We start from the raw sequence: 288,358 nt of genomic DNA on the forward strand, positions 1-288,358 counted from the left end.
GGTCAGGAGGGCTCTGAGGCCACTCTGAGGTGTCTGCATTTGATTGTGCTGGGAAGCCTCTGGAAGATTCCATACCATAATAAAGAAGAACAGTTAGGAACACTATGGTTTGGTGAAACCAGAATAGGTGTGGAGTCGATTCCCAAAGAGAGGGATGAAGCACATCGATGGCGTGTGACACAATTTTATGATCTATGAATGAACATTTTTCATTTTTATAGTGATAAATTCATTTTAATGTGCAGTACAAAAATATATATAACTAGCCCATGAATTCCACTTATGAGAGAAACATGGTTTCATTTAAAAACAGATGCATTTAAATTAAAAAGCAGTAAGCTGATTTAAAGAAAATATGTTAAAAGTCTAACATGCACACAGATGTGGCAGACAGCCAAGGAGCTGGAGTGGAAATCCCAGAGCCTGGGAAATCCCAGCTCCCTAAGTGGCGGTGTGATCTCAGGAAAAGTGCTTGATCTCTCTGAGCTGTTGTTTTCACATTTGCAAAACGAGGCAGGAGTTTGCTTGGCAGGCTGTGGTAGACAGAGATAAAATCAGGTCACATGAATGCGTCTGTTTATTTCCTCCTTTCCAGTCCCTCCCTGCTCCCCGTCACAGCCATACTCTGGTCCCTGGGAGGAGGAAGAGGTAGGATTTGAACCTGACTTTGATCCCAGTCCTGAGCTGACCACAAGCAGTGTTTCCCACTGGCCAGTGTCTCCTTCCTGGGGCACTGGAGTTCTGATGGAGACCTTTGTTCCTTGTTGGGTCCAACACACGCAGGTCCTGTGGGGTTCTCAGTCACTCCCAGTGCAATGCCAGCCTGACCCTCTTGATTTTTTCTACCCACCTGAGGACTGAGCAAGCTCTCCCGCCACGACACACACAGACACCACCTCCTCATTCCTGAATTGTGCTGCGTTATCTTACATGGCAAAGGGCTCCGCAAATGTCGTTCGTTAAGTGATGCAACTCCACATGTGGTCCTGGACGGGTGGCCCAATGTCATCCAACAGGTCCCATAACTGAAAGACAGACAGGGATACAGGGCCAGAGACTGGACGGTGCTACGCTGTGGGCTCTGAAGATGGCAGAAGGGGCCACGAGCCAGGAAGGCAGGCAGCAGCCAGGGAATAGACTCCCCTCTAGGGCTCCGTGCCTTGATTTTAGGCTGGGGAGACCCATGTGGGACTCCTGGACGCCAGGACAATAAGATAACGGTTGATGGCAGTTTGTGACAACAGCCATGGGAAGCCCATAAAGCTGCTCAGCAGAGTTCCCAGGCAGCCAAGTCCCTCTGGCACTGGAGCCACCAAGCACCCGTCACGGAAGCCACAGCCCCCAGCCACACCAGCGCAGCCCTTGACTTCCTCGCTGTATGAGCCCAGCCAGCTGTGAACTTCTGAGCCTCAGTTTCTTCCTGTGCGAGATGGGCTAACGGAACACCCACGTCATGTGTGAAGATCAAATGAGAAGATGAACACGCAGCGACAGTGCTGCAGACAGCCTTATTCATACCCAGCCTTTTTCCACCTCAAATGATGCGTCTGAGCTTCTCCTCGCCACCTCCCCACCCCCGTACCAGGGATGGCACTCAGAGGCACTTAACCACTGAGCCACATCCCCAGCCCTTCTTTTATTTTTTTATTTTGAGACAGGGTCTTGCTGAGTTGCTTAGAGTCTAGTTAAATGGCTGAGGCTGGTCTCAAACTTGTGATCCTCCTGCCTCAGCCTCCCAGGCCGCTGGGATTCCAGGAGTGCACCCTGCTCAGCCCCGACCACGGGCAGAGCCGTGGACACTCAGACCGTCCCAACTCACCAAGATAAGGCTGAGGAATGTTCCAGACTCCCATGGTCCCCATGGGGCAGATTAGAACCTTGAAACCAGCTTATAAAACTGTCCTTGGTAAAGTTATTTCAGACAAAAGAGCTTCTAATCTGCCTTCGGAGATTATTCCTGAACCCGAAAGTCATCTTTAATCCCCAAAAGCCTGAAGCCCTGGCTGGCGGTCCTGCTCGGTAGAGTGCCGCTGCGGTTATTAATATTTACACAGAATCTCTGTTTCCTCAAAGGCACAATGGCTCTCGAGCTTTCTTTGTTAAGTAAGAAGAACATTATTGGAACTTCCCTCTCCACCCACAGGCCTGGAGGTAAAAATAAACTCCTTGATGCTGCCAGGTTTCAAACTTAAACAAAGCTTTTGCGAGTCACGTGTCCTTTCAATTACTCTAGATGAAGCACTTAGGAGCTCTTGGGTCACAGCAAGTGTTACGGTGGGGGCTTTTTTGATTACAATTGTTACTATGATTACCTCTGTTCTCAGTTAAACCTGACTGGGGGGCACCTCTTGAGCCCCAGAGGGGTGAGGAAGGCAGGGAGAGCTGTTGTGTGCTCCTGGCAGACCCAGGGGACAGTGACCTGCTGCAGGGCAACAGCAGCAGAACCTCTAGAAAGCAGGTCTTCCTGGGGACTGGTGCTTAGGAGGCATGCCAGGGAGGGGACAGCCAAGGGCAGCTCCAGGGAAGGTCAGCTTCCTACAGTGACCCTCGGGCAGCAGGAGACCCTGACTTGAGGCCATGTGGCCCACACTGTCTGCTCCTCAGCTGGGCAGTGTAGGCATGATACTGCCTCAGGTTCTGCAGGCTGAGACCCAGGGTAACGGCCCTGGAGGCCAGGAGGAATGCTGGCCCTAAGGACCCAGAGCAGCCATGCTGGTGTCCTCCGGCTGAAGCTCAGCTCCGAGCACTCCCCGGCGTGCAGCACTTTGGACCGTGGGCACAGTGCAGTTGAGGGCAGCAGAACACTGGCTTTGAAGCTGGGGGAGCGGGCTCCCCTCTCGCCTCCCAGGGGTGCTAGGGTGCCCGGGGGGGGGGTGATCCCTGTCTCCTCAGTGTCTGTCAACTAACCCTGAGCTTGGGGTCTCAGGCCCCTAGAAAGTAGGCGGGTCAGGGACACACCTGCTACTAACACCCCAGAAAGAAGAGCCTGTGAGGGCATTTCCCCCAGAGAGGGGATTTTTATCTAATCAAACAAAAATAACACCACCACACAACAAAGTGGTAGGTCTCGTCCAGGGTAAGGGTGGAGAGATAAAAATAAAAAACAAGACAAAGGACTGCTATTTATGCTTTGGCCAACGTGCTGTTAGGCACTTCTAGGAAACCTACAATCTTTTTCATTTGAAAGGGACAGACTTCATGTCTACTCATGGTCCTCACGCCTTTCGAAACTCCTGCCAGAAACGTAGTTATAGTGGCCTGGCCGGAGGAACAGAAGTCATTTTGGGATCATGAGGACAAAAATGCCTTATAATGCGGGAAAAGGAAGCCCTGCCCGGGTCCTCTGACTTCATTCACAATTCAACAAGAGGCTTGCTACAGGTGTCCAGGACGTTATCACACACCCGAGGCCCTGCTCTCACGGAGTGAGCACCCTAGTGGGGAGTCAGTACACGAGGACACTCATATAAAGTGACGATTCTCAATCGTGCTGTCCTAGCTTGGCTTCTGGTCTTAACTAGAGCACAGCTTTGCCACCCGACTTGGGGCTGGTCACTTTCCCACTCCAACCTCTGTTTTCCTGTCTGTAACATCAGGGAGGTTATCATCTCTGAGCCCTGTCCCCTTCGGCCAGGCTCTGGGGCCAGGTGGACTACTCTAAGCGGCTTTGCCCAGGTTAGACACCCTCCAGCAGGACTGAGCCCTCAAATTCCTCGGCTCAGGGTAAACAGCCAGGAGGCCCCGTCAGCCATCCCAGGCCTCCTGACAGCAGCCCTTTCAGGGCCACCAATAAATCTCAAGCAAGTGCTGAAAGATCAAACCCCAGCCCCCTGCAAGCTGAGGAGCCTGATTGTGCCCCAGGCCTCTCCCGGGCAGTGCTTGGCGCAGCCGTTAGCAGGCTGGGAGGGCCATCCATGAAGGGCCACCTCGCCAAGGGGCCCAAGCCCAGCAGTACCCCCACTGGCCCTGCCCAGCCAGCCGCTGAGCGCCCTGCTCCACGATGTACCCACAGGCCTGCCACCACCTCTGCTTAATCCGTTTCAATGCTCCGTCCAGGATGACACCACCGTCCTCCCCACTGCCCAGCAGGGCTGACCTCAGCCTCCACCGGGTCCTCCCCCTCCGCTCACTTCCTCCCCTTGCCCAGGCCTGCGGTTCTGCTCCCCCTCAGCTCCCAAATGTCTCTGCCTTTCTCCATCCCCACAGCCAGGGTCCAGCTGCCAACCCCTGGCCTTGGCTGTAGAGCAAGGCTGGGGCAGAGAGCAGGCTCCTCCAGGCAGGGCAGCTGTCCAGCCCCAGGCCAGGGCCCTCTTGTCAATAAGTGTCTGAAGGGTGCGTGGGCCTGGCCACCAATTCACAATCCCTAGAGACAGACAACTGAGAGCGCTTGACACATGAGAAGACCGGCTAGGACATGTCTGAGTGAAAGGCCACCCCACCCCCAGAGCAACTCCACGGAGGGGCCTGAAGTCCACCACGCATGCCTATGAGGATGGGGACCCACCCAGATGCGCAGGGGTCCCGTTAGCCAGGCTCACACCAGCCTCACTGTCAAGGAGCTCGCCTGTGCCACTGACCCCGCCCAGGGCAGGAGTGAGGCGCACTCCTATGGCAATAGCGACACAGGCCCCTGCATGCCGGGGGCCGCCCTGGAAGCAGGGTGTCCGTGTGGGGCGAGGGCCTCCATCACTCCTAGCCAGATGGGGCTGCCTGGAGGCCCAGGCCGCAGGTGCTAGCCCCCAGTGACCCCAGCAAAAGCTCAGTTGGGGAAGGCAGGTGCAGGGGGTCGGTAACAGTCCCAGCATGAGTAAGAGTGTCGCAGGACAGGAACAACACCACCTCTTAGTAAAAGCCATGACCGAGATGACACCAGCTGTCTAAAAATACCTCCTTAGAGAGGTGTCAGGTGTGGGGGAAGTCCACAGATCCTGGAAGGGGACCAACCTGGTTCACATCCCGGATCTGCCCTCACAAGCTGTGTGACAAGTGTCCGTCGCACTGCCTCTCTGGGGCCCCGGCTTCCTCATCCGTAAAATGGAGACAACAATAGCCAGCCCTTCTTGCAGAATTACTGTGAAGACTGAGGTGATGACGAGGAGACTGGGTTGGGCCTGTGGCCTCTGAAGCCCATCCCTCTCCCAGACTGTCACAGGTTCTCCTGTGACCATGAGTCCTCCGCGCTGCTTCTCAACAAGCCCCAACCAGCTCGGACGTTCTCCATGGCTCCCCGTGGCCTGTGGGATCCAATTTTTTTTAAAGACAACTGAGCCCGAGTTGTTCCCACTAGGCAGGGGCTGCCGCTGTCGGGGGCTTCCTGGTGGAGCCAACACCTTCTCTAGGCACAGTCCTGACGGAGCTCCTGTCCCAGGTCCCACAGCAGGACAGTCAGGCCCAGGGCCCCTGCGGGTATGCTCCCCACCCCCAGGAAGCCTTGGTCAAGGGGGCTTGAGAGTACAGGCCTGAAGTTGCCACTGGTATCACAAGCACCGGCCCCACCCACTCCCCCAAACCTCCATACGCTAGAGGGAAATGTGGGGGTGTTTGTGGTTGGAGAAGCAGCCATTTCCCACTGGGGCCACCTAATGTTGACATTTTCCACACCCACCCCAGCTGCTTGGCTGAGTGATGTGGCCTTGCGCTCCTGGGGGCGTGGGGGGCTGTGCCTTGCCCCAGAGAGGGTTCCCAGGGATGACAAAAGATAGCAATCATGTCCAAGCCTACAGGGAGCTGGCCTCTCTTGGGCATCATCTCTTGCAACCCCCTAAAGGAGGGCGGTTTGCCCCGTTTCTCAGAATGAGCTGCCAAGGCTGCCAGGCTTGGTGTGGGGCGTGGTTCAGATTGGGGCTCAGGCTTGGAATCCTGCACACGCCACCACACGGTGTGTCCTCCCATAGCTGCTCAGCACCAAAGGGACTTTGGGCCATGGATGGGATATAGACCTTCTCTGCTTTCCCTGCCTCACCACCAGCCCTTGATGAGGCCCGGGGGGTCCCATTCGCCCTTCTCCCTCCAGAGAGTCGCACCTCATCCACTCGATCTTTAAAATCATTTTCTGGCCAGGCACATGGGGGTGTGGGGAGGTGCCTATAATCACAGCAACTCAGGAGGCTGAGGCAGGAGGATCGCAAGTTCAAGGCCAGCCTCAGCAACTTTGCAAAACTCTGTCTCAAAATAAAAAATGAAAAGGACTGGGGATGAGCACCCGCAGATAGAGCACCCGCAGGTTCACCCCCCAGCACCAAAACAAATACATAATAAAAATGGATTTCTGAATAGAATACAAATGAATGAGGTACAAAATTGAAACTGAATCAAAGAACATACAATAGAAATAAGCCACCACCCTGCTCCTCACAGCTGGGCTGTTGAGCTACCTGGGGCAGACCTATTACTTGGTTTTCTGATATTTCTTCTAGAGATTTCCATCATTGAAAATGGCGGCATCCTTTAGGCCTGTTCCAAGCCAGGTGTTCTTCACCTACCGTTTGGAGATTGTTCCTTTAGATGAAGAGCGTCTTTGTTTCTTTGAGAACAAAGTGTTCCTTTGAGCAGCTATCTCTAATTAAATAACCTGCAAACAGTCAACATGTCCTTTTTTGTTGCTATCACTGAATATCACAGATGGGTAATTTATAAAGAATAGAGGTTGATTTGGCTCATGGTTCCGGAGGCCAGGAAGTCCAAGAGCAGGGTGTTGGCATGTGGCAAGGGCCTTCTGCTGCATGGTAACGAGGCAGAGGGCAGGGCGTGGAGAGACCAGGTGAGCACTGTAGTGGGGTCTCTCTTCCTTTTCTTATGAAGCCACTAATTGCATTATGGAGTCTCCACCATCATGACCTCATCTAACCCTAAGTACGTCCCTAAGGCCCCACCTCCAAAAGCCCCTGAGATACAAATTGGGGGATTAAGTCTCCAATACAGGAAACTGGGGGAACACATTCCAATCATGGCAGGACATTAGAGTATTCCCAATTGTGAGTACTACCGCAAAAATATTGTTTGTGTGTTGTTCCCAGCTGTCTGAGTGCATGTGTAAATGGGTTCCTAAGAGTGCGCTCCCTGAGTTAAGGGTACGGGTGCTCCCACCCTCATCAACATGGGCAAACTGCTCTTCACAGAATTATGGCCAATTTATGTGGCCACAAGCCACGCAGGAGGACGCCCGTCTCCCACAGGCCACCAACACAGAATGACCAACCTTTTCATCTTGCCGACACGCTGGGCAAAATGGTCAGCATGGCAGACAGACTCTTCTTATAAGTAAAGAGTATGTCCATGGGGCTGGGGCTGGGGCTGGGGGCAGAGCACTTGCCTCGCATGAGTGAGGCACTGGGTTTGATTCTCAGCCCCACATAAAAATAAAGAGATAACTAAAGATATGATCCATCTACAATGAAAAAAATATTTAAAAAAATAAAATAAAAAGAGAGTCTGTCCACGGAGCTGGTCACCTGGCACACACTCTGCCACTGGAGTCCAGGTGAGATCTGGGAAGGGCAGCAAAAAGGCCACAGAGGGGACTTTGTGCTCCCAGGCCTGGCAGGCCCCCCTCTTCCAGGCTCAGTCAGGCATGGGAGGCCATGTGGCATGGAGAGGGGGCAGGCGGGCTGTCCTGCCTTGTACCAGCTGCACATAGAAACAACCAGCAGGGTGTGGGACACCACTGCCTGGACCCAAAGGGCTGTGACCTTGTTTTGACTTTGAGTGTCTACAGGCAGGCACACCCCTCCCAGCTCGCCACGGTCCCCAGACCCGACTTGGCAGGGCATATGCATCAGAAGATGTGAGCTGGTAGTCTGCAGGGAGAGGCGTCATGGCCGTGAGCATCCCGAGTCCCTCACGACTCAGAGACAGAACTGGAACTCAGGATTCCTGCCCCTCGGTCTAGGGCTTGCTGACCTGCCTTCTCCTGCCTCCAGAATCTACAGGAGAAAACAGAAACATTCCCAAGGAAAAGAACAGAGAAAACAAGAGTGTTCTGCTAGCCGCCTCGCTCACTGTGACCCAGGGTGTGGTCCCTATCCATACCAAGGACAGATGGACCAGAAGATGGAAGGCTCCGGTGAGCTCCTGATTCCCCGTCCCCCCGGGAGACCTCAGGGGACAAGCCACACATTCCTTGGGCCTGTTCCACACGAGCTAATATTGATGCGGGCTGTTTCCTTTGGCGGAGCTCAGCGGTGGTGTTTGCTCTGGCGAGACCCCAGCCTCACCTGCACCCCTCTGGGCCTCAGCTGTGCTGGCCCAGGCGGGAGAGGCCGGGTCAGGAACGTGCGATTTGCAGGCTGAGGGGCGAGGCGGAAACCGCAGGGGCCCAGGCGCTCTCCCGTGCCACCCACCCTCCCAAGACGTCCAGTGTGTTTTAAAAATAAGAACTGCCCAACCACAGTAATGAAACTTTTTTCTTTAATATCATAGTTCCTAAATAGACTTTTTAAGCACACACACACACACACAACACACACACACACACACACACACACACACACGCATGATACAATGACTGTGTGTTCGAGCTCATTTGGGAATCAGATGGAAAACTTAATATGAGCCCTGACCCTGGAGTCAGGGCTGATTCCAGGGATGAGCCAGGGAAAGGACAGGATAAGCCCAGAACATCCTTTTGTGTCAGATAGTAAGGAAGGAGTCAAAGAATAACATGGACATCTTTGGGGACAATGTGAAAGGGCTCCCCCTAGCTCCTTTGAAGCATCAAAAAAAAAAAACGATAATGACAGTAACACTGAAAAAACACGAAACCTTAAGTCCATACGGATGTGAATAAACGAATAAATGACTAGGGAGTCAGGGACAGATGAGCTATCCATACTGTCACCAAAGCCCTTCTCACTACAAAGAAAGGTGAAGGGTACAGGCCAGGCCCCAAGGACCCAGAAGAATGTCATCAGTAGCAGGGCAAATCCAAACCCAGTACCACATGGGACACAGGAGCAGCACTTCTTGATGGTCCCCCTCAAGTCACAGGACCCAAACGTCACCAAGGAAACAAGCCCAGTTCAAGGATCGTTCACAAAACAACTGGCCTACAGTCTTCAAGGGTCAAGGACACTGCGTGAAGCAGCACTGGGGCCCCTAGGCTGAAAGAGCCCAAAGACACGGCCCAGCTCCATGCAAAAGACAGTCCTGGAACCTCAGAAGGACCTGGATGGACCGTGAGGATGGCGCAGTGACTCGTCAGGCTATGTGGGGATCCTCACATCAAGGACTATAGGAAAGAGCCCCCAAAAGTTGGGGGGGTGGGGCAGGGAGGCTGGAGCACTATGGAAGAAACTCATCTCAAAAGGTCAAAACTTGCCGCTTCCCTGAATGTGAGAGATTGTTGGGGGCAGGGGCTTCTCCAATCTAAACGTGACCCTGAGATGAGAGGAGGGCTCCACGCAGAGCAGGCTCCTCCCACATCCTCAGGTCCTCTCCTTGCAAAGCTCCCTGGAAAGTAAGGCAAGGAGTGGACATCCAGAGAGGGCAAAGCCCTACCCGAGGACACACAGCAAATGCAGCAGGTCCTTCCGGGTTTCCCTCTCCTCCACAGGCCCTCCCATGTGTCCCAGGGATTCTGGGCAACAATGATCCCCTGGAGCCAATAGCCACCAAACACAGAAGTGCAGAGTTCCACCTTCGCTCTGTGGGACCTGCTGCACGCACTCAGGTAAGTCCCCTCCCCTCTCTGGGCTCCGACCCCAGATGCTCAACGTGGACAAGCTCAGCCCAGTGCTCCCTGTGGCTTCTTTCTTTGAAGCTGGGCTTCAGGGGCAGCTTGTTCTGGCTCTGACCTGCGGGATGGCCTGGCCTGCCCCTCACCCCTCTGCCTTTGCTTTCTTCATCCAGAGAATGTGCCACTGGTTGTCCCGCTCTGCACTTGCCACCCATCCCCATGGCATGGCAGCTGAACAGCAGTGAAAGAATGTGCCCAGCAGGAGGGGGCCACTGACTTCAAGAGTCCCAACGCCATCCAGAGGAAACGAGGACGCTCACCGAACGAAGCGGAGAACTCCTCCTCACCCTCGAGACCAGGCGGGTCCCAGGGACGCAGGAGGACGAGGAGCAGCGGAAGGGCTGGGCTGCGGGGGCTCTGAGCCCCTGACGGTGGGGGCAGCTTCCACCTGGCACAGGAGCCCAGACCCAGCAGGCCATGCCCTGCGCCTGGCGAGGTGCCAAAGGGGCAGAGCGGGCCAGAACACATGGGAAAGGCAGGTGCTACCAAAGCTGCCCTGGACCCACAGTGTCATGGTCACAGCAAGAATGGGTCCCAGGGAGCCGGTGACTCTGCAGGGACAAGATCAGGAGCAAGAGAGGACTCAGCAGTGAGAACGAGGTGAGAAAAGGGTCAACATGGGGAACTGAGGGGTGACAATGCTCAGGGTCCGAATATCCCTCCCCACCTGTCTCCACACCACCTCAGACAAGCCCAGGGCAGCGCCAGGGGGACCCTGAAAGACTAGATGACAACCTGCCATTTGATGGGACAAAGGTGTAAAAGACACATCGGGTCAGTTCAGGGGACAGGAGGAGGCTACTCTGCTCACCCTACTGAGCCTGTGGTGGGGCTGCCAGCAGCATATCCTGGGCAGGAGCGAGACCAGGGCCGACAGCACGCTGGCATAGGTGCCCACAGGCCTAGGAGCCTGCTGCCCTGTCCTCCGCCCTCTGCCTCCAGGGCCCCAGTGGGAGCACTTCTGCCATGGGCTTGGCAGGCGCTGCTTGGAGTCTGCCCACCCCCTGAATACCCTGCCCCTCAGGTTGCCGAGGGCTTTTCGTTTTTTGGCAGTGCTAGGATGGCACCAGGGCCTCGCACATGCTAGGCACGTGCTCCACCACCGAGCTCCATCCCAGCCTGTCGTGGACATTTACAGAGATTGTGCCTGGCACATAGTAGATGTTCAGTGAACAGCAGTTGCTTCCCCTGCTGTTGTCCTCTGAGAAAGACAGCGAGGTCTGTCCCTCTTGAAGCCTCTCCCCTGACCCCACTGCTGGTAGAGGGGTTCTTTGAGCCCTGTGTCAGCTGCCCTGAGGCCTTGTCTGGAGGGTGCCTCACTAGGTTTAGAAAGACACAGGCCTCGCCAGCGGGGACCTGGGGAACACGGTGCAGAGTGCTGGCAGGGGCCGACAGAGCAGTGGGGAGAGGAGGGATGGACACCTGGCCACTCCACTGCAGCTCTTCTCAGGAAAAACCCTGCAGGGCTATTCTGTCACCCCATGGCTGCGCGTCCATGACCAGCTGGCAAGTCGGTGGTTTTCCCTGTGCACTGTCACTCGCTGGAGAGGGCTCAGAGGGCAGACACTGGGGTGCTGTGTTATTTTTGTTTTCCGCAGTTCAGGAGGGCCCTATTTGGCCCAGAGACCACACTGGCCTTAACAGGCTGGGGCGCTTTCAACCCTGCACCCACTCCACCCAGCCTGGGGTTAGTGTCCTGGATGCTGGCCACTGACCAGCCACAGAGCCTTGCAGGGCTATGGACGATGGTGGGTGGGGATTTGTAGGCCCACTTGTTGGGGCCAATTTATTTGGAAGAGGGTGCAGTGCCATGGCCAGGGCATCTCAAAATAACTCAGATGACCACAACTGGGAATGGGTCCTCCATGGAAAATTTAAATGAATTCTTTATGAATGCGAAGCCCTGGGCCCCAGATGGCTCCCCTAGAACCACCTGACTGCTGTGGCTCTGATGCTTCCCCGAGCCCAAGAAGTTCTGGAAGCCCAAGGAAGCCATAGCTGTGCCTCTGGGCTCCTGCAGGAGCGGCAGTCAGGACAAGCCCAGGGGAGGATGGCGCTGCCAACCCCTCAGGCCGTGGCAGGCACGGCTGCAAGGGCCCACCTCGTAGGCAGAGCTGGGCTAGGCCCTTCTGAGCTGAGCGGTCTCCAGCACCCCCCACCCCCGAGTCAGCACCTGAGTGACAACTGGTGAGCTGCAAAGTCCTGGAACAGCTGGGGGTGGGGAGGCCTGTGGCAAGGGACGCAGAGGTCAAGTGGCCAGCACAGAGGTCAAGTGGCCAGCACAGAGGTCAAGGAGGCGGAAGGAATCTGCCTGGCTGGGGCGAGGGGCAGGGCTAACACAGGAGATGGAAAGACGAGCCAGAAGGCACTTGTGGTGGCAGAACCAACACAGGAGAGGGCAAGAGGAGGGACAAAGGTGGCCCCCACAGCCCCAGCCCAGCCCAGCAGGGGCCCTCCTCTGCAGCAAGGCCGCCCTGGGGCAGGGCTGGAAGAAGGCAAAGCTGAGGCTGCCCACTGCCCACAGAGGCTGGGGCCTGAGCGCAGACCCAGGCCTCCTGCCATCCACTCTGCACTCGGTCACTCCACCTGACACAGGGGCCTTGGATAGAAGGGTGTGGGCCTGGGCAGCCTCCTCAGGAGAGGAGAGCCGGGCATTGGAAGAACCAACTTGGCCCCCAAGGCAGGCAGATGGCCAGGCTCCTGCCAAGCCCACGGTTTGCTCTCAGGCCAGGCCAACTCCACTCAGCTCTCGCCTACCAGGTGGCAGCCTCTCTTTTAGTGACCCACACATCCCCTGAAGCAAGTACCATTTTCTCTGTTGTACAGACAAAGGAAACTGAAGCACAAAGGGTAAGCACCTCCTTGTCACCAAATGTTTCCCCTTCCAGGTGACCAGAGCAGGTCTCAGCCACCCCACACCCCAGTTTCCAACAGACACAGCAGCTCCCACCCTGGGGGTGCAGGAGGACCTGGCTCAGTACCTGGCCTGTCGCCAGCCACCTGCCCTTTCCTGGACAGGAGGTAGACCGGCCCTCAACCTTCCTCAGGGTCCCCACACGAAGGACAAGACCCCAACCCCTCTGGCCCAACATGGCAAGGGCTCAGGGCACTGGGGCTCTTCTGGGGCCCAGGCAGGGGCAGGGAGCAGGCAGCTGCAGGACACAGGACCACTTCATCCTCCGCTCAGCCAGCTGGACCCTCCCTGTCCCCCAGAGACCCACAGGGGACTTGGGGTTTTTGTGCATCTGATTAGCATAAATTAGCAGCTGCCAGCAGGAGGGAGGAATGCAGCACTGGAGGGCCCAGTCTTGTTTTTGGAAGCCTTATGGAGTCCTGCTGAGGGCCCGCCTTGTTCACCAGCTGGACAGCAGTTCGGTGTTTATGTACAGTGGAGGCCCACCCCAGCCCCGGAGCCCCCAGCTCCAAGGATAACATTGGGGCAGGAACACGGTGCTGGGGGAGCAGGGCCAGACTCCACCCCTGTTCCCCTTACTGGGGCTCCCTCCTCATTTGAGAGTCCTCTGCCCAGGGTGGTAGGGGGCAGTGGGATGGACAAATGGCCTCTTCCAGTCTTCCCTCTGGGGAGCATTAGTTGTCTAGAGCTTTCCAGGCAGGAGCTGGGTCACAAGGCTCTCAGCTGGGCAGCTCCATGGGTTCCTGGGATTAGGCTGGTCTGCCTGATTTCCCCAAGGCGAGAGGAATAGCATTCCACAGGGCCGTGCGTGCCCACCAGGCTGGGTGCCTTCCCCATCGCCAAAGAAGGGGAGAGTAGAAAGAACAGGGATTGTGTTCCTCTGCCAACGGGCCCGCTCTCCCGTTTCTCAGCGCCCCACACCTCCCTTCAGGTAAACTAAGTCCAAGCATTCTGTGACCAGGCCAGGTCGGAATCCCCAGCTGTGCACCTGTCAGCCTCGGTTCCCTCCCCTGTCACACAGTCATGGCTGTGAAAATTAGATGAATGAGGCACACAGGGTGCTGAGGACAGTGTGGGGATGGTGGCGACATGTTAGCTGTCACTGATGGTCCTGACCCACTCCCAATCACAAGAGTATGCATGTGACCTGGATCTGGCCAACTGGGATGTCTCATCTCCCCTGGGCCACCATGATTGGCCCAGGAGTAGCTGAGCCCAGCCAATCAGACTCTTCCTCTGGGACTTTATATTGGGACGGGGGAGGAGCTGTTCTCCTTTCGAGATGGTGGCCTTGGGCAGAGCAAACCCAGGGCTGCCTATGGCCCCGCCCTCCAGCCCTCACCCAAAGAAGCCCCAGTGTGCAGTAGGAGAAAGTCAGGCCACCCTCCAGAGGCAAGTGGAACGGAGATGGAGAGGAGGGTGGAAAAAGCAAGGGAAACGGAGACCGAAGGGCAGATAACTGACGGAGACAGCCCCCCACCGCCATGGTTTCCATCTCTGAGGCCAGCTCTGTCGGGGCCTCCCATGCTGTGTCCTGGACGCTGCCTTTCACTGTTAGAATCACGGATACTCAAAGGCTCATCATCTCTGTGGTACTGCGAGAAAGCTGAGGCTCCAGGAGGTGGAGGGAGCTGCCCTGGGTGGCCGGCAGGTTGTCCTCGGAGTCCACGTGGGGACTCCCTCCACAGGCTGCACATTCGCCCGTGGTTCTGGTGGCAGCCGGAAGAAAGAGGACCTGGCTTTGAACTCCAGCTCTGTCACTTTCTCACTCTGTGGGCTTTCACAATCACTCCTCTGTCCCCAATTTCCTCAGCTGTAAGATGGGGTTGATACCCTCATTTCACTGTGTTGACATATGACAAAATGTCACATTGAAAGCACCTGGCACATAGGCAGCATCAAATAAATGCCCACTTCCCATCCCCACTACCAAAGCACTGTTCGCCTCGACCCTCCAGGAAGGCAAAACGCCTGACTAGAAGCACCTTTCAGGAGCGTGCTCCAGTGGCCCCTCAGGGCAGAGATGGAGAAACTGAGGCACAGAGAGGTTCAGCAACATGCCCAAGGTCACACATCTTGTTAATGGAACCTCCCAAACTTCCATCAAGTTGTCCTGAGTCTCTGCCCCAGCGTTCCCTGTAGTCAGGAGCTCGGAGCCGGGGAGGAGAGGAGACTAAGCCTCGCCGTGTGGGCTGCACGTGAGCCCTGGAGTCCTGCCAGGCCCAGAGCTTTCGTGAGGCCCCCCACTTCCTTCAAGCCCAGAGAGTCTTTGAGTCCTGGGTCTAAGACGCCCCCTTCTGGCCATGCAGGCCCTAATGAGCCCAGGGAAGACACCACAGAGGTGGGATGGGGCTTGGAGCTCTGACTTGTGTGACTCTGGGTAAGTGACTCTACTTCCTGAGCTTCAGTCTCCTCATCTGCCAAGTGGGTATAATAGTGGTGACACGACACTGCAGAGCACCTGATACAACACCCAGACCCACGGCTCCCCTCTGTGACCACATGGGGACCACCAGACTGCCGGACCCTGGCCCAGGGGTGCCAAGCCAGCCGACCTCTGGAAAGGACTGAGAATGTGCATCTCTAATAGGCTCCCAACAAGAGCGACGCTGCTGGAGAGCGCAGGGGAGGATGAACGTCCAAAACACCACAAACACACACACACACCAACAGCAAACGAACACATGCTCCACACTGTGACACCTGGGGAGACTGACAGGCAGCACAGAGGGTGGCACTCACACCCACCAACACAGCTACTATATGCTGTTTAAAAGGAAACTGAAGCTGGGGTTGTGGCTCAGTGGTAGAGCGCTTGCCTAGCATGTGGGAGGCACTGGGTTCAATTCACAGCACCACATATAAATAAATAAAAATAAAGGTCCATTGGCAACTAAAAACATTTTAAAAAATAAAATAAAACCAAGTGTCGGTGGGAAGGCAGAGCAGCCGGGAGCCTCACGCCTGGCCGGCAGGAGGGAAAATGGTGCAGCGCTCGTGGAAAGCAGCTCGGCAGCTCCCCCCAAAATTAAGCATAGAATTGCCCTGGGATCCAGCAACCCCGTTTCTGGGTGGACACCCAGAAGAACTGAAGGCAGGGCCTTGAACTGACGTGTTCACACCCACATTCCAGGCAGCACGACTACCGTAGCCCTGAAGCTGCAAGCAACCCACATCCACAGAGATCGGACAAGTACACTAACTGGCCCAGACGCACGCAGGAGAGAGACAAGGAATTCTGACTCAGGCTGCACCAAGAGGACAAATACTGTGATCCCACTTATGCAAGGGACCTAGAGTGGCCAAATTCACAGACAGGAAGTAGATGGTGGTCCCCAGGAGTTGGGGTGGGAGGAGGGGGCACAGTGTCAGTGTTTGAGGGGTACAGATTGAGTTTGGGAAGAAGAAAATCCTGGAGATAGATAATGGTGATGGCTGCCCAACGATGTGGAGGTGGTTAATGCCACCAAATCACACCTGAAACGTGGCCACAATGATGCTTTTGTTATGCAGGTTAGCTCAGTTTTTAAAATAAAAGTAAATGGAAGAGCATCTGAGCTGACACTCACACCATGGACGTTCTTCCAAAGAATAAGCAGGTCCCCCAGGCAGAGGACATCGTGCGGGGCCAGCCTAGGAGGAGGAGCCCCTGGGAATTCCCAGGAAGGGGTGGGGCTGAAGCCTGAGAAGTCAGCAGTGACCCTATCCTTGGGACCTCCTGAGACCAAGTCTCCTCACCCACAATACAGAGGTGACACCATTCAACTAACAGACAGGGTACTCACATCAGCTCACCAGATGACAGCTCTTCAAAATGAGAAAAAAAAATCTAGCCAGAGTCTTGGCTTCTCAAAGGAACAGATATTGGTGGCAGGTTTGCATTTGGGGGCCATAACACTCCCAGAAACTACAGCGGCCTCAGCTCCACCTACCCCTCTAAAACCAAAGAAAACTGCACCCCAAAGCCCCCCTGCCAGCCCAACAGAGAAAACTTGGCCACTGGGACAGGGACAGAGCAGTGTTCCTGAGAAGCCACCAGAGGGCGCACTGCACTTATAAACCCAGTATCTCCAGCTCTAGACAAAGGGAGGGCAGAGAGGGAGGGCAACCATCCTGGGGCACCCTCCTTGGCCAGGGGCTCCAAGGCCATGATGAAAGCGTCCCCTGGGTGGCAGACACCCTGAGACACAGATTCATGGCCACGGAGATGTCCTATTTGGAAGGGGCTTAGAATTGGGGATTTTTACAGAGGCAAGGCCCTAAAAGTAGCAGGTACCTGCTCAAGTCACACAGAAGGAAAGAGTAAAGCAGGACTGAACTGTGGGGACACTCATGTCCCCCAGCACACTCAAGCCTGCTCCTCCTCTCCAGGCCCCAGAGAGCTCAGCCCAGGTGGACAGCAGGGTCTCCACATCCCTCCTCCCATGACGTTGAGTCACAGAGAAATGGGCCACAGCAAAACAAGAGAGGCAGATATTGCAACTCCCCCTGGGCAAGGAGTCCCTCCACTGCTCCAGAAGACATGTTTAGGGACAGGAACTGACTGGCCAGGGGGGCCAGGCCACTGCGGTCATGGCTCAAAGCCCAGCAGGGAGCCACTGATGGGGGGACTGCGGCCAGGAGGGCGCTGGGGTCAGACCATCATGGGCCTGCGGACAGCAAACTCATGAGTCCCTGGGGCCTTTCTGGAGCAGCTGGGACCTGGGGAGGGGAGTCAGGGAGCAGCCCCCTCGCTAGCACAGAGGCCACCTGCCTCTTCAGATCACTGTGGGGAACCACACACACACACACCACACCACACCACACCACAAACACATACACACACCACACAGCACACACAACACACATAACACCACACCACACACACAACACACACCATACCACATACACACCACACCACACACACCATACAACACACAACACACACACTACACACCACACCATACACAACACACCACATCATACCACACAGCACAGCACACACCACACACACAACCACACCACATCACATCACACACACCACACCACACATCACACACAGCACAGCACACACCACACACACAACCACACCACACCACATCACACACACCACACCACACATCACACACACCACACACACCACATACACACACACCAAACCACACACATCACATACACAAAACACACACCACACACATCAAACACAACATAACACACACATACAACACACCACATACACATCACACAAGCCACAAACTATACACACCATGCGCACACACAACACCACCCCCACACACATACCACACATCACATACAGGCACCCCCCACACACACCATGGAGCAGCAGTCTCGCAGAGGGCCACACCCTGTAGGAATCTGCCCCCAAGAAAGTACCCGAGCAGTGATGGCCCTGGGAGCACTCTGGTGTGTAGACCAGGCACGGAGCACAGTTGGCTCCTCCTCTGTAGTCGGGGGACATGCCAGGCCGTCCTGCATCCCACGTTCTGGGCCTTTGTGCACCCTGACTGGACACTTTTCTTGGCCACTCTCCAGGCAGGTAGGTTTTACAGATGGGAAATGAGGCCAGAGAGCACCCTGCCCCTGCCCCAGCTCCCCTGGCTTCCAGTCCCGCCCAGAGAGGTCAGAGGCACGTAACAGGAGTCCCTCCAGGAGCTGGGCCCGAGCACAGCCTCATGATAGTGCCCACTCACTGTGTGCCTGGAGGGGGCCACTGAACAAGTACAGGCAGAGGGACCTCATGGAGAGACCGCCACAGCCAGGAAGGGGCAGCCCCACCCCTCACTCTGGAGGCTGCAGGGCTGCCTCTCCGCCAAGGGCAGCCAAGGCTCTGGCCAGGACCTTGGTGGACCTGGGAAAGGCTTCACCCCAGACAAGATGACGAAGCCTCCAAGGACACCCTGACCTGGGAGGCACATGTGAGTGCTAGGGGCACAGCGGGGACTCTGCAACTATGAGGACAAAACCCACCAGTTGGGCACAGCAGAGTGGTGAGATTCGTTCCCCAACCAGCGGGGACGGCTCCCCAGTCCAGATTTCTCCTTAGGCAAGAGTGATGAGCCCCTAGATTTTTCTCAACCATGTAAACCAGTTTTCCTGCTGGTGGCCACCTACCTAGTGTGCGGCCCCACCTGATGCAGAGTGGCACAGAGTCGAGGGTGGGACCGTGGCCTTAACATCTTGGCCTGCAGAGGCCAAGTGGCCACTCCACCTTGGGCAGGGGCTCGTTTCATGGTCCAGTCGCTTCCAGGTCCTCCTCTGTGAAGCAGGCACCAGTGCCCACCGTGCAGGGCAGCTGGGAGGGGGAGGAAGAGACACTGGATGCCCTCCGCCTCGCGCCAGCTGTTCTGGGGGCAGGAGGAGAGGGTGTGAGAACAGCAGCGAGGCCCCGCCCTGGCGCCTTCCTCCTGGGGCGGTCAGGCTTGATGAGGAAAGCCAAGAGCAGCCGAGCGCGGCCTGAGCTCCTGGGCCCCAGACTCTGCCTCCCTTTAATCAAGCGGACTCCAACACCTGGTCACCCAGCAGTGCTGCCTCCATCCCTGCTGGAGTTGTGGCCGGGGACAGCACACCCTCCAACCCTCCAAGTCCCCCAGGCTGGCGTCCCACTCTTAGGGACTCACCCCTCTGGATCTAAGGCAGCACCTGGGTGCGAACCACGGCGCTGGGGGTGTCCCAGAGGCACTGTGGAGTGTGCGTGCCTCGGAACATGCCCCCCCAGCTGTGGCCAGGAGGGGAGGGAGAGGACGCGACCTGCCCCCACACTGCCACACAGCAGCGCTTGCTGGTCTAGCAGCCCAGAGGAAAGGGGCCTGCCCAGGGCCTGGAGCCCAGACCTCCTCCCCTACCAGGGCCCTCTACAAATGCGGCGCTTAGAAGACCCCAGCAAGCCTGACCCCAGGAGCTTGGGAAGAGGGCTCTGGAGGGGACAAGCCCCAGCCTCACCCCTTACACCTGAGCTCAGGACAGTCAGTCACCCCTGCTGTGAAATGGAGACAGGGCCATCTCCCCACTTGGTGTCACTGTTAGAATGAGCCAGGTCACTGAGGAAGGGGCTTGGCCAGCTGCAACAGGCACACAGTGAGTGGGCACTATCATGATTGTCCCTGGCAGGGGCAGGAAAGGGGCGAGGGTGGCTCACAGGGAGCTGAGCCAGGGGATGGAGGAAGAAGGCACTTTCCAAAGGTCACATGACAAAATAATGACACAGGTCTGCAGAGCCCAAGGCCCTGTACTCTTTGGCCCTATGATGGTCCCACAGCCCCTGAGGAGAAAATCCCAGCTGATCACTTCCTGGCCCCTCAACAGGCCCTTGTCTGGTGGGTGTCAAAGGGCACTTCCGGCCCCACTAGCGCCTGATCAGGCTGCAGTGGGGACCCAAGACAAAGGGCTTCACATGACCAGTATGCGCCACTGTCCTGTTTCCACCGCCACCAGGGTGGGCGAGGGGGCCCACACAGCCTGGCTGACATCAGAGGCAGCAGGAACAGAGGCCATGACCCTCTGAGACCAGAGGGGCCTAGATAAGGGATAGCAGGAAGGGACATAGCAGGGGGACTCAGATCAAAGGCTCCCAAGGCCTCCTTTTAGGAACCAGAGAGCAGTTTTTAAAACAAATCTCTCAAAGTCCTCTAGCAGCTTCCAGTCCGCCTCCAAAAGATTCACCTCCAGCCTGCCCCAGACCATGAAGCCCCTAGTGGCCACCCCCTCACCTCTGCCCTTCCTCTAGAACTTTCCTCCAAGATGCATGTCCACTCTTTTACACAAGCTTTGCTCTAGAGATGCTCCCTGACCCCTGACCCTGGCCACCCTCCAGTCCTCCCTCCCTCTCCCCCTGGAGCCTCTCCAACTGGCTTCCATCCTTGCTACTCCTATCAAGGTCACCCAAGGCCTGCCTGCGCTGGGTCCACAGCCAAGTCCCTGTCCTTGGTTCAGGTGGTTATCAACAGCAGGTGACACAGGCGGGGAAGGGGGCCGGCATCTGTCTCTCTCCTCTTGACAGAGATGTCTCCTGAGAGGGCGTGTCTCCTCTCTCCTCTGTGTGGGCCAGTGAAGGGCCTACACAGCAGCACAGCCACCCCTCTTGTCCTCTGCTGACACCAGAGACCTCCTCCTCTGACCCTCACCCTCACTCCAGCCACTCAGGTCTCTGTGCTATTTCTCAAACATTCCAGAACATTCTAAGCCAGTTCCCACCTCGAGGCCTTTGCATTTGCTGTCCCCTTGCCTGGACCACCGTCCTCTCAGAGCTGTGTGGCTCACCCCCTCACCTCCTTTGGATCTTGACTAAAATGTCACTATATTAGAAAGCCTCCCAGGCCACCCACAAAAAAGAAAAAGAGCCCCTGCCAACAGTCCCCACCTCCTCCCTCGCTTAATTTTCTCCACAACATTTATCACCATCTGACGTCCCTCTCGGGCTACCTCCCCACAGGAGGCTCCAAGAGCACAGGGACCTCTCCTGCCCGGCTCAGAGCGGGGACCTAGCCTAGCACACGCACCGAGCAGGAGCTCCACGAGCTGCCAAGCAGTGGCTGGAGGAGCCTGGGCCGCCCTCCCCAGGGGTGGTGGGAAGAGGTCCTCCTGCCAGAGGGAGCAGCCAAATGTGGTGGAGACCATGGGGTGCAGAGGAAGGGCCTGGGTTTAGACTGGCGCCCTGGGCTGGGGGCGCAGTGAAGGGCACTGGCGCAGTCGTTCGTTCAACTTGCCTGAGCCCTGTGAGAAGCCTGGCCCTCTACTCATCTAAAGGTCTGGGACTCAGAAACTCACAGTGGGAATGTAACAGTGGTGCACTTTATGCTCTGAATATAGCCCTTGCTGCTCTGACAAAATAAATAAATAAAAATAATTTTTTAAAAAAGGTACAGAACTTGGGCTGGGATTGTGGTTCAGCGGTAGAGCACTCGCCTCGCATGTGTGAGACCCTGGGTTTGATCTTCAGCACCACATAAAAAAAAACAAACAAAATAAAGATATTGTGCCCATGTATAACTAAAATATATATTTAAAAAAAAAAGGTACAGACTTTAATTCTGAAGGTACACAGCAGGGGCAATATATCTCATTACTGGTCACAGAAAACCCAAATATGCTGGTCATCCCCAGCCACCCAAGGATATGCTCGGCCACTGCCTTCACTCCAGGGTGGTCCTCCGAAGTCTAAGGAGAGCTAGATGTTCCTAGCAAGGCTGCAGTGACTGAGTCTCCACAGGGGCTAGCCTGCCTGCAACTCTCTCATATGCAAGTCTCACAGCCCAAATAGGGGATATAAAGCTCCCAAGATGGAAGAGCCTTGGAGAATCCAATCTTTTCATATTCAAATGGGGCAACTGAGGTCCACCAAAGAAAAAAGACTAGCCACTAAGGGGCTCTGTGGTCTGTGGGGCAGACTGCAGTCTAAAACATCACACTATATGGCACACACTACTCTTTTATTTACAACTGACAGACACCCAATTCAGACTGACTCTTAGAAAAAACGAGGAGAAATTTGGCTCACATAACCAGGATATTCAAGAGTGAACCTCAGGTACAGCTGGATCCAGGCTTCAAACAATGGCTGGCTCAACCTGGAACATTGAGCCAGAGATCTGCTTGGCCAGAGATCTGCAGAAGTCTCAAAGGCCAACACTAGGTATCATATGCCTACCCTCAGAGTAGAGATGAGTAGAGCAATGTTAGTCCCGCATGTCCCTCTAGGACTGAGAAAGGGGTAAATGTAGCCCCAGTGGAGTGCTGATCCAAGAAAAGGGGATCATCAGATGCCCACCACACTCAGGAACTTGGTGACAAAACCCAGACCAGAACCTGGTCACTTGACTCCAAGTCTAGCACCCAACCCACTTCTACAAACTGTTCCAGGAAGAGCAACCACACTTCCCCAGGGAGGACAGACTGGGCCGGGGTGGGAGCTGGAGGCAGAGGAGCAGTCAGGAGGTCATCTAGGCAGGAGGTAATGAGCCCCTTGACAGAAGCTGATCAATCTCCCGGCTCCCTAACTCACTTTCCCACTTCAGCATTTTGCTGAGGGAAACATCTGTCACTTCTCTGAGATGAATAACACACCAACACCATTATTAATGTATTTTTAAGTGGTGTTTAGAATCCACTTCATTTTAAATAAAAGGACATAGATCTTTCCTGACTTGTTTAGCCCCCAGAGGCCTGGCACAACATAGCTGCTGCCTAAACAGTGTGACATCTGGGCATTTCCCCCAGCGTGTCGCTGAGAGCGAGTTCACAGCAGCCTAATAAATGGCAGGCGACGGCGGCGCTGAGTGGGGAGGGAGGGCGGGTGACGCGAACCCTTTCATCCAGCGCTGGTGGAAGCATCAGGGCCATTTCTCTGGACAATCATTAAGCGAGATGCTTTTATTGCCTAAAGAGATCTATATCCCCTGGCCCACTCACCCCACCTCTGAGAAGACCTCTTGAAGTATAAATAGAGATGGGGAAAAAAAGCTTCGAGTGCCAGAGATGTTCACCATGGCATTGTTTATAACCGAAACTGGAAGGCACCTAAATATCCAGCCAGAAGACAGGCGGCATACCTGGAGGGATGCTCTGCATCTGGTCAAACACAGAGCCCCACAGGTCACTGTCTCCAGGCCACCTGATGGGGGGTGGGGAGCAGAAACTTAAGGAAGCTCAGCTCAAAAGAAAGACCACTTTAAACAGCCGAGGAGTGTCCCAGATTCAACAGCAAGAAGCACGGAGCTTGGCGAGGCCGGGGCAGAAGATACCTCCCTGCGCCCAGAGGTTGGTACCTCTGGCCCCGGCTCCTCCCTGACAGTTTCCTCTGCTCACCAGCGTGGCTGCTCCACCCCCAGGGGTCACCAACTCATCCAGCTCAGGTTCCCAGTGGCCTGTTTCAACCCTCTCCTCCTGCTGAAAGAAAACGAGAGAGCGAGGAAGCGCGGAAAGAAGAGAGAAAGGAAAAAAAGAGAAATCCTAGAAGGGATGATTTAATTGGCTCAGCTCTGGTCAGGTGACTCTTCTGGTCCAATCAGCTGCGCTGGGCCGGCAGGAATACCCAGAGTGCACCCGGCTACCCAGCGTGCACTGGGCTTCCGGTTTGGTGGTGTCCGGTGAATTTTGGCGGGAGGACGCGTTTCCTGCCTTCAGTCCCAGCGCATGCTACTGGCGTGCGAGTTACCTGCGGCTACCGAATGGCTGACCCAAACGCTTGGTTCCCCTTTCAAATGGCACTTCTGCCCCCACGTTTCAGAGGAGGAAGAATTGAGAAGCATCTGGGGAGGGGGGCTGCGATCACAGCCCTGCACGTGGCACCAGGCAGGATGTCACCCAGGGCTGGCGGTCACAGCCTCCCAGGAGGCGGAGGAGGCCGTGGGCAGGAGGTCTCACCTTCGGTGCTCGTGACAGAACAGGTGACAGCCCCGGTGGAGGCCAGGTGCCTTTCATAACCAGCCTCAAGAAGGGGTCCCATCTATGCTGCTTTTTGTTTTTTGGTGGTGGTGGTGGTGGTGTTTTTTGGGGGATGGGGTGGTTTTGTTTTTTATGGTAGCTGGGGAGAACTCTCCAACTGAGACCTATTCCCAGCCCTTTTTATTTATAATCTTGCTGAGTTCCCTAGGCTGGCCTTGAACCTGCAATCCTCCTGCCTCAGCCTCCCAAATTGCTGGGATTGTGGGCCTGCTTCACCGTGCCTGGCAGTTCTTCCCTGTTTTACTGATCAAACCAACCAACCCTGGTAACAATATAGGAGGAAGACCTCAGGGTGTAAATACCAGACAGAAGGCTCATCGGGATCGGCTTTGGAGGCCAGATTGCACACGTGGGAAGCACGCATTCTATAAAAATGGTTTCCCAAGTGTATTGCTATCCATATTTTTTAGTAAAAGAATCAAGTGGGGGTAAACATGGTCTGAAAGAAATCCTCCTCTGATGAATTTATACTAGGCAACCAAGGACTGACTGACAGCCAGATTCAGACTTGTGTAGTTTGTGGGGTGGAGCCATATTCAACACCCAAGTGTCCAGCTGTGATCACTAGTCACGAAATAGTGGTGGGGAATTCAGCAAGATTACAAATAAAAATAAAAAGGACTGGGAATGGATCTCAGCTGGAGAGCTCTCCCCAACTACCGTAAAAAACAAAACCACCTCATCCCCCCAAAACCACCACCACCACCACAAAAAAAAAAAAAAAAAAAAAAAAAAAAAAAAAGCAGAATAGACCGGACTCTTTCCTGAGGCTAGTTATGAAAGGCAACTGGCCTCCACTGGGGGCTGTCACCTGTTCTGTCATGAGCACCTCGTGACAGAGAACCTTGCTACAGTTGGGGTTTACCTTTTACAGATAGGTAAGAGGTGTCTGGCAGTTTAGAGGCAGGCACCTAACGGAACCCAGAAAGAACTGTCAAAGACAGAGCTAAGAAGAAACTCTTCATAGGGAAAGCTCTCAGTCAGGCAAGGTGGCGCGCATGCCTGTAATCCCAGCTACTCCGGAGGCTGAGGCAGGATGATCTCAAGTTCAAAGTCAGCTTCAGCAACTTAGCAAGGTCCTAAGCAACTTAGGGAGATCCTGTCTCAAAATAAAAAGGACTGGGAATGTGGCTCAGAGGTTGAGTGCTTCTGGTTTCAATCTCTGATACCAAAAAAGAAAGAGGAAACTCAAGAGCGGTGGCCAGTGAGACTCAGCTGCAGGGCCCCAGGTGGAGGGGTATCCTGGTTCTGGATACCTGCTTCCTAGACAGGCTCCGGCCCAGGTGCCTCAGCAGCAGCAACCACCTGGAAGTAGGATGGAGTATAAGCAGCACTGTCTGACCAGGAGGTCCAAGCAGCCCTGCTGGGGGCCAGCACCCTGGAGAAATATCCTTCCCCTCAACTGCCAGCAAATGATGAGCTCCTGCAGAGCCCTGAGAACTCAGGGCCAGAGGAGGCAGGCCCAGCTGGGTCTGAGGGAGGAGCCAAGGCAGCAGAGGCCACGGGTGCTCAAAGGGGACAGAGGACAATGCAGGTGGCAGCCTGCTGCAGCTCATGAGAACAGGGGCTCACCCCACATGCCCAAGAGAGACCAGGAACTCACCCAGTACCTGGAGTTCCTGCAGGGCAAGGTGGAGGTGAAGCCAGTACAGAGGATAGCTAGGAGGGTCCTCAGAATCAGCCAAATAGGCAGGGCTGGGAGGAGCCTCATCAGAAATCTAGTCAAACCGCACATGGCAACCACCCTAGCCATGCTGAGCTCCGTACTCTACAAGGAAATGCATCCCATAATTAGACAGCACTGATGCATAGGAAGTTCTTTCTAAAATGTGGGCACCTGAGTGGCCCTAGTTCTGCCCTCTGGTACCTCCTGATCATTGTTCACATCAGCTGTTCCTGACACACCTCAGGCCACCAGAAATCATGTGCTCTTCCAACCTGCAGCATGGCCCTGCCAAGTACCACCACACACCGTGGTATTGGGTATGAATGGGCAAAATCAAAAAGTAACCCTATCAAATTTGGTGAGGACACAAAGCAACCAGAACTCTCAAACATGGGACATAAATGGTCCAGTCACCTTGGAAAACAGTCTGTGCACCCTAGTCCTTCCACTGCGGGGCTGTACCCAAGACATGAAAACGTAAGTCTGTGCAAAGGCACACACACGTGAATGTTCCTAAAAGCTTTATTTATAGCAGACAAAACCTGAAAACAACCCAGTGTCCTTCCAAAAACAGATGGGAAAAGAAATCTAGCAGATCCATAGTTAGAAAACTACTCAGCGACAGAAAGAAATGCAACAGGAGAGAGAAATCTCCAAACAGAGGACGTGGAATGAAGGAAGCTAGGACACAAGTCTGCACGCTATATGATTTCATTTATTTAAACACGGGGGAAAAGATCTATAATGACAGAAAACAGATCAGTGTTTGCCTGGGAACAAGAGTGGAAGGAGAGATGGGTTGCTAAGGCAAGTAAGAGGACTTCGGAAGTGATGGAGATGCTGGGCACGCTGACGGGTGCGCGCGCTGGGGTGTGCGTCACGTCAAACTCGGGGGTGTTCACTTAAATATGATTGAGTTGTGCCCAGACCCATTAAATACGTACAATGTACTTTAAGTTGTAACCTAGGAACTCTAACATGCAATCCCTTAATTGAATGATGTGGCAAACTGTGGCCAAGCTAAAGGCCTCCTGGGACTGCTTTGATGAGCCAGTTGTAATCAGCCCATGGAGGGGCCTGACTGGGGCTACCTGAGCACCATCTTCACAGCAGGCCTGACCTTGTTCATTTATGACTCTGGAAACTTTCTCCCAATCCTCCCCGAGATCATTCAGCAAGTCAATGGCAGCACCAGGATTTAAGCCCAGGTGTCCCCACCCACAGGCCAGTTCCCCTTCCCCACAGCATGAGAGGAAATAGAAACCAGTGCTGTGGAGTGCTTCGTGGTTCTCCAAGCGGCTTGACATCTGTAATCTCATTTCCTGGATTAATCCCATTTAACACAGTCGAGTGTGTAATGGAGAAGATGGTGCCGAGAACACACAGCTTGTTTATTTATGGCAGGCACCTATTCTGATGGCCCTGGGCCCAGGCCAGGCTGATTGTTAAATACTCTGACTACCCCTCCTGGGTTGAGCACTCTGGAGTCAAACAGATCTGGGCTGGAATCCAGGCATCACCACTTCCTAGGGGAAGACCTTGAGCAAACCATTTAAGCCCTCTGTGCCTCAGTTTTCTCCTCTGCAAAGTGGGGATAACAGCAGTAATCTCCTTAGTGCAGTGGGAAAGAGTAAAGGGGGTCACGGCTTCCAGCACATAGAGAGCTCCAGAGTCTGACAGCTGTCATTAGTACCATCATTACTCTCAACTCTCACGATACTGGCTTTCAAAATCCTGTTATTGGCCTCATCTCACACAAAGAAACTGAGGCTCAGAGGGCCAAAATGACTTGCCTGAGATCACACAGTTAATAGGTGGCAGCACCAGGATTTGGCCCCAAAATCCCCTGTATGGCTGCATACCCCAGGCTTGCTCCATGCTACCACACTGCCTCCTGCTTGGGCCACCGTGACAGGCGCAAGAGGGCTCGGAGACAGGAGGACCTGGCCAAAGTCCCCTCCAAGTCTACCCTGTTACAGTAAGAGCTGGACCTCTCCTCTCTAGCCCCTGGCTCTGCCACAGGTTATCACAGCTGGCATTCAAAACCACAGTGGGATCAGTGTGTGACCAGGACAGGTCCTCACTAGTTGGGAGCCCCCACAGTGAGCCATAGCCAGGGGTTGGACAGGATGACCTGCAGATGCCCGTCCGTCTCAGGCCATCTCAGTTTCCATGGTGCTGGGAATGCCTGGGCTGCAGGTGACATCCACCTCCAGGTGGGGTGGAATCTCTGAAGGGGCAGAGGGGTGTTCCAAGGAAAGCCCACGGGGGTGAGGTCCCAGCCCAGCAAGAGGTCACTACAGACACAGACAGCCAGCCTGGGGAGGAGACAGCAGATCTGCGTTCAAATCCTGCCCTGCTGCTCAGTAACTCAGTGAGCCTGAGCATCTCACTGGCCGTCTCTGAGCCGTAGTCTCTTTATCTACAAAAGGAGGCCAATCACACCACCTGCATAAGGTTGGGTGGCACTTCAATAGAGTAATTTCTCTGAAGCACCTGTAATAAGTCGTGGCTACTTTAATGACTATTCCCCGTCTTCGCCGGCAGAAATGGCATTCATACAGCTTCATCAAGAGTCTGAGTCTCCAGATTCCAGAAATGTCCACCTGGAAGTTCTTCCAAATATCAGACCACAATCCTTTCTGCTCTTGTTGCTGCTTGAATGTATAGACAATGTATACCTGGCACAGGATCAAGGTCAAAACTCAAGGAGACCTCCAATCCTGATACATGTAACAGACGCTAGGATAGTGATCTTATTGAGGGATATCAGCTGGAGGGGGCAGAAAGGAGCCCCTGCCGGATGATGGTCACTAGTTATATACTTATATAAAATACTATCAAGTTGTACATCTTAGGATGGGTGCACCTCAATTTTTGAAACTCTGGAGTTTCACCAAATGTCCAGGCACACACTCAGATACACTTGTGAACACCTGTGCATACAGTCTCCGACAGCAGATGGGCAGACCACAGTGCCCACAGGAGGGCCCTGCAGTGGACCACGCAGCCCTCCAAGAAGACACACGTGACACCTTCCCAGGCTGACCCAGATACTGGGGCACACTCACCCTCACTGAGCAGACCCTTTGCCCACTGAGCAGGGGCACGCGTGCTCCTGTGGGCACGGCGTGGGGCTCCTGCAGGAGGTGCTAAGGAACACGGAGGATGGAGTGTGGCTCTGCTGAGGGGGATCCAGCTGGCTGGACATCCCAGGGGAGGGGCTTGGTGCTGCTCCAGCAGGTTTCCATCAGACCTGCAGGTCCCCACAACCTGTGGCACCAGGGGACCTGTGGCCTACCCTCCTTCCAGGCCTTCCTGGTGTCAGGTCAACCATGGGGTCACCTGTGAACACACACGTCCCCAGGAGGCCAGGTGGGGAGTCCTGGTGGGCAGGGGACTGTCATCATGGCAGGACAGCCATTTATTAGTCATGTGACCCTGAACAAGTTGCTTAACCTCTCTGGTCTCTGTCCACATATCAAGTGGAGGTGATACTACCTACTAGAATAACAGCATGTGGTAGGAACCCTAGGAGAGGAGGCGGGAGGGGTTCCGTGCTGCACACGTGCCCCTGGGCAGAGTGAGTACTCAAGTGCTTGAGTCATTTTTACCAAGAACCCAAGGACCGGAAGGAGTCTACAGAAACTGGGTATCCCCCGGACTGCCCAAGTGACGGCCCTCAAGCCCAACTGCAGCCCACAGATGGGCTTTGTTTGGCCCACACAGTCTCCTTCTTTCTTTCCTTCTTTTTAATTGTTGCCAACATTTAAAAATCAGATTTCACATACAAAATCCAAATTTTATGCTTCTCTTGAAAAGTTCAAAGATTTGGCAATCCTGGGCCTGTGTTCCCGCCTGGCAACTGCCAGTCAGAGCTGAGTGGCCGCTGCCCAGCTCCTCCCAGCCCCTCCCTGCTCCACTGCCCGCTCCTCCTGCACATTCTGGGACACTGGAGCCACCTGTGCCTTCGTGATGCGCACAGAGAAACAGGGCCCTAGAGGAGGCAGGGCCCTCTTCCGGAGATTGCGGCAGGCTCAAGGCAGAGCTGAAACTAAGACGCAGGTCACTGGATTCCCAGGTCTTACTGTGCAGTGGGGAGATGCCAGGGAAAGAAGTGGGTACTTCCCTCAAAACTTCATGCCTCTGTAGCCCTTGCTAGAGGACAAGGTCATTACTGGGCACAGGTCTTCTCTGAACCTCAGCATCTTCATCTATAAAAAGGAATGATAGTTCCTCCCTCCTCTTCCAGGTGAGGATAAAATGAGTTAAAATAACAGGGACCCTGGAATATCACCTGGCACACAATAATTTCTTAATAACACCAGCTGTCACTATGGTCAGTACCTCCCAGCATACCCCATGTGTCTCATAATCTCATTGTCTCCTCAAAACCAGCTGTGATGTCACTCTACTTAGCCCCAGATGACAGATGGGCTCACTGAGACCCAGAGATAAGGACTGAGACTCAGAGACAATGGGTGATGGAGCCAGGACTTGGGATTCCAACCCAAGTTCACGCCAGGGTTGTCTGACTCCAAAATACCATGCTGCAGACACTTTGGCACTGTCCAGACAAAATCCCTGAGGGCCCACCCTGTGCTGGGCACTGCAGCAGTCACCAGAGAAATGGCAGGGAACACACGAGACAGTGTCCCCAGCCTGAAGGAGCTCACAGCCTGAGGGACGGGTGGCACACGGACAAGCCGCTCCAGCACTGGCAGCAGCCTGGGATGGAAGGGAAACCTAGGGGGAGTTAGGAAGGGCTGGGGGGCACAGTGGGCGGAAGTTTGCCTCGGAGAGGTGACATTAAACAGGAACCTGAGGACCGAAGAAGGACCAGCCACGCAATAACGTGGCAGAGAGTTCAAAGCAGAAGAGTCATTGCTAAGGCTCCGGGTGGAAGGAACGCACTGTGCTCAGGCACAGGAGGAGGAGGCTGGTGGAGAAGGAGGAGCAGGACATGCAGTGGGCGGCCAGAGAGACAGGCGGGATGGTCACCACGCTGCAGGGCACCAGTTTAACAAGAATCAAAGCCTCCCCTCTTCATCCAGGGCCATGGCCTGCTGGCACGGTGGTCAATGCACCAGCAATACCTCCTGCACCCTCCCCAGGCACCTGTGAGCTACAGATTGTCCCTATTTGTCAGGTGAGGACACTGAGGCTCAGAGGGAGGTGGAGACTTGCCTGAGGATCCCCACTAGCAGAGTCGGGTGCAGGCCCCGGTCTCATCTGAACCCTAAGGCAGGAGGAGCCAGCCTCCCCCCACCACAGACCCGACCACAGCCACACTGGCCTTGGTGGGATCAGAACAGGGACCAGAGTCTCCTCTCCCAGCCCCACAGGCCTCATACGGAGACACCAAGGCTCTCAGGGACCCCCTCCGTGGTCAGCCCAGGCTTGGACATGCACAGCACAGAGATCCACGCCCATGTCTGCGCCGGGGCACAAGCACTCACACGCAGCCCAGCCAGCAAGGCGGTCTGGGGAGAGCCCAGGAGGAAACACTGCTCTCCAGGGTGATGGGCTTCCAGGCACTGGGTAGCCGAGGTCTCCCAGGCTCCCCACATCACTGAGGGGAGCAGCCGGCCACCAGGATGAGGGCTTGGGCAGCAACCTCCACTCATCCCCTGTCCTCCCCCTTCTGCTCTCCTGTGCAGCCTGCCGCTGGCTCCATCCCTGTCCTCTATCCTGGCCCCAAGGCAGGAATCTTCCTGCTTTCAAGTCCCCTCACCCCACACAACCTGATGCTGGAGAGCCATGGGCAAGTCCATGGTGGCAGTTTCCTGGGGACTTAGGGGAAGGGAAACTGGTTTTAAGAAAGATCAGAGCATTAGTGGGGTGATGTCACCAGCCCTGGGCACCTGATGATGGACGCCGACATTACCCTTCAAGACACACACACGCGCACACACAGCAAGCACTCAAGTGCACACGCACGCGCGCACACACACACACACACACATCTTGAGCTCCTGTTTCATGGCTATCAGGTTGCAGCCCCGCTGCTCCAAGACAAAACAGGAAATCCCACAAAGAGCCAGCCAGATGGGGCGAAGGCCGAGAATCTGAAACCCCTTCGGCTCTCCGCACCACCCCCTCTCTCCCCGCCTCCTACAAGCTGGAGCGGCGGGACCCTCCCTGGGGAGGAGCTCTCCTTCCCACCCCAGGCACCGACAGGGCCCAGCCCTGGATTCGTGGCCCGGAATTTCTGCTTCCAGCAACCCCCTCCCCAACACGGCCTCATATCTCCATGGGTAAGTGGGCGTTGTATTCTGGGGGGTCCTCCCAGTTTAGAGACCACCTTTTATGGACATGTGGTTCCCAGAGATCCAGTGGCTGGGTGCAGTCCTCAGGAAGGCCAGCAGGGGGCGCGCTCGCCTCGTGGCGCGAGGTCCGCTTCCAGAAAACCAGGAGCGGGGTTTAGGGCGCAGCAAACCCTAAATCCGCTTCAGCCCCTTCCCTTTTAGGTAGAGCTCCGCACGGTGCCGAGGCCAGCCCTCTATGCCTTTGCACACGCAGTGTACCCACCGGCTTGAAGACGGCGAGAGGCGGCTCACTTCTGGGGAAGCCTCCTCTGCCCGGCCGTGGGCAGCCAACCCTCCCAAGGGACTTTTTCTGGACCCACAGTGCCCTTTTGTTGCAGGTCTGGTCCCATACAGGGACCGACACATCGGAGGATGGATGGATGGATGGATGGATGGATGGAAGAAAGCAAGCCAGCCCAAGATCCCATGCAGATGATGATGATGATGATGATGATGATGATGATGATGATGATGGATGCAAAAATTAACCCCAGGAGGAAAATCGTTTTAAAAGAAATAAAACCCTCATCAAAGGCTAAGAGCTGGCCTCATGATCTGACTTGATCCTTAGCAACTCCTTTGGACATCACCTAGAGGGAAACTGACTGACAGAGGGCAAGGAAATGGCCTGAGGTCACAGCAAATAAGTAGCAGAAGCAGGACTCTGGCTTGTGGGCTTCACTCTTCCTTCTGCTGTTAACCAGGTCTCAACTCCAGGACCACAGGCTCCTGGCCCCCAGCAGAAACCTCTGGGCAAAGCAAATGCAGACAGGTCCCGTGAGACTGGCCGCCTGGTCCTTGGGTTTCACTAATTCTATCCTAACTCTAGCCTATTCTGACTCTCTTGATTACAGCTAATATTTACAAAGTGCTCACCACATACTTCTAGGATGTGATGCTTGACAAACCTGATAGGAAACCTATTCTCCCTGCCTCACAGATGAGGACGGTAAGGCTCCCAGAGGTCAACCAGGGCCCACAGCGACACAGGATGTGTCAGCAGGATTCAAACCCAGGACTGTTTCTGAAGGCTAACCTCTTAACTGTACCTGTGTCCCCTTCTCCATCCGCTGCTCCAGAGGTTCTCTCCTGGCCAATCCTCAGCTGGTCTCATCCTGAAAATGTGACCACCATGACCTTGTGCAGGTCCCCCGACACAGAGTCAAGGCCACACCGCAAATCTAGAGGAGGATCTTTGGTGATTCAAAGGAACCCTCTCCAGAAGCGCAGGGATCCCCAGACCTTTGTCCCAACCTGGGCAGTTCCTGCCCCTGCCCCCAGCTCTCTCTGGGTTGGGAGAGTACAACCATGGTCTCAGTTTCCTCATCCAGAAAAAAATGAGATAATAGTCAGAGTCTGAGGGCTGCTGAGGGGACTCCTGGCACAGGCGGGGCTCAGGCTATGCTAGTTCCCGTCTCTTCAACCTGATCTGGAGATCTTGCTGCCAGAGGCCTCCCATCCCCCACCCCTCATTGATTCACTCAGCAAACCTCTGGGCACAGCTGGTCTGTGCTAGGTCTGAGCTTGGGAGGAGAAGGCAGCAGAGAGGGCTGGTGGCAGCGTGCCTCTGCAGAGACTGGCTGGGCCACCGAAGTGCCAATATGGGCAAGTCACTGCACCTCTCTGCATGTCTATTTATTATTTTAAAACGGGATCCGTGTGGCTCCTGCCTCCAGGTTGTTGGGAGAACCAAAGTCCCAGCCCAGCACCCAGCACATAGCAAGAGCCCATGGCGGAAGCTATTTGAATATTATTAGTTTTCAAAGTCTGGTGGAGAGAGAGAGGACAAGGCCAGTCATTGTCATACCATAGGATCCCTGCTGATACCAGGCAGAACAAACCCAGGCCCAGGCTGGGCCCAGGCAGCAGCAGCCAGGGAGGATGCCCAGAGGAACTGCCATTGGAAGGCTCGGAGGAGTCCACCATGAGAACGAGAGGTAAAGGTCACTTTGGTAGAGGGGACAGCAGGTACAAGAGCTCTGAGGCTCACAGGGGCACAAGGAGATGTCACTGGGGTGTCAGGAAAAGCTTAGGGACACAGCTGGGAAGGTAGGTGACAGGTGACAGCAGCGAGCCAGAGAGAAAGACCCAACTGGCCTTTGAGAAGATGGCACAGGGAAGGGTCTAGAAAGAAGGAGCAGGTGGCAGGAGGCAGGGCAGAGACTGAAGAGGCTGCACAGAGGTGACACTCCGGGGAGGAGGGGCGGGGAGAGATGGCGGTAGAAGGCTGGACCCAGACTGAGCCCTCAACATCCCTGCCAGGAAGGAGGGGCTGAGGCCGGGCAGGGGTGGGCGTGACCATGACCTCAACCAGTTGTGTCCAGAGCTGGAGCTGTGGGTGGGGCGGGGGCTGCCCACACACTGAGTCACGGTTATTGGATTTCTGAGAAATTGCTCCCCTCCCCCTCCCCCCTCCCGCTGGCCGCCATGGAGTAGGCTACTCCATTAAAGCTGTGGTGTCAGCCCGGGAGCAAGTGCCCAGGTACTGAGCAGGAATCCACCTGGCAGAGTGGACTGACAGATGACCCCGGGACTTCTCAGAGTCAGCGCTGCAGGGCTGGTGCTCAGGGCTGACCACACAGGGAGGCCAGGTTAGGGATTCGGAGGCTGGAGGTGGCCAGTCTGCTTCTGATCCCAGCTCCTGCTGCCAGGGCTGTGTGATCTAGAGCCACCTACTTAGCCTCTCTGTGTCTCACATAGGGATCTCACACCTGCTGAGAGCTGTTTGGAGGATTATTAAACAAGGCCTGCCCAGCACCAGGCGTGTGCCAGGCTCTCAGTGAGAGCTGGGCGTGGAGCTGCCTCCGCCCCAGCCCTGACCCGCCCTCAGCCCTCAGGGCTCCCAAGATCAAGTCACACTTCTTGTGTGGCACCAAGACGCCATGGCCTGTGGCCTCTCCAGCCTCCGCTCCTCCTGTGAGGTTTCACCCTCCACACCTTCACCCCCACGGTCCCTCTCCAGGAGAGCCTGCAGCCACGCCCTTTGTCCCTCTGATAAACTGCTTGTCTGTACATTAGGCCTCAGCTGAGACAACCCGCCTTCTGGCCTGGGACGCCCTTCCTGACCCCTCCACCCTCACTGGCTCCCTCCTGCTGCTCCCCCTTAGAGCATGCGCTACCATTTGCCACTTCTGGTTTCTGTATTTTAGTTCCTAATAAGACTGGGGACCTCCTGAGGGTGGGGATAATGTCAAATTCCAGGGCCCAACATGTCTGTGGGTGACTAGAGGAGCTTGGAAGCACGTGCAGGCCCCTGTGTACGCTACCATTTAGTGAGCACCTACTATGACCCGGGCTCCATGCCAGGTGCTCTGCACAAGGCACCACGTTCCATCCTCACAGCCACCACAGGAAGCAAGGACCACTAAGTGCTCACCTTGAGGACAGGATGAGTAGCAGTCCAAGGCCACTCAGGCCAAAGGCAGAGGTGACCACTGAGGTCTGACCTGCTGTCCCAAGCTCACAGCCAATGCCCTGCGCTGCCGCACTCCCAGAGGGGGCGCTCTCCTCCACCTCCCGAAGCCCTGCGCAGCCTGCAGCTGACAAAGCTCACGGGCATGTCCTCTCCTCTGCTGGGGGGAGCCAGCAGACCCAGGGGGACTTCACTTCCAGCTGGACTCAGGCAGGTTATGAACAAACCCCTAAGGCCAGGCGCCATCATGGGAGGTGACAGGGCGGCCCAGGCCACTGTGTCCCGCACTGTTGTGAGGCTGCGTGCAGCAGGTGGCTCCTGTGGGAGCTGTTTAGATGGTCACCCCTCCCCGTTCTACAGACGGGACACTGAGGCTCCCAAACCAGGAATGACCTGCCCGATGCCACACACTGAGCAACAGAGCAGGCTTTCAACCAGGCCTGGAACCTTCCCCGATCCTTCCCAAACTACTCCTAGAGAGTCCGTCAGGTAACAATAGCCAACACTTATTGAGCACTTACTGTGTGCCTGTGTCAGGCCTTTACAGGAACCAAGTTAATCAGCAACTACCCTAATGTGGGTGCCATGATCCCAGTTCACGGGGGAAACTGAGGCACGGGGAACTTAGGCGCCCTCTCCAGAGTCCAGGCTGACTCCAGACCCAGTGCCTTGGTGACAGGTGGGAGTTTATCGGGTTATGGCCAGTCAAGGAGCCAGCAGCGCCAGGAGGCAGGGCCAGAGCCCGGGAATCGGAGCCTGCGGGTGGATCCGGGCCACCGAACCCGCTGCCCTCCCGGCACCCGGCTCCCGCCCCGCTGGGCGCTGAGCGGGTCCCTGGGGTCCCCAGGGAGTGCCAGGGAAGTCGCGCGTTTCCTAATCGCCTTGGCCGGGTTCCCAAGCGCCTCTGGAGACCCCAGCCCTGCGCCCTGCTGGCTCCAGGGCTGGGGTCTTTCCGGGCCCCTCGGTCTTGTCTTCTCCCCGCTCCACGGTCCCCTCCCGAGGGACGCATCTTCAGTTCTTCCTCGGGTGGCCCAGCTCCTCCAGCCGGGCTCCACGCCAGGCCCTGCCCGCCCGCCCGAGGCGCAACCCCGAGGCTGCGACGAGGACCACGTGCCGGTCCATAATGAGATTAATGAAAATAAGGGCGCGCAGTGGTGCCGAGGTCCCTGTCACCGCGGAGAAAGCGCTCCACACGGTAACCCCGCGGTCCTCCCTGAGACCCGAGGAAGCAGCTGTTGGCTCCATGGCACAGGCGAGGAGACTGAGGCCCCAGGTCACGCACCATTCAATGGCATGTGCCCCAGAGGGGGACACTTGCAGAGCCTTCCACCGTGAGGGAGACAACGGCCCTTTGTGGCTCCCCCACTTCCTTTTAAACCTCGCCAACGGCGGTATCAAAGCAAGATCAATCCGATTGTGGCCTGTTGGATCTTGGAGACAGATGTAACCGGGAGACTGCAGCCGTCTCCCGGGAGAGGGGGAGCTGGGCTTTGAATCTGGAGCTGGGATTGTTAGCAAAGCCCCCGGTCCTAGCCTCCACACTCATGCCTCCCTGGGCTGGAAGTCAGCAGAGGCCACAGGAACAGAAGGAGGTAACAGGGTGTCCCAGGCTCTGGTTATCCTCAGGCAATGGATGCAGAACACAGTTGGTCATATTTAAACGGGGTCGTATAGGATGAGTAGGAGTTTTCAGAGGGGACAGGAGAGAGGTAATAGCATGTGCAAAGGTCAGAAACCCTAAGAACAAGTCCTCAATTGCTGGGTGATTTTTGCTAAGTCTGTCTACCTCTCTGTACTTCAGTTTCTTTGTACCTCAATTTCTGCAAAATGGGAATAATATCCCTGAGTTTGTCAGGATTGAGCAAGATCATGGAAGTCAACTGTCACTGGTGGGAGGATCCAGGAGAGTTGGAGCGCAGACCCCCTGCTGGACAAGAGAAGCCCTAGGCTGCTGGGGGCTCATTAGCTCCCCATAGAAAGAAGAAAAATGATGCTGCTGTGTTATCAATGAGAAAACTAAGGTGCTGTGGCCCAGTGAGGTTAAGGAACTTGCCCAAGACCACACAGCAGTAACCGGAAGAGTCAGGAGTTGAGCCAAGGTCGTAACTGTTTCGCTGTATCCCCAGAAATGTCCGCCCCAGGGTGGACCGCTGGGTGGCCCATCAGAATTCACCCTTTTCTCTCCATTGCACATGGAAGCAGCTTTCCGTTTGGCAGTCGTACTCCCAACACTGAACTGAACATTTTTGTGCACAAACCTTTTCCATCATTGTACGTTATTTTCCTGGGTCAGATCCTCAAGGAAGATCACTGGTTCCAGAGGTAAGCACACATTGATGGCTTTTGACAAATATTTTCAGGTGTTTCCAGGAAGGTTACCAATTTGCAGTTCCACCTGCAACATCTAAGAAACGTTTTCCCTGATTCTCACCTTTTTTATTTTTTCAATCTCCAAAATGTCCAAGATGAAAAATGGCATCCCATAGTTGTGTTGGCATGTTTTTATTATTATTGCCAATGAAACTGAGTGTTTTTTTTTAAAGACTGGAAACGTAGCGGGGTCTTTATCAGAAGTCTCGGGGTTCAGACCAGAGCCCGGCACAGTCAGAAGCACCCAGAAGAGAGAACATTCCTTTCTGTAGAATGGTCCCAAGGCCAGGAGGATAGTTGGGGGCTTGGCGAGCTCGGGGACAAAGCTTTGCACTTGCTCTTTGCTCTTTCTAGAACCTTCTTTGCTGGCTCCCCACAAGCCCTTCGTTATCCTTCTTTAGCTCTCAGTTCAAGCATCAGCTTCTCAGAGAGGCCCTCCCTGACCCTCCCCATCCTCAGGTGCCACCTCCCGTCTCCTCTGGTCCTCTGTCAGGTGCTTGGCATCCCTGAAGTCCTCATCCGAGTCCATTTCTGGGCCTTTCTGCCTCTGCCTGGAGAACGTGAGCCCCATGAGAGCAGAGGTCTGGCTTCCTGCTCTAATGTATTTGCAGTGCTGAGAACCAGGCTTTTGATGAATTAATTGCTTCCATTTGTGGGTCATCTGGCCACCCTGCAGTGCCAGCCCTGTCTGCCCAGAGGCAGGACTGGCCCCTTTGCTTGCATCCCCCACATCTGCCTCCAATTTGCTCACCCAAGGCGGTTCGTGTAAGTAGCTGACTTCCGTGACATTTAGGGCGACAAAAGGCCTTTGTCACCCTGCTCTGCCCCTCCCCGCCTCAGGACGCTGCTTCTTCAGGGCCTGGGCTCCCCTTCCTTAGGGCTGTGGGTCTGAATTCCATTTCTTTCACTTTCCCCTCGCAGTCTCGCTCCTCTCTGAAGGGCCTCTGGAGACCCACCACCATCCCTGTTCCACGAAGGACCCCCCCATTCCAGGCCCCCTGTGGAGCAGCAGCTCAGGAAAAGTGGCAGGGGCTTGGGAACGCCCTTTGTCCTCTGCACAGTGAAGGAAATGGCCAAGAATTTGATCTCCACGTGACATGAATTACATGCCCCGCTTAGAAGAGGAGCAGGAAGTGGAACTGTTTGGGGTTTTGGTAACTTTTCCCTCTATTTGCAAACCACTACCCACCACGCGGTACCAGTTCTCCTTCTGCGCATCCCGTGAACCCCAGGGATGCAGAGGAGCCATCGCTCTGGTTCCAAATGGTAGGGGCCATCTTCCTCCTTGCCAGTTCCCCCAAGGCCACCATGGACGCTTCCCTGCCAACTCCACAGAGAGCATCAGCCCGCATGTCCTTGGCTGACCAAGAGCTCGGAGGACAGCCTCAAGGCCCCAGGGAGAGCAGTTCTGTTGGGTTCAAGTGAGTTCCGAGTTTTCAGGGAGAAATGGCTGTTACCTTTAAGATGGGGTTAACTTGAATGAGCGGCTACAACAGCAAGACGAACCCAAGAAGTGACTCGGAGCTAATGAGTATTGATTACGGAGAGGAAGCGGGTTAATGGAGTGAGTTGGTAAGTTGGTTGCCAAGGCAACATCTCACTCGGAATAAAACCTTCACCACGGTGAGCGCACACTGCATCTGCATGGGGACCAGGGGTATGGCCACATGGTTCCAGTTTGAGAACCGAGAACATGCAACATCAAAGCAATGGAAGGTTCTAGAACGGGGAGTTAAAGTTCTCCCTGGCTTTCTACCAGGAAGCCCTCGTGCATGAGCCTGAGGTCAGCGCATCTGCCTCGTTGTATGCGCTGTACACCTGATGCGGAGTGAAACTGGGGCTCCTCTCCATGGCCCATGGGCAGGTCATCCACTTTCCACTGGCCAGAAGTAGGGGAAGTGAGAGAAATTACCATTTTCCTGAGATTGAACAGAAACCCCAAGGTTGATTTGCACAGCCGTTGATGACGGCTGACCTTAAGAGAAGGGTGGCCGTCTCTGCCTTGGGTTTATATGTCTTTACTTCTGTTCTCTATTGGACTAAATACTGAAAATAGACAGCTGGGGAAATGAAAGCAAAACTGTCACCCGCCCTGGCAAATACTCAGCTCCCTGAGGACTCTACTTTTTGGCTTATTTTTAAATCCTCACTCCCCACCCTTCGTTCTGATGCCCTCCATCATCTTTATGACATTATATCTGTTAGGGTTTGGATGTGAGGTGTCCCCCGAAAGCTCTCATGTGAGACAATACAAGAGGGTTCAGAGGAAACTGATCAAGTCATGAGCCTTAACCCAATCAGTGAATTAATCACCTGATGGGATCAATTGAGTGGTAATTGGAGGCAGGTGGGGTGTGGCAGGAGGAAGTGGTTCACCAGGGACACGGCTGTGGGGTAGATATTTGCATCTCTGCTTCCTGATCACATATAAGCTGCTTCCCTCGGCCACACTCTTCCTCTGCGATGTCCTGCCAAGCCCCGAGTCCCGAGCAATGGAGCCGGCTGTCTATGGGCGAAGACCTCTGAAATCGTGAGCCTTCCAATCAACTTTTCCTCCTCTACAATGGTGTTGGTAGAGTCTTTCTATCGCAGTGGCCAAAAAGCTGACTAAAACAACATCCCTATGAAATCTGTAATTTCTCAAAGGTGTTGAAATAATAGCATGTGCATTTATTCCAGAAAAAATCAAAGGGCCCAAGTCTCCTGTTCTAGTTCCCACCTGCAGGTGGCCTTCCTGGGACACTCGTTAGTGTTCACCTGGTTGCCACAAATAGAACCCCGGAGTGCATATCTTCGAAGGTATCAGACCTCTTATTTGCCACCACCAAGGAAGCAAGACTGTCACAAAGCTTGTTAAAATGCAAGAGATTGTTTCTCTCACTGGGTGGCATCTGGCGGTAGCCTCTTTGGGAAAGTTAACAACCACCACCAAATAGTTGGGATATATCTGTGTGGATTGACGTGGAGGAGGTGACTTAATGCTGACCATCAGAATCATGCCGGGCTATCACATATGGGACTGTGAGCAGCTGTCTCCGTTTCCTCTGAGGACAGAGAAGACAGCAGCTTCGTGTAGAGGCGAGAGTTCCGTGACCTTTGTTTTTTATGGTTGCCCACATAATAAAGTTATCACCTTGATGATAAAAATTCCAGATATTTCCCTACCCTTGCATACACTTTCTATCAGAATTGAGATATCTTACCTTCTTGAAACTTGTTCTTTTAGTTGCATAACATGACACAAATAGCCAACACCCAGAAACTAACTCCCTTCTACAACATCATCTCAAAGGCTACTTCAAAAATCCATGCTACGGGGCTAAAAAGATATAATTTGGTGGTACAGTACTTGCCTAGAGCGCATGAGACCCTGGATTCCAGCCCAGAACCTCAAAACAAAATTTTAAAAATCCATTCTATGAATGGATCATGTTTTATTTATTTATGGCTCATTTTTTGTACATTTAAGGTATGGGCTTTTTTTTTTTTTTGGTTTGGGGGTGTGCTTTTTTTTTTTTTTTTTGCTATTATAAACCAAGCTCCAAAAAACATCCTTGCAATTAAGTCATTGACACATCCATGATTATTTCTTTTGAATAAATTCTGAGAAGTGAAATGTCTAGGTAAATTTGTATGCAAATTGTGCAGCTTCTCAGATATTTTCAAATTGCAGAAAGTTTTTAAAATCCAATTTACATCTATAAACCATTCCTATTTCTTTTAAAAAAAGATAAGTTATTTAAGTTTACATAGAGAAAAAATCAGAAAGGCACAGAAGCTAAAGCCTGAGAGTCAAATCCCTCCCAGTCCACCGCCCAGATACAATCTCTCTGCTCCCCATCTCGCCCATCCCTCTCCCTCTCCCCTCTCCTTCTCTTTCTCCGTCTCTGTCCCTGTCCCTTTCCCAACAAAACTGAGGGGCTTTGCAGCCTGGGGGTACCGCTGAGCCTTCCCACCCGGGCAGAGCGTGGCACCTAGAAGCTGGCGGCCCCCTCTTATCCTCACCCAGTTCCGGGCGAGACCTTAGGGAGCAGCCGGCTGTTCCTTGTCCAAGGCCCACAGCTCATAAGTGTCACCATGTCCAGGACTTTCCAAGCTCTGAGCCCTCCTAGCCACTTTCTGAGACCAGACATGTGCCCTCTGACCCCCACACATGCATACGCCTCCCCGAGGGGCCGCAAGGTCAGCAGCTAAACCCAAACCAGCACTTGGCCTGGCCTGGGCTGTCTCCAGGAAGCCTCGCGGAGCTCCAGCCTCTGACCCTCAGGTTCTAATGGCCAAACTCCTGCTGTAACCCCAACTGCAAGGTTGAGCCCCTGACTCAGGCACCTCCTGGACCCAGTGCCCTGCAGGACCCACCGTCTGCTCTCTGGAGCCCAGCGTGGTGCGTGCTGGTAAAGTCGGCTGTCTAGTGTGTCCTCCTGCCTCTCCCGCCCCTGCTGCCCCTGCTGCCCTCCTGCCCCTCCGGCCCCTCCCGGCCCTTCTCCCTGCCTTCCTCTCCTCTCCTCATCCTGTCCACACTTCCTCCTGTGATCTCAAGCCCCGTGGCTTTAATGGCCACATCTACACTCCCAGCTCCCAAATATGCACCTGCGCCCCGACCTCTTCCCCAACCCCAGCCCTGCCTCCCGCTGGCATCTCACCCAGCCATCTGCAGAATCGGCTGCCCAGCACCCAGCCCAGCACCACCCTGCGCTTCCCCACCTCAGAACGCAAGGTCATCTCGCCCCAGTGGCCAGGCGCAACAGGAGTGACCTGTTCTTCTGACCGGCCTGCGTGCTGTCCATCAGCGAGTCCTGCCTATTCTCTACCCACCTCCCGGGACCATAAGCATCTCCAACCTGGGCGGCTTCGCGGAGCCCTGGCCTCCGGTCCTGCCCTTCTCCTGTACGTCCCCCACATGGCAGCCAGAGGGCGCTGCGTCCAGCAGAAGTCAGGTCAGCACCCTCTCCTGCTCAGAAATTTCAGGGGTCCCACTGCCCCTGGGATAAACCTGGCCAGGGGCTGGACCTAGAGACCTAGAGGTCCCGCCTGCCTCCCCAGCTCACCTCAGGCCTCTCCCCTCACTCACCATCCCACAGGCCTCTGTCCCTCTGAGCCCTGAGGACCACCAAACCCCACCTGCCCCAAGCCCTGCACCCCTGCTGCATCTGTGCCTGGGTCTCTTCCCTTACAGGGCTGGCTCCCAGATCTCATTCTTACTTACTCAGAGATATTGTTATTGCCCCTAGCCATTCATCTTCTTTAAGAATCCCCACCCCTACTCCCCAGTCAATAACAAATGGCTGTATATTTCAAAATTACTAGAAGAGCTGGGAGGGGTGGCGCACACCTGTAATTCCAACATCTCAGGAGGCCGAGGCAGGAGGATTGCAAGTTGGAGGCCAGCACTGATTGAGCCCTGTCTCAAAATAAAAAAATAAAAAGGGCTAGGAGATGCAGCTCTATGGTAGAACATCCCTGAGTTCAATTCCTAGAGCAAAGATAAAAAAGGAATTTCTAGAAGGTAGGATGTGAATGTTTCACCACACACACACACACACACCAAAAAAAAAAAACATGATAAGTATTTGAAGCTATCTGCATGCTAATTACCTTTATCCCTTATCCTTTCTCAATGTGCACACGTATCAAACACCACAATGTACCCCACACACTTGTACAATTATGATGTCAATTAAAGACACGCCCATCATCCTCTACCCCAACACACTGCTCATAATGACTTGTATTATTTTTATTTGCTCTTTTCCCCCCATCTCCAGGTGCTCCGTAAGGGCAGAAACCAGGTCACGGTGCTGTTTGTGCTCAGTGAAAATTAACTGACCCCATAATGAAGCGGTAAAGAGCAGCACTTTGATGTCACACAAACCTGCATTCTCCAGCTCAGCCAGTGGTGGCTTTGTGACCCTGGGCATGGCCCTCCACCCTCTTCATTTCAGTGTCTTCAATAATTAATTGGGATAAGAACTCTGCCTCACGTGGTCACTGTAAAGAGAAGATGTGGTGACATGTGTGCGGCTCTTGGCACAATAAAGGCGTTAGGAGCAAATAAATAAATAAGTACTCAATAAATGAAGCTGTTATTCAAGACATGTTCAGAGGATCAGCAGCCCTAGGAAAGGACACCCACTGCTCAGGAAGAGGGTGGCATCAAATGAAACAGAGCAGGCTGCGGGCTAGCTGGCTGGCCCCCCAGCACACCAGACCTCTGGAGCACACAGATGGGGAGGTAAACAGAACTGAATTCGGAAAAATGGACCCGGACACAAGGACAGAACCAGCAAGACATAGTAGTGGCCACATAAAGACTTCCCCGCTAGTTGCCAAATCTAAGAGAATTGGGGGCTCCGTGTCCTGGGTTTGATGAGGAATCCTGGACCCACACAAGGGACCCTGCCTACTGGATTAGCACCCTGCCACCTCGGGGACTCCCCTGCTCCTGACAAGGTGGAGGGCTGGGGATGCCAGCCACTGAGTGACCACCCAGGCACCTGGCAGGATGCTGCGGCCAGGGACGCACAGCCTCAGCAGGTGGGCCGGGGTCCAGGCCTATCCTGGAAAAGGCCGGCTGCGGTTTCCATGGAGCCCGTCACCATGGAAACCAAACCTCAGCGGCAGGACTCCGGCAGAGCCAGGAAGACAAGCTCCTTTCTTGTCCATGTCCCAGGAGCCTACAGGAGGGGGACGTGGGGACAATCAAGCTTTCTGAACCAGGCGGGGTGGGGGCGGGGAGAAGTGGAGGTCGTCTTCCTGCTCAATGGGCCGGCCATAAACCACCAGGACGCGGCAGCCTATTTCACGCCTCTGTGCCTGCGCTCAGCTGTCCCCTTGCCTGGAGTGCCCTCCCCGCCCCTGGAGCACTGCCAACCGTCATCCAGGCCTGGCTCTTTACCTCCTGACCCTTCCCGGTAAAATCAGCCCTTCCCCCGCTGTGGCCACCCAAGTCTGTCCCCTCTCACATTCCCAGTGCGTCGGGTTCACCCGGAGCTTGGGGAGGGTGGTGGCACTAAGCTCTGGAGCAGAGACACCTGAGTTCAAGTCCCAGCTCTGCCAGGCACCTGTGGGGTGATTCAAGCAAGCCACTCATCCTCTGCTTCCTCACGGGCCGGTTTTCAGCTGTGTGATCTTGGGTCAGTTTCTAGATGTCTCTGACCCTCCACCCCTTCATCTGCAAAATGAGGTGAGGGCTGCGAGTGTCTGGGCGCAGTCAGCTGTCATCAGAGAAGGTTCTCATGGGCGAGGCGCTGCCTCCTGGTGCCCTGGGGGTGGCTTCCAGCCCCCCCCGCCCCCCCCGCTCCCCCCGCTCCCCCCCGCTCCCCCCCTTTCCCAGGCTCACCCCCGCCCCAGCCCCCCCACCCCCCCCCCCCGCTCTGAGCCCTCAGTTCTGCCAGCCCCGCCCTTGCGCACCCTTCGGAGCAGGGCCTGTGACAGGTGTGGAGGACTCCTAGCCCAGAGCCCGGATGGCACACAGCATGGCCCGACACCCGTCGGAAAGTGAGCATCGAGCAGGGGAACGGATCCCTGGAGCTTTGGCTGCGTCTGCGCCTGCGCACAGGCTCCTGCAGCAGACACACGAGTGCCCACATTCTCACGAATGCTCTCGCACCCCTCGTCCACAAACCTGACAGAGGAAAGCACAAGGACATCCCCGGTCACGGCGGTCAGTGTCCCAGGGACTGACCCCTGGACGCCATCTCATCCCAGATTGCTCCCTCTGGAGCCCAGCCCCCAGGCCAGCTCTTCTTCATGGATCAGGTCGGAGGTGACCCTATTAGTCTCATTAGCTTGTGACTTGACTGTAGGAAGGGGAAAGGCCAGGCCACCATCCAGACAACTGGTCTACCTGCACATAGGTCTCTGCCTTTAGAAGCACCTGGATACTTGGGGTCACACCTGCCGACAGTGCTCCCATCCCATCTGGCAGCCGCCTCCCTTTGCATTGCCCACTTGGCTTGGCCCTCGGATGCCAGCCCGGGCATCCACACTCGGCATCAGAGTCTACAGGGTCAGGCCACATGCCTTCCTCTTGTCTCCCTCCAGAGACATCCTGAGAAGCAGGAAGAGCAAGTGGTCACTTTCTCCAAGCCACAAAGCAGAGAAATGCCAGCTGAAGTTGACTGAGTCCTTACTCTATGCTAATCACTGTGCTAAGCACCTCACCTGTATCATCCCCCTTGATGCGCACTGTGACTGTTGGGGAAGGATCTCATCACCTTACTTTATGTATGGGGAGTCTGGGGTTCAGAAGCTAAGAGATTTTAAATTCAGGCATCTGGGTGTGGAGCCCAAACTCCTGAGGACTCACCCTGTGTATCTACTCAGAGTTGAAATGTGAGGAGACTCAAAAAGTGACTCCCAAGTTCCCCTCCTGGGTTCAGAGGCAACTGTGAGATGCATGTAGGTGACAGATGGCAAGCAGAAGACCAGCTTCATTCAAAGGAATTCACTGAGCACATACTATATGCCAAGTCCTACGCTCAGCACTGGGGACATTGCAGTGAAAACAGTGACCAAAAGGTTTGGTGGCCTGGAGTGATCACTCTAGTGTATATGGGGGGACATAATAAGACAGATAAGTGAAATAGTGGGGTGTTAGTAGGAAGTGCTCAGGAGAACACCAAAGCAGGGAAGGGGATACCAAGTGTGGAGGAGTGCCTTTTTTTTTCCCCCTTTGAGACAGGGTCTAAGTTGCTTGAACGTGTGATCCTCCTGCTCATCCTCCCGAGTCACTGGGATTACAGGAGTGTGCCACCGTGCCCATCTGCCATTGTGATTTGAAGAAACCGAGAGGATGATACCTGAATTAAGACCTGAGGAATTCGCAAACTCAGGCTGATGCCCAGGGGAGGTGGGAAGCCAGGGAAGTGGCATTAGGAAGCTACCTGGAGGAGACCCGAGCCCCAGGGCCTGCAAGGACCCCTCCCTTGAGCTCACTCATCCTCCGTCTCCAGCAACGCCAGGCCCCATACACCTTCCCACAGAGCCCGCCCGCGAAGACTACCTGCAATCCCAGAGCCAACCAGAACGTGACCCTCTACGGGCAGGTGTGGCTAGCGACAGAGGCTGTGCAGAGGGAGCTGGGCCGAGCATGCTCAGCCCTTCCCCAAGCCAGCCCATCAGCTCCCTAGACAGGAAAAGAGAGGGCAGAGAGAGACGGGGAGGGACTGGCTGGCGCGTGCCCCCTGCATCCCTCCTCTCTGTTTAGCAAGTTTGGTTATTAAAAGCAGGGAAATGAGTCTGGCGCAAGCATCTGATGGGAGTCTGTCTGTCTCAGGCTGCCCATGTGCAGCCTTCAATTTTTTAAAATTGTATTTATTTATTTATTTATTTATTTTTATTTATTTATTTATTTGTAGTACTGGGAGTTGAATCTAGTGTGTTTCCCATTGAACCACATCCTGATCCTTTTATTTTTTATTATTATTATTTTTTTTAATATTGAAGCGGTCTCACAAAGTTGTTGAAGCTGGCCTCAAACTTGTAATCCTCCTGCCTCAGCCTCCCAAATCACTGAAATTACAGGTGTGTGCCACTCTGCCTGGCACTTGATTCTTCACCGTGTCAGCACGGTCACCAACTCCCTCAACACACCCATTAACCCCGCCGTGTGTGCAGAGCAGTGCTTTCTGTGACATGCTTCCGTCTGGAACAGGTAGAAGCAGACGCCTCAGTGATGGAGCTGGACTGAAGCCAGGTCTACCTCCCTCCAGAGCCAGTGGCTGTCCCGTGTCCCCTCACTGGTAATCAGAGGCCAGGAGCAACTCAGCTGAGCCTGAAGCACCATCTGTACTTGGAAGTTGGCTGGGGAAACTCACAACGTGGAAGTTCAGTATTACGAGTGATAAGGCCCATACACTTCACCACAATGAAAAATAAACAAGACAATAATCATGAATAGGAAATGGACCGCAGTACCCTAGGCCCAACGTCACCAGTAATCGGGTGTGATCTGTCAAGATGGTGGCTCTCCTTCGGGGGTGCTAACTGCTTGCCAGGCACTGAGCCAGGTGCCGCCCATCTGGGGACTGACTTGCAGGACAGAGACACCTGGCCTCCTGTTCTGACCTTGGAACCTGCAACTCTGATATTTCTAGGGATATTTTGAGGACCCGTGGTCTGGAAGAGCTTTCCCTTCCCCAGCCTTTTCTATTCCTTTCAACATCTGGATGGAGGAACAATGGGGCCCCAAGAAGAAGGTGAGACCCACAGTCCCTCCGCTGCAGGAGCTGGGCTCAGCCTGAAGCCAACAAAACTGTCCTTGCTTGGCAAAGCTCAGAGCAGCCCCAACCTGGGTAACCAGCCAGGAGGCCCTGGGCAGGTCACATGTATTCCTGGGGCCTCCAGCTCCTCACCTGGCGAATGAGTGAAGGGCTTGGTCTCAGGTTGCTCTGTGGTCTGAACACGAAGCATAGAAAGCAGCAGGTATCCTGAAGGGCATGGGTATAAGTGGACAAGAACTGGTCCCCGTTGCTGTCAGAGACCAGGCCTAACAGCATGCAGCTGACAAAAGTGACCCTACAAAAATTTTATTGCACTTTTCAGCCTTTCCAGGGCTTGCTGAAACACAGAGCGCGTGACCCCACCCGCTAGAGTTGGTGGCCCTGCAGCAGCTCAGGGGTGGGGCCTGAGAATTTGCACTCCAACAAGTTCCCAGGTGGTGCCAGGTTGCTGCTCTTGGGCCCAGACTTTGAGGACACTGTCCTAGATCAGCAGCTCTCATCCTTGGTTGCACCTGCACCTGGAAGGTTCTGAAGCTTCAGAGATTCTGACGTCATCGCTTGAGGGTCCAGCTCAGGCACTGGGGGTTTGCACATCTCCCCGGGTGCCCTCACATGAAAACAAAACTGAGAGCCACGGCCCTAGGCAGAGGAAGGAGAGCTGCACAGGCCCTGAATGGGACTACCTGTGACACCTGCCACCCGCCCAGCCTCTTGGGGCAGGCAGTCAGCTCCTGGGAAGGAGTCCAGAAAGCTCCACCATCACTAATGATAATAAAAGCCAAGACTTCCAGGCACTTACGCTGTCTTAAATACTTTACATCCAATAATTCATTAAACCCTCATTCCCCCTGGAGGTGAGTCTAAATGATACACAGAAGTCTGGTGGCTGGTGGGGACTCACACCGACAGAGTGATTCGAAAACGGGCTGCCCACCTTAGGGTCCTTGCTCTTGCCCACAGTGCTAATCGGTATGTATTGGTTATTAATTCTTATAAAATAAAGATGTTTTACGGGATGGGTGTCTCATTTTCTCAGGAGCACTGGGCCAAATATCATAGGATGTTTTTTTTATAAATATTCAATTTACCTTTTTTTTTTTTTTCCTTGGAAACCCTGGTGCTTGAACTCGGGACCTCGCACATGTTCTGCAAGTGCTCGGAGCTGCACCCCCAGCCATTTTTATTTTATTTAGAGATAGAGTCTCGATAAGTTGCCCAGGCTGGCCTTGAACTTGAGACCCTCCAGAGTAGCTGGGACTGCAGGTGTGCACCACCACCCCTGGCTCGATTTACGTTTTCCAAAGCCCCCTTGCAGAGCTGATCTTATATCATGGCCCTGATGACAAGATTTCTGACCACCCTTCCCCCAACCCACGGTCCAGTCAAATAATCTACTTTGCAATTCAATTCAATTAAGCCAACATGACCAAGTACCGACTTGTGCCAGTCGCCAAGCTACAGACTGAGGACACAGAGACGCTGAGACCCCGAGACCACGGAGGAAGTGACCTGCCCAAGGGCAAATTAGAGGCAGGGCCAGCTGGGCTCATCTGATGTTCTTGTCTTTGAAGGCCTGACAGGTGGGCGGGAGAGGAAGGTGGCAGCCAGGAACTGCCATCCTGGTGGTCTCTCCTTTGGAAACTCACAGGCCAGGGACCCGCCTGGGTTCTGATGGCTCGTGGAGAAGACTGAGTTGGGGGCTAGCAGGAACCAGGGGAGGGGCACGAATGTCTAGGCTTGGGGCAAGAAGCAGCTCCTGGTCACCCACCTGCCAGGCTCAGGAGTTACCTGGGCACCTCGCTGGCCACTGCCCTCACAGGGAGACTGAGGCAGCAGGGACCACGGTGTCTTCCTGTCTGCCATCTCTTGAGCCTATTCACTTCCCCGATCCCTCCACCACGATACAGAGGCTGGCCTCCCCATTCCACGCCCAATCTATCACCCCTCCCTTCAACAAATGCCTGAGTGCCCACTGTGGGCCTGGCACTGTGCCACGTGCTGGGGTGCAGGATTGATTGAGACAGATGGGGTGACTGCATGAAGCCCACACTGTACTGTGCCTTTTCCCTGCTCCCAGGGGCTCTTGGGACCAAGCACAAACTCCCCGTCCAGGTATTTATATTCCAGAGTCCCCAGCCCCCACTGACTCTTCCAGAATGATCTCCTGTCATTCTGTCCCATCCCAGCCAATCCAAATAAAGCAAATGGTCATTCTCCCGAACAACCCAGCTCTTACCACCTCTTACCACTCAACTTTCCTGCCTCAGCACAACACATACCTGGCTCTCTGCAGAATCCCACCAACACCTGAGATTGCTATGTCTGCTTCCCAGACCCAGGGTACTGAGCTGCCAAGAACAGACTCTAGCATTGAGAAGCACTAATGTGTTTCAATGATGGATGAACTACCAATGTGTTCAAGGAAAGGTAGAGCAAAATTCCAACTACCTTCTTCATTCACTCCTTCCAGTGCCTTATACCCTTGTAGTTTTCTGGAAGTTCCTCCAGTTGTCTAACCTCCCCTACTGTAATTGCTGAATATCTTTCCCTTGATTATGCAACAGAGCAACAAGAACAAGTGCCTTGTGAATTGGACCAGGACTCAGCCCAGGCCTCAGCGAAGTACCCAGACCTGAGCCTGTGCTCCAGGGCTTTCCAACACGCTCAGGAAGAAAGTGCCCCTGAGACTGACCAGGCCAGCCTTGCGGTGCGGTTTGAGGCAAGTGAGTCACTTCTGGCTGCAAGTCAAGCAAGGAGCTCTCACTGCGCCCTTGTTTGGAGAAGACAGAGAAGTGCACTCAGAGACAGGGAAAATTGGGTGACACCGAGATTTTAAGAGAGACAGGGAGATACAGAGAGGGATCGAGAGATGACCGGAGACAGGCATGGCCCGCAGAAAGAGGAGACTGGACAGACGCACCCAGACCCAGAGCCCAGAGGGAGCAAGCCCGGAGCGGCGGACACCACGTGCGAGCTCACGACTAGAGCCTCGCAGCGCCCTCCGCACGCTCCACCCTCCCAGCGTGCCAGCGTGGCTCCGCCCCCGCCTAGATGGGGACGTGGGCAAAAAAAAAAAAAAAAAAAAAAAGGAGCCTATGAGCTGCCAGATCAGGGCATTACCTCACCAGAATCGGCTGCCATTGGTTGGGCCAGTCGCCGGAGAGCTGTTGCTATGACAGCCCAGGCTGGCGTGGCAGAGAAGTGCTAGGGGGAGGCACTGCAAGAGACTCGGGTCCCCACCTCTTTGGAGCCTAGGGCAGAGTGTGGGGATCCCCATGCAGACTCGGGAACCCCTACTGAGGCCCCCAGGGAAAGTCGAGCTCCTGCAGCCTCAAAGGGACCACAACTCCTCCACTGGTGCCCATCAGCCCCTACCACAACCTGGCCGCTGTCCACTCCCCCAAGCCCACCCCGCCCCCCAGCGCCCCCTGCCCAGTCACTGCACCCCCCGTCCGCGCATCCTGCAGACAGCAAGGAGCACCAACCACCATGCAATCACGCTCGGCTCTGCAGCTGCCGATGCCAACACCCTCCGCCCCTGCCCTCCTCCAGGCTGAGCAAGCCCCCGGTACCGCAGAAAATGGCAAGGCCGTGTGTTAAGGACTGAAAAAGAGCAGGCACAGGGATGTGGGCACCCAGGAGAGAGGTGTCCACGCACCCTGCTGGCGAGCAGGGGTGGGAAGGGACTCCAGGTGGAGGGATCGGCCTGAGCGGAGAGCGCAGGCAAGAGAAAGCCAGGAACCCGGGGCGGCGGCGGGAGGGGGCGGGAGGGGTGTTGGCAGGAAAGTAAATGTTGGGGTGATTTTGAAGTAAAGCTGAAAAATAAGAAGGAATAAGATCCCAAAGGGTTTGAAAGTCATGCCAAGGAATCTTGGACCCTACCCAGGACGACTGGAGGGACGTAGGGGGAGGTACGAGCGATTACATTTGCATTCGAGCAGGATCTTCACTCGGGCTGCGGTGTGAGCATGCGCAGGAGTGGGGCTAAGAGAGCAGTTATCGCAGCAAACGGTGACCGAAGGGCCCAGGGGCTAGGACTCATAGCTAGAGGGGAGACGGGGAGAACCAAACTCAGGAGGAAGTGTGAGCCCCATCAGCCACAGGTCAGGTGACCGAAACCATGTCACCACTAGGATAGGAAACTGTGAGGTCTTTCCTGGCAACCAGAAAGGGACATCTCTTCCCTTCCACCAACATCCATGTCCTCGTGTGCATCTTGTGTATGTAATGTTTGTTTTGAGACACACACACACACACACACACACACACAGATTCATCTTTACTCTCAGTACTAAGGGGAGAACTTCATCCCAAACACCCTTCCACAACCTTAAGCTGACCTGAGCTTCCATGAGCCCCTGTGCCAGGACATGCCCCTTGCCCCAGCACCCCCACCCCGCAGCAAATCACAGTCCTGTCTTAACCCCCATCTAGGATCTGGACTGGTGCCTCCCATCCCCTGGTCTCTCCCTCTTGTCACCGCCCACTCCCCAGCAGGTAGGAAAATTCGCTTGTCCATTGAGCCAGATTTGTGAAGACTGGCGGGCCCTTTCCACTTAACAGGGTCAGTGTGGTACAATCCCAGTGTGGTTACACTGCCTGGTGCATGGGGACCCTCCAGTGAGTCAGCTTTAGGGGCCAACTGATTCTTGCTGGGCATTAAGGGAGGTAGAGAGCCCTGGCTAGGACTTCAACATGGCACAGCCCTGCAGTGGGACATGGGACATCTGCTGAGCTCATCGCCAAGCGGCATTTTGACTTCTCATTCATCACACGTACTTGTTATAAGTTCTCTTGGGTAAAAACACGAGATGAACCACAACGGTAGACAGGGACCCTGGGTTTTTGTCACGATGCCACCCTAATACCATCAAAATCTCACCTGCATCTTTGATATGATGGATACAGATACCCTTTCCCAAGGAACAAGGTGAGGCAGTCTAGCAGCTTCGTAGAGGTGGAGAGAATCAATCCACATCTTACAACCAATCACCGTTAAGAGAATTGACCCGGATCTTTGGGACAGCAGAGCAGGCAGTGCCCTTAGAATCCTCTTATTCAATCTTGGGTTTCACGGATGAGGAACTTGAGGGCCAGAGAAGGGAAGTGACTGCCCAGAGTTGGACACTTGAGTTGACAAGCAGGGGTCCGGAGGATCAAGAAACTTCAGGTCTGGGGGTGTCTGCGCCCCTGGATCCAGATGAATTTTGGAATAATCTTCACTTCTGGCCTCGACAACAGGAGGAAGCTCAGATGGGCTGGGGGATGGGAAGGCAGGAGGCGGGGCCTGGTTGCTGTGGAATCTGATCTGAAAGCCAACGTGGGCAGGCTTTGAGCTCCCGTGGCCAGAGGGTAGAAGCCCAGGACTGTCCAGTTACATTTACACAGGCACTTTGGTGGCACTGTGGTGAGGTTCCAGGTCCCGCAGGCCAAGAGAGCTACTGCAAGGCGTGAGGCTCAGAGTGGGGGCAGGGGAGGTGTCTCCCCGTGGCTGTCAATCCCAGAAAGGCTCAGGGAGTCTGAAGGTGGCAGCTGGGAACACCCACAAACAGCATCTGGGAAGAATTCACTAGAGATTCCACGCTGTGCAGAACGCAGGCTCTCCGGCCTGTTCATGGACAGGGGAGCCAGGGCAGAAGTCCCATGAGGTTCGAGGCCATGGCCACGTAGAGGCCTCTCTTACTGGGCCAAACACCCACACCCCGTCCCTGTCCTTCTATATTCCTAAAATCAACAGGGCTAGAATTTTAAAATCACTCTCTGTTTGAGGCACCTGGAGTGGTTTTGGTCAAGGATTTCCTATGTGCCAGAATGATTTTTCTCCTTCTTCTTCCTCAGTGCTGAAGTGGAACCCAGGGCCTCCTGCATGCCAGGCAAGTGCTCCACCACTGAACTACACCCTCAGCCCTAGAGGCCAGACAGTCTAAGAACTAAGAATATGAGACTGAACAATACTGGAATCGTGGCTGGTTCTGGAAGTCAGTGCCAGAAAGCCATATACAAGGAGGAATTTGGGTTTTGGCCTGACTTCTGTGATAACAGCATCTTGCCCAGTGTGGTGGTGCATACCTATAATCCCAGCGGCTCAGGAGGCTGAGGCAGGAGGATCTCGAGTTCAAAGTGGCCTCAGTAACTCAGTGAGCTTAGCAAGATGCTGTCTCTAAATTTTAAAGAAAGGGCTGGGGATGTGGCTCAGTGGTTAAGTTCCAAAAATAAAACTATTCTTACCTGGGAAAGGGAAAGGATGGGGCTTGTTTTGCAGGGTGGAAGGCGGAGTGAGGAGAGAATCAGAGCGCTCTTTGATGACTTCAGGATAGAGATGACTGAGGCTGAAACTGGCCGGGAGAGGTTTACTGTTTTAATACTGGGTTCTCATGAGGGCAGGCCAGAACGCAATGACTCACCGCTAGATTCAAAGCAAAACTTTAGGGCTGGGAATGTGGCTCAGTGGTAGAGCACTCACCTGGCACATGCAAGGCCCCGGGTTCACTCCTCAGCACCACATAAAAATAAATAAAATAAAGGTATTGTGTCCAACTACAACTAAAAAATATTAAAAAAAAGCAGAACTTTATTGTTTGCCACTTTGAATTGGAGAAGGTTGCCGTGCACCCAGGGAAAGGGCAGCAGCGAGCCGGGACAGAGGAGGTGGCTTATGTGTGGCAAGCAGGGTGGGTTACCGAGGTTTCAGGGACCCCTGGGGATTGGGAATTGGGAAGGATTCCGTAGGCCCAGGGAAGGGCCCCTGGGAGTTGGGTGCTTTATAACCCAGGAGGGTCGGAGTCTGGTGCCAAGGAACCAAGTGCTCACAGAGGGGAATTGAGAGTCTTTCATGAGGATCTCAAAACTGGGCCCAGGCAGCTCTTGATAAGAGTGTATATTCCAGGAGGGCAGCAGGAGGGCAGGGGCATGGCTGGGCTGTGACAGAGGCTGAGCTGATGGAGCTTATCGGTGGGTCCTGCCCGCAGGATGTGAGAGAAAGAGAGCTACTGTGAGCGACTATGACGTCAGACACAAGGCTTGGTTTTTCCCATTACCAGAGAAAACAAATAGAGATGCTTGGTGAGAGTCTAAACACTTTTTTTTTTTTTTTTTTGATACTGGGGATTGAACCCAGGGACACTGTCCCACTGAGCCACATCCCCAGCACTTTTTTTTTTTATATATATTTTTAATTTTGAGTCAGGGTGTTGCTAAGCTGCTTAGGGCCTCACCAAGTGGCTGAGCTGGTCTTAAACTTGCAATCCTCCTGCCTCAGCCTCCTGAGTTGCTGGGATTACAGGTGTGCCCCACCGTCTCAGGCTTAAAATCTTCAAAGAAATGAAGGGCTAAGGAGACGGTAAGAAATCGCTAGGGAAAGTTGGAAAGAAAATATGCAAACCAAGGGAGGAAAGTGATCATAGAAGCCCTTTTTGCCCTGAGGACACTGGTCCCCGAAGGATAAAGAGCAGAAACAAACCGTATCAAAAGTAACACCACCCATGCTACAGCGGCCACAAAGAAGAGGATTTGAGCGGGAGGTGAGCTTCCTGGCAGAACAGCTGCCCAGCGTGAGCAAGGCCTGGCTCAGTCCCCAGCATCCAAGGAAGGGAGGAGAACATGGGGAACACCCTGATGCCAATCAGGTTGAAATTTTAGATGAAATGGGGGAATTCCTAGAAAAATACAGCTTGTCAACACAGACCGGAGGGGAGGGCAGGGATGTTACAACCACTTTGGAAAAGAGTTTAGCTTTTTCTAGGAAAGGTGATAACACTACATGACCAGTAATTATAATCCTGGGTATAAACCTCAAACAAATCCATGCATATGTGTCATGAAAATGTATAAGGATATTTTTAGAGCACAGAAACACTGTTAATAATAGCTGAAAATGGAACAACCTAAATATTCACCAAGAGTAGACTGTGCACAATAGCTAGCTGCAAGAGACAATTTTGAATGTTTTACCACAAAGAAACAGTACACGTTGGAGGTGATGGATAGGCTAATTACCCTGAATTGGCCATTACACGGTATACATGTATCAAAACTTCACCCTGGATCCCATAAGTCTGTACAAGTATAATGAGACAATTAAAAAAAGAAGGAGGATTTCTATAATCACAGTGACTTGGGAGGTTGAGGCAGGAGGATCACAAGTTCAAGTCCAGCCTCAGCATTTAGCAAGGCACTAAGAAACTTGGAAAGACCCTGTCTCAAAATAAAAAATAGAAAGGGCTGGGGTTGTGTCTCCATGGTAAAGCACCCCTGGGCTCAATCCCCAGTACCACAAAAAGAAAAGGGCTGAAGATATGGGTCAGTGGTTAGAGACTTGCCTGGCTTGCATAAGACCCTAAATTCAATCTTTGATACAAGAATAGAATGTGGCATAGACATTGCAATGGAATAATATGCAACAATGAAAACACAACAAGCTACAATTATAACAGGACGAGTATTACAAACATAATATTGAAAGGAAGACATAACATAACAAGATGATAAAGAAATAAATGAGTCCATAATATTGATACTTTTGTATAAGTTGTATTTACAGTTGTAGTAAGAAATTTTATCATCATTGCCTCATTTTTATGTGTTGGGGATTTCTTTTTATGATGTTTACAATAAAACTAATTTTATGTCTGATTAGATTTGCAAAAGTTGCTTAAGTACTTAGAAATAATTCGTTTATCATATTCCAAAGTCTCCCTTGTCAGGTGTTTGAAGTGTTTGAATTGGATAAATTAAATTTGCAATTGTAGTTTGAGATATGTAACAGAAGTTGCTTAATGAAATGTTTAAATGGTGTTAAAAAGTTTATGGGAATTTCATCTGTCAAATTTATGACATAATTGAACATGAATCAATAAAGAAGTAAATGTGATCTTGCTTTTTCTACAAAAATTACTAAGTTCATAAATAAAATATCAAGATCCATAAGTTGAGAGTAAAAGCAGAACCAAGAGAGCTAGGATGTGCGATCTATAACTGTAAGAAATTAAGTATTGATTGAAATGTAAGTAATTGTATTTATCTTTACTAGCTAAATCCTCGAATCTGAATGGCTTAGCCAAAAAAAAAGAAAAGAAAAGGAAAAAAAGTTGTTCCATAATTAATAGACACATGTTCCCAGCTCGAACCACTTGCCAGGCCCAGGGACCAGGAAGGACGGTGGACATGCTCTCCAGGTGCATCTTGGCTGTTCTCCCAAAGGAATCAGCCTTTTTCTGGATTATTCTTCATATGTTTTTTCCTTGCCTCTGCCAGACACCTGGGGACGCTCCCAGCCCCGTCCAGTCCAGTTCAGATGAGCCCTGGGAATCTCTCACCGATTGATCTACGTGGCTGTTTGCACAGTACGGCTCACCAGGGTACAGAAGGGATAAAGGACATGGAAAGTAGACCCCAGGACACTGCCCCGTCTATACCTGTTTCCTCACCCGCTTTGTCCATGGTCAATTGGAGCTTTTATTATTTAAGGTCCTAGGCCTCAGCCAGAGGGAAGGCAGGGAGGGAAAAGAACTCACACCCAGGGCTGGGACTGTGGCTCAGAGGTAGAGCGCTCACCTAGCATGGTCGGTCGGGACCGGGTTCGATCCTCAGCACCGCATAAAAAAAAAAAATAAAGGCATTGTGTTGTGTCCATCGACACCTAAAAAATAAAAAAGAACTCACACCCAAGGGCACTTAACTCCCTGCTCTAAGGGATCCGCTGATCCCAATGCAGTGCACCCTAGGAACTTCCCCACCCACCCTTCTGTCCCACCCCGGTAGATCAGCTGACCCTAGGAACTACCTTTCTGCCCCGCCCTAAATGAGGCCTATAAAAGTAAGACGCCCAGAAGATGAGCCTCCTGGGTGTTTGAGTCCCCTGCTGACTAAAGAAGAGCTTGCTGACCCCAGATCGGCTGGAGCCCACCGAAGCTCCTTTGTGTGCACCAGGGAAACTTCCTTGGGTCTTGTCCTGCGATACACCCACACCTGCAAACCTGCCGGTGGGTTGTTCGTTCAGGTGGTTCAAACACAACCAGCAATTGCAAATCGTTTCTATTGATCTCCAGTTAGAATGCTCTACTTTAGGCACAAACCCTTTAAAGTCATCCCATAGGCGTTTCAACGTTTTTAAGCAACTTAAGGTTTCATGGGATAAGAGTTCAGATGGGCGGGAAGCACAGGTCTCCGCCAGGCTTCCCCCAGCACATCTTTAGGGACAGAAATGTCCCTTCTGGGCACAGAGTCCTTCTCAAGAGTGAAGGAATCCTGCCCTTCTCTTTCTCACTGTCACACTTTAACCAGAGTTTTCTGCAGCGCTCCACTTAGCTTAGGTCCAGGAATCCGAATGTGGGAGGAAAATGACTCCACAAGTGTTGGCTGTGACCGTGAAAGGCTGGAACCGGGCATCTGCTTTGGTTGACTTAGGAGGACACTAGGGAGACCTGCCGTCCTCCTCCTGGGCACCGCAGCAGGGGAGAGTGGGGTTTGCGGGGTGGACAGAGGTGCTGAGAGCCCCGGTGCCGACACGCTGGTCTCCGAAGATGCCATCTGGAGATGCCAGTCTCTGCTCCCGACAGGTGGCCTCCATCTTGAAAATGCTCCTGGTTTCTCTTTGGAAAAGTCCAAGACCGTGACTCAGGGTGGAGGGCAATCGGTGCCGTCCCCACAAAGCTCCCAATGCCTGCTCTGGAAAACTCTGCTCCTGGGTCTGAGAAGACCAGCCACAGCTCTGGAAAACTCGCCCTCCCCAGCCGCAGGAGCGCTCTCTCCATGACGAGGAAAGACACCCTTCCCAGGACTCCAGAAAATCCCACGTCCAAACAGCCAGAGAACCCTCCCCAGGAGATGGGGAAACCGCTGCCCTCCGCGCCCCTGACTCTGGAGGCCTCGGGCCGGTGATGTCCTGGCAAATGTTGAAGGACGGGCTCCGGCTCCCAGCAGCAGGTGGCGCCTGCTCATTCCCTCGGTGTGCGCACGGACGGGTGGTGGCCGGTTTCCAGGTACCTTCCAGGACCCGCCAGGCTGGCTCCAGGACAGCGGAGTGCTCTGAGCCCTGGCTCTGGAGGCTTCTGAGGTCTCGGGTCTGCAGGACTCCAGGGCCCTGATGTCCACGGCTCTGGGGAAAAAACCAAACCAAACACCACCATGCTGAGCAAAGTGGCAGTGCCACCTGGCCGACTCAGAGGACACCGGGTGCGCACAGGACGCCCCTCCCACTCTGAGCAACACCCACCTAAGCTCCCTGAGGCCTGTCATCAGAGAGGCCCTGCCCCTGCCCTGCCTGGAAACCCTCCCCCTCACCAGGAGGCCACCGTCCTCCCCACGGGACAAACGGGACAGACGGGCTGGGCTCTGAGGAGGCCGGGGAGGCTCCTCTCCTCCCATGAAAGCGTCAGCTCTGACTTTGAGGGCCCTTTCTGACAAATGTCGGAAAAAGCACTTTGTAAAACTAAAAGGCTGCGCCTGGCAGGCCGCGGCTGCTGGGGACGTGTGCGGAATGACGGAGTGGCCCCGGGAGGGCTCCCGAACGCAGGCCCAGCACGAGCCCCCGAGATCATTCCTACGGTGACTAAATGAGGCAGTGGCGGGGGACGACGGGAAAGCCCATATTTCTCCCTAATGAGGTCTCTTCTCTTCTGAGTTCTCACCAGACGGGGAGCGAAGGGCCTGGCTCTCAGTGGGCATCGATGAACGTTTGATAAATGGGCGGACACGTGGACGGATAAAGGAGGGACCTACAGGTGGATGAGGCTCTGTGTGGACGGGAGGGAAGGCAGGGCTGGAGGGAGCAGCGGACGCCCCTGCCCGCCGAACAGCCGCTTCCCTGCGAACCCCAGTTTCATCAGATCCCTAGCAGCACAGCGGGGGACTGGGACCCTCCTCAGCCAGCACATCCTGTGTCCAGGTGGGCCGGCCCGGTGATACCTTCCCTCGCTGGAGAGTTGTCCAGGAATGGCCGTGGGATGCGATGGTGGCCCAGGGGACACAAGGGGAAGGTTCTGGGGACCCTCCAGGAACACCTTCCTCATTAGAAGAACATAAACAGGATACATTCTCTCTTCTGGCCTTGGATACTGGGTCGTGAGGATGATGTGCACAGACACTGCAGCCATCTTGCCACTATGAGGAAATAAGATAGAGGACAAAAAGCTGATGTCCCAGGTGCCACTCAGCAAACACACACACACACACACACACGCACACATGCACACATGCACACACACACACACACATGCCTACACACACACAGAGAGAAGCTGGGTTTTTAGAACTTGTCATTGAACCACTGAATTAGCCAGTGTGTGCGGGTTGATACATAGACAGATGGATGGACAAATGGATGGATGGGTGGGTGGACAGATGAATGGGTGGACAGATCAATCAGTAGGTGGAGTGAAAAGATTTTCATAGGAATGAAGATAGGAAGGGGGATGGGTAGACACGTGTCAGAACAGTATTTCCCTTCCGTCACCTGGCTGGAAGGGCGTGTGCCCACCTTATCATTTGGGGCAAGGTCTCCCCTGCCAGAGAGATGTCTGGAGGGTGGAGAAGCCCAGCAGAGGCAGCCGCACAGGGGACTCACACGGTCCTGAGCCCAGACCCTGGACCTGCCCCTGTGGACAATTTGTCCCTGGGCAGCCTGCTGTCCACCTGAGCAATGACAGCCTCTTCATCTGTGGACGGGGACCAAAGTGCCACCTCACAGGCTGCTACAAGGATGCGAGGAGATGACCTAGGAAAGTGCTTGGTGCCACGTGTCACCCCTGGTGAGTCCACAGTGACCGCTGAGACCTCCCGAGCTCTCTCAGCCAGCTTGGCCAGCGCTGGGCATGCCTGGGATGTGCCAGCCCGAGGTGGCAGAGGTGCCCCGGCCAGAGCAGCTGGGCCCCACGCACACCCCCTGCTCTGAAAAGCGGTCTCCAACCTGGCTGGACGGCCGCAGGGGCTACGGAAGGACCCGAGGACAACTGCTTCCTCCCTTCTCCCACCTCAGGTCGGCGGGGCCAGCACCGAGCCTGCAGGTTTAGAGTGGGCAGAGCCCCAGCCAGCCAGGGCCGCCGCCTCACGAAGCTGAGGGCCTCCTGCTGGGGATCCAGCCCTGGCATCCAGCTCCACCTTCTCCTGGGCCCCTGCTCTGCGCCCGCCTTGGCTTTTCACTCTCTGGACCCTGTGGTCTGTCCTTGCCTGCTCTGACCCATGGCCCCGGCTGGGCCAAGCCTTCCCTCACCCCCGGCCCCGGGGACAGGCTATTCCCCTGGTTCTCCTGTCCCTCCCGGCCCCTTGGAGTCTCCCTCAATTATGAAAATCTCAGGAAAACTTTCCAGGTCCCCACCTGGGTCACAGCCCGCACAGGACCCTGAAGTTCCACAGGCACCGCACACCCAGGTCGCGCTCCCCAGATCCGCCTCCGGGGACAGGGCCATCCGCGGAATCAGAGCTGGCGCCGCCCAGACCTCGGCGTCTCAGCGTGGAAAAGCGCCTGAGGATAATCAGCTCCTTGTGGCCTTCGCTGACGGTTCCTGGGGCCTGTCCCAGTGTCCTCCCGGTACGGTGCCTGTCTGTGGTGGCCACGATGCCCTCAGCTCATCCTGGTCCTGCAGACTGTCCTCTCCCCGGTCTGAAGCGGGTGGATTCCTGGGCCTGCGAACGTGGGCTTGTCCTCGGGCACGGCTGACCCCTTCACCTCCGCCGCCTTCTCTCTTGTCCATCCATCCAACCAACATTTATGGAGAAGCTGCTGGAGGACTGGCCCCGGGAGCTGCGGAGACCAACCTGAGTCCAGAGCACCTGGGCCTTCTCAGGAGTCACAGTCCCGGGGGAGATGGACGCTCAGCCTCCAGGACGACAAGACGCACCCAAGGTGGCACAGAGTGGGGGGCGGGGGAGCCATGACCCACCCCAGGGCCCTAGGAAGGCTTCCCGGGGGAGGTGGCACCTGGCCAAGCCCTGCCTGGAGGACCCCGCAGGGGATCCCACAGCACAGGCCCAAAGGCCCCACAGAGTCGAGCATAGAGTAGGGGTGTCCTGGGTCCCCACTGCCCGTCCCTTCCCTGTGAGATGAGCCCTTTCCATAGGAGAAGCTGGACCCAGGAGGGGGACCTGCAAGGCCCCTGCAGAGCAGAAGCCAGGCCTGGAGGCCCCTGGACGCCCACACAGATCGGCCTCCCGCCTGCGGGGCTGGGGGCCAGTCAGAGCCTGGAGCCCGCCCAGCTCAGGCGCCTCTGCTGAGACGCTGCACAACCAGCTTCACCCTGAGTTTGGTAAATACAGGTAATTGCGGGACGATGGCTCTTCTCCCGCAGCATCTTAATTGGAGCGAGTCGCCCGGCTCTTCTCCTGCCCGGCTGTGCCAGGTGCGTTTGGCGCTTGTCATCTGGGCCTCCTGACGCACTGTAGCAAGAGTGATGGCTCCAAAGTCACTGCCATGACATGCCTGGAAGCCAGCACGCAGCTCCACACGGCCCCTCACCAATCACCATGGATGCCACCTGTCACCGGCTGGGAGGGCCCCCAAGTAGATCATGGCCTTCTAACCGCCATTATCCATCACCTTGTCACGGCGCTCCCCCGAGGCCCTGTGCGAGTGAAAAGCACAAGTCTTTTAGAAACTCGGGATCCAGATTCAAATCCTAGCTCCGTTACCAACATGCTCTGTGACCCGGGAAAAAATTGCTTACCCTCTCTGAATCTCAGTTACCAAACAGGGATAATTACCCTGGAAATAAGATAAGAAATAAGATAATGCTAACGTCAGTACTTCCTAAAGGGTGGGGCAGCCATCGCTGGGTGCTGCCCACCCCCCCAGCCGTCCTCCATGCACGAAATTGGCAAAGCGAGGCTCCTCTTCCTGCTTCTCCCAGCACTGGCCGCAGCCCACGCTGGCTCTGCCGGTGGAAGAACTGGCCCCACGGACCTGGGCCTGAGCAGGCCTCCACTGCTGTGGCCCCCATTCTTGGTCCCTGGTGACAAAGTCTCTCTGCGGGTCTCTTGGCTGGTGGCAGCCTGGAATTCCGGAGCTCCCCTGCACCTGGGGGACGATCAGCAGTGCCAGGTCAACCCCTTCCTCCTCCCATGTCGCCCCGGCCCCCGCACCCCACCTCCTTCCTCACATCCTGTAAGTGGCAAAGTGGCCCTCCGAAGGCCGCATCCCGCCAGGCTGAGGCTCGGGAGGGTGGGCCTCTCCTCTGGCACGTCCTCCCCGTCCCTCCTCCCAGAGCCCGGCTTCCCTCCTGGGCTGGGGACCCTCCCGGGCCGCCTCCTCTTGTCTGGTGGCCATGTGCCCCGGTCATCCCTTCGTCCTCTCCACGCTCCTCTGTGATGTCAGAGTCCCCAGCCTGGGCTCTTGATATGCCAAGAGCCTCCCCCGCCCCTCCCCACAAAGCCCACTTTCAAGGCCATTATCCACCTGCAGACGCAGGGCCCTGTTCACCGCCCTCCGTCCTCCTGCTCCCCGTCCTCCTGCTCCTCTGTGAGACCTGGACGCCTCTGGCTGAAAAGGAAGAGCCACATGAAAGCAGTCCAAAACCCAAACAGCATCCCGTGGCGCCAGGCTGCCCGGGTAGCAGAGCAGAGAGCCCGGGAGACGCCGGCACTGCCCTGTTCCCTCGCCCACCTCGGAGGCCCAGAGAGGGCAAAGACTAGCTTCAGGCCACACAGCAAGGCTGAGCGGGCACCGGAGGCCACGCTCTTCCCAGATGCACCTGCGTTAGGAAAGGGCTGCGGGAGCCTTTCACCTCCCAGCACCCGGCTCTGAGCACGGCAGACCCTCTGGGGAGCAGGGTCCTGCCTGCCCTGCTCATTAACACCTCCCATCACGGAGCCAGGGTCCAGAGCAGAGTGGCCGGCACCCTCCTCCCGTGCCCCCTGTTCCCCAGTGGTTGCCCTAAGGTTCGGCCAAGTCCTCCATCGGGGGCTCCAGAGCGCCCCCTGCCTGCGCCTGCACTCTGGGACTGTGGGCTGCCTGAGCTGGGTCCCTCCCTCCAGGCCCCGCCTCTGTCCTCTGCCAAGCCCACCGCTGTCCCTCTGTGCCTCACTTTCCTCTCTTTTAAACGTAGCAGTTGGACGAGACGGTGGCTTGCAGAAAAGCACAGCTGGAGGGAGAGTCCTCCCGCCCCCCATCTGCAGATTGTAAATATATATTTATCTCCTCTAAAGCAGTGCTTCTGCAGGTCCCCCGAAGCATGGCTGCAGCACAGAATTTGAAGATGGCTGACTGAACCGGGTATGTCCTCAGGGTCCCTGCAACACGGATCTGATTAGAACTTAAGACTCGGAGAGTCTAGACACACAGAAAAACTGTCTAGAGATGCAAGTAACAAATTAAAAAGGGGGGGGGGGATGAGCCAGGGCTTTTATCCAGGATTCCTTGCTCTCATCTAACAAGAAGTCGGAAGAAGGCAGACGGAGGCAGGAAGAGGCACGCCCCAGGCCACCAGCTCCTTCCCCCGCTCCCCCGCCGTCCTCCACCTGTGGCTTCATCCTCAGATTCACGGCCTCAGGATCACAGAGTAGCCGCTCCTGCTCCAGCAGTTTGTCTGTGTCTGGGCAAGAAGAAGGAGACCAGCAAAAAGTCATGAGCCCACCCATATCAGGCCTCCCTGTAAAGACCTCCTGGAAGCGCGACCCAGCGGATCTGTTTATGCTTCATGGGTGGACTGTGACCCGGCGTCCCGCTGCACAGGATGAGTGGGAAACATAGCTGTTTTTTAAATATGGCACTTTGCCACTATCAAGCCAGCCCGGTTCTCTAAGCGCAGATGTGGAGGAGACTGGTAAACAACCAGCTGCGTCAGCCAGGCCATGTGGTTTGGGGCACGTCCTCCCCCTCTCTGGGTCTCAGTGACCCCATTTCCAAAAGGGAAGGATGGGATCAGAAGCCCTGGGACTTTATCCAGCTCTGATCCCTGGGGCACCTCCTGACTTGGCCACCAGCTGTGTGACCCAGGCAGGGTAGATGACAGCCTTGCCTCAGTCTCCTCATCTGTGAAATAGGGCTAGCCATAGAGCCTGCCTCACCAGGTTTGGAGGATCGCTGCTGTGTGCAAGGTGCTCAGAGAGACTAACAGAAGGTCAGAGAGCAACAGCCCTCAGTCAGGTTGCTGCTCTGCTAAGTAGGAAAGCCCCCCGTCCTGAGTTCCACTTCGGCCTACCCCTGGGTGCTGTGTGACCTGAGGCAGGTGCCTTCCCCTCTCTGGGCCTCAGCAACCTGTTCTGTACCGTAAGGGACTGGCATTGTCTTGGGCCCAGGGGATCCGAGTGGCTTTCGGAAGCTGAACTGGGCTGTTGACAGTGAATTCCTTCCTGGGCTGGGAGGGGGCCGGGAGAGGAGGAGGGCTCAGCTGCTTTTCTGCAGCCAGGGCAGTGACCTGGGCAGCACGGACTTCCTGTTTCTCAGAGGGAATCCAGGGTCACTGGGCGGCCCTCCCGCTCCCTGCCACTCCCTCTTCCATGGTGGAAATGGTCGGTCGCTGGGGCAACCTTCCCAGCGTCACCTCCCTGGGCGGCCCTGTGTGGGTGAGAGAGGGACCAGAACAATTGTCCTTTGTTCCCATTCGGCTGCTCCCGGACGCTTGCCTCGTCCCCCAGCTCAGCGCTGGGTCTCACGTCCACTTTCCAGATGAGGAACCTGTGTCCAGGAGGCGAAGTCACCTGCCCAGGTGTGGAGGCCGGTGAGAGGTGAGGCTGGATCTTCTGGAAACACGGGCCGGCCTCCTGCCGTCCCCGGCTCCAGGGCCTCAAGACACAGACAGAACCGGAGCTGGACCTGGCTGGGGCCTCCCCCACTCTGTCCTCCTTTAACACGCTTGAGACCAGCCAGACCCACGCTGCAGAGCCTGGGCACCAACACCCACAAGACCAAGTGGCTGGACCCCAGGGCCACAGGCTGGGAGCAGGGCTGCGGAGCAAGGAGTGCTCGGGTTCCAGGGCTGATTTGGGTACGAGCCTGCTGTGTGCCTTGGGCTGGAGGCTTAACCTCTCTGAGCTTTTTTGGAGACTAGATTAGTTTCCCAGGGCTGCCATGCGCAAGTGACCGCACACTTTGTGACTTAAAACAATAGAGGTGAATTCTGTCTCAGTTCTGGGGGCCGAGAGCCTGGAATGAAGGTTTCGACAGGGTTGGCTCCTTCTCTGGGGACTCTGAGGGTCTCTGCCTCTCTCTGATGGTGGCAGCGACCTTGACATGCCCTGGCCTGTGGCGGCACAAGTCTTGTCTCTGCCTCCATCTTCCGGGTCCTGTGAGCGGGACCACGCTTCCTTCCCTGGGTTAGGGACCCCTCAGGCCCAGCCTCCAGCTGCCCTGGTCACACCTGCAGAGAGCTGATTTCTGAACCAGGTGGCACCCACTGGCAGCTTGGTCAGGACTTGACCATATCTTCGGGGGGACGCAGTTCCGTCCACACCAGGAGTGGCGGGGGACCCTCGGGCTTCGGGATGGGGTGCTGCTGGTGACGTCCGTAACTCACACGAAGTCAGACTCGTAGGAAACCTGCAAACACAGAGACTGCTCCCTGTTGTCCCCATGGAGCAAACAGCGCCGTCGTGAGCACCTGCCCGGTGCCCGTCTCCCGGGATCTGGAACCTTCCCACAGGCCCTTCAGGCCCCTGAAGGCTGTGCAGACCAGAGACGCCAACGTGACTGCACTCACCCGCCTGCCACCCGTCCCAGAGGTTCAGGGAGGTTGATTAACTTGCCCGAGGCCACCAGCTTGAAGGAAGTGGCACCAGACCTCAGTGGCCTCCTACGCCAGCCTGCCTGCCCGTCTCTGGCCACCTGCTGTGACACTTCCCAAGTGGCTTCCAGGGGAAGCTGCCTCTGCCAGGCCTTGTCCCTGTTCCTCTGCCTGCTGAGCCTGCTGGGTCCTGGTTGCACCTGTCACCTGGGGCCAGGCCCAGCTGGATCTCCAGGGAGGGGCTGCAGAGGAGGTGCAGGTGACTGGAGCAGAGGACAGTCTGGGTGGACAAAGGGCACCAGAGAAAGTGGCATCTGGAAGGAGTGACACACAGAGCCATTAAGGGTGGTGGGAGGTCGGATGGAGGGCTGGTGGCAGGCAGCCTTGGAAGCCAAATGAAGATGTCTGGATGGGACCCGTGGGTGACGGGACACCTGGAAAAGGGCAAAGCAGGGCTGGCCAGGGCCACAGGGCACCTGCTCAGCAGCAGCTGTGAGCAGAGCGTCCAGAAGGAGAGCTGCCTGTGCCTAGGGCAGAGGGGGAACTGCAGCCAGCAGGTCTGGGTGGGGCCCCCTCACCCCTGCATGTAAGACCCCCACCTGCTGCCTCGGTACCAGAGCCATTGCCAGCTGTCCTCCTGGGTTAGAAGGACACAGAGGTGTCCTGAGCAGAGCACTGTCCCCTCCCCTGCCCTGAGCCATCGGTCTCCAGAGGACTGTCACAGTGACAAGCAAAATGATGCTTTGCAGAAACGACAAGGACCCGGCCTATTGGGGCCTTGGATCGGATCAGTGTGTCCACACGGAGGCCGAGAGCCGCCCTGCTGCACCCGGGAGTCGCAGCCCAGTGGGAGGCTGAGGCAGGAGGATCCCTGGAGCCCAGGAGTTCAAGGCCAGCCTGGGGGACAGAGCAAGACAGACAGACAGACAGGAAGAGAGGAGGGGGCGGGAGGGAGGGCAAAGGGAACTGGGGTCAGGAGAAGAGCCAAGCCCTCACCTGCTCAGGGGACACGCCCAGGTGGAGGAGGATCCTGGTCCCCAGGAGGGGCCAGAGAGGGCTGGTGCTGAGCAAGGTCAGCCGCCATTCTAAGGGCTGAGCTCCCTGAGGCCGGGCAACTCTGGAGGCAGAGGGACGCAGGGGCAGGGGCTGTGGGCGGCCAGGGTGGGCGAGGGCCTGAGCTCCCTGCGCCCACAGCAACCTGAGCACCGAGCGAGCAGGCTGACCAGGCTCTAGAGCACCGAGCCCCCCATCTCCCGGCCCACGGTGCCCACCCCTCAGCCCATCGTGCAGGTGCAGACCTGCCCCGGCCTCCCTCCCGGGAGCCGCGGCTCTCTGCGCCCTGGAGATAATAGCCTTTGGCCTGGCTATTAGCTGGGATCGAGGTTTAGCTTCTAAGGCGACACCCAGAATAGCCGCGGCTGACACAAGACGCCAGTTCATTTGTGCCCCACATAATAGCGCCCATGAGCCCCCAGGACTGGCCCTCGGGGTAGGTGCCCCAGGTCCCTTCTCGTCATGCACGGACTGCTCCGTGGGGCTGGAAGCTCCCTGAGGACGGGGACAGGTCCATCTCTCTCATCGTGTGTCCCTGGAACCTGGTGGTGCTGGACACTATGGACGAGTGGGAAACCCACCTCCCGAGCGTGGCCAGTGGCTTGACACCGTGGAGTCCCCGCCAGGGAGGAGGGAGAAGTGCCTTCCTCCTGGGGCTGCCGCAGGGACTGAGGGGCCGCGGAGCATCAGGGCTGGGTCCTGGGTGAACGTTCCCAGGGACACGTGGGGTGGGAAGGGGCGTCACCGAGACCCTGCCAGGCCTCAGTGTTCTCGACTGTGAAGTGGATCTGCCAATTCCTGGGCCAGGGATTCGGAGTCAACAGACCCCCACAGCCTTGGCCTGGCGCCTGGCACCAGAACCCTTCCCCAGACACGGCAGGAGGAGGGGCGAGGCTGGTGCCCTCCTGGCGCGTGCGCCTGTGCGCTGGCTGGCGCAGGAGAGGCGGCCGCTGGTGGCCGGTCTCGTTAGTGGAAATCGTCACCCTGATGCTCGTTAATATAATAGGGCTGCGCTCCTGGCGCTCCCTCCAGGGCCTGGCTCCAGGCTGCACAGCGGTGGGGGCTCTGCAAACGCTCCCCACACCCCCCTCCCTGGGGAGGCCGCCAGGAGTGGCAGCTGTTCCAGGCACACCGCTCGACTCGGGGCCACGGGCTCTGCCTTGAATAGGCACCACTGCATACACTCCCCACATGCGGCTCTGCCTTGAATAGGCACCACTGCATACGCTCCCCGCACGCGCTCACGGACTCACCGCGGTGCAGCGAGCAGGCTGTGCCCCGACCCCTGAGAACACGCGCTCGCAGGGAGGAGCCCTCCGTCCAGCCACCACCCGGACGTCCCACCTGCCCAGCACTCGGTGCCCGGCTTGGGTTAACCCCAGCAGCCCAAGTGGTTCTTCCTGTCACGTCCACTCTGCAGCAGAGGAGATGTGACTGGCACAGTCCCTGACCACCTGCCCGTGCAGCGGCCGCCTGGGGTCTGAACACAGGAAGCCTCCGCTCAGCACTGGCCCGACTCTTTCCTTGTGGTGATCCCTGTCCTCCTTCTCCCCGTGGCACCCATGAGGAAATGCACTCGAAAAGGTGAAGTCACTGACCCGGGATCCCACAGCCAGGACTGCCCGACTCTGCCCTGCCCCTGCCGGGGTGGGCGCAGGGCGGAGACCTGTGCTCCTCTTTTAAAGATGGGAAAACTGAGGCCCAGAGAGATCCAGCAACTCGCCCAAGGGCCCACAGGGAGAAAGACAGGGCCAGCCCCAGCCTCTCACTCACCACCAACCAGGAGCCGTGGCCTGAGGGAGTCCGCAGCAGAAGGGTCAGCCCACCCGGGTCCCCTCCAGATACTGGGCAAGTCAGTCACCTCTCTGGGCTGTGTCCTTAGAGTGGGGGCCGTGGCTGATGCTCCAGGGCCACCCCATCCCCCCCACAGGTCCATCCTACCCTGGCCACAGCCTTAGGAGGGGAATGGTGAGTGACCTGGGTAAGACCCCATGATTCTGAGAAGGTCTCATCTTTCTGGGCTCCTTGGGGGCTGGGAGGTGCCCTCAGCCCACAGGTCAGGGGGCTAAAAGACCCATCGGGCTGGTGACCACGGAGCCCCGAGGACAAGAGGCCACTGGCCAGACCTCAGCCAGCCTCAAGGCCACAGCTGTCCACCCCAACCCCCACCCTTGGCCAGGACATCGGAACAGCCAAGGCGGAACAACCTGTCTCGGTGACGTGGCCTGAGTCCAAGGCCAGCGAGGACAGGAGGCAGCCACCAGAGCGCCTGTAGGGGACTCGGTGGACCAAGGGCCCCGTGGAGCCCCGTGGAGCCGCCTCCACTGCCCTGGCCAGGCCCCACACACCATGGAAGGACCTTTCGAGGCCACATCCAGGCCGCCCCCCACCTCAGCCAGAGACACCCAGAAATGCCCATGAGTTTGGTCCCAGACCAGCAGCCACCCCTACCCAGAAGGGCCACAGGAAGGAGGTGAAGGGGGGAGAGGAGGCCAGAGTCCCTTCACTCCCCTTAGGGGCTGGCCATCGACCTGTCCACCTGTGCCCACACCCTGCCCCCTGCTGGCCAGTCCCCTCTCCCTTGAGTAGGGCCAGCTCAAGCCCCGCCTTCTGCAGCAAGGCTGCTGGTTCCCCCCCTCCCTGACGTCCTCTCTCTCCCGGGTCCTGCTGTGCAGCCTGGGTGACAGGGAAGAGCTCCAGCATCTCCCTTCCTCTCCAGTCTGTCCCCCGGGGCCGAGAGTGAGCTTTCTGGAACACAGATGTGACCTGTCACTCCTCCTGCAGCTCCAACCTCTCAAGCAGAGCATTCGACTGCTCCTGACTTCTGTCCGGCTTCGGCTCCAGCCTCAGATCCACGCCCCGAGCCTGGCCAGGGGAGGCAGGACCCACCTTCCGGAAGACCCCGGGCCCCGCAGCCCTGAGGCTGGCTCAGCCCGCCCCCACCAGACCCCAGGACAGAGACTGAGGGCCCCTCTACACACACACCTGCCACCGGGAGTCCACGGGCTGCAGCTCTCCAGTGCGTGTTGGTACCACGGACAGCGCCCAGGCGGGCCCTGGGGGCTCCTAAAAGCCACCTGTGTGCGCGACCTGGGACACTTTCGTGACCTCACACAACAGGCGTTCGCTGAGCACCAGCTGCATGCCCACCCCTGCTGGGCATCGTGGGAAGCCCCAGAGGGAAAGGCCTGGTCACCGCTGCTCCCAAGCCCTGGGGTCTGCATGGGGAACTGACTGCCATGTCACCAACCCTTCACCCACCTCCACAGACGGCCACAGCCACTTCTACAAGCCACATCTGACCGTGGCACTTGGCAGACACACACACACAGGCACGTGGGCGCATGCGCCCCCGGACTCCGTCCCCCTCCAGAGCCCAGCTGCCTTCCACACCGTGGCCTCCTCGTCCGGGAGCCTCGCCCGCGCCTCCCCATGGAGAGCCCCCGCGCGGCCTTCTGAACCCCGTCAGGAGCCCCCGTCCAGGAGGCCCCCGCCCCGTCCTCGCAGAGGCTCTGTCCCTGCCCATTGCCCTTGGCCTTGTCACATCCTGAGGTCCCACACGCCCCGTGCCAACCCAAAGTCAGCTGAATGTGAAACAGGAGCAGGTGACACAGGGGCTGTGTCCCCATGGCAGGTGACCAACCACTGCCCCCACTGGGCCTTCAAAGGCTGCAGAGTTACCCAGAAGCCTACAGTGGTGTCAAAGCTGCGCTTAGGCCACCTTCGCCCTGGAAGCCCGTCTGTCCGTTGTATCTTTGAGCACGGAGGTGGCCCGGGCTGTGTGCCCAGAATTGTCAGGATGTGGCCAAAGGCAGCACGACCTCCGGCAGGGCAGGGTCAGTGACGGCAGGAGCTGTGCCCTTGACTCCACGTCCGTCCATCCGCTGTGAGTTCCCTGAGGGCCTGGGCTGCGTGCGCCTTGTATTTCCAAATCCCTGGATGCCTGCTCGGTGCCTGGCGCACAGTAGGCCTCTGTCACCATGGTGACTGACAGACCAGAATGAAGGCTCCAGGCTCGCAGCGCAGGGCCAAGGTTCAATCCTGTTCTGCTGTGTGCAGCTGGGTGACTCAGACACGTTCTGGACACTTCGTCTCAGTTTTCTTGACTGTAAAATGGGCTCATCGCTCACGCCGACCTCGTGCCACATCTGGAAAGAGCGCCACAGGGAAAGGAGCAGACGCGGGCCTGGGCAACAGTGAAGGCCCCTCAAAGCTCGTGCGGTTTCCATGACCTCTGGGCTGAACTGTGAGGGTCACGACAGGAATTCAGAGGATGGAGAGAGCGTCCAGAGGGCCCTTCCGGGGCCGGGAGAATCCAAGTGGGTGTCCGCTGAGCATTTCCTGTGTGCACTGCCCTGACGGAACCTCCAGCCGCTCTGTAAGGCGGGGACCACGGCCAGCCCATCATGGTCCCAGGGGAGACAGGCACAGAGGCCAGAGAAGGTGCCAGAGCGTTTGCTGGTGAGTGAATGGAGCTGGAGACCGCCAGGCCCCGCGAGGACACCAGTCCCCCCGATCGAGGCCGAATGCCCCCTCTGAAGTGCAGACCTGACCCACGGTGAGGGTGGGGAGGACAGTGGAAGTTGGTTGATTAGACAAAGGGAATGAAGGGGAGGAGGGAAAGACAGTGGAATGAGTCGGACTGGACTGTCCAGGTTCGTCTCTGACCACGCGACCAGGTAGCTCCGCATCACGTGCGACCCCAAGAATGGGGAGTCACCTACCCTCCACGTGTGTGCAACCTGTCAAGGCGCGTCCTGCCGTCACGACTAAGAAGAGAAACATTTGAAAATAAAAATAAGCTTAAAAAAGAAAAAGACCTTGCCAGAGATCACTCAACCAGAAGTAGGAAAGGGGGCAGATTGGCCCCCACGTCCTGCTCCTCACTCCTCTCCACGCAGCTGACCTCGAGGAGGCCCCAGGCTGAGCCGGACCTTGGAGGTCAAGCCACAGATGGAGGTGCCTGGGGAGGAAGCAGGGCCACAGACTGCCCCTCAGTCCCTCCCCAACAGCCGGCCCAGGGCCTCTCCACCCACGGCCCCGCAGACACCACCTGTCCTCACGCACCGACCAGCCTCCATCGGGCCCATGCTTCCCCCGATTCTCCTCTTCCCCATGCCAGAGACCGTCCTGGGCCACAGCTGGCTTGGCTTGGGAGTGACCAGAGAGGGTGATGCTGGAGCAGGGTTTTGAAGGGCCCATAGGAGTTCACCAGGAGGAGAGAGCGTGGGAGTCAAGGGTGACCATAAAGTTGTTACCTACACTCTCAACATTCTGGGAATCTCTGTGCCTCGGTTTCCTCATCTGTAGCATGGGAGAAAGGAGTACCTACTAGTTTCTCAGGTTTTTGTTGTTGTTGTTTGTTTGTTGTTTGGTACTAGAGATTGAACCAGGGATGCTTAACCACTGAGCCACCTCTCCAGCCCTTTTTTATATTTTGTTTTGAGACAAGGTCTCGCTGAGTTAATTAGGGCCTCACTAAGTTGCTGAGGCTGGCTCTGAACCTGCGATCCTCCTGCCTCCGCCTCCCGAGCCCCTGGGATTCCAGGCGTGCGCCACCGCACGGGGCTTCTCCAGTTTTTGTAAGGACTAAACAAGCGGCTGCAGGTCACCTGACTCAGTGTTCCTGCAGAGCTTGCCCCGCGCCAGCCACTGCTCTAAGCGCCTCACACCTATTAAAAGTGGTCACACCCGCTCGGCACAGGCTGCACACAGTGCACCTGGCTTTGCTACTGTGAAACTGTCATCGTCACAGCTGCACACCTGCTCTGAGTCAGTCACAGTGCAGACACATCACCCTGCCCACCCTGTGGGTCCCTATCCTCACAAATCTCTGCAGTGACCGTCACGGGGACCATTTTACAGAAGAGAAAGCCATGGCTCCAGGGGCTCCCCCAAGAGGTCCCAGGAAGACCCGGCTGCACCGGCGGGGACCCAGGTCCAGCCCAGGGCCAGTGAAAATCAAATCGGTTCCAGCAAGATATGATGGAGCTCTGGACCCGCCGGAGCCTTGACAAGGTGGCAGCAGCGGGGGAGTGAATCCAGTGTCCTTCCAAGTGGGAGGCTTCGTGGCCAGCCACCCCTCCCAACCAGGACAGATGTGAACAGGAAGCAAGGTCCAGGGTTCCCGCAAGGCGCTTCGCCACAGGACACTCGGGAAAGGCCACCTCGTGAGTGTCCCTGGAAGCCAGAACAGCTGGGGACACGTCGGTCATGGCAGCATCCTGTGGGCGATTTCATCAGAGCTGATCCTGAGAGTCAGCTTTCCTAGGAGAGGAGGGGACAGGGCCCAGGAAGGTGCTGACCGCGTGCAAGTGGATGATGTGAAGCAGGAACTCGGGGCAGGGCCGGGGGGAGGCAGAGGGACAGGGGGCCTGGGCTTGGGGCTAAGGCCCAGCTCTGCATTTCCCGGAGGGGCAACCTCAGGGGGCCCCCGTGGCCCCCAGAGCCAATTGATGAGAATTTAAAATCTAAACTCCAAGTAGTGAAGCCGGGCATGGTGGCACACGCCTGTCATCCCAGCGACTCGGGAGGCGGTGGCAGGAGGATCGTGAGTTCAAAGCCAGCCTCAGCGGAAGCAAGGTGCTAAGCCACTCAGGGAGACCCTGTCTCTAAATAAAACACAAAACAGGGCTGGGGATGTGGCTCAGGGGTCCAGTGCTCCTGAGTTCAATCCCCAGTACAAAAAAAAAAAAATCTGTATCCCATTTCCATATTGATTGGTTAACACATCTGTGATCTCACTCATCACCCCTGTGGCCAGGCTCACGCACAGCTATGACCCCAGGCACTCGGGAGGCTTGGGCAGGAAGAGCCTAAGTTTGAGGCCAGCCTGGGCAACTGAGTGAGATCCCATCTCAAAAGAAAATGTCTGTCTGCTTGGTGACCAGAGATTGAACTCAGGGGCCCTGGACCACGAGCTAGATTCCCACACATTTTAATTTTGACACAGGGTCTTGCTAAGTTGCCGAGGGTCTTTGCTGTTCTCAAACTTGCGATTCTCCTGCTTGAGCCTCCCAGGTCAACGGGATTACAGGCCTGCACTACCACTCCCAGCAAGAAAATGTTTTTAATACATGTATGTTCTCTCTCTCTCTCTCTCTCTCTCTCTCTCTCTCTCTCCCCCTCCCTCCCTCCCTCTCTCTCCCCCTCTCTCCTCCCTCCCCATCTTCCTTCTTCCTTATAATTTACTTATTGAAGAAACTGGGTCATTTGTCTGATAGCGCATCCCGTGGTGTAGATTTTGTGGATAAGGTCAACGTTTTCACCTGTGAAATGGGGGTGGTCCTCCTCCCCAACATTAAGTGAGGTCATGACATGAATGAGGATGGACAATCAAAGGCACCCCACAGTGTCATGTGTTCATATGTGTTTGAGTCCTGCAGTAATGTTCTGTGGCTTCTGTTGTTCTGATGCTATAACTGGGGTTCAGAGATGCTTAGTAACCTGCCCACGCTCACACAGCTGGCTGACGGGAGAGAGAGGAGACAGGGCAGAGGCCCAGGCGGGGGCTCCTACTGCATCCTCGAAGAGCGTTAGGGTCTGTGTGAGTCTCAGTTCCTCCATCTGCAGATGCAGGCCAGGAGGTCCAAGCTGCCTGGGGCAGCGTCCCTCCTTCCCGACTGGGGACGAGGCTCAGCTCTGGCATGCTCAGCCTGAATCCCCCGCGGCCCCCAGCCCACCCCCAGGCCGGCAGCGACAGGGTGGGCGGCCCCCGAAGCTGAGCACACTCTGTTCCCAGGCAGCTGTGACCTCTTGGGCTGCCAGAGACAATCGGCTATTCTCCTTCCTCCCCCTCCATTTTGCTGTGTATCCTTTGGGCCACGGAGCCAGAGGGAAGTGCCACACCTCCCAGCAGCACCCATCCCTCCGGCCAACCCAAACGCAGCCTCCTGCCTCCACCCAGCCTCTAGAAGCCCAAGCCTCCCGTGCGGTTCACGCCAGGGGGACGGTGGCTTTATGATTTCTGCCCAGGTTCTGGGTCATCTGTTCATTCCACAGGCTGCCTGCTGGGCCTGGAGAATAATGACAATGACAGCCACGAGGACAATGATCATGGCCTGGATGAGCAGCCACCGGCTCTTGGCTTTGGGTCAGAGAGGTTGAACGACGAGCCAGAGCACACCCAGCTGCAAGCTGGGCCCCAGACCACGCCTTCTGCCCCTCCATGCTGAGACCAGGGCCAATGCACAGCCCTGGATGGGGACCCACAGGGGGAGATAAGTGTCACCTTCCAGAAACTTCCTGGGTGAACGGCCACGTGTGATTGGCTTTGAACGTTGCCAGACCAGCCTCTCCCATCACAGCAGGCTTCCGACTGCAGCCTGCCCTCGGTCAGACCCTCCCGGTGACAGGCCTGGCTCCTTCGCCCCATCTGGAGTTCTGGAGGTTAAGGGTCCAGGTGACAAACTGTCTGGGCCCAACAGCGAGGCCCGGGGCCCCAGGACTCCGCAGTGAGGAGGTGTTCCTGGGGGGTTGGGGGGGCAGCCGAGGAAGCACCCGCCCACCCCAAGGCTAGTGCCCCTAGTCCTGAGGCTGGTCAGACTCTCTTCAGGACAGACTGCACCCCCTGGGTAGGGCTGGCTCTGTCCTGGCCACCTGTCCTCTCCCAGTTCCAGGCACAGGCCAGGTACAGAGGGGACACTCAAGAGCCGGGATTGGGAGGAGGGAGAAGCAGATGGAGCCCGTCCAGGGGTGGCAGGCTGCAGCCCGCCCTCAGGGTCAGGAATCTCTGCGGAGCGTGGGGGGGTTTCCCTGGAGGAGGAAGGTCACACCATGACTCCCATGCCCAAGCGTCCCTTGGCTGGGACAGAGGAGCCCCCATGTGCACCAGAGAAGTGTGAGCCCTGGCGAGGGAGGGGGACAGGGTGCCAGCTGAAAGGGGGAGGACTTCAAGACAAGTGGAGCCAGCACAGCCCGCAGGACGCTCCGAGCTCCCGGCATCAGGAGCTGCACAACATGGGGACAGGGGTGCCCCTGTGGCTCCGGGGGTCTTTCTACACCAGGGCGGGTGGGGCCAGCACGGAGACCCCAGCTCTGCACCCTGGGAGCCCCCAAGTCAGTGCATGGTCCGGGCCAGGAGCCTCCATCTCCATCTGAGCGAGGCGACCGCGTGTCATCGTCCTCACCCGATCCCCACCGCGCCCCACTGCGGGGGTCTCATCCCATCTCACAGGTCAGGACATGGAGGCTCAGAAGGCCAACCAGCAGCCTGGAGCGGCAGCAGGGCAGACCCTGGGCGGGGGGTGGGCTGCAGAGGAGCCGTCACACCCCAGCCACCCACTTGTGCGCTTCCCAGGGCTTTAGCGGCCCCCACGGGCGGTTCCCGGGGCCCCCCTGTGGCCTGAAACCAAGCTCTTCCCCTGGGCTGACCACAGGCCCTGCCGCCCCAGCTGCCCCGCCAACCGCAGCCAGCCCAGGCCTCCCCACACGGCCTCCGCGGTCTCCCGAGGCTCTCCACCGCGGGCGGCTTTTACCATAATGGTCCCCACAGGGCCTGTGGGCTCCCGCTCGGGTGGCCGAGGCCCCGTGACCTCCAGATTCACCTCACTCTGGCCACAGGGCATCGTTTCAGCTTAATTTTATTTCCTCTTATAAATGGGCACAGCACGGGAAATGTTAAAAAATAAACCAAGAAAAATCAAACGAGAAAACAAAAACAAACCAGTTCCTTCCCAAGGCTGGACAGGCGCGCGCCCGCCACGGGCAGTGCCTCGGTCTCCTCGTCCACGGTCTTCCTTCTGATTCTCCTTATCGAAAGTTTTGGCCATGACTCAGGACGGGTAGGGTTAATCACAGGTTACCGGGGAGGGACAGGGCAGGGAAGGCCTGGGGTGGGAAGGACAGTCCCCCGCCCACCGCAGGCTGGGATCCGGGAGGGCTCTGTACAGGAGAAAGGGCTCACCAGAGGGGAGGGGACACTGTCTTCAGGTGGCTCTCTGGAGCCACACTGCCTACGAAAAATATTTACATGCATTGCCACGCTGGGGCCAGGCGCCCAGAGGTGCCAGGTGGGCACCCGGGGGATGCTGGGAGCATCGGCCCTCAGTGGTGATTCCCAGGGCCCCGTCTCAGCGTCTCTGAAATCTGTACAGTTTGGGGGCTTCTATTTACAGGCGGGAGTCCCGGGGAGCAAGTCCAGGGTTGTGTAATCAAAAGAGCCAGGAGAGCCACGGAGGCCACTCCTGCCCTAGAGGACAAGTTGGGTCCACTCCCTGGGGCCCAGGGCTCCAGCCTGGAGGCCTGATGGACAGGCTTTGCCAAGCCCAGGGGGTCTGGCCAAGCACCCGAGGCCCTGCCACAGGCCTGCCCTGCCCTGCCCTGTCTCCAGCAACCCGGGACCCCTGGACAGACACAGCCTGGACTCTTGAAGTCACAGCAGAGGGGGGCCCACCCCCCATCCTCTGGCCCCAGCCCGCCTCACAAGAGCTCGAACCACACAAGCTCCCTCTCATTTGGAATGTGCTGTGCTTCCGGGAAATGCCAGGATACCCTCCCAGGAGCACTGGGGTTCTGTGGACCCACTTGGCAGGCCCCACATGTACCGCACCATGCCTGGGCCGGGCCAGGACCCTGTGCCCACATTGCACTGAGAGCTCCAGCTCCGCCTGGCGCCGAGTCCTCCTGGAGCTGCCCGCTCTCGCCCTCCTCTCAAGTGCTGAGGACACAGAGAACAGGGGCCAGGACACGAGGCCCAGCCCGCCGCCCTGAGCCAGCCCTCAGGAAGGGCTGGCAGGGCCACCCCACCAGGGCGCCAGCCTGATGCAGAGGCTGTGGCCACTGCTGAGTCTCCGCTCAGTGCCAGCGTCCCCTGGGCTGCCCAGGCCCTGCCTCCTCACACTCAGTCCTCAATCTCAGCCCACCCAGGCCTCTCACCAGAACTGCTGTCCCCAAGACAGCAGCCCACCAGGGAGCAGGTGGAACGAGGCTGGGACTCATGGTCCTCTTTGCCCCCGCGCCCTGCCCTTCCCTGCAGGACAACTGAGGCCCAGCAGCCTGTCCCTGCTTTCCAGGCCTCGTGGGCCAGGATTCCTTCCCCACCTGTCCCTTCCTCAAAGTCTGGGCCCTGTCTAGGCTGCCTTTGGGTCTACAAGATGGAGCTCAGCCTGAAACCAGGACCCCGGGAAAGACAGGCTGCAGTGGCCCCTGGGACCCTCACCCTCACTGCCTCAGGCACGCCTGCCCTCACCCTGCGAAAGTCTGCTGCCAGGGAGTCTTGAAAAGGGAACAGAAATAAAACTGAGGTGGGTGTCTGACTTGAGTCTGGGTTGTGGGCGAGGGGTAGGGGTGGGAGCACCAGCCCATGACAACTCACACCACATCCCTGGGCTCCCAGAGCCCTGGCCGGGCGCTCCCTCCCCCAAAGACTGGTGACCGTACACTCCAAACTCCTAACAAAGGGCCCATCTCTCAAGGGTAACCAAAAGGGTGGCTTGGGACCTGTGACGGCACCACCACCCCAGTCACCTGCTCTACTCCCCCAAATCTCTGCCCTCGGAGTCGGGGGCACCTGCCTGGGCTGCTTCCGGCCGAAGCCACAACTAGTAGGACTCCAAGCAGGTCCCCAGGGAGGGCCCTGGGTGGGTGGGTGAGGATGGCCTGGTAGGTCAAGGGCAGAGGAAGCAGAGGGCCTGGGCGGAGGGCCCACCCTCACAGGCACTTTGGAGACTTGTGTCCTGGGAGGCAGAGTTGCCCCCTAGCTCAGAGCAAGTAAAGGATTTGGGGAGAGCAGAAGCCATGCCACATGTCCCCTCCCCACCCAGGACTTTCCAGGACCCAAGAACCCTCCACAGTCTGGGGCTACACTCCAGGAAGCAAGCCCTTCTTTCTTCAGCCTTGGAGAAGCCCCAGAGCTCCGGGTGGTGGGGGCTGGCCCCAGCCGCCCTTTGGGGCTGGAGGTGGAGGGGTGGGGGTGAGGCCAGGCCCGGCTCAGGTACAAAGCCCTGGGGGGGCTTTTTCCAGTGCCCCCCACCACTGAATCCAGGAAAGACCAACGCCCTGTCTCCCTCCAGCACAGGGATGTGGGTGAGGCTGAGTCCATGTGGGACTGGGTCTGGCACAGGGCGGGACGGAGGTGACGCGGCTGGTGCAGTGCCAAGGGGTGAGACTGAGTGTGACGGGGCGAGGCGGGGACCCAATATGGGCTGATTGTTCCAGCTTGACTCCACCTTCCCCAGTGCGCCCAGAAGCTGGAGACGACATGTGTGGTGTCAGGGTTTGTGTGGGGGAGGCATAAAAGAGAGAGGAGGCCACACGTCACCACTGGGGTGATCGGGACTAGCCACTCGCCTGACGGTAGTGTTGGGGGGTGTTTCAGCAATGGGTGAAGATAAACATCTTTGGAAGAATGTCTGTTTTTGCAACATGTCTTGATTGGTGGGGAGGTCAGGACCGTATATGACCTTGTCATTGTGGCCACATGACAATGTGTGGAAGAGTGTGGGCAACGATGTCTGTGGTATTCCCCCAGGAGCGGTGTGCAGCAGCATCCTCTCACCAATGGCTGCTCTCGCGCTCTCTGGAAGCTGTTTCCTCGGGGGAAGACCCAGAAAGAGGTGAAGCCTTGGGCACAGGCGCTGGGCAGGGGAAGGGGAGAGTGGTCCCACAACCCCAGAGAGGCGAGGACAAAACAGGCTGGTGACAAAGGGCACCCTCTCACCCAGGCAGAGAGAGGCCCTGGGACAGGAGCAAGAGGTTGCTGTGTCTAGATTGTTTCAAGGGCAGAGTCTGCCACATGTTGGTCCTGAAAGCCAGCCTGGAGGGCCTCTCTGCCCACAAAAGGAGACCTCAGCCAGCCCTGCAGGGCCAGGTGCCCATCTCAAGCCCCACCCCTTCTCCTTATTCCACCAGCCAATCAGGAGCTTCCTTCCTCCTGTCCATCTGACATAAGGTCCTGAAGCCTCAGGCTGGTGGGGGGACAAGAGATGAGCTCGTAAGGGCACAGTCTGGGGCAGACAGCAACCACCCCTGCTCCTCAGGGATGATCTGTGTGAGGCTGGCAGCCTGGGCGGGCCTCGAGAAGGAGGGCAAAGGAGAACTGGGGCCAGGCTCCCTGCTGGGCCCAGTTCCAGGCCTGGGCTGGTGGGGCTGGCCGGGGACTGGGCGGAGGGGTGGTGTCGAGGCAGCAAGGAGGCACTGCGGCTCCGCTAGGCATAGAATTCCTCCTGCTTGTCAGGCTTCTGGTAGGTGACGCTCGCCTGCTTGGGCTCCTCCAGCGTGTAGCTGCCTTCATCCTTCTTCTTCATGCGGTAGATGAGCAGCGTGACCAAGAAGGCAGCGAAGAGGGCACCCACGACCCCGCCCACAATCACGGCTGTGGAAAAGAGGGCAAAGTCGAGGCTCAGAGGCAGGAGGTGAGGTAGAGGACCCCAAGCAGGGGACAGGGTGTGTGGGGGGGGGGGGCTGGGAGTCCTGAATCTGCTCTCAGAGTCGGAGTGAAGTTGGAGTCGGTCCCAGCATGGCTCCACGGTCACCCGTTCCACCTGCCCGACACTCTGATCCTTTCCTCCAGCCCTCTGGGGGGGGACCAGGTACCACCCATCCGAAGATGCTCCAAGACTTTCAAGCTCCAGGGAAGAAAAAACTCAAATGCCAACTAAACTATGGCCCTTCCCCGTCACAGCACTGACCTAACACCCTGACGGCCCGGGCTCCAGAGGAGGAGAGGAGGCCTGGGGCCACACCAGTCCTCAGTGGGAGCCAGGATTTGGGTCACTAGTCTAGGACCCTGCAGCAGACGTGGCCAGCACAGGAGTGGGGGAAGGACAAGGTGGGGCAGGGGTGGGTGCTCAGCAAGTGAGGGCCCACAGGGCTGACCAGTGTGACCCGGGAAAGTGGGGGTCAAAGTCAGAGTCCAAAGAGGAAGGCGCTGGAAGTAGAATAAAGCCAGGGTCAGACTCTGGGAAGGAGGGAGGTCGGGAGAAGCCGGGGCAGGCCCTGGGGTGGAGTCCCAGCTCTCACTTCCTAGCGGCTCCTAGGCCCTGGCGCCCCCTCTTGGTTCCCAGAGGCACCCTGAGGCCATTCAGCTGCCCCCACCCCCCCTGGGCAGAGCCGGGCCTCACCTACGAGCACCTCCTTCCGCTCCAGGATGCTCTTCTGCGGCAGCTGAGCAGCAGAACTGCCCGAGTCGATGGCATTGTCCAGGAGGCCGGGGCCTGGGCGGGCACCCTTGGGCAGTGTCCCTGGTGGAGGTGACGGCTTGGCCGCCGCCCCTCCCACAGCCACCACCTCATTGGCTGTGTCTGGCTGTGTGGTCTCTTCTTCCGGCAGCTCAAAGTCCCCGCTGGGGCCACTGCTCACTGGCACCTCTGGTTCATCCCGGATGGTAGTCAGGAAGGATTCTGGAGTTGGGGTCTGCAGAGAGGGTGGCATGAGCCCAGGATCCAAGGCCAGTCACCTCCTGGCAGTCAGTCACACACAGAAGGCCACCACTCCACTGCCCCAGTGGGCCAAGCCTAAGTATTCACTCTGCTTAGTATGCAAAGCCTCGTCCTCATGAAAGGAGGATGATGACCACCAATTTATAGTGCAGGAGACATGCTCAGAGAAGTTAAGTAACTTGCTCAAGAACACACAGCTGATAAGTCATAGGAGCAGAACTAAAATCTAGATCTATCCAGCCCCTAAAGTCTGTGTTTCTAATCACTGTACAATGCTGCCTCTATTCTCAGTCTGGCCACATCCTGTCCCTATCCTGTCTCCATCACTTCCCCTCCAGCAGCTTTGGTAACAATCCTTGGGGGATTCCTGTTGAGAAGCAGCATGGGGACTGCCAGTGCAGGCGTATGAACTGGGCCTGGGGCAGGGTCAGTCCATTAGTCTGGAGACCGGTCCAGAGCACAACATGCAGCACGTGATGCCCCTGGGGGACCAATGTCCAGGAATCCAGCCCAATGACTACAATCCTGATGGTCCCTCCATGTGGAGCAAGACCAGAGCCACGAGCCATGAGACCAGAGTGGGGGTGTGGAGCCCTCAGGGCGGGGCTGCGGGGCTGGTGGGCGAGGGCGGGCCCAGGGCCTGCAGGGAGAGGCCATGCGCAGAGCCACACCTGCTGCGGCCTGGGCTCAGCCCTGCGTGGCCCCCCTTGCCGCCCGGCTGCCCCAGCTGCTTGGAGGAGCCAAGAGACAAGCCCGTGTCCTGATGGGGCTGTCCTGAGCAACTGCCCTGACTTAAGGGCAGCTCCACAGCCCTCGGGTGCCTGTCACGAGGCCAGCTGCACAGGGCTCTGTGCCTCTCCAGTGCCGCCGCATGGCGCTGCATGGCGCCACATGCCCCTTGCCTGGGGCACCCACCAGGGACCAGACCACAGCTCCCCGTTCCTGGCTACCTGTCCATCCCACATCCTTCTCCCTCCAGCCCTGACCCCCTCCCTAACACCCCAGACGCATGCCCGTACAGGGCCCGGCCGGGACACTGCCTGGCCTCAGGAGCCCACTCCCTGCCGGCTAAATCCTGCCTTGGAAGGCAGCTTGGCCTTCCCAGCAGTGCCCCCCGGGCTGGGCCGAGCTGCAGGAGACAACAGTGAGACCCCGAGGCCCCTCCACAGGAAGCCCGTGTTCTGCTGCTCCTGCGGGCCTAAGCCCCCTCAGGCCAACCACAGCCATGACCGATGCCCTCCAGAGACGTGGCAAGAGCTGAGCCTCCACGGCTCCCCCTCGCCACGCTCCAGCTACGACAGGAAGTTCAACCTCACAGCACTGAGAGGGCTTCCGGGTTTTTTGTTTGTTTGTTGTTTTTTATTTTTCCTTTTCACAAATAAGCAAATAGGATCAGTGCCCAGCCTGAGGTCTCACCCTAAGAAGCTGCAGCAGAGGATTCAGGGCCAGGCTGCCAGGCTCCTGAGTCGCCGCTCTCAACCAGGACACCAGGCCCAGCCCCCTCACCCACACCCAGGCCCAGTCCCTCCCCCGGGAGTCCTGTCCCAGCATCAGGGCCCAACCCCCACCCCGGCTTCCTGTCCCTCTCTAGGCCATCGAGCTCCACCTCCGTCCCATCCTGTCCCTTGTGCCCAGCCTTGATCCTCTGGCCCTGCCGCTCCACCAGGCACCCTAGAACCTCCTGGCCCTCACCCTGCCCGGCCCCATCATGCCCGGTCCTCTACCAGGTCCTCACCTGAGCCCACTCTGTGGGTCCAGGGGCAGTGGTCCCCAGGGGCAGGGTGCTCCTCTCAGTGACATCAGGCTCCTGGGTGGTAGCCGGCCGCGGAAGGGCTCCTGGCCGGGAGGTAGCTGCGGTGACCAGCCTGGGTGTCGGGGCCTCGGTGTCTAAGTCGGCCACCGTGGTGGGGGGGGAGGGCGCTGCTGGAGAGGTGGCCTGGGCTGTGGCGGCTGTGGTCAGTGGGAGAGGCGGAAGCCTCCGGATGCCGGTGGTCCTCACAAGAGCAGTGGTGGCCGTGGCCGGGGATGCTGCAGGGATGCTGGGGGCCGCGGTGGCCTCAGTGGCGGGCACCGTGGCCACCGTGGGGGCCCCTGTGGTGGGGGCAGCGGTGGCTGCCGTGGTGGTGGGGATGGTGGTAGCTCTCTGGCTAGGCTCCTCTGGGGCCTCTGTCACCACTGGAGGGCTGGTGACAGGCTCTGGGGTGGGGCTCTCGGAGGGGAGCTCTTCAAACGGGGTGCCCACAGGCTGGATGTCCGTGGTGGGCAGCACAGCGGGCGTGGTGGACACAGCCAGGGCCACGTCGGGGCTGAACCGCATGGCCGTCTCCAGGCCCGACTCCTGCTCGAAGTCTGAGGGGGAGGGAGAGGGAGAGAGCTAGGGAGCTGGGCCACCGTGAGGGGCCGGAGGACCCAGGTCAGCCTCGCCACCAGGACGGGGACTCCCAACCCCCGCTTTGCCCAATTTCCCCAGGAAAACTTGAGGGAAAGGTGAAGGCCGGCCTGGCCACGGGTGGCTGAGCCTGCCCAAGTCCTCTCCGCCTGGCCGGAACTTCCCTACTGTCCAGCGAACCCGGCCCCGGGCTTCATCAGGTGGAGGCCGGGCGGGGGCAGCGGAGACCTACTGGCTGCCAATCTCCCTGAGGACTCAAGAGAGAAGAGACGCCTGGGAAAAGCTACACTCCCGGGCACACGCCCAGCCCAAGCTCACCAGCGGGCACCCCGGGGGGCCCAGGGGGCCCAGGCACGGGGCGAAGGAGGCCTCCTGTGGGAGTCTGTCTGCACCGCGGGGCTGAACCAGGGTGGATAAGTGAAGGGACCGGAAGGAAGTGAGACGAAGGAGCAAGCGGGCTGGGCAGCGGGAAGAGCAGGACCACAGGGGGCTCCCAGGGGGGCGGACACAGCAGGCAGAGAAGGCAGGAGCCAGGAGAGCCACCAGGCAAGGGGCTGGGTTTGGTTTGAGGTTAACATGGAAGAGTCTTAAAGGAACGGCTCCAGAAGCCCAGAGGCCCGGCCACGGCAGCCGGTCCACAGCACGGACCCCATCCCGTCTCGTCCACACCGCGCCCCTCTCTGGCTGATCCCAGCCCCCTCTTCAGGTCATTTCCAGAGCTCCTCCTCTGCCAGACCCCCCTCCTGGAGCCGGGGGAAGACGGTGTATTTCTTGCCATTTACAGGTGACCCCATGGACGCCCCAGGAGGCGCTGATGAGGGTGTGCGGCTGGCTGATCAGAGGTGACTGGGAAGGACCTGCCCAATCTCACAGCTCACCTGCCCGAGGGCAGGGCTGCAACCCACTGTCCGACCAGCCCTTCTTCAGCCTGCCCCAGCCCGACCCTTGGACACAGCTGTTTGGATCCAAGAGGACCACGCGGCCCAATGTGGGCCGATCAGACCATCCGCGCCGAGGACGTGCCAGGCCACAGAGGAGGGGCTGAGTCCCTTCAGGTGGTTGGAACAGGGTCATGAACAGGGCCACTGAGGAGTGCTCCTGACGTGGCTGGAGGGCAGGGTCTGCAGGGCTGCAGAGACCCCAGCAGCACACGCAGAGGCCCCTGAGACCAGGGAGGGCCGGGGCCGGGCGCCCTCTGGGGAGGATCCGCTGCCCTTCTCCTTCGGGTCCACCAGACAGCCCCGCATGACCTCCACGCGAGCAGGCTCCTGGGGGTGGGACAGGCAGGGACGCAGGGGAGTACTTACAGCCTGAGCCGGACCCTGAGTAGAGGTCGTCCAGTTCATCGTCCGGGAAGGAGTCATCGTCCCCAGAGCCCTCCAGGTCCACGGGCCTCTCAAAGTTCTCACTGCGCCAGCGCTGAGCCTGGAGGACGGAGACCAGCGCCGGTCAGCACCCAAGGCCAGCAGCCTGGACACACCCAGAGGGACCACGGCATGGTGGAGAGCTGAGGGACATCTCCTGGGCAACAGAGGGCTGAGGCCTACTGATGACCGCTTCCCGTTTGCTCAGGGGCAGGGCACAGCCCCATCTCCTGCCTGATGGCCACCAACAGGGACCCCTGGCTGCTCTCTCACCCCCTGAATGGAACCCCCGAATGTCAGAACTGGGTTTAGAGCCGGCAGTGCTGGACCTCAGTCCTAGCTCCATCATCTACGAAGTGTGGGACCTTGGGCAAGTTCTCTAGCCCCTCGTGCCTCGGTTTACCCACTTGTAAAAGACACAAAGAGCACCCGCCTCACCCAGCTGAGGGCACACTGCGCTGGGGTTAAGCAGCACCACGTGCACCCCTCGGGCAGCAGGGCTTGGCACAGGCCCAGCTGGCCCCTGGGCAGCAGCAGCAGCCCACTCACAGGTGCCGTCCACAGAAAAGGCCCCAGGTGCAAAGGGCATCAGCCCAAGGCACAGGTGGGGACTGAGGGCTAGCTCTCCCAGGCCACCGAGAGCAGGGGATGAGATCTAGAGATCCATCTTCTGCTTGGGACGCTAAGTGGCATCTCTAATTCCCAGAGCCAGCAGGCCCCCACCTCCAGCTCCACACGCGGGAGTCCTGTGGAGACTGCTCCTGTCCCTGCAGTTCAGCGAGCAGCCTGAAGTCACATGCAGAACGGGGAATGAGCAGGGACAGAGACAGGGGTGTCAGGGTGTTGGGGAGCAATGGCCTTGATGGGGGAGGAGGCAGGGAGAGGGGGGACCAGCTCCAGCCCTGGCCCTGAGTCTTCCCAAGACAGGAAGTTAGCTCCCTGCCCTGGCCCAACGCCTGCGATCTCGGGGCCCACTCTGGGGCTCAGGGGGTGGGAGGGGCTTCTCCGAGGGCCCAGCGCCTGGGGCCTGACTCCTCCGAGATCAACTCTTCGCCCGCCCCTGTGGCCCTGGGCTTGGAGCCAGAGCTAAGGGCCTCAAAGGCAGCAAGCAGACCCTCAAAGATGGGCGGGCAGGGGGTGCCCTGGCTTGGAGGCCCTGCCCCAGCCCTGGGAGCTTTCACAAGAGACTGAGATGGACTCCTGGTGCCCGGACATGAAGGGCAGGGCATGTGAGTCTTCTGCACTTCAGAATAAGAGAGAGAGAGGCCTGTCCACAGGAGGAAGGAAGCAAAGCTCCAAGGTGGGCAGTGCAGCTGGTGCCCGGGAGCCGGCCCGCCAGCCCTCAGTCTCACCAGCGTGCCCCCCTGCTCCTGGACTAGGCCAGGTCTGCGTCCTTCGCTGCTGCTGTTCCCTCCCCTCACGACACTCTCCCTTCCACCCCCTTGTCCTCCGACTGGGGCTAACTTTCTTTTTTTTCTTTTCTTTTTTTTTTTGCAGTACTGAGGATTGAACCCAGGGCGTTCTGAGCCGTACCCATATTTTGAGGCAGGGTCTTGCTAAGTTGCTGAAGATCTTGCTAAATGGTTGAGGCTGGCCTTGAGCTTGCCATCCTGCCTCAGCCTCCCAAGCCGCTTTGGTTATGGGCACGCCCCACCATCCCCGGCTCCCAGGTGGCTCTGAGGAGCCCTCCTACTTGAGCTTCTGGAGCATCCTGGGCTCCCGATTCACAGCTCAGATCCACCGTGAGCTGGGTTTGCTCGGGGCGTCTCGGGCTGTGCTAAACTTGGGGAAGACGGCATGTGCTGTCTGTTTTGGCAAGGGGCCTGGCCCGAGAGGGTTTCAGGACACATTTGATAAGGATGGAATTGGAGTCAGAAGCGGTGACGGGTTCACTGGGCAGGGGAAGGGCAGGTTGGGGCTGGAGCTGAGGCTGGAAAGACAGTGGATGCCCAGCCTCCAAGGTCTCTAGTGCCTGATGGGCAACTTTCTCTTAGAAATCAGTGATTTTTTATCCCGATCGCACATCAAAATATGGTGAAAGCTGAGCCCAGGGCCGGTGGCCCTCAGGCAGTGCCTGTGCACCTGCAATGTCTGGCTGGCAGTGGGAGCCATGAAGGTGTGTGGGCAGGAGGGGCCGGGCCTGGCACCACACGGCCCTGCAGGGCACGCGGAGCCCGGGGAGGCTCTCCATCCTGGCTTCCCACCCCGGACTGGACCACCTGCACCAGAGCCCCACCGAGCCCGGCCAGGCAGGGAGCCAGGAGATGCCCCTCACCACGCACACCCCGACGCATCTCGAGGTAATGAATTAATCAGTATTTACTTTCTACCAGTGAGTCATGGAGTGGGACAATTAGTGTAATTGCTCCCGTGACTAATTGCTGGTCTTCCCCCTTTGTAGAGATTCCAGGAGCCCAGAGCAGCCAGCTCCCACTTCTGCCCAGAGGAACAAATCCCCAGACCCAGGCTGACGGAGCCAGCAGGCCCCCACCTCCAGCTCCACACGCGGGAGTCCTGTGGAGACTGCTCCTGTCCCTGCAGTTCAGCCTGAAGTCACATGCAGAACGGGGAATGAGCAGGGACAGGACTCAGGCTCCTACTCCCAGACAGGGCAGTCCCCACTCTCTGTCCATCCTTCCAGGCAGGCCAGGGAGTGACCGGGAGGCCATGAGCTGGAGGAGAATATTTTTAATATTTATTTTTTAGTTTTCAGCGGACACAACATCTTTGTTGGTATGTGGAGCTGAGGATGGAACCTGGGCCGCACGCATGCCAGGCGAGTGCGCTACCGCTTGAGCCACATCCCCAGCCCCGAGGAGGGATTCTAAGAGGTCTGGGAGGAGGGATCCTACGATGGGAGTAAAGGTGGGAGCCCAGACGGGGAGTCCCCGAGATTCCTCAGTGACCAGTGCCACACACCAGGTCTCCAGAAACCTGCAGGACAAAGACACCCCCCAGACACCTTCCAGAGCCACACAGACCCTGGAAATGACACCGCAGAGCCACAGGGAGACGGCCTGACACAGCCTGACACACACTCACCTAAAGGCAGCCACGGAAACGCAGAGTGGCCGCGGGCCCTTGGGTGCACACAGGCTCGGGCACAGGGAGACGGGGCGGGGCGGGGGTGCCACACAGTTAGTTCTGAGGCTCACACAAGCCTCAAGCCTCCTGCGAATCCATCGCCTCCACTCAGGTAGCTCTCACCTAGATACTATTCATCCCTCGCTCAGTAGCCATCGACATGACAACTGTTACCATGACGACCATCTCCTCCACGCTAAGGACCCGCAGCTCCAGCTCCCCACAGAGATGGGGGAGAGCACACGGGAACAGAGGACGGCGGGGAGGGGGAGGGGCGGCAGGGACCGAAAGGCAGAGGACGGAGGGGGGCAGGAGCAGAGAAAGGGACAGAGGGCAGGCTAGGGCGAGAGGGAGAGAGGCACGAGTGGAGGGGACGGAGAGAATTCTCTCACATCTTAATTTAGCCTCACAGTGATCAGAGGGACCGGGAAGGGGCGACCTGGTGACTTTCCAAACCGCAGGCAAGACAGCGTTCTCCCCCAATACCAGACAGCCCAGCCCCCGGGGTGGGGAAGTGGCCAGCACCACTGACCCTGGGGTGGGGGGCGGGGGGTTGGACTTAGCCAGGTCACCGGGGACCTAGGGGGGCGGGGCCTCCAGGAACCCAAGGGCAGCTGCCTCCTGCTCCAGGGGGTGGGGGACAGAGAGGAGGGGGCAGGGAACAGCCAGGGAAATCCTTAGAAGTCAAAGTGCCGGTGGAGAAGGGTGACAAACAGCCCTTGACCCCTAAACGACCTCTGCATTTGCATAATTTCATGCATAATGAGCATAAGGGCCCATGCTATTCCCTTAAAGAAGAACCGAATCCAAATGTCCCAGGACCCCCGGGGACTCTCCCTGCCTCCCCAGGTAAACTCACCTGCTGTGCCCGACAGGAGGCGCCCACACCCCCCCACACACACCCACACACCCCCCCACACCTCCACACACACAGCCCCACACCCCCCACCCCCCCCCACACCCCCACGCCCCTCCACACCCCCCCACACCCCCACACACACACCCCCACCCCCCACCCCCCACACACCCCCACACTCCTCCACACCCCCCCACACACACCCACACACCCCCACACCCCTCCACACACCCCCCACACACCCACACCCCTCCATACACCCCCACACCTCCCCACACACAGCAGCAGGTAGACAGGGGCCCCACACCCTCATGCCCACACCACAAGCCACACGCACACGCACCAATCGAGAGCACCACTGCCACCCACCTGTGCACCCCTAGGCCTGTGGGTGACCCAGCCCCACCCTGCAGGCACCTGTCCGTCTCTCACAGCCCTGGCTGCACCCGCACACCCACAAGGCCCCCCGCAGCCTCAGCAAGGACTCGTGACCCACACCCACTCCCAGGGCCCACGCTGACCCACCCCAGGCGCATGCGAGCTCCTGACCACACGCCGCCCCGACTCCACCAAACCCTACAACTCACACCTAAGCTCCTCTCCCCCTCCCCCACCACACGCACACCCCGCGCCCAGGGAAGCCCCACTTCCTCCTGCCGCCACCGCCAACACCAGGGAGCGGGACAGCTGGCGGAAGCTCCTCTGTGCAGCGGCTGGGGTCTGAGGCCCCGGGCCCAGGAGACCCCTGCCCACCGCAGCTAAGGGCGCCCAGCCAGCGCACTGCTGGACTCGGGTGCCAACTAGGACCCACTGCTGGTCAGCCACGTCCCCCACAGCCACGCTAGCAGCCACCTGCGTCCCACCACACGCTGCCCACACGCGCCTAAGTGTCTCCAAAGGGGCACTTGCCCAGGGAAGCCCAGGCTCCCGTGCCCCAGGCCCTCCGCACCCTGCGCCCGGCCTGCACTCGCACACTCTCCTGGGCGCACACAGGCGCCCACTCCCTGCAGCAGCCCGGACGTGGCGTCCCTCCTGAGACTGACACCCCCACGTGTCTCCTCAAGCCTCAGGCAGCACCCACCTGGAACCACCCCACAGCTCGCCCCAGAGGCCCTCGGGCTCCCCTCCCGGAGGGACCAGGCCCAGCAGTGCCCAGCAGACCCCCTGTCCACACCCTCCGCCCCCAGACCTGTCCACAGAGATTCAGAGCAGCTGGGGAGGCTGCTGGGTCCCCAGGGCCCAGCAAGGAGGTGTCGTCTCCCGGGACCACCCACCAGGGCTGGGCTGGGGGCCCTGGCCAGCCGCCCCGCTTCCTCGCACTCACGGCCTCAGTCCCCAGGCCCCCGCAGCCGGCTCCAGATGCCTGGGGTCCCTGAGGCCCGACAGCCTCGAGCCTTCTGGGGACAGCAGCCGGAGCAGAGTGCAGCATGGCCTCCCGGCTCGGCCAGCAGGGGCCGGCAGGGCCGCCCAATCCCTGGCGCCTCGTGCTGCCGCCTGTGAAATGGGGTGATAAGGAGGAGGCGGCTCCCGGAGAGGCCGAGAGGACTGCAGGAGGTCACTCAGGAGGCTGGGGCTCCCCACCCGCAGGACCCTGCCCTCCAGCCCTCCAGCCCAGCAGGCCAAGGAGCAGTAAGAAAGGCCGAGGGGAAACCAGGAGGAGGCAGCTGGGCCTGAGCAGTCGGGGAGCGGCGGTCCCAGACTCGGCCTCCAGAAGCCTCAGCTTCCCCAGACAGAAATAGATGCACATGAGATTCCTCAGGCCCAGAGAGGTTGAGTGGCATTGCCAAGGCCACACAGAGGGGAGAGTGGAGAAAGAGGGAGAGAGAGGCTGGACGAGGGGGGAGAGAGGGTGAGTTATAGAAACAGACATACAAATTAGGTCAGCTGGCAGGGGGCCCGGAGCCCAGCACCCCTGTGCCACGCTAATCATGCCGCAAAAGCTAAGAACAAAATCAAGTGTAATTAGTTCTGCCCGAGCTGCCTTCCCCTAATTAGCCAGACGTGGCCTCCCCTCTCCTGATGACTAGAGGCGACGCGAGCAAGGGCTGGCAGGTCAGCTTTAGGTTCAGGCAGCCCTGGGTCCAAGTTCAGCTCTGCTTTCTTGCTGGGTGATCTGAGGCAAGTTGCTTAACCTCTCTGAGCTTTTGTTTGGCTAAACAGGGACAATAATCATTTGCATCTCGTGGAACTGTTTGCGAGAATCAAGTGAGATACTGTACCAAAAGCACACACTGCCTAGCACACAGTTGGCGCTCGGTAACCTTTGGCTGGCAATGCATGGCACATGGTCCCCCGGTTGGATGGCAGCTTAAGGCTCAACGAGGCCTGAGAGGTGGCTGAGGTCAACTCCCCCCCCAGCAGACGGAGGGGCAGAGCCGGGAAAGCCTGGCGGCTCAGCCCGGGCCAGGGGCGGGTGGCAGGCACTCAGCCTGCCAAGCAGCTCAGAGAGGCAAAGAGGCTCCCCCAGGGACACGCAGGTGACGGCCAGCTCCTGGGAGCAGGGCCCCCGGCACCCCTGCAGGCGCCGTCCCCAGAAGGCCCTGGGTCCTGTGAGAACTCAGTGCCCCTCACGCTCACCAGCTCCACCCCGGAGACGCGGAGCGCCACCACAGGAATGTGGGCCAGGGCCAGGCTCCGGGCAGCAGGACAGCCAAGGGGCCACACAATGGGCAGCCTGGACCTGGACAGGACGCCCCCATCCCCGCCGTCCACAGCTGCCCTGGCCGGGAGCCCGCACCCCCACAGGCGCTCGCGGCTGGGATGTGGGCACCGAGACTGCACCTGCTGGGGAGGGCGCAGCGGGGGCGCAGAGGGCCCTGCTGAGTCCCCACGGCTCCCTCATCCCCGGGGGCAGGGGACACCCCTGGGTCCATCACTTCTGGGTACAGGAAACTGGCAGGGCCTTCCCTGCCCCTGACAGGCCCACCCCTCCCCAGATCACCCTCCCCAGCACCCACCCTGCAGGCCCACCGCCCCTGCATGGCCACCACCCGGCCTGTCCACACCTGCCCTGGGCCCAGCAGGAGGCGGACATCTCTGGCTCAGCCTCGTGAGGCACAGACAGGGCCAGATGAGAAAAGCCAAGCCTGGGCATCTAAGTAAGGGCCTCTCTGGATTCTGATGCTCTGGGCTGGCTAGAATTCAGGCCTCGGGCCACGGAGGCCCAGGGCAATGTTATTTCTCAGAGAGTAAAAATGGTAACCACCTACATATCCAACAATAGGGGACTAGTTAAGTAAGCCAGGCACAACCACAACATGGAATAGTATACAGCCATCAACAGTTTGTGTTTTCACAAATCCACACTAATTAGGTCACTTGGAAGGCCTGAATGCACCACAGACGCCTGTTTGTTCTTTTTCCCCAAAGGCTATTTAAGTTTGTGGCTTTGGAAAGGCGCAGGCTGGCTCTCAGGAGCGCTGTGGCACAGGCAGCTGGCAGATCCCCCGACTGTCTTTCTCCCGGTGGCCCTGCTGCTCAGCTAATCCCCCGGCCTGCTCTTCCCCTAGAGCAGAGGTGATGCGCCCACCTGGCCCACCTGAGAGCTAGAGCACCCCTGAAGGAGGCCGGCCTCCGCACACCTGGCCGCTCAGTGAGCGCTGGCTGTTAGTACCGTCATCATGAAGATCAAAAAGTGGGTCACAGGACCCAGGCGGAGCTCCCCACCAGAGCCATCCCTAAACGTGGGGCGACAGGAAGGGCCCGCAGCTCGCGCTGGCTGGGGCTGGGGCTGGGGCCACGGGCGCCTTTCGTCTGTTCTCAGGACCCTTCTGTAGGTTCCGGGCGCTGTCCACCCTGGAGGTGGCCTCCCTGGGCACAGTCTCGCTCTGACCACCCTCGGCCCCTCCCTCTGCGGAAACCCCACCAGGCGGCTCCAGAGGAGACCGAGAGGGACGCGGGCGGCAGAGGACACCAGCCCGAGGGCAGGCAGCCGGCGGGGCTCCCTCCGACGCCCCAGCCCAGTGCCGGGAGCCGCTGTCCTCCTGCCCCAGCCTCCTGCCCCAGCCTCCTGCGCCTGGACGGAGGGTGGCAGCCAGCCCCGGGAATGCCACGCCCCTCTCCACCCACCCGGAGCTCCCGTCACTGTCCCACCACCTGCCCTCTCTCCTCACCCTCTGGGCCACCCGGACACACTGCTCCTTCACCCGGTCCCCAAGCTCGTGCCCGTGAGGAGGACCACCCCACGGAGGTCCCTCCCAGCCCCCGCCCCCACCGCCCCTCAGCTCCCAGCTGCCACCTCCCGCCCTCCTCCCGCGTGAAGCCATTTGTGGGATCAGCGCTGCCCCCCCAACCCTTTCCCATCAACACCGACACAACCAGTTAATCAGCATGGCCAGTATTTAGTGGGCGCCTACTGTATGCCGAGCACTCTCCCAGGCTCTCTGGGCCCCACACCTGCGGGACAGGCCATGTGCTCAGTCAGCTGACCCAGCCTCCTGGGGGGGCCACCTGGGGTCACACACTGCAGCCACCGTCCAGGCCCAAACACGGAAGTTCTCTCTTGGGGACTCTGTAGCTCCACCAGGTTGTCCGTCACCAAGGGATGGGGCTGCTGGCCACATTCGTCACCCCCTGGGCCCCTAGATCACACTGAGCCCACTCAGCTTCCCTGAAGCCGAGGCTGCTGGCCCATTACGACGAGGAAACGGAGGCTGTGAGCCTCCACCAGGGGCACAGCAGGATCTGAACCGCAGCCAAACTCTGTGGCCAAGGAGCTCCCGAAGCCCCAAGAACGCGGGAGCGGGTGAGTCCCGGCTCCTGATGTGACTCTGCCCACGGGCATTTCCTGGAGGGTGCCTGGGTCTCAGAGGGGCGCTCGCCACGGGCCAGGCTCTTCCTAGGCACACCGTCTCATTTTCCTTCACAAACGCCTTCCTGGTGGGGACGACGGTCTGAATGTCTCAGATGGTTAAAGCAAAGTTCAGAGAGGTAAAGCTACTGACCTGAAGTTGCAGAGCAATGGGGCCAGGATTTCAATCTAGGATGAGCTGACCCCAAGGGCCATGCTCTCTGTACTGCACAGCACGCCTACCTCCAGCCCCCAGCGGTCCCTCCCTCCCACCAGAAAGCTCCCGGAGAGCGGGGCGATTGGCAGAGACCACCCACCCACGCACCCAGTGCCCTGCACAGAAACAGACAAAGTGGACATGTAGAAGTGGAGGACAAGGCCACCTGTGAGGCAGGTAGCCAGTTCAGGTGAGCAGCCCCACCCACTGCCCTGTGGCTCATTGCAGGTGCTTTGGGCATGGGGTCTCCAGGCTGCACAACCAACTTGCCAACAGAAGGGGCAGGGGCCACCACCCGAGGCCCAGAGGCCTGCAGGCCCAGTGCCCAGGAGCCTGCGGACATCCAGGGCGGCTTCCTCCTTCCACAGGGGGCTGTCGCCCCCACCTCCTTTTGCCCTCCCACAAAACGGGGGTTATGGTCCCTGGTGCTGAAGGTGTCAGCTGCGATAGGCAGTCAGGTGCTGGACACGCCAGTGCCCTACTCAAAGCTCGCCTTCCTGGCCACCAGACACCCCGCGACGGCCCACACAGGTCAGCTGCCCGGGAAGCCTGTGTTTATTTGTCTCCTGGTTTATAATGGCCACCACCAGTTCCCCAGGGGCAGCGACGGGCCTGTGAGGTCACCTCTCTGTACCCAGGACATTCCTGAAGCACAGTTGGTCTCCCTGTGTTTGCTCAGTGAACACGGCGGACGAGGTCACCCGCAGACCCACATGGCCTGCCTCCTGCCCTGGCCACCCTGAGAGCCGGGGCCACCCTGCGAGCCCTTCACTGAGCCTTGGTCTTCCAGGGCACAAACCAGGGGGTCAGACAAGAGTGGTCTCTGATCCCCCCAATCCAGCCAGGGGGACTCTAGGTGGGCCAGGAGGGGGAGAGGAATTGAGACTGACTCTGGTATGTCGTGTCACAAAACGCCTCTGTGGATTATGTGAAAAAAATGCAGATCCGGGGACTGGGGGGGGGGGGCTGCCAACTCTGCCCCCTTCAGCCAGCCTGGGCCGCGAGGGGAGCAGCGCGGCCGACACCTGCGAAGGGCCAGCCTCACACTGTCCCTCGTCCATCTTCCCAGGAGAGGGTGAGATGGCCTCTGTGCTCCACAAACTCAGGCCAGGGACCTGCTGGAGCCCAGTGAACCTGGACGGAGACCAGGATGGCACCAGGAAGTGGGCGCAAGGCAGGAGGGGAGGGGCCGGGAGACTGGACAGGGACCCAAGTGCCACCTGTGGTCGCCAAACCCCCAGGACAGGACTAAGGGTCAAAGGGTCTTCGTCAGACCTCGAGGACCACCTGAAGCCAGGTGAGGGGGCTCCAGGGACCTTGCCAACCTGGGGACCTGATGGGCTGACCCAGGGCCACTTCCAGCCCCAGAGGAGGGTCTGACTGGGCCAGGGGTGGGCTCAGGAAGGGAGGGCACAGGCTGGTGGCCAAGCCTTCACCGCATCTCCTAAGTCCTGGGAGGCAGGTGAGCCTCAAAATGAGCGGGGACACTAAAGCTAGGCGGCTTGAGTCCCAGCGCTGGCCTTCGGCAGCCATGAGCTCTGGGCAAGGAGGTCTACCCTGGAGCCTCCGTTTCTTTACCTGCTAAGTGAGCATAACGGCGCTGACCTCAAAGGCTAAGTGAGGTGCTACGGACAAGGCCCGGCTGCTTCTTGGCTGGTGACCACAGGCAAGCTGCCCGGCCTGCGCTCAGTGCCTCGGTGCCTACCCAGGACCCTGGAGCAGACCAGGGGTCCCGAGGACAGAGCTCCAGTTCGCACACAGCAGGTGGTCAGCATGCGCTCTCCTTCCTCCTGCCCTCTGTGGGGGCGGGGCATGATTCCTGCCACCCCAGCTTCGCCCCTTGACAATCTTTTCCGCCTGCTGCTGAGCACCTACTATGCACCAGGCCCGACGCGGTGCCGCATCGAGGCTGTTCTCCCAAGGACTCCTGGAGGGAGGGACTCCCTTCCCAGTGTTGCAGTGAGCAATCCGCCTGGTTGAAAGTCAAGGTTCCATAAATACCCACGGATGAGCGGCTCCAAGGATGAGTGCGATCCAAACTCCAGATACCCACGAGCTGGCTGGCGGGGCTCTGGAGAAACCAGAACCCTCGCTCCCACCGGTGGGAACGCGAAGTGGGACAGCCGCGTTACAGAACAGGCTGGCGCTCCTTCAGAACGTTCAACAGAGAGTTCCCATATGACTCAGAAATCCTACTCCTATGGTATACACTCCAGGAAAATGAAAACACATGTCCACGTTCCAAAAAGAGAAAAAAAAAAAAGCAACATTATCCATAATAGCCACAAAGTCTAAAGTAACCGAACGCCTATCCACTGACGAATGGATGAATCAAACACGGTACGTCCCCACCCGCCGTGGGTATCGGTCAGCAAAACAGTGACATGAGTAACAGTGAAGTGCGGATCCGAGCTGGGTTTGAGTCAACCTGGAAAGCACTCTGCTAAGGGAGAGAATTGAGTCACAAAAGGCCACATGTTGTATGGTGCTACTCAGATGAACTTTCCGGGATAGGCTGATCACAGAGGCAGAGGGGATGAGTGGCTCTCTAGGACACTTAGGGAACAGGAGGCCACTGCTAGGGACATAGGTTTCCTTACAGGGTGACAAGAACATCCTGAAGTCGGGGATGGTTGCACATCTCTGTCAATCACAGCACCACAGCCCCCAGCCACAGGGAATAAATCCTACCCCCCACCCCCCGTGGATGTGGACGCCTCAGAGCGCGGCACCCTGCACACCCTGCGCGCTCTTCCTGGGTTCTGCTGTGCTGCCACGTGGTACCAGAGTTCCTCTGACCCTCCGTGTTAATGCCCGGGCCTCCTCGGTGTCACTACTCCTGCACTTTGGAGCCACTATTCAGTACGATAAGGGTCACCTGAACACAAGCACTGGGCTACCAAAAACGGCCAACGCTGCCCAACGACGGGGCAGGCGGTGCAGGCAGCCAGGCGGGTCCCATCCCAGGAGGACAGAACAGGACGGCTCGAGGTTTGACCACGCTACGCAGAACGGGGAGCCTTTATTTAAAATTCATGAATTGTTTATTTCTGGGATTTTCCATTGACTCTTTGAAACCACAATCGACTGTAACGACAACTGTGGGAAGTGAAAGCGTGGCCAGGGGACCACCGTCCACACATTATGGCACGTGAGTCGAACCCCAGTTAAGCTGTGGTTTAGAAAGGAAGACATGTGAGACTGGGGCTCAGAGAGAGGGAGAAACTTGCCCAGGGTCACACAGCAGAGCCCAGACTCAGAGGCAGATCCTGCAGAGAAGCCCAGCGCTCCTCATCCGGATGACACCCTTGACCTGTCCTTGTTCTCTACTGGAGTCTCCCCCGACCAAGTCCTGGGAGAAGGCTCCATGACACCCACTTCTGGACGAGCAAATGCCACTCCACGGCTCGCAGGTGGGAGAGGCCCAGGTCTCCTCTGAGCTTTTTAAAGGCCATGTTGTCAGGGGTGGCCGCTGGGAGGGGACAGGCTTGGCCCAGAGTCTCGAGAGGGACTTGGAGGAGGGAGGCCAGTCCGGACGCTGGCGGGCCGTCGCCTCGGCCCCAGACCTCAGCTCCCCGGCTGCGCCCGCCGTGGTCTGGGATACCTATGGCTGGCCCGGCCGCCCTCCGCGGCACGTGAGGATGCGACCCTAACAAGACAGCGGTGAAGCTGAACCAGGTTCCCCTGTCCTGTCCCTGGCTGTCTGGGGTAGCCCAGAGGACAGTCCCCTGCCAGGGCTCCAGCCCCCCCTCCACTTGGCTCCCGGGCACCACCTCCACCCAGCCAGCTGGCAGCCGCCAAGCCCCAGGCTGGTTTCCACTCTCTCTCCTCTGCACAGAGGCGTCTGTCCTGGGGCTAGGGCTGGGCACTCCCCCCACCCTGCCGGCCCTGTGGACTGGACTCGGTAGAAAGCCTAAAGCTCCCGGGTCCTCGGGCCCAGCCCCCGCCACAGGGACCCCCCCTCCCTGGCCCTTCTCATCTTCTCCTGTCTCACTGTTCCGACGGGGGAGGCCTCCGCACTGAACCTCACAGGTGCAGGGTAGAGGCCTCGCAGGATCCGGAAGAGGGGAGGCCAACAACTCACAGGACCCCCTGCCCCTCCGACCCAGGGATGGGGTGGAGGAGACCCTGAGTGTCCTGGCCCTCACCATCCCACAGTCCAGGGACAAGGCCATGGGAAAGTCCTCCCCCCGCAAGGCCAGAAGACCCGGCTTCTGCCCCTGACCTTCCATAACACCAGCTTGACCCCCTTCCCCACAGGGAGCTGCCCCCCAGGCCCAGGCCCCCGGAGATGAATGAACGAGTCCCAGAGGGTCTCAGGGAGCCAGAGCCTGGCAGAAGACAAAACTCACGAGAGAAGGACCCCAGCTAGAAAAGACGGGTCCAAAGCTGGACATCGGCCAGGGGGGTGGCTGGGACAGGGCTTCTCCAAGTTCCAGGCAAGAACAGGACGAGTGACTTCTACCTCGTTGGCCACAGAGGCCTCTCCTGACCTCTGCCCGCTCCTCCGCCACGGAACCCTGAGTCCCTGCCATTCCCTACAGCACAATGGCAAGTGGCCCATTTACAGAGGACAGTGCAGGCTCAGGGGACAGGAACAGTTACCTGCCCAAGGCCACCCAGGAGGCAGGCAGCCTTCCCTGAGACACGTCCCTCCCAACACGGGAAGGAAGGGGCGCCACCCACACAGCCTGGTGCGGCCCACAGTGCCCTGGGGGTGGGATGTGCCCCGGCCCCAGCATGCAGGGGACAGTGGCCTCGGAGCCCTCCCACCAGGAGCATCCTCACCGCACCTCACAACAGCACGGCCATCAGCGGCCCTGGTCCCCGCCTAGAAGATGCCAGCTGCACCCCCATAATGGGTCGGCCAGCTCATGCACGACCCCTTCAGTGCTCAGCTCAGGCTTCACCTCCACTCAGAAGCGTCCCCATTCCAGCCTTGTCCCTGGTGAACACCTCTCTGCTCAGGGACCTGAATTCGACATCTCCCACTTCATCAGGAATGTTCCAGCAAGAAACAGGCCTCTCCGAGATCAGAGTACCCCGGAGGCCCCCTGCTGAGAATTCCAACTGGGTCCTCATGGGGGGGCAGTCAAGGGAAGGGACCTGGCCTCTCCCACCCCAGCTGTCCCTGTCTCCAGAGACACACAGCACAGCCTTCTCTCCTCCTCTCTCCCGGCACAGCTGCGCCCAGGGTTTAGTAAAATACATGTAACTGGATCTTTACAGGAACCCAAGGCTGAGTTTGGGGAATTGGGGGAAAGGAGTATCCCTGGAGGTTAGGCAGGAGACAAAGCTCTGAGCCCCTGTCCCCACCCCCGCCTTGCCTTAATCACCTAAGGAGGCCAGATGACCAGCTGCCCCTCTGGCCTGGGCTCTGCCCCTCCGGCCTGGGATTAAGAACTAGGATTAAGGACGAGCACTCCCAATATCTCAGAGCCCTAGCAACGTGTAGGCTTGCACGCTCACGCACCACGTGTGTAAGCACATTCGGGGCTTCCTGTCTTGATGCGCCACGCGCGTCTGCCTGGGGTGGTCCGGGGTGGGCGGGCGCAGCTGTGTGGGTCTGGCCTGCTCATGTGGCCCATGGGGCTGAGTCTCTGCAGTGGCCCCTGAGCACCTGCAGGAGTGTGTGTCCCTGTCCGTGTGTCTGTGCCCGCACACATTTCCAAGGATAGCTGACCCTCCCAAGGCAGGAAGGGTATCTCCCAGCTTCCTCTGCCACCCTCCCAGCAGCCACAGCCATCTGCAGTCACAGAGCTGGGGTGAGCCCTGAGTGGGAAGCAGGAGGACGGCAGTCGGGAGGGGCCACAGACACCTGGACCCCCACCCATCAGCACAGACCCAGCAACACATCTGCAGGCACAAAGCAGCCCCTGGCCCACACCTAAGTCCTGACCACCACCACCGTGGGAAAGGATGACCCCGCTGGGACCACAGCCTCCCGGGCCGCTCTGGGCCATGTCTGCACCTGAGATGGCCCCCAAAGCCTCCCCGCTCCCACCTCATAGAAGAACAGGATCAGGCCAAGCCAGGCTCAGCTCCCAGAGCACAAGCAGGGGATGCAGGGGCTGCGCTGTCCCCGTGCTGTGGTCGAGCTCAGTCACCTGCCTCAGGGTGAGGCCAGGGACTGACTCTTGGGGCTTTTTGTCCTCAAAACTCCAGAGGAAGGGGGTGGGAGTTCTGGGCCAGAAGGGTGAGTCCCTCCCGGCCTGGCCCCAGCTACCCCCTTGGCCCCTTAGACCCCTGCACCCAGGACAATCCTCAGTCCAGGGGACCCCCCCTGAGTCACAGCCGGAGTGGGAGAGGCTCTAACCAGCCAGGGAAGGAGGGGCGGAGAGGCCTAAGGGAATGAGAGCAGGAGGAGGGAGAAAGGAGGAGGAGGAGGAGGGTGGGAGCAGGAGGAGGGAGAGGAGCTGCGGGAAAGACAGAGGAGGGAAGAGGTGGGCAGGAGGCAGGAGGCAGGAGGGAGAGCTGCCCGCCCAGCCCCACCCCGGCCAGCCCAGAGCGCCCACCCTCCTGGGCCGTGGAAGTCCAGAAGGTCATCCACACCCTGGGCCCCTCAGCCTCCGCTGTGTCCCCTGAGGCCACACCCCACTTTCCTCGGCTCCCAGGCTTAGGGATCACATGGGCAGGGGGTTGGGGAGAAGGGACAAGGTGTGACAATAGGGAGAACTAGAAATAAAACAGATTGAGGATGTGTGAATGCAAAGAAAAGACACAATGTAGCAATGTCAGGATTGGGGAAATGAAACAGGGCTGCTGGGGAGGGAGGGCGATGATGTAATAGGGGAGCAGGCAGCAACAGTGTATCCCAGCGAGGGCTCCAGGGAGGTAACAGTGTAGCCCTGCGGGAGCCGGGAGCCAGGAAGCCGGGAACAGAGCTGGGGCTGGGCCAAGACTCCTCACCTGTGGAAGAGGAGCAGCGCTTGGGAACTAGAAGAGGGATGTAGGACAGAAGGAGAGGCCCCCTGGGCTCGGGAGCTGGGAAGAGAGGGCGTCTATCCTGGGCACTGGAGGAAGAACAAGAGTTCACTGGAGAAAAGAGTCCACAGGTGGAAGAGCACAGGAGGGTGCTTGGTGCCACGTGGGTGAACAGGGAAGAGGCTGGAGAAGTGCACTGAAGGGAGGTGACTTAGCACAGAGCACTGGGCGTGCGTGCAGCTGGGTGGTCAAGGAAGGCTTCCTGGAAGAGGAGGTGGACCTAGGTCTGCATTCTGGGCAGAACAGAGATAGGTAAAAAGAAGAAGCACAGTACAGGGGACGGAGCCCTACTCGGGATGCAGTCCTTAGTCCTAGCTCCGTCACCAATATGCTGTGTTGCCTTGGGCAACAAGTACCTCCGTGTACCTCCCTGTACCTCTCTGCGCTTCAACTTCTCCAAGTGTAAAATAAGAGGCTGAACAACAGGATCTCAGAAGACATTCTCTATGCCCCCGCTGCAGTTCCACTTCGGGACAATGAACTTGGACAAAAGCATTTCCAGGCTTCCTTCCTAAAATCATTTCTGGTCCTCTGGTCTTTCCTCAGCCTGGGTTAGCCTCAGCCCATGCCCAACACGGACAGAAAATGGGACAGAGAACTGACCCACATGGACGTGAAGAGCCTCTGGGCTTTGGGTAACCCCCTGCCCCCAGCAGCCACACAAATCCAGGTACCTAGCAAGGGCCGCTTGGCCCTCCACTCCTCCTCTCTGGGCCCCATGCTCTACGGTTTGTGGAACATGAGCTGGGGCAGCGCTCATGCGCGAAACAGGACTCACAGGACTCGGGGGCCAAACTACTAGGGTTCAAATTCCAACTCTGCCACTTACTAGCTCTGTGACCTTGGACAAGTTACTTCACCTCTCTGTGTCTCAGTCTCCTCTTCTGTAAAATCAAGGTATTGCTTGCATCTCCCTCATAAGGCCACTGTGAGAATGAGGTGAGTTTTTATATATGAGGCATTTGGCAAAGTAACTCGACCCCTTTATAGACCAACACCCTGCCTGTAGGACAAGAAATGCGTTGGATTGGACTCAGAGCCCAGCTTGTGAGCACCGGGGCAGGTGGAGGACCTGTGGGGATCAACCGTTCAGCCACAGAACAGCCTGGGGCACAGGCCAGGTCCCCAGGAAGTGAGTGCCCTGTGTGTGTCTGTTAAATGCATGGAGCAGTCCCTGCACCCAGAGGGGGTGCCTTCCCCTCCCCACACGTGGCTCCCCCCTCCGCCTGGAGATCACTGCTTTCAACCACAGTTATGTCCCTGATGTCCCCGTCTCTGCACACAGTCCCTCTGCCTATTGACAGACAACCGTCCTTCAAGACCCGATCCCACAGACGCCTCGGCCATGGAGCTTCCCCTGAGTCACGAGTCAGAGCCAAGCCCTCACACCCCCTCCCCTCCCCCACCTAAGTGGGAGCTTCCTGAGGCCAGGAGCCAAGCGGAGCCTCCAAGCACTGAGCACTGAGCACTGGCCAGAACCAGAGGGGGCATCCGGTCACCAGCAGGGTGGGGACAAGGACCCAGGTACTGAACTCTGCCCCCCAGGAAACCAGACTCAAGGCCCAGGCCCCTGGTGGCCCGGGTTGGATGGATCAGGCCCCCCAGGGTTAGGAAGCGTCCCCCCTCCCCCACCTGTGGCCCAAGAGGAACCCAGGCAGGCCACGTGAAGAGGGTGGCCTCCCTCTCCCAGCCCCGCAGGCCTGCGCTTCCTCCTAGTCACTCTCTGTCAGGCCCCGGCCTCTCTGGCCCCGGGTCTTTCTGATAGTCCCTCCACTGGGAAGACTGGAGGGGCCCCTGGGCCACTCCATCAATCTCCCCATTTCACAGATGGGAAGTGGAGTCCCAGAGAGGGAGACAGCTGTCTGCTACCCTGACCAGCTGGGGGGACCCCCCACTGACAGGACAATGGTGAGGAAGGCGCCATCATGAAAATGAAGGTGGCCGCCGGCAGCAGCTTCCTCCCACCCGGCGTCCGGCTGTCCTCCAGTTCCCCTCCCCAGCGCTGCCCGGCCACAGCCTGACAGTCGGGAACCAGCGCCCCGTTGGACACAAGGGGAAACAGAGGCTGGTCAAGAGCCGGCCACCCGCACCTGCGAGCACCAGGGTCCCGCTAACTGCCCCACCTCTGAGGCCTCGGGGTCCCCATCTGTAAAATGGGGTCCCCACCTGCCCCGCAGGAGTGTGGTGAGGAGCATGCTGAGCACTGCAGGTACGGGGAGCACGTTCTGTCTGTGGGGCCAGGACATCACGGCCGCCACTGTCACACGTGTTTGTCTCCCTGACCCTACAGCACCTGGAGGGCAGCACCCGAGCAGGACTCCACGTGGACACCCCAGGCCCAGCAGCAGCCTGGCCCCGGGTTGGGACAGCGAGAGAACAGGAGAGACCAACACAGGCACCCACACCCGAGGCCAGGGGAAGGCAGCTGCGGCAGGTCCCCAGGTCTCCTGAGAGCACAAGTGCCAACAGCCCTGTCCCCAGCTCCCAAGAGCCGTGCCTACTCGGTCCCCACAGGCCTCCCAGCATCTGCCCCCAAGCCAGGGGGAGGACAGGTCTAATGAGCCCCCCGCAGCCCCGGTGCCGGAGACTGACCTGGCAGCCAGTGTGGCGGCGGTTAGAGACTGGGCTGTGGGCGGGTGGGGCTGGAGGACCGGGGTCTGCCTGGCCATGTGGGGGTGCAGGGAGCTCTGGGGAGCCCGGAGGAGTCCCACCAGCAGCCCCGAAGCTCACAGACATCCCAGAAGCAGAGGCAGGGCCTTGTCAGCACCGTCCCCTGTCCCGTCCCACCCCAGAAAGCCCTGGCCCTAACCTACATGGGACAGAAATCTGCCACCCGGGGGCACAGCTCCAGAGCAGGGGACGGGCACCCAGCACCAGGCCCCGTCGCTCTGGCTGTGTGAGTCCTCTCTGTGAGGGGGGCCACCAGCCTGTGAGGGCAGCAGAAGACTCTGAGGGCTCCTGGACCTTGGGTACGGCCCAGGCCATCACCTGAGGGACGGCAGGCTGTGCAGGGGGCCATGTCTCCAGGGTCTCCCTGGGACCGTCACTCATCAGGCCGGGGCCTGGGGAATAAGCGGAGCACGGCCAAGATGCCCCCTGGCTGGACAGCAAGTGGGAAGGCCCAGTGCCACCATGTCCTGGAGGGCCAGGACTGAAGGGCCCAAGGTCCACTCCTGTGCCTCCAGTCTGGGCTGCAGGCTGCCCAACGGCTCTGGAGAACCAAACTGTCCAGAGACTCAGCACCAGAAGGCGCTGGGAACCGCTGCCTCCCGTCTGCCCTGAATCCTGCCAGCTCCAGTTGAGAGTCTTGGTCCGAGATCTCCCTTTCGGGGTGGTCCCCAGCCCAGGGTTCTGCTTTAATGATCCCCCACAATCATTCAAACTTGGTCCCCACACTCTCTAAGGGGACCTGTCTCCAAGCTCCTGTCCCTGGAGAACAAGTCCTCAGTAAGACCAAGAGAGGGGCAGGAGAAAGGCAAACCCACGCAGGTGAGTGAAGGAAAACAGCATGAACGACCACCGGTACTTACTTTTGTGTATCACTTCACATTATTAATTCCCAAACAACCACAACTCTCCATGTTAAAGAAAAGATGGAAGCTCAGAGGGGTTAAGTGAACTTGCCAAGGTCACACAGCAAGAAGCTGAAAGAACCAGGATTTCTACCCTGGACTAATTGCGCCCAGAGCCCCGGCTCCTCCTACTTCAAGTTGTACCCTTAGGCTTGGTGGCCCCCAAACAGACATAGCACCAAGGCCTGAGAGGAGCTGAGGGGTGGGCGCAGGCAAGCCTCAGGCAGGTGGACAACAGGGCGGTTGAACCCGCTCCATCTCATGTAAAAGGCCAGCACAGGCGTCCCAGCACAGGCGTCCCTGCCCGGGCCCCCCGCAGCCAGGTAGGAAAGGAGCCAGATCATTCACTGCACCCCCTCCCACTGCCGGCCCTTAGCCATGGCGGCTCAGACTCCCCTGTAATCACCACTTCCTGTTTGGCGCTAAGACTGGGCCTGGTCAGTGGGGGAGGGGAACGGCCACCCCTCTAACCAGGGTCTGCTCAGGAGGGCGGGGGGGGGGGGTTCCCAGCATGTGGTGGAATGTTCCAGGGGACAGAGGTCCGAAGGGGCTAGGGAGACAAGCCAGGTGGTCCAGGGCCAGCCCAGCCTGCTCCCGCTAGCACAGGGTTGGGAGGGATGGCAGGAGCCAGGGGCTGGGCCGTGGGCAGCTCCCAGCTCTGGCCACCCTGCCCCCCGGAGACACAAAATCACAGGCTCCAAGAAGCTGGCTGGAGCCCAGAGCCACAGTCCCTCTGTCCTGGCCAGACCCGGCTGGTCCCGCCTGGGTGCTCAGACCGCAGGCCTGCCCCAGGCAGCCCCCTGGCGCCTTCCAACCCAGGGACACAGGCCCTGGACGCAGCAGGACTGTCAGCCGCGCTCTTCCCGCACCCCACCCACACCGAGAGGGAGTCAGTCCAGGCTCCTCCTTCCCTTCATTGGTGGGTTAATTCCCTTGTGCCTTCATCCACCCACTTGAACCATTCGGCTCTGGGCCAAGTTGGTGTCACGGATCACACCTCCATACAGCAACTGGGGAGGCTGAGGCAGGAAGATCCCAAGTTCAAGGCCAGCCTCGGCAACTTGGGAGTAAAGACGAATAATAAAAAGGGCTGGGGATGTGGCCCCGTGGTAGTGTCCCTGGGCTCCATCCCCAGAGCAATAAATAAATTAATTGATTAATTCCGGGCCAGCCACTCAGTGGCCCCCGGGAGGTAGCGAGAGGGTACCCCAGGAAGCTCGTGGTCTGTGAGGAAAGCACCGTGACACACTCTTGTCTACGGGAGACCCCGCCAGCCGCTGCCCTGGGAGTGTCACTCACTGTGAGGCTGGAGAGTGAGGGCAGAGGGCCAGCTCGGAGGCGGGGACACAGGTTTCGGTGCTGCACACTCAAGGTCTGGTCCCCACATGGGGGCAGGCAGCACACATCCAGGGCCCCCTCATCCCGAGGCTCCTCGCACTGCCCCGCCCCTCACCACACATGTCATGTGACTTCCCTCACCCATCCCGGGGGCTCAGATGGCAGACCCCTATGAGGAGGAAGCGCCCGGGGCCAGGCAGGGGGCGGGAAGCTTGCCCTTCACACTCCTCTTCTCCCACTTTGCAGGCACTGAGAAGTTAAGTAACTTTCACAAGGTCACACAGCCACACACCTTCCCCCATTCACAACTCCAGACGGCACCACAGACTTCCCAAGCAGTGGGAGAACTGAGTCAGAAGGGACACGGCACACACCTGTGAGGAACAGGTACTTGGTGAACAGTGACAGGTACAGTCAGGGTCCAGCCCCTCCCACCCCAGGGGCTGGGGGTAGGGAGCCCCCAGAGAGGTGAAGCAAAAGCCCAAATGGCACGGCAAGAGGGCACCAGGGGATTAGGACAGCAGCCCAGACCTAGGAGCCTGCCAGGCCCTGGCCCAATACAGCTGTGCGGCTTTGTGGCTGTGTGACTCTGAGTGAATCCCTTCACTTCTCTGTGCCCATTTCCTCACCTGTAAAACAAGGGTGCTGATAACTCTGACTCAGAAGCAGCTCAAAAGGACTAAGTGGCCAAAACATGCGTGGTGCCCACGTGGTGGGCCAGCCACCCGGGGGGCTAGCTGCTGTTTCCATTGTCCAGCCTCAGGTGAGGCCCTGCCTCCGCGTGCCCTCGGCACACAGGCTGGCGGGGTAGAGATGCTGTGGCCTTCCGCGGCCAGCGGGCTCCAGCCTTCAGAATGTCACTGATGCCCCTTGAGTGTGGCCCGTCCCCTCCTCCCCCCCCAAGAGGCAGCCGCCCTCCCGTTCCCTGGCTGCCCCAGCTTCTTCCAGAGCCCAAGCCCAGAGCCGCCCCACGGGTACCGCTGGGGGCAGCCCAGGGACCCAGGCCCAGTCCACGAGTGGGGGAGCCACTGCGGCTCTCCTGGACGGCAGGGCCCCCACCACCCCCAAGGCAGGCCCACAGGAGACCCCCCCAATCAGCCGGAGCCCTGCTGCCTGGGGAGTCAGGCTGCAGATCCCTTCACTGTCCCTGGGCTCATCCCCCAACACCTGGGAGGGAAGGATGTCCCCCAGGACCTGGCCTGGAACAGCTCAGAGCCCCCAACCTTCACCTTTTCCAGTAAGGACGATCTGGCCCCAGCAACCCCAGGCTCCCAACCACAGCAGCATGGAGCAGCAGCCGGGGGCCACCAGGGCTTCCAAGAGCAGGAGTGGGCGGGAGCAGGGACCCTGCCCTGACGAGTGGGTCACGCAGTCACCCACCTTCCCCTCCCCACCCCTGCCACCACCCAACCACAGAATGACAACTCTATAAAGAGCCTGGAACCTGAGCCAGGCACGGGGCAATAGGCCCTTCGCACTCCCATTCTCCCACTTCGTAGAAGTGGAAGACGAGGCACTGAGAAGTTAAGTCACTCTCACAAAGTCACACAGCCACAAATCACTGAGCTCCCATCCCTGAGAGCATTCAAAGCCTCAGGGACACCTGGGATCCCTTCCGGGCCTGGACCTTCAGAAGACCGAGTTCTTAAAGCTGCATTTCCAAGATGCCCACTCTCCAAGCCCTTGCAGGGAGTGACTGGGTGGAGCAGCAGAGGTGGCTCTGGAAGGAGATGCTCCTCAGCAGGTCACCTGGTAGTCCAGGAGGGAGGACTCCCCAAGGGGAGATCAGCCCCTCATATACACAGGTGACCCAGGGGCCACCCTTTCCTCCCCTGCTTGACCCAGCTGCTGCTCACTAGGCGCCACCCACCGACCCTTTGCTTCCCAGGCCAGATGAGGCACAAGAAGGGTGACAGCCTTCTTCAACAGCTGGACCCCTGGGGAGATGCAAGGCCCAGAGTGACACCATGTTCCCCTCCCACCTCTGCTGTACCCCTGCTCTGCCCGATGCCAAGCCAAGCATGGAGCCGGAGACCAGAGCCTGGGGGCGGGCAGAGGGCTGCTCGATCTGCCACCCGGCACAGGCTCAGAGCCAGGACAGCCCTACCTCAGGGGCACCCTGCCTTGTCAAGGTCCTACTATGCACCAGATCCTGAACTGCTCTCATTTAATTCCACTCTCCACTCCACCGAGTGCCAAGCACGAGCCTAGTTTCATGGCGGAGGAGCAGGTGCCAGCCAGGGAGCGACTTGCCCGGCCCCGCATCCCACCTGGCCTCCTGTCTCCAGAACTTTGTCCTGTGCTCCTTATCGTCACTTGCTCCTCCTGCGTCTGCGTGCATGCCAGCTATTCTCACCCCTGAGGAGGGTGTCTTCAAGCCCATTTCACAGAGAGGAAGCCCAAGGCTGACCAGTGGGACAACCTGCCCAAGAACAGGTGGTAGTATTGGGATTTTGACCCTGAACAGCGATTCCCAAATTTTTAAGGATCTAGAAATGCAGCTGAGAAAGTGGCCCCAGTGGCTAGGACAGGCCAGGTGGCTATCCTTCCTAGGGATCTCTTCCCCTCAGCCCCCAGGGGAACTGGAGATGAGGCAGGAGGCCAGTCGCCTCATGGGTGCCCTCCCCACCCCAGATGGGGAAGGCTGATGAGGAACCAATCCTGAAGCCCCTGCAGGGACCCTCTCTAGACAGACTGGCCGCTGGGGCTGGAAGAGGAGGGCGGCTGCAGGCCAGGCAGCCTGGGGGGACGGACCCCTCCTTCTTAGCTCAGGGGATGGGGCCAAGGCATCACTTTTCCTAGAACTGCCCAAGAGGTGGGACCTAACCAGCTCACGGTACCCCACCCTGGATCTGGGCAAGTGGCACAGAAGAACTCACTTGGGACCTGGGTCCCTCAAAGGGGAGAGGTGGTTCTTCCTCCAACCCCTTCCTCCTGCTTCCTGATGGAGCTGGGACCAAGTTCAACCCCCAGCTGCTGCAGTCACTCCAAGGGACATTCAGGGGTCACCTCCCACACATCTCTACCTGCACACATGTGCCTCCCTCAAGGGTCCTTGCTCATGCTGAGGTCACCCAGGCACTCACGCACACACACTCTGATGGGCCAAGCACACGCCCACCAGAGGTCTCTCCACACTGGACCCCTGAGCTCCTGCGGGCACACATGGCCAGGGTCCTAGTGGCCCAGCCGGTAACAGTGCACAATGGGTCACCCTCACTCAACCACCCACAGGGGGCATGGTGGCATCGGAGCAGAGAGTGGGCACACCCCACAGGTCCCAGGGCTCCTCACTGGGGTGGCCACGCTGCACACACACTGGGTCACCTTCACCAAGTCACCCTCCCCCGCCCCCTCGGGAGTCCCCACTGCCCTACTGGTGGCTGGGGGGAGGCGACCTGAGAGAGATCCAACGCACACCCTCCCCCAGCAGAGGAATCCCCCCAGCAGAGGAATCCGCCCGGCTCCCAAAAGTGGCCGCGGTCTGGGCACACCCACGAGGCAAGCGCCGCGCTCACTCTGGCCCCAAGACACACCCAGCCCCGCGACCCCCGCCGGCCACCAGGCCCTCGTGGTGCCTCTCGGGCCGCGGCGGGGGACCCCGCTCCGCCCGCGGGAGGCGGTCCACCCGGCTGCCCCGGTGGCGGGGACCTGCGGGGACCTGCTGCGACCCGCGCTCCAGCCGGGGCCTCCCTCGAGGGAGGGGTCCTCCGGGAAGGGGACGAAGCCCCGCGCGGCGGCGGTGGCTCCCGGGCGGTGGGGGAGGGGCTGTGGGCTGCGGCCCGGGCGGGGGTCCCGGAGGGTCGCCGGCGGGGGTCCCCGCGGGGCGGGCGCGTCACTCACCCCCGCGGCGCGCCCGGCCAGCAGCAGCAGCAGCAGCGGCGGCAGGAGCAGCCCGCGGGCCCCGGGCGCGGCCGCGGCCCCGTTCCCGGCTGCGGCCCCGCGGGCGGCCCCGGCGCGGTGCGGCGGCCCCGGCTTCATGGCGGCGGCGCCTTTGTTCCGGCGCTGGCGGCGGCGGCGCGGCTCGTCGGGCTCCGGCTCGGGGCCGGCTCCGGCTCCGGCTCCGGCTCCGCCTCGCTCGCGGCTCCGCGCCCACAGCGGCCGCGCCCGCAGGAAGCGTGCGCCGCCGCCGCCACCGGGCCGCCCCCAGCGCGGCGGGCGGGGCGGGCTGTGCGCGGGTGCGCGCGGGGGAGCGCGCGGGGGTGCGCGCGAGTGCGCGGGGGAGCGCGCGGGGGTGCGCGGGGGTGCGCGCCGAGCTGCGACCCCCGCCCGCCCCGCCCCGCCCCGCCCGGCGCGGCAGGCTCCGGCCCGGGGCTGCGGGACCCAGTTCCGTTCCGCGCGCCCTCCCCCGCCGCCGGGAGGGCTGAACCCGAGGACCCCGCGGGCCATGCCGTTCCTTCTAGGGTCCGAGGCGAGGCGTGGATGGCGTGTGTGTCCCCACCCAGCAGCCTCCTGTGGGCTCCATTCATGCCAGGACTCCCACCTTCACCCCACGCCCCAGCCAGCCTAGGAAGGGGCCAGAGATCACCCGAGACCCCGACCTTCGTGTCCTCAGAATGCGGACTGGCTGTTGCCCTCAGACTAGGCCTGACCCTCCCTGGGCTTCAATTCCCCCCACCCCCGCCCCCGAGACCACCATGGAACGGGGGTGTGGGGTGTTGACTTGGGCCCTGTCACTAGGGTTGGAGAGGAGATGGCGGGCAGCCCCATGGTAGCCCGGCTTCCCCAGGTGAGACTCGGATTCCTCCCCGTAGAATGGAGACCACTCCCTCCAGGCACAGTGGGAGCAAAGAGCACCTCTGGGTGACCCGAGCCCCGCGGCCTTGTTGTGTTTGGGGTGGTTTCTCCTTGGCTTCAGTCTCCATCTGAAGTCCCACAGTCTCCCTATTTATTTGAGTCCCTGCTGCAGTTAGTCACTGCTGACCCCCACGCCAGCCTGGCCTGGCATGCAGTGGGTGCTCAATACAAATGCACAGAATCACGGGGTGTGGTGGCACAGGCCTGTCTTCACATGGACTTGGGAGGCTGAGACAGAGGGATAGTAGATTTGAGGTCAGCTTCAGCAACTTGGTGAGGCCCTGGGCAGCTTAGCAAGGCTCTGTCTCAAAATAAAAAATAAAAATGGGCTGGGAACGTGGCTCGGTGGTTAGGCACCCTGGATTCAATCCCCGGCACAGAGAAACAACAAACCAACCTGCAGAATCAAGGAGGACGGTTCTCATTCACCTGAACTCACCCCACACAGGTGTTTTGGGGGAGAGAGGGGGAGGGTTAAACACTTATTAATCCCTGAGCACATGTCCTTGACCAAGCACTTTCCTTGGATTATCTTGTCAACATCTCAGGAGCTCCCTGAGGTCGGAACTGTTGATAGCTCCACTTCTTTGGTGAGGAAACTGAGGTTGTTTGCTGATGACGGCGAATTCACTTTTGCTCTGGCGCCCGGTCCCTGCACCCAGTTCAGGGCCTGCTGGCAGGAAGAGGGATCTGCTGTCAGCCCAGGGGTGTGGGTGGAGCTCGGAGGCAAAGCACTTGCCTAGTACGCTCCGGGCCCTACAAAGGTCAGCTCAACGTAAGGTAGAGATGTGTTAAAGGGTCCCTGAGAGGAGAGGGAGTAAGTGGGTCCCTAAAGGGTGTGTGAGCCCAGGCTAGCCATCCTTAGGCAGACATCCTGCAGAGAGAGGGGGACAGTGTTCAACTTTGTGATTCAAAAATCCCTAGGACACCAGGCACAGTGGCTGACATCCCAGCCACTCAGGAGGCTGAGGCAGGAAGATCACAAGTTCAAGGACAACCCCAGCATCTTAGTGAGGCCCTATCTCAAAATAAGGGTTGAAAGGACTGGGGGATCCGGCTCAGTGGTAAAGCACCCCTGGGGCTCAATCACCAGCACCCCCACACCCACAAAAAATATTCCTAAGAATTCTGAGATCCCAACCTCTGAAATCCCATTCCCAAATTGTTTGGAATTGAGCCATCTCCTTGGGGAGCTGGATGGGGAAAGGCTGGGGGCCGTGCAGATGGGGAGTTGGTCTTGGTGGAACAGCACAGCCTGGAGCTGGAGAGGTCTGGCTCTGGGTGGGCCAGTACCTGGGTTCCAATCCCAGTTCTGCTGTTACTCTGGATATGTTTTCTGGACTACCTCCAAGGGGCTCGGGAGGCTGAGGCAGGAGGATCCTGAGTTCAAAGCCAGCCTCAGCAACAGTGAGGCCCTAAGCAACTCAGTGAGACCCTGTCTCTAAATGTAGTACAAAATCGGGCTGGGGATGTGGCTCAGGGGTCGAGTGCCCCTGAGTTTAATCCCTGGTACCAAAAATAAAATAAAGGAAGGGACCCGGATGTGGACATAAAATTCCCTTCCAGAGAGGCTGAGAAGACAGCAGGAAGACTGGCTCTGAGGGACCAAGAGGGTTTGGAGGAGCCAGATGCCAGCACGGTGCACAGCAGGACTTCTGAACACAGAGGCCAGTGGCTATTGTGAGAGGGGGTGAGTACTCTGTTTTGGGAGGTGAGCAAGACGCAGGGGGCCCTGCGGTCACCCTGCAGAAACTAGGCAGGGAGCAGGACCCTCCAGCTTCTGGAAACAGCAGCCTCTTCCCATTGCCTGGTGAAGCGGGGAGGGGTGTGTGTGGAGAATCTTTGGCCAGGCCAGGAGCGCCACCTGCTGCTCCTCAAAGACCCTGGTCGCAGCCAGAACAGAGGTCGGGACCTCGGGGACCAAGCTCCCCATGCCAGAGCTCCCGGGCTCCTGGAGCTGGCAGACGCACACATCCAACTCCCTCAAGCACGGCACCTCCACACAGTCACCCGCCCTGCATTGGGCCATGTCCCAGCCCCATCCACAGTGCCACTACACCCCGCAGGCATGTGATGCTGTCCTCTCCCGGCACAAACTCTCGCAGCCCACCTGGCCCCGCAGAGTCACATCATTTCCTCTGGGGAAGCTTCCCAATGACCTTGGGGTGAGCAGCGCTGGTCCCGCTCTGCCCAATGCCCTGATCACACCCGTCCTGCATCCCAACCCTGTTTCCAGTTTCTACTCTCTGTCTTGGCTGGAACTGAGGGCATCCCCAACAGACAAGGGCTCAAGTACAGCTACTGCTTTAGGACGTGCACACGACATCATCCCCACCTTCCAGATGAGAAAACAGGGCACAGGGAAGTGGGGGACCAGCCCAAGACCCCATAACTGGCAAGTGAGGCCAAGATCTTGATCCAGACTGTTAGCAATGACACTTGCAATGACAGGTCTGGCGGCTGGGAAGTGTCTGCTGATGACTTAGTCACTGAGGAGCCACTCACCAACCTGGGGACACGATGAAGCCCAGCACGCCAAACCCCTGCCCATGTCCCAAGCAGCTGTACCACTCCCACCCAGCCTCACCCGGGGACCTTCCCCTACCCTCCTGGTTCTAACAAGGCAACCAAGGGTACGCCCAGGCTCAGCACACGGTGGTGCTCACAGCCCCCAGAAGGCTGGCTAACCAGACTGGTTCTTTAGAAGGCAGTGTACCCAGTAATAACTAGAGCGCCCTTGCCAGGAGAGCAAGTTCCCGTTACTCTTCTCACTGTCCTCCTAGGGTTGCTGCCAGAAGGACCAAATGAGCTGACTCTTCCGAGACAGCCTGGCGTCCAGGAAGCACTGTATATGTTTTTGCTCTCTACTTTGTCCCCTTTTAACAGTCAGGGAATCTAGGGCTCAGAGAAGTTAAGTAACTTGCCCCCAGGTCACAAAGCCTAAAAGTGGGTGAGCCAAGATTTGAACCAGGCAGTGTGATGACAGAGCCTTAGCTTTTAGCACTGTGCCTTGCTATCCTCATGGCCTCAGGAGGATTTAATGAGCCGGGCTTCCCAAACACAAGTGCCCTCCCAGCTCCAGACTACCACAGGGCCTGGAATACAGCTCCCTGTCCCCCTCCCCCACCTCGAGTCCACCCCCTCCCCACTACAACTTCCTGATTTGCCCTGGAGACAGGAAGGAGGCCAAAGCACAGCCTTGCTTCTGGGAAAAGCCCAAAGTTCAATGACTCTCAAACTCAGAAACTAAAACAGCTTTCTCGCAGCAAAGCTCCTGATGGGGAGAGTCCTCTCTGGAAGACTTGGGGAGACTCAGAGGCCTTTTGCTGTAGAAGTCTGGTGTGGTCGGTAGGGTTAGAAGGATCCACAGGCCAGGCAAGTAGTGGGGCGTGTTGGTCCCCACCTGGCTGTGAGTCCCACGGGCCACGCCCCAACCTTGGCCCTGGGCAGGCAGGGCGAGCTGTTCGAGGCCCCTCTGCGCCGGTCGGGCCCTGTGTGGCTGGTGGCACCCCAGCGCAGCCAGGTCTGGGACCAGGATTGGCACGTGGGTCTCTCCTAGGGCTGTTACCTGGGAATTGACCCTCAGGGACAGCGGGGTGGAGGGGAGGGAGCAAAGCTGGGCTGGCCTTGCAGGAGGGGCCAGTGGAGCTGCAGAGACCCCCGGGGGCAGCCCCCGTGTGGGGCAGGGGTTCTGTGGGGGCTCAGGGACCTCGGGGACCTCAGTGGGGTGCGGCCTGGCTCCTGGAACCTGAACACAGGCTGGGAGGGGACCACAGGTGCGAACCGGGAACAGCCTGGGAGGGAGCGAGCAGATGAGGAGACGGAGCTGCAGCCGCTCATTCAGCCACTTGCCTCTGAGCAGAAGCGGAGGCGTCCAGGGGGCCTGGAGGGAGGCCCACCACGTGGGGAGTCCAAGAGGGTCACGTGTGAGTGACTCTGGGACTGTTCTGGGGCTGCGTGCACCACCCCCTGGGGTGGACAGAGCTGTCCCCTGCCACCCCCGTCATCTGCCCATTTCACAAGTGAGAAGAGTGAGGCCGGAGGAGGGGGAGCGTCTGCCTGTGGCAGAGCTGGGAGCCGGTCCCTGCCCCCTGTCCCCTAGGCCCTCTGCCCTGCGGTCTGCGGGCTCCCGGGAGGAGCACCTGCACGCAGACCCCTGCCGCTCTCAGGTCAGGGTCAGGGTCAGGGCCAGGCGAGGCTGGGCGGGGCTTGGGCGGGGGAAGAGCGCAGGAGGGGGCGGGCCCGGCGGCCTCCACCCTGAAGCGGCTCCACGAAGGCTCCCCCCACCTTCCTGGGAATAAACTGCACATTTAGAGCCATTTTCCTGGAAGAAGAAAAATAAACTTCCTAAAAATATGTGTTCCTTCTCACCTCCTCTCGGGCGGGAGCAGCCCAGCTGCAGAGCCGGGGGCGGAGAGCCTGCCCAGCCCCCGCCGCGGGTCGCTCTCAGCACTGTCCTCCTGGAGGCCCCGCCTTGTTTCTTTTCTGATACTGGGGATTGAACCCAGTGGCATTGTACCACTGAGCTGTAGCCCCAGTCCCTTAGATTTTTTTTTTTTTTATAATTTTGAGACCTCATTGAGTTGCTGAGGCTGGCCTCCAACTTGGTGTCCTCCTGCCTCAACCTCCCAAGTTGCTGGGATTCCAGGAGAGGGCCCTGGCCGTCCTGGAGATCCTTGACACACGTGGGGTTAGGGTGTGTTGGTTTGTTTTTAGGATTCTGGGTGGGCAGCACGGCAGGGAGCTTGGAGCAGGGGGTGAGCTGTGGGTGGGCACAGGCCTGGCACTGAGGGAGTGCCCATGCGGGTGGAGGGGGGGTGCGGCGAGAAACACATAGGTGACTGCAATCCAGTGGGATGTCCCTGCTCTGTCCCTTGTCCTGGCCATGTGCATCTGGTAGGCACTTTCCCTGCCTGGATGCAGGGGAGCGGGGTAGGGGAGCCTGGCGTCCCATCCTAGCTCTTGACCAGTGTCTCCCCAAAATCCAGGTGAGGATCACTAACAGCTCAGGACTTAGCTCAAGTCACTCTTTGCATGAAACCGGGAGACAGGAGACAGAAGCTGGGGCACCTCTGGGGGGCTGAGTTTCCCTGGGAGTTGCTGGTGAGGCTTTGTCTGAAGACCTGTGTCCTCAGGGGCTCTGACCTGTGTCCGGGGGTCTCCGGGAATCCAGGCCAGCAGCGGGGGCAGGTAGGCAGGCCTCCTCTCAGCTGGAGGGCAGGTGTGGGCTGCAGGCTGTTCTGGGCACAGCCATGTTCCTGCTGTTGAGTTCTCTCCTGGGGAACAAGTTACCCCAGGCCCAGGGTTTAGGCGGGTCAGGAAGCTGGGAGCCCGCCAGGTGGTGGCGGTGGTCTGGGAAGTGTCTCCCGAGACGGCAGCGAGGGCATCCACGGGGCTTAATCCTGACCAGCAGGACCCGTCAGGGCTGCGTGAATGTCCCCCGAGGAAGCAGAGGTTGTAAGGTCTTGGGTGACCTAGCCTCAGATGTCACACTCTGCCCCTTCGCAAGGCCCTGCTGTTTCTGTGGTGACACCCAGTCCTGTGGGCAGCGACTTCACAAAGGTGAGAATATCAGGAAGCTTCTTGGGTGACTGACTTTGGCCTTGGAGAGTGCACTAGGTATTGCATCTACCTTCTGGTGTCCCAGTTTGGAGGATAAATTTGTCACCCTAGTGAAAATTCAAAGAGCCCCAACAGGGAAAAATCAGAGACAATGATAATAATAACTGCCACCCCTGGCTGTGTGCCTAGCCCTGTGCCAGGGGCCTCCAGTTTACCTTGTAAAGCAGAACTGTTGTTACCCCATTTACAGATAAGGAAAGAGGAATAAGAAGTCAGGTGACTTACAAAGGTCACACAGGGCCAGCTGGAGATAAAATTTGAAGCCATCAGACTTGAGAAGACTTGGAGGTGTTGGTGGTTTTACCAGCCAGTGATGTGGCCGCAGGAGACCTCAGGACCTGGGGCTGCTCTCCCCAGCCCCACCCACCAACCCCATACCAGCCCTGGGAGAGAGGTAGTCTTGGGCTAAATTAATACCCCAGGTGGCTGCTGGGGAAACCAAGGCCCAGAGAATTCAGAGATGTGCCAGGAGTCACCCAGCAAATCAAAGGCAAAGCTTGGGCCTCTGCCACGTCAGTCACACCTTCCCGTTCCCAGCCAGAGGGCTCAGCCCTCTGGGGCAGGAAGGGATGAAGGAGGGGGAAAGGCAGATGCCAGAACTCTGGTCACCTCTTCTCCCTGGCCAGATTCCAGACAACGCCTCTGAGCCATCCCAGCCCTGACCCCGGAGCCCAAGGCGTCCTCGATGCTTGCTCTGGGCGCTTGCCCCCTCGTGTGGCTGCAGCCGGTAAGTACAGAAAATCTCAGGTTCTCTCCCCCTGGGGGGTGCCTCACCACCCAAGAGAAGGCAGCCATTATGGCGGCTGGCAGGAGGTTGCCAACAGACAGCCATCAACAGAGCCCTGGACTGGGCGTCAGGGGACACAGGTGAAACCCTCCTCTTGCCACTGACCCGCATGGAGCTTGAGTCTCAAGTCCTCACCTGTACAAAGGGCTGAGAGGTCAACCCCGTCTACTCCCCAAGGCTTTCTCAAGGACCAAAGACACCCCAATATGGAGGTGCTCAGGGTCAAGGCCTGTGACCACACAACTGAGGGAAGAAGGGCCACTGGAAGGACTCTGGAAGAGACACAGGGACGCAGGTGGTGGCAGTCCCAGACATGGCCTCCTTGGGGCAGACTCCGGGAAGCTCAGGCTGCAGTGACAGGGGCTCTACCCTGGCGAGCAGAGGGGACACTACAGGCCTGCAGCTGTCTGAGCCCAGGACTTGCTGGAGAAGCCAAAACGGTGTCTCCCATCCATGCCTCTGAACTGGGGGTAACAGCCACATTCTTTGCAGGTTTGCTGCAAGAACAGTCAGGAGAACACGTGGAACCCCCCTGGGCACACAGCAGCTAGTTCCCAATAAGTAAATATGGTCTTTCCATAATGACCAAAACCTGTGCACAACCATTGGGCGAGTGAGGTTAAAGAGAAAAAAATGGAGGCCCACATTTCCTACTGAAGTCTGTCTGTCTCCCTGGCTTGCAGCTGCTTGTTGAAACTCTAACAAAATGGGTCTGGGTGGCAGATAACATTTATTATTCCAATGTGTTGGGCACTGTTAGAAGTGACCTAGTTTAATCCTCACAACCAGCCCTGCACGTAAGTACTACTATTCTCCCACCTTCCAGAGAAACTGGGTCTCAGGCACAGTCAGGGGAAAAGGGCAGTTGGGACCAAACTTCAAATTTAATCCTGGCGCTGAAGCTTCCCAGGCCTCAAAAGGAGGTGGCAGTGAGAACACTTCTCCTCTACAGCCCTGCTTGCTACCACTAAAAACAAAACGTTTCACTAAAAGCTGAAAGACCCAAACCAAATCAAAACCTGCTGAAGAACCTGCATCAGCAGGCGGGGGGCGGGGAGCAGACACCGCGCACAAGCTCACCAAAGCTCTGAGGTTTAGCTGTCTTTTGAGACTCTTGCTTTCCAAAGGTCACAGATAACAAGCAAATGAACCCATCTGTGGCATGCATGCTATCTGCAGGCCATGAAGGCCCACAGTGGGATGACTTTGGGACCAGCCCAGCCACAGGTGCCAAAGCAAGATCAGGTCCTACACAGGAACCCTGCAATGGCCGCAGCTGCCTCCCTGCCACCACCTTTTATCCCTGGAACCCCTGGACCACTTCAGTTCCCTTGACAACAACCACTCTCCGCAAAGGTCAAACCAAGCTGGTATGACCTCGCAGCTGGCCTTCCTAGCTGAGCCCATCCAAATCTCCAATGCAGACCAAAGTTTTGAGTGGCAGTTTTTACCAAAGCTGTCTCTGGAGCAAGGGTGGGCTCCCTGGGCATGACTGACAGACAGCTTGGTGAGCCTCCTACACTACCAGCAGGAGGAAATTCCCAGGCTGAGGGTAAGAGGAAGAGGCTGGGGTGTGCCAGGACAGCCTCAGCAGCCCGTACCAAGGAGTAGCACAGGGAGGAGAGTCCCAGGCAGATGGCCCATCAATACTACTAAACCCCACGGCTCACAAATACCAGAGGCCAGAGAGGAAGAGTGAAGAAAGAAAGAACATCTAAGAATGGATCAGACCACAGGGCACAGATTTAAGAGGACAGACTTGGGCCCAAGAAGCAAATAAGTTACCAAGAGGAGGAAATTGGGCAGATTAGATGGGCAGATTAAACACAAACAATTTTGAATCAAATTGGGCTTAAGGGCCATCAGCTTGACACTCAGGCCTACTCCAATTTTTCCCCACCCTAACACCCTTCACAAAACAAGCAGAAAGAAGGAAAAGGCTGTCCTGGGGCATTGTATGGTGGTGGGTTCAGGCAGGTAGGGAGGGGGTTAAAATTAAGCACAAACCCAGATTCCAAAGTTCTGTATTTTTCAAAATAAAGATCACACATTGTTTAGAGACAATCTACACAAGAGTTACAAAAAATAGGTTGCCCAGGCATAAGCATACACAGGTTTGTTAATTATACACATATGGTTACAAGTGTGCTTGCAAAAAAGTTCATTGGAAATATACACAAGGCTCTGGAAATGTACACCGTGTAGTGTTACAATTCTATATTCAAACAAGGAAAATTGACAGTATGTTACATTCACTTACAAGTAGACAAAATGCAAAATACAGTTCATCTTCTGTACAAAAAGGAAGGGCAATTCACACTTTACAAGGTGAAGGGGCCGAGTGTGGGGAAAGCTGGGACAGGGCTGAACTTCTGCACGTCCTTTTGACTTTCACAAAATAAGCAAAACATTACTTTTTAGGGTAAAAAAAAAAAAAATACTAGTGTGAACTGAATCATTTTGAATAACATTTAGAAAGGATCTCGCTACTGTCTGACTAGCTGACAAATAAAACCAAGCTATTTTTTTTCTTTTTAAACATTAACTAGGCTGTATAAAGAACATTTATTCCTTCAAAAGAAAAAAAATTTACTTCTGGTTGAAATTACAATTTACAATATACAACACTATATGCTACGACCATAAAAGGTGAGAATATACACTGAATGCACAGGGCTGGCTAATTCTCTTTTCTTACCAAAAAACGTGTTTATGTTGATTCAAACTTCTCCACATTTACATTACAGGTATACAAATGTACAATTGTACAATCAAAAGTATGTTCGACTACTAGGGTACATTATAGATACAGATTAGACATCAAAACAAGAAAATACTACAAATTTGTATATATGCAAAGTCTACACCAAGTATACACTATATATTTATAGAAGCAAGACCAAAAGCAGAGTTGGATTTTTTTTCTCATGCTAAATAATCAGATTTTGCCTTTCAATGTTAACAGAAAAAAATCCAGTAGGCAGTAAACAGTCGCCCCGCCGGCCGAAGGCCGCTCTGGTGTTCACACCTCCTCCCTGCAGCTCAGACTACACCTTCTTCTCAGCAAAAGTCTCCAAAAAAGAGCAATTTTTAGAAGTCTCATAAACTTAATGTCAAAAACTGAGCTTCAGCAACTCGAAAGATTTGTTCATTTTATATATATATACATATGTATATGTATATTTTTATAAACAGTGTTAAATGCCAGTTTGGGTTCATTTAACTAAAATTCAAACTTCCCAGGTTTTTTTTTTTTGTTTTGTTTTTATTTTTTACTAAAATGAGGAGGTGGGGAAGAGCTATTTGCAAAACTTGCCAGCGAGGCAAATGAGTTAAAAACCTTTTTTTTCTTTTTTTTTTGAACTTTTTTTTGTTAAACCAACCACCCTGAAAGTTTCCACACGTGAAATATAGATACAACATTGAACAAAATATGTGGCCTCCCATGTACATTGGTTACTTATGTACAAGTATCCTATACACCAGTAAAACAGCAGGGCAATTAGTCAATTAAAAAAAATAATTAGTACATGTTATGTGTAATAAAATTAAATTTACAAAGGCTTTTCCACTTGTGGATTTGATTCCTTTTTGGAGGAGGGAGCAATCCCGGAGCAACCGATTGCCTATTTCAGATTCCACACTAGGACATTTCTGGTTGCTGGTTGGATCTGCCAGGGGGCCAGTGAGGTCAGCGGGAATGGGGAGAGGGGTGCACTGCTCAGATGATACCATTAGGGGGGCCACAGATGGGCCCCAAGTCCACACCATTCTTCATATAGTATTTCTCCAGCTTGGCCAGGATGTGCTTGCCATAGGTGTACTTGCGAAGAGTTGCAATATGGGGCCGGATCTGGGGAGGAAGGACAGCATGTGTTATAACAGGCAGGCCTGAGAAGAGACTGGCTGGCTCCAGGGAGCTCCCCTCCATCACCACAGTCCGCACACATGTGCATTTCTGACAGCAACACCCACTGGCCCCGCCAAATCCCCTGAGATCTTGAGAGTAACCCATCCAACCAGTAGGGCACTGGCACAAGGTGGGAGTGCTAGGGAAATTGGCAGCCATGGGCCACTCCCAGAAGCACACGGAGACAGCACATCCGGAATGACCATCTCAGAGTGCACAGCACTTCCCCACAAACACACCGGCAAGACCCCTTGGCCCCAGGCTCAGCATCCAGGTCACTTGAGCAGTGGGGGTTTTCAGATGTGGGCACCATTAATCCTGAACTCATCACCTGACCGTGTCTCTCTTAAGTTCACAGGAAGTTAATACTGATAAAAATTTAAATGGTAAAGATTATAAGCTAGGATGGCTACCCCATTTTAATGGTGGGGAGAAAAAAATGGAAGGTACAAGGTGCATCCATATGTTGGATAGATCAACATCAAGATCAAATGGCATGTGTGCGGCCCGGGTTCAATCCTCAGCACCACATACAAAGATGTTGTCTGCCGAAAAACTAAAAAATAAATATTAAAATTCTCTATAAAAAAAACAAAAAAAAGATCAAATGACTGGTAAGGGCACAGGTATTTGAGCCCAAACTGCCAGGATGCCCCAAAAGTCCTTTTGTTCCCCACTGTGCTCTCCCAGCACCCTGAGGCACTGGGCTCACCCTCCCCCTCTATGACCCAGGTGCCTCCTCAACTCCAGAGGCTTTCTCCTGCTCTTCTCCCTGAGCTCATCCAGCTCCCCAAGTCCTTAGCATCTCTGATAAGCAGAGGGCTGCTTCTCCATTAGGGGAGCCACAGATGGGCCCCGTTATTCTACACACTTCAGCAGTGTTTACTACCTTTTGCTCAACCCTCAATCTTTCCACACAAACATAAAGAACCATGGTTTATCAACCCGTTTCCGTATCCAAACTCGCCCTAATGCACATAAACACAGGCCCAAAGTGCCAGAGATGATGGGTGTTTTAGAATGAGAGCTCTGAGGGTGATAACCTGGCCTGTTCATTTGTGTTCTCAAATGAACCAAGGGTCAAGTAGATCCAGAAACCACCGACGAAACTCACATAGGACCTCAGACACAAATCACATAGTTCACTCCCACCTAAGTGCTACGTGGAAAGCAACTGGTTCCAACTGTGAGGTATGTGGAAGCAAAAACCTGCCTACCTCCCTAAACTTGTCTTTAAAATAAAGAATGCAAGGGCTGGAGTTCAGTGGTAGACCACTTGGCTAGCATGTGTGAGGTACTGGGTCTGATGATCCTCAGCACCACATAAAAATAAAGGTATTGTGTCCATATTTACAGGGAGGGGGAGATGAGGAGGAAGAGGAGGGGGAGGAGAGGGAGGAGGAGGAGAAAAGGAGGAAGAATGGAATAATGCTACATTTTGTCACTAGAACTTAAGGTTAAGGATCCCCTTGATTTGGGTAGCTCTTCTCCTGAAAACTAAGTGAGATTCAACTCATTTACCTTTATGGCTGGCTGGTGAGTCACGTCTCTTATTAAAAATCTTTAACTGTCTTCCAGTAAAATAACAACAAGAAGGCACATACATGTGTGCAATCCTGGTGTGCCCTGGTCTCTTATTTAGCTTAATAAGAGGTCAAAAATAACCAACCCACTCTCCTCCCAATGTTCCCCTTTGCTGACAGGGCACACCTAGTGATAAAAGAGGGGGAGAAGACCTAAGGACCTTCCTTCCTTGACTCCCCCAACCAATCATCTGCAAAACCCTGCTGATTCCAACTCCCCAATTCTGTCTACTTCTCTTCCATCCCAAAGTTGTCACCAGTTACTGGCTTAACTATTTTAACAATCTCCTGTCTAATCTTACCACTCCTCCAAGTTACAACGCCTGCTCAGCAGCCAGGACACTTATCTGAAACGTACACACATTGCTATCACCACAGTCCTGCTGGACTTTCTAGAATATAAAGTACAGTCATCTCTCTTGCCCCAAGACTTTACCCACCATGTTCCCTTTTCCTGGAAAGGTTTTTCAAATGTTACACATATAGGGGGCCTTGTCCATACCCATAAATTACAAGAGGCATACAGACATATTCTTATATGCTCCCACCCACAATCCTTATTTCCCTGCCACTACCACACTAATCTATACATAATTTGGTGTAGCCATATAATGCTTGTGCAGAGGATGGCCTGCCTTAGAGTACACACTTAGTATTTGCTAAAGGAATGAATGGATGGGCTTAAACTCCTTGACATTTCCAACACTCCCGTGCCTCCACACACCTCTCTGTGAAACTCGCCTGTCTGAAGGACCCTGGAATTCCCCAGACTTCAACTGTCATTGCCAGCACCAGTGCCGTGGTGTGGCGTGTGGTGGCCTAGCATGGTGTGGTGTGGTGTGGTTTGGGTGGGTTTGCACAGGAGGTGGAGGGTGTCTGTCTGGCTCAGAATTGAGTCCGTAACAAAGATTCTCATTACTGAACTCCGTTCTCAGTGAGGGCAAGTGGGTCATCATTGCCAGACAGCAGCAACCTCTGCATTGAGAAGGGCTAAGGGTTCAGATCAGAGCACCCTGAGGCTCAGGGCACTGCTTGGCACAAACACAGCTGAGCATGCCCTTCCTGCCCGTGGGCTCAGTTTGCCTCCTGGGTGCGTGATCTGGGTGGATCTGCTCTGACTATTCCTGAAGCTGTGGATCTCCTCTTCAGGGGACGTCTCTGTTGGTTCCCCACTTTTCAAAGTTTTGTCTCCATTCCCCTAACTCCTCTCAGTCTTGTCTTCCAGCCTTCCCTGGGGGACACAGTGAAGGGAGAAGGGTCCCTCTCACACATGTTCCTCTGCTTTCCATTGCTCTTCCCCACCAGACCCCACAGCCTGAGGGCAGAGAGGTCTTAGCTGTCTCTGAGCCACCCAGATCAATGTGCCAGGTGTGCAGTGTACTGGGCAGGCAGCTGTTCAGTGAGCGCTGGTGGAATGGGTGAACAGGGAGGGAGGAGAATAGAAAATAAGGCAGGCAGGTTGACTTGTCTAAATTAATAATAAAGTGATCTCTTAGGGGTTATGAAGAAAAATCTCATTTAAAAAAATGAGCTTACAGGGTTGGAACTGTGACTCAGCGGTAGAGTGCTTGCCTAGCATGTGTAAGGCCCTAGGTTCGGATCCTCAGCACCACATAAAAATAAAGATTAAAAAAAAGAGAGAGAGAGCTTACGAGGTTTACACAGTGAGTTATTAGCAGGAGAGGTAAACATGTGGACAATGGCAACTTCACAGTAAAAAAGGGGGGGGCAGGAGCAGTGATGTACTCCTGTAATCACAGAAACTCAGGAGGCTGAGGCAAGAGGATTGCAAGTTTGAGGCCAACCTGGGCAGTTCAGCAAGACCCTGTCTCAAAACTAAAACACAAAAAGGGCAGGGATATAGCTTGGTGGTAGAGAGCCCTGGGCATCAGCCCATAGTACCAGGGGCAAAGAGAGAGAGACAAAAAAGAAATGCAGCACAGGGCACCATCTAGTGGCAGACTCCGCAGAAACACACAACTGTCTTGCACACCTTCTCTTTTTGAGTTTCTGTCCAGCCTACCTTATGCATGACAATCTTCCGCTGGCCTGGCTCTGCCACATCAATCATTTTCTGGACCACATAGTTGGCATACTGGTCCTTCATCATGGTATATAAGGCACTGTGGGGACCATCGTTCATGGTGCAGACCTCATCGATGAGCACAGCACGCTCTGTACGTGAGGCGTGGGTGACACACTTCTCCACAACATTGCTGTAATGAGACGAATCCATTGTCAGGTGTCAGAAGAGGATCCCCTCTTAGGTTGTGCTTCTAGCCTCTCCCCTCACTCAGGATTAGCAACAAGAGAGATCTCGCATTCGTGGAGAATTAGTGTATCCACTGTCTGGCTCTGTAAGAGTCTATCTCTGCCACCTGATGTGTCCAACAGTGAATCATGTCTGAGACTAGGTCTTTCAGGGGTGGGGACCTAAACTTCCATGAGGTGAGGGTAACAAGCCTGGATGAATAAAAAAAAACAAGTTTATGGGACTGGTCTTGTTAACATCCTAATTGGCTGATTATTATTTCAACATTTATCAATATCTATCAATTCTTTCCTCACTTGATGTCTATCACCTGCTATTGGCACAGAGCATGATACTTGGCAGAAACTCTAGTCTTGCTGAAGGAACCCACAAGGCAGGGCCATGGCACTTTTGGTCAACTACCACATGCTGTCTCTCAAGAGTATAAGACGACCCAAAGTTTGTCAATACATCTAAACATTTCACAAATATGTCATATTGAGAAAGGAAAGGAGGGGTGCAGTTCCATTAGAGCAGTATTCCTGTAACCCACTGGGCTACAGATGTTGACTGAATTACATGCTGCCGCGCTGATGGCCGTTTACCATCCCACAGTGACTGTGCACTGCTGTGAGATGACACCGTGCAGGGTCATGAGCGATGCCCATGCCGTGTGCTTGCACTGCTGGAATGGAACCGACGCCTGGCAGGGAGAACTGGAGGTTTATGTGTGCACATGGTGGTGGTGGTGGGATGCGCTGAAGGCTTCACAAAGCGGGAAAGAGCTGCTCCAGGTCACAAAACCCTCAAGCAGAAATGAGCATAAAGCTAGTGCATAGCACTTTGCTAACTATTCTGTGAGACGGCCACTTCATTGTAGGCTGGAAACTGCCAATGACTCACAGGTGGCTACTTTCTAGGGCAGCCTAACTAACAAGTGAGGTCTCAATGAATCTTCTGCCTTATATACCAGAGCACACACACTTAGGTGCTGCATTTCTTTTCTCTAGTTTCCATGCTGCAATGTTGTAAGATTCGACAAATTAAAAGGGAACATTAATAAACATCAAGGTTTTTGTATGAGTCCTATTACCTGCCTTGCAATTCACCCTAAAAAAAACAGAAAATATTCTAAAAATAGAAAGAACTATGTTATGTGGGAAACAGAAAATACAGAATCAACTCAGAAGGCTGACCACAAGGAAGAGCCATCAATTTTTCTCCAGTTTCTGCTACTTACAAGTTAACAAAAACACCTTTGCCAACCTGGGAAAAACAATCTCACTGCATTCTTAAGCCTGCACACTTTGAAGCTGGAGAAGAGATTCTGAGAACACTAAGTCCTGTGCAGACATGGCCAACTGCCTCTCTCAGCCAGAAAGAAGCCTGCCTCACGAACATTTCACAATTCCAAAACACTAAGTTAATAAAATGCCCAGTGAAGTAAAGTGTAATACTTTAGAAACACAGTCCCCAGATTTCACTGTGGCTAGTTTCTCAGGGAGTTTATATAAGTTATATAAGGTCCATGCTTTGTAGAACTATTTGAGTTTTTAACCTGTCTGTACTAATAAAATAAATAAATAAATAAACATCAAAAAGGAGAGAATGACCACTAATTCTTTATCTTAGCTGAAATACTACTTAACCCTCTCTTCTAGAAAACCAGCTTTATAACTGAAAGCACATACCTTGCAAATTTGTGCTGACTCAACACAAGTACATTGCCTCGAATTTCTGCTACAATTTTGCTTTTATCCTCAGGACGACCATGTTCTAATACATGCTGGATTACATAATTTCCATACTGATCCTATTTGAGAAGTAACAATCGAAAGAAAATTTAAGTTAAAAACCAGTTCTGTGGGTTCCCTAATTTCTTGGGATTGAATAAGGGGTACTACACCACTGAGCCACATCCCCAGCCTTTTTAAATATTTTATTCAGAGACTTGTTATTGTGAGGCTGGCTATGAACTCATGATCCTTCTGCCTCGGCCTCCGAGCAGCTGGGATTACAGGCATGAGCCACCACTCCTGGCAGGTTCCCCAAGTCTTTAGCACCTATCTTTCTTGTAGCGCCAGTAAGGCTCTAATGAACACAAGAATTTTTTTAATAGACAAGTAATTTTTCCTTGTCATTACAAAATAGGAACACATTATTAGACAATGAAATATTTCTCTCCACATGTTTATGCCCAGAAGCTCTGGTTAGGTTCTTCATAAATTACTAGATATAGAAAAGTAGGCCTATATCATTTTAGAAGAGGAAGGGAGGAAGTAAAGAGTCATTATTCTTAAACAGAAATGTACAAATTCCTTTACCTTTCTAGGCTGGAGGAAAAACTAGAAAGATTCATGTCCAACAAAATAGGCAGATCTAATTACTTAATAATTGGAAGAAGCAGAAATAGAAAGTAGAAAGCCAAAAAAGAAGAAATCACCTAATCCACTTAGTTCATTGGATAATAATGAGATTGAGACTCTGAGGGATTAAATAGTCTGTCTGAGATAAACAGTCCACCCTAGCTCTCAAAGCTATACCTCCCAGCTATAGGCTTGGCCAGTGCTCATTGCCCAGGTTCAAGACACTAACCACCCTGCTATGAAAACATGCCCAAAAGATTCAAAGAGCATGAATTAAAATACATTAAGCCGGGCACAGTGGCGCACACCCTGAAATCCCAATGGCTCCAGAGGCCGAAGGAGAAGGATCACAAGTTCAAAGGCAACCTTAGCAATTTAGAAAGGCCCTGACTCAAAATAAAATATAAAGAAAGCTAGGGATGTGACTCAGTGGGTAAGCACCCTGGGTTCAATCACCAGTCCAAAAACAAAAGAACACATCAACCTTTTCTGGAACAGATACTTATGCTAACAACACACACAAGAATGGGGCCTACAGAAGCCTACCAGCGCTTGCTCATTTTATCTACTGGCAACTCCAGTACCTGTACAAGTTGCTCTGTATGCTGGTGAAGTTCCTCTAGAATAGGGAGGGTCTGGTCAGGGAGACAATGCTCCAGGATTCTCTGAATCACTCGGCAGCCATAAGGGTGCGTGGACAAAGCAAACACCTAGATAAAAAGATACAAAGAAGAAATTCAAAATGGCGCTTGTCACTTTCAATGCTTCAGTAACATTTATATCATTGATATTTACAGATTTAACTAAATGGCCTTTAAATTCTCTCTACAAATATAACATTAGAAGCATGTGTCTTTTATATGTAAATAAACCCATTTCTTAATTATTTTATGAATTCATATGTATGCACATTCAGAGCTGAAAAGAATTTTTCCAAGGAATCTGGAAGGAACACAGAATTAGTCAAGGTCAGGGAAAACAGCTGAGAATCAGGAATGTCAATCCAAAAGACAGGATTAAAAACAGAAAAAGGATGGCTGAGGGATGCAGCTCAATGAGAGAATAATTGTCTAGTGTGCACACAGCACTGGGTTCAATTCACAGCAAAGCCAAAAAAAATAATATTATTATTATTAAAAGAGGAAGAAAAAGAAAAGGGGGAAACCAACCAACCACCCACCCTCCCCAAAAAAAAACCAAACAGAAAAGGGCTAGGATCAAGTCCTGAATGCTTTCACATAAACACACCAACTACATACAATCAATCATCTGAGTTTAACTGGGTTTGAAGAATTAGGAAAGGGGGCTGGGGATGTGGCTCAAGTGGTAGCGCGCTCGCCTAGCATGCGTGCGGCCCGGGTTCGATCCCCAGCAGCACCACATACCAACAATGATGTTGTGTCCGCCGAGAATTAAGAAAAAATAAATAAATGTTAAAATTCTCTCTCTCTCTCTCTGTGCCCCCCTCTCTCTCACTCTTTCTTTAAAAAAAAAAAAAAAAAAAAAAAAAAAAGAATTAGGAAAGCACAGGTGCTATAGATCCAGAACACCCAATCTTGTTTTGTTTTGTTTTTGGTAGTGCCGTGTATTGAACCCAGGGCCTTGTGCCTCTTAGGCAAGCACTCTACCAACTGAACTATATCCCCAGGGCTCCTAGAACACCGAATCTTGATTCGGCCCTTCTTAGCTAAATGACATGCAGCCCACATCAGTAACCAGGAAGAATAATGAGAGTAGTAAGAGCAGTAACAATTATCACTTACTGAATACTTACAAAGAGACAGTTGCTGCACTAAATATTTTATGTATACTATATATGCAGCTTTATTATGCTTATAACTATTACTTAAACAATATACTATTTAGTTCTGCTTGAGATTAGTTTTTGTTGTTTTGGTTTGGGGTTTTCGGCAATTGAGATTGAATCCAGGGGTGTTTTACCACTGAGCTACATTGCCAGCCCCTTTGTTTGTTTGTTTATTTATTTTTTAAAACTATTTTAATTTCGAGAGAAGGTCTTGCTAAGTAGCTGACCCTGAACTTGGCATCCTCAGGCTTCACCCTCCTGAGCTGCTGGGATTAGAGGGGTGTACCACCATACCTGAATTGAGTTCATCTTTCTAAAATGCCACATTTATAGTCTGGATCAATATTTCAAAATAATGTTTCCAATATTCACTTCCAAGACTGGATATCTCTGCAGTGTACTTTGTGTAGGTGACTATGAGATTTTAAAGTCAAAATGTCATTTTTAAAGTCAAAATGCCTAGCTTATAGATATCTGCATTGTTTAGCCTTTTGCTACTAGGGGTATACTACTGTTTTTAAAAGGTATTGGGGGAATACCATGTACAGGTGTTTCACCAGAGAGGAACCTAGGCCAAGAGTACCAGATTATAAGAAATACAAATGTTAGAATTTCAATACTATATTGTATCCTAAAATGGTGCAAATATAAATTTTTACCAGAACTATATTGGACCCCACATTCCTACCAGCACAAAGGAAATGACAGGTGAGAAAAACCATTTAGGTATTTTCCTCATTACTGATGGAATTGACCACTACTTTTCTTTTTCTGTGTTCTGTTTTGTTTTGTTTGGTTCCAAGGATTGAACTCAGGGGCCACTTATGTATACTGGCAATTTGTGTTTCTTATGTGAAATATGTTCAGGGACCATTTTTCGTTACATTGTATTATTTTCTAGTTACCAATTCTTTGACAGATTGTTATCCTGAAAACATCCTCTTCCTGAGCTGGGATGCTGCTTAATGGTAGAGTACTTGCCTGGCATGGGCCAGGCCTTCCCTGAGTTTAAGAAAAGGAGGGAAACAAAAAGGAAAAAGACTCTCACTTGGTAGCTTAATTCCTTTACATTTTATTCTGTAGTTTGATAAATGTAATACCTTAATTTTAAAGTTAAAAAATCTACCCCCCTCTTTTTTCATTAACTTCATAACTCCCAATAACCCCCTGGGTACTGCTTGCAGACTCCCTAACCACCATGGCAGTTCTCAGAACTCAACTCATACTTCAATACAGGCTGAACAGTATACCTCATAATCTACACCTAGATTACCACTGGTCATGATAATCAACTTGGTTTTTCCTGTTTTACCCCCTTTCTTAAAGAGACATTTTGAGGGGTGTGTGAAATGTTCTTTCTCCCTGTCTCTCTTTTTTTTTTATGACTTTTTTTTTCGTTTTTTATTGTTGGTCATTCAAAACATTACATAGTTCTTGATATATCATATTTCACAGTTTGATTCAAGTGGGTTATGAACTCCCATTTTTACCCCGTACACAGATTGCTGTATCACATCAGTTACACTTCCATTGATTTACATACTGCCATTCTAGTGTCTGATATATTCTGCTGTCTATCCTATTCTCTACTATCCCCCCTCCCCTCCCCTCTCCCTGTCTCTTTAAGAAAGGGGAAAACAGGACAATGACAGCCAATTCAGAGAAAACCAAGAATTTAACATTGCTTACAAGTAAGTGTCAAGAACAGACTTCTGACATACAGGAAAAAGGAAAAATTAGAAATTATCGCTGGTTATGTGACCAGTTCAAACCAATATGAACTGCATTCCATCCCCCCCCCCAAAAAAAATCTAGGCAAGTAACAGTTATTTTTCAATTAAAAATATATTCATGGGCTGGGGATATAGCTCAGTTGGTAGAGTGCTGGACTTGTAGGCACAAGGCCCTGGGTTCAATCCCCAGCACCAAAAAAAAAAAAAAAAAAAAGACATTTATATTGGGCCTGCAAGATTACTTCTGCTAATGACCTACATTTTTAAAAACTGATGAATTCGTTTAAATATCAGAATAATACTTAACAATGTGGGGAAATTCTTCAAACATGAGATTTCATCTTAGCTCTGACAGCAATATTTCATTCCAAGGTGAGCAGACATCTTCGTTAATGATAGAGAGATGGCCCATGACCGTTATGGGAAGGGACCTGGTACCTGACCCGCACTGCACAGCACTGCTTTTCCTGCAGGCTAAGACACCCATAGCAAGCTGAGAAAATGCCTCAAATCATACCTTGTTCTTTGCTGACAATGGAGATACCCATCAATTTATTTCCCTTATTTCTTTCCTAAGTCACTTACCTGCCCCTTAAACGCGTCGATAATAAACTGCAAAGACTGGGGCTGCACACATTCAATGCATTTCTGAACCACGTGATTGCCATTCTGGTCTTTTACACATTTCAGGACGTGGCCATCCAGTTCCCGAACCATCTCGTTCTATTGAAGACAAGGGAAGAAAGCACCACCAGAATCACAGCAAGCAAAAACCCAGATGTCCACATTCTTCTTACCAACACCCAAGCACTAAACAGACTCTAAGACAATGAAGGTGGAACAACTCAACTCTGACAATGTGGCAACAAATGAGGACTCAAGTTCTTCCATGTGTTCACATATTTACCATGCAGTAAAATTCACTATAGCAGTAACCAGTACCCCCAAAGGACTCTAACTTAGAAAACCCCTCTTGAAGCTTTAAAAAATGTAGATATCTTCAAATAGAAAGGACTCTATATGAAGTACACTGCATTAGAGAATTTCAGACATAATTCATATAGCAGTAACCAGTACCTGAAAAGATCTCAAACTTATTTTTTTTTCTGACAATCCTAAGTGGTATATTAGTAATAATGATGGTCATTAATCTACAGTTGCCACTTGGTTAGACAGGCATACTTCTAAGTACTTAATATGCTGCACTAAGTCCAAACAATCCAATGCAATGGGCACTGTGATAGATGAGGAAAAGAAACCATAGACAAAAGACTTGTACAAAATGCAGACCTAGATGGCCAAGATTTAACCTTAGCTCCATTGTGTGTTGGCAAACCAACTATCAATGATATATATCCTGCACAGCTCTTCCACCCATCTAAAGCTATAGACAGAGACAGCAGGATGGTGCACACCTGTAGCCCCAGCCTCTTGGAGGCAAAGGCAAGAAGATTGCTTGAGCCCAGAGGCTCAAGGCCAGCTGGGCAACACAATGAAACCTTCCAATGAGAAATAAGAATGGGAAAGGGTGTGGGACGGGTGGGAAGGAGGAGATATCCTATAAATAGAAAGCAACAGAATCAGAATTTTAGTCTAGACTGTGACTCTAGCATCCAAGATCTTTCCAACAGGGCACAGTAACTATGAAGAGAGTAGGAATGGTAAATTAATGAATAGTACCTGAATTCAGGAAGTATACACAAAAGCCAGACACTGAGGGTGTATTCGTATTTGTGTGGTGTTGGATGAAGGCTGACAAAAGCGCGGGGGTGACTGGATGGGGTGGGTGTGAGATTGATCCAGACTGATTGATTCTGAGCCCTTCCCAGAAACTTACTGCCTGTGGTCTCAGGAATGGAGGTCAGATGTGTGCACACAGCCATGCCCTGGACCTGCTGCCTCATTTCCTCACTACAATCTCTGTTACAATTAGCTCTTCTGTGCTGATGCTATTTCTGTTTGAAGACTATAGCCACTTTAAAATAGTGCTGTTTTGCAATGTCTTCAATTCTTGAAATGTGAAGTATGTCAAAGCTACTAAGATATAACTTAATTAAAGACCTTTAAGACTACAATGGCAGAGTACAAAGGAAAGAAAGTTTACCAATCAAATGCCAGAAGGAGAGTAAATTAGCCATCAAATGCCAGAATGATGATTATTATAGGAATGATAAATAATGCTTAAGTAAAGGAAAGTTATAAACAAAAGAAAAGGGAAATGGCTCCCGTGAGTATTTATTTGTTCCAAGAGGTAAAAATTCAGTTGGCGGTTAATTTCACCTAAAATAATCGACTTGCATCCAGAAATCAGTATATTTTCCACAGCACGCATATATCAGACTCAGGAAAAGGTACCACAAACAAACACAACCAGAAAAAAAAAAAATAAGATAAAAACCACTTCCATAATACAACCATCCAATTAAAAAAGAGAAAGAAAGGTAAAATCTGAAAATGTGGAGATAAAAAACAATTTGCCACATTCGTGGTAAAACTTAAACAGGAGAAATGAATAAACAAGAAAATTAAAGAGGATCCAACTACCTATGAAAATTCTGGGAAAACTAAAATTGACCTAAAAATAGGTCAATTTTAAACTAAAAATGGAAAACTAAAAATAGCCTCACATCTGTTTATAATTACTTATCAACAGCACTCTATCAATAATGCATCTCTACTGCTGAGTACTGATTGAATGTGCTCGAATTTTGCTGCACATTTCCAACACTCCCGTGCCTCCACACATCTCTCTGTGAAACTCGCCTGTCTGAAGGACCCTGGAATCCCCTAGACTTCAACTGTCATTGCCAGCATCAGTGCCGTGGTGTGGCGTGTGGTGGCCTAGCATGGTGTGGTGTGGTGTGGTTTGGGTGGGTTTGCACAGGAGGTGGAGGGTGTCTGTCTGGCTCAGAATTGAGTCCGTAACAAAGATTCTCATTACTGAACTCCGTTCTCAGTGAGGGCAAGTGGGTCATCATTGCCAGACAGCAGCAACCTCTGCATTGAGAAGGGCTAAGGGTTCAGATCAGAGCACCCTGAGGCTCAGTTTGCCTCCTGGGTGCTGTGTTCTGGGTGGTGCTGGGTGGATCTGCTCTGACTATTCCTGAAGCTGTGGACCTCCTCTTCAGGGGACTTCTCTGTTGGTTCCCCACTTTTCAAAGTTTTGTCTCCATTCCCCTAACTCCTCTCAGTCTTGTCTTCCAGCCTTCCCTGGGGGACACAGTGAAGGGAGAAGGGTCCCTCTCACACATGTTCCTCTGCTTTCCATTGCTCTTCCCCACCAGACCCCACAGCCTGAGGGCAGAGAGGTTTTAGCTGTCTCTGAGCCACCCAGATCAATGTGCCAGGTGTGCAGTGTACTGGGCAGGCAGCTGTTCAGTGAGCGCTGGTGGAATGGGTGAACAGGGAGGAAGGAGAACAGGAAGGGGAAGGTGAGTTGGGTTAAAGTTTGGTCTGCCAGAATGCTCAGTTTATATTAAGAAAATGAAAACTTACTATTATTTTGCCTGCTTCAATTATGATCAAATAAAAACCCAACTGTAAAACTGTATTACTAAAGGCTAAGTTCTGATCAGAGAAAAGTGTTGGAAATTACTGATTTTTACAAGAAGACACTTGATCCACCATAAATTTCAAAATGAATTTGCACAATTCATGCTTGCCATGCACTGAAAGGCAGCCATAAGCACTGAAGTAACTAAAGACTGATGTTTTCATAGGGTTCACTGAACATACCACAGAGAAACATCAAACACCAAGAGAAAAGTTAAAGGGGAAACTTACAATTACCTGCTGGTCTGAGGGAATAAATTCAAGAGCTTTCTGGATAACTCGGCAGCCATACATCTGTAGCGCTAACGACAGGACGTGGCCCCGAATCCGTTCTGCCAAAGCCAGCTTCTGTTCATGGCTGCCAAACTAGACATAATATGTGGGTGAACACCATTACTTAGGTAGAAGAGAAGTAGAGAAAGCAAAGCACTCGTTATTTTGTATCAACCACTGACATGATCTCTTTTCACCCTGTTATGTAAATTAACTGAACCTTTTATTTAAAATAAGAGCCTTTATTTCTTAAAGCCTGCAATTCTCAGTCTCTGATCATATGAACCCCTTTTTTAAAAAATATTTTTTTAGTTGTTGATGACCTTTATTTTATTTATTTATATGTGGTGCTAAGAATTGAACCCAGTGCCTCACACATACCAGGCAAGTACACTGCCCCAGCCTCAGGAACCCTTCTTAATGCTGGGAGGTTGGGGGTGGGGGGCTCAAATATCTAATAGTGGTTTCTGCTAAGTAAACATTTAACTCCTTAGGCTACCATTAATTTATTAATACTATTAAATGAATGTGTACTCCACTAATTACCAGAACACATACATTTATTCTCAAATGAATAATGTGTGGGAGACACTGTTTTGTAGGGCTTTAGGCAATGTCTGGGAAAAATGCAAGGACTTCTTGCAATGATTCTACAGGACTCGAGGTATCTGAGGCCCACTGATTGAAAAGTTTCTTCATCTAAGTGAAGTGCCAAAGCACACACACACACACACACTGTTTAGAATTATTGTCTTTCCAAGAACTGATACTATTTACAGGAGACAACAGACTTAGGAGGGGAGAAGATAGGCCAGTCAAGAAGCAAGGCTAGAGTTAGGTTCATGGCTCAGTGGTAGAGTGCTTGTCTAGCACGTGTGAGGCACTGGGTTTGGTTCTCAGCACCGCATATAAATAAGTAAATAAAATAAAGGTCCACGAAAAACTAATAAAAATATTTTTTAAAAAAAGAAGCAATGCTATATGATCCTAAAATGGTACTAAGAAGGATTTCCTGCCCTTAGCTTTTTAATCTCTACTTGAATAGCATTAGCATCAGACAAGAGAAGAATTTATGAATTATCATAAACCCTCCTTTTCTGTACAAATATACTAGCTCCAGCTTGTTCTAAACCATAGGCCTACTCTCTACTGTATCGTCTACTGTCTCAAGCTGCACCAGCCACCAGAGCTACAGTTCTCTGCTTTTATATCTGTAACAAAATGGTAGTACAGAGACATTCTAAAATCAGAAATACAGTGGTTACATTTAGACTGGTTTCTTAGTTCACAGCTGGAGCATTTAGTCTAGAATATAAGTCCATATGAGAAAAATGAGGAAAAAAAATAAAACCTGTGAGTTCGCCATTTTTTAATCCTCAAACAAATGAAATAAAATAAAATATAGGACAAATCTGTTTGGTGGCAAGTTTTATTCAGTACCAACCCCACCAGATTCTCCATTTTGCCATTTTGACTTTAGGTTGGTGGCAACTGTCAAGCAACAAATCGCTGCCTCCTTGAAATTTTTAATTCATTAAAGGAATCACACATTAATCCTTTCCAAAGACAATGATACAAAAGTACACATTATTCAAATTGCAAAGTAAAATAAGAAGTCAAGGCCAAAGGATCTCCCAGAAAGCAATTAGCAATCATCACGACCTGGCCTATGGTGGGAAAAAACCGAAAATGGTATTCAAAGACAATTCTCTCTAGGAATCTTTTGAAAAATTTTTCACATTTTCCAAAGTGCCTTAATTTGTGATCCTGCTAAAATACCTTAACAAATACCATCCTAAAGAAACATGTTTGGTGAAACCATTTTGACAATCAGAAATAATGTACTAGGTCCTAAATGAGAACAATTGTCAAGCTACACTGCCAGAATACACTGGCATCATCTGCTTGGGTATTTAAACCATACAAAATAAAGTGTTGCTAACAAGTTGGAAAAATACTGAAAGAGAACTTCAAAAAGACCACACACACTTCATTTTAAGACAGGAATAGAACTGCTATTCTTGAAAATGCCAATGAAAATCAAAATACTCTAGATATTATATAAAGTCAAAGAACAGAAAGAACAAAGACTCACTTCAAAGAACTTCTGAATGACATAATTTCCAAACACATCCACCATTAGTTGGTAAGCAGCCTGGAGGATTTCATTGAAGACAAGCTGGCGCTCAGCTGCTGTGGCACGCTCTAGTTTCAGCTGAATGAATCTGAAGTCAAAGTAAAAGGGGCAAGCACAGCATGTTAAGAAGACTTGGAAATTAACAAGTATACGACACTTTAAATATCAGTACTGGGATATGCATTTGCATTGGCATACAAGAAATTGAACACTGTTTAAATGAATCTCTTGAAGAAAAATTTCTGAAAGGGGGAATTATCCCTTAACTTAGCTGAAATTTTAAAAGTATATTTAAAATTTTAGTATATTTTATTACAGAAGGGTTTGTATACAAAACTGTGAACTTGATTTTGCCTTTAGAAATAAGTCTTACTTCAATGACTTCCAACCTTATTGTCCTTACTATATTCTTTGACCCATATCTGTAAGAAGTAGCATTTATTATCTTCTGAAGTAATGGCCATTCAGTTTGCCTTGTTTGATTCAGGTGACTATATCAGGAAAAGCATGGTATTTCTTAATCTGGCCTATAGAATGCAAATATAAAGTTGGGTGTATGGGCACATGCCTTAATCCCACAGACTTGGGAGGTTGAGGCAGAAGGACCACAAGTTTAAGGCCGGCCTCAGGAAATTAGCAAGACCATGTCTCAAAATAGAAAATTTAAAAAATGGGCTGGGATGTGGCTCAGTGGCTAAGCACCCTTGTGTTCAATCCCCAGTTTAAAAAACATTATCATAATCCAAATATAAGAAATTCTTGCACAACAGTAAGTCAGAAAAACTTGGAAGAGGAAGGAGATTATTAAAAGCTTTTTCACTGAACACCGACATAGAGAAAGAAAGAAGCAGAAACAGAAATGGGAAAGAAGGATAGGGATGTCGCCTAGTCTCTAGGACCATATTCCCCTTCTGCAAAGTCCTAGAACAGCCCAACAGAAGGGTTAAGCCAAGCCAAATCTAAATCTAGTTTCCATGTTGGCTTGTTCTCTCACCTCCACAGCTGGTAGACTTGTCTTACTCTGAAGCACCCAAGATCCAAAATTAGGTTTAAATGATGTCTTTTTGAGAGCAAAAGATTCTTTGTAATGCTTCAAGTAGCAAAAGTGTGTGCACATATTTGTATAGTGCCTCTATTTCTTAAACTACAAAGTTTTTGGAGATTCTCCTAAACTAGAAACACAAACTACCACTCTGTCAGACAGGCAGAAGGAAGGGTTCCTTGAAGCATGTGATCCAGACAACTAAAGGCTCTTTCCAAATATTTGCTTCTCAGGCAACCCTCACAATCCACATCCCTCTGAAGTGAACAGAGTACCAGGAGGCACACTAGCTATATACTTTGTTTGACTAATACTATGGCTATTTGTTTTCATACATGCCTACCTGAGGTATGGAATCTCAGGCATTAAGGTTTCAATTACTTCCAGCGCCAAAGCCAACTCCTCACCTGGACCCATGCTGGTCTTGGGAAAATTCCATTATATGTCCAGCAATCTCCCGAAGTTGCAAATTAGGGTACCGGTTATTTCGAAAATCTTCCAAAAGTCTGCTCCTGCCAGAGGGCATGACATCAGACATTCCATATCGTAAACGAGAAGAAGAAAAAAGGGTGCTGCTGGGGCTGAAGAGGCTGGAGGCGCTGCTTGCGCTGCGGTACTTGGCTTCAGCGCCGGGAGCAGCAGAGATGTATCTTCCACTGCCATTTGTTAGTCCTCCTGTTGGTTACAGAACAGAAGGACTTAAGAACCATTCTTGTAGAATGTCATTCAAAAGACGAAAAATCATCGCAATACATGAAGCCTGCATTGCATCATCTCTGATTTCTTCAATTCTGTTGCTTTTGTGTTAACTCGATTTTATTAGTGCTGCAACTTCATAACTTACCAAACTGGAAGGAAACTTTCGTGCAAAGATTGTGAAGGAAATGCTTTTTACTACTGACAGTAGACTGCTGGCAAGAATGGAGCAATAGTAAGTGCAGCCTTTAGTAAATAAAATAAGGAAACGTGCCGACCGTGTGAACCCAGCACCGAAGCACCAGCAGCAAGGACTCAGAAACCACAAAAAGCACCGAGCTTCAGTGGTTGTCCACTCTAAGCTCTGTGGAGACTCCCTTTATTCCTAAACTCCACTCTCATGAGACTCATCCCTAAAGATCCAGATTAATCTGTTTATATAAACCCACCTATATATGAAACCTCCAAAATCTTTATTTGAAGGAATAATTCTGTTGCCAAATAGACATCTGAAAACCACTAAGACATGCAAGATAGAGGATAAGAGGGTAGAAAAAAGAAGACACACTTTGAGAACTGCCGCTCATGATTTCTATGGGATAGAGCATGAAATGACTGCAGTAGCAACAACCTTCATGCCACTGACATCACTGTTAGGACTGGTGACAAGGGGATAATTGTGACTTCCTGAATAGGTAAACCAGACATATGAGCAAAAGGCTAATCAGAGAGTAAAGCAAGGATAGAGGTGTAGCTCGGTGATTAAAGCACAGGCCTTGGGATTAATCCCTAATACCATTAAAAAAAAAAAAAAAGTAAACCAACATACTAAATTATAATGAGAATGTTTTCCAACACAGTTTTATAATATAAGCCTTTTTGTTTGTTTTAGGCAGTGCTGGGGACTAAACCCAGGGACTTGTACTAGGTAAGTGCTCACCACTGAGTTATACCCCCAACCTTAGACTGATTTTTCTCCACTCCTCTTAAACAAACAAAACAACAACAAGAAGTAAAGTTAAGTAAGAAATACCACATAAACCATGAAGAGCTTAGATGAATAAAAAATTAGAATCTACGAGAAAAGGCATCCACCTGAATTGCTTATTAATTTCTTTAGATGTTTAAAGAATGTCTAGATTGCAGTTAATGGTAACTGCAGAAAGATACCTGACTTGGATTTCTCCACAAATTCCATGGCCCACCTTCAAAAGTCTGGGTCTGAATGAAAGTGATGGAACCAAAAGAAAATGGCTCAGTGTTAAATTGTGCTCAATGCTTACTGAGCGTGAGTCCTATGCCTTGTTCTACATTACCAGGTTCTCTGTTGCACACATTCTATCAAATTCTCACTGGTATTTTTAGAAAGAAAATTTTAATTCCCATTTATGTAATAGGAAATTACATCTCTGAGAGATGAAATGCTCATCCAAATACACAATATCCATAATTTTCACAGCCAAAATTCAAAACCAGTCTCTCAATTCCAGGATCATGACCCTTGCAATTACAAGAGTCATTTTCAAACTCAGTTACATTGTTTTCTTGTTCTCCAGGACATTGCTATTTTTGTCAAATTCGATGGTATTTCTTAATCCAAATGGAAAAACGAAATTTTAAGAAAAGGAAAAAAGAAGCTGTGAAAAGAAAATGATAGCCATATGATTGTTACTTTACTCCATTTCAGAAACCCCTCTTTTTCCCTGAGCAATGGACGAAGAAAGTGATGGTAGGGTGGGACAGTGGATGCTGGGGAGGCAGGGCATCAACAACTCGCTTCCAGGAGAAACGGAACAAACGCATACAGTTCTGAAAACATCTGAACAGTAGTATCTTAAGGTGCTGGTCACTGATCAAGGCAGAACATATACTGGAAGAAAGCCAGGTCCTTGGTGACAACACTGAATGATGGCACAAACCAACCAACCCTGTCACTACCCTACTAATATGCTTTCAGTTGTATGAGCCAATAAACGCACTTCTGGTTTAAGCTATTATGGTTGGATTTTTCTGTTATCGTGGCCAAAAGTGCGCTAATCGATAACATAAAAGGCAAGAGGGAATAATGGTTAATATGACTATAATACATGTTGGTACATTTGCCCTGGAGTTTAGATTTTTTAACTCTAGTTTCCATGATTGCCAGATATGTATAAACACAGGTCTGCATGTGAGCACACTCATCGTTTTTAGTATTGGGAAAAAAAGAAATATACAAATCTCCAAGAGGGAAAAGAAACATTTCCAGGCACTAAATAACAAATGTCAAACTGATAATTCAGACACACTCTGTGCAGGATAAGCAATATTTCTTTAAATGGTAAACCAATGCCTAATCTTTTAGTTGAGATATAGGTTCTTTGGATGTTTTATGAAATGCTGCTTAGCAGACAGTAGAACATCAGTCAAGTATTTGTTGATTTAATTTCAATTGGATGAGGAATATGAAGGAGCATATTTTTCAGCTCCTCTCAGTTGGTGCACCTACACATACCCAAACCATGAGAACCCTGAAGGTGCTCGAACTTCCAATCTGTTTTGAAAGAAAGATTTATTTGTTTGTTTGTTTGTTTATTTATTTATTTGTTGTAGTTGGACACAATAACTTTATTTCATTTATTTATATGTGGTGCTAAGGATTGAACCCAGGGCCTTGCACATGCAAGGTAAACACTCTACCACTGAGCCATAACCCCAGCCCAGAAAGATTTCCCATAATGCTTTACAAACAGCCTCCTGTGGCTTCCCTATTTTCTACAAGGTTTTGACAGTGGTAGATTTCATTGGGCTGTGTCCTACAACAACTTGCCACAAAAATTAAGAGCTTAAATGTTTTCATTTAAATTACTGTGAACCCTAGATGTTTACTATAATGTTACTGAGGGTTTTCTGCCAATGACCACCTCTGTTCCATCCTATTGGTGCTCACAGATTGAACAGAAGCTTAATGAGCAAAGACCCAGCTTGCCACCTTTAAAATGAAATTTGGTTCTGCATATTTTTATTGTATTTCCACCACCCTAAAGGAATGAACAAGCAGAACACTCTTCTTCCAGAGAGAATGTGAAAAGCCTGGGAGTTGTCAACCATACACTTAATGATATATTTTATCTCCCATATCTTGATTCTTGGAGTTTGAAAAGGTATAACCTAGAATTGTGCAGAAAACCATTAATCATCAGAAAGGGAGGGGATGGGTATAGGACAAAGAGATTTATGGGTAGGCAGGGTTTCAGGACATAAAACCATTATGAATCAGACTTTGGGGCTGGGTGTGGTAGACATGTAGGTAATTCCAGCAATTCGGGAGGCTGAGGCAGAAAGAAGGACCACTGGGCTGGGGATGTGGCTCAAGCGGTAACGCGCTCGCCTGGCATGAGTGCGACCCAGGTTCGATCCTCAGCACCACATACCAACAAAGATGTTGTGTCCGCCAAGAACTAAAAAATAAATATTAAAAATTCTCTGTCTCTCTCTCTCTCTCCTCTTAAAAAAAAAAAATATTAAGAAAGAAGAACCACAAGTTTGAGGCCAGTCTGAACAATTTAGCAACACCATATGTCAAAAATTTAAGACTGGAGATACAGCTCAGTGGTACAGCAATCTGGATTCAATCTCTAGTTATCAGGAAAAAAGAAAATCAGACTTTTCATATACTCAAATCCACATCATCTCCAATGTCTTTTCTTTATGAGAAAGGAAGCAGAATTTACTAGAGGTGGACACTTTAGGCATAGGTGGGAGCTTATGGACTTCATCTAACCCGCACAGAAGCTACAAATCAGATTTATACATCCAGTTGCTAATAATGGCATTATTATTTACCTATTGATACATGTAAAAATAATATTGTTAAATTGAGAAATACAAAACATACTTAAGCCAAACAAAGTAAATACTTAAGAACATCTGCCTTAGCAAGGATTACCAAAAAAAATTATATGTATTACCAAGCGTGCTTTCATGCGTACACATGGGAGTAGGAGACTGAGAGAGAAAAAAGTGATTTCACTTTTTAAAAATTATAATTTACGCCAACAACCCTGAGAGCCTAGATGAAATGGGACAAATTCCTTAATGTCATGAACTACCAAAACTGACACAAGAAATACAAAACCCAAAAACCCAAACCTGTAAGACATGAAGGATGTAAATAAATTTAATTAATCACTAAAAATTTTATTTTTAATTATTTAAAAGTACAAACAAACAAAAGATTGCTTCACTGGTGAATTTTATGATCATTTAAAGAAGTAATACCAATACTCCACAAAACTACAGGGGGAGCGATAAATTTCCAAATTCATGCTTACATATATCCCCCTGACACCACATAAAGACATCACAAGAAGAAAAATAACAGATATCCTTCCCAAATACAAATGCAAAATCTACAAAGAAAAACATTAACAAACTGAATCTAACATGACCATGTGAATTTTATCCCTGGAATGCAAGGTAGAGTTCACACTCTAAAATCAATTAATGCAATGTACCATATTCACAGAAGGTTAAAAAACACTTAACCCAATCATGACAAAAACTCAGTAATTTGGAAAAGTAGGAAATTACCTCAACCCAATAAATAAGACTATTTAAAACAAATTATAATCATACTTACAGGTAAAGATGAAAACTTCACTCCCAAGATCAGATCAAGGCAAGAATGTATGCTTGCATCTATTCTATTTAACACAGAATTGAAGTTCTGCCCAGTTCTACCCAATCAGGCAAGGAAAAAAAATAAATGCATCTAGATTGTAAAAACTGACCTTTTTTTTCCCCTCAAGAGATAGGATCATACATATAGAAAATACTAAAATTTCACCGCAAACCAGTAGAACTAATAAGTAACAGTGAAGTCACAGGATAGCATATGAATGCACAAAATTGTATTTCTATAAAGCAAACAAATAATCCAAAAACTAAAACTAGAATACAATTCCGGTCATAATAGCATACAAAATATATACTTTGGAATAAATTTAACAAAAGCAATGCAAAACCCATGCACTAAAAAATTACAAAACTATGCTGAAGTTTAGTGCCAGAACTAGATATTCATGTGAGGAAAGATGAGCAAACAAAATACACAAGAATCAACTCAAAATGCATCATGCTTAAGCCCAGCAGCTTGAGAGGCTGAGACTCAAATTATCAAAGTTCAAAGCCAGCCTCAGCAACCTCGAGGTGCTAAGCAACTCAACGAGACCCTGTCTCTAAAAGAAATACTATTTAGGGCTGGGGGTGTGGCTCAGTGGTCGAGTGACCCTGAATTCACTCTCAGGTACCCCTCCCCCCACAAAAAAAGATCAGCTTAAAGTGAAAGCTGAAACAATGGTTTTCAGAATAAATACAGGATAAAATCTTCAAGACCTTGAGTTAGCCAAAGATTTCTTAGATCCTATACCAAAAGCACAATAAAAGGAACTTACCAAAGTTTAAAAAAATTGTAGCACTTTAAAACACATTTGGGGTCTGAGGATATTGTGCTCAGTGGCAGAGCTCCTGCCTCGAATGTGTGAGGCACTGGGTTTGATACTTAGCACCACATATATTAAAAAAAAAAAAAAAAAAAAAAACTAAACAAATAAAGGCATGCTGTCCATCTACAACTATTTAAAAAAAAAAAGATCATGAGTTATTAGGGAAATGGAAAATAAAATCAAATGAGGTAGACATTGGGGGCTGGGATTGTGGCTCAGCGGTAGAGCGCTCGCCTAGCACAGGTGGGACCCGGGTTCGATCCTCAGCACCACATAAAAATAAAGGCATTGTGTTGTGTCCATCTACACCTAAAAAGACAGAGAGACAGAGAGAGAGACCGTTTCATGACCCCTAGAATAGCTGTGTAAGACAGATAATAATAAATGCTGATGAGGAAATAAAGAAAATGGAATCCTCACACTACTGTTGAGAAGGTAAAAGGCTGCATCAAATTTGTAAAACAGTTTGCTGACAAGTTTCTAAAAAGCTAAACACAAAACTAATAAACAACCCAGCAATTCTACTCCTAGAGAAATCAATGTGTCCACAGACAGACTTGCATGCTAATGTTCACAGCAACATTATTTCTAACAATCAAAAGCTGGAACCAATGAAACATCACCAGCTATGAATAGGGCAAAATGTGATATATCCATAAAAAGGAAGGCAATTCAACAATAAAAAAGGAAAATCTACTGACACATAATAGAGATCATGGATGAATCTCAAAAACATGAAAAGAGAAGCTGGGCACAGGAACACAAGCAGCTTCAGAGACTTGAGGCAGGAGGATCACAAGTTCCAGACTAGCCTCCACAACTCAGCAAAACCATGCCTCAAAATAAAATTTAAAAAAAGAGCTTAGGGTGTAGGTCAGTGGCAGAGCACTTGCCTACCATGCATGAGATCCTGGTGTCGGTACACAGAACAGCACTCATGCCCCCACCTCCGCCAACACCCACAAAATAAACCATGCAAAGAGAAAGAACCTGGAGAAAATGAAAATTTAGAAAGAAAGTAGATCAGGGTCGACTGAGGATGGGGATAGAGATTAACTTCAAATGAGCATGGGAGAATCTTCTAAGGGGGTGGAAATATTCTAAAATGGATTATGGTTGCACAACTGACAGTTTATAAAAACTCATTGTATAATAGTTGAATTTTAAAATATGTAAAAATGTAACTTGGTAAAAAAAATTCTTTTTCTCTAGATCTGGACTTTCAATTGGTAGTGAAAAGCTACTGAGGATTCTTACATAGGCACTCAGTAAGTCATTGATTAGTAAGCAATGAAAAAACTACAACTAACTTTTTAAGAAGTCTAACATGTCTAACTGCTGAGAGGATGTGTGAAAATAATGTGACAGAGAAGAGATCCATATTGGAAAAACAGAGAGCTTGGGCTGAATGTGCATCCAAACATAATATACATGTGGTATTAGAAAGTTCATTAAATAAGTTTAATTCATGTGTGCATGAGTTAGAAAATTCTGAGTATTCAACACATTGAGTATCAAGTTCATAGTATGGCTGCTCATGATCTAAGAACTGACGGCTGGTGGTAGCAGTGAAATAGTATTAGGAATTAGAAACTATATTTTAGGTGTGCCTAATATATATTTGATAAGTTTATTGCACCAAAATATCTTTGGGACCTTTAGATGGACGCTGTTAGTAACCAACCACCACACCTCTATTTTCTCAAATTCTCAAATTTTCTCTTTTAAGATTAAAGCATACAAAAACCCTTTTCTAAGCAAGAAACTGAGCTAAGGCAAACCTACTGATCCAGACATGAAGCTCCTCAGGAATGGCATGTATGATACATGTATTATATGCAGCAATGGTAGTCCAATGCAAATGCATCAGAACAAATTACTTAAACAAGGTAAATTTTTTAGAAGGAAAAATATGTTAAACACAAATCTATGCATGCAGTAAGTCATTAAAACAAGAAACAATGCACTGATAATTTGTGTTCTCTTGTTAAATAGGAAATAATTAAGAAGTATCATCCTATTGCTGCTACACTAGGAAGAGGAATGGCTGCAAGTTCCATTTTCACAGTCCAACAGCCACAGCATCAGTTCAACAGCTAAAAACATTACAGCCCACAGAATAAATCTGGCCTGCTAACTATTTTTGTAAATAAAGATTTATTAGAAGACAGCTACACACTCATTCATTTACCTTTTGCCTGTGGCTGCTTACACACTTCAACAGCACAGTTGAATATTCACTAGAGAGCCCACCTGGGCTTAAAAGCTTAAAATATTTACTAGGTATCTCTTAAAAGCAATTAACAAATGGAGAGATTTATTTAGTACTTAGTGTGGAATGGCCTAGTTCAAATATTTAAACCAAGTATTAAAAGGTTACTCCTGCATCTGAAAATGCACTGGTTCAAAAGATACCCTAGGCACATCATGTGACAAGATGCACACGGAAATTGTCTGCTTTGGAGTCAAAACTTTGTTCAAATCTGAGAGAACGTAAACAAGACATTTGAGTTATGAGGCTTGCATCTGTAACATAGGGATAATGCCTACACCTTTCAAAGCTGCATGTATAGGACCCAAAACTATTAATACTAGCTATCATTAAATGTTCATTCATTCCTCTCTTCTAATCACACATCAAACTGGAACTTTCACCCCACCTCCAGATTTTGCAATAGACCCCAGTCATTAAAGCCAGGCATTCTGTCTCTTGGAAAGACTATTGTACAAAATACCACACATTCACTGTGGATGTACCAATCAGGAAATGTTGCTACAAATTTTCTAAACCTCAAAGTACACACATCAGCAAACAAATGAATATACTCAAATGCTTTCACACTCAAAGATTCCACTCTCATTTCTAGAACAATAACTTAACTGCCCCACACACTTCAGACTCTTTTTGTTTTTATATATCATTTTCTAGTCTTTGTTTTCTATAGGAAGGCATCACATTTGCTTTTAGTTAGTCCTCACTTGAATCCATGAAACCACGCTTAAACTTGCTGGTTAAAAACAAAATCTTTTAAGTAAAATGGCCAGGCATGTTGACCTGCCCAGGACAAAACTGATTTAAGCTTATTAACACAGAAACATTAATAGCACACCCATTCACTTATAAAAATATATGATCACTCCATTTCTACACTTCAACTTTCCCCCATCTAAGAAATCAATCTGACCCTCAAAACTCAAACATGATGTGCAACTGGGAGAGCGGAGGGTACCCCATGTGATAAGAAATTATCTCCTACCTCCTGATTTAAGAGATTTGCCACCCAAAATGCTAATATAATTCTCTTCATTCTTACGGCCAGCTGCTCAAACTCTTCATTTCCTAGATCTACATAGTAACATTTAAAAAATCCCAAACATAAGGTAATCTAAATAAACTATAGGGAAATAGGTATCTACTGATTAGCATGCTGTGTAGTTTAAGAGTATACTTACAAATACTAAAAATTTGGCAAAAAAATTATATAAAATGTTTTATGTGAAAAGCAAGTTATTAACTGTATATATGGGGGGAGATCTGAAAAGAAATAGTAAAATATTCATAGTGGTAGTATTTCAAGTGATGATGCTAACTGAATAAATCCTATCTCTGTGTTCTCCACTTTCACTGAAATGAACCTGTACTGTGTTTATGACGAAAGACTCCCACAAGTAGCCAAAGAACACAGAAGTTTGTACTAAATCTGAAGTGAATATACAGGGAATGTACCCAAATGTTAATCAATCACAAACTGCTATACTAGCTATAGGCACAGCCTAAACAACATGAGGTATTTACAGAAGGCACAGAACACCCAGGACACTTCTAGGATAAAGGGTTTGGCCTTTGCTTATGCAAAGTACTTGTAATGTCATCGGTGGCAAGAGATTTCTAGAGTTCAAGGTGGTGTTAGAGTAATGGTTCTTACCCAGGTTTAAGCTTGAAGAGGATCCATGTGAAGAGAGGGAAGGAGGTGGTGTCTGTGAATGTCCTGGTCCCTGACTAGGGAGAGGCATGCCCACGGGTCCAGGAGAGGAGGAAAAGCTAAGGCCGTTATAAAAACTGTGTCCAATGGGGGTCAAGCTGCTCGATGTCCTCTTATAAAGGTCACTGCTGCCAGTCAGGGAGTCACGGCGGGAGCCACTGCCAGTGTTGGAGTTTGCAACTAAAATGGAATTAAAACAATGCAGATAAGAACAGGCCTGTTCTTCGAAGAACAAGCCCAGTGACCTGTTCCTAACACTTTGATCCAGACTCCTTACCACCGCAAATTTGTCAGCAGAGACAGCCTAATTATTAATGTAGCAGTTCTAGGGACAGATAAAGTAATAAAGAGGACATGGCTCAGGAAAACATGAAACTTTTGTTCAACAATATCACACGTATATGGCAAATTTACCTTCCTCTGGTGTCATATATATTATGGGATGGGAACGGGTTAAAAAACTCTGACGGCCACATGAGCTATGGGAAAAGGTGAAAGAAAATGGACTAGAAAGAATGCCTTTCATCCACCCAAAGTAGAAAAATGGAATACAGGGGAAAAAAAAAAAATCTCTAAATGGGGCACTGCCCCACTACATAAGACTTACACATGAAAGCCTGTTTTCTCAGTGGGCTCCATCAAGAGTTACTACTAGCCTCCAATTCCAATTAGGATACTTTCTCTTAATCATGCCTTTCCGTTTTGAGATCACATTGTTTTATAACTACTGCAATTATCCCATTGTTCACCAGACTACATTCCTACTTCTTTTCTCCCATCAAAACATTAAAAATGTTTTGTCTCATATCCTTCCTCCCAATTTTCCACAATGTCTTCTTTAATGTTGTTTGAAAGACTGGAGAAAACTCCTAACTCTTTATGGTCTGCAAGCCAAGCACTGGGCACAGTCTGGAATGTGGAGTACCCAGCCCTGTGATCCTCCAAAGTACTCTCCATCAGTTTTTAACATCCACAATTCTATAGTGCCTTCCATATTCTTACCACTGCCTACAAAAAATCTCCTGTTTAAGTACCTGAAACAAATTAACTATGTGAGTGTAAATAAGTTGCAACATGAGCATGGACCTAAAATTGATCCCAACTGTGCAATTTGATTTCAAAAGTCCATCATCTCAAAGATTGTGTGGGCTGGCTGGATTCCCACGGGGCTCGATCCAGATCTGCCTGTGATATCTGTCCAGGGTTCCATGCATTGTAAGGGTTCCAGAAAGATTATAATAATAATTAAAATTCAGTTTTAACAGCATATCAGTTTGATTTCTACCTGCTGTTCCAAATCCTCCAAGGGCCGATCCCAGGGTGGCACCAAGAGAACTGCTACTTCCAAATCCCAACGATGTGTTGGCAGGTTGGGCAGAGCCCTGGGAGAAGAGGGAGCTGCTTTGTGAGTTGCTGCTCAGAGAGTTGTTGCCATAGAAAGAACTGGATGCGAGGTTGTTACTGGGCTGCTGCTGGGGCTGGGGCTGAGGCTGCTGGGTTCCTAGAGGGCGAAATGGTCCGTTTGTAGTTCCAGCAAGACCACCAGCGGCTCCATTTGCTGAAGCTGCAGCCGCTGCAACAGCTGTGAAGAAAGCAAACCATTTAGCTATGAAAGGGCTTAGGCGCATTTCCAAACTACATTTTTTTTTTTTTACCCATTTTTAAACCTCTTAATGCTACCTATCTTTTCAAGGCAGACATAAACGTTGAAAAGAACTGTACAAATCTATCTTTGATCCCTTCATTTGAAGCTTCTACTTTCTATTTCTACTTTTGATTTGAAGTCAAAATACCAAGGGAGCAAGCTCACTATGTTGGCAGCTTATTTAAAGCATGTGTAGTTTAAAAGGGGTACAAACATCAAATGTATCCATTAAATACAACTACTTTCTAAAATCTCAAATTCCACACATTTCTGTGATAAGATTTTTTTTCAAACGGTGACATACATATACTAAAGCTCCCCCAAAACCTATATTTTTATACCACTCTCTTCCAGATATTATTTTTTCTTATCTCTGGTTGTACACAAAGTAGAGTCACATTCTTTGTGTCTTCATACATGTACTTAGGGTAATTTTTCCTACACCTATGCCCACTTTCTTCCACTCCCTCCCCTTTTCCCCTCTGCCCTATCTAGAGTTCATTTAATCCTCCCATTTCTACTGCTGCTAATTTTTAAAAATGCATTTAAAACTTAATATAAAAAACTCTCACTGCACCCCAAGCAAATATTTCTCGCCCAGTTCTCACTACTTTTTCCCATTTCCTCTATCCTTACCCTATGCCAAACCCCCCCTTATACACGCCCACCAAATTATCTAAAAAACAATGACTTCAGTATCTGTAACATTAGCCTTGGAATGCTGCCAACAGTACATTTTCTATGAGTAATCCATCTTCTAATGATCTCAATGGAGCCGGTCCTGTGTCTAACCAGATGGTAAATGACATGCCCCCCCCCAACCCAATCAGAATCAACAGAGGTCACTTACTGCTTCTGATTCTCTCTTCAAAATATTATAGGGTAGAATTGCTATGCTGAGAATTACCAACTAAGGTACACTTCACCAGCAGTTCCCTCCTTGCACCCCATACCTTTAGCTGAAGCACTCAGATGAAGCTCACCTGCTTGTGCAGCTGAGGAACTAATGATGACTGGGGCAGGAGCTACAAGCCGAACAGGAGCTCCAATACCATTTCTTGCTCCTGCATTCACCACAAGAGCACCAGTTTGGTCATAGTAAGCAGCAGGAGCCAAAACTGGATAACCTAGGAATATCAAAGTCAGCATATGAAGAGATATACTGCAGTTCCCCCTTATCTACAGTTTTATTTGTCACTACTTCAGTTACCATGGAAAAATATTAAATGGAAAATCCCAATAATAAACTATTCAAATAACTTTTAAAGTATGCACCATACTGAATAGCATAACAAAAATCTCATGCTATTCTGCTCCATCTGCCAGAGATATAAACAATCCCTTTGTCCCCCATATCTGTTCTATAAATGCTACCCACCAATTAGTTAACTTAGTTCTATCAGACTACCTTAGTTGTCAGATCAATTTTGGTACTGCAGTACTTTTGTGCAAGTGAACATCATTTTACTTTATAATTGTCCCAAGTGCAAGAGTAGTGATGCTAGTGATTCAGATATGCCAAGAAGGCATTAAGTGCTAAGTAAAAAGATGAAAACGCCTGGTTTAAAGAAAGAGTGACCTCATATGCTGAGCTTGCCTGAATCTACAGTAAAGCTATGGTTGTTGATATTAATGTGCTTAACTTATAAATTATGCTTTATATAAGTATGTATGTATATACTATCCATGGTTCCAGGCATCCAATGAAGAGTCTTGCAAGATTTCTAGCATATTAATTAAGTGCACAGTAAAGAAAAGTGTTGGTTATTCCTCTGCTGATAGTGAGAAAGGTGACTGAGTAGGATAGGAATATGTGTGCTCTTTGAAGTGCTAGCCAAGGCTATCACAAACAATCATATACCAATAATCTGGGGTTTTTTAATATTTATTTTTTAGTTGTAGCTGGACATAATACCTTTATTTTATTTATTTATCGTTACATGGTGCTGAGGATAGAGCCCAGGGCCTCGCACATGCTAGGCAAGTGCTCTACCGCTGAGCCACAACCCCAGCCCTAATCTGATTTCTTAAATATGCAAATACAAGAAGCTATGAGGATTACAACTGTCATAGTATTTCCATACCACTTAATAATCTAAGCACAAATATCCTAAAAGTCAGCAGGAAAGGCTTCAAAAGATGAAATCTCTAATAAATCTTAATTTGAGCCACATGGGATAATAAAATGTAAAGGATTAGTGACTAACAAATGAAGCAAGTTAACTTTATTCATTGAATTCATGAATGGATCAGTTAATTTGGCTATGTTCCACAGTCAATAAAGGCACACAAAATTTAAGTTGAGGTCTCTTTTAAGTGAAGAATATGAAACTACATCTGATCCCCCACAAAGCCCAGGTCAGCAAACCAAGAATAATACACCATACATTCATTTTACATGTATCAGAAGTAGGCAGTTTAAAATCACCTCTATTACTGATTTTAAAAAACCCTAAAAATACAAAAAGACTGACCCTATCAATAACAGGACTTTCTTCCCAGTGTGCTATTCAAACACAAAGGCATGAAGACTAAAGCCTTGGAGTGGTGCTAAGATAGGCCAACCACATCCTTAATTCTAAGCGAGAAAAAGTTGATCACCAAAGAAAAATCACATTATTTCAAGCTGTGTGGACATTCATATATCTCCAACATGTAAAACTTAAAACTGGCTCAGAATAATGCTCTCATCAACGAACTATGGTCTAAGTGAGGGCAAGTGTATATCATCCTTGCCAGTATCCAAATCTTGACAAGCCCAAACAAGCTTGAAAGCCTGAATTATGCACATTCTTCTCAGTATCACTCCAAAAAGCAGACTTTCCTCCACCCTACTCAAAGTGTTAGGAACAAGGTGCAGTATTACCTGGCATGCCTGCAGCCAGACCTTGTCCAAAGGCAAGAGCAGAATTTACAGCTGCAGCTGCCACTAGTGGGTCTGTTTGCTGTCCCTGCTGGTTCTGATTTGGGGTCAAAGGACGCTGGCTGGCTCCTCCACGGAGAACCTAGAAATGGGAGACAGAAAAAAAGTCAACTACTTTCTTCTCACTGGGAGTATTTAAGACCCCCCTTTTGCTCAAGTTCAAGTCGAGTCAACTTTTAAAAATTAATAGTTGTAAAACATTTAAAATGTTTTACATGTGATACGGCTGTTAGGATAAAAATCCAATTAATGACATCATTCTACCATACTTAGTTTTTAAACATAGCACCTCTATAAGTAGGTTAAAGTGGACAAAAGGGATGACTCTTTCATTAATCAGATATTTGATTCCTATCATGTGGCAGATGCTAGGGACAAGGCAATGAACAGAGCAAGCAAAGCCTGCCTTCATGGAACTTTTACTTTAGTGAGTAAGAAAGATAATCAACAATAAATACGTAACGTCAGTATTCAGACCAAAAGTGCGTGTAGAAGAAATGGTAAGCAGGAGAGGGAGGGTATACTCCAGACAGGACAACAGCGAACTTAACCCACACATGTCAGTTAAAATACCTGTGTGTACATACATGTACACACACACACACACACACACACACACACACCGTTTTATTTTTTTTCTACCCTTTAACACTATTCCCATTTAATCAATGCCCAAATGAACAGATTTGATTTTGGAGGCTTCTAAGTTGCTTCTCTTTCAGATTCTACAAAAATGTTCACCTAAATGAGCATTACTCAGATTCAGTGCAGAACACCAGTTCTGCCGCTGTGTTACATTTCCTGCTATTAAAGAAACAGAGATCTCAAGAAGTCAACAATTATTTTTATTTTGAAGGATTTGAAGTATACATTTCACAAGATCTATTATATTCCAGCAAGTAAAAATGCCAAGCCCCACAGATGGATGCTGAAATTGCCATTTTCTGAAATTGCCATTATGTTTGCAAGCACAAAGTTCTCATAAGATCACTTTAAATTTCACCTTGCTATTTATTAAAAGCTTAAATATGTAGTCAAGAACAGATTAATTTTTATACCTTTTGGGAAAGAATGCAAAAAGAAAAACATTAACAATCAACTAATCTTTTACTGATTAACCTAATTACCCTATGTGAATAACACTGTTAAGAAGAGATGTGTGGAAACTAATTAAAACAAATTTAAAAAATTTAAAAAATAATAATAATAATGAGAGCAATGATGTGTGGACACTTAAATAATAATAATAATGAGAGCAATGATGTGTGGACACTTAATTTACCCAAAGTCTTTTTATTTCTTTATCTGCAAACAGTGAGAGTTTTAACAGCTGATCTTACAGACATGCTGGGACCATTATACAAGGTACAGTGCCTAATACCAGTGGATAATCAATAAACAGTAGCTCATCACTATTATCAAAATATTATGCAATTTATTTTTGTGACCTGAAGACTCCAACCAACTTTACAGGAGAAAGAGTGTGTCAGACTACATGGAGAGAAGGGGGAGGGGACTGCACAGAAAAATTTCACTGTATGAATGTATTCCAAGGAAATAATCATAAACTTATGAAAATATTATAATCATGATTTATAACACCAAAATATTAAGTTAAACCTCAAATTGATCAGTCAAAATAAAGCACAGAATATTCTTTAATGGGTGATATTTAAAAGAACACTAACATCAAAGAGTAAGAAAGAACAACAAAACCATATGGACAAAATAATTCTAAATTAAATAAGGGCTGGGGATGTCGCTCAGAGGTAGAGTGCTTGCCTAGCACACATGGGACCCTGGGTTCAATCCTGGGAGTGCGGAAGGGAGGGAAGGAAGAAGGGAGGGAACAAAATAGTAAGATTATTTTTTTTACATAAAAATTTAGGGTAATTTTTTTTTAAGCAGTATTTTAGTAATCGGGGAAAATGGTGCATTCAATTAAGAAGAAATCTGGGCGTGGTGGCTCAAGTAATCCCAGGAAGACTCAGTAATTTAGTAGGCCTTGAGCAACTTAGTGAAACCCTGTCTCAAAATAAAACATTAAAAGAACTGTGGCTCAGTGGTAAAGTACCCCTGGGTTCAATCTTGGTATCAAAGAAAAAAGACATATAGTTCTTTGTTTGCTTTTAACTATTCTTTCTTTAAAAATGTAGTTTAAAAGCTCCTATAAGTTAACCGATATGACAGGTTTTTAAGAGCTATATCCAATACAATAGGTGTTGGTGATATGCAGTCTAAATAGCACCTCCCCTTTCCTTGGTAAGTCATTTGCAAATTCTGAAGTGATGTGAAAATGGTGCAGAGCAGGCATCTATAATATGGTAAAAGGAAAATTTTACTATCAGTCTAAAGATCCACTTTGCTACTTCCTAGCTGTATGATCTTAATTGAACAATCCTCTAAGCAAGTTTTTCTTATGAAAATTGAATGAATATCATTACCTCACCTACTTGCACTGACCAAGTGCCTGATATTTAAAAGGCATTCCACAAGAACAGTTAAATCTGAGATTGAATATACATACACACACAAGAGGGAACTCATTGCTTTCAGTGTTTTTCTGTTAGAGAAGAAACATCCTGATATAAGTAATTTGTGTTTACATTTACCTGCTGCTGTCCTTGCTGAGCCTGTGGGGTGGTCTGCTGATTAGCAGAATTAGTTGCTGCAGCTGCTGCAGCAGCTTGCTGTTGAAAAAGACTGGCAGGATAGACTCCCCAGGGTGTGACTCCATAATACTGGTGAGGGACCACAGCTGGGCCTAAAAATAACAAGGGAAAGGCAAGGAAGATTAGACTAGTAAGAATTATCTCAGGACTTCCAAAGCCTATATCTGACCCAGTAGATCCTACCATAAAATATTAACTTAAAGAATACATTGGGTTGTGCTAGCTAATCATTAACTGTCTTTTAAAACTGAAAATATTTTATATAAGAACCTTAAGCCAAAGTCTTCTGAAGTCAATATCATATTCCAAACCTAAAAAAGAGACACTGAGGGACAAAATTTTGAGATATTGAAAGGAGAAAAACTGACAGAACAAGTTCAGAGGAGCTAGGTTTAAGAACGGTTGGAGGGACTGGCCTTGGAAGAAATAATGGTTTTCCTATGAGAAAGAAAGAGTATGGCATAGATATGGAAATGTTTATTGTTCGGAGAGAAATAAATTAAGGGTTTGGGCACTTAAAGTGATGACAAAATATGGATGTATCCCTTCTTTCACAGTAAGAATGGCACCTGAGAGGATTGACAGGACCCTGGTGCATCCTTTACTCCAGAAGCATGAAAATCTATCAGTCTTCTGACAAAAATCCCCAACACTTGACTTCCACTGTTCAATTTCAAAAAGGCTTGGTTTTCTTATTTCTATTTTTTAAATTGCAAAGTTTTTCAACACAACTACATTCAGACACTGATATATGAAATTTCAAGTCACATGTAGAACAACCACCAAAAAAAAAAAAACCCAGGACCTTGGTTATAGACTAGCCAATATCCTAAACAAACTAAATATTCTGTTTTAATCTAAATGATCTGTTCATATTTTCTGGCAACAAGCTACAGCTATAGTCTCTGCCACACAGGATAGGTAGCAGAGATGTAACAGAGTCATGAAAACAGCAACATGGATGTGGCAGAACTCTTAACCACAGAAGCTGGTGACAAGAGACACCAAGGATGAACATTTGTCAATCAAGAAAAGAGCTCAAGAAATAATTTAAAGCAAATAATAAAAAGTTAAAATGATTTGCTGGGGATAGAACCCAGGGCCTCATGTACACTACACAAGCACTCTACCACTCAGCTGCAATCCAGTCCAATGCTTTGGCATTTCCATCTTGGTATTTTCTATATTCTTTTGCTTATAAACAGAACTTATAAAGTTCTGTTTATAAGCAAAAGGGCTTATAAACACTATGTGAAACAGTATACCTGTGAAACACTATACCTGGGTACATACCAAAGGTGCTATTCAGAAAAGTCATGTTTACAATAGGAAATATTATATTATAAGCAAAATATTTTTAACTTGTCATTACTACCAAATTGAAGAAAAATAATGGTGGGTCCCCAAACTCCTCTGACTAGCATTCACATACTAGTAAATTAAAGAAAACAATGAGAGGAGAAAATGAAGACTCTACCTGTGCCTTAGTTTCCTCACTTGTAAAATAAATACTTATAGGTGCTAATGGTATGGCCATATTGACCTTGAAAGGATGGGTTGCAATCTGCAATGAAAATCTCTGGCTCCCCCAAGAGCCAACAAAGTGATCCTGGACAGAGTGTGCATTACTCTTTAAATTTTCTCAACTAGCATTTCTACTATTTTAACCTGGTCATGAGGTCTAAGATTGAATTTAGGAAGACATCTTGGGATGATTAATTCAGTGTTTCTCATCAGAGTGCCTACTTCAATTCCTGTGTGAGTGACACCATAGCTCCATAGTTTGTGAGTTAACATCATGTGTGAAAAGCACTAAGGTCACTTTCAGTCTGGCTCAACATGAATACCAAAAAAAGGAAAAAGGAAGAAAAAAAAAAAAACAAGATTCTCACCACCAAACTAGCATCTCAATGAGCTTAAGTATGTCACACCTAAGATTAGCTCTGCTTCAAATAATATGTTAAAGCAGTGGTGGAAAGGACTTTAAGAAAGTAAAGGCTAGATAACTCAAGGTAGCGTGGTCAATCTAGATGACAGTAAAACGTAAAGCCTGGCGTGGTCAATCTAGATGACAGTAAAACGTAAAGCCTGGAGTTAAACCTGGTTACAAACCCAAACGTACATTTAGATTATGTGACCTCATACAAGATATCACTCTGAACTCAATCTCCTAATCTGTCAAAATATTCTCTGACAACACATATGAACAAAAAGCACTCAGGACAATGCTTATAAATAGTTAAGTGTTGAGCAAAGACTATTCTACTACCAAGAGATTTTCATTTTCCTCAAAAACTAGAACAGGGGGCCATCTTAAATATGCTCCCATGATAAGGAGGAAAACAATTCTAAAGAAAACCTAAGAAATGATGTTCTGTACTGAGTTCATAATATCAAATTATGTCGTATAATAAATGAAATTTCAGACTGGGAATGTAACTCAGTGACAGAGCGCTTGCCTAGCAAGTGCAAGGCCCTGGGATTGATCCCCCAGCACCTCAAAAATAAACAAGCAAGTAAAATTTACATGGCTATTTAGTCATGATAAACATAATTTGAAGGAATGTGTCCCCAAAGAATGCTCTAGAAGATGTTTTATATGTCCTAATGTTAAGCTCAATCCACTGATACACAATAGCCCCACTGTGGTGGTAACATCTGTATCAAACAGAGAAAGTCGAATGGGAAAGTCGCTTTCTTTTGAAAGATTCAGTTTCAAGAGAAATAACATTCATGAGCTTCTCCACAACAAACAAAAACAATGCCATAATCAGTGATGAAAAAGAACAATTCTTTTGTTCTTTTTCTGAAGAAGAATCTGAGGATTTCTGAAGCTAAGAATGCTAGCCAAAGAGCTTCCCTGAGAGGGGGTGGGGGTGGGGGAGGGAGAAAACTGTTCACTACAGAAGTTTAAGGTGTCTACAGACTAAGACCTAATCCAGTGCAGTACCTGCAGCAAACTGAAATCAAATCAATATCACTATGGTGTGAGCCTATGGCTACCTATTAAGAGGGGAGAATGGTGCACAAGTACAGGCCTACACAAAGAATGCCCTATACATAGGGGATAATGCCAACCTGAGCTCATCCTTAAAATTATCAGGTAATGTCTTAAAAATACTAATACCAAGGACAAACTCCAGCACCCTCCAAGAAAAAGTAAACCCAGAAAATAAGAGTGAAAGGACTAGATTTATGTTTAAAATTATATTCCTGAGAAAATTCAGAAAGGAGGAGGAAGAAAAAGAGGCACAGAAATTAGGGATATGTAAGAGACACCAGTTTAAGAATCAGAATAATTATAGATGAGAAGGACTAAGTAGACCTGGCTAAGGAGAGAAATTCCTAAAATATAAATGAGCTTTGTGAGAGTCCACAGAACCACAAAATACCTATGAAGGGGGCAGGTGATAAATTTGCTTTTGGAGTCAGAGGGACCTATAATTATAGCTAAGTAGAGATATCCAACTAGCAGGTGGGGCATTAAAAATCAAGACATGTTTCTGTTGGGAGACATGGAGTTGGGAGTTGCATGCCCATCTCAAATTGCTTTAGCAAGTGAGAAAATCCCTCATGCAGCAGTATGTCTCACCTAGCGTCGCTGCTGCAGCCAATCCAGCTGTGTAGGGGTCCGTCCCTGGGGGAGCAGCACTGATGATGTATGGATTGGGGACAAACGCAGCGGGAGCTAAACCTGCTGAAAACATACCTGTCAGTAAAAACAAACTTCACCAAAACTGCAACCCTACCAAACACCTATATATTTTGGCTAGAAGTTCAGGATATAGATGATTGGGGGTGGGGGGTAAGATGAGAGTGAAGAGGAATTTTACAAAGATAAAATAACCACTACACTAAAAAATTATGGTGATATTTATCTAGTCCCTTTTTGTTTTTATCCTTTGCTAGAGAAATGCTTAAGTTAAAACCATATAACAATTAAATTTATTTTACTGTTTTTCACTGTTTCCTTCTGTTCTCTGTCCCAGGGCCTTATGCATGCTAGGCAAGTGCTCTACCACCGAGCTATATTCCCAGCCCTTAAATTAATTTTAACTCAATTATTAGACTAAAAATATTGATAAAGTGGTACAGAGGGAAGGACTTGCTTCCATTTAAAACAATTTTCCAAAGAGTTTTCCTCACAGAAAATATGTAGATATGTGTAAAGTCTACAATACTGGGCCCAGACAAAACTTCATGCTTGGCTTTAATTTAACTAGTTTACAAGCAAATGAGTGTTTTCTTCCACAGCCATACCACATTCAAGTCTGGTGATAACCCTTCCACTCAATCATGCCATTTTGGCACATTAAAAAAGTAAATAGATAAAAATCTCTACCTATACTTGTTTGGAGTTAATGGGATTATGTTTTGAAGAGACCTTTAAAAGGTCTGGGAAGGAGAAAGGTCAAGGAGCTAGTACCAAATGTATATCAAAACTCCAATAATTGCTACAGAAAAAAGGACACATCTATTTAAAAACCAACCATTACCTAAGAATTTTTTGGTGGTTTTTTTTTTTTAATTTTCAGTGCTTAGAAGATGGATTTATAGTTACAATTTGCTACTTAGTAAATAATACTGATATAATCATAGTCTATACAATGTCCAAACCTTATCAAAAGAGCTAATGCTGATCACTACTCATTTCTATAGTAAATACTTAAATCCTGCAACAGCTGAGGCAGGATACTAAGAAAATCTTATGAACTCAGGTCTTAATTTGTCAAAAATAAAGAATGTGGCCAGAGACAACTAGACAAAATGAAGCGACCATTTATCCTATCTGCGGGTAAACGTCTAGACTTTTGTCATCAATCTAAACCACTGGGTTTCACAGCATCCAATTATTCTAAAATGTGGGCCACACCTTTAATTAAGAGAGCTATCAGCAAAAGGACTTACCGATGTGAGGTTGATGTGCAGCTGCTAGTGCATACTGCTGTTGCTGAGCAGCTGTCAACTGCTGGACAGCAAGTGCATTAGGTCTTTGGAACAGCTGAGGTGAGAAAAAGACATGGTACAGTTAGAGAAACTGTCTAACGAAGTAAATTTAAAATCTCCTGACAAAAAAGGTCAATAAATCCCTAATGAGGCATGATGCTTTTAACAAAAATGGATGTTCTCATACTCCATTCCATTCCCATGATATTACATGCTTCATAGTTCTTCTTATCTCTTTATTTACCTCAGTTTGTCCTCCCAGCTCCATGGGCTGAGTTCTTCACAGGTTATATGTTCCCTGAGCCACAAATATACATATGCAAACTCCCTAATGGTGTCAGCAAGTCTACAGGTACTGCCTGATTCAGAAACGGGAAAGTGGGGGAAAATAAACTACAAAAATGAACTGCCCCATTGCTCCTAGTGCTACTATCTCTCTTCAGGTCTTTCAAGACCCCCCAAAATGCTCTGAATTCTTACATATTCCCATTTAGGAAGAGGATATGAAAAGCATTTACTTGGTCCTCTGGGCTGCCTCTTCCTGGGAAAATGGTACTGGACAGTTCACCTGAAGTAGCAATTTGTCTTAATGAGTAAAAATTAAAACTACCCAACCTTGGGGGGGCTCAAGAGTCTCCAAAGACCAATTTTTTATACACAAGGAAGAAGACAAAGAAGTACAGCCACTATCATCCAGTTCATATGAAAAATATTCAGAGACCTTAATAATAAAAATATCCTGAGATTCTACCTTAATAGTCACTTATTCAACACACATACAGGTAATAGCACTGTGCAAAAAACTAGGAATACAACAGTGAATACAACAACATGGAACCAATGTCATCATGAAGATTACATTTTAGTATGAATAGTGTTGTTACAAAAAAGGAGGTGTTGGTAATTTTGTTCTGAATCACCTGCCTCCAAAGGATCATGCTCAAGCGTGCTAAAATCAGACTGAGAGCACTTACTGAAAGGACCTGCCTCAATAGGATCCTCAACCTACCTGCTCTTTCTATAGGATTCTTCCACAACTCAGCTGATATCAACAGATAATGTATATATAATAGATACCAAAGATTTTGAATTACAGGCATATTCATTAAGAGATCTGATTGGTTCAGACTAAGAAATAATAGCATACAACCGCCTCAACCTAATCATCTTCATGAGTGTTCTTGCTGTTATCCTAGCAGTGGAGAGCTTTCATCTCATGACTTGGCTACAACTATGCCTCAAACACACACGTAAACTTTTAAAATACAAAGAAATCAAAAGCTAACTATTTTAAATGTACAGGCTGAGTATCTATTAGCTCTTTATATACATTCATTCATTTGATGAGGGTGGTGGTGGTGACAGGGATTGAACTCAGGGACACCGGGCCCCTTAGCCATATCCCCAGCCCTACTTTGTATTTTATTTAAAGACAGGATCTCACTGAGTTGCTTAGTGCCTCGCCATTGCTGAGGGTGGCTTTGAACTCACAATCCTCCTGTCTCAGCCTCTGGAGCTGCTGGGATTATAGGCATGCACTATCACACTCAGTTCATTCACCTTTCTAAAACGAGAATAAAATCACTCTGATTTTATACCAATGTCAAAGTAACCATTTACGGATTTCAAAGTACTTTTTAAAAATTTTTTATTTTCAAAGGTTAATGTTACAACAAACCTTCACTGTGATGCAGGTGAAGAGGATAAAGTACTAATTTATAAGCATCCGCTAAATATCAAGTTGTGGAACACCCTAGAGAAATTGAATCTATTAACAAATATATCAAAACACTTGTCCAGCCAGATGTGGTGGCACACACTTATAATCCCAGCCACTCAGGAGGCTAAGGCAGGAGGGCTGTGTGTTCAAAGCCAGCCTCAGCAACTTAGCGAGGACCTAAGCAATTCAGCGAGACCCTATCCCTTGATAAAATATTACCAAACACACACACACACACACACACACATACACACTTGTCCACTCCAGAAAGAGAGTCGGTCACAACAATTTGTAACTAATTTTGATTTTTTTTTCCAATTTGATATCACATTTCTACTTTACCTAATAAACAGTATCTCATAGTATTTCTACAAATACTATGAGATACTGTCAGTCTACCCAAGAAGGGCAGCTAGGAGTTAGAAAAAAAGTAAAGTAGGAGAAAGTTATATTTAAATTATTGCCAAAGTTGTAAAAACAACTTGTAGCTTGTAGTTCAGCTAAAGCATCTGCTACCTCTTCAAAGGGTCCCTGAAATTTCCTGGCCTAAAAATTTTTGAAACATTCAACATCTCAGTCACTGCTCCTTCTATACCCTTCTTTATCCCCACTGAAAATAAAATAATTCATCATTGAACTTTGAAATTATTAGATAGGCACTATGACACAGATCATCGGTTCAAAACATAGATATATCCTGACTTATCAACCAAAAAACAGTAATCTACTGCCATTCTACTTTGTTTATCCTCATTTCGTGGATTTTGTTCAGTAGTAATGTAACTTGTGTGTGTGTGTGTGTGTATATCTGCAAATATACTTAGAAATACATAACATGTGTGAAAACCATACAAGCCACCATATCTAACATACGAGTGTGGCTCTCACCATCATGCTACCCCACTTCCTAGTAAGACTACTACTTTCAGTTAAAAGCATACTAGCCTTACACAGCCCCCATATATTCCGTGTTTGAGAGCTGAATTAGGGATTATAGTTAATAGGGTATTATTATTTTCTTGAGAGCACTTCGCAGTAAACAATTTAACAAAAGTAAATTATGTAGTCACAGCCAGCTGATTTGATTATAAAATAGACTACAGCAATTTTGGCACATTCTCTTTATGTAAATGGTACATTAACTGGAAATACAGAGTATTCAAAATGAAATTGAGTAATTGGCAAGTGGGAGATTCCAAAGGATCCTAGAAAACTCACACAAATGCCATCTGCTGGGCAAGACACCGAGCTCTGCTTTTCATGATTTTCACAAAGCAACCCAATAGTCTGAAACTAAGAAAATACTGAGAGTTGGGAAAAATGTTTATTAAAGGTCGGTATAATGACAATGTGCTGGTGTTGATTATAATTCACTCAAACAAAATCAATGAATGGTTTTAAGAGTCTGAATGCATGGGAAAATTTCAAGCATTAGGGCTTCTAGTAGACTCTGAGGCATAATAGGATTGAATACTCCTACAGGCCCCACCCCAGGTACTGGGGATTAAAACCAGGAATACTTTACTACTGAGCCCCAGTCCTGCTTATTTTTTGAGACAAGGTCATACTGAATTGGCCAGGCTGGTCTCAAACTCTCATTCCTCTAGCCTCTGCCTCCACCTCCTCAGTAGCTGTAATTACAGGCATGTGCCACCATGACTAGTGATAATTTGGGATCTTGACAAACAGGCTGATCCGACTCCCTTCTCTATCACTTACCACATGACCTTACAAAAAAATACCAGTCAGCATTCCAAAAGGAAATTTGGGCAGCTCAAACCACTAAACATAGTACTAACCCGCAGCTGGCATCTTGTATTAAACAATAAATAAGCTAATACTAATACTATTTAAGAGCTGCTTACTATTATTACTGTTACTATCAAGAATTGTTGGCATAAGAACACTGTTATTGAGTTTTCTGAATCTGGAGAAGTAATACCTAAATGAAAGTTAGAAAATATGAAAGATGATACCTACCCACACCCCAAATTAAAATGCCATGCCATCCCTGACTTTTTACCAGCTTAAGGCAACATACATAGTGGATAGGGAATAAGAGCAAACACCTTTGAGTCCAGGAAGCCTGGGCTCACATCTCATTTTTACTAGTGACTTGCTCTATTACTTAAGGCCAGTGACTTCTGACTCTCTTGGTGCCTCACTCTCTAACATGGTAACAAAGTATCTAACCCACAAGATGTTAATAGGAGTTAAATTAACACAAAGAAAGTGCTTCACAAGACATTTATGTGGGATGTTCTTTCTGATGAATGAGCAGAGTGCCCCTAAACACAACCCCTTCTGTGAGAATCACCCCTCACAGCTCCTCCCCAAGGGAGGGCAGGAATTGTTTCTACTTTTTATAGTATGTGCCTTTCAGGGAAAGCAATGAACAAAGTTAAATTTGAAGGAAAAATAACTCCATATCAAAAAGCTCTGTGTACAAGGTCCAAAGGAAATAGCTTGAAGCTAGAAACCAAAATAATATGAGATTTGCATAGCTTACACCAATTGACCTTCAGCACTGAGCATGATCCATGCTCCATGTCTTTAATCCCAGAGGCTCAGGAGGCTGAGGTAGGAGAATCACAAGTTCAAAGCCATTCTCAGTGACTTAGCAAGGCTGTGAGCAACCTAGTGAGACACTATCTCAAAATTTATAATTAAAAGGGGGAGGGGTCAATTCCTGGGGCCAATAAAATTGAGTAAAATAAAATATAACCTTCATTAAAGGCGTGTGTTTTAGGGCATGCACCATTACACCCATCTATTTTTATTTTTATTTTTTTCCACCTATTTTTATATAATCAGTTTTCTTTGTAATCTTTCTTACACAATGTGCACACAAACACTCTGTGTTTTAAAATGTTATTCTGAGAAGCAGTCCATAGATTCACCTAACTGCTAAGAGTTCATAGTGCTTTTAAAAAGTTAAGAACTATGGCTCTTACAATTAAATCTTAGAAGGATTAGTTGAGAACAATTAAGATGGGTTAATTCAGAATGATTAACAGTGACCAGACAAGCAACTTAATTATACAAACCCCAAAGTACACAATGAACTAAATGAAAATTACCATTTCCATATTTGCTGGCTGCTCCATGGCATGTATCTCACTATAGATTGATATTAAGTTTTACGAAACCAACTTATTACACCATATGAAAGCCCTGACTGAAAAGCAACAGGACAAGAGAATTTTTATTTTGTCAATTTCCAAACCATATCCACTCATAAAATCAAAAATAAAGCTACACTACTATTTGTAGCAAATAACTCAAAAATGACCATCCCTTTCCTTTCCTCATTGAAGGAAGCCAAAATCAAAGAGCAGATCTGCAGCAAAATATGTGCCACTATAAATCAATGTTTTGAACCCCCACAATCATTATTAGTATCATCTGAGACTTGTTCCTGGTTCTCAAGGGCTCAGTGACGTGGACCAATTACCAAAAGTCTCCTTGTCTTCTTCTATACTTTTCTAGTCTACAGTCTACCTGGGACCACGCCGCCACCATTCCCATTCTCCATACTTTCTTCTATTACTGGCAAGGGTATACTTTTCAACTGTCTTTTCAAGTTTCTCTTGATCCTAATTGAGCTCTCCTCTGTCTGGTAATATTTGTGATCAATTAGATTAGCGCATAATTCCTCAAATATTTCACAACTGTTTCATACAGATAAGGACACAACAGTGAATAGTTAATTGATTAATATGGGCAAGAGAATGTCTAAAACTACTTCTATGTAACAGCGCCCATGCGCCTATACACACACACACACACACACAAACGGCTGGGTGCAGTGGCACATGCCTATAATCCCGTGACTCAGGAGGCCAAGGCAGGACGATTGAAAGTTCCAAACCAACCTCAACAATTCATTGAGACTGAGTCTCAAAATAAAATGCAAAATGGGCTGAGGTTGTGGCTCAATGTTTGAATGCCCCTGGGTTCAATCTTTGCACAAAACAAAACAAAAAACATCATAATTATTACATTCCTCCTTAAACATGTTTTGTCATTGCCTATAAGGCAGCACAACAGAACTGGTAAGACACAACACTATTTACTAAACACATTTCATCATTTCTCTTCAATTTAGACTCCTAGTCAGGCTGACCACATCTCCACTATCTGCTAAAGATGTTTCTGTTAATTTCCTATTTCTAGCTTTAGTTTTACTGTTTCCTACATGAAAATTTCATTCTCCTATCTAAACAAGTCTTTCAAGAACAGCTCAACAAACACTTCATCCACCAATGCTTCCTTCCTCAGAGACCAGAGCACACTCTGCTGTACTCTAAAGTTCCCAGGACATATACATGTAGGGTCTCGTTACTCATCATCAAGTGCTTCCTTGCACTATTTGAATGACTAGATGAGTCACAATCACTGAAATAAGAGCAAATAGCAAATCCTTCCACCATGTAAGGAATCTTGCTGTATTCATGAAAGATACACCTGGCTACAGATGAAAAGAAATGCTAGCTAGAGATTATAATCTACAGCCCACAACCTGTGATCCCTCTAAACTTCCCACAAAACTGTGTCAAAAAAAAAATGTAGTTTTTATGACAAAAGGGACCTTGGCTTTTGATCAGATGGCAACAGAGCAACCCTAAAAAGAACAAGTTCTGATCTAGGAACTTGGATATCATATAGTAATATTATATTATTGGATATTACACAATAACTTTCCAGTAATTCCCCTAAGTATACTATGGTCATTTTTCAGGTTCAAATTTTAATTTTGGGAAGTATATTAAATTCAGGAGAAACACAGAGATATAATAGTTCCCTGAAAATTTAGCAAGGCACAGAATAGTTCTTGCTTTCAAGGAACTCACAATCCAGCACGGGCTATCAGACAAAGAATCACAACACAAGGCAGAACACAGGTAACTCCTTTTCTGGAGGAGATACAAAGTAAAATGAAGTTTAAAGCAGGCCGGCATGAAAAATTTTTGGTTTGGAGATAAAGAAAGGAGGTTAACAGTGCTAGACCTTGAAAAATTAGGATTTAAATTGGAAATGGAGAATGGAATAAAACATGATGAAAAGCAATAGGAAGAAAGATCGGAAGGGTAAAATGTAAGAAAATGCACCAATTTCCAGTAGAAACTGAATTCTTCCTTCTAAATAATGGCTCTCTATAGGAAGCTTTGGGAAGCTGAAGTTCTTTAAGATACTTTGAAGTCTTGGGACAGTGGTTTCCAGGTATGTTATTAGAGTGTCCAGCAGAAGAATGGGTAAAACAATCTACGCACCAAAAAAAAACAAAAAAAACAAAAAAAAAAACCAATACTGATGGCCCATGGGACAAAACGACAATGATCACATCATATGACAGTGGTGTAACTATAAATATACCCCTTGCCACATCAGCTAGTATAGTTATGGGAAGCCAGAACCCCAACAACAGATTAATTTTCAAAATAATGATGCTTAGTGCTAAAATAGGGCACACAGTAAAGCCACTCCTACTTTTGTATTTCTAAATAAGATAATTTTGTTATAATCAAGCTAAACACTTGTGAGTTTCTGTTCAAATCCCAATAATTATCCAGCCTCCCAAAACCTGAAAAAATTATTTTCAAACCAGAGATCAATAAATCAAAAAGAATTCTAATTCCCCACAGTTAAGTGAAAAAGAGAACCAGATTTTTGTTCGTAAGAGATGAAAGACAAATTCTTCTTAAATAACAAGGGTGAGGTTGGGTTAGACTGGAAATGGAAGCATTGAATCAATAATGGTCATAAAGAAAGGCACAGAAAGTTGATAATTTTTATCAAGATAGGCCACCTGCTAGGGATCTACAGGGAGTGCTTGCAGTTAACCTCTATGGGAAAAAGTCTGCTAATTAAAAACTTAGGGTTGGGGGTGTAGCTCAGTGGTAGAGCACTGACTCAGCATATACAAAGCCTTGGGTTCAATACCCAGTACTGTCTTACCTCCTAGCCAAAGAAAATTTACATAGACATACACATTCACATTATTACACAAATAAATTTCTTTTGGTAAATTTCATATACTTAGCTTTGTTATCTAGTTGTCTTATCAATCAAAAATCTACTATTTATGACAGAAACTAAAGATAAAACTAAAGATAATCTCAAAAGACCATAAGCTCATTTCCCAATAGAAACAGCATTTGTAAACTCCAGTCTCTTAAAACTAAAAGTCTATATTTATGTTCCAGTCAAAAACTAAAGAGTAACAGTAATTCATGGTCCATCAAACTGCTTTTGTAGTACTCAACAAGATGATGAAACTACATGCTCTCCTTTTATAGTTCAGACAGCTGATTTTTCTTAAAAAGAACCAAACAGAAGAATCACTAAGCCCTCAAATTAGCCCTACTGTGCCTTCAAAAGCAGAAAATACACATACAAAAATTTCCCGGAAACATTTGAATATAAGAAAAGGACTAAGTAATTTCACTACAGATCTAACAGAATTATTTACATGTGTTTTCCTTTAATCACATTCTAACTTTTGAAGGTACCAGACTGTTACCAGTGTTATCTACAGTAACTAACTTAAAGTCAAGACTGATGAGAAGATTTGGCAACGCACTCCTGATGGTGGTAGGTAATAGCTCACTATTTTAAAAACAAAACAATCCAGAAGCATCACAACAATATATATCTTCCAGGAAAGTAATTTAGCATCTCAGAAGGTTGTGATCCAAGGGGTAAGGTCACCTCACCCAATCTCCAAGTGATGAAGAGAGAGAAGAGCCAAAGGAAATACACAAAGAGCAGAGTGCTCTCTTGCCAGTTAACAGCACCATGAGAACTAGCTTTTGAAGGGAAAGACAGAATTTATAAACCCCCACTTCACTGTAAGGATTAATAGGGCTGGCTAATGACAATCTAAAATCATGTCACCCTCCCCCATCCCCTCATTTTAAGAAGCTGAATAATGTGCTGGCTGGAGGGAGAATAGAAAGGGTGACAGAGACACACACAGTACCTGTTGTTGAGAATTGTAGTCAAAAAGTCCCACAGTTGCTGCTGCTGAGTCCACAGGCACCTGCGTGCCTGAATAATCAAACTGAAGAGGCTCCATGCCCACATGTTCCATGGGGTCCAAGGGGACACTCTGGGACTCCATGTTGGAGAAATCCTCCACAGGCTTGGCACCATTGGTGCTGGTCAGCTGCGCTAAGCCCTCAGAACCATTCTGGTTTGGACCCAGAAGATCCACTTCATTAGCAGAGTTCTGGCAATTACCAGGGGTACGGCTAAACAGAGAAAGTAAAGGGCATTAAACCTTATTTTGAGCAGGGAAGGACACTATAGCAACCCCATGTTTAAGGACAATGTCCTTGACATAGCTCATTATTAACAATGTTTAAAGCTATTTCAACAAAATACCCAGAGAGCCTTTATGGTGCTTACAGGTAATATCCTCTGAAATGATGCTTCTATTGCCTGCCTTCCCACCTTCCCGCCCCTTAAAATTACATTAAATGCTATTAGTTTACAATCCCTTTACCAATAAGTCCATATTTCAGGAATATATAAATTGAAAGAATTGCTGCCTGTGGCAACCATGAAAACACAGGTACCTACCAAGGCACACATAGTAAAATATGGCCCCCAAAAGCAATATCTACTCTCGTAAATATAAAACCAACGCGAGAAGTTGGTTTCTAGGAGAAATTCCCAATCTCAGAGTGATTGGTATTACTGACCAATGGTAAACTCTCTTTCCCTTCCAAGAAACCAGAAGCAGACCATCTCAAAATAGTAAAAACTAATCCATTATTTATGATATGTCCCTGATAACAAGATAATTCTTAAAATCAAAACTGATAAAGGTATAATTTATCATCCAAACCAGGACACATCAAAGAACCCCCCACCAAAAAAAAGCACTACTACATAATTACCTGGGACATAGTTATAAATGAGTCCTATTCTAGGTATCCTGAGATATACCACCATGCTATGTACGGAACTGCAAGATGACAATATCTACAATCAAACTAACATACAATGTCGAGGGAATACAGCAATGCCCTTCATACCTAAAAGGAATCATGTAGGTGGTACATATATATACCATCACCACTTCTTCTTCTACTTCTCCCCCTCCTCCACCTCCTCTTCTTTCTCCTCCTCCCCCCCATTAAATATCCCAAAATATTGCTATTGGATGCTTGAAATTCAGGGTAGAGAGACCACCTGAACTCTGAAAGTCCTTAAGAAAATGTTTATCACCCTGTGCATCAGATTACATTCAAATACTATAATTCTATACACATTTAAGATAATGAATTAGAAATATTAATCAACTGGCATTTGTTCTACAAATGATAAAAAAAATACATTTTAATTTTGACTTTGGTAGATGTTAGGATGGTGTGTGTGAGAGAGAGAGAGAAGGAGGGGGGTGAAAATACACACCATTAGCTTCAGTCTGGCATTAAATTACTGACCATATATCACTAAATAGTGACTTTTACAGATTGTTAAAATTATGTACCATAACTAAAGTTATCATGCATAAAGAAGAAATATCTGCCAACTATAGAAGACAAATAATACTGTGTATATTAAATCACAAGGTAAAATCTGCTAATAAATCATAACCACAGAAGGGATGAGAGGTATCCATGGAAGGGATATGTTTAACAACAAATCACTTAAGCCACATCTCTGGATATTCAAAGTGAGGAAGGTGATACCTCACCCACCTACCTCAAAATGATCTTATGAAACTCAAATGAGGTAATGCATGGATTCACAACTATTCTTCTAATGTGTCAGAGGGATATGACACACTTTCATTAATAACCACAACTCTTTAATACAGTAATATAGGAGAAACTTGGGCAAAGTTCCAAGGTACCTATCCCTGGTGATTTTGCCATTTGAGAATTACTGAGATGATCTTTACAGGATAAGAGACAATCTTAATGAATCTTCAAATTTTATCAATCATTTGTATAGAGTAAATTCTAGAGCTCTATACAAATGCAAAATCTACCATTTTGGCAAAACTTCAGGCAATAACAACTCTTAAAAAATTCCACCTTACCAGCTAATTTACATCTTTGGGCATGGCCTATACTAGAAGCAATTCTTAAAAAGGAAACATGATGGGGGGAGGCGGGAGGAGTAAAATACAAGTAAATCAAAACAAACAAAAACCCACAGCCCCCATTTTTAAAAAATCAGAAGTGTAAAACATACAAACCTAAAATCTTTGACGTCTGCATCAATCCCATTCTGCACTGGTAAACCATTGGTCTTGTCCATCACATCACCCTCCTCCTTCAAATCTCCTAGCTTATCTCCATCAAACGTACCCTTGTTCTTCTTTTCACCTTTGTCGTTTTCATCACTGTCTGCATCCCTTGGGCCCTGTTTAAAAAATAGCTTCAGCTTCACTAATCATCATCAACTAACAGTAGTGGGCAACCACTGTGGACACCAGACTACACTAGAGGCTAAGCAGAACAGGAGAGTGTCTTTCAGACATTACAATCTAATTAACAAACAACACAGAGGCAGGAACACCGCAGAAAGTCTTGCCAAATGGGGGAGACATACATATATTTACATTACAAAGTTTAAGGACAGTCTTACCATACCCAAAGTCCCCACCACCCCCACTGGTTTTGTGTTTGTGTGCTCATTTTGCTTTTACCCTTTCTGTCCAAAAGCCAACCACAATATTCTATCTTTTGATCCCGCTTCTCTATTTTCAAATCTACATCTACATAATAGCTAGATTCACAAAATAACACCATGATAACTAACAAAATAGAGGGAAAGTGTTAATAAGCCCATAAAATGGCACTTCCTCTTTATCTTAGGAAAATCCCTGTTTACTTCCAAATAGTGAACTAGCTGTGGTCTAACACTGTTTCAATTCAGTTTTTCTCTTCTGGATCACAGGACACATCCACTGTCAATTTGTACCACCACATCCCAGTTTCACCCTATAAAACATAGGGCTCTCTGATCAATTCACTGATGGACCTTAACTTTAAAATGTTTTAAAGCTTCAAAATAAACAGACCTAAAAAATAAAAATAATATACCTGTTAAATTCTTTTCATGAAAGTACTCTGCCATCTTCCACTACCTGCCTATTTCGAGGCAAATTATTCTTGAGATAAGTGGGGATATTCTGAAGCATTTGCTACAAGATAATTTATATCTGAAATGTTTCAAATTACAAAGCTTAAAACACTGAACCTAAAAGAACTGATCTGGTTCAGAAACAGTTATATCCTTCCTGCCTTCTAAGGAAATTATGTCTCCTACTCCTAACATCCGAAGTTAACCCCTGAACACAAAGTAAATTCACCATGATTTTCAAAAGGAAAAAAAACTCAGACAGTAGCTTGACAGGACAGAAAATTTTAAAGAATCTTACAAAGAGTACCAAGCAGCCTTAGCTTTTAAAAATTAGAGGGATGCAATCTTGCTATTTCCCACCACTGATTCCTGGTTTAATGAAGAAAAATGTGCAGTCCAAATTAAAGCTGATGGTATAAAGCAAAACCAATCAACAAAGAATGAGAGCTACTTCGCAGAATTTCCAGTCATCAGAAACAATTGTGAACATGCGTCTGTGGGCAGGGACAGGTCCATAGAGTTAAAATCACTAGATGTCCTCAGGGTAGTTCTTGGAAATCACTGGCCTGGAAAGATTAACTCAAGGATCCTGATGTTAGACATTCTGACTAACTTAGAGCCCATTTTACTTTTAAATCATGCTATATTCAAATATGATACAGAAAAAGAAAGTTTTCAAGGATAATATGAAAAAAAAACACATAAGATAAGGCACTTAGAAAGGATATAAAACTTAGCTTCATGTGACATCAAGATGGTAAACAACAGCATTGGCAGCCATGGAAATGAGCCTTTCAGAGTAGAATCTTTCAAGTTTGGACTGCTGTTGAATCAAAGACTGAATAAGCACTACACTGAGATCCCAAAGCAAAGTAGTAATGACAGAGCTCTAAAGACAAAAACAATCTTTTAAGATAACCAGAAACAATACCTTTCTTCACACTTCAAAGACAAAGCTGACAGAAGCTATTTATTTGTTCGTTCTCATATCCCTAGCATTAAATAGAGAATCTGGCAGAAGCATAACGAATATGAGTTTAAAAAATTTATAAGAGGACCAAAAAAAAAAATACTACAAAACTATACTACTAAATATGAAGTATCCTCCTGGTATCTTTATTATAATCAAATATTATCCTAAAAGGTAGTAATGTGGTAAAGATAATAAATAATACTTCCTGAATCAGAATCCATTAATGTCTAAAGCAAAAGAACATTACAAGGATCATCCCACTGCCACTCAAAAGGAATCTTCACAAATCAAAATCAACTCCAATATTTCACAAGAAGTTTAAACATCTACATGTAAAAACTCAAAGGAAAGAGGACAAAGCAGCAGTATCAAGTTTCCATAGGCAAGAAAACTGGTGGCAGAGGATATTCACTGGCTAAATCAGTGCTCTACATTATCTTTCCTCAGTCATCCTATGCAAGGCTTGCTTAGGATCTGCTCACCCCTCTACAGCCTTACCACTAATAGTTTCCTTTTCTATTATACTGCCAAACACTTGTTTTTCAAACCATTTCCCTGGATGCAGCTGCTTTTCAACAATATTGTACAATACATTCCTGCAAAACATTGCACCCTATTTCCCACTCAGAATAAACTACCAATGTGTCAGCTGAATGGTAGGTTCCTTCTTTTATAGGGAAGGAATGAGAGATGTTTCCATTTCTTAATCTGGACAGCTATTTTCATTTTGTAGAAATCCATGATAATGAACATTTATGACTAGTATACCTTTCTGTACATGGGAAATAGTTCAATTAAAATGTTACATAAGAGCTAGGCTTATAACTTAATGGTAGAGCCTAGGCTTAGCTTGCACAATGCCCTGGGTTCAATTCCAAGAACTGAGGAATAGGGCAGGGGAGGTGAACAGAATATATACATTTCTCACTTAAAAAGAAAAAAAAAAACTCAATAAATCAACAATAGTCCTCAATGAAACTCACTGGCTGTCAAGCCTGACTTCTGAAACAAATCTGTCAAAGTCTATTATTAAAAGATAGTTATCAGGTTCAGGATTATAGAAATGGCCTCTTAGGAATGTTGAGATCCTAGAGAGAACAAAAGAAGGATACACATGGGCTGGTAAATTTTATATTTTACTTCTTCTTAGATATTTTAAGGTAAGGAATTCACAGCTATATGGTCTTTCAGAAAGTACTGACACAGTGCACCAAACCTATATTCTATCTCAACAGCTAACACTTACTGGTCACAGGACTTGGACAGGTCATTTAATCTCTGAGTCTTAGTTTTCTCATCTATAAAACAGGGATAATTTTGTTTAATAAAGAGTAGTTATGAACATAATGAAATAATGCATGTGTATACGTCTTATGAAATTAAGTCATTTTATACAAATGTAACATAATGTTAGTAAAAGGGATGCACTGGTATGGTATTTCTTATGTAACAATATGTAAGACAGCAAGATTAAAAATTTCAAATATCCCAATTAAGTGGTTTAGCTCTCAAATCCACACGTAGAGTCAATATGGCCTTCCCATGGCTACATTTTAACAGTGCAGTGGTTCTATAGTAAGAGCTGATCATCAGTCTTTTTCAAAACTTATAGGTTCTGTGCACAGAGATTCTGATTAAATTGGGCTGTTAGAGGCTCCAGCAAATGTTATAAAAAGTTTTTCCTCCAATAACTCTGATAAGCATCCACAATTGAGAAATGACATAATTAAGTCCAACATAAAAATCAGAAGGCAAGGCTTATGATTTGTTTTGTTCTGTGTTTTGTTGTTATTGTTGTTTCTTTGTTTTTGTTTTTTGAGAAGGAGTTACATATTTTCCAGTACATAAGTGTGTTTAAATTCCTATTAGGTAAATGAATGAAAAAATAAGTAAGGATTAATAGCATGTTACTATGGGGCTTCTTTTAGAGATAAATGTTAACCCAAGTTATAATGCTCAAACACAAACTCCAGTGATACTCAAAACGCAAGTGTCCATGCTGAAATTCTTTAGGGTAGGACCAAGAAGGTCAGGATGAGGTTCCAGACTCCAACAGAGATGGAAGACTATGTTTCACTGCCACATATCAAAGAGCTGGGAGAAAAGCACACATAGGGAGAAGAACCACATGTTTTAGATCAGAAGTCTATGTGCTTATGGCTCACATAAAAGGAATAATATAATATAATATAATATATTCCTTAACTGTGAACCCACTCAGAAGAAGTGGAATTTAATTCCTCCTCTTACTGCAGTGATCATAAGACAAAGTTCCACATGGCAAAAATCACATTCAATGCAATTAGGAATTTTCTTTTTTAATGAATACTTTTGAGTTATCAGCTTGACTCACTGAACATAAAAACCATAACAATGTTAACTAAAATACTGGTTTCTCCTGTATGCACTTAAGTTTTTCACAAAATGCAAAAAAACCTGAAATGCCAAATTCTTTTAAAGTACAATAGTTCACAGTTCCACTATTAATGAAATATTTCAAGAACTAAAAAATATGAGTAAAAGTTCTAAATTGGCCATTTAAAAAGAATTCTAAATTTAACATGTTAAATGTAATCATAGCTAGGCATGGGTGTGCGCACTTGTAATCTTAATAACTTGGAGGTAAGAAAGGAAAATTACAACTTTAAGGCCAGCCTCAGCAACTTGGCAAGGACCTTGTCTTGAAATAAAAATAATAAAGGATTGGGGGGGTGTAGCTCAATGGTAGAGCATTTGACTATCATGTGTGAGGTCCTGGGTTCAATTCCTAGTATTACAAAAAATAAACATGGTCCTTTTATAAGGAACACAACTCATAAGCCAGAATAGCACAGTAGAAAGCAATACTGTTCTGAATTGAAATTAAAACCAAAGTTTGAACCCAGGCCCTCCATGTTTCTTAATATTGAACTTGTTGGGGTTTTTTAAAAATATTTTTTAGTTGTCAATGGATCTTTATTTTATTTATTTATATGTGGTGTTGAGAATTGAACACAGTACCTCACACATGCTAGGCAAGCGCTCTACCATTGAGCCACAATCCCAGCCCCTCGAACTTGTTTTTCTCATGTATAAATTAATGGAGACAATACCTTAAAGGATTGTTCAAGGGGTTAAATAAAGCAATTCATAAAATTACAACTTTTTCTTTTTCTTTCTTCTCTTTTTCTTTCTTTCTTTTTTTTTTTTTTTTTGTATGGGGGATTGAACTCTAAGGCACTGGATCACTGAGCCACATTCCCAGCCCTATTTTGTATTTTATATAGAGACGATCTCACTAAGTTGCTTAGCATCTCGCTTTTTGCTGAGACTGTCTCTGAACTCGCAATTCTCCTATGTCTGGGATTACAGGCATGTGCCACCCTGCCCAGCACTACAACTCATTTTTTAAGGAAAAAAGAAAAATCCTTTAAAAGTGTCTTCCCCAATTTTTACCCACTTCCTTTTTCATGGAGGGATAGTGGGGACCTCAATCCCACTTCCAAAGGCTTAAAAACTGCTCAACATCCTGTCCCCTAGACTCCAAAAGAAACTATTCCGGTTTCCAGCTCTAATAATTAAATGCTTTGTGCAACAGGATTTTCTGAAACTTGTATATGGATCAACCTGCCACCAACTATACACTTCATCAAATCTGAGGCACAATCATTTTGTGTGCTCCAAAAAAAAAAAGGGGGAAACACTAAAAATGATGGATGACATACTATCACTTGAAATAAGCATCCCAACTTGAGAATGAGCAAAAGTTGAGGAATACAGACTGTAGAACACGGCCTATTCCAGGCACTGAATACAGAATCACCCAATTCCTGATGTGCAGAAAGATAAGAGCGGTCACCTCTGCTGTGATATCCATGAATAAAAAGAAAACATCTTACATATGGAAAGTGATGTTTGTTTTTATTAAAGATAAAGACCTCCCGGAAAAAAGTTGTTTATTTGTTTTTTAAGTTATCTAGTCAGTATATAAAAACCTGAAACTAAAATAGAGCATGTGATTTAAGGCATGGCCAAATCAGAAGGGACTATACCTTGTATGTTTCTCATAGCCTCCTAATGACGTAATCCTCCAAGCCTCTTATTGCAGTGCTCATCAAACTTAATATGCATATATATCACTGAAGCATAGTATCTGAACAAAAATGTAGGTTTTGATTCAGTAGGTGTCAGGCACGGTCTGCATTTCCAACATGCTCCCTAAGGACACTAATGCTATTGGTATATTGGCTCTGAAGAGCAAAACTTTAGAAGGTAAAGCATTTCCATATGTATTACATAGTCACACAAATTAAGACTTTCTTGGGTTTTATTTACCCCTATTTTGTAGATGAGGAAATTAAGGTACAACTGAGACTCAAATCCCTCATTTCCATCTGTAGTACACTGTCACAAGTTTTTATACAAAAATCAAAATAAAGCAGCAATGGTTACCTAAAATAAATGCAGTGAACCTCAGAAAAGCAAATTATCAAGTTTTATAACCCAAACGAATTGCTATAATTGTGGATGCATCCTCTGGGTCAGAAAGCAGTCACTCTACAGAACAAGTAAAGGAAAGGTGTGATTTTTAAAGCACTTTCTTCTACAAGGTTGGAATGGTCTTTGCCCTAACAAAACTTTAATATGGTTTTCTCATTTCCCTAAACACCATAAACCAACAAGGTGGAAATTATGATCCACTGTTCAGACTGCTAGGCATCAACCTATTTGAAGATCAGCTGGCATTCAAGAAGACCAACAGCAAGCTCCTTAGATGAGCAATTTTAACCCAGGCCTCAAAAGAGAGAAAAAAAAAATCTATCTGATTTTTGTAACTCTCCATACTAGGTTTGGAATTGGAGAAGCCATGTGTCTTATACCAGGAATAAATAAAGGATACAAAAAGGAAAGGAATATTAAAGACTTGATTGGTATTATGAGTTTTCCTACTATTCCAGTGAGTATTGCTCTGAAGGTTGGGATTCATTATGCACAATTATAAGAATTTACCTTAAGTGCTAAGATGATGATTCTTATTCTGATTTATCACAGGAGCCAAAACTACTAAACTGAAGCCATTTGTTCAATCAAAACAAACTCAGGAAGGCTCAAGGAAGGTAGACAAAGAGCCAAATACATTCATTTCAACTATAAAAGAGGAAACCTCGCTGAAAATAGAAAACCTTTGCAGAATAGATTTCTTTAGTTATGAACCATCTTCACCTAAAAAGTTCAAGTCTTGGTGATCTGTGTCACAGCTAAAAATGCCCTCTTAGGACTCACTTTGAATCTACAATTACTATGCCATCAGAGATAGTGTCTTCAGCTCTTGGGGAAGTAAATCGGAGTTTCTCCATGGCTCACTGGAAGTCATGTTTGTAGAATCACTCAAAAGGAAAAATAAATGAATGCTGTTACCGATAAACTACCAAGCTCCACTCTTTAGAAAATTATCCACAATAAGCAAATATCCCATTGTCCCTCTTCTCTGAACTCAACACTTTGAATGAATGGAATGGAATGGGATGGAATGGAAGGAAGGAAAGAAGGGAGGGAGGGAGTTAGAGAGGAAGGGAGAAGGGAGAAAATGCTCGCCTTTTTCAAGAAGATGCATGTGTACCATGACAACCATAAAGTGATTCAAGTTTCCATGCACATAACTTTGATTAGGTGTCATCCTGATCAACAGGCAGAGAAAAGTCAATTAGGTATAAAATCAGTAGGATACAACCCCAAATGTGGTTAGTACATCACTGATCTTCAGGACTCCATCCACCAGAAAACTGTACATGCCAGCATGGTGGCTTGATGCCACTGTTCAGTCCTCGTTTAGCACTCTCTAAATGCAACTCAAAATATGGACTAATATTTCAATACACACAACCTTCCTTCTGAGAAGAAGCTAGAACACAGATTTGGAGAATTGTCATTAATCTGTATGCCTACCTCAGAAGCTTACTTCAGATAATTTACTTTATCTGATTGTTAGAGTTCAATCTTCTGACCTCATTTATCCTGAAGTCTCCTCTGCTCACAGTATTTTGAAACAGCTGAAATTTACGAAGTTTCCCCTAACAGCTAAGAATAGAACTCACCTTTACAAAAACAAATATAAGATATTGAATCCAAAATATTTAGTTTTTGTCATAAAAACCATTTCTAGTAAAATGTTCCTTTAACCAAGGAAAACTAGTGGAGAAACTGGCATTAACTCAGTCCCACCATTTTCTCTTCCTTCCAATCCCAATGAGTTGTCTGCCTCCTCTAAAATTCACTTTATCCAGGTGCATGCCTTATGGCTAATGCCCATGAACTAGAAACTGGCCACACAGAGAATTCACAGCCAGAGTCACAAAGATTCCAGTTCACTCCACTAACAACTCACTAATTTTTGTCCTCCAGCAAATACTAAAAGTTACAAACTGTGTTTAGAATGCAGCACTTCTTCTGCAGAACCTGTATTCATAAAATGAGGAAAGTGTGAGACCAGAAAGAGAGGTAAGCTGGAGAAGACAGTGAAAAACAGAACTCATTGTTCCTGTGAGCAATGGGATCAAGCCAAATAATCAAAGGGTAGAACTTCTTCCCAAGCAGCCCCTTGGGAAGGTTCCAAATCAAGAAGCGTTGTCTATCTGATACACAAGCTACTAAACCTAACTTGATCTTTGCAGGGTCAAAAGACCCAGAAGCAATCAGGTCAGTTTTAGAATGGCTAGTACTCAAGAACTGTATTTGACACTTGAGGAAGCTATACCCTTGAACTGCTTTTATTCTAAGAAGTTTGAAGCTACATGAAGGAAAATAAGACCATACTTCTAGTATCTAAGAACAGACACAGGAAATTAGAAATACTGAGTAACAAATGCTTTCAAACAAAGGAAGTAAGATAGTTGTGAACACAAAATTACTAATATGATTTAGAGAAAATACAGTCACGTAAATGCTTGCCATCTGGTGGTATTTGCCCCAAGTGGCTTTAAGAAGAAGGGGTTTTGGAAAGGTACCAAACAAATTGGGTCAGAAGCAGCAATACAGATTCATCATGTTTCTTGAGGCCTTCCTAGCTGGAACTTAGAACATAAAACCAGTCACAGAACAGAAAACAAGAAAGACTCAAATGGAAATGCATCTTAAGACTTCTAGCACTACAAAGTCAATGATATAAAGAAAGAAACAGTCCAGGAAAGGCTATCAAAGATGCTGGAGAAAACTGCCAAGATTTAACAGAAAGAGGCTATAGGCAAAGAGGCTGCTTTGGCTACCATTTAGCAAAGAGGTCAGTGGCAGTGAATTTTTAAAAACTACTGTAAATAAAGAATTATTAGAACATCTAATTTCCTGACAGGCCAGCTGTGAGAAACAAAGCTATTCAAGGAGGGCCAAAGGTGAGTCTATAATTAAAGCTCAGCTTGCAAAACAAGAATGATCCCACTTATCTGGTTCATTTTAAAGTTCCTTGGGTATCAGTAAATCACTGCTCTCAGATCTATAATTCCCCACCAATACCTAGCTTCAACTCATTTTTACATTCCCTCTCTTTTCTGCTTTTTTTGTTTTTTGTTTTAAACTAAGAATGATGTTTTCTGGTAAGCCAATGAACTAAGATATAGACTTCAGTTCTTATCTCACCTTACTAATAATTGGGTCGACCCCCTACCCCAGAAAAAAAAAAAAACTCTATTTTTCAAAGTTTAGTTTACATCTTACATCTTCTACTATACACTGAGCTCTATTTACAATGAAAATGTTTTTAAATACTCTGTAATTAGTGATGTGAGTATCTAAAAAACTAAATGGGCATGTTTTGCTTTAGGGGGAAAGAGAGAGAGAAAGAGAAAGGAACAAGTTCCTCAAGCCAACTTACAAATCCTCCTTTTCTTAGACAGGAATCGCCCGGGGATGAGCTCAACACATACTCCACCATGCTAACGCCTAGTCCCCCACTCTCCGATCGTGGGGACAGTACAGAATTGACCTCACTGTTCACATGGAAACTCTGACCAGGTCTTCTCTGCACCATGATTGGCTGGGAAACTGAATGATCTACAAAAAAGATACACAAGCATGATACAGTGCAGCCAGAGGCCCAAACAAATTATGAGTGATGTCTCATGGATAAACCAATGTCTGGGAATCAGGAAACCTGTTATGGTGAGCTGAGCCAAAATATTCTGTTGCGTCTTTCACTAAGTATTGATACTCTACATAAACTAAAGAAACAAAACACACCCCCTCATTTACCCAGGACAACAGAGGAATAGAGCAGTTCACATAACTGGTTCTTCTAACTGAGTGGATAAATTAATGTTTACCCCTTTCAAGTAGCAGCATTTCTTTAATATATTTTATTGGTAATATCACTAAAACAATGTGATTTTACTTCCCTTTTTAAAACCAATATAACTTTATCTTTTCTGATAAATTACTGGCATCATGAGGTTCCTTTCTAACAGTGTGCTATAAGCACATCAGATTTGGGGTTGTCTCCTTCCTTCCTAACATGTTTCATTTCTTTCTGCTGTCAGTGTCTCTACAAGTTCTCCCCATCCCTCTTCAGGGGTAGACTATCACAAGAATATCTATGCTCAGCGAATTTATTTGGCCCCAATCACATATAAAGATTGATCATCCCATATATGGTATACAGGGGCAAGATAGGAAGGGGGGACATAAACTTCAAATTGCAGGCAAGGGCCTTTCTAATTCCAAGTATGCTGACAGCAGTACAAAATAAAAAGTGATAGCTAAAATTATGGTCATTTTAAATAAGACCATTTCTATGTGGCTATCACTTCAGAAAATTTTGAAGATTTGATTTTGTTAATCGTTTTAATATATTACATCATATAAGCTCCTTAATGGCAGTTATACTACAGAACAGGACATTTGCTTGACATGCTTATGTCGCTGATGTAAAATTCATGACTTGCCAATTGCTGAGGAAAGGAGCTCTAAGACAGGCATAAATCACAGTACAGATGCTAGATCTAGATTACCTGATGTTCCCCAGGCACTGTCTCGCCATTGATCACCCAGGAATATTCCTTTTGGTCCATCTTTGCTGGATTCATCTGTTTCCCAAAACTTTTTACCTGGCAAGAGCTGCTGCAAATTAAAAATAATAGATGCTTTTAAAGAATTCATAAAGGATGAAAGTACAGCAGTCAACACTTTCTTTCAGACAAGGGTACTGAAGATATTCATGTGCCCTGAAGGTCTTTAATCAAAGTGTTCTGACTATACAGCTATGGTCAAAGCACTACTGTATATTTGGTAAAAGACATAAAAAGGTCTAAGGCAAAAGGGGACACTGATCAAACTATCCAATAGAGGCTCAGCATAAATATCTAGAATTATTCACTTAGCCTATGCCAAGATTTTTAAGGGGAAGGGAAGGGAAGCAAACTAATATTGGCCCTATTAGCTACTGCCTGCTAAGAGGATTCTTGTTGAATAAGAAAGTACCTACAACTATTAAAAAACTGCTAACTACATGTGTACTACCTACTGACACTGGAGCATGAACCCAGCTATGAACCCCAGCTATGGAATGCTAGAGGCAAAATTCACTTCTTAATACACAAAGATTCTATTCTGGAAACATTTCCCAACCACAACACTAACCTATTTCAAGATTTTGGAAAGACAGAAAAGTTTTCTGTCCATTATGAGAAAGGAAATAAAATCTCCTAACCTCTGTTAATTTTAACAATATTTCATACTATGCCATTTAAATGTCTTCAAAAATCATAGTTCTCAGAAATGTAGGCATCATTGCTCCTAAACCAATGAGACTTTAAACTAGTTTCAACCAAAGAAATGCTAAGCAACCTTCAAGCAAAATACAGTACAGTTTTGCACAAGATCAAAGCATCAGTGATAGGGAATTAAGAACTCTATCATTCTTGGTTCTGGTCATCGGCTTTACACACAAAAATGCCCCCTCTTATTTCCTCTAATTATGTTTTCAACTGCCATTACTTAAGACAGGAAACTAAGAAGTTTGAGTTAATATTTAATCATTGATTTTGAACATAAAAAGTCATACACCTAAAATTAAATTTCTCAGAGGAACAGAAAACACACACACACACCAAAAAGCACAAATATTTGCTTTCTTCCTTCACAATAAAAGATTAACTTTCCAATTTATAAGCTATACCCCAATGGTAATGAAAGAAAAACTAAACTCTGCCTACTAAAATGAATCCTAGTTTCCCAAACATAATTTCTATGTTTCTCAGCATAATTTTAACCTACCCTTAAATAGCTCTGTAATTCTGTCTCACAGACATGGGTTATTTCCCACACACTTTTCAGGCCTTCATTTATTTTCTAATAAAACAATATCATAACAATATCTGCACAGATGCCTAAGTTTTCCCAAAGAGAAATAGTTACAAGCAGCAGCACTGCATCCTGGTGTGCCTCTGGGGTCTGTTAACATATAAGGACTAAAGGAGAAGAGGGTGAAATGAGAGAGCCCAGATCAAAGCTAAGCAGTAGGCCAGGTAAGAAGGCATGACAAGAGGATTCCATTGCTCCTTGGGATATATTATTGAATTGTCCTGGGCCTTGCTTTTTTTTTTTTTTTTGACTTTTTTAATTGATGAAGAAAATATTTTTCAGGCTGCTGAGACAATGACAGAGATTGTCAATGAGTGTCTAACACAATGTCTGCCATATACAAAGTTCTCAAAAAATAAATTTGATGGCATCACACCTAGTGAAAATAGCTGTCAAATCACAGAAGAAATACTGAAAATTAACGTAAACTATGCAAGAGAAAATACTGAAGAATTTTTTTCTTGTTTTCATTTGGTAATGTCCTAGCCAAAGATGAGAAATAGTTTCCATCCTGACTGGTTGTACCCTTTCCAACAACAACAACAAAATAATAATAATTATTATTATTATTATTCTCTATTTTGAAGGGAGTTAGAGCAAATAGCAGTCCACATCCATTACCTCTTTGTCTACCCCCCCAAAAAACAAAGGTCAGCACAAGGGGTCACCTCATGAAATTTATATTCCAAAAAAGAAAGACAGAAAGAAAGACAGAAAGAAAGACAGAAAGAAAGACAGAAAGAAAGACAGAAAGAAAGACAGAAAGAAAGAAAGAAAGAAAGAAAGAAAGAAAGAAAGAAAGAAAGAAAGAAAGAAAGAAAGAAAGAAAGAAAGATAGAAAGAAAGACAGAAAGACAGAAAGAAAGAAAGAAAGAAAGAAAGAAAGAAAGAAAGAAAGAAAGAAAGAAAGAAAGAAAGAAAGACAGAAAGAAAGAAAGACAGAAAGAAAGACAGAAAGAAAGAAAGACAGAAAGAAAGAAAGAAAGAAAGAAAGAAAGAAAGAAAGAAAGAAAGAAAGAAAGAAAGAAAGAAAGAAAGAAAGAAAGAAAGAAAGAAAGAAAGAAAGAAAGAGGGACAGGAAAGAGAGATGAATAGAGGTGAGTAATTTAAACCACGAAGATTAAAAATTTTAATTTTTAAATGTTCATCCTTTTCCACACAAGCTTGGAAATTATTATTCAAAAGTTGGGTAATATCCTAGCACAGAACAGGGATATCCTAGCAACAGCTTCTGAAAATACCAATTTCCATTTGCAAATAGTCTTCTCCACAATTTATCAAATTGCCAATTCAAAGCAACAGCCTTTGAGCTCAAGGTTTCAAAGATGATTTCTAAGATCCTTTCTTTCACTACAGGTTGTCATAATATGCAAAGTCAGAACGAGCAGATGAGCAAATAAACAAAGCTGTTTCTAGGCTAAATTCTTCAAAAGGAAACAATGATACAGCAAACATGAAGAAGCTAAAAAGTGGAGATTCTAAGATGGGCACAGCAGTGCAAGCCTGTAACTCCAGCTAGTTTGCAGACTAAGAAAGATCACAATTCAAGCCTGCTGGACAAATTAGCGAAACCCATTTAAAAACAAACTTCAAAACTGGACTGGGGATGTAATTCAGGAGCAGAATGAGTGCCTAGCATGTACAAGGCTCTGGGTTCAATTCCCAGTACTACCGAGGGGACGGGAATTGATTCTACTTCAAAGTAGCAATCAAAACAAGTCTCAAAAGAATACACACGAGGGCCTGGGTTGTGGCTCAGTGGTAGAGCACTTGTCTAGCATGTGTGTGGCACTGGGTTCAATTCTCAGCACCACATATAAATAAATTAATTAAATAAACGTGCATCGACAACTAAAGAAAGTATTTTTAAAAAAAAATACACACCAATGAGCTCAAGTCCCTACGTTACCAAGAATCATCCATTTTTCCCAACATTAACAATTGATATAAATATAATTCTTCCGTAATCAAAATAAATCGTAAACAGATGCTAGAGGAAGCCCCCAAAGTACTAGAACTCCATATGTATTCCCAAAGTAGTGGTAGGAAGATCAATTAATTTTTATCAGTGAAAACAGCAGGGACTGAAAAGGCAAGTTAGGAAGAGATAAACAAAGGGGAGGCAGGAGAGCAGGATGGCAGCAATCTGAGAATGAGACAGGGAAAGAGCAGAAGTATGAACTGCAAGGGGTTCTGCAAATTGGGAAGGATGCAAAATAATGAAAAGAGGCACATGGGAAAAAACAGAAGCAAACTTAGCAAAACGCCTTTAAATATCTACATGTCTTACAGAGAACTGAGCACTTTAGTCTAAAACATACAAATCTACACAACTGCAGTAAGCAGCATCACAGATGACTCCTATCTAAAATCCCCTTCACTATAGTGAGCAGGACCTAAGTGACATGTTTCTAAAAAATAACATTAAGGCAAGTTATGGGTGTTGCTTTCACATATGCTCCATAAGTCTGAGGTATCCACATTGCTAATCCTCTTCTGTCTTCTGTTGTCCTCCTGCATGCTCACTTTGATGAAGGCAGCTGCTATGATGTGAATGACCCCAGAGAGAAGTTCATATAGCAAAGAACCAAGAAAGATCTCTGTACAACATTAGGATTTGGACAATCAAGATCTGGACCCTAACATCAAGAACATTAGTTTGGAGGCCAGACCATTCCCCAGTCAAGATGAAATGAATGCAGCCCCAGCTGAAATTGTGAGAGGCCCTAGTAAGGCCATGCCTGGTTCCTGACCTACAGAAACTGTGAGGCTTTGAAGAACTGCATTATTAAATGTTACATAATGTGTTTTATAGCATTAGATAACTAAACAACTGTGACTACGTGGAAGTGGTTTTGGATATTCAAAACATGACTTTACAGTTTTGTTTTCAAGAACAATTCTTGTTCCACTTCTCATACATCTAAATCCAAGTGCTAAAAGTAAAATGTGTTTTAATTTAGAAGAAGGTAATTACCTCCACCCTTTTCATGTTTTCCCCTACTTTATCTTACAACCCTTACATATTAAAATTGACTTGACTTTTAAAAATGCAAAATTAAATCAATCTAGACATGTTGCATTTACTGAGAATTAGTAGCAATCACTCATATTCAAAAGTTGATTAAAATAAAAACACCTAACTTCAAATGATTCTATTATAAGAAATTACTAAATTATAAAACAAAGTGAGGATGCATTTTCCAAACTATTTCAAATTCAATAGTAAGCCCTCTGGAAGTAGTAACATATAAACAGAATTGGGCTGGTTCACCAACCACTAACTATTAATAGGCCACACCTATATTAATAACCAAAAATTTAAATACTGCCAGCATATAGAAGGATAGTTGCTTAAACTTACCTCATCAAGAATTTGAGAATAAAGATTGTTTTAATTTTGTTGTTGTCATTTTTGCAATGGAGTGATAGAAACACAAATGGAACCCCGGGCATGCTGGGAAAAGCACTCTACCAATGAGCTGCAGCCCCAGACCAAGAATGTTTTTGACAAGACAAAAAGCAACAGATCACAAAAGAGGTTCACAAAATTCACTTTAATATTAGGCAATAAGACGACTTAAACTTTTACAAAAAAAAAAAAAAAAGACGACTTAAAGATCTGACAATTTTAAAGGAAGATAAAGGAATTAGGAATTGATACAAAAAAAAGAGAAGGAGATAGGAGCTGGGGCTGTAGCTCAGTGGTGGAGTACCTGCCTCGCATGTGTGAGACACTGGCTTCAATCCTCAGCACCACATAAAAAAAATAATAATAATAAGATATTGTGTCCATCTACAACTGAAAAGAAATATTTAAGAGAGAGAGAGAGAGAGACAGACAGACAGACAGACAGACAGACAGAGGGAGTCAGACTGTGCACTATATTATCCAATTGGCACACTGAAGAGGAAGGCTCAGGATGCAGGAATTAAGTTCATCCCTTTAAAAGCAATTAATACATCAAATGAGTCTGATTATAATAAACAATAATAAAAAGATTCAAATAAATTCCTTAACACTGACACTGCTTATACCAAGCAACTTCTTAAGAGAACTGATTTCATCCTCTAGCCAAGCACACGATCACTGAACACAATGATCTTGTTCAACTGAGTTATTATTTCTTCTCATAAATAAGTAAAATTTGTTATGATTTTTATACATTAGTCTCTTGTGGTTCTGGTTGAGGAGGAAGTTGATCCCATAATCATCACTGAAGTAGTAGCTAAAGTCCCTTTCAAAACCTAGAAACCAAGAGGAAAAGCTTGAGTGATACTATCATCCTCACCAATAAAACAGATTTTATCCTCTTGCTTGTAGCGCACTATTAAGTGTGATTCACAATTGCCCCACCAACACTGTTCTTAAACCTTGGAGAAAAAAAAACTCACACACACAAACTATTTATTCCAACCTGAACCACAGGTTTGTAAAGCAACAGAATTAAGTAAGCATATTTCATGAGAACATAATAGAAACTAATTACAAGCAATGCTGGCCATTTGGGAAATTATTACATTTTGCCTGGGAACAATGTTGTGCCATCTAACAAAAAAGACAATATACAATACCACACTTACACAATTATCTCATAAACTCTTACTAAAAGCCCTTTAAACACTTATGGAAATAAAAGTCTAAGAACATCAAGAACCTCTAAAACTTCTTATTTTAAAAATACAGTGAAAAGGGCTGAGTTTGTAGCTCAGTGGTAGAGCGCTTGCCTAGCACATGTAACACACTGGGTTCAATCCTCAGCACAACATATAAATAAATAAGTAAAATAAGGGTACTATGTCATCTATAACTAAAAAAAATTTAATAGAGTGATAAAAACACAAATGTATGCTCTGAAATCATAAAACAGCTATGTCAATTAAACCTCTGCCTTGGTGATCTTACCTAGAAAATGTTGTTAACATTAAATGTGACACAATTTGTAAAGGAAGAATACAACACTGAACTCATAGGAACAACCCAAAGATTCAACTACTACTTTTATTTAAGAGGAAAGCAGTGGGGCCAGAGTTGTGGCTCAGTGGTAACACACTTGCATAGTATATAAATAAATGAATAAAATAAAGGTCCATTGATATCTTAAAAAAATATTAAAAAAAAAAAAGGAGGAAAGCAGTAACCAAAAGACTTCACAGTACTCTGGTTTGCCAGTGAAATGTTCCTATGGACTCAGCCAGGAGACAACATGATCATCATCCAGGTCGCTCTACTTCAAATAATATAAGATAAACAGCCAACAAACACTACAAGAACCACGAGTGGAGCTGTGCGGAAACTACAGGAGGTGATTTACTGAGCTGACTCTACCAATACAAATATTCTATAGGGAAGAATCAATGAGGTTTTATGCTGTCTTAACACCAAATGGGCGTTCCAACAACTACTCTGCCCTTGAAAGGAATAAAAAATTAGTTTACTGCTTACACACTCCACATAGACTGCACAGTGCTCTGAGGTGCTACAACCCTGTGAGCGCCATCACAAGCTGAGTTTCACTCCAATGTACCCAATGCACAAGTCAAATGACTGAAATTTAACTAGCTGGTAAAACAGTAGAAGAAAAAATTCTTTTTGTATGAGAACATATTGTCATCATGCTGTCAGTACATTAAGAGAAGTTGGCATCAACTCAGAGAGGGACCTGAAATGAGGAAGTGTGATAATAACCACTGACAATCACATTTTCTATCCTAACCCATGACATAATTTCCAGAAGACACTTCTCAAAATCTTAATACCTGGGGCTGGGGATGTGGCTCAAGGGGTAGTGCGCTCGCCTGGCATGCGTGCGGCCCGGGTTCAATCCTCAGCACCACATACCAACAAGGATGATGTGTCCACCAACTAAAAAATAAATATTAAAAAAAAAAATTCTCTTTCTCCTCTCTCACTCTCTCTTTTAAAAAAAAAAAAAATCTTAACACCTAAGAGATTTATCTAGTCCTGCGACAGACTGGGGTGAAATCAAGTGAGTAGTATGTAAAGAGCTTTTGTAAATACCATAATCTACACTTATATAAATCACTACCAAAGTTTCATATGAAAAGCATAAATCGACTTTTAACAAGGTCCCTTCATCTACTGTTACCACAATTCTTTGGAAGAGCCTTGAGGCGTGAGTGCATATTTGTGTTCATCATGCCCATGCGTATGTGGACACATACATTTACATGTTAATATATCAAAAGTCATGTTGACCTTTAAATCAGAAAAACTTTTATATTTAATAAAGTTCAACTTCTTCTCTACCCGCCCCCCAAAAAAAGACTCAGTGCATTCCTGAGAATTTATCTCAACATTGACAACAACAAAATTCAAAAAAGAAAGCTAGGCCAGGCTATGTGGTACATACATGCAATTTACCCACTCATGAGGCTCAGACAGGAGGACTGAGTTCAATGTCACCATGGACAACATAGAGAGATTTCAAAATAAAGTTTTAAAAGTAGTGGGGAGTTTTGTGGGTTTAGTTCAGTGGAGAAGCACCTTTGGCTTATGTCCCCTAAGAAACCCACCCCCAAAAGGAAGAAAACTTGGCATTCAAAATATAAAAACAAAAAGTTGAATGCAAATTAAAATATCTAACAATTAAGTAGCTGTGGCACAATAACAAAATATTATATTTTAAAAGTAAAACACAAAATTACAAATGTAAACACTGCTTTTCTTCATGTAACCTTCCCTTGTAGATTAAGACAGAAAAGAAAAAATAAGGGCTGGGGACGTGGCACAAGCAGTCTCGTGCTCGTCTGGCATGTGTGCGGCCCGGGTTCGATCCTCAGCACCACTACAAAGAAAGATGTTGTGTCTGCCGAAAACTAAAAAATAAATATTACCATTCTCTCTCTCAAAAAAAAAAATTTTTTTAAAGAAAAAATAACAAAAATAGGTAACTGTTGGTACAATGGGATTATTACAAAACATACTTTTGTTTTGGTTTACAAGTGATTCTGTAATAAATAAAAATTGAGATTATGGTGGTCTGGAATTCGTTACAAATAAGGAACTTCTCTTCAATAAGCACATTTCACTTTAACCAACCTTTAAAATGACAGCTTAGTGGTAATTTTAAAGGAGCTCATATTGTACTATTTATAATAATTTTAATAATTAAGCTTCTAACTTGGAAGATTGCAGCATAAATAAGAAGTATTCAAAATACTCCTTAATGGTTTCATCACAAGACAATTATTTTTAAATTAACAATAAGTATACAGCCGGGGCATGATGGCACACGCCTGTAATCCCAGGGACTCAGGAGGTTGAGGCAGGAGGATCTTAAGTTTGAGGCCAGCTTCAGCAACTTAGCAAGGCCCCGTCTCAAAATAAAAAGGTTGGGGAGGGGATATGGGGATAGGAAAGACAGTAGAATGAAACAGACATTATTAGTATATATGTGCTGCATGACCAATATGATTCTAAAACATGTATACTCAAGAAAATGAGAAATCATATCCCATCTATGTATGATATATCTATCAAAGTGCATAAATGCATTCCACTGCCATCTATAACTAATTAAAACAAATAAATAATAAAAATTAGAAAGGTTGGGGATGTAGCTCAGTGTTGTAAAGGGCCAGGGTGAGGGGATGGGGGAGGGAGGAAGGGGAAAAGAAAAGAAAGAAACAATATAGAGCACAGGTTTCTTTTTTTAGTTATCACCTCTTTTAGTTTAGGAACATCATAGGAACTACCAAATTTTTACCTTCCATTTATATATAGTTAAGAAACTATCTCTTTCATCAGTTACTCAGTACTTATGTGTAAAGATTATTTTTAAATGTTAAAATATTTTTGTTCTGTTTCATTTCACTGAAATCATAAAAAAGTGCCTAAGAATCAACATCTGCTATAATTTTTTTATATTTCTCTAGTAGGCATAATTACAACCTGGCTTCCAGTACTTACTGCTCAAAATTTTTACCCTATTGAAACAAATGGCTACTACTGGATTTCCATGATGATGCCTCCCCCCCACTTTTCTTCCTTTCCGTGGTAAAGTGCAACAAACCCAGGGCCCTGTTTGTGCTAAGCAAGCTTTCTACCCCATCTTTTTTTTTTTTTTTTAAGACAACATCTCAATAAGTAAATGAGAACAGCCTCAACTTGCAAACCTCCTGCCTAAGTCTCCCAAGTAGCTGGGTTTACATGCATGCACTATCACTCCTAACAGTCTCTTAAAATCTCTTTTGATGGAAAATTTAATATATACTCCTTCAAAAGGGAAAGAAGAGAGGGAGGAAGCCTAATTTTTTTGCCTAATTATGCAGTATATAAAACCAACAGCTTTGTTTATTTTTTTTAATGTTTCCCTGGGTTATTAAGCACTTTGATAAGCACTATTAATAGTGATATCTGATGCCTTTAAGTAACACTTCCACCACTACTGATGAAATCACACAAACTGTTCAGTATGGTCTCCCTACATCTGAAAACCAACTTTGCTTTTCTGGCTGGGGCTGAGGGGGAAGCTTCAGCATCTAAACTCCAAAGGTGCTACTTGAACAGACCCAGGAGAGCCTCCATTAGCCACTTCTTGAAGTTAACAAAAACTAGCAAAAGACTCTTTTTAAAAAAATTTTTAAAAAATTTTTATAAAAAATTATAAAAGAAAAACCAGTTATCAATTGATATGCAGTACTTTAAGATAATAAGAATGGTCAAGGGCTGGGGTTGTGGCTGAGTGGTAGAGTGCTCGCCTGGCATGTGTGGGGCACTGGGTTCAATTCTCAGCACTGCATATAAATAGAATAAAAAGGTCCATCGACAAATAAATTTTTAAAAAGACAATGTTCAAGGAAGGTCTTAAAGAAGGAGGGAACTTAGGGAAGACCAGACAATGCAAGGGACTTTCTGCAAATAATAAAGGTGAAAGGAAAGGCCAGTGGAGCATGTGCCCTTTAGGAGACTGGCCATCCACACAGGGGAGAAGTAAGGAGAAGGTGAAAGCACAACTAGCGCCCACGGCCAGCCAGGCTGTGTGCAACACCCAGGGCGTGGTTCTAACCCAAGAGGCAGCAATGGAGAGTGTCACCATAAAAATACTTAAAAAGATTAATCTGACAGTCCTCCACAAAGTGTAGTGAGGGGAAACAAATGGATGCTGAAGCATTTAAGCAGAGAGGCCACTGCAACAACCCAAGCATGAAATGGTAAGAGAAGGAACCTGTGCCAACCAAGGAAGGAAGAGCTGCCGGGATCCCTCTCAGCTTTCACAGCATACCAAAAAACACTATAGAATTTCAAAAGTTAAAAGTCACAGCCCATTATGATGATCAGAAATGAAGTCACTGTGTATACACAGAAGTTCTCTTAATTAGGAATCTGTTTGGTAGAGTCAGTTGAGGGCAAAGTGTAGACAAAAGAGTACCCAAGTATATTAATATTGTCAAGTTGAGATTTTATTGGTCCTAAGGGAATTAAGGCAGCCCTTTAAGAGTCACTGAAGGTTCCTGGGGAACCAAAATGAGCAATAAAAGGAGGAAAACAGCAATCAAGTAAAGATAATAAGATTTGGTAACTCTCAAATGTTAGGATAAATGTAAATAAGTTAGAATTGCAGGGTCAGCTCTTCCGCTGATGACTCCCGTTAAAATTCCAAAATGCACAAGGGTTCCCCAACTTCTTTACACATCAAAACACAACGAGGGGCTGGTTGTGGCTCAGCGGTACAGCGTTTACATAGCATGTGTGAAGCACTGTGTTTGATTCTCAGAGCTATAAATAATTAAATAGGAAGGTAGATAGATAGGTAGGTAAGCAGATATAGATAGATAAATGGATAGATCCATGGACAACTAAAAAGACATATTTTTTAAAAACCACAACACTAGTCAACAACTTCGTCCCCAAACCCACACATTTAAAAAAATAAAAATAAAATAAACCATTGTTTGTACTTTTATAAAGAAAACCTTTCAAAAAAAAATACTCAGAGACACAGATAGCACCTGTTATTTGGGGATGAATTAACCTATCCTTCTCCACTGCACACACGCTCCTAAATCTACTAAAAGGCAAATTTAGTAACTTCCTGTTTCAGATTATTGGAAAAATAGCTACAGGAAACTTTTTTTTCTCTATTATCTTCAGAAAACCTGACAGATGACAGCAAAGTATGTTCAAAAAATGATACAATACCTGAAGTAAATCTGGTTTTCCTGCATAATACAAGAGTAAACATGTAAGGAAACAGAACATTAGTTATCAAATTACCTATAAATGAGGCTGTGTCTGTGTGTGTATGACTAGTTTGATCTATAGCACAACCACATTCATGTTATAATAGGCCTATATTTCATAACAACTACATAATAGTACTTTAGAACCCAGTATGCAAAAGATACATCCCAGATCACTTAGGAAACCTGCAAAGTTTACAAATAAAACAGCAAAAACTTCTAGAATGCTTTAGGACCAACACTCCTCAGATCCCCAAAGCAGGAAAGAGTTCATCTGAGAGGGAAAAGAATACTTCACCTCAAGATGGAACCAAATATTTAAACCTTTGCACACACCCAGTCGCAGGGAATTTTTAATTATTGAATGACATGAATCTTAGTGTGCTAGTTATGGAGCCATACCCTTTTTTCATTCATTGCAGGAAAGGAATAGTTCACAGACATGGCTGCTAGGTATACAGAAAACACCAATACTTTTCTGTACATTCTACTTTCTTTACATGCCTCACTATGAGAACCACTGCATACATTGATTAACTAAACTACAATGAATTAAATCTAAGAGAGATCAGTAGAATAGAGAAAAGAGACTTAGGGGAGTGGATACTAAAGAATGATATTGGCCTGTTTATATTGCTAAATTGTGTACATGTGTGAATATGTAATAACAAATCCCACCATCATGTACAACTACAAAGCACCAATTTAAAAATGTAGAAAAACATATATGCAAAAGAGAAAAAAATTTTATGAATTGGCTTTGATATTCTGGTTCCTTATCAGCAAAATTACACAATCAGAAGGAATTACACACAACGTAGTTTCACACAAGCTTGCGCAAGCAATTAACAAAAGTAATTCCAGTTTTCCAAACATCATCTTATCTACTTGTGTGTATACATAAAATGAGGACTACTGGGGTTTGTTTGGTTGTTTTTGTTTTTGTTTTAAAGACATGTTTCTATGACCTAAGAAGTGGCTCAAGTGTCCTACTGATCCAGTTACAACTATATTTAATGAAAAATCTTTTATGACAAATGCTTTATATCAGATTCAATTTATACGATATTATTCATCCTATACACTCTATAAAAGTAACTATAATTTTAAAATACACATATTGTATAGAAGGTAAAATGAGTGCTTTCAGTTTTTTCTATTTCTTATCCTCTGCTCCACCCCTCTACATCCCTGAGGATGGAAAAGTTATCTCAATAAAAAATACAACCAAGGGGGGCTGGGATTGTGGCTCACCTAGCACGGGCGGGACCCGGGTTCGATTCTCAGCACCACATAAAATAAAGGCATTGTATTGTGTCATTTACCAAAAAAAAAAAAAAAAAAAACAAGGTGCTGGGGCTTGTAGCTCACTGGCAGAGTAGTTGGCTAGCATACGTGAGGCACTGGGATTGATCCTCAGCACCACATAAAAATAAAAATAAAATAAAGGCTTCTGTCCATCTACAATTAAAAAAAATTTTAAGAAAAAAAAGGAAAGAAAATACAACCAATATTAACCGAGGTCCTCTTGTAGGGATAGGGGAGGGCCATGAGAATACTACAAATCACTTGCTATTTGAATTTCTTACACCTCTTCTAGCTAGTGAGAGAAAAAGGAACAGATACTTGAAGCTGGATTTTGAATAGTTAGTAGACTCAATTAATATGCAGAACAAATAGTAGGAAAACTCGGGATTTGAAGTTACAGAAATTTAAGTTCAAATAGCTGGTTCATGACTTCACTGACCTCTCTAATTCTGCCTGCCTTATCTATAAAAGGCACCATAAGTTGCAAGATCACTATGAAAATTGTAATACATATGAAGTGATTAGCAGTGTACTGGGAAAAATTGTATATGTTCAATTTATTTCAGTTTCTATTATTTTTGACCCTAACAAAACAGAATTTTAATTCCATCCAAATCTTGACACTTATGACCTTAGCTGGAGTCATCTTACCTTAGGACGCCTTTTCCTCATCTTACTATTGTTCTTGTCGGCAGTGGTACATGGGATTGAACCCAGAGGCACCCTATCACTCAGTAACACCTCCAGCGCTTTTTATTTTCTATTATGAGACAATGTCTTGCTAACTTGCTAACATGCTACAGCTGGTCTTGACTTATGATCCTGCCTCTACCTCTTGAGTTGCTGAATTCATAGGAGTATGCCACTACTCCTGGCTCCTTTTCCTCATCTTAAAAGGGAAAATAATATACCTCAAAACGTTTTATAAGATTCAAATAGGCCTGGGGTTGTTGGCTCAGCGGTAGAATGCTCGCCTAGTACATGTGAGGCACTGGGTTCCATCCTCAGCACCACAAAAAAATAAAATAAAATAAAGGTATTGTGTCCAACTACAAATAAAAAAATATTTAAAGATTTACAAGTGCTATCAATAACACAACTAATGCTAAAAAAGTCTGAACAGTATTAGTATAATTTCACTGGTTTGCCCTATCAAGCACAATGATAAGTATCAAAGAATGATAACATTATTTAGCCAAAGAAGGATCATAACAGGGCAGAAATTAATGGAATGTTTGAATGTAGCAGAACATAATAGCAGTGGGTCTAGTGCAGCCTAGAAAGCAGATACTGGAATGAGTTGTACATAGTTTTCAAAGTGACAGGACAAAATTAGAAACCAGGGTGTAACTGTCAGATATACCCACATTTCCTAGTTACAGAATACCTTCTTCTATCTGACATCTCAAAATGCCCAATCTCAACCCCAAAACTATTATGGGGTACCAGGAACTTCCTCAAACAATACTCATGGAAAGATCATTTCACATCTAACACACAGTCGTTAACTAATATGTAAGCCAATTACTATGATCTTGCTCCTTTAGGCCACCTGGCCTGGTTAGTGATTTTTTTCTAAAGTAAACATTTAATTTTAAAAGAAGTCAAAAATGCCCCCAATCCAAACAGTATTAGTACAAAACTAATGGAACTAGGACCTTTCGCATTCCCACCTGTATTCAAAAAGTTTCTTTTAGAGAAGGGTAATTAGTTGTACTCCTTGGCCAGGCACTTTTATATTAATATACTTCAAGGCATTATTAACTGTTCCTCTAGACTGCAAGAAAGAATACATCATCTCACTGGTGGACAATATATCTCTTTTCCAACACTGAATCACCTCTGTAATCAAGTGAACTTCTTTTATGGGACTTACAAGGAATTGCCAGTACACAGTAGCCCTTTCAGGGCTGCAATTCTACAAGCTCTTTTAGTTACCCAAAAGCCTGCAGTTCTGAGATGCTCTTTGCCCTAATAGAAAGATGTGGAAAAGAATTTCATGGTCAGCCTGCACATCAGGCTTTCTAGAATTATCCATCTATGGACTCTAATGAACACTCCAGTGTCACGAAGCTGCACAACAGTGAAATGGTCACTTTAAAAAATCAATGAGAAGTCCCAAAATCTCTCAAAACACAAGGGAGAAGTCACTCTAAAAGGGCATCTTTTAGATGTCCTCTGGAATACCTTAAAAGTCTAACTATTCTTCTTTTCTACCTGTAAAGACAGAAATAAGAGCAAACTACAAGAATCACAGACCTGAAAGAGCACCGAGAAAACTATTCAGTGCATTATCTTTGACTTACAAAGGGAAAAAAGCCAAGTCCAGAGATGATGAATGTCTACACCTTCTCCAAATCACTACCAAATTCTTCCCTCTGCAATGCTTCTGCTAGCTCACATTTATGAACAGAATTCTTTTACAATGTCTGATAAGAATCTACAGCTATATTTTAAATAAATCTCACCTTATTCTACTTCCAAGGAATAGCACAGATCCTTTATCACTCCATATGCAGATTTCCTTCATCAGATTTACAAACTTGGTTATTACCAAGGGTAGGTTTATTTGGGTGGTTGATTTTTTTGTTGATGTTTTGCTTCGTTATTGTTGTTGTTTTCTTGGCAGTACTAAAATTAAACCTAAGAGTACGCTACCATTGAGCTACATCCCAGCCCTTTATATTTTTTTTATTTTGAAACATGGCCTAACTAAATTTCCAAGCCTTGCCTCAAACTCAAAATTCTCCTGACTCAAGTCTCCAAAGTAGCTGGGATTACAGGCCTATACCACTGTGCCTGGCTCCAAGGATAGATTTTTTTTTTTTTCAAAGACAAAGAGCCAAATACCTAAATACAATTCACTCATCACAGAAAAAGATAGTATTCTCTACTATCTTAACTACCCTGGAAGTTGTCAAGTTGACTACACATCAAGGAAAGTCAAGAAAAAAGAAGACCCCTGGTTTTTAAAACTTGAAAAAACAATTATGCAAAATAAGGTATCTTTCTGTCAAAGGCTCACAACAGTACATTCCAATTAGAACTCCTCTCCTCTTTATAAATCCATGCTAAAATGGCATGAACAGGAATAACAGTACCCTTCTACAAGAGAAGAAACAAGTCCTGCAAGATCATACCAAACCAATGTAGGAACAGAGCCCAGAAACTCCAATTCAGCACATCTGCCTCTAAAGTACTAAAATACTCTCTTAACTCTCAACTCACAGACTAATCTTTCATAGTAAATAAAAACCGCTCAAGTATATGACTTTCAGCTTTTCAGGACTTGAAAGAGAAGGCCAAGAATGTGCATGGACTATTTTAATATTATTTGTGGCCCCAATCCTACAATTTTCCTTTCTTTCTTTTAATACTGACTTTCTAGATTAAGAGGCAAGTAAAGCCCTGATAGTGAGTACTTTAGCTAACAAAGGCTGCACTTAAGGTTTGAAACTGATAATTTTAAGTAGCCACTTCTTTGCAAGACTTCTACTACGAAATGTTCTAAATTTTTCCAAGCGACAAAGAGTCCTAGTAGTGCTTTGAAGGAAAAAAATAGAAGCTAAGCAACACTAACTTTAACCACTAGAAATAAATTACATTGAATGAAACCAATTCTCTGTGAATTTTAAAGATTCATCTATTTCTGTACATAGATACTTCAATGAAGGCACATATACACAAATACAAACACACAAGAAATATGTAATGGGCCTAGCTAAAAAGTTCATGCAATTTTCTTTATTTATGATGGTAAATATTTACATACTGCTTTCTGAAGATGTACTATTGCTAATCTTTTATGCTAATCTCCCCTGTATTGCTACAAAAACAACAACAAACATCTCCCAATTTGCCCCTATCCAAATCCTAACTAGACTAGAAGATGCTTCTTATCTGATATGCTACATCCATTAAAATGATCTCCAACGAGTCCTGCCATAATGATCCTCCTCTGAACTCCAACCACAGAAGAAACCGTTATGTTTTCACATGGATTCACTGTTTCCTCTAGCTAAAGAAACTCTTTGAGTACAGAAACCTCATTGCATATTTAGGTGGTCTCCTTTGTCTAGAAACTGAGCTGTACTTTAAGAAAAAAAAAAACCCAGAAAGTTATCTGTGTTTTGGAAGTAAAGTATTATAATGCTTTTAAACTCTCCCCACCCCCCAAAAAATAAAAGTAACTTACAAAATTCTCTCCAAAACATCAATTTTTATGAAGCTTACTAAAATGAAATGTTTTACCTCTCAATTATTTTGCAAATGGTAGTTTTATTTACTTTAATTATGGGCACATGTTTTGGAGTAGAAGGAATGCAGGTCAAAATCCAAGGTCTACCACACACTACAAGTGTTACTTTGGGCAGATTAATTCATGCATCTTGGCTTCCTTATCTGGATAAGAGAACTGTTCTCTCAGTGGTACTGATGAGACAATACATGGAAATTTCTTAGTATCTGTCTAATAAGTGGTTGACAAATGGTAGTTGCTACTGTTACTTTGTGAATATTGAGATGACCCAGCATTACTTTTGGAATATACTTTATTTATTTACTTATACATCCACATCTGAGAAATTACATACAAGTCCAATAAATTGCACTTATGTAAGAAAAAAAGAATTATCATTTAAGTAAAATTCACCCTCTTATTAAATCTTGTTCACTATTCAATTAAAATTCAGCCTGTAGGGGTAAGAGTAGGGTATTTTATTAATTTTCTATCTTGCTCTTCTTAGGATTGGATTTTTGATCTATACTTCTATTGATGGACTAGAGCATCTTAGAATCACAGGAATAGGGGAAACAGACAAAGTAGTTTCTCCTGCCCAGGCAAGGTGGCACACACCTGTAATCTCATCGATTTGGACGGCTAAAGCAAGAGGATCACAAGTTCAAAGCCAGCCTCAGCAATTTAGCAAGGACCTAAGGAACTCAGGGAAACCCTGTCTCTAAATAAAATACAAAAAGGGCTGGAGATGTGGCCCAGTAGTTGCGTGCCCCTGGGTTCAATCCATGCCAAAAAAAAAAAAAAGTAGTTTCTAATTCTGTACTTAATATCTAACCAACCTGTTAAATTTTCTTCTCAAACTTTGCTCTGAAAATTAAATGACAAAGTCTCTAAGCCAATAACCACGTGGATATTTTAATACATACTGTTTCAATGATTTTAAGGAGGGATGGGAAACACAAGACACCCATCAATCATCTCTTAAAAGCAATGAATCCAAGATGATAAGACACAGGAGTCTTGTGACCACAGATGATTCAGAAAAGCTGAAAGCAAAATCTTATAACAAAAAGCAAGAATCTCAAGTCCAAAACACCAAAAAATTTTAACTATTTAATGCCTACTCACAAAGACAATCCATGAGTGCTTTTTTTATAATTCAGAAGAGGAATTACCTCAATTCTGAATCCTCAGAACCTAGCACAGTGCCCGGATCAAAGAATATTTGCTAAATTAAATAAGTGTATCTAATGGATGACATACATGAAACACCTAAAATATAAGAATTCTCCCTACTTTAAAACATTAAAAATATAGTTTTTAAATATCAGATATAAAACAATTAAAATAGAAAACCTAAGACTTTTCTCCAGAATGAGAACCCGAAGAAAATTTTGTATTTCTGAACCTGTGACATCTTAAACAATTATTACAAACTATATTTTCTTCGTCATCAATAGATGCTTACTGTCAATAACTACAATCACCAGAATTTGGTTTTGCTTTAGTTACCTGTACACTACACCCAACTGTACCCCCCACCTTCCCTTTTCTTCTTCTTTTTTTTTTTTTTTGGTAATAGTCCTGGTGATATTAACCCAGGGATACTCTGCCTTTGAACTACATCTCCAGTCTCTTTTTTATTTCATTTTGAAACAGGGTCTTGCCAAGTTGCTGAAGCTGGCCTTGAACTTACAATCCTCCAGCATCAGTCTCCCAAGTACCTGGGATTACAGGTGTGCACCACAGAGCAAGTGCCAGGCATATAATTCCCTTTTTAAAATTATGGCAGTGTTAGCTATCAATATGATGAATGGCAGGAAACTTCAATTTTGCAAATTTTAATTACAAAGTAAAATTCTTCTTTCTGAATTCTTTCTAAAGGATGACTGACTCAGACCTCAATCTTCTGTAATTAGGTGACTACAAACCTAATAATCTGCCCCGAAAAGGCAAAGGCATTACTCTGAAAATAGGTTATTGTCATATTGTGATTAGCAACTGCCAAAGAACCTAACCACTGAAAAATGAGGCAAAGGTAAGGACATTTGATACATACAAAATTAAAATATATATTTGAATTTTGACAGCTCTATTTTTAGCTAACTATTTAATATATAATTTTAAATCATTTGTCCTCATTTTTTATTGCTTTGTTTTGTTCTTAAATTATTAGGTTATGGTTAACCTTCTTCCTATAATGATACAGTTCTGACAAAATTCTCCAGCATCCCATTCCTAGCATGAGGATGGCAACAAGAAAAAGCAAGCACATACTTCTGGAGACTAGATCAGACACATTTGATGAAAGACAACTCCAACTTTCCCTTAAGAGAAGACCCACTTTTCTGACACACCAGCTCACTTACCTCTCCCATCGCTCTTCCCTCCAGAGCAAGTGCTTGAAAATCATGATTCAGTTCATCCATAGAACGTACCTGGTGTTCAGAATAGAGAAGGAAAAAGCTTCAAGTCAGTATATTTAATTTCACATACAAATTACACAACTGAAACTTTTCTATATTTACTTTCAGATACTGACAAAAGATAGTAACAAAAATGAAGTAAGATGAAACATTCACTTACCTTTAACCCTCAAGGTTCCCCTAAGATCACTGTTTATCCCCTCCCAATCCCTTTTGTTTTCAAAACATTAAAACACAATCATAAACATAATTTTGTTAGCCGTTTTTCATACTTTGGGGGGTGGGGAGATTGGTGATTGAACTCAGGGACACTTGACCATTGCGCCACATCCCTAGTCCTTTTCTGTATTTTATTTAGAGACAAGAGTCTCAATGAGTTGCTTAGCACCTTGCTTTGAACTTGAAATCCTCCTACCTCAGCCTCCCAAGCCTCTGGGATTACAGGCATTCACCACCACACCCAATTCTCATATACTTTAATAAGATAAAGACCACTATGCTGAAGAGCAATGATGTTTGAAGATTATTATGTGACCAATTCAGATAATGAGTCAAAATATCACAGTGCTCCATTCAACAGTGAATAGTTAAGTATAAGCTAAGGAACTCACATGATGCAATTCACTATTCAAAAGAGGTAAATCTCTGCCCATCCTTAAGAAAGGGACTTATTAAAGAGAAAGACTTCCTAGCACTTCAGGAGGCAGAGGTACAAGGACTGCCAAGTATAAGACTGGCCTGGATAACTAAGGGAGAACTGTCTCAAAATAAAATAAAACTATAGGGATGAAGGCTGGAGTTGTGGCTCAGCGGTAGAGTGCTCACTTAGCATATGTGATCCTCAGCAGCACATAAAAATAAGTGAAATAAAGGTATTGTGTCCAACTACAACTAAAAAAATAAATATTAAAAAATTTTTCAAAAAAAAAAAAGAAAGGACTGGGGATGTAGCTTCGTGGTTTAGTAGCTTAGTGGGTTTAATCCCCAGTACTGGTGAAGAGAAAAAGAAGGAAGGTTCTTCTGTCCTCTAGAAAAGACCCCCAACTGCCTGAAGCAGAAGCAGAAATCTCCCAAACCCTCTCCCCTGATCACCACTACCTTCCCATGGTTGGTATACAAATTTCTTTGCACACAGTAAGTGCAAAGAAAGTGAAGCTAGAGCCAAGCAAGAGGAAAGTGTATAGAGCGCATGAAACAGAATGCAGCTGAGAACCAACTTTTTTTGGGGGGGCGGGGGGCAGGTGCCAGGGAACTGAACACAAGAGTTCACTGAGCCACCACTGAGCCACATTCCCAGCCCTTTTTATTTAGACACAGGGTCTCACCAAGTTGCTTAGGGCCTCACTAAATTGCTGAGACTGGCTTTGCACTCACACTCCTCCTGCCTCAGCTCCTGAGCCACTAAGATAACAGGCATGTACCATTGAGGCCAGTAAAAATCTTAATTTGTCTAAACTGACACTATATAAAAATGTAATCATTTTGTTGCTTTGAATCGCATATTTTTAAACCCAGAGGAGACACATGCTACAAATTACACTATGTCATAACAGTTTTGGAATGTTTGCTAAAAATGTAAATTTATGAAATTAAAATTTAGTTATAAATACAAACGGAGACAAGGCTTGTTACTATGGTATAACAATCTCAAAAGGCCTTGAAATAACTTAAGATCACTTAACAGGGTGAGTTCACATTATTTAGGTAAGCTGGATATGTTCTAAACTGTACCTAATAAAAACAAAGGGAAGTGGGGCTGGGGTTGTGGCTCAATGGTAGAGCACTCGCCTTGTATATGCAAGACCCTGGGTTCGAATCTCAGCACCACATAAAAATAAATGAGTGAAATAAAGGTATTGTGTCCAACTACAACTAAAAAATAAACATTAAAAAAAAAACAAAGGGAAGAATGAGGACAGGATGTTAACTGGAAGCTGCAAATGTTATGATCTTGAATCTTCAGGCCAGCATTAACATTTACAAAGCAAGCAAATCAAACACACAAAGGTCTATATCTACCTCCTGTGAAATCCAATTATACATTTAAGCTAGGCAATTCCTGAAAATCCAAAAACCTACAAATATAGTTTTAATCAGAAATATTAGAAATTCTATTTGTATATCCCAAGGAAATTAGGAGTAAGAAGGCAGTGAATATGCATTATGCAAATTTATGTAATCACCAAAACAATCTCATGGTTATTATTTCCATTTAAGAAGTTAGAAGATAAGTCAGTCAGCCAGCAATTCTGGAGGCAAGAAGATGGCAAGTTCAGGACCAGCCTGAGCAATTTAGCAAGACCCTGTCTCTAAATAAAATTTAAAAGGTAGAATGCCCCTGGGGTTCAATGGCTAGTACCAAAACAAAGGGAAAAAAAATGTGAAGACTGACACCAGGTGCCATGCAATGAATGGCCTGCCACCGTAATCACAGCAACTCAGGAATCTGAGGCAGGATGGAAAGTTGAAGGCCAACCCAGGCAAGACCCTATCTCAAAAAATGAAAAGGGCCAGATGAAGTGGTGCCTGTAATCCTAGTGGCTCAGGAGGCTGAGACAAGAGGATCACGGGTTCAAAGTCAGCCTCAGCAACAGTGAGGCACTAAGCAACTCAGTGAGATCGTGTCTGGAAATAAAATACAAAATAGGGCTGGGGATGTGGCTCAGTGGTTGAGTGCCCCTGAGTTCAATCCCCAGTACCCAAAAAAAAAGAAAAAAAGAAAAAGTTTGGGGATGTACCTCAGTGATAGAGGGCCTCTGGGTTCAATCCCCCAGTACTGCTAAAGAATGGAATGAACGAATTAAAGCTGAGCCTTAGAGAAATGCATTCTCCAACCATTGTTAAACAGAGAAGAGTATAAGAGAAAACCAAAACTCAGAGCACTGAAATGATATGTCCAATGGTCTTCCTACATCACCAAACTGCCTCCGTGGCATTCACAGGAAATCCCACTCGCAGTGTTGTACTAGGAACATAATAAAACAGCCTTGTGCTTTGCAGTGGGCTTTGGTGTTCTCAGTCTTCTTGCCTTTGTTTTCCACTGTCTACCCTCCTGTGTTCAAAGCATGCCTATCCTGCCCCTGTAGATATTTTCTACTCTTTTTCTCTAGCTTCTTTCCATCTTTTTTTTTTCCCCTTTTCACAACTTATTTGCTGTTTGTCTCTCACAGGTCTCCTCTTTCCTTCACACTCTTTATTCCCTCCAGCCCTCTGTCTCTACAAGTGTGACTCTTCCCCTATCTCTGTGTACCACCCTCTCCCTGCCTCCCAGAGTCAACTATTAAGAAGCCTGAGCTGGGTGTGGTGGTGCATGCCTGTAATCCCAGAGCTCAGCAGGCTAAGGGAGGAGATTCACAAGTTTGAGGCTGGCTAGCCAACTTGACAAGGCCCTAAGCAACTTAGGCCCAGTCTCAAAATAAAATATAAAAAGCGGGGTTGGGGTTGTGGCTCAGTGGTAGAGCACTAGTCTAACATATGCGAAGCCCTGGGTTTGATCCTCAGCACCACATAAAAATAAATAAATGAAGGTTCTGTAAGAGAAAGAAAGAGAGAAATTTCACTATCTGCAGTTTTCTTTACTAACCCAGAAACTCCATTTTAAAGTTTTACTCTCAATTAACTAAATCAGATCACACAAAAGGATTTTTTAACTATTCAGGAAGTTATTTGTTTAGAATATAAGCAATAAATGACACCAAGCAGACTTTCCAGCCAAGATTCTTCCTAGTAAACAAAACTAATGAACCAAAAATGATGTTCAGAAATCAAGAGAAATCAAATAACAACACAGACAGCTGCAAGAAATAAAATAAATAAGAAGCCTTTTCCACCATGAAGGAGAAGAGCTGTCACTTTATTTTATATTTATTTATTTATTTTTATTTTTTTAGTTATCAGCGGACACAACATCTTTGTTTGTATGTGGTGCTGAGGATCAAACCCGGGCCGCACGCATGCCAGGCGAGCGCGCTACTGCTTGAGCCACATCCCCAGCCCCTGTCTGTCACTTTTAATCAGAGTAAATTCCACCATCGAGACAAAACAATCTTTTCAAGTTCTTAAAATCTACACCTCCCCTTTCTCTAGAAATCTCTTTTGAGTAGCAAGTTAATGTCAATTTGTAGCTGCTGCCTCTCCCCACAAAGGTACTTCGCAGTCCCTTTGTCAAAAGGGCAAAGAGAGATTGGGCACAGTGAGGCACACATGTAATCCCAGTGACTCAGGAAGCTGAGGCAGGAGGATCAAAGTTCAAGAGAGGCCTCAGCAACTTAGCAAGATCCTGTCTCAAAATAAAAAATAAAAGGGACTAGGGGTATAGCTCAGTGATAACTGCACCTCTAGGTTCAATGTCCAGGAAACCACCACTCCCTCCACCCCCAAAAAAAGAGGCAAAAAAAGTTTGACAATTTCATCCCAAAGATATCATCAAGACATATTACCTGTGCTTCTGAGTTTCCTGTCCATTTCCAGATTCCAGAACAACACCTGCCTTCTTCTAAAAGGGATCCTGTCCTAACTAGAACCATTATTTAGCACATTAAATTGGTATTTTAGGGTTGGGGATGTGGCTCAAGCAGTAGTGCGCTCGCCTGGCATGCGTGGGGCCCTGAGTTCGATCCTCAGTACCTCATAAAAATAAAAACATTTGGGCTGGGGATGTGGCTCAAGCGGTAGTGCGCTCGCCTGGCATGCGTGCGGCCCGGGTTCGATCCTCAGCACCACATACAAAAGAAAGATGTTGTGTCCGCCGAAAACTAAAAAATAAATATTAAAAAATTCTCTCTCTTTAAAAAAAAAAATTTTATTTTTGTCCACCGAAAACTAAAAAATAAATATTAAAAAAATTCTCTCAAAAAAAATTCTTTAAAAAAATTTAAAAAAAACATCACTTCACAAATCTTTAAAACTCATATTCTAAAGTGCTTGCCCTATCCATCATCCTTTGAAAAGCCCTACTTATCAAACCCAATATCCCTCAAACCAATCAGAATGGAAGCCATATGCTTCACTGTTTGTTCATCTATAAAGTTTAACGACCACCAGCTATTCCACAAATTTGTAGTAATTAATGATGAGACAAAATGTTCAATACTTAGTAGGTTCTTCTTCAACCTTATCCACTTCATACATTGTTATTATTTCACACATTCAACCCTCTTTTTCTCTCTACCCTCAGTTTAGGGCAATTTCTGGTTATTTGTGGAGGGGAAGAAGGAACCAGGAGGTTCTATTTACTTCAACATTTAACTTCCATAATCAATATATCAGAAGTACTTAAATCACTGAAGTACTTAGATCATTCTGAAATGTAGCATTTCAATGCAAATTCATTTTTTCAATGTTCTCAATTCCTAGACAAATCAAACAATTTCAGAGAAACTAAAAGAAAGAGGTTTTTAGTTATTTTTCTTAAAAACAACAACAAAAAAGTTAAGTCGTTTTCTAAAATTCTTTCGTTCATTAACCATGCAATGTGGTCTCTTGATTCTCCTCCCAGCTCTTTAGGTTTTTTCTTTCTATTTGCCAGCCTACACTGTAGTCAAAAACCTAAAACTATGGGCTGGGACTGTGGCTCAGAGGGAGAACATTTGCCTTGCATTTGTGAGGCACTGGGTTCCATCCTCAGCAACACATTAAAAAAAAAAGAAAAGAAAAAAGATATTGTGTCCACCTATAACTAAAAAATAAATATTAAAAACAATACTAAAACTGAGTCTTAGGGACAAAGAACCCCAAATTGTGTGAAGTTAATAATCCAAACTCATATTTTATGAGTTACAATGTATCAGTTTTTCAAGGCCACATTATTAAATATTAAACCTGAAAGGGCAGAAAAAAGGCAGGCTATGGTAGACTAGCCAACATAAAATCACTGAGCTGAAGGTGTATCTCAGTGGAGGAGCTCTTGCCTAGTATGCAAGAAGCCCCGAGTCCCATTCCACTAGGGAGGGAGGGAGGGAGGGAGACATCTAAGAAACACCAGGCTTTGATATTTGATAGCATTCTAGTTCAGTTATGGCCTTGCTTTGCTGGTATTCCTGTCCTCCAATTACAGTTCCTGAACTGCTCAGAATGTCTTTATAATGAAATATCCTTTTATTGGCCAGACTGACCAGTTCTCTGTTGCTTGTAGAGAAACCAAATTCAGACACAAAAGTTTACTCAAAAACATATTAGGTGTTTCTACTTAGAATCAAATTAATTCAGCTGTACGCTGCACTTGGAAAATTAAAATCCAATGAATCAATATTTTATGAACATATTCTGCAACAGGTAAGACACCTACCAATAAAGGGCAACTTCAAAATTCCTACCACCTTTGGGTATAAAGATAGTCTGGTTCCAAGAATATTCCCCATAATAATGGCCAACCCTCTAGAATCTGGTGATAAATGGTAACCTGAAATTTCCTGAAGATTTGGTGATTGTTCCTGTCATTTGGGTAAAATATAAAGTGATAAATAAGCAGAATGAGACAATTAACACAGAAAAGAAAAGCTCAAGCCTGTGACTTGGGAAGCTGAAGCAGGAGGATAACAAGTTCAAGGCCAGCATCAGCAACTTAGCAAGTTCCTGCCTCAAAACTGAAAAATAAAATGGGCTGGAATGTAACTCAATGCTACACACCCTGGTATGCCCAGTATAAAGTTAAGTGGTTTTCTAAAATTCTTTCGTTCATTAACCATGCAATGTGGTCTCTTGATTCTCCTCCCAGCTCTTTAGGTTTTTTCTTTCTATTTGCCAGCCTACACTGTAGTCAAAAACCTAAAACTATGGGCTGGGACTGTGGCTCAGAGGGAGAACCAAAATAAGTCAGGGAAGGGAGAGCAGGGAAAAGACGAAAGAACAGGCTGAAAGCAGCAGAGACAAGAGACTTAGGTGCCCCTGAAATTCTACTATATTTAGGAGGCCCCCATATATATATTCCTTGCTCGAGGGCTCATAAATTTCCTGCTATTTTCATTAAATGCCCTGAATTTTTGCTAACTAGAACAGATCTCTATACCCTGAGGTTAAATTAGAATATTTATTTCCTCATAAAGATAGGGTTTTCATCTCCACACCTACTTTTGTTCTCCTGGAGGACTTTTTAAACATGCAAACCTAGATCTCAATGACTCTATTTCACATAGTCCCAGAACAATAAGGAGAAGAGCTGGTGCCAAGAACCATTATGGAAAGAGATACCAGTGAGAAAAAGCCAGGCAAAAGCAGAAGAAATCTGAGCAATGAGAAGAAATAGAATATGAGAATTAATCTAATTTGATTTAAATCATTAAAGTGCAAAAACCTATTATGTCTGTTCTATAGTTTCTTCTGCTCCACATATACCTGTACTATTAAAAATAACAATACTACTAAGACTTATGTATGCCAGGCCCTGTCTTACACTTTCTATGCCTTATGATCTCTTTTTTAATAATCATAACTCAGGCTGGGATTGTAGCTCAGAGGTAGAGCGCTCGCCTACCATGCATGAGGCACTGGGTTCAATCCTCAGCACCACATAAAATTAAAATAAAAGATTTTTATATTCACCTATAACTTAAAAATAAATATTTAAATAATAACTCCCCAGGCGCAGTGGCACACACCTGCTCAAAATAAAATAATAAGGGCTGGAGATATGGCTCAGTGGTAAAGCATCAGCAGGTTCAAACCCCAGCACCAAGGGGGGAAAAAGTTGTAACTCAAACGCGTAGTACTATTATTCACATTTTGTAAGAAAAGCAGCTATTCCAATCCTTAAATAAAATAGAAATAAGTCAACATTCTTTCTCAATTACTGGAGGGAAAAAAAAAAAAACACCAAAAAACTAGGGCTGTGAATATAGGAAAGTGGTAGAGCACACGCTTAACATGCACAAGGCCCTGGGTTCAATCCCCACACACACTTTTGGCTTTGCTGCAAACCCTAGGTATGACCTGATTCATAAATCTTTCCATTATTTACTTAATGTCTTTAACAACACTGAACACCAGGCACTGTAAAATAGACATTATTCCATTTCATATGTGAAGAAACCAAGGTTTAGAAGTAACATGTACAAAGTCAGTATCAGAAAAGAAATTCTTAGACTCAAGTCTCTATACCTATTACTACTTCTTCCTATTCTCCTCAAAGGCAAACACAAAAATTCTGGCACACCTGGGGTTAATCGGCTGTTATTCCAGCAAGGGTTTAGGACACCATTTTTATTCTCACTTCTATGCCAGACAAGAGGGGAAAAAATGTAGTCAGATCCTTCAAAGCCATAATTAAGCTAAATTTCCATTTTTTATTAGTAATAATCATTTAAAATTGCTAGCACCTTTAGCAATTAAAGCAAATGTTGTACTGTTAAAAGTTGTGTATTATCTAACACTTTCTTTTGTTGACATCCTAAGATGATTGTGATATCCAAATGATAAACTGTGATTGTTATTTTAATTATTTGTGCTACCAGAGCAGATTATATACACCTCATGTACACAGCACTTCCTAGACATGAAAGAAAACGACTCAGAGAGTAAAAAAGAATAAATTTTAAAATTTTCTAAGGTAACCTATAATAATAATGACCTTTAATTACAAAGACCTCAAGGTGGAACAAGCCTATAATTCCAGGAACTTGGCTGGTTGAGACAGGAGGATCACAGATTCAAGGTTAGCCTCAGTGACTTAAAGAGAAGCTATCTCAAAATTAAAATAAAAAAGGGCTGGGGGTACACCTCAGTGGTAGAAAGAAAGAAACCTCACAACTACAAGTTCTGCCAGTTTTTCTCTTCTTAAATTTCACCAAACATGGGCCAGGGATGTGGCTCAAGTGGTAATGCGCTCGCCTGGCATGCACGGGGTGCCGAGTTCGATCCTCAGCACCACATAAAAATAAAGATGTTGTGTCCACTGAAAACTGAAAAATAAATATTAAAAAAAAATCTCTCTCGGGCTGGGGATGTGGCTCAAGCGGTAGCGCGCTCGCCTAGCATGTGCTCGGCCCGGGTTCGATCCTCAGCAGCACCACATACCAACAAAGATGTTGTATCCGCCGAGAACTAAGAATAAATAAATGTTAAAATTCTCTCTCTCTCTCTCTGTCCCCCTCTCTCTCGCTCTCTCTTTTAAAAAAAAAAAAAAAAAAAAATCTCTCTAAAAAAAAATTTTCACCAAACATGATTAAGCTAAATCAATAATGAGGGCAAGGCCATTTTATTTATTTTTTTTTTTATATATTTTTTTAGTTGTCAATGGACCACTTAGTTATATGTGGTACTATGAATCAAACCCAGTGCTTCACACATGCTAGGCAAGCACTCTACCACTGAGATACACCCCCAGCCCATGAACAATCTAGTAAGTATAAAAATTAAGATAATGACGAATCATATTTGTGAGGTGGGAAACTACCATCTATGCAATTTATTTGAATGGCTAACTCCCATCTTTAAAAAAAAAAAAAAAAACTCAAATACATAAAAAAAGACTCTTCCACAACCATATGTAATCCCTATACAACATATTTACTATATGTAAATAACCATATTTACATCAAAAATGTTTATTAGCAAACAGAACACATCAAAAAGTTTTTCACTAGCAGTTAAAAATTATGAAATATCAATCTCGAAAAAAGTTCACCCAAGAGTACTTAAACCCAGTTGTGGCAAATCTGTAACTTATTTTGTCCAAAAAAAAAAAAAAGTGAAATTAGCAGTGGATGCAGCTTAGTGGTAGAGCACTTTAACAGCACTGGCGGCCCTGAATTCCATCCTTAATACATTTCAAAAAGGAAGTCTTAATCTGGAGTGAGGGGGGAATGCCTCTAATTCCAGCTACTCTGGGAGCTGAGGCAGGAATATAGCAGGCAACTTAGTAAGACCTTGTCTCAAAATAAAAAAGGCTGGGAATGCTAATCAATAATAGATTGCTCCTGGGTTCAATCTGTAGTATCTACCCTCTACACACATATACACACACAGAGGATATGTCTAAATCTCCACATATACATATTTTATATGCATATAAAATGAAACTAGAAGGATATACTCCAATGCTGACTTACTTAAAACTTCCAACAGTTTCTACATTTTCTATAATGCCTATGGAAAGATAAGAAAGCATCTTCTGAACATAAATTTGGCAACATTTATGAAGTCTTCTAAAACATTAAAACTTTTTAAACCAATAATCTTTCTAGAAATAGAGTGGATGTGGATGTGTAACCGATGTGATTCTGCAATCTGTATTTGGGGTAAAAATGGGAGTTCATAACCTACTTGAATCTAATGTATGAAATATGATATGTCAAGAGCTTTGTAATGTTTTGAACAACCAATAAAAAAAAAGGAAAAAAAAGAAATAGAATGTAAAAAAACCAAAATAAAGAATAAGCTTTATGGCCAGGTCGGGTGGCACAAGCCTGTAATCCTAGCAACTCAGGAGGCTAAGGTAAGAGGATTATAGCAAATTCAAAGCCAGCCTCACAACTAAGTAAGACTTTGTCTCAAAATAAAAAATAAAAATGGGCTTGGGATGTGGCTCAGTGGCTAAGTGACCCTAGGTTCAACAAGTACCAAAAGAAAAAAAATAATAATAAGCTTTATAGGGCTCAGTATACATAGCTCAGTGGTAGAGTGCTTGCCTAGCACACACAAAGACCTGGGTTCATGATTCCTAACACCTCAAAATAAGAATACACATATTTATAAGATTTTCATTGCATAGTTATTTGTAACAATAAGAAATAGGATAAGATGGACTGGAGTTGTGGTTCAGCGGTAAAGCACTTGCCTGGCACTGGGTTCAATCCTCAGCACCACATAAAAATAAGTAAATAAATAAAGGTATTGTTTTTGAGAGAGAGAGAGGCACGGGGGCGGGGGGGGGGAATAAGAGGTAGATATCTAACAGAAGATTTTTAAAAGATTAGGTTAAACAAGGCATGGTGGCACATGCCTGTAATCCTAGCGGTTTGGGAGGCTGAGACAGGAAAATCTCAAGTTCAAAGCCAGCCTCAGCAATGGCAAGGCACTAAGCAACAAAGTGAGATCCTGCCTCTAAATAAAATACAAGATAGGGCTGGGGATGTGATTTAGTGGCCAAGTGCTCCTGAGTTCAATCCCCAGTACCAAAGAAAAAAAAGAAAGAAAAAAGGTTAGTTATGGTATATTCAGGGGAAATTTCCACAGGGATAGCACTGTTAAAAGGAAGATACAAAAAAAAAAAAAGGAAGAGACAGATGAACCTTCTGTGCATACATAATTGTTACAAAAGCCAGGCGTGGTGGTACATGTCTGTAATCCCAGCAACTCTGCTTAGACAGAAAAGTCACATTCAGGACCAGCCTTGGCAACTTAGCAAGGCCCTAAGCAACTTAGTGAGGCACTGTCTCAATTTTTAAAAAAAAATTTGTAAAGAACAAGGAGTGTGGTGCAATGGTAAAGTACCTCTGGGTTCAATCCCTAGTCCCCACCCACCCCCAGCCAAAAAAAAAAAAAGAATAGAAAGAAAGCCAGCATTCACTGACTGCTTTCTTCCTAGCACTCTAAATTATCCTCCTTTCCATGCTCCTTCTCCTTTTAATAAAATTGATAACAGGAGGAAAAAAGCTAAATAACTCATCCAAAGTATGGTAGCTCCAGAGTCTGACTCTTACCCAACGTCCTGTATCAGGAATCAGCCTAAGTCTGAGGTATTCCAACCTTTTCAGCAATAAAAGCAAAAATATAAAATAATCCAAATCCAACAAAGCTGCACTAGATAAAAGTCTACAAGAAAACCAGACCTTGTGAAGGAGCCATGCCATCCACTGTAGATGCGAAGACATAACAACAACACACATAGCCCATCTGTGAGCAAACACTAAGATTCTTCTTTTACTTTAAGGAGGATTAAAAGGAAATAAATCATAATGAAACCATGGAGAGAAAACTGCTTAACTAGGAGAAGAAAGTCTCATTCTGAAGACTTAAAAAGAGAAATATTCCAAAAATGATTTTTTATTGTAGGATAAAATAAACACACATATATAAACATAAGACATATTTAGGAAAGTATTTGAAATCCTTAACAGATGGCAACAGAGCTTCTCCAGAGCTTCCAATACAGAAATAGAAAAATATTAGCAAAAAACAGTTGGAATAAGCAATACTGTTTTTAAGTACTGGGGACTGAACCCAGGGACACTTTACCACTGAGCCATGTCCCCAGCCCATTTTAATTTTTGAAACAAGATCTCACAAAATTGTCAAAGCTAGTCTTGAACTTGGGATCCTCTTGCCTCAGTTTCCTGAATCACAAAATTACAGGATGTGCTATCATGTCTGGCTAAGCAAAACTTATTTTAAAAATTTTAAAAAGAGGCAAGCTGGGATTGTAGCTCAGTGGTAGAGCACTTGCCTAGCATGTATGAGGCACTGGGTTCCATTCTCAGCACCACATATAAATAAAAATAGAAATAAAGGTCCACTGACAACTAAAATAAATAAAATTTAAAAACTACTATAAAGTGTGTTTAGGGGCTATGGTTGTGGTTCAGTGGTAGGGCACTTGTCTAGCATGTGTGAGGCCCTGGGTTCAATCCTCAGCACCACATAAAAATAAATAAAGAAATAAAGAAAGGTAGGTATTGTGTCCAAATATAAATAAAAATTTTTTTTAAAAATGTGTTTACATTTAAAAATAAAATAAGTAGAGGTTAGGGTGGACCAGGTGTGGTAGTGCAGCCTATAATCCTAGCAACTCAGGAGATTGAGACAGGAGGTTTGGGAGTTTGAGGGTAGCCTCAGCAACTTGACCCTAAGCAACTACCAAGATTCTTTCTCATAAAAAAAAAGGGGGGTGAGAGTTATTGGAGATGTAGCTTAGTGGCAAATTGTCCCTGGTTTCAATTTCTAGTACCAAAAAAAAAAAAAAAAAAAGCAGCGGCAGTGGCTGGTATGGTTCAGTAGAAAAGTACATACTTAGCATGCTCAAAACACACAAAAAAAGATAAAGAGATAAGGTTGGGAAAGACATAGGAAATGTAAAAATTCATATAAAAAATAAAATTTAGGGGAATAAGGAAAAAACAAGTAAATAATGCAAATGAATCTAAAAACTTCTCAATCTGATAACTCCTCAACAAAGATTAAAAGAAAACTAAAAAAAAAATGTAGAAGCCAAATGTACACCAATTGATGGAAAAACAAATATGGTATGTTGAACAGAATACCTATCAGACATACAAAGAAATCAAGCTGGGGCTAGGGATGTGGCTCAAGCGGTAGCCTGGCGTGCGTGCGGCCCAGGTTTGATCCTCAGCACCACATACAAAAAAAAAGATGTTGTGTCCGCCGAAAACTGGAAAATAAACATTAAAAAGTTCTCTCTCTCCCTCTTTAAAAAAAAAAGAAAGAAATGAAGTGATGATAAAAACTATAAATATTCATGAACCTTTAAATATTATTCTAAGTGAGCAGGGCTTAGTGGCACATGCCTATAATCTCCAGCAATTTAAGAGGATGAGGCAGCAGGATCTCAAGTTCAAGGCCAGCCTAGGCAATTTAGCAAAACCCTGTCTCAAAATAAAAACAGCTAGGAGCTAGGGATATAACTCGGTAGCAGAGCGCCCCTGGGTTAAGCCCATGAATGTAAAAAAAAAAAAAAAAAAAAAAGAGTAACCATCACTCCTGGTTGAGCATCCCTAATCCAAAACCTAAAACCCAAAATGCTCCAAAATCTAACTATTTGAGTGTTGACATAACACCACAGTGGAAAATCCCACACCATAAAACTTGCTTTCACAAGCAACTATCTCAAAATCTGAAGAAAAAAAAAAAAATTCAAAACTCTGGTCCCAAGCATTTTGGATGAAAGATACTTAACCTTTACCTGGCAATTGCACTCTGGTCATTAGAAATAAAATGAAAACTTACATTCACACAAAACCTGTAAGACATTGTACTTTCATGTGTAACTAATTAAAACAAATTTAAAAAATACAAAAAAAATAACAAATGTTACTACCATAAACTCTTAAGGTTAAATAAATGACTCATTATTTTTAAAAAAAACTTGTAAGTGAAGATTTACAGCACCTTTATAATAACTAAAAATCGGAAGCATCACAGATATCACAGGCTAACCCCTGTGATACTATCTATGTCATGGAACATTAAGCAGCAACAAAAGGGAACAAATTATCTGTACATGCAACAACTTGGATAATTCTCCAGGAAACCATGTTGAGGGAAAACCACCCCCTAAAACAAACACACACACACACAAAAATAAATAAATAAATAAATAAATAAATAACTAGCCAGGCACTGTGGCACCATCTTTAATCCCAGCTATTTGAAAGACTGAAGCAGGAGAATCAAGGTCAGCCTGGGCAACTAAGAGAGACCCTGTCTTAAAATAAAATAAAATAAAAAGGGCTAGAGGTGTAGCTTCGTGATAGAGCAGTTGTCTAGCATGTGCAAGACTCAGGTTCAATCCCCAGGACCACAAAAAAGCAAAAGCCAATTTCCATCGGAGATGTACTATATGATTCCATTACATAACATTTTTTAAATTACAAAACCAGAAACACAGAATAGATCACTGGTTGCCAGGGGCTAGAGACAGGAGGAGAGAAGGAAGTTGAATAAATAGGGAAGGTAAATGTGGTTATAAAAAGAGCAACACTTTTGCCAACTATTCAGTATCTTGAATGTCTGATGAAATTATATCTAACTTGAAAGAGACACGGGATGGGGTTATGGTTCAGCAGTGGAGTGCTCGCCTAGCACATGTGAGGCCCTGGGTTTGAACCTCAGCATCACATAAAAACAAAGTAAGGGTGTTGTGTTCAACTACAACTAAAAAACAAACATTAAAAAAAGAGAAAAACATACACTGAATATAAACAAACCAGAAATCTGAAAAAATCAGGTGGATTGTATCCTAGATATGATCTTAAAAAAGTTTTGCAAAATGTCAACAATGGAAAAAACTGGGCAAAGTGTACAAGGGAATTCTGTTCTACAACAGACACCTCTATCCACAAGTTTTATGTTCCAAGATTCCCAGTGAATGCCTAAAACAACAGAATGAAACTCTACCTTATCCCTGTTTTTTACTATATATACATACCTATGAAAAATCGTCACTTTTCACTCAAATTGAAGACCTCATGGTTTCTCTTTGGAACAACCAAATTGCCAGCATCACTATTCTTGCACTTAGAACCACTAGTAAGTGAAATAAGGCATTAACTGAACACAAGCACTTACCATACCACAACACTTAGCTGATATCTGATAATCAAGGGGGCCAGGTCAGGTAGTAGCTATACAGATAAATACAATAGGGGCTGGACTATATATCAGTGCTTAGCACATGCAAAGCCCAGAGTTCAATCCCCAGCACCAAAAAAAAGAATACAATGGACAAAGGGATGATTAATGGCCACAAGGATTTCTTCGATACTCTGAATCAAATGAGTGTGCAAATTGAAACTTACAACTGTTTATTTTTAGAATTTTTCATTTATTATTTTGAGACCATGACCGAGCTCTAAACTGCAGATAAGGGGTAACTACTGTATTTCATATAACTGCATATGAACCCACGATTAACTAAATTAAAATATTAAAAAGGCAACTGCTAGAAGGAAATAATAAATATCCAAGTTAAATTGATAGTTTCTGAATAGAAAAATCAAAATATTCAAATGGACAGCCAAAGGAACCTTTCTCAGGTTATAAAACTACGCACATCTAAATGTTCACCAGGGCTGGGAATATGGCCCACTGGTACAATGCTTACCTAGCATTCTAAGGACTTATGTTCAATCCCCAGAATCACTAAATAAATAAATAAAGTAGTGAGTAAAGGTCTCATCAGAATAGAAAACCAAAATCACATTCTTTTCCATACTGTTCTAAAGTTGGAGAATTACATAAATATGCCAGCAGAAGAAAAAAATGCACATAACATACCCTCCATTCTCAAAAACACTACATGCTGAGACGATAATGATTAAAATCTACAGTCTTGCCAGGTGCAGTAGCAAAGTCTAGCAATCCCAGTGGCTTGAGAGGCTCAGGTAGGAAGATCAAGAGTTCAAAGACAGCCTCAGCAATTTAGCAAGGCCCTAAGCAACTAAATGAGACCATGTCTTTAAATAAAATATACACGAGAGGCTTGAGGATATGGCTCAGTGGTTAAGCAGCCCTAGGTTCAACCCCCGTTACCACCCCAAAAAAATCTAGTCTTGGGGCTGGAGGTATATCTCAGTGACAGAGCACTTCCTTAGCATGCCCAAGGCCCTGGGTTCAATTCCCCAGCATTATTTTAAAAAGTAAAAATAAAAAGGTCTACCACATGTGGCCCAAAGATTTTGCAGATTTTGTATTGACACAGTGTCTCTTGTGCATGAAGTCTCCAGAAACACAAGATATAAAATAATAAAATAGGCCACCTACATGACCTCTTTCAAATACTGACCGTACCAAGCACTTTTTCTAACCAATTAAGTGTGCAGACATACACACACAGAGAAAAGGATAAACAAACTTGTACAAACATTTAGTGGACTACTATTCAGCAATAAACTCTCAAATGCATTTGGCTAAGTAAAAGAAATAAAGTTCAAAACTATTTACTATATAATTCTATTTACAGTATATATGACATTATAGAAAAGGTAAAAACTAGAGACACAAAAAACAGGCGAGAGATCAATAGTAACTGGGAACAGAGTTAGGAGCTGACTTCAAAGGGAAAACAGGAAATTTGGAGAATGATACAACTGTTCTATATCCTGGGTTACAAGATCTCATTTGTCAAAACTTATAAAACCATATACTAGCCAAACACAGTGGAGCAGGCCCTGTAATCCCAGCAGCAAGGGAGACTGAGGCAGGAGAATCACAAATGCAAAGCCAGCCTCAGCAACCGCGAGGCACTAAGCAACTCAGACTCTGTCTCTAAATAAAATACAAAATAGAGATGTGGCTCGGTGGCAGAGTTCAATGAGTACAATCCCGGGTACCCAAAAATATATAAATATATAAATAAATAAATAAATAAATAAATAAATAAATCCCTGATGTTCAATCTCCTTTTCTATTTCTTCTAATTCTTTAAAAAAAAAAAAAATACTACAAGAACAGCCTTAAAGTATGGATGGCATTTTCAGGTAAATGTACGGAACTACAGAATCATGCTAAGTAAAATAAGCCACTCCTCAAAACCAAAAGCAGAATGTTTTATCTGATAAGTGGATGCTGATCCACAGTAGGAGGATAGGGATAAATAAAGGAACTTTAGTTTGTGTAGAGGGGTGTAAGGAGAGGCTAGGGGTTATAGGGTTAGGAAGGATGGCAGAATGAGACAGACATTATTATCCTATGTACATGAATAATTACACTACTGGAGGGACTCTGTGCCATGTACAGCCAGAGGAAAAGTTGTGCTCCATTTGTGTATAATATGTCAAAATGCATTCTACTGTCGGGTATTACTAAAACAATAAAAAAAAAAAAAAAGAAGAGGAGCAACATGAGTTCAGGAGAAGAATGACCCAAGAATGTTAAAGAAGTCAAAAGCAAAAGATCTATATTTTAACTACATACATTTTAAAACTCTGAATTGCAAAAGACACAATAAAGAAAGTTAAATGGCATATAAAAGCATTCTAGTGAATACAGGAAAATGACATACACACCCACCAAGAAAAAAAAATGGACAAAGAACATTCATATAAAGTTAGTAGAACTTTAAATTGGTACAGATATCTGAAGAACAATCTGGAAATATCAAAATTTTTAATACATTTTGTTAGCAAATTTCACTTCTATGAATTTACTCTAAAAAATGACTCTAGAATACAAATATTCTACAAAATTGTTAGCCAGCTGCAATGAGGTACACATGTAGTTCTAGATACTCCAAAGGCTGAGGCAGGAGGATCAGAAACATCAGCAAGACCCTAAGAGTTCATCTACAAAAAATAAAAAAAAACCTGAGGCAGCATTTAAAATGTCAAAAACCAGGCCAGAGCCCTGCAAGGTAGGGCATCCCAGCTACTCAGTCGGAGGCAGAAGGATCACAAGGCCAGTCCCAGTAATTTAGCAAGGTCCTAAGCAACTCAGTGAGACGCTCTCTCAAAATAAAAAATAAAAAGAACTGGGAATGTGACTCGGTGGTCAACAACTCCTAGGTTCAATCCCTGGTACAAAAAATAATAGTAATAATTTTTTAAAAACCAGAACCAGTCTGTAGGGTTGGAAGTGTGGCTAAGTGTTTGGACCACTTGTCCAGCCTGCATGAGGCCATGGGTTCGATCCCCTGCACTGAACACACACCCAAAAAAAAAAAAAGGAAGGGGGGACCAAAAACTAAAAACAACCTAAGGTTTATGAACAAAAATAATTGGCCAAAGCCATGTATCTGTTCATTTCAAAGGATGGTCATAATATATTAAAGAGAAAGAGATTACTGCACAATGTACACACACACACACACACACACACACACACACACACATTTTATAATGTGGAGAAAATTACTCCATTTGATTTATTAAAAAGAAAGAGATTACTTCACAACATGTACACACACACGTATATTTTTATAGTGTGGAGAAAATGATCCCATTTGATTTAAAACTACATGTAGATTCATAAATCTGTGTTTATATGAGTACAAAAAAAGCCTGGAAGGAAATGAACCAAACAGAAAAGTAGTTAACTCTGAAAAATAGATTATTAAAATTGTTGTAGAACAATCATGTACTATTAAAAAAATTCCACTTTAGGCAGAAAGTAGATTAGTGGTTATCCCAGGCTAGGGGGAAGTGAAGAAAAGCTAACAATGGATACAGGGTCTCTTTTTGCTGGGATGAAAATGTTCTAAAATTGATCAATGACTATAATAAAAAGCACTGAATAAACACAGCAGCATACTTTAAATGGGTGAATTGTATGGTATGAGAATTAAATGTCAATAAGTCAGTCTTAAAATTCCACTTTAGAACAAAAACTTGTAATATGTAAAGAAAAAAACTGTATTTAAACATTCACAGACTGTACTTTATTTATACAAAGACCCACTGGAAATTTTAAATCCAAAGAATATCTCTTTTAAATGCTTCAAATAAACCTCCCAGCATCTCAAGAGCCTGAGTCAAGAGGATCACAAGTTTGAAGCCAGCCTGGGCCCCTGTCTCAAAACAAAAAATACAAAAGGCTTGCATGTAGCTCAGTCATAGAGCACACCTGGGTTCAAAATAAATATTTTAAAAAAAAAACTGAAAAGACCTGGGGATGTGGATAAGTGCTTAAGCGACCCTGGGTTCAATGCCCAGTGACAAGACAAGAAACAAAAAATCAGAGCTGACAAAAGTCCTTAAAACAGTCTTTACTACAACCCTTTAATGAATGCTCATTGGCTCCTTTTCTTCAATCCAAACCCTCTCAGTATTCAAACCCTACATTCTGTTACATCTATCAATTCAAAATGACAACTTAATATTCTTCAAAAGAAGCATTCCACTCAATGCCTCTTCAATATGCCCTGATGGCAAAATGTATTCGTTCATCATTTATGAAGTACATATTATTTGCCAGGTGCCATAAATAAAAAGTGGAGGAAAAAAGGTTTTTGTTTTTGTTTTTAGGAACTATCACAGAGGTTCTTAACTAAGGTGCACATGAGAATCACCAGGGAATGCTTTAAAAAACAATACATGAATTGTGACTCATCACTGAAGATTTTGATTCAGTAGGCCTGGAGTTAAGCCCAAGAATCTGTTTACTGAAACAGCTTGCTAACACCCAGCAGTGAAAAGGTAAATATTCAACTACAATACAGTGGCTAAATGCTTCAAGAAGATGTGTACTAAGTACCACACAGGCACCAAGGTAGGGCACCCAACCTTGGGAGGAAAAAAAGGGGGGAGTAGAGGGCAATGTTTACCAGAAATGAAGATACTTTAATTCAAGCTTGAAAAATAAGGGGATGACTAGGTGAGCGAGGAGAGAAAGGAGTTCCAAGAAGAAAAAAACACCATAAATAAAAATAGAACCAACTGCTGCGATGAGAAACTACAGGAACTATAAAAATAGCATGCGAATTCAGAAAGCTACAAATACTTCAGTAGAGCTGAAACAGAATGCCAGTAAAGAACACTGGAGAGGTAAGCCGGGCCAAAACACAAAAGGTCTGCTATGCCATGATGGGGAGCTTGGGAATAATAAAAAAGCAATAAAAACACAAATAAGTAAATAAATAAAAAGAAATTAAGCAAGAATGGATATGGATGTGGGGATCCAAAAAAATCATATGAAGGTTATTGTATACCAGATGCAATTCTTTAATTTGTGGATTTATTTTCTAGAAAATAGGCTTTATGTTTTTTATTTGGAGTGATGTATATGGGTTAACACTGTTAAGTGTCCAGGTAAGAAATATAGGCCATTCAAATAAGGCGACAGGGACAGGATATAACTTTGGAATTGCTGCAGGTGGGTGCAGGAAGTGGGAATAGCTCTTTTTAAGCCTCTAATAGGCAAGGTCTATAATCTCAGCAGCTCAGGAGTCTGAGGCAAGAGGATCACAAGTTTAAAACTAGTCTCAGCAACATAGTGAGGCCCTGTCTCTATAAAATATAAAAAGGAGCTGGCAATGTGGTTCAGAAGTTAAGCCCCTCTGGGTTCAATCCCAGGTACCAGAAAACAGCCTCTAATAGAGGTGCCAGCTAGATGTAAGGGCACATTCCTATAATCCCAGCTTCTTTGGAGGTTGAGGAAGGAGGATCACAAGTTTGAGATCAGCCTGGGCAAATTAGAGAGAACCTATCTCAAAATAAAAAGGGCTAGGGATATAACTCAATGGTAGAGCACCCCCTGGTTCAATCTCCAATAACATGGATAATTATAAAGATGCCATCCTCAGAAATAGAATACAGAAATGAAGAAAACTAATGAATTCAGTTATGAACAGCATTATGCCATTCACGAGTACCTATTATGTACCAAATATTAGGCCTCTAATTAGACATATAAACTAAGCTTTTTAAAAAACATTTTTTATTTGCTCTAATTAGTTATACATGACTAAGCTTTTATTATTGTCCCTAGATGAAAAATTCATGAGAGGGGCTGGGGATGTGGCTCAAGTGGTAGCGCGCTCGCCTGGCATGCGTGCGGCCCGGGTTCGATCCTCAGCACCACATGCAGGCGGGGATGTTGTGTTTGCCGAAAAACTAAAAAATAAATAAAAATAAATATTTAAAAAAAAAAAGAAAAGAAAAATTCATGAGAACCAAGTAAGACTTTAAAATGTGATGTTTGTAAGGTGTATTTGAGTTTTATAAAAAAGTTAACTACACCTAAATGAAGAATAGTAGGTCTCCAAAGAATTATCTAGAGTATAAGCTAATCACTTTCAACATCTCATCTGAGCTCTTACAACATGCCTCATTTTTCTCATCCATTTTCTCATTCATAAAAAAACGAATGGTTAAAACCTACATGGAGGAACTAAGAGTATAGCTCAAGGATATAGAGCACTTGCATAGCACATATGAGGTCCTAGGTTTCAATTCCCAAAACTACCTTCTTCGAAAAAAAAAAATTATTTGTAGTTCAAATCATATAAAAAGATTAAAACAAATCCAGCAAAGCTTGTGAATATGTGTGGTTATTATATCTAGATATAGAAAGGAAGCACACAGTAATAACAACAAAATTACCTGTAGATCCCATTGGATACACTCTAGCAACCTAAGCTAAACACATTACTAACATTTTTACATTACTAAGATTTTTTTAAATTAAAATACAAATAATTAAGAGATCACTGCATTGGAACAATAGTTAAATGATTTCCAAAGTCTATTTTAACACTAAAATACCTCCCACTGGAAATTTATGAACCATCCTCTTTCATTTAAATGAGCAAACCAAGCTCTTAAATATTAAGACAGTATAATTTGACTTTTTTCTTTTTTAGCCAACTGAAGTTTGGAAAATACAAAACAAACAAGAAAAAAAAACAAAATTGCAAGTAATTTCCCCAAAATATTTTGTTACACAGATATAACAATATTTTGTGGTATTTCCACCCAGTTGTTAACCCATATACATCACTCCAAATAAAAAACATAAAGCCTATTTTCTAGAAAATAAATCCACAAATTAAAGAATTGCATCTGGTATACAATAACCTTCATATGATTTTTTTGGATCCCCACATCCATATCCATTCTCACTATAGATTCACTGCAATTCTCATTTTGAAACAATTTTCCTTATAAATCCCTCTTCCCTTCACGAAGCTAAGTTTCTTCAGAGCAAAATATATATTTATATTTATATTTATTTCATTGTTTTGCATTTTACAAGGCTTCTGACCCACAACAATCTCTCCCGAATTTGAGATTACAAGGGGAGAGAGGGATTTGAATTTGAATTGATAAACAATTTAAAGAATATTTTTTAATTAACAGCAGGTTTGATGCTTATTAAATACATATAGAAACTAGAATAAGTTAACAAATTGTCCCCTTGTTAAAACCCGCAGGGAACTTTCCTTAATAGAGAAAAACTGTCTTAGCAATCAGTTGACTATAGTATATCTATGGCATCTAAAGAGTTCGCACACCTTGAAAATCCTGTTTAGAGTTGAAGCAGGCCACTTCCCAAAGTTGTAAACAAGTTTATTTATATTGTTAGGCTGTAAATATTTTCTTCAAAGAAAAAAAAAGTTGCAGATAAACTAATCCTTCCAACTTCTTTTTTTTTAATATATCTTTTTAGTTGTAGGTGGACACATACCTTTTTATTTTTATTTTTGTGGTGTTGAGGATCAAACCCAGGGCCCCATACATGCAAGACAAGTGCTCTACCATTGAGCCACAGCCACAGCTCCTACTCCTTCCAAATTCTAAAGGACACTGACAGCAGTGATATTTGTTATTTTTGTATTGTTATTTTTGTATATTAGAGATTTATGCACTCTAACAACCTTGAGCCGGGGGTTGCAGTTCAATGGTAGCACGCAAGCAAAGCCTGGCTTCAATTCCCAGAATCACAAAATAAATTTTAAAAAAATAAATAAAATCTTTAGGTAACCATGAAAAATGAAAACACGTGTCCTCACAAACATCTGTACATTAAAGTTCACAGTAGCATCATCCAAAATAACCAAAAAGTTGAAATTACCCTAAAGTCTACCAACTTATAAAAAAAATACAGCAGATATATACAATGGAACATTATTCAGAAACAATGATATAACACATGGAGGAACTGAGTGCTTGTGGTGTGCTGTGTTGGGAATTAAACCCAGGGTTTTTCACATCCTAGGCAAGCACTCTGTAGTTAAGCTGTATCCCCAACCACTTAACATTAAGCTCTAAGTGGAGAAAAACAGTCACAAAAGGTCATATATTGCATGATTATTTACATGAAATGTCCAAAACAAGCAAATCCATAGAGATAGAAGTAGACTAGTGGTTGCCTAGGGTAGGGGAGTAACTGCTACTGGGTAAAAGATCTGGGAGGGGAAAATGTTCTAAACTTGTGATGATGGTTACAACTGTGTGAATATAATGAAGACCACTGAATTGTACACTTCAAATGAGTAAATTATGTATCAATAAGGCTGTTATTTAAAAAAATCTTTAGAGCCACCTATTTCCACAAACCTAAAACAGCCTTCCTAATGAAACTTGTAAAAACACGAGAAAAATACCTCAAAGTTGGCAGTGGACAGCTCAGTGGTAGAGTACTTGCCTAGTACTGGTAAGGCCATGAGTTCGATCCTCAGCACCACAAAAAATAAAATATAAAAATAAGTACTTAAACTATTGTAAAAGCACTTACTAAAGTCAATTCATAGACAAATCCACGTCAGATAAATCTGGTGAAACCATTAATAGAGCATAAAAAAAAAAAAAAACCCTTAATTCAAGTGCAGTAGTGCAAGCCTGTAATTCATGCCAGGCCTGAACATAGCAAAACCCCCATCTCAATCAATTTCTCAAAATGTGAGGCTGGGGATGTGGCTCAAGTGGTAGCGTGCTCGCCTGGCATGTGTGCGGCCCGGGTTCAATCCTCAGCACCACATACAAACAAAGATGTTGTGTCTGCCGAAAAACTAAAAAATAAATATTAAAAAAAAAAAATCTCTCTAAAAAAAAAAAATTTTCTCAAAATGTGATACACAAAAATATGAATAACATTCCTCTGAAGAAAGTTCAATAACGCTTTAACTTCAAGTTTTACCACTAATGCCATATACACGCTTCAAGCCAAGTTCCTCAACCAAATTTCCAAGTATTCAACTTACCTGGGCAGGGACTGTAGCCCATTGGTTGAGCAAGATTGGCTTAGCATGTATGCAGCCTTGAGTTCCATCCCCAAGGTTGTAAAAATAAATAGATAAGTCCATTGATCTAAACTCACCCAACTTACTGATAATCTCTGCACCACTTCTCACAACATTTCCACCAGGGAATCAAGTGTCAGGGCAACCCATAGCTAAACCTGAACTGAAGCTACTGTCCCATTATGGCTCCTTACTATATCCAGAAGATAAAGTGACTAAAGGAAAATATGGGACAAGAATATAGAAACTGGGGGGTGGGGGGAGGCACTGAGGAGGAAAAGACAGGATGATTACAAATTTGAGTTCAGTCTGAGCAATTTAATAAGACCCTGTCCCGAAATAAAATAAAAAATAAAAAGCTTAGCACACAAGACTCTGGGTTCAATTACCAGTATGAAAAAAATATAGTTATATATACACTACTCTACTCTTAGCACTCAATACTTTGTTGACATTGTGTTATAATTACTCCCTCTGAGTGTGAAAGTTATTTTATAAAAGTGAATATACAGGTTTGGGGGTTTTGTTTTTTTTGTTTGTTTTTTGTTTTTTTTGGGGGGTTTTTTTTTTTGGTACCAGGAATTGAACCCAGGGGTCCTTTACCACTGAGCTACACCCCCAGCCCTTTTTATTTTTAATTTTTAGACAGGGTCTCACTAAGTTGCTTAGGGCTTCCCCCAAGTTGCTGAGGAAGGCTTTGAACTTGCAATCCTCCTGCCTCAGCCTCCAAAGTTGCTGGAATTACAGACATGTGTCACAACAACCCGCTAGATAGAATCTTTCCACAACACCCAGAAGCATAATTCTGTCCTCAGGCTTAGCCTGTAGAAAGTATTCAGCAAGTACCCTTGCCTGAGAAAAGGGAGACCCATGCACAAAAGACATGTTCCTCTCCTCAAATTACTGAATAAAGTAATGAAAAGTAAAAACACCCAATCACTCGGTAATTTACAAGGCACTTCAAGCACATTCCTAACTGAAATTGAAAACCTAAGGCTGGGAGTGTATATGTCTAGAATGCACAAGGCCTTGGTTTCAAACCCAGCACTACCAAAAATTTAAAAAGGAGAAATAAAAAAAAGGCTTTTTCTAACTGCTATATTTTTTCTTTTACTAAGAATCTCATCACTCTTTCCATTCCCCTCTTTTCTTTAGCCACAACAAATTCAGCAAATTCTATAACCTTAATTTACCCCACTAGATTTTCCTAACATATCTTCTTTTCCCACTGTGACATCTAACTACCACCTATCACATAATTTTTTTTCTCTAATTCCACATCAAAATCTTCTAAAACAACACAAACTGCCATCACAGAGTTCGAGTTCAATACAGCATTAGAAAACTGAACTCTTTTTTGGTTCAGCCTATGTGCTTTGTTACTTAAGCTATATCCATAGCTGAAACATTGGACCAAGATAATTCCCAGTTATAGTCAAAGAAGAGCTGCTGATGCAGTTCTTTTGTCCAAGTACATACTAAGCCTTGTGAACTCAGAATATAATGGAAAAGGCTTTTAAGAGGTACAAGAGACAACAAAATATGAAAGACTATTTACTTACATTAACTAAATGCTTCTAGACCAAATATAGAGGCCCCTGAGAAAACTACCCCCCAAAACAGAAGATTCATAGCTAGACAGTAGTACATCAGCAGAAACAAAAAAACGGAGTCCAGGAAATGACAGGACTCCCCAAAGTTTCAAGAATACTTGGGTTCCCTCCCAGTTTAACACAGTACTTCCTAGTAATTACAAGGTAAAAGGATTAACTCCCAGTACTGGAGAATAAGAATGACAGACACACCAAAGATCTGTGTCGGCACACCACGTGTATCTCCTATAGGCTTTCAATCTTTGGTGTATACTGATAAATCCTAGTCCCAAAGACTACAAGCAACAGTGAGTAAGCTCTGTGGAACTGTCCTTTCCCCCGAGCAGATCATCCATTACCTCTGCCCCTTATAATCCAATACAGAGGCCAAAGTTCAACCAATGGACCTTCAAATTTTTTCCCTATTTCATCAGTCTACTTTATCTCTCAGCAGTTTACAGAGAAAACAGATTTCACAACATGAGAATAAAACATTCACAACAAGTCAAAGACTTGACCTTCAGTTTTACATGATGAAACTTTCAATGCTGTTCAAAAAATAAATCAACTTGTAAAAATTACTGTTAAATAAACAATTTTTAAGATACACAACCCATTTATACGGGAAGGTGTTTTCAAGTATTTTGATCCATATCTATTGTCTGGTTTACTATAATTTTACAGCCCACCTCCCAGAAATAAATTCACCTTCCCTTACTTCCCCCTCCAACAATCTCATTTTAGCACAAAAATTAGGTCTTTGAAGTTCCTTACAGTATCAAATATGATCACCTTATTTATTAAACCACATTACATGTAACTTATTTATATTCTTAAAGTAGAAAAAAATCCAAGAGAGATGGCTCACACCTGTAATCCCAGCTAACTGGGAGGCTAAGGATCAAAAGGATCAAAAGTTCAAGACCAGTTTGGGCAACTTAGACTCTATCTCAAAATACAGGGGGTTGAGGAAAGGATAAGTAATGCAGTTCAGCAGTAAAAAACTTGCCTAGCATACACAAAGCCCTGGGTTAGAAACCCAGACTTTTAACATACATTATATCATCTCAACAAATACTCTTAAGCTCTTAAATTCTCAAACTTTTATTTAAAAGGTCTCATGCTAGCTGGGTGTGGTAGTACACACTTCTAATTCCAGTGACTCAAGAGGCTGAGGCAGAAGGATCACAATTTTGAGACCAACTTCAACAGCTTAGTAAGACTCTCAGCAACTTAGCAAGACCCTGTCTCAAAATTTAATTTTTTTTTTAATTTATAAAAGGTCTGGCAGTGTAGCTCAGTGATAAAGCACCCCTGGGTTGAATCCCCAGTATCAATAAATGAATAAGTAATCTTTAAAAATAAAGTATCAAAGAGGAACAACCAGCTAATAAGAGGATTTGCTACCACAGGCAGAAAAATCCTAATTTCAAAAAGTAAAAAAAGGCTGGCACTATGGCACACACCTATAATCCCAGTGATTTGGGAGGCTAAAGCAGGAGGACTGTGAGTTCAAGGCCAGCTTCAGCAACTTGGTAAGCCCCTCAACTTAATAAGACCCAGTCAAACTAAAAAACTAAAAAGGGTTGAGAATGTTGCTCAGTGGTACAGCACCTCTGGGTTCAATGCCCAGTACAAAAAAAAAAAAATGTTAAGACATAGTTCAGTAAACTTGGTGGTATGGCCCTTGCCTAGATTATGCACAGTCCTGGGTTTGATCCCCAGTATTGCAAAAAAAGTGAAAATAAAATTGTGAAAGTGACTGCTCATAAATGGCAGTAATTATGAGAGAAATAAAGTACATGGCACAACAAATCACTCACTTCCCTCCAACACTGCTGGCTGGCATCACAGCCAGTGATATTCTTCCCTTCCCCAGTTCACTGGTGGAAGCACTCTGCCAATATGATCTTAAACTTCATTCCATTGTGTCAAAAGGCCATTTTTTAAAATATTTTAGTTGTAGATGGACACAATATCTTTATTTTGTTTATTTATTTTTTTATGTGGTGCTGAGAATAGAACCCAGTGCCTCACACATGCCAGGTAAGTGCTCTACCACTGAGCCACAACCCCAGCTCCCCAAAAGGCTATTTTTAAAAATTAAAAAAGGCTCAGAAAACAGTTACCACCAGAGAGGAATAATAGCCCAGTAGAATAGTAGAATATGCTGGCAATAGATCACTTTATATTGAGTCATTCTCTCTCTACAGAGATAAACTTCCCACATTGCCACTTCGAACACTTACAAAAACAGAGCAGGAAAAAAGTAGACCCTAGCACATCAATGCTCTTGTGATGGGAAAAAAGTCTCCAGTAATTAAAAAAAAAAAAAAATATCAACATTACTTGTATTTATCTCCTTACTATCATGTTTATATATCAAACTTGGCCAGCAAAACTGTCTCAAAACAATTCTTTTACTTCACAAAGCGCTATTATTTTGCAATAGTTCTGTCCTATCTTAAGGCAGAAGTCTACCTAGAGCATGTACATAAAAACCAAAAAGACTTATTTCAAAATTAGGTTCTAGGGCTGGGTTGTAGTTCAGTGGTAGAACGTTGCCTAGCATGTGTGAGGCACTAGGTTCAATTCTCAGCACCACATATAAATAAAATATAGGTACTCTGACAATTAAAAAAAATTAAAAAAAAAAAAACAGGTTTAAGGGCATGCCTGTAATCCAGCTAAGGCAGACTAAGGCAGACGGACCACAAGTTCAAGGACAGCCTCAGCAACTTAGTAAGACCCTGTCTCACAATAAATGGACCATTTATATAAATTCAGTGGTACAGTGACCCTGGGTTTAATCTCCAGAAAGCGCGCGGGTGGTGGGCAGCACAGCGGGGACTGACAGCTTCTCTCTCATAACTAGGCTTCAGTTCCTCATCTCTCTAAAAAAGGATATTACTGCCCTCATGGGATTGTTGTAAAGATTAAATATAGGAAGTATACAGTCCAGTGTCTACAACATAAGTTCTCACTAAATGCTATTATCAGTAGTTTTCAAACAGCCACTTATCCACTAAGACCTAGCAGACAGATCCAAAGGCCTCTTAACCCTCTTATCAGTAACAGTGGCTAATAAAGGTAGAAATTCTCCACCTAGAGAAATGTACCTTTGTTCTTCAATTGTATTGCACTCACCACCTTGGTACCCTGACCAAGTGACCTCTACCTCTTGCCATGTTTCCCAGGAGAACAGCTATAAGATTTATAAGATCCTCTATTTCACCTGAGGACAAAACTGAAAACTTTCTGATCTTCCCTCATTTTGTCAACATAAAATTTCAGAATACCTCCCGGAAAAGGTACATGAAAACACAATAGCCTCTGCCCTATTTAGAATAGGTCAGTCCAGGAGGTGAGTTAAACACCAAAACCATAAATTACAAGGTAGTACAATGACTGTAAATGTAATCTATGGGTAGCCCAAAACAAACATACCACAGCAACTACCCAGAGTTCTCTAATGTTGTTCATTTTTTTTTTTAATATTTTTTAGTTCTCGGCAGACACAACATCTTTGTTGGTATGTGGTGCTGAGGATCGAACCCGGGCCTCACGCATGTCAGGCGAGCGCGCTACCGCTTGAGCCACATCCCCAGCCCTCTAATGTTGTTCATTATCTCATGTGTCCAGTCTAACAGAATTGTGTGGTAGTGGTAAATACCAATTCCAAGTGAGGGTCTCCAGTTTAGGCCCCCTGGGAAGGGAACAGGTTTTGCCATTTAATATTATTAACTCAAGTTTGCTAACTGACCTGGATAAAACTGCTCCATAAGTCAAGATGTGATTCCTTATGATTGGGCTCAGCCTAAGACAGGCCAGAGTAAGCCTTCAATGAATACTTGACTGGGGGTGTAGCTCAGTGGTAGAGCACGGCCTGCCTTAGCATGTGCAAGGCCCTGGGTTCAATCCTGGGTTCAATGCTGCAAAAATTTTAAAAAAAACAAAACAAAACAAAACAAAAACAAAAAACACTTGTTGACTTGCACAACACAACCAAATTTTAGATCTTAGAGCTCTGCCAAGGATTGACCAAGAGTTTGATTTGCCCGCTTAGTAAAAAATAAGCTGAGCACTTTGATTTGCCTTTCAGCTTCATTCGACAGTCTACCATTAGAAAACCCAACGTAAGATTTTATAGATATATAATACAGATTTTAAACACTAATGTTTGTAATTTTTAAACACTGTTTAGCCAACTAAGGTAGAAATAACAGGTTTTCTGCCTTTGCCCATTACACAGGTGCCACCCAATCAAACACTTCTCTACAGCTGCCTACAATATAATACCCACCCCAACCCTGGAATATTCTGCCTCTACACCTCAAATTCAACATGTATACAAAATTTAATTCCCTTGTTCCCAAATCAGATCCCCTTTGTACTTTGCCCCTATTATTTCATTTTCTTAGGGAACCTAAGTTTTCTACTTGAGTCAACAAAGTCTGCATATCTCAGTTCCATACTATTCATACGGTGCCAGGGATCAAACCCAGGACCTCAAACATTAGGCAAATGTTCTACTACTGAGCTTCACCCCAATCCCTCATACCTTCTTTTACACTGCTTACATCAGGTCTGTTAAACAGGTTATCCAATTAGTCTCAGCCATTACCCACTCCAATCTCATTACCAATTGAATCGTCCCAAACTTCAAATGAATAAAAGCCATTCCAAACCCAAAAAACTCTGTTGCATCCCAAAATAAATCTAAGCCTGGCATTCATGGCCTTTATCTCTGAAACCATATTCTTTTCCCCCAACCTTACTTAAAAGCTAAAGAGTTAGTGACTCATGCATTCAATACATTTCTTTGAAAGCTCTATCATAGGGCTGGGGATGTAGCTCAGTGATAGAGCACAACTGGATTTAATTCCCAGTACCAAAAAAAAGAAAAAAAGAAAAAAGTGTCCTAGGTGCACGGGAAGCTCCTTATACATTATACTTCTTAGTATCCTCACCTACACATGCTTATGAAGCAGCACTGACACTGAGGATTTTGTCAGTAAAATAGAGACCTATGATCAATGTGTTGAGTAAGAGGATAAATTCTGCCTGTTTCCACCATGGTACACTACTTTTTTTGAGGGATCAAGGGAAGCATAACTGAGAATTCAGATTTGCAAATGTGTTTTTGAGGCAAAACAGAAAGCATGAGAAGTCTAGTGAAAGATGTCAATTCTTGGGGCCAGGTTTGTGGCTCAGTGGTAGAGTACTTGCCTAGCAGGCACGAGGCACTGTGTTCGATCTTCAGGACCACATAAATGTAAAATAAAGATATTGTATCCACCTAAAACTAAAAAATGTTGTTTTTTTTTAAAAAAAAAAAAAAAGCAGGCTTAAGCCTAAAAAAATTATTATAAAAAAAATGTCAATTCTTTCTGCTAATCGGAATTCAGACTGGTTATATAAAATGAACCTTTGCAAGTTTAATCTACACCCAATTCCCAAAAATAGTCTGATTCAAAGTCTCATCTGCTGGTCAGGCAAAACTCTCCTGTTTGTAAAATACAGCCTGATTCCAGCTTTGGTTTTAAATTAATAAGATTAAAAATTTTCAAATTAAGCAAAATCAGGGAAGTACAGAGGAATAAAACTGAACAAAGTATGTTGTGTGCACGTATGAGTAAGTAACAGCGAGTCCCACTGTTACAGAGAATTACAATGCACTAATAAATTTTTAATTAACCAAAATCCAACAATTTCTTAGAGCAACAGAACAAACATGGTTAAAACCTAAAAGCAACCAGGTGTGGTGGCACACACCTGAAATCCCACCAACTCCAGAGGTTGAGGCAAGAGGATCGCTTAACGAGGCCCTTAGCAACTTAGCAATTAGACCCTATCTCAAAATTAAGAAAATAAAAAAGGGCTGGGGATATAGCTCAGTGGTAAGGGCCAGTGATTCAATCCCCAATACCAAAAAATTAAAATTAAAATAAATAAAAACCTAGGGGGAAGGGGATTAGCAAGGATGGTGGAATGTGATGGTCATCATTATACAAAGTACAAGTATGAAGACTTGAATTGGGTGTCAACACACCTTATATACAAACAGAGATATGAAAAATTGTGGTATATATGTGTTTTAAGAATTGTAATGCAGGGAGCCTGGGGTTGTGGCTTGGTGGTAGAATGCTCGCCTAGCATGCACGGGGCACTGGGTTCCATCCTCAGCACCACATAAATGTAATATAAAGATGTTGTATCCACCTAAAACTTAAGAATAAATACTTAAAAAATAGTAATGATTGTAATGCAAAAGAAAAGTACATGTATAATGGCATAAATTGGAGTGAACATACTTTAGATACGAAAAATTGTGCTTTATATGTGTAATAAGAATTGTAATGCATTCTACTGTTGTATATTAAAAAAAAAATCAATTAAAAATAAATAAAAACCTAAACACCACAACCAACCCCTCCTGATACAAAACATTAATCAGTTCCATTTCAACAATTTCACTTGAGCGGCTGATTTTGTTACCAACTACTTTCAATTATAACACCTTGAAAATAAGTCACCCAAACCCAACAAAAAAAAATTTATAAAATATATTTGTCCTAAAAATAGCCTCAACAGTTCTTGAAATTATCTGAATGGTGGGGAAAGTATTCTTTACTAACAAGGTATTCCTAAAACTATTTTATGTACATTAAAACAGTCATTCATTCCCTTTAATTTAATTAATTAATTTAAATTCATTCCATTTTAAATGATTTAGTTATTTACAATTTAGTACCCAAATGGAAAATTACCCAGTGACAATATGACAATGATCATTCTTTAAAACAAGTGACTCTTTTGTTTAGAACAAACTAAATTAGAAATTTAAGCTTTTAAAGACATTCATTGAAAGCAGTTATTGTAAGTGGATAGTGATTATAAAAGAGTTTGAAAGCTTAAATAGTGAACTTTTTTTTTACCTGATGTTCTGCATGAATGTTATCCCCAGTAGGCCATCGATGTTTGCTATTATTATAGCCGCCTCCACCACTTCCTCCTCCCCCAAGCTGCTCACCATGCTGCCTCTGAAAGAAGTAGTCCACCATAGCGTCGTCCTGTGAACGGCCTGCAACTCCTATGGATCCTGGGACAGGGCTGGAGTGTGTCCCAGCTGCAAGAGCCTGATTTGCAGCTGGTTGTGGCTGCGCTTGGGACCCTGTTCCAGATGTCAAAACAACAGGCATGTTGGGATTAGCTGGTTCTTGAGGGTGATGTTTCAGGTGGGGGCTGAAAGAGTCCTGCCAAAGCACTGCTTTTCTCTTCAAGACACATGCAACGCTCATTCCACCAACACCTAAGGACAGATAGGTTATATACGTTTAATATTTGCATTTTGAAACAACTTGATAGACACTAATAAAAACATGAACTCCACATCTTCTGCTATACAATCAACATTAACCAGTTTCTACCAAGCTGCCAATTTTATATTATACACACAAATTCCTAAACTAAAATCTTCATTTTTAAGTTGTTGAATCTCTGTTAATGTAAATAAAGGTAATTGATGGTCGTGTCTCTGACAAGATATTGAATCAGGACTCAATACCACAACTTCTGGGAAGCCTTTTCAAAAGGTAGCAATATAGGGGCTGGAATGTAGCTCAGTATTAGAACACTTTTCTAACATGTGAGACCCTGGTTTCCATTCCTATCCCTAAATTTAAAAATAAAAAAAAAATTTAAAAAAAGAGCTGGGCACGGTGGGCATGCCTGTAATCCCAGCAACTTCAGCAGATTAGCGAGGTACTCAGCAACTCAGTGAAACCCTGTCTCTAAATAAAATATTAAAAAAAGGACTGGGAATGTGGCTCAGTGGTTAAGCACTTCTTGGTTTAATCCCTAGTAACAAAAAAAAAAAAAAAAAAGTAAACAGAATTAGACTTCAATTGGTGGCTTCTATACTGAGCTTACTTGCTCCTTAAGCCAACTGTGGATATAGTTTTTAAATCAACAAGAGCTTTTTTTTTTTTTTTTTTTTTTTTGGTCAGTGGACCTTTATTTCATTTATGTATATGCAGTACTGACAATTCAACCCAGCACCTCACACACCAAAGAGCCACAACCCCAGCCCCTAAATCAACAAGAGCTTTTTAGAACAACTTTTTTTTTTTTAAGAGAGAGTGAGAGAGGAGAGAGAGAGAGAATTTTTAATATTTATTTTTCAGTTCTCGGCAGGCACAACATCTTTGTTGGTATGTGGTACTGAGGATCGAACCCGGGTCGCACGCATACCAGGCGAGCGCGCTACCGCTTGAGCCACATCCCCAGCCCCTTTTTAGAACAACTTTACTGCTGGATATACAAATAAACAAACTACGAAATAATCAATAGCTCAAGATTGTCTAATTTGAAAAGACCCTTTAAAATACCCAACATATTCCACAGGATACTCCTTGAAGAAACAATTAGACATTCTGACCAAGAACAACAACAGAATGTTCTTAGCCTAAACCCTCTCCTCAGCTGCTACTGATGAGGGGGTAAATTCAAGACTTTAACCAATAAAGTACAATTTAAATGTAATCCTATAATTTTTCCATTAGTGTTTTGACACCTAGAAACAGAATGAGAAAAACCAAATTCACTTTTCTAGAGTAGAAAGCCTCACTGTAAAACCAGAAATCTCACCACAGTAATACTGTGGCAAATATAATGCAGATATTATCTCATCACAGAAACTTTGAAAGGTAAGGATTTTCATTCCTATTTCCCAGATGAAAACATTAAGGCACAAAATTATGATATGCCCAAGGTCATTTAGCAAATGAGTAGCAGAGAAGGCTCTCAATCTGTTCTGTACCCAAACTTAGTTGTTTCTATCTGCGTCCCTTGCAACAGTATCTCTCACCAGCCTCCTCTACTCCTCTGAAAGAAGCCTGAAAATGTTACTATTATATATTACAATTTAAGTTCTAAAAATCAAAAAAGTTACATTTGTATATACAAAGTAAATAAATCAGTTACCAATTAACAAGCATCTGTTCACAACCTCAGAGAGCCTAATTTCAATAGTCCAGTGCTCCATGTCTTATCACTTATTTCAAAACTAGATTTATGAAAAAATCTCTCTCTCCTGAATAATTAAGTCTCCTGACAAAGTAGCATTCACTTCTCACAACTAACTTGTGTTTGGAAGTCAGAAGTAAGAAGACACAATAGAATTTGTGATCTCTTCAAAGCCTAATTTGGAAATGCCTAGTCTAGGTTAACAACTCCAATCCATCAGAGGCTTCCTGGAGTATTGGTGTAGTTTAGTCTTCTAGACTTCTCAGTTTCTCTCTTCATGAATAAAATCTTGTCCTTGCTCAAGTAGCAAAATAAGTAAACCATGCCTGTATCACCATCAGCTTTTGCAAAGTACAAAACAGCCTAATGCCTTCCCAACTCAATTTTCAAAAGGACTCATTACCTTGTTTCCAATAGTGATAGTCCCATTTTCTTCTACTGGGGAATCTCAATCTATTTTTGTTTTAAAATATACCAGAAGCCCAAAACCAAGTTTTGCCACTGAACAATATCTCTGAGCCTGTTTCTTCATCTAGAAAACAGAAAATATGCTTTCTCTATGCAATAGTATCTCTCACAAGTCCAAAATCTATGCAATCGTTTTGGGGTTTTTTTTTTTAATTATTATTATTAAAATATACAAAAGTTACGGATAAGTTTAAAGTCACCATACTGAAGAGCCCACACATTAGTTACCACCAGTTAAGGCAATGCAGCTCCAAGCTCTAGAGAATTCCTAAAATAGTAAATGTAATCTTTTCTGATATAAAAGACCTGTCAAAATAGTTATCTAAAATGAATTTCCATATGAAAAAAGAATTTATCACGGAAGCACACTGAAAACAACCTCATTCCAAAAAGGGATGGGAGAGGCTGGTTTCTATAAAAATGTTCAAACAAAACAATTGGCTTTTGTAAAGCTATCTGTAGGGCCTGCAACTTCCTGCTTTACCTAATGAGGCAAGGTAGTTTCTCAAAGGAGAGAAAACCTGACAGAAGGGACAATTTGAAAGTGAGAAAATACTTAAGTAATTAATGTATGTCTTGGGTAATTTTGTAATACCCTGTCACTACAGCACAAAAATTAAGAAACAGTCATCTAAATGTTAGTAAACAAAATTGTTAATACCTTTTAGGGAACTCTCAAAGTTCACTAAAAAGTTATGTTTAAACAGATTTCAAATGTAATTTTCTACAAATGACCCATGAAAAATAAGTATTTTAAGCAACTAGAATTAGGTGTCAATTCTGGCTCCTCTTCCATAGTTTCCTGTTTACATCAAGGTGTGGATTTTTTTTCTTGTTTTGATTATCATTAATAGAGTTTACTTCAAATAAAGGAACATGGTTTAATCTTTCTCCTTCTACTAAAATGGCTAGTGGTTTAAAAGGTGTTTATTTTTACCATGCTGAACAAACATTCTGTGGTCATAAATTTATTTTAAAGCAATTCATCTCAAAACCAAACTAAACAAATTCCAACTTCAAGAAATCGGTGGCCTTCTACAAAATGAATTCAAGTGTGGTGAAGGCAAAAATACTAACTCGAAAGTTCATACTCTATTATTTCCCAAAGACCCAGATAAAGAATCAGAAGCCACAGAGGGTTTCAAAGTTAAAATTGGCAAGGGATCAAAATGTTTGTTTTGTTTACTAAAAACTACATCGGAAGCCACATACCTTGAGGGAGGCTTGTCTTGGTGATTTTGAGAGTATTCAAAATATGAACAAAAAGCTAAAGCTACCAAACCTATTATCTGAGAACTGACTTTTAAAACAAAATACCCCCTTCAAAACAAATTTAAAAAAAAAAAAAAAGCCTCATAAAGCCTTAGTCTTAATAACAGGACTTGAGCAAAATGATCAATAACTAGAACAGTGTTTTCTAAATTGAACAATGAAGGGGTGAGGATTAAAGTTATGATGAGGACAAAGCCTTCTCTGGTAATTTGTGTGTGGGTTCTTTGGTTTGGTTTAGGTTTGGGGGGGGGGTACGACACTGGAGAAAACAAAGTTAGAGGAGCGTATTCCTCACTTGACGTGGGAGTGGTACTGGCAAGTAAAATAAATGACCTGTGTTTACCAAGCACGTTCGTGAGAACGCCAAGTGTCCAGTTATTGTGTGTGTGGATGGTTCCCCTGCTCCCGAGAGCAGAGCCCCTCGGAGTTAAGAGACACACCAGTACAGACAGGCTCCTCCGAGAGGAGGAACCTACCCCCAAACACCAGCTCTCACGGAAACAAAAGGCCACAAAGCACCCAGGAGCCTCAAAAGCGATCTGAAACTTCCTGATCGCCACTTCTCCACATTTAAAGCTTGCAAAGTTCCCCCACGGCGGGTCTCGCCCGTGGACCCGGGCCACGGCTGCTTCTCCTGGGCTTTATTGTTCCCCTTCCATCGGCGCTGCCACGGAAGCTCAGGAAGTCGAAGAACCCCGGGGTGGCACAGAATTACACTCCATGGCCACACAGAGGAATCCGGGCTTCGCAAACCCGTCAAAAAAGCAACCCGAACGGCAACATCCATCTCCGGAGACTCCCAACAAGGCCGAGCACAAACACAGAGACGCCTCTGGGCTCTGGGCCCAGGCCTAAACCCCCGGCCTTCTCCTCGCTTCGACCCCGCTCCCCACCCCCTCCCTCCTGTGATAACAATAGGGGCCTTGCTGCTGACTCCAAAACATGTACGAAGAACAGCGAGTGAGGAGCCTCAGCCAGGGCCCCGGCGGCTTTTCCAAAGCCCTTCTCACCCCACCAAACGCTCTCAAACACCAATACGAAGGGATAATCTGCTCGCTAGGGGTGCGGCGTAGCGTTTGGGACCCGCGGGGTGCGGATACTCACGGGCGGAGCGGTAGGATGAAGATGGATTTCAGCCCCCCGATCTTCTCTCTCCGGCGCTCTCGCTCCCCCTTACCTTTCACTCCGACAACATGGCGGCCCACTGGGGACTGGGCTGGCGCGGTGCATCATGGGATAGGCTCTGGCCCCGGCTCCGGCGGTGGCAGCGGCGTGTGCCGAGAAGGCAGAGCGGCTCTGGAACAGGTTGCCTGGTTGCCATGCCAACCCGGGGCCTGTGTGAACTTGGGAAACTTGCAAGCAACACAACCGCTGCGCGCGCGAGTGCTCGCCCGCTGGGCGAGCGCGCGCCGCCGAGGGCAGAAGGCGGGGTGCCCCTGGCCGGCACCTGAGCGCGCACGGTGCGCGCAGGCGCGGGGCTGAGCTCGGCCGCAGCTCGGCAGGCGGGCGGCGCGGGAGGCCAGCGAAGTCCTGCGTGCGGTTCTCTGCCCAGTGAGCCAGCCCGCAGGTTATTCTAGGCTGGCGGTGCCCGCAGGGCTCTGGCCTTAGAAGTGGGCAGGATGAATACCTAACTTAACATCGCTAACCGGAGGCGTTATTTAGCCTTCCTGCCTCCATTTCCCCATTTGTGAAATAAAGAGGTAAATAGGAACACCTCCCTAACTGAGGGATTAAGGGGAATAGCATATGCAAAATACTTAGCACAGTACCGGGACTAAGCAAGGCCGCACAGCACAATTTGCAAGATCCCAGGGCAAAATGAAAACGCCAGGCTCCTGGTTAAAAAATGATCATGACTTTTAAGATGGCGACAAGAGAACATTAAACCAAGAACATGGGGGGGGGGGGCTGGGGTTGTGGCTCAGTGGTGGAGCACTTGCCTAGCATGTGTGACGCCCTGGGTTCGATTCTCAGCACCACATACAAATAAATAAATAAATTCATCAACAACTAATAAAAATATTTAAAAATAAATAAATAAATAAACCAAGAACATGAAGCCAACCCTACTAAAAAACACTCAGTCTCAATGTCAGCTGCTGTCATTCTGTCCTGGTTCGAGAAAGAAGGGAAATGTGGTCATCTGATCAAAATGACTTTTCAAGTCAGTAGTATTTGATAAGATAGTTATGTTATTTCAAACTAGAGTGGATTGAATACTTAGGCAAACCACTATCGTATTTTTTTTAAAAAACTGAAGATACTGGGGGAAAAAAGTGAGCTGTATAATTGGAGGAGTTGTATATTTATATATTTATGAATCAAAACCAATAGATCATAAAAAGATGGAAAGAAACGTAACCATCTACACAGGAAAGGAGGCCATCAACAAAGTAAAACTAACAAGAAAATGGTTAAGAACATTTGCAATATATATGGAAGGCAAATAAAGATGATAAATATAAAACTTCTCTAATCAATTAAAAAAAAAATCCAAGCTTACAGCCATTGCACTCACATGTAATTCAAGCTCAGGAAGCTGAAGCAAGAGGATAGCTTGTTTGAGACCAGCCTGGGTAATTTAGTGAGATCACCTCAAAATAACACATAAAAAAACACTGGGGATGTAGCTCAGTGATAGAGCACTTGTGTAGCATATGCCAGGCCCTGGATTCCATCTCTTCTACTGGCCAAAAAAAAAAAACTGTCACTGTGGTTGCAATACTGGAAATATACACTCGACTATACACTTCAAATGAGTTGGTTTTTGTTTTTTGTTTTCTTTTTTGTGGTGCTGGGGATTGTGTGTGCCAAGCAAGCACTCCACCAACTGAGCTATATCCCCAACCCCTCAAATGAGATTTTATCGTATGTGAAATATATCTCGAAGTTGTAGAACATGAGAAAAATATAAATATAAAAATATGTAATAAATCAACTTTGAAATGTATTGTTTCATCTGTACACACTGGCCAAATTAAAATGATTATTGAGTCTGGGGGTGTAGCTCCATGACAGAAAGCTTGCCTGGCATACAAAAGACCCAAAGTTCAATTTCCACTACTGAAAAAAAATAAATAAATAAATAATTTTTTTTTAAAGTTGTTTGTTAACATGGTGTTTCTGGAAGTATGTGAGAAAATCAGCACTCAGTTTGTTTAAATTGAGCATATATTGGTTTTATTTACCAAAAAGAAAGAGGAAGGGCTAGGGATGTGGCTCAAGCAATAGCGTGCTTGCCTGGCAGGCATGCGGCCCGGGTGGGATCCTCAGCAGTACAAACAAAGATTTTGTGTCCGCTGAAAACTAAAAAATAAATATTAAAAAAAAAAAGAGGAAATTTTTGCTTTGTTTGTTTTTGTTGTATACTAGAGATTGAAGCCAGAGGTGCTTAACTAGTGAGCCATATCCCTGTCCCTTTTTATTTTTATTTTGATACAGGGTCTCACTAAATTGCTTAAGGCCTCAAGAAGTTGCTGAGGCTGGTTTTGAACTCTCCTGCCCCAGCCTCCCCAGCCACTGGGTTGTAGTTATGGTTTTATATTCACTGGGACTGCAAGCAAGCACCACTCTGCTTGGCTCCTTCTCCTTCTTTTTAAGATTTTGATTTCTCAATAAGATTTAGAGGTTAGCAGGACTCACCCTGGTAATGCCAGCAGCTCAGGATGCTGAGGCAGGAGGATCATGAGTTCAAAGCCAGCCTCAGCTATTTAGTGAAAGACTAAGCAACTCAGTGAGACTCTGTCTCTAAATAAAGTACAAAATAGGGCCGGGATGTGGCTCAGTGGTTGAGTGCCCCTGAGTTTCAATCCTTAGGAAAAAAAAAAAACTAACTGAAAAAAAGACCCTGAGCTCTGCTACTTCCTGGCTTTATGACTTTGGGTAATTCTGAGTAGCATCTATAAAATGAGAGTGTCACTACTCTTTCAACAGGGTAGTTATGATGGTTATACATATATATATATATATATATATATATATATATATATATATTATAAAGTGTCTGGTACCAAATTACTATCCAATAAGTGTAGCAATTAGGTTGTAGTTATGGTCTTATATTCACTTCTGAATCCCTGGTAGCTAACTTAGTGCAAGGCATACAATTATTGCTCATTAAATGTTTCTTAAACTGGGCACAGTTGTGCAGGCCTCTAATCCCAGCAGCTTGGGAGGCTGAGGCAGGAGGATCTCGAGTTCAAAGTCAGTTTCAGCAAAAGCAAGGTGCTAAACAACTCAATGAGACCCTGTCTCTAAATTAAAGGGTTGGGGGGTGTGGCTCAGTGGTCAAGTGCCCCTGAGTTCAATCCTTGTACCCCCCCCCAAAAAAAAAGAAGTTTCTTACATGTATGAATTCCAACAGACTTGGTGGTACCTGCCTCTAACCCCAGCAACTCAGGAGGCTGAAGCAGGAGGATTGTAAATTAGAAACCAAAAATGCTGGAGATGTTGCTCATTGGTAGAGGGCCCCTGGATTCAATCCCTGTTACGGCAAATACATGAACTCAACAGCTATTTACAGTGTCAATACTCAAATTCAAAAATCCTATATGTAATATTTTATATTCTGAGATCCAAGTCTGGAGGCAGACCAAAAATTACTTTGCTTCCCTGAGCCTTCTTTCTGCCCCCCACCCCCACCCCCACCCCATGCAACATGGAGTTAATATAACAGTACTAAATGAAATAAAGTAGATAACATATTGAGGCCCATGAGGCCAGGACACCACAAAGTGCTGGATAGCCATAACAGCAAAACATACAAGAGGAATAAACAGCATTTATAAGAAAGTTTCAGTTTTCAGAATTTTACCACTCTCTGTGCTCCTTGATTCCATCCTGAGATCCATGACTAATTCCTTAATTTTAACTTTAGCTTCCACAATCAGACACACAGATTCTAACGTCAGTCAGCCATACTCATGTGGTACCAGCCTTTAGGCCTCTAGTCAGTCAAATGATGCAATCCCAGCAAAATGGGTGTCACCCATCCCTGATCTCCCTTAAGAACTTCCTTTTAAAGGGCCTGAAGCCCCCACCCAGCCCCAAATAACCTATCAGAACAAGGTAACCAGCAAATTCATGAGACTATCCTATTATCCAATAAGGAAGAGGATGCTCATTATTTCATTTAAAATTCCCAAAATACCTATGACATGAATGAAATTTTTTATTCCTATTTAAAAATGAGAAAAACCAAGATTAGAGAAGTTAAGAACTGGATTAACATTTATCCAAACTTGTCTAAGGCTACTCACTGAGAGTTACATGGGCAAGACAATGGGGAAATCATGCCTAAAACTTGGGAATACTTTCAATTCATTTGGCTAAACCCATATGTCACAGATAATATCAATCTTTGGGAATTTCCAAAACCAAAAAATCTAATCAAGATGACCTTGGGAAAGGATTAGAGTGGATTTGAGAATGGTAATTTAAATCTATTCAAAAGGAACCTAATCCAGGCCTTTGTAAACTCATCAAAGAAAGCCCTATAAAAGTCTCAAATTGGAAATTTTTTAGTGAAGGTCATTTGACACAGCCTGGGTTCAAGAATTTCAAATATCACCTCTTCCTCCTCTTTCATATGGTAGTGGTCAGAGGTTTACTGCTAAGTCAGCCATCTTCAACCTGGCCATTCTAACAACTAAGGACAAATTCCAGGGGTTTGTTTATTTACTTACTTATTGCCTTCCCCAGTGCTGAGGATTGAACCCAGGGTCCTGTACATGCTAGGCAAACATTCTATCAGGGAAGGATATCCCCAGCCTGACTCTCATTGTGACTTACAACCAAATGTTACCAACTGGAAAAAGTTGCTATAATGTAGCATTCATAAACTTAGTATAAAGCATTGTCAGCAAAGATTGGATCCCCTCATTTTCTGGAAGGATATTTAGTTAACACTATTGGTTTTCAACTGTATTACACTAATATTCTTGCTTCTTTGTAGAATCTCCCTCCGGTGGCACTTCCCATCCTGTTTTGGGGCTTGGGTAAGTGTTATGCTGTTGACATTTCCATTGTCAGTTCTTTTTCTTAGCAGATCCTGGTTATTAGAGTGCTTTTCCCATCTGAAAATAGGCAGAAGGAGGGGTTGGGGTTTCCAGTATTGGTGATTAGGTAATTCTGAGCAAGCCTCCCACTGAGGGAAAACTAGTAAAACTGGAAAAACATAAAAATCCCTGCTTGATATGGTTGGAAAGCTAACAAGCTAGTGAAGAATGACAGAGAATAACTGAGAGATGCCAGCCCACATTGAGAACTACTTTTCCAGCTAAGGCATTTCTTGAGAGAGAGTTAAGAGGACAAGGGGAAATTTTAACAATACAGACTGGTGTTCAGAACCTGCTAGGCGAGAGTGTTCCTCATGAGAACTCTTGTCTTGGATTGGAATCCCAAAGGACTGCACCCTAAAAGTAAAGGAGAAGAGTATAGGCAAGCCCTTACAGGATTTCCCTGCATGTAGGGATTGCAACTTGGCTTCAACCCTTCTCAAACCGAGAATTGCATTAAGGTGATCCCTGAGTACCAACGCCTCCAGGAAGCTGGCAGAAAACCATTCTCGCTGGATAAAACATCATCATCCTAGGCCTCTAAGTATTTCGATGAACAAATATGCAAATATGGTATTTGGTCCACAAGCAAAAGTAATTATATGTACTAGAAGATAATATAAACTAGATCTAACAACAGAAACAATAGGTTATTGAAAAGGAACAAAATATTGAAGTCGTTGGATTGTTCATCATGTAAATAAATAAGTAGATGATTCATAATTTTGGCCAGAAAAAGTGGGAAATACACAAAAACAACCAAATTATAACTTTATAACTGAAAAACATTATAATCCAATAGATTGAGGTCAACAGCCAGGTTAAACACTGATAGAGAATTAGTAAACTTAGAGATCAATCACAAAATATATCCAAAATGAAAGATACAAGGGTCTAAAAGAGGAGAAAATGAATCAGTTTAACATACAGGGAAACCAGGAGAGGAAAGAATGAATGAGGAAATGAGGGAAATTATAACCTGTGATATATTTCACAGGAAAGGGCTAATTTTCCGAAACTAATGAAAATTTTAAATAAATAAATAAATAAAGCCACTGCCAGGTGCAGTGGAACACACATGTACATCTAGGTACACAGAAGGCTGAATCAGGACAATCATTTGAGTCCACGAATTTAAGACTAATTTGGGGACTGGGGTTGTGGCTCAGTGGTAGAGCACTTACCTAGTGTGTGTGTGAGGCACTGGGTTCGATCTTCAGCACCACATTTAAATAAAATAAAGATATTGTGTCCATCTACAACTAAAATATATCTCTTGGGAGCTGGGATTGTGGCTCAGCGGTAGAGCGCTTGCCTAGCACAGGTGGGACCAGGGTTCGATCCTCAGCACCACATAAAAATAAAGGCCTCGTGTTGTGTCCATCTATGCCTAAAAAATAAATATAAAAAAATACAATAAAATATATCTTTTTTTAAAAAAACAGACTCATTTGGGCAGCATAGCAAGACCTGTCCAAAAGAAACAGACAAAATTAAAAATAAGAGCTAGGGTTGTGGCTCAGTGGTAGAGAGCACTTACCTAGCACGTGTGAGGTGCTAGGTTTGATCCTCAACGAAAGAGAGAGAGGAAGGAAGGAAGAAAGAAAGAGATTGTCTCTCTATCTACATCAAAAATAAAATGAAATAAGGTAAAGCCACAGATTTGAGCAATGCTGTGAATTCTAAACAAGAAACCTCAGGAAAATTAAGGCCGGTATGTGGGTGAGGAGTAAAGAGATGGTGGCTGTTCTTTCACCATTCTCAAGGGACATGGGGTCATGTCAGGGCAGCACAATGTCCCTGGTGGAAGCAAAAAAAGGAAACAAAGCCTATATGTGCAGATGGAGAAGTAAAGTATACAGTGAACAACAGAAAGAGGGCTGGGGATGCAGCTCAGCCGGTAGAGCGCTTCCCTCACATGCACAAGCCCAGGGTTCAATCCTCAAGACAATAGATAAATAAATAAATAAATAAATAAATAAACAAACAAATAAATAAATAAATAAATAAATAAATAAATAAATAAAGGAGGGGGGAGAAGAGAAGAAGAAAAGGTGATTGCAAAGGAAAAGAGAAATTAGAAAGTGTCAATATAATTCCAGAACTGAAATTCTGGACAATATGACCATAAAGAGTCTGAGAGAGAGAGAGAGAGACAGTGGTACATAAGAAAAGTGCAAAAGTACTTGCTTATTAGAAGAAATATGGCTAAGGCTCAAAAATGGATAGAAATCAAATAAATATGAGAATCTCCTTTTGCTAAGACATAGCATAAAATAAAACTAGCATTCATAACTTTTTTTTTGGCACCTGGGATTGAACCCAGGGGCGCTTAACCACTGAGCCACATCCCCAGCCCTTTTTTAAATTTTATTTAGAAACAGGGTCTCGCTGAGTTGCTTAGGGCCTCGGTTAGTTGCTGAGACTGGCTTTGAACTCATGATCCTCCTGCCCCTGCCTCCTGAGCCACTGGGACACACTTATAACTTTCAAGCCAGGAAACTTCAACAGGAAAAGTGTAAAGAAAAACAGAATCAAAGTACAGTAAGTGGTAAATGTTTAATACAACAATAAAAAGTCTTAAGAAGAGGAATGATTCTGTGTAGAGCACTTCCTAGCACACACAAGGCCCTGGATTCAAGGCCCCAGGTTTGACCCTGAGCATTGGGAGAAAAACAAAGATAGATGTTTTAAAGATTTATTTGCTAATGTTTACATTTTCATAGTCTGTTCTAGATGATCAGAGAAAAAAAAAATTGGGAGTGGAACCGATGGGTAGCTAAGTGGTAGAGGCCCTGGGTTTGATCCCAGTACCCAAAGAAATAAAGTCATAGACTAAAATTTTCCATAATGATGATAAGCATTTAGCAGAAATCAAAGCCAAAATTTAGCAGGTGATGTCTGAGATAAAGATTCCACAGTTGATGCCTGTAATCCCAACAGCTTGGGAGGCTAAGGCAGGAGGAGAGTAAATTCAAAGCTGGCCTCTGAGGGCTGGGTTTATAGCTCAGTGGTAGAGCGATTGACTCACATGTGTGAAGCCCTGGGTTCAATCCACAGTGTCACATAAAAATAAAGATATTGTGTCCATCTACAACTAAAAAAAAAAAAAAAAAGGCAAGTTGCTGAGGTTAAAAAAAAAAAAAGGAGGTAAACTACTTACCTGGCAGAGGATACACAATGATCACAAAAGTGATTTTCCCTGAGTGTGGCTTATCCACAGCACTGCAGATGTGCTGACCCCTGTGATTTCCCCAAATGTAGGAAACTTGCATAATTTGTGGTAGTGGGGGACTACAGTAGCACTCTCCCCTCTCTAAGAAGGAGGAAGAGAAGGAAGAAAAGAAAAAGAATGGGTAACAAACTCCATTTGTTTTTCGTTTATTTTTAAATTTTACTTGCATTAAGCTGTGAAGATTAAACAAATTGAAAATGACATTTAAGGCCAGGCACACGCCTGTAATCCCAGTGGCTTGGGAAGCTGAGGCAGGAGGATCATGAGCTCAAAGCCAGCCTCAGCAATTTAGTGAGGCCCTGAGCAATTTAGAGAGCCCCTGTCTCTAAATAAAATATATGAGAGGACTGCAGTTGTGGTTAACTGCCTCTGCATTCAATCCTTGGTACAAAAAATCAAAATAATAATAACATTTAAGGTAAACAATCTGATTTCCATTTTATTTTATTGGAATGTGTGACTAACTTAACTGGAGAGCAAAAAGATTCCTCTTGCAGCTTATTGTCAAAACATTGAAAGCAAGTTCCCTCTTTAGGATAAAATGATGTAATGTCTGGGATCTGCTCTGAAATAATCTAAAAAGGGGAAGTAGAAGAGGGTCCAAATGAAATGAGATTGTCCACAAATTGATAATTGTTGAACCTGAATTATGAACATATGGGATATTGAGTATACCAAGAGTAAAAGGCCAACACGCAACGTTTTTTTAGTGTGGGGGAGAGGGGATACTGGGGATTGAACTCAGGGGCACTCTTATCACTGAGCCACATCCCCAGCCCTATTTTGTATTTTATTTAGAGACAGGGTCTCACTGAGTTGTTTATCGCCTCACCATTGCTGAGGCTGGCTTTGAACTTGGGATCCCCATCTCTCAGCCTCTGGAGCTGCTGCAATTATAGGCGAGCACCACCACGCCCAGCTGTTTGTTTTTTATTTTGAGACAGGGTATTGTAAATAGCCCAGGTTAGCCTCGAACTTGTGATTCTCCTGCTTCAGTCTCCCAAGTATCATTGAATGTCATTGCACCTGGCTCTGCTACACTCTTTTAATTACTAATAACTTGTTTTTAGATTCTTCAATGAGGTGTGTTTTTTTTTGTTTTTTGTTTTTGTTTTTTTTTTGTGGTGCCAGGGATTGAACCAGGGGGTGCTTAATCACTGAGCCACATCCCCAATGCTTTTCATATCTTATTTTGAGACCAGGTCTTACTAAATTGCTTAGGGCCTCACTAAATTTCTGAGGCTGGCTTTGAACTTGTGATCCTCCTGCCTCAGCCTCCCAAGCTGCTGGGATTCCAGGTACCACCAAGTCCCAATGAAGTTTCTATATTGAGTTTAACACTTGTTGGAGGTCCTCCCTCCCCTTTGGGTTACCTTGTATTTGTTATTTATGATAAATATCATAAAATGATTTTCTGCATTTATTTAAGTGATTTTATAATTTTTTACTCCTTCATCAGTTATTAGAGTGAATGACATTCACAGAAAGCCTAACATGTAGGTGTGTTATTTCTGGGATAACCCCAACCTGGATATAGACATGACATGTTGTTTCTTTCATTCATTATTGGATATTGGTCACTCATATTTCATTTAGAATATTTGTACTTACATCACAAATGAAATGGGTCTGTTATTCCTGTCCCTCTTGTTTCTCTAATCAGAGTTGATATAAAGGCTATATTGGTCTACAGAATTAGACGGGGAAAGATATTCCCTCTTTGTCTTTATTTTGAAAGACTGTATGAAATTAGAATGTTTCTTGAAAGATGGTAGTATTTGTCTGTCATACCGTCAGAATCTGGTGTCTTCATCGTTGAAAATTTAATTACTGTTTCAATTGTATGAAAGAGAGAGACAGAAAGCAAGCAGGGGGTTGATAAGCTAAGCACGTGCTGTACCACGAAGCTAACACCCCCAGTCCTACTGCTTCAATTTTTTTTTAAAGTTTTTAACTATGAAATAGTTACACAATTGCAGATTTATACGAAGTTGCAGAAAAATGTACCAGAAAATCCCATGTACCCTTCACCCATTTTTCTCCAACGATAACATCTTGCATAACTATAGTACAATTCTAAAAGGAGCTTACTCAGTTTTGCCGCATTCATTCGTGGGTGTATGTGTGTATACATTTATGCAGTTCCACCTCACGTACGGATGTATGTAACCACCACCGCAATCAAGATAAAGAACTGGGGCCTGAGACTGTGGCTCAATGGTGGAGCACTCGCCTGGCCCATGTGAGGCACTGGGTTATATCCTCAGCACCACATACCAAAATAATAATAATAATAAATAAATTAAAGGTATTGTGTTCATCTACAACTAAAAATAAATAAATAAATAAATAAAAAAGATAAAGAACTGTTCCAGCAGGGCTCTGGGGTACATTCCTATAAGCAGCTCAGGAGGCTGAGGCAGGAGGATCATAAGTTCAAAGCCAGCCTCAGCAATTTAGTGAGACCCTGTCTGGGGTTGTGGCTCAGTGGTTAAGTACCCCTGGGTTAATCCTTAGTGCCCCAAAATAAAATAGAAGTTACAGAACTGTTCCATCACCATAGGATCCCATAGGATCCCTCTAGCTACTTCCACAGCCACTTCTCCTTCCCGTCCCTCTGCGTTTTTTGTTGGAAATTGAACAAGGATGTCAAACATGCCTTCTACCACTGAGCTACATCCTGAGCTCCCTCCCATTTCTAACCTCTGGCAACCTTACTTACCTGTTTTTCCTGCTTTAATTTTGTTATTTCGAGGATATTATATAAGCGGAATCATGCAGTAGGTAATCTTTTGAGACTGATTTTGTTTACTCAGTATAAATCCCTTGAGTTCTCTCCAAGTTGTTCCATGTGCTAAGAGCTTCTTCCTTTTCACTGCTGAGCAAATAAGATTCTGGGGTGCGGATGTGCTCTCAGATTCAACCACAGAAGGACATCGTGGGGGGGGGTGGTCTTGCATGTGCCATTGTATGACATACCCCCATCTGTTTATCCATTCATCCCCTGATGAATATTGGAGCTGATTTCACTTTGTGTTATGAATGCTGCTTCTTTTTAATGGATCATGCACAGGTTTCTGTGTGAACGTCTGTTTCCATTGCTTGGTTATAGGGTAATTCTGTATAATCATTTGAGGAACTGCCCGCCTGTTCTCCAAAGGGCTGAACCATTTATATTCCCATCAGCTGTGTGTGAGGGTTCAGATTTCTTTCTTTCTTTAATATTTATTTATTTAATTGTAGGTGAACACAATACCTTTATTTTTATGTGGTGCTGAGGCTCAAACCCAGTGCCTTATGCATGTGAGGCACAACAGCCCCCAGCTCCACCCCACCCCCGCCTTTTTTTTTTTTTTTTTTAACCAGGGATTGAACCCAAGGGCATTTTACCACTGAGCCACACACCCAACCCTTTTTAATTTTTTTTTTTTTTTAATTTTGAGACAGGGTCTCCCTAAATTGCTTAAATTGCTGAGGCTGGACTTGAATTTGCAATCCTCCTGCCTCTGCCTCCTGCTTTGCTGGGATGACAGGTGTGCGCTGCCACACCCAGCTGTTCATGTCATTTTTATTTTTTTCTATTCCGTTCCTGCCATTTTATTAGGAGCATCCATGTTTAGAATTTTTATATCTTCTTGGCTTATCATGATATAAGTGTGCATCTTCCAATGATGCCTACGTGTGTGTGTGTGTGTGTGTGTGTGTGTGTGTGTGTTGGAGGAGGTGGGTAATGGGGCTTAAACCCAGGAAAACTCTGTGGCTGAACAGAGCTATAGCCCCAGCCTTCTTCTTTTTCTTCCTTCCTTTTTTCTTTCCTTGAGGTGAGGTCACAGGTGTCAACCAAGATGATGCCAGGGCCAGCGATGCTCATCTAAAAGTCTATTTTTTCTGGTATAAATATGTCAGCACAAGATTAGTTAGTGCTGGTTAAAATTTGCCTGAAGGGTCTTTTCTTTCTCTCATCTTTATGCATGTTTCTTCTTATCCAATCTGATCATCTTTGACATATTTTTTGTTTGAGGTGTGAGGCACTCAACCCAGGACCTCAATCATGCTAGGCCAGCACTCTACCACCAAGCCACACCCAAGTCTTGACTTTTAACTGGTGACTTTTGTCACTTTCCACTTATTACAATTTCTAAAATATTTGGCCTTACTTCTACCACCTCTTTTTACTTCATTTGGCTTGCCTTTTCTTTCTTCTCCCTTCTTCCTTTTTAAATTTGATATCAATATGTTTCTTCCAATAAAATGAAAATGAAAGCCTGCCGCTATGGTGCACGCCTGTGATCCCAGCAGCTCCGGAGGCTGAGGCTGGAGGATTGTGAGTTCAAAGCTAGCCTCAGCAACTTAGCGAGGCCTTGAGCAACTCAGTGAGACCCTGTCTCTAAATAAAATACAAAAAAGGGCTGGGGATGTAGCTCAGTGGTTAAGTGCCCCTAGGTTCAATCCCCAGTACCAAATGGGGGAAAACGGATAAAAATGACAGCCTGCTTTTATGTGCATTGGCTTCTCTTTATTATTGTAATGATATTGTCTGAAAAAAAAGTCATGTGTAGGATGGGGTACTAGGGATTGGACTCAGGGGCATTTGACCCCTGAGCCACATCCCAGCCATATTTTGTATTTTACTTAGAGACAAGGTCTCACTGAGTTGCTTAGTGCCTCCCTTTTGCTGGGGCTGGCTTTGAACTCGAGATCTTCCTGCCTCAGCCTCCTGAGCTGCTGGAATTACAAACGGGTGCCAGTGTGCCCGGCAAAATACAGTTTTTCTCGATGGGGGTGGGGGAATCACCATATCTTGTCTACTTTGGATCCTATGTTTTGTCTACATTGAAAAGTTTTTGGGGATGGAAAGAACTTAGCACTAGAATGAGAATGAACGTAAAGATTGGCAGCGTCCATGGCACCTTCCTGATAATCATGAAGAAAGTGAAATTTTGTTTCAATGCATAGATTAGATCTATATCTCTCTACATGAAAATGAGAAAAAGAAATTGGGAGCTGTTATTGGAACATGATGCTTAGGATTCAGATTTTGCTGAGGGAATATAGACTCATCCAAGAAAGTTGATGAGTGTGATAATGGGAAATTTTCTTTATTTGGCAAGAATCGTAGCAAAATTATGGTAAAACATTTACACAAGATATAAATGTTGACACAACACAGTATCATACATTGCTCAGAAAGGCAAAACTAAGTTAAAATTATGAGGCAATAAATGAGATCATGTTGAATAAAATAAGAATTTTTAGACACTACTCAATTATTTTATGTTATTTTTTGGTGCTGGGGATGGAATCCAGGACCTCTAGAGTCTAGGTAAGCTCTGTACCACTGAGCTACACCTTCAGTTCTCTACTCAATTATTTTATTTCCTTTAATTTTTCATTTATTTGTTTGTGGTTCCAGGGATTAAACCCAAGGGCATTCTACCACTGAGCCCCATCTTCAGCCCTTTTATATTTTATTTTGAGACAGGGTCTTAAGAAATTGCTGAGCCGGGTGCAGAGGTGCATGGTTATAGTCCCAGCAGCTTGGAAGGTTGAAGCAAGAGGACTGTGAGTTCAAAGCCAGCCTCAGCAACAGTGAGGTGCTAATCAACTCAATGAGATCCTGTCTCTAAATAAAGTACAAAATAGGGCAGGGGATGTGGTTTAGTGGTCGAGTGCCACTGAGTTCAATCCATGGAACAACAACAACAAAAATCTGTAATTTTACGTCAATAACATATTTTCCTTAAATCTTGCTTCATTTCAAAAACAAAAAATACCTGAATTTCCCCCAATGCTTTCAAGGGCATTGTGTCTATTAAATATTGGCTCCTAGCGAGGTGTTGTGATGCACACCTGTAATTCCAGTTATTCATTGCTGAGGCAGGAGGATACCAAGTTCAAAGCCAGCCTAGTGAGGCTGTAAGCAACTTATTGAGACTCTGTCTCTGTGGTTAAAAGCCCCTGAGTTCAATCCCTGGTACAAAAAGATGGGGGGGAGGCCTGGGGATGTAGCTCAGTGGTGGTTCACTCCTCAGTACCCCCCAAAATGTTGGAATATATCTCTGTGTGTATATACACATATATCTTTTTTTTTTTTTTTTTTGGTGCTGGGGATTGAACCCAGGGCCTTGTGCATGCTAAACACTAGTGCCTACTACTCAGCTAGTTCCATCCTCAAAAGATTTGTTTTTTCCTTTTTGGGTGCCAGAGATTGAACTCAGGGGCACTGGACCACTGAGCCACATCCCCTGGCCCCATTTTTTTTTTTTTTTTTTTATCTAGAGACAGGGACTCACTGAGTTGCTTAGTACCTCACCATTGCTGAAGCTGGCTTTGAACTCCTGATCTTCCTGTCTCAGCCTCCTGAGCTGCTGGCATTACAGTATGTGCCACTGCATCCAGCTCAAAAGAAGTTTTTACCGTGTCATACACTACCAAATTTAAAGAACATACAAAGCAAATAAAATAGGTATCCCTAAAATTATTGTTGGAGGATTTTCTATTTTAATCTATTACGGTTTTCCCCCACATTTTTGTTCCATTTTCATGTTCCTGGACTCTTGGATTATTTTGTCTACATTCAGCTTTTCTAAGTAATCTACTGAGAAAGTGAAATTCTTTCCTACTGCAGTCATCTGCTAAATAAAAACCCCCAAAATATTAACCTTTAAATATTTTTTGAAAATTAACAAATCTAAAATAATCATTATTTGTTCCAAATAGCTTGCTCCTGAAGTCATATCTAAAATGATTAAGTACAAAGCCAGGTGTCATGCACCCCTGTAATCCCAGCTACTCTAGAGGCTGAAGAAGGAGGATTGCACACTTGAGGCCAGCCTCAGCAATTTCTGGTTTTTGGTGTTATTGTTGTTGTTCTTGGGGAGATACCAGGGATTGAACTGAGGGGCATTCAACCATTGAGCTAAATCCCGGCTCTATTTTAAATTTTATTTAGAGACAGGGTCTCACTGAGTTTCTTAATGCCTCAATGTTGCTGAGGCTGGTTTTGAACTCAAGATCCTCCTGTCTCAGCCTCCCAAGCCCCTGGGATTACAGGCATGCACCTCTGCCACCCAGAAAATTACAGAATTTTTGACTTTGATGTCATGACTCATATAGAAAATTTCTAGAGAAAGGAGGACTTACTTTATTGTGATTTTCAAGATCCAAAAGTAAATTTCAAAATTTTTCCATACTGAAATTATTAATGACATTTTTAAAAGATATACGATAATGAAAAAGTATCAGCATATCAGTGTCTTTGTATGTGGTGCTGAGGATCGAACCCGGGCCGCACGCATGCCAGGCGAGTGCGTTACCGCTTGAGCCACATCCCCAGTCCCTTAGGCATAGGGTCTTGATTAGTTGTCCAGCTGATCTTGAACATGCAGTCCTCCTTCGTCAGCCTCCAGGGTCACTGGAATTACAGTCTCATGCCACTATGGCCCAGCCTTTTCAGTTTTCTCATACAAACAACATACATAATCCGAAAAATCATGGAAAATATGAGCTACTGCAACTCTGTAAAAAATTATAATTGAAACCAAATGTAGGTACCTAGAAAAGAGCAATTTTGATGAGATAACAAGAACCAAAAAATTTAATTAGTACCATTATTTCTTTTTATTGCTGGGGATTGAGCTCAGGGCCTCGTGCATGCCAGATACACCAAAAAGTTTGAATGATTTTCTGACATCTAGTATAACTATCATTGAATAATTGCAATATATCTGCAGCAATGATTATTTTCTATTATTTTTTGGTCAATATTTTGTATAATTTATACAGAATGGCAGTGTTGCTGGGAATGTAACTCAGTGGTAAAGCACTTGCCTAGCATGCTAGAGGCTTCGGTTCCATCTTGAGCACTGGATAAAACAAATGAACAAGAACAAAAATGTGTAATATGCTGGGTGCTGAGCATGGGTCTGTAGCTAATGGGGAGGTTATTTAGGAGGCCAATACAAGAAGATTCCCTTGTTAGGTGCCATGATGCATGCCTGTAATCCCAGCTGCTCAAGAGGCCAAGGCAGGAGAATGGCAAGTTCAAAGCCAGCCTTAGCAATTTAGCAATGTCCTAAGAAATTCAGCAAGACTTTGACTCTCAATAAAATATAAAAAAGGGCTGGGAGCTAGGCATGGTGTCACATCCCTAGAATCCCAGCAGCTCAGGAGGCTAAGACAGGAGGATTGCGAATTTTGAGCCAGCCTCAGCAAGGCGTGGCACTAAGCAACTCAGTGAGACCTTCTTTCTAAATAAAATACAAAATAGGGATGGGAATGTGGCTCAGTGGTTAACTGTCCCAGGGTTCAATCTTGGTACAGAAAAAAAAAAAAGAAGAAGAAGAAGAAGAAGATTCCTTTGAACTCAAGAGTTTGAGGCCTGCCTGGGCAATATAGGGAGACTCTGTCTCAAAAAAAAAAAAAAATCACAAAGAGGATGGGATGGCTTGAATTCTCTAAAAGAAGGATCAGGGGGATCTGTGGTGTGTGTCACCACAACTAATTGGGAGGCTGAGGCAGGAGGATCCCATGTTGGAGGCCAACTGACAACCTAGTAAGACCCAGTCTCAAGATGGAAACAGGGCTGGGGATGTGGCTCAAGCAGTAGCGTGCTCGCCTGGCATGCATGTGGCCCAGGTTTGATCCTCAGCACCACATACAAAGATGTTGTGTCTGCTGAAAACTGAAAAATAAATATTAAAATTCTCTCTCTCTAAAAAACAAAGACCTTTAAAATATCAGCAGCTTAACACAATAAAAGCTTATTTAAAAAAAAAAAAAGATGAAAATGTTCTAGGGATATCGCTCAGTGGTAGAGTGTTTACTCTGCATATGTGAGACCCTGAGTTCAACCCTCAGGGCTGAAAAAAGGAAAGTCTGAAACAGAGATCAGCAAATACAACCTACAGGCCAAATTCTTCTCTTGGCTCCCTATTTTTGTTTGGTTTTGCCTTTTTTTTTTTTTTTTTTTTTAATTTTTTAGTTGTCAATGGATTTTTACTTTATTTATTTACTTCTATGTGGTGCTGAAGATAGAACACCAGGGCCTCATATGCCAGGCAAGTGCTCTACCCCTGAGCCTCAGCCCTGACCCTTGGGCTTTGCTTTTTTATCTTCTGTTGTTGTGGTATTGGGGTCAAAGGCAGGAAGTCCTGCAGGCTAGACAAGCACTTCACCACTGGGCTACACTCCCCAAAACAACTTTTATTGCTTTTCATTGTTAAAGGTAAAAATAATAGGAGGGAGGGCCTGGGCATTGTTTTGGACTGAGTTCCTGAACTGGGTCCCCAAAGGCCAGGCCAAACCAAAAATGGAGTGACTCATGCTAAATACCATGTAATCAAACGGGGACTTTCAGGAGGCAATTAGATCCCCAAACAGACAAGTTTTCCTGGAAACAGGAGATTCCAGCCTACCTGAGTCAGGGTAGTAAGGAAGTCCCCCGGGCTTCAAACCTTATCAAATGCAGCAGCCTGGAGCAACCTGATCCTAACTACTAGGCTCCCGTTTTCTATTGTTCTCTTTCCCTGTTCCCACCTTGCAAAGCCCACAGCTGGCCCAGGGGATTTGCATTCTAGTCTGTGGAATAGAAGCCAATGGAATCTACCATTAAATTTGCTGTAATTTTGCCTTTGACATAACCAAAGAACCCCAACCAGTGCTCCCTCTCTGGCTTCCCGTGGCCCAGGGGACACAGTCAGAAACCTCAGCCAGGACTCAGGGTCCTCTGCACCCCGCTGACCTCTCAGCTTCCTCCTTTGCTCCTGCCCCTCCCTATTTCCCCTCCAGCTCCTTGGGTCTCTGATTTTGCCAACTCTCCCTTTGGCTCCCCCTTTGGCTCAGGCTCCTAATCAAGAACTTCCTCTTGCCTCTCAGGATACCTGCTTTCCCCCATCCTCAGGAAGCTGGGTTTGATAACACTGCCCCTAAAAAGAGGTCACCTCCACCTGCTCCTGATAGGCCCTGACTTCTCACTGACCCTACCCCTCTCTCACACCAGGTCCAGATTTCCTCACTCTTCATTGACAAAAAAAAAAAAAAAAAGGCGGAGTGGGGTAGGGGGAGGACTGAGAATGTAGCTCAGTGGTCAGCACTTGCCTAGCATGTGCAAGGGCCCTGGGGTGAATCCCTAGGATGACAAATAAAATAAAATAAGAAAAGTTTTGTTTTTGCAATTTTTTTCCCAAATGCAAATGCTAATCAGCTATGTCTTCCCTTCTCCTGTCCTTTCCCACCCTTCTCTTCCTACATCCCTGCTGTTCATTGTGACTTATTGTCCCTGAAGGGAGCAGGCCAGGCCTGAAGCTTGCTGTGCTGCGCAGGGTGAGGGCTGTTAATACAGAACCTGTGAAGGAAAGGATTCTTTGCTGGGGCTGGAACACAGGGCCTTGGGCAGAGGCTGAGCACACTCCCAGCCCCTGCACGGATACATATTAAAAGCCAATGAAGAAGCCGGATGCTGTGGTGGTTCTGGAGGCTGAGGCAGGAGGACTGTGACTCCAAAACCAGCCTCAGCAAAAGTGAGGCCCTAAGCAACTCAGTGAGACCCTGTCTCTAAATAAAATACAAAAAAAAAAAAAAAGGGAAGGGGGCTGGGGGATGTGGCTCAGTGGTCGAGTGCCCCCAAGTTCAATCCCCAGTACCAAAAAAATAAAAATATAAAAGTAGGGGTCTATGCTGTGTCCAGTGACAGGAGGCCTCTCTGTGCAGGGGCATGGAGCTCTGGTGGACTCTCTGGTCCAGGCACTGTTCATGAAGTCCCTTCCCACAGTAGCACTGGGAGGGACAAAGTAATGTCCCTGTCCTTTGTTCCAGCTGCCCCAAGGGTTACCCTCACCCCGACCCCACCCTCTCCACCCTAACTAGAAAGGAAAGAATGACAGGAATCAAGGAAGGTGCTCCATGTCACTGGGGATCTCTGCCCCACCCTGAGGAGTGTGTGAAGGTCAAGCATCATGATACGACAGGGGTCTACCTTATGCTTTGGAGGGTAGCCCTTGCTGCTCTGCCACTGCAACTTATTTTTTTTAAATATAGTTTTAATTTGTTCTAATTAGTGACACACGATCGTAGAATGCATTTTGCAACATCACACGTAAATGGAGTACGAATTCTCATTCTTCTGGTGGTACATGACGTAGGTGACGCCGGTCATGAAATCATATAGGCACGCAGGGTAATTAAAAGGTCCTCGCTTAACATCTGGATGGCCATCTTCAGGGACTGCCACCATTTTAAGGGAAAAGTTTCACTTTCCGGCCCCAGGGCCTTTCTGAGAAAGGCTCACCACTCCCTCACACCAACCCAGCCCTGAACCCCTGATTCCTGAGCCTCCCCCGTAAAAGTCGCGGAACCCCAGCCTGTGTTGCCTCTCTCTCCTACAGAGAGATGGCCTTTATTTGTCAGCTCTGACAAATTAAACTCTCGTGTGGATCTACGCCTGGTGTCCATCTTTCATTTCTGGCTCACCCGGCTCTCGTTCCTCGCTTTCCCTTCATTTTGGTGCCAAAACGCAGGATCAGGTTCTCTGGTGTGCCCGCTCCCCTCTTCTCTGAGTGTCCCAGGGCCCAGATCCGAATTCCATCCTGGGACCAGGCCCTCCATTCTGCCAAATGCCCTCTCTGAACCCAGTAAGATCTCTGTCTCCAGTTGACGTACATGACTTAAGCTTCCAGGGAAGTGACCGTTGATTGTCCAGCACTCTCAGGGTTACTATGTGGCCAGGGGCACCCCCAGCCACAGCTTTCACAGCTCTGACTGATCCCTACTCCTACTATCAAGTGAGTCTATAGGTGGCCTTTTACTTGGGTCCTGGGTTTGAGAAATAACCACCGAGGATAAGTGGGAGTTGCTCCTGGTGAGACCTGGGCCTTGGGTTAATCTCTACGGCTTCTGCCCCTACGACAGAGTCCTGGCTGGGCACCAAAGTGCCTCTACAGGCTCCTGCCCCTACGCTTACCCAGCGGTGGTGATGGCCCCCTGAGCATAGCCATCCTCTCAACTAGGTGATACTAGAGACTGGGGGACACTCCACCTCTAAACCCACCTCCTACGTCTCACCATAGGTGGCTCCTCATCCATTCCTTCCCATGGTCCCCTAGACTGCCTCCTGGCCAACCTAGGGTCTCTCTCTCTCTCACACCCCAGACCTAACCCCCCCCCAGAAACTTATCTGCTTGTACAATCAGATCTGGCCTCGATATCCTTTGGCTAACAACTCTAAAAACCCGCTTAACGGCACTCTAGATCCCAATATTACCAGGGATCTTTTCAACTATTGTGAGCGTTCAGGAAAATGGAAAAAGACGTCATACATTCAGGCTTCTCCTCTCTATGTTCTGAGCCCTCTCTCTGCAACTCCGGCTCTCCCACATAAGTCCTCTTAGCTCTCACCTCCCCTACGCCTGCTTCCAAAGGGACAGAAGACCCTACCCAGGACTCCTCCTCCTTCAACCCAGCAGATGAGCCCCCACTATACCACAATTCTCAGCAACTGTCCCCTGGGTCCCTCCGCCCTTCTCTTTCTCTCCTCCTGCCACACTCTCACAGGCTGTCGCAGCCCAACCCGCATCTCTGTGTCCTCTACAGGAGGTCGCTGTGGAATCAGGGTTCCTGTGCCTTTCTCTTTGTCAGATCTTTCACAGATAGAAAAGCAGCTTGGGTCCTATACTTCAAGCCCCACCACACAGATCAGAGAGTTTCAATATCTGACTCAATCATATGATTTGACCTTCGGTGATGTCCACATGATCTTGTCTAACACCCTCCTGCCTGAGGAACGCCAGGCAAGTTTGGGAGCAAGCTTGAAATTATGCTGATGGGGTACATCAGACCTCCCCTGCTCATCTGAGGGGCACTGAAGGGGTTCCTGACTCCAATCGGGATTATAATTCACCCAGAGGAGTAACCAGTAGAAACCAATTCACTAGATGCCTCATGGCAGGACTTAGAAAGGCAGTCCACAAGGCTATCCATTATGAAAGGCTCCAGGAAATCTTCCAAGATAAGAATGAAAACCCTTCAACATTTTAGATCACCTGACCGAGGCTTTATTACAGTATACTAACCTGGACCCTGAGACTCCAGATAGGAGACAACTACTAATGACCTACTTTTTCTCCAGAATTTCCCCAATATTAAGGCCAAACTAAGGTGCCTTAAGAGGGGGTCCCCCAACTTCCCAAGCTGAGGTTCTGGAAGTGGCCTTTAAGGTATGTAACTGGAGAGAGGAGAAGACCCAGAAGCAGAAATATCAGATGCTTGGTCAAGCGGTTGGTCCAGCCTCAGCATCTGTCCCTGGTTTCACTGGCCCATGGACAGGTCCCTTGAGACTGCCTGGAACCTGTTTTAAACATAGTCAGATGGGTCCCTGGGCTCCTACATGTCCTAAGCCTCACAAGTCTCTGGGCCGTTGTCCTAAATGCCATCAGAAGGGACACTGAGCCGTTGACTGTCCCGAGCCTATAGAGGCCCCCAGACCTTCTGGTTCCCCTTTCCAACTCTTAAGACTGGCTGCAGAGGAGTGACGAAGCCCAGGTCCCCGTCACCAGGCCACTACCATCACTCCATGGGAACCCAGGGCAACTCTGCGTATTCAAGTGGGCCTGTCTCCTTCCTTCTAGACACGGGGCCACCTATTCAGTCCTCGAGGAGTTCTGGGGGCCTACACGACTCGTTCTATGACCTCTATTGTCAGGGGAGAGGGCAAACCTACCAACCCTTACAGACACCTAGCCTTGCTTGTGCTTTTGGCTCTCTGATTTTTATTCACACCTTTTTGGCCATCCCGCAGTGCCCTGTTCTCCTCATGGGAGGGGACATCCTCACAAAGTTGGGGGCTACGCTTTCCTTCTCCCCTAATATACCCTTCCATCCAGATTCGCCTGCTGCTCCCCCATCCTCACCCTCACCTTAGGACCATCCCCTCTTCCGTCTGCCAGTGCCTTCCATTACCTGCTTCTGAGGTGGACCCTACTGCCTGGGCTGTTTCAAGTCCTTCTGTCGCCTCACACCATGAGCCCGTTCACTTCCGTCTCAGAGACCCCCTCCATTTTCTGGCCCAATCACAACACCTGCTCTCCTGACGAAAACTCTAGGCTTACAGCCGGGCACTCAAGACCTCTTGTGAAAGGGATTCCCTAGACCTACTCATTCCCCTTAAAACACCCCCATCTTGGCAGTAAAAGAGACTAATGGGGGCCTGGGGATGTGGCTCAAGCGGTAGTGCGCTCACCTGGCATGCGTGAGGCCCGGGTTCGATCCTCAGCACCACATACCAACAAAGATGTTGTGTCCGCCGAGAACTAAAAAATAAATATTAAAAAAATTCTCTCTGTCTCTAAAAAAAAAAAAAAAAAAAAAAAGAGAGAGATAATGGTTCCTACCGCTTGGAAGACCTCCGTTCCATCAACTCTGCGGTTGTCCCCATCCATCCTGTGGTCACCAATCCTTCCACCTTCTCTCCACCATTCCTTCCGGGACCTCTTAGTGCTCAGTGCTAGACATGAAAGATGCCCTCTTCTCTATGCCCCTCCACTCTGACTCTCAAGACATTTTCACCTTTACAGGGACAGACCCTGCGTCATGGAACTCCACTCAGCTGACGTGGACAGTTCTCCCCCAAGGGTTCCGAGACAGCCCTCATATCTTCGGACAGGCCTCGGCTGAGGACCTAGCACCCGCACATCTCACGCCGTCTGTGGTGCTACAGTGTGTTGACGACCCCCTCTGGGCAGTCCCTCCTTTGAGGTCCGTCGTCAGGACACCTGGAACCTTCTTGACTTCCTTTCTGCCTGTGGCTATAGGGTTTCTCCATCCAAGGTACAGCTCTCCTTGGCAATGGCAACATACCTAGGCCTCCTCCTGACCCTACACACAAACCTTTACAGTTGATAGAAAGGGCCTTATGGCTAATATACCCATGCCCTCTACTAAGGAAGAAATTCTCTCCTTCCTCGGTATGGCAGGATTCCTCAGAGCTTGGATTCCTAACTACTCTCTATCGACCAAGCCTCTATATGACGGCCCCGGGGCCCACTCTCTGAACCCCTATTGCTCTCTGTTACAAAGCCCTTCACCAGGCCCCGGCTCTCCATCTCCCTGATCTCACACACCCATTTCACCTTCCCAGGACTAGAGCAGGGATTTGCCCTAGGCTTCTTGGACACATGCTAGGACCCATCATGGACCCTGTGGCTTATCTATTGAAGGGTCTCAACTCCACTGTTGGGGCATGGGGCCCTTGCCTACGAACATTGGCTGCAGCCTCTCTACTCATTAACGAGTCAAAGAAACTCACCTTTGGGGCCCCAGTCACCATCCTGGCTCCCCATCACCTAAAGGAACTCCTCACCTACACGGGCTGACATTCCTTACCCCCCTGTCGCCTTTTCTCTCTACAGGTCTCCCTGCTGGAAGATCCCAGGCTTACTTTCCACAATGCTCACCTTTAAACCCTGTACTCTCCTCCCCGCTCCTCAGGACTCTTCTGCCTCTTCTCCTCTCACCCATTCATGCACGGAAGCTATGGAGGAGCTTCTTCCACATCCCTCCCCCCCCCACACAGGAAGGCCCCTGGCTCCATGCAACATGCACCTCGTTCACAGATGGCTCCTCCTTCCTTCAGGAGGTGTTCTTTGCCCAGTGTGTGCTCCAGTCTCGCTAACCTCGGTTGTGGAAGGGGCTCCCCTCCCCGGTGATACATCCAACCAGCAGACTGATCTGGTCGCCCTCATCAGAGCCTTCACTGTGGCCAAGGAGCCTCCCTCCCTGTCTGCACTGACTCCAAATACGCTTTCCACATACTTCTCTCCCCCTGTGCTATTTGGAAGGAGCGAGGATTCCTTAGCACCCAGGGAACCTCAGTTACTCACGCCCCCCCTTATCTCCAATCTCCTTCAGGCCTCAAGGCTTCCCACTGCCACTGGAATCTCACATGGTAAATCCCATCCGATGCACACCTCCTTCCCGACACTGGGCAACAACGAGGCAGACTCCGAGGCCAGGGCCACCGCCCTCCCACAGCCTCCTCCACCTGCGGTCCTCTTCCTTGCTAGCCCCCTCCCCTCAGACTCTTCCTCACCTGACACTCGACAGATGCTCACCTTCCTTCACAACCTCCTTCACCCTAACACCACATCTTCAAAACAATCTCTCACTTCGCACCTCAAACTCTTTCCAGAGGACCTACAGTTTCTCCTACCCTCTCTGCCTCCTGTGAAATCTGCCAAAAAAAACCATCCCACCTCCAATCTCCACCCACCTGCCTTCCCTTCACCCCAGGCAAGGGGACATCTCCCTTGCTCTGATTGGCAGCTGGATGTCACCCATAGGCCCAAGCGGTACAAATTTCTCTTGGTACTTGTGGACACCTTCTTGGCATGGCTTGAGGCTTTTCCTACCACCAATAAATGTGCCCGTAAGGTGGCCAACATCCTCCTTGAACACATTCTTCCCCATTCGGCCTCCCCTCCTAGCTCCAGTCTGATAATGGTCCTGAATTTACTCCCTACGTTTCACGGTCTTTATCTAAGGCACTCAACTCCTGGCACTTTCATATCCCCTACCACCCCCAGTCCTCTGGCAAGGTGGGACTACCAACCGCACCCTGAAGAACATTCTCGCTCCACTATCCCTTGAATTACATTTAGATTGGACTAAACTCCTTCCCTTGGCTCTTCTTAGGTCTCGAGCTCCCCCAAAGAAGCCACTCAACATCTCCCCCTTGAGCTTCTATGTGGACGGCCTGTCTCCCTGCTCAGCTCGCCACCCTCTGATTCTCCACTACCCCTTGCACATTTATTGGTGGTAGAAAAAGCCTCAACCCATGCCAAGAAGGTGTCCACAAGTACCAAGAGAAATGTGTACTGCTTGGGCCTATGGGTGACATCCAGCTGCCAATCAGAGCAAGGGAGATGTCCTCTTGCCTGGGGTAGAGGGAAGGCAGGTTGGTGGAGATTGGAGGCGGGATGGGTTTTTTTGGCATCTTTTCTGGCCCCTTCTTACATACATTAGGAACCTCCTTTGGCAATACAGTGATGCTGTTCTGGCAAAGCCTAGTTCTGCTTCCTCCCCTTCTCCTGCTCTGTCTCCTGGCGACCTGGTACTTTTTAGCCCCCCCAACAGACCCCCCCCCCCGCCTTTCTCCTCTCAACTCTCCGCAAAATGGACTGGACCTTATGAGGTCTTTCTTACCACTCCCTTGGCAGCCAGCCTTGAGGGCCTCCCATTTGGGTTCATAACTCCCATTTAAAACAGTTTTCTCCGCCCTTTTATACAGTGACACCCACAGGTCCTCTCAAGCTGCGTTTCTCCAAGGCCAGAACCCCCAGTCTTCCTTCGGTCTCTGAGGACCACGAGGACACAGCAGAACCCTGGGTACCATCCTCCCCTTCTTCATTTTTGCCCTCCTCCCTCATCCTGCACTCACCTTCCGGGGGGAACCGTTACCAGGAGTTACCATTCCAATTTCTAGGAGACTTACAGCAACGTGCTCAAACCATACTAACCATACCACCCCGGCTTGAGTCTTTAGCTGCTGTGGTTCTGCAGAATCAAAGGGGCCTTGATCTTTTTTCCGCTGAAAAAGGTGGACATTGTACCTGCAGGAGGAATGCTATTTTTATGTCAATCCATCTGGTATAGTAAAGGACAAGATAAAACAACTCCAACAGGACCTTGAACACTGGAAACTACAGCTCTCCTCTACTGAAGGATGCCAGCTAGGCAACCCCCTTCTCCAGTGGGCACTTCCTTCCTGACCCCACTCCTTGTCATAGGCCTTGTTAATGCCTGCCCCCTGAGTTATTAGATTGAGTCAAGACCAGACTCCAAAAATCTCTAATCAAACTATAAACCAGCTTTTGTTACAGGAATAACAATCCCTCACCAAAAACTGGGGCTCTAGGGACAGCATTCCACCCCCACTCCACCTCTCTCTTCATTCCAGTGACATCCCACACCCCTAATGAGGGATTCAATCTGTGATTCAATCTGCCTCTTCCCAGCAGAAAGCAGTTATGGAAGATTGACCTAGTCCCTGTTCCCTAAGGCGCCCAATTAAAACAAAAAAGGTCTTTGCTTAGCATCTAGATGGCCATCTTAAGGGACAGCTGCCATTTTAAGGAAAAGTTTTCACTTTCCTGCCCCAGGGCCTTTCTGAGAAAAGCTCCCCACTCCCTCACACCAACCCAACCCTGAACCCCCTGCATCAGGACCCACCCAGCTCTGATTCCTGGGCCTCCCCCATGGAAGTCCCAGAACTCAAGCCTGTGTTGCCTCTGTCTCTTAGAGAGAGATGGCCTCTATTTGTCAGCTCTGACAAAGAAACTCTCGTGTGGATCTCTGTCTGGTCTGTGCCTTTCATTTCTCACTTACCCATGTCTCATTCCTCACTTTCCCTTCAACAATAATGTCTGATTCGTTCCACTATCATCCCTACTCCCATACCCCCTCCCCTCCCTTCACTGCCCTCTGCTAGTCCAAAATACTGCTATTCTCCCCATGACCCTCCTTCTTGTGATTTAGCATCCATATATGGACCTTTGGTTCTTTGTGATTGTCTTCTTTCACTTAACATAATATGATCCAGCTCTATCCATTTACCAGCAAATACCATAATTTAATTCTTCTTTGAGGCTGAGTAGTATTCTATTCATCTGACTCTTAAAAAGGACATGTTTTCTTCTCTTCCTCTCTCCCTGCTCCTCCCTAATCTCATTGAAAACAGAATTACCTTTATTCTCCATTTTAGGCAAATTTATCTGTCCTTGAGTATAAATCCAACACAGGAACAAAATAATCCAGAAGCTGGGGATGATACTAGAAGATCTCAGAAATGACTGTCTCCCAAATTAACCGGTGAATTACAACTCCACAGAGAACAGGAATGTAGCCTTTGAATCACCTCTTTAAAAGCCCCCTGTTCCTGCTGACGGGCAGAATCACAGCCTATGGGACAGGAGTCCCCTGTGTTTTTTCTTTGCTAGCAAAGCAATAAACTTTATTTTTTTCTTTTTCTCAAAACTCTGTGCTGAGTTACTGAATTGGCATTGGGAATAAGGATCAAGCTTTCAGCAACAATGGTTGTTCTGGAAACCAGAAAGAAGATACCAGATGCTAGCAAAAGTGGCTAGCTCCTGGGATCAGGAGTAACTTTAACTAATTTCATTTTGTCTTTTCTGAAGGTTCTGACTAGAACATGTATTACCTTTAAAGCAAAACAAATCCAGAATAAATATTGTACCACTCTCCAAGTTGCCTTGATGTGTATATTGGTCTCATGATTTCTTACCCTAATTTTTGTGTGTCTGTGTGTGGGGGGGGGGGTGCTGGGGATTGAACCCAGGGCCTTGTGCATGGGAGGCAAGCACTCCACCAACTGAGCTACAACCCCACCCCCTCCTGTGGTTTCTTATTCTTTATTTCACCAGGTACCTCTCCCCAGGTCTTGGATTCAATCTTTAGTTACACACAGACACACACACACACACACACACACACACACACACACCCCTTAGGAACACCAGGAGTAGACTGCCTGTTCAGATTTCAGCTTTACCTCAATAGTTCTGTGAATTTGGGCGAGTTATTTAACCTCTCCAGGGCTTTTTCAATTTCCTCATTCACAAAACAAGAATAACCGCAGCACAGACTTCATAGTGCTGATACGGAGATTCACTGAGCCATCTTATGTAATATAGTTAGAATAGGGTTCAGGTACCTGGAGCCCATGGGCCAAATCTGGCCTGCTGCCTTTTTTTAAATACAGTTCATGAGATAATAAGATTGTTCTTTCATTTGTTTGTTTGCAGTGCTGGGGATTGAACCCAAGGCCTCATGCATGCTAGCAAGTGTTTTACCACCAAGCTGCACACCAGAATTTTTAAGTTTTATTTTTCTTAATTATGAGACAGGATTTCCTTAAGTTGTCCCTGCCAGGCATGAACTGGCAGTCTTCTTACCTCAGCCTCTCCAGTGGCTGGGATTGCAAATGTGCATCACCATACCTGGTTCAACAATATATACACATATCGGGCTGAGGATGTGGCTCAAGGGGTAGCGCGCTCGCCTGGTATGCGTGCGGCCCAGGTTCAATCCTCAGCACCACATACAAATAAAGATGTTGTGTCCACCGAAAACTAAAAATAAATAAATTCTCTCTCTCTCTCTCTCTCTCTCTCTCTCTCTCTCTCTCTAAAAAAAAAAAAAAAAAAAACAATATATATACATATATATGTTGTTGTTTTTGTTTTTGTTTGGTACTGGGGATTGAACTCATTGAACTCAGAGGCACTTGACCACTGACCCACATCCTTAGCCCTATTTTGTATTTTATTTATAGACACCATCTCACTGAGTTTTTAGCACCTTACTTTTGCTAAGGCTGGCTTTGAACTCATGATCCTCCTATCTCAGCCTCACTAGCTGCTGGGGGTTATATACCTGTGCCACCACACCCAGCTCTGATTCATATTTTTACATTTTAAATTTCACCAGATAAATTTGTAGAAAATTGTGTTTTTGTTTGTTTATTTATTTATTTATTTTTCTGTAAGTACCTGCATGATATCCTCAGTTTTGTCTCTTACAAATCTTAAAATGCTTACCACCTGGCCCTCTATAAAAAGGGTCATCAACCTAATAAATGTTAACTATTTATCACAATGATATTTTTTGGGGGGGGTTGTTTTGGTTTTTTTTTTTTTTTTTGGTATGTGTATGGTACCAGGGATTGAACTCAGGGGTACTTGGCCATTGAGCCACATCCCCAGCCCTATTTTGTATTTTATTTAAAGACAGGGTCTCACTGAGTTGCTTAGAGCCTCACCATTGCTGAAGCTGGCTTTGAACATTTGATCCTCCTATCTCAGCCTCCGGAACCTCTGGGATTACAAGCGTGCACAACTGTGCCCGTACCTGGTATAAATGATATTTTTATAGTTCAGAGATGGTGTAATTGAGGTCTACAGATGAGAGGTGATTGATTGTTTGCAGCACCTTTCTGAGATGTTTGGGACTCTGTGAAGGTGCCTTGGGGTCACCAGCCCTTGGTTCAGTGTAATGGGGCTGGGGATGTGGCTCAGTAGTTGAGTGCCCTTAGTTCGATCCCCAGTATCCCCCACCCAGAAAAAGATTTTTTTTTTTTAAAGGGCTGGGGATATGGCTCAGTAGTTAAGGCCCCTGGCTTAAATCCCTGGTAGCAAAACAAAGAAAAACAAAACACCTTTTGGACTCAGCATGGGAGATGGGGTACAAATTCTTTTTACTCATGAATTTCCTCTCACCCAGTGGGATTCCAGCAACCCATCATCATCCACTTACCATAGATTCATAAAAGAAATATCTATGGGAAATCTATGCTGCGGTTTGGGTTTGTCCTCTGGAATTCAGTTGTGGGGAATATGGTGCCCTTAAGTGCCCCATAGAGCTGTGTTGAGGGGTGGGACCCTTAGCAGGTGGTTGGAGTATGATGTCCCGCCCTCGTGAATGGATTAAGCTAACCATGCATCAAAAGGATATCGGGTTGTGGCAGGAATGGCTTGGTATAAAAGCAGCTCTCTGTGGCATCTTGCCATCTCACCATGTTGATGCCCTCTGTGTGTTGTGATCCAGCAAGATCACCCTCAGAACATGTCCAGCCTGGTGCCAGGCTCTCAGACCTCCCAGCCTCCAGAACCACGAGCCAAATACACTTCTATTCTTTATAAATAGCCCAGTCTCAGAATTTTGTTATAGCAACAGAAAATATCTAAGGCAGTCTACTCTGTCTCCGGTGTTAGTCTAGGGCTGGAATGTGGCTCAGTGATATGGTACCTGCCTAGCATGTGCAAGGCCCTGAGTTCTATCTCTAGCACCATTAAAAAAGAAAGGAAGAAAATACAGTGACAGACAGGACTGGGTCCCTATCATTGAGAGACACATTTCAGTGCACTCCACAAGGGGCCCTGGGTTCAGCAATCAATATCGAAACCCTAGGCCAGGCCTGAACCCTTAGAACTCCTTTGATTTTTATTTTGAGACAGGTGTCGCCAAGTTGCCAAGGCTGGACTCGAACTTGCAATTCTCCTTCTTCAGCCTCCAAATCACTGGGATGACAGGCGTGGGTGACCGTGCCCAGCCTGGATTAGTCTTTACAGAGGCAATCAAGTTAAAATGAGGACAGTCATGTGGGCTATAATCCAACATGACCATTGTTGTCATAAAAGGGTAAACTTGGAGATAGACGCGCAGGAAGAACACCATGTACAGACAGAGGATGAGGGGCTGGGGGGCAGCTCAGGGGTACAGCACGCCTACCGAGGCTCAGAAAAAGAAAATTAAAAAAAAAAAAAAAACGAAGGTAGAGATTATGGTAATAATTCTACAAGTCAAGGAAATCAAAGATCACTAGCAAAACCAGAACCTACACTAGAGGCATGGAGCAGATTTTCTCTTGCAGTTCTCAGAAGGAAGCACCCTGGGCATGTTGATATCAGACTTCTGCTTTGGGAACTACAAGTCAATATGTGGCTTTTGTTTAGGGTTGTTTGTTTGTTTTAGTGCTGGGGATTGAACCCAGGGGCACCTTAACACTAAGCCACATCCTCAACCCTTTTTAGATTATTATTTATTTATTTAGGTTCTAGGGATTGAACTCAGGGGCACTCAACCACAGAGCCACATCCCCAGCCCTATTTTGTATTTTATTTAGAGACAGGGTCCCACTGAATTGCTTAGCGTCTCACTAATTTGCTGAGGCTGGCTTTGAACTCATGATCCTCCTGTCTCAACCTCCCAAGCTGCTGGGGTTGCAGGCGTGCGCCAAGATGCCTGGCTAGATTTTATTTTAGGACAGGCTTCCAGTGAATTGCTTTGGGCCTTACTAACTTACTCAGGGGGGCCTTGACCTTGCAATCCTCCTGACTTAGCCCCAGAGTCACTGTGATTACGTGTGTGCTGCCACGCCTCATAACTCAATGCATTTCTGTTATTTGAGCCACCTGGTTTTTGGTCCTTTGTCCTGGCAACTCTGGCCAACTAATAGAGAAATTATTAAACAGGCCAGGAGCTCCAACTAGAAGTTCTCTGTGTAACCATACTTAATTCTGACTTAAGCTCAATTTTTTCTTGCATAGTATAGAATCATGATTCTATTAATTTAACAAATATTTCAATCACCTATTGTCTTCCAGGCCCTGAGAACTCAGATGAATAAAACCCAGCTCCTTCCCCTTGAGAGATCACACTGAAGTCACGACAGTGTGACTTTGTTGCCATTTATAGTGCTGTGGAAGAGTATCAGTGGGTTGAGAGAAATCTATACAGAAAAGAAAAAAAAAAAGGTAACTATATGAAATGAAAAGTCAATGTACTTGACTGTAGTTATCACTTCACTGTGTGTGTGTGTGTATAGCAAAATAGCAGGTTGTGAACTGGGGTATAGCTCAGTGTAGCGAACCCCCGCATGTGTGAGGCCCTGGATTGGATCCCCAGCACCATTAAAACAAAAAGAAAAAAAAAAACACATCATGAGTTATACACCTTAATGGAGACAATTAAAAACAAAAGAAATCTATGCAGAGTGGAAGCAAAGAGAAAGAGAAAGTTGAGTCTTCCTGGGAGGTAAGAGATGAAATATTCTGAAGCACTTGGAAAGGTGGTTGGGTGTTCCTGGGGCTCAAGGGGTTAGCGGGGAAGGGTGGGGAGGCACTCTACACAGAAGGAAAGGCTTGGGCCAAAGTCCAAGGATGTCAAACAGAAAGATGTGTTTGGGGAACTGCAAGTTAATGAATAGTGTTAGTTTTGCAAGGAAGTAGAGAGGGGAGAAGTGAGGTCACCCCCCAAATTTAGCCTGGTCAGTGGAGCGGTGGGATGGGAGCATGAACTCTCAAGGTAGGTGGACCCAGAACCAAATTGCCTCCTAGTGAGCCCTAAGTAACTCAGGAGACCCTGTCTCTAAATAACATATAAAAAAAATGATTGGGGATGTGGCTCAATGGGTTACATGCCTCTGGGTTCAATCCTGCCTGGTACCAAAAAAAAAAAAAAAAAAAGCCTCCTATGAGGTATCCTGCTTGACTTTGGGCAGCTCCATAATCTGTTTTATTCCTCAGTATCCACATTTTTTTTTTCATCCTCCCAACTAGTAAGCACCGGCTGTATGCTGGGCACTATGTTGGGTGTTCATCGTACAATGGTGAACAGGCAGTCACAGCTAACAGGTTCTCATAGAGCTTAAAGTTTAGAGGCGCAGACTAGAAAACAAGTTGTGGGGCCAGAAGGCAGCTCCATGATAGAGTGCTGGCCTCAAATGCCTGGGTTTGATTCCCAGCACCGGGAGGAAAATATGCTCATCAGCACCACAGTTAATTTGGGCTCCTACACTAAAGCTGCACGACCTGCGTGGCTCAAGAGCAACAGAAATAACTCTCAGTTCTGGAGTCCAGATCAGAGTGCCAGTGTGGTTGGGTTGTGGTAAGGGCCTTCTTCTAAGTCACAGATGACTGTCTTTTTTTGTATTTTCACGTAGTAGGGAGCAGAAGGAGAGCCAGGTATGGAGGTGCATACCTGTAATCCCAGAGACTCAGGAGGCTAAGGCAGGAGGATTACAAATTTGAGATCAACCTAGGCAATTTAGTGAGACCCTGTCTCAAAAAAACAAAAATAAAAAGGGCTGGAGATACAGGAGGTCACTCAGTGGTATGGTGCCCCTGGGATCAATCTCTAGTACTGAAAAAAAGAAAGAAAAACAGAGAGAGGAGAGAGAGAGAGAGAGAAAGAGAGAGAGAGAGAGAGAGAACTCTCCTGGGTACCTTTTATGAAGATGCTAATCCCATTCATGAGATCTCCATTTTCATGATCTAATTACTTCTCCTACCTTCTAATGCCACCACATTGGGGATTGGATTTCAACATATGAATTTGTGGCAGGAGCACCAACATTCAGGATGAGGTCTAGCCACAAATGCAATGAAGTCTAAATCAACTTTCCCAAGCTCCACAATGCTTGGTTCTTTTTCTTTTTCTTTTCTTTTTTTTTTTTCTCCTTTTGGAAGTGGGGGGATCAAACCCAGCACACTCTACCACTGAGTGACACCACTAACCCTTTTGATTTTTTTAAGACAGGGTCTTGCCAAGTTGTCCAGGTTGGCCTCAAACTTGCAATTCTCCTGCCTTAGCCTCCCAAATAACTGGGATTTCAGGCATGTACCAGGAGTGGCCACCATCATGTGTGATTTTAACTTCAAGATCAAGGTGTTGGGGTTGGGGTTGTGGCTCAATGGTAGAGTGCTTACCTAGCACACATGAGGCATTGGGTTCGATCCCCAGCACCACCTAAAAAAACTAAATAAATCAAATAAAGGTATTGTGTCCATCTACAACTAAAAAAGAAAAAAAAAAAAAGATCCAAGATGTCATATCTACATCCAAGGAAGAAATAAAGAAAAATCATTGAAAGGCTATGTGTGACAACACAGTCGCCTACGAAGAGTTCTTAAAACATTTAAGACTTGCCAGACACAGTAGCACTTGCCTGTAATCTCAGTGGCTCAGGAGGCTGAGGCAGGAGGATGTCAAATTTGAGACCAGCCTCAGCAATTTGGCAAGGCCCTAAGCAACTTAGCAAAACCCTGTTTCAAAATAAAATCTGAAAAGATCTGGGAATGTAGCTCAGTGGTTAAGCACTGCTGGGTTCCATCCCCAGAACCAAACAACAACAGAAAAAGTCACTTAAAAATAGCACACTTCCCGTTTCCCTCTCCACCCCTTGGGCAGAGCATCGTCCCACAGCCACGTGTGCTGCAAGAAACAGCCTTTGTGGCCAGCTGACTGTGGAGCATCTGGTCTTCAGAGAGAGAATGGAATGGGTATTGGAGACAAGCACCAGGCTCTGCCAACAATGCGTAGGAGGATGCTGAGTGGACATTTTTCTGTGATACTAGGATTTGAGACATAGTCAGCCCCAAAGTAAGACCAAAAAGTACCAACTGCCTCCAATCTGAAAAGACCCACGATGATCATGGCCATCTTGAGACCGTTTTTCAAAGCAGCTCCTTCATTTCCCATTGCTACTTTCACTGTGTGAGTTTTGTTTTCTCCGCACCCTAGCCGACCCTTATTATTGTTTGTCTTTTTGTTTATCATCTTCTTGAAGGGGTTGGCCAACTTTTTTTTTTTTTTTTTTTTTTTTTTTTAGTTATAGGTTGACACAATTCTATTTATTTAAAGAGTTTTAGGTTGACGCAATGTTTTATTTATTTATTTACTTATGTGGTGCTGAGGATCGAACCCAGTGCCTCACGCATGCTAGGCGAGCACTTTACCTCTGAGCCACAACCCCAGTCTCTTGACCAACTTTTTCTAGCAAGGTCTGGAAATACAAGCAGATAAGTGGTAGAACAAACTTCACGAACATGTATGAGGCCCTGGTTTTAATTTACAACAAACACACACACACACACACACACACACACACACACACACACACGATAATAAACAAATGCTTTATAAAGGTCCAGGCAGCTCCTAACGTCTGATAATGTAGTGTGAACACAGTCATTCAATACAGAATGAAGACCTGTGATTGTTTCTAATAAAACTTTATTTACAAAGTCAGGGCTGGGAAGATTTGACCCATAGGCCATAGACTGCGGAAGTTTGAAGCCTCCTGAGCCGCTGAGATTAGGTTTCCACTGTGTTCTATTTACTGTCACACGTCAAGCTGGACACATAATTAATATCTGAAAGTGGGAAGATGTGGAATCCAACCTGGATATCGTGAGGGGTTCTTTCTCTCCCCAGCTGAGACAGAAGGAGTAGTGGAGGGCCGTGTCTGACCCCAGCAATGACAATACATAGAGCAAGAGCTGTGGAAACTTGCTCTAGGAGCAACCCACCAAGATCCCTCCAGGGTGAGATGGGAATACAGGGCAAAGGGGAGGCAGAGGAAGGGGTGAAGGGGAGGCAGGAGGTGCAGGAAGAGGAGTGGCCAGGTGAAGGAAACTCCACACCTGGACAGTATCACTCCCTGTGGAGGGAACAGGGATGGCCCAGTGGTGCTCCAGCCCAGCGCATACAAGGCGGGGTCAGGGAGGTGTAGGGGCCTGGCAGGGAGTTTCTTATAAATAAGTGAAGGAATCTTTTTTTTTTTTTTTTTTTTTAAGAGTGAGAGAGGTGTGAGAGAGAGAGAGAGAGAGAGAGAGAGAGAGAGAGAGAAGAATGAGAATTTTTAATATTTATTTTTTAGTTCTCGGCAGACACAACATCTTTGTTTGTATGTGGTGCTGAGGATCGAACCCGGGCCACACGCATGCCAGGCGAGCGCGCTACCGCTTGAGCCACATCCCCAGCCCCAAATATTTTAATTTTTAAAAAATAGTTGCCAATATTTAATAATCTGGAGTTTTTACATAATTTCAGGGTACCTGGCTTCTCTTAAGAATCTAAAGACCCACCAGGTAAAGTGGCACAAGACTGTATTCCAGATACTGAGGCACGAGGATCCCAAGTTCACGGTCAACCTTGAACTTAAGGTTAACTAAGTTCCTAAGTTCAAGTAACTTAGGGAGACCCTGTCTCAAAATAAAAGTCAAGAAGGGCTGGGGATGCGGTTCAGGGGTAGCGCTCCCTGGGTTCTCAACCCCCATTACAGAAAGAAAAAAAAAATCCTGTGAACTGTGTCCCAGGGCAGGGATCTTAAGGGTGGTCTGGTGGCAGCTTCCTGTTTTGGAGGGGGAATGACATCAATTTGGCCCAGTCCCCATCTGGCCTACTTCATTAACCGATGTCATCTGACTCCTCCGGACAGTGGAGTAAGTCAACATGAGCAAGGATTTGGGGAGCTAGCAAAGCTCTGACCTAAGGGGAGCCGGAAGTGATCTCATACAAAATAGCAGGCCCTCCTCCATGACATCGCAGAAAGGCTGGGGGGAAGGAAGAGGCATCCTAAACCCAAGTAGACAGATAGATTAACAAGGCCCCTCAATCTTAGAAACATTTTGGTCTCAAGTTTGGTTACAAGTAACAGATGCAGATTTCAGCAAGTCTTAGCAGTTAAGAGAACCTGGCTGAAAAGTAACTACCATTATGTCAGCACTCCAGATTTTTTAATGTTGGCAACACAACATCATGTGATGGGGCCAGGGTCGTGGCTCAGTGGTAAAGCGTTTGCCTGGCATGTGTGAAGCACTGAGTGAGATCCTCAGCACCACATAAAATAAAATAAATAAATAAAATATATAATGTTCATCTACAACTTAAAAAAAAATCATGTGATGATAAATATATACAATTGTATTTATCAATTCAAAAGAGAAAAATAAACCGGGTGCAGTGGCGCACGCCTGTAATCCTAAGGACTTGGGAGACTTGAGATAGGAGAACCGCAGGTTCAGAACCAGCCTCAACAGTAGCGAGGTGCTAAGCCACTCAGTGAGACTTGTCTCTAAAGAAAATACAAAATAGGGCTGGGTATGTGGCTCAGTGGTCGAGCACCCCTGAGTTCAATCTCCAGTATGCCCCCTCCAATTGTCTATCTGGTATATCTTAAAGGGGGAGGGGCAGAGTCATTCTGCAGTGAACTACTGCTTTCTACACATTGCATTATGATGGGAAATGGGTGGCAGAAAGCTGACCCACTGAACCAGCTGCAGCTGCAGGAGCCTGTAGTCCCAAATGCTTGGGAGATTGAGGCAGCAGGGTCAGTTGAGCCCAGGAATCCAAGTCCATCCTGGGCAACATAGAGGCTATGTCTCAAAAAAAGAAAAACCCAAGGACGGTGGTTCTTACCTGTAATCCCCGCTACTCAGGAGGCCGAGGTAGAGGATGGCAAGTCAGAGGACAGCCCGGGCAAATTAGTGAGACCCTGTCTCAAAATTAAAAAGAGAAAGGTGGAGGGCCTGGAGATGTAGCTTAGCCGTAGAGCACCCCTGGGTTCAATCCCCAGGGCTGAAAGAAGAAAAGAAAGAAAGAGAGCGAGAGAGAAAGAGAGAAAGAAAATAAGAGAGAGAGAAAGAAAAAGGTGGCTGGTGAAGTATACTGAAGAAAGAAGAAACAAATTAAAAAATGTGGGTTGGGGGATGTAGGAAAAGAGCCTCCATTGGGTGTGGTGGCACACACGTATGATCCCAGTGACTTGGGAAGGCGAGGCAGGAGGATGGCAGGTTCAAAGCCAGCCTCAGCAACTCAGCAAGGCCTTCAGCAATTTAGCAAGACCCTGTCTCAAAGTAAGAGGACTGGGGATGTATCTCAGTGGTAAAGCACCCCTGGTTTTAATCCCGAGTACGAGAGAGAGAGAGAGATAGAGAGAGAGAGAGAGAGAGAGAGAGAGAGAGAGAGAGAGAGAGAGAGAGAGAGACCGAGACACCTTTTTTGGCTGAATTCTAGAGAAGTTTCTAAGTGGGAAGTGAGAATTGGGATAGAAAGTCGGAGTTAGAAAAGACCCCTAAACATAGATACTAATTGAATGTCCCCCACCCCACCCCATCCTCAAACATTCTTCCTCCACACAAAACAGCTAGTTACAATGTGCGGGGTCTTCACTAAGGAAATTGAACTCACTCTTTGGTAACAGTAAAGACAGTTGGAGTGGGAGCTACTGTCTCAAATAAATTCCTCCTATGGAGTCCCCTAGCACCACAAAGACCCCTCCCATTTCTCCAAAAATCCAGCAAATTCACATGAACCCCAGAGAGCCTTTACATGGCCTCCATCTCAAAACTGCATCCTGACAAGGCTTGCCAAACAGTCAAGGGAGCCTGCTGGGAGGAGGAGGACCAAACAAGCAGGGAAAGGTCCTCTGAGATAAAGAGCAGTAAGGAGAACCAGTTAGCGTCCTTAGGGGAAGTGGAAGTGGTTCTATCCATTAAACAAGAACAGCATGTCTTTAAAAATGAAACTTGGAACCAGTAATTTTTTTTTTTTTTTTGGTACCAGGGATTGAACCCCAGAGGTGCTGGGTACATGTAGGCAGAGAATGAAAAAGAATTATAATATATAGGAGAAATCTAAATAAATTTGTTGAATTTGAAATCTTTTATCACTTTCTTGTACATCTAAGATTATATTTAAGGGCTGGGGTTGTGTGGCTCAGTGGCAGAGCGCTTGCCTAGCATGTGTGAGGCACTGGGTTCAATCCTCAGTACCACATAAAAATAAATAAAATAAAGGTATTGTGTCCAACTGCAACTAAAAAAAAAATAAAGATCACATTTAAATAAATTAAAAATATTTTTTAGAAAGACACCATGGGGCTGGGGATGTGGCTCAAGCGGTAGCGCACTCGCCTGGCATGTGTGCGACCCGGGTTCGATCCTCAGCACCACATACCAACAAAGATGTTGTATCCACTGAGAACTAAAAAATAAATATTAAAAAATTCTCTCTCTCTCCTCTCTCACTCTCTCTTTAAAAAAAAAAAGAAAGAAAGAAAGAAAGAAAGACACCAGATCAGAAGGTTTCAAAGCTGATTTTTTTCTAATTATTAAAAATCAAGTCTTGCAGGGCATGGTAGTACACACCTGTAATCCCAGCTGTTTGGAGGTTGAGGCAGGAGGATTGCAAGATCCAGACCAGCCTCAGCAATTTAGTGAGACAGTTGAGGGATGGGGTAGGGATGTAACTCAGTGGGAAAACATTCCTGTGTTCAAACCCCAGTACCAAAAAAAAAAAGAACTTTTTTGAGGTGGGTACCAGGGATTGAACTCAGGGGCACTCAACCACTGAGCCACATCCCCGGCCCCATTTTCTATTTTATTTAGAGACAGGGTCTCACTGAGTTGCTTAGGGCCTCACTGTTGCTGAAGATGGCTTTGAACACCCAGTCTTCCTGCTTCAGCCTCCTGAGCAACTGGGATTCCAGGCATGTGACACCATGCCCTGCAAAAAAAAAAAAATAATAATTTTTATATCTACATCAAACACATGCTGCATAAATACATTTTAAAGAAAATTTGAAATAGGCGAAACTGTTCCAGTGAGACAGAAGGTGACTGCTTTTGGAGAGGTGTATCTGGGAGGGACAAGAGGGAACAGAGGAAAGCTTCAGGGAAGCTTGCAGTGATCTGTTTTGTTTTGTTTTGTTTTGTTTTGGTACTGGGGACTGAACTCAGGGCACTTAACCACTGAGCCACATCTCCAGCCCATTTTTATATTTTCATTAGGGACAGGGTCTCACTGAGTTGCTTAAAACCTTGCTAAATGCCTGAGGTTGGCTTTGAACTCATAATTCTCCTGCCTCAGCCTCCCCAGCCACTGGGATTACAAGTATGCACCACCATTGGAGAAAGGCTCTGTCATCTTGATGGAAGACCTGTTCCACGGCTATGTTTATTTCTAAAACTTAGATACATTTAAGGTTTTATATTTTATGTATCCATGTTATGCTACTGGATTTTTTTTTTTTTTAAGCATCAGGGATTGGACCCAGGTGCTTAACTACTGAGCCACATCCTCAACACTTTTTATTTTTTATTTTGGGACAGTGTCTTGCTGAATTGCTGAGGCTGGCCTTGAACTTGCAATCCTCCTGCCTCAAATGCTAACATTACAGGTGGGCACCACGGCACCTTGTGTAAGTATGATTTTTTTAAAAAAGTCCAATAACCTATTTACTGCAAATCTACACCAGTATCAATTCTAAAAACACTTCCATCAAAATGCTATCACAAAAGATAGGGACATGGGGCTGGGGATGTGGCTCAAGCGGTAGCGCGCTCGCCTGGCATGCATGCGGCCCGGGTTCGATCCTCAGCACCACATACCAACAAAGATGTTGTGTCCGCCGAGAACTAAAAAAATAAATATATTAAAAATTCTCTCCCTCTCTTTAAAAAAAAAAAAGATAAGGACATCTGCTGTGTGTGTTATTATTCAACATTGACATAGTGGTGGTATCAATTTCAATTGGATAAGAAAATGGAGTCGCCAGTGTAAATACTGGGAATGCCAAGACAAAAGTATCATTTCCAGATCCCCTGGAGCTTTTGCTCTAGTTCTTTCTCTTCTATCACAAATTGTCATAAAATAATTGCCTCATCTTATCGTCCCCATTTTTTTCCTCCTCCATTTTTTCTTGATTCCGTGCTCTGTGTGTGGGCCTCTTTCCCACTTCTCCACTGAAATGAGGTTGCCAGTGAGCTTCCTGCCACCAGCTCCAGAGGTCACCTCTGGTGTCCTCCTTGCCCTATCAGCAGCATCTGCCCCAGGGGATCCCTTCCCCCTCCCAGGGAGGCTTCTCCCTCTGGCCTCTGGAGGTCAGCTCTCAGTCCTCCTAGTCCCTGACTGCTCTTCCTGTCTGTACTGAGTCCCCTCACTGCATCCTCCACCTCTGAGGGCACAGGCCTGGGATCTCTTCTTATCCACATTCTGCTCCCAGTGCGGGCGACATCATCCAGTGGGTGGCTTTATCCTCCTGTTACTATTCCAAGAGCTCCAGATTCCTATCACCCCAGCTCTGCCCCCCCCCCCACCTCCAGACAAGGAACCCACCAGCTGAACTTTTCCACTGGGTAGTCCAGTGGTCCTCTCCAGCTTAACATGGCCAAACTTTCAGAAAGGTGACTGTCACGTGTTTTCTCTCATAGGCAGAATCTAAAAATAAATGAAAAAATTGAAATGAAAGACAGGAAAGTAGAAGGGAAACTTTTAGGGAAAGGAGTTGGGGGAGGGGAGTGTGGTGGGAGGGGCCGTGGGGAGGATGGATCCAAAGCATGTTGTGTGCCTGTATGGAAATGTCACAATGGAACCCATTAACCTGTGACAATCCATAGGTGCTAATAGTTAAATTTTTTAAAAAAATTTTTTTAAAGTGGCAGATTTGAATTTTGACGGGATGCAAAGCAGGCTCCTCTCCCCATCATTCCTCATCTCTTAGTGACAGTCCCCTTCCTCCCACTGTTCAGTCCCAAAATACTGTCTCCTCTCTCCAGTCCATCAGTCGTGGTGTCAGCTCTGTCTTCGGAGTCGAGCTTCCATTTGGACACATCTTACACCTCCACAGTTGCCATCCTTGTGCAAACTGCCATCACCTGTCGTCATCCTAATGTAAGCTACCATCACCTGTCACCTGGATTTTTCAATTTGGCTCCTGCTTGCCTTTGTCCTTGGATAGCACATTCTCCACTCAACAGCCAGTAATGAATTTTTTTTTTTTCCAATGCTGGGGATTGAAGCCAGAGCTTTGCAATGCTAGGCAAGCACTCTGCCACTCTTCCCCAGCCCCCAGTGGTCCTTCTCAAACTTGTCATCTCTCTGCTTACCCCCAAAAGTGCACCAACTCACCTACGAACCCAGGACCTTTACCTCTACCAGGAATATTCTTGTTCTAGTGCTTCTCGTGACACGTGTCACTGCTCCAAGGTCACCTGATCAGAGTGGTCTTCCTCAAAGAATGCATCTAATATGGCCCCTCTGAACGGTAGTGCGTGTCTGTAGTGCCAGCTCTGAGGAGGCTGAAGCAGGAGGATCACTTGAGTCCAGGAGTTCAAAACCAGCCTTGGGCAACACAGCAAGACCCCATCTAAAAAATAATTAGAAAAGTACAAAAATTAGCTCTCTGGTTACTTTGTTTGTTTTTTAGAGAGAGAGAGAGAGAAAGAGAGAATTTTAATATTTATTTTTTAGTTTTCAGTGGACACAACATCTTTGTTTGTATGTGGTGCTGAGGATCGAACCTGGGCCGCACGCATGCCAGGCAAGCGCGCTACCGCTTGAGCCACATCCCCAGCCCCAACTTTTTGGTTTTTTATTTTTATTTAAGGCCTCACTTAGTTGCTGAGCCTGACTTTGAATTTGTGATTCTTCTGCCTCAGTCTCCCGAGTCACTGGGAATACAGGCATATGCCACCGTGCCCAGCTCCCCTGATGTATTTTTTATTAATTTATTCATGATTATCCATTTCTATCCATGTATATTTATAATCTGAATGTGTCTAAGACATGCATTTCAAGTGGAAATAACAGGCTTCATATAGCACATAATACAGTAAGCTCTCTTTCACTTACTTAAATGTTTGTATGTAATTGAAAGGCAGTCTGGTATAAATCCCACTATCATGTGTAATTATAATGCATCAATTTTAAAAAAAGGCAAGCTGAATGACATAGGCAAGAAAGTTCTGGTGGCTTCTGTGTTGTGGATTAAGAGTGGTCATCCCCCATCTAGCCTCCAAGCCTGCCTTAATTTTATTTTAACAAAAAAGTAAAAAACAAAAAACAAAAGAAAGACCTGTCTCTTTAGGCAGCCTTCTACATTATTTTTTTAACATTTTTAGTTGTAAATGGAAACAATACTATTATTTTATTCATTTTTTTATGTGGTGCTGAGGATCGAACCCAGTGCCTCCCATGTGCTCTGCAAGTGCTCCACCACTGAGCCCCAGCCCCAGCCCCAGCCAGCCTTCTATATTATTAACAGCTAAGAGACTATTAAATCCTGCTCAGTCCTGCCCTTTCCTGATCCCACCCCACAGCCTGAAGTGAGCAGACGTGCTACCTGCACCCTACCATGCTATGCCCTGGCTGCCCTCTCCAAGTCCAACAAGTCTGAGGTGGTAACTAAGTGGTAGAGCACTTGCTGCACATGCAAATAGCCCTAGAGTCAATCCTCGTACTAAAAGGAAGGAAAAAAAGAAAGAAAGAAGAAGAAAAAAGGAGGAGGAGAAAGGGAAATGAATTCTAATTAAGTTTAGATGAAGTCTTGCTTCGGTCCCACCTCTGCAGAGCCTTGGTATTTTGCAAAACGTTGTTTGCAAGGATTTATGTTCAGAAAACATGGACAGCAAGCGACAAACATTCGAGAGTCCAATAGGTTTGGTTCGTAACAATACAATTGTCCCAACGCCTAGGACCTGTGCTGCTTAGCTAACGAAGCAGCTTCCTATTTCTGGTCTCAGTTGCCCCTTTGTGAAATTGGGATAATGACACCTGAGAAAGTTGTTGTGAGAAATAAAAGAGACAATATTCATTAAACACTTGACATTCAGTTAGGAGGGCTTCCTTCTATATGTTGCCATGAATAATCGCTTATATATAACACTATGTTTAAAAATCAGAATACCATACCAGGCATGGTGGTCTATGCCTGTAATCCCAGTCACTCGGGAGGCTGAGGCAGGAGGACCACAAGTTCAAAGCCAGCCTCAGCAATGATGAGACCCTGTCCTCTAAATAAAACACAAAATAGGGATGGGGATGTGGCTCAGTGGTTGAGTTCAATGCCTGGGACCAAAACAAAAATGAATAAATAAAATAAAATAAATAAAAATCAGAACACCAATCTCCTCCTGAGCTTTATCGGCAGAGATGCACTGGTTGGCTGGCGTGGGGGCATGGGAAATGAACAGCAGAGAAGCATAATGGCCTTATCAGGGCGATGATTTATCTATCTATTTATTTATTTACATGCTTATTTATTTATTTGGTTCTGGGGATTGAATCCGGGGCCTTGCCAATACTAAGTACATATTCCTCCCCTGAGCTACACACTTAAGCCCAAAACTGCATTATCTTGAGAAGGGTGTGGGCTACAGGGGCGCGCACCTTCGTCAGAACTCATCTAACTATATACTTACAACCTGAGGACTCTGTTCTGTGCAAATTATACCTCTATTTAAAAAAATGTTGCCACACCTGTAGCCTCAGCTACGTGGGAGGCTGAGGCAGAAGGATCACTTGAGACCAGGAATTTGGGCCCATCCTGGACAAGAGTCCATGTCAACCAAGTTCAGTAGTACATTCCTGTAATCCCAGCAGCTGGGGAGGCTGAAACAGGAGGATCGCCAGTTCATAGACAGATTCAGCAATTTAGAGAGGTATTAAGCAACTCAGTGAGACCCTGTCTCTAAATAAAAGACAAAAAAGGGACAGGGACATGGATCAGTGGTTAATTGCCTGAGTTCAATCCCTGGTACCAAAATTAACAAACAAATAAATAAATATAAATAAACAATGGATTAAAAACTAGCTGGGCATGGTGGTACATACCTCTTCTCCCAGTGATTCAGAAGATTGAGGCAAGAGGATTACAAGTTCCAGGCCAGCCTCAGCAACTTAGCAAGACCCTGCAAATAAAGTTTACAAAGGGCTGAGGATGTAACTCAGTGGTAGAGGGTACCTGAATTCAATAATCAGTACTACAAAAAACAAAAACAATAAAACCCAAAACTGAAATAAGTAGTAAAGAGACATGATTATAGATTATAAGTGACTTCAAAGGCTTATCAAAAAAAAAAAAGAGCCAGTATTATAGCACATATCTGTAATCCCAACAATTCAGGAGGCTAAGACAGGAGGATCACAAATTTGAGGCCAACCTCTGTGATTTTGCAAGACCCTGTCTCAAAATGAAAAAAATAAAAATAATAAAAGGTCTGAAAATATAGCTCAGTGGCAGAGTAGCCCTGGGTTCAATCCTCAGTACCCAAAAGGAAGAAGAAGGGAAATAACCATATAAACTAACAAGTGAAGATGGGAAAGAGCTGAGTGAGCAGGCCACACCAAGCCAAAACCCTTCTGTGGGTCTGCTGGGAGGGGACCTGGATCTGTCTCCGGCATGGAAGTGTCCATGGGATGCCCAGCCCAGACAATGAGACTCAGCTGAAAAAGTTCACCTAGGCTGGTCTTGGTGGCACTGACTCAGGAAGGCCGAGGCAGGAGGGTCACAGGAGGGTCACAGGTAGGAGGCTAGCCTGGGCAACGTAGCAAGACCCTGCCTCAAAACAAGATTTCTTAAAAGTCTTGTGTAGCTCAGCGGTAGGGCACTTAGCCACCATGGGACATCTCACCTCATAGAACCAGCTGCTGAATGAAATTCACCCCACAGACACAACAATGGACCAAGGCTGCCTTTGAAGACTGTTAAGCTACACCTGCCTGCTTACACCTGCCTGCTTAGTGCTTTTTTTTTTTTTTTTTTTGTACAGGGATTAAACCAGATGCTATCACTGAGCTACATCCCCAGTTCAGTCCTTCTTTATTTTTAAATTTATTTATTAATTTATTTGTTTATTTGGGGGGTACCCAGGGATTACACTCAGGGGCATTTGAACACTAAGCCACATCCCCAGCCCTGTTTTGAATTTCCTTTCTTTCTTTTTTTAAGAGAAGGCATTTCTTTTTTTTAAACAAAGATTTTTTTTTTTTTTAGAGAGAGGGAGAGAATTTTTTAATATTTATTTTTCAGTTCTCGGTGGATACAACATCTTTGTTGGTATGTGGTGCTGAGGATCGAACCCGGGCCGCACGCATGCCAGGCGAGTGCGCTACCGCTTGAGCCACATCCCCAGCCCCTTGAATTTTCTTTAGAGACAGGGTCTCACTGAGTTGCTTAGTGCCTCACTTTTGTTGAGGCTGGCTTTGAACTGTGACCCTCCTGCCTCAGCCTCCAGAGCCACTGGGATTACAGGCATGCACCACTGTGCCTGGGCCTTTTTTATGTTTTTTTTTTTTCCAGGAAAAAAACAGATTTATTTGTATTAATTTTTATTTATTTATTTTTTCAAAAATCAGTCTTTTGAATACAACTTTATTTGTTTTAGTTGTAGGTGGACACAATCACTTTTATTTTATTTTTATGTGGTGCTAAGGATCGAACCCAGTGCCTCACGCGAGCTAGGCAAGTGCTCTACCGCTGAGCCGCAACCCCAGTCCATATTTTTAATTTTTTGAAATAGGTTCTCACTAAATTGCTCAAATTGCTGAGGCTGGCATTGAACCTCCTGAGTCACTGGGATTACATGTGCACACCACCACACCTGCCCGCGTGCCTGTCTGCAACCAGGGCTGCCTCACGGACTGCTCCAAAATTCCACCCTCCCCAACCCACCGGGATCTGGGATCTGCCTGAAAACTGTTGCCAAGAGACCAAAGGCTGAGGAAGCCTGACCAAAACCTGTCCTGCAATATTAACACAAAAGATAAAAAAGATGTCAGAACAAAAATAATTCTTTCAAACCAACAATTGACCCTGTTTATACCTTGTCCTAACCCCCCCCAAAAAAATGCCACAAATACACAAGAAATCAGTAGTTACTACAAGATGAAAAATAAGTAATTAGGAAAATAAGCAGAACCTCCTTTTCCTACCATCCAGAAGATACTCAACTGAAGGCAGTGAAAATTCTTTTAGGCAAGCACTCCAGCCACTGAGCTATATCCCCAGCCCTGTGTTACCTCCTTGCTTTTTAATTTTTTTTTTATTTATTAGAATTTTAAAACGTTTCTATTAGTGCCTTATAGCTATACATAATATTGGAGTTCATTTTAACATATCATTCATGCTTGCATGGAATATAATTTGCTCCATTTCAATCCTCCAGACATCCACTTTCCCGCCCCTCCCCCCTCCCCTGTTCTCCCTGTTCATTTCTACAAGTTTAATCCGGATACCAAAAAATCTGCAAGGGGAGCAATGGTATCCACCGGAATAAACTGCAATATATATTCATTATTGCCTTTCAGATAAGACACAGTCAGTCATGGGGGATCACGCCTGTAATCCCAGCGTCTCCCACTTTCCCACCCACCAGGAAGTCTGAGTCATTCTCCCTGTCTCTGGGTTTAACAATAGAGGGTTTAAACAAACTTTGATATCACAGGGCCAAGGAAGCGTGGGCTCTAGAATGGGGGGGGCAATTATTCTAAATTCATGGTCCATGTAGAGGAGAGGGATTCAGGACCACTCCCCAAAAGCGTGAAGTGTAGGTCTGGTAGACAAATGGCAAAGTTCACCCTAACTTTTCTCACTTCCAAAAAACTAAATCCTTCCCTCAGTGGTGGAGCGCACGGGCGAGACTCTGGGTTCGATCCCCTGCAACAAAACAGAGGCAAAACAGAAAACCAAAGCCCAAATCAGAACACGCACACCCTTGCACACCCAGCTGCATGCACGCCTGCTTGTGCGTTTGTGTCTGCACCTCTCCTCTGAACACGGGTCTGGAAATTAGTTTTTCTCTCTGGAATCTTATTACATCTTCTCTTTTGTCTCTGTTCTGAAATTTCATGTCAGTGGAACTTGACATGGACTGATTTTCATCCATTTGCTGGGAACTGTAGTGGGCCTGGCTACAGCAACCAATGTGTGCTTTTTTTGTGTGTGGGGGTTACTAGGGATTGAACTCAGGGGCACTCAACCACTGAGTCCCATCCCTAGTCCAATTTTGTATTTTATTTAGAGACAGGATCTCACTGAGTTGCTTAGCGCCTTGACATTGCTGAGGCTGGCTTTGAACTCCCAATCCTCCTCCCTCAGCCTCCAGAGACTCTGGGATTACAGGTGTGCACCTCCACACCCAGCACAACCAGTGTTCTTTAGAGCTCGTTCTCTCTCTCTCTCTCTCTCTCTCTCTCTCTCTCTCTCTCTCTCTCCCTTCTTTTCTTCCTTTCTTGGCTCCGGGAATGGACCCCAGGACCTTTGCATGCTAGGCAACTGCTCTAGCACCTAGAACATCCCTGGTTCCTCTTTAGAGATCTTGAATTGTTTCCTTAAGTATATCCTGCTCTGTGTTTTCTCTTTTCTTCTTGGGACTCTTGAAACTCACCTTGGCTTCTTAGGCTGGCCTTCTAATTTTCTGATAATTGCTCTCCTGTTTTCCATCTCTGTCATTTAGCTCTGTGTTCTTCTGTGATAGTCTCGATAACTTTATTACAACTCTTCTAATTTTCATTGCAATTATCAATTTTAATTCCAAGCCCTGTTTCATTTGTGTGTAAGACATCATTTTACACAGAAAAGGAGTTTGAGCTTTTAGAAAGCTTCTGCATGAGCAAAAGGAAGAACAAAGTTCCTTTCATGAGATTAGTTTTCATAGTGTCAGATCCAATTTACTAATGTAGTTTCAACGTCACCCCGTCGATAGCCAAAACCAAGATGTCTTTGTGCAAAGACCAAAGTCCTCATTCTACTGACTTGCATGGGTCTAAGTCTATGCCACAGTTTGGACCAAAGAAAACCACATTTAGAAGCAATGGACATGGAAAAAGTGACACTTTAGATCAATACTATACCATTAGGAGACACATTGAAACATGTCAGCTGACTTGGCATTAATCCAGAAAACTGCTAGATACAGAATTGCTTTCATTGCAGACTGATGACTCTACAGACTTAGTGACTGTTGTATTTATTTGGTACCAATTA

General features: G+C 47.2%; 3 protein-coding genes, 1 long non-coding RNA gene and 4 other non-coding genes across 58 annotated transcripts; 2 read left to right on the forward strand and 6 right to left on the reverse strand.

The window, feature by feature from the left end:
• Positions 1–31,519: 31,519 nt before the first annotated feature.
• LOC144367977 (uncharacterized) lies at positions 31,520–32,599 on the forward strand. The gene is made up of 2 exons (XR_013427650.1): positions 31,520–32,009; positions 32,399–32,599. It is a non-coding gene; the product is annotated as an uncharacterized LOC144367977 (long non-coding RNA).
• A 23,979-nt stretch (positions 32,600–56,578) lies between these two features.
• LOC110599434 (uncharacterized) lies at positions 56,579–71,253 on the reverse strand. Of its 23 annotated transcripts, none has more exons than XR_013427669.1 (8): positions 67,712–71,250; positions 65,195–67,612; positions 64,512–64,585; positions 63,451–64,283; positions 62,723–63,072; positions 61,378–62,620; positions 59,970–60,164; positions 56,579–59,160 (listed from the first exon to the last, which is right to left on the reverse strand). XR_013427669.1 is itself a non-coding variant. In XM_078025771.1 (8 exons), exons 2-6 carry the CDS (start codon positions 64,629–64,631, stop codon positions 62,575–62,577), a joined length of 402 nt encoding a protein of 133 aa, XP_077881897.1. In that variant the 5' UTR covers positions 64,632–67,612; positions 67,712–71,252; the 3' UTR covers positions 56,579–59,160; positions 59,970–60,164; positions 61,378–62,574. The 23 variants fall into 23 exon arrangements, 1 of the variants encoding a protein (XP_077881897.1); XR_013427671.1 differs by having other exon boundaries at positions 63,451–63,534; positions 65,061–67,612; XR_013427665.1 differs by having other exon boundaries at positions 65,061–67,612.
• A 6,079-nt stretch (positions 71,254–77,332) lies between these two features.
• Positions 77,333–110,836, reverse strand: Sdc3 (syndecan 3). Of its 2 annotated transcripts, none has more exons than XM_078025770.1 (5): positions 110,583–110,836; positions 85,843–85,960; positions 83,882–84,495; positions 81,829–82,120; positions 77,333–81,080 (listed from the first exon to the last, which is right to left on the reverse strand). In XM_078025770.1, the coding sequence occupies exons 1-5, from the start codon at positions 110,718–110,720 to the stop codon at positions 80,914–80,916; spliced, it is 1,329 nt and encodes a 442-aa protein (XP_077881896.1). In that variant the 5' UTR covers positions 110,721–110,836; the 3' UTR covers positions 77,333–80,913. The 2 variants fall into 2 exon arrangements, with proteins under 2 accessions (XP_077881896.1, XP_005317770.3); XM_005317713.5 differs by lacking the exon at positions 110,583–110,836 and adding an exon at positions 91,164–91,183.
• Positions 110,837–119,953: 9,117 nt separating this feature from the next.
• Pum1 (pumilio RNA binding family member 1) lies at positions 119,954–240,333 on the reverse strand. Of its 28 annotated transcripts, none has more exons than XM_078025773.1 (22): positions 240,131–240,332; positions 235,125–235,498; positions 202,195–202,263; positions 182,724–182,832; positions 181,592–181,770; positions 171,886–172,052; positions 169,654–169,924; positions 160,913–161,006; positions 159,597–159,713; positions 155,945–156,096; positions 153,276–153,414; positions 151,393–151,536; positions 150,050–150,346; positions 148,708–148,944; positions 139,007–139,274; positions 137,516–137,645; positions 135,379–135,513; positions 132,181–132,318; positions 128,640–128,765; positions 127,381–127,502; positions 125,462–125,654; positions 119,954–121,798 (listed from the first exon to the last, which is right to left on the reverse strand). In XM_078025773.1, exons 2-22 carry the CDS (start codon positions 235,485–235,487, stop codon positions 121,667–121,669), a joined length of 3,582 nt encoding a protein of 1,193 aa, XP_077881899.1. In that variant the 5' UTR covers positions 235,488–235,498; positions 240,131–240,332; the 3' UTR covers positions 119,954–121,666. The 28 variants fall into 28 exon arrangements, with proteins under 28 accessions (XP_077881899.1, XP_077881900.1, XP_077881902.1 ...); XM_078025774.1 differs by having other exon boundaries at positions 182,724–182,829; positions 240,058–240,332; XM_078025776.1 differs by having other exon boundaries at positions 135,385–135,513; positions 159,597–159,698; positions 182,724–182,829; positions 240,058–240,331.
• Positions 124,318–124,401, reverse strand: LOC120891059 (small nucleolar RNA SNORD103/SNORD85). The gene has a single exon (XR_005735490.1). It is a non-coding gene; the product is annotated as a small nucleolar RNA SNORD103/SNORD85 (small nucleolar RNA).
• LOC120891061 (small nucleolar RNA SNORD103/SNORD85) lies at positions 134,497–134,580 on the reverse strand. Its single transcript, XR_005735493.1, has one exon. It is a non-coding gene; the product is annotated as a small nucleolar RNA SNORD103/SNORD85 (small nucleolar RNA).
• LOC120891062 (small nucleolar RNA SNORD103/SNORD85) lies at positions 153,077–153,149 on the reverse strand. Its single transcript, XR_005735494.1, has one exon. It is a non-coding gene; the product is annotated as a small nucleolar RNA SNORD103/SNORD85 (small nucleolar RNA).
• Positions 240,334–248,164: 7,831 nt separating the features above from the next.
• LOC120891060 (U1 spliceosomal RNA) lies at positions 248,165–248,324 on the forward strand. Its single transcript, XR_005735492.1, has one exon. It is a non-coding gene; the product is annotated as a U1 spliceosomal RNA (small nuclear RNA).
• Positions 248,325–288,358: the final 40,034 nt, after the last annotated feature.

Source organism: Ictidomys tridecemlineatus, chromosome 11 (genome assembly GCF_052094955.1).
Source record: "Ictidomys tridecemlineatus isolate mIctTri1 chromosome 11, mIctTri1.hap1, whole genome shotgun sequence".
Classification (NCBI taxonomy): domain Eukaryota; kingdom Metazoa; phylum Chordata; class Mammalia; order Rodentia; family Sciuridae; genus Ictidomys; species Ictidomys tridecemlineatus.

Bases quoted from the DNA above. Each gene is read 5' to 3' on its own strand.
- LOC110599434 (XM_078025771.1), bottom strand. From the start codon at position 64,631: ATGGGTGGGCTCATGACTTTTTGCTGGTCTCCTTCTTCTTGCCCAGAC. The intron at 63,535-64,511 runs GTGGAGGACGGC...CTTCCTTTTCAG, and splicing joins ATCTGAGGATGAAGCCACAG to CCAGAGGCGTCCAGGTCTCA. The intron at 62,761-62,958 runs GTCCGTGGGGCC...TCTTATTTCCAG, and splicing joins GGAGGCCTGCTCAGGCCCAG to GGTAATTATCCCTGTTTGGT.
- Pum1 (XM_078025773.1), bottom strand. From the start codon at position 235,487: ATGAGCGTTGCATGTGTCTTGAAGAGAAAAGCAGTGCTTTGGCAGGAC. The intron at 153,415-155,944 runs GTAAATGTAAAC...TCCCATTTCTAG, and splicing joins CTCAGCAAGGACAGCAGCAG to GTTCTCCGTGGAGGAGCCAG. The intron at 125,655-127,380 runs GTATGTGCTTTC...GTCTCATTACAG, and splicing joins AGTCAGCACAAATTTGCAAG to CAATGTTGTGGAGAAGTGTG.
- Sdc3 (XM_078025770.1), bottom strand. From the start codon at position 110,720: ATGAAGCCGGGGCCGCCGCACCGCGCCGGGGCCGCCCGCGGGGCCGCA. The intron at 85,961-110,582 runs GTGAGTGACGCG...TCCGTCCTCCAG, and splicing joins TGGCCGGGCGCGCCGCGGGG to GCTCAGCGCTGGCGCAGTGA. The intron at 84,496-85,842 runs GTAAGTACTCCC...CCTCCCCCTCAG, and splicing joins CTCAGGGTCCGGCTCAGGCT to ACTTCGAGCAGGAGTCGGGC.